Source organism: Erinaceus europaeus, chromosome 9 (assembly GCF_950295315.1).
Source record: "Erinaceus europaeus chromosome 9, mEriEur2.1, whole genome shotgun sequence".
NCBI classification, from domain to species: Eukaryota; Metazoa; Chordata; class Mammalia; order Eulipotyphla; family Erinaceidae; genus Erinaceus; species Erinaceus europaeus.
Window position 1 is genome coordinate 10,574,821 of NC_080170.1, and position 277,329 is coordinate 10,852,149.

Here is a 277,329-nt window from a genome sequence, read left to right on the forward strand (position 1 = left end):
TGCACTACCACCTGGCCCCGGCATCTGGGTCTTTACACAGAAGCAGGACCTGGAAAGTGCTGCTGAGGGCAGAGATGGGCCTGGGGGTCACCACACCAGAGAGACTTGGGGCTCTGAGATTTAATTTGCAGAGCAGCTTAACCTTTTGGGTCTGTCCTGGCTTCAAAACTGTTAAAAGGACTAGTTTGTACACGTCAAGTGTCCAGGCAGGTGTAGGGACACTGCAGACTCAGACATTTACTTTCTGTCTTTTTAACCAGAGCACTGGTCAGCTCTGGCTTATGGTGGTGTGGGGGGATTGAATCTGGGGCTTCAGAGCCTTAGGCATGATGTTTGCATAACCATTCCGCTATCTGCCTACCCCCCTGCCCGACATTTACTTTCCTTCCTGACTTATTGAGAGAGAGAGATGGAGAGAGAACAGAGTGGCATTCTGACCTATGTGGTGCTGTGGAATGAACTCAGGACTTCATGCTTTCAAGTCCAGAATTTAAAGCTGTGTCATCTTCCAGGCCACAGTTTTTTCTCTTTTTGTCATTCATGGCTCCAAGTGGACCTTTCTAGATAGACAGAAACAGAGGAACTGGGGTAGGGGACAGGGGAAAGATCCCACAGCACTAAAGCTCCCTCCAGTGCAGTAGGGGCTGGCTCCAACCTGAGTCCTGCATATGACGAGCAGGAGTACTAAGCAGATGTACTATCTTGAGGCCTCAGAAGTTGTTCCTGCATCTGGTGTGGGAAGCTTAGGCAAGTCCAAGGAGGGCGGGGCACCCTATCCACTCCCCCAGTTCAGGAGCTGGTGAGGAGATGTGAGGTCTTGACCTGTGGCTGGGCTGGGCCAGAGCCTGCAGTGTGTGTGTGTGTGTGTGTGTGTGTGTGTGTGTGTGTAATCCTCAGCAGGGAAGTGCAAGTCCTTTTCCCTGGGGTCCTGGCTGTTCCTCTAGACCTGAAGGAAACCTGTTCTTCTCAGCTTCCCGCTCCACTGGCTGAAAAGAGGGGGTTCAGGTGGGTCAGCAACATCAGAGGTCAGCTCTGGGAAACCATGGTCCCAGCCCCTCTTCACTCCTTAGTACCCTCATCTCTTTGCTAAAAGGCCTGGGGTTCCCCCAGTCCCTCCCCTCCCTCTCCAGTGAAGGCCCCTGACTCACTCTCACCTCACAGGATCCTAGCCACACACACACACACATTGGAAGCCATAGGTGGGGGAAACTGAAGCTTGGGACTACCCAGTGACTGGCTGAAGGTCATATGTATATTGGCAGCTGCCAGGCTCTCGGCTAGGACAGAAAAGGAGCAGAGGAATTGAGGTTTGGTAAGGAGGGAGATTGCCAGTCAAAACTCTAAGGCGTGAAGAAGGAATCCACCAGAACCTTTCCAGAGAGCTACCCCTGTGGGTGGGCTGAGGGACTGGCTCCCTGCAGAACAAAGGGCTGGTCTCCACGGAAGGTGAAGAGCAGACCTCGCTCTTCCCGCAGAGGGATCAGGGCCCTGGCGCCTGGGGACATCCAGGGTACCGCTGCTTGCCCTTCAAAAGAGGGCCTCCTGGGGTCACAGTGGTGCCCCCCAGTCGCTCTGCTTCTGGGGTGCACCTCGCCTCGAGTAAGGCCCCCTTGCTGTCTAGGCAGGACCCGCACCCCGGACCTTGTGCGGCCTCCATGGCTAGACGTAGGCCTTGGAGGGCAGGCAGCTCAGGCCGTGGCGAAACCCAGCCCGCGGGGCACGCTCCAGGCGGGAGGTCGCGGAAGGCAGGCCCCGGGTGGGGTTTAGACGGCCGGGCGCGGATGCCACCCAGGGCCCCGCCAAAGCCACCCTCTCCCAGGTGGGCTCCGGGCTCCGGGCGAGGAGGGCTGCGGTAAACACTCCACCGGGGCAATAATTATGCACATTTACTAAGCCCGGGGAGGAATGGCGGTCACGTGGCCCCCGAGGGCGGCGCCCTCAGCTTGGAGATGGAGTTAGCCTCAATCACAGAAGCCTTTCTGGAGGAGGTGGGATTTTTCTGGCGGTCGCTTGTGACTCTCTCTGAGTCGCAAGGATGCGCTTAGCGCCCTAGGGACCAGCCAGCTCCCGAGGTGAGCCCGCAGCCCGGGAGCAGGCGGCGCAGTCTCCCCGGGGCCGGAGTCGTGGGCTTGGTGTAGCCTGGGCTCCGCGTCCCCGGCCTGCCCCGTGCCGCCCCGGCTCAGCAGACGCGCCGCGGCCGCGCTAGGCCGGTGCTGGCGGCCCCGCCACCCGGGCGCAGGCCTCGAGGTGCCCCCGAGCGCTCGCCGAGCAGCAGGGCGCCCCTGGCCCGGGTGAGGCCAGCGGGCTGGGCCGGCTCACGCGCCTCGGCCGCCGCTGCCCTCCGCCCCGCCGGGGTCTCGGTGCCCGGCCCGCGGGGCGAGGCGCGCGCCCCCCGGGCAGCCCGGCTGCGGAGCCCGCGGCCTGCGCGGGTGGCACGAGAGGGCCGTCTGCCTGGGTGCGGAGAACTGCGGCGTCCGCCGTGCGAGGCGCGGCCCCTCGGGGGGCCCCGGCCCGCGCCCCGGCGCCCCGTGCCAGGCCCGACCCGGCGGGGCGCGGGGGGCGGTGCAGGGTTCAGCGGACCCCTCCCCCGCCCCGCCCGAGGCTGCGAGGCCCGAGGACCCCGGGGTGCGCAGGGAGCCTCGTCCCGCCAGGCCAGGCCGGGCCGGGCCGGGCCGGGCCGGGCAGGGAAGGCGGCCTCGCGGGGCGGGGGCGGCAGGCCGAGGTGCGGGCGCCCTGTCAGGGGCCGCGGGGGTCTCCCGGCCTCCTCCTCCGGACCGGGCCCGGCGGCCGGCCAGCGCCCGGGCTGGTAACCCGACCCGACCCGGCTCCGGGTGGCTGCTCGCCCCGCGTTGCCTGGCCGGGGAGGGAGAGGCCCGGGGGAGGGGAGGGGAGTGGAGGGGAGGGGAAGGGGTGGCGGGCGAGGGGCGGCGGGAGCGCAGGGCCGAGCGCCGGGCCTGTGTGCGCTGCGCTGTGGCGGCGGCCCGCGGCGCCCGGACGAGCCGGCCTCCTGCTTGGCGGGCGTCGGGCCTGCGGCCGGAGGGAGCCCCGGGGCGGCCGAGCTCGGCTCGGGGAGGCAGACCCGAGCTGTGCCTCCATTTTGTTTCTGCTCAGCTGGGTCTGTGGTGGTGGTGCCGTGGGTTTGGGGTGCGGCCGGGCCAAGGGCTTCACCTGCGGCCCGCCTGCTCGGGGCCCGAGGCCTCGAAGCCCCCAGCCCCAGCGCCCAGGTGAGCCCCACGGGCGGGAGTGGGCGGCCCTGGCCTCGGGCCGAGCCGAGCGGGCTGAGGGCAGGTGCCCAGTGGATGGGGAGCCCGGGCTGTAACCTAAGATGGAGGCCGGGCTGACGCGGGCCCGAGCGGGGCTGGCGGACAGGCCTCGGCCGGGCCAGGTGCCGGCGGGCCCCGGGGCCCAGGCGAGCAGGCTATCGGGGTCCGCCGTAGCCCGGGCCGGGGCGGTGCCCCCAGGTAGGTGAGGGGATGCGAGTGCCACCCACGACGCCCGCAGGCCCCGACCCTCAGGGGAGGCGCGCGAGACCCCGGGGGAGTCGGCCTCAGGCCCCGCCCGGGCGGCCGGTCTGCCCGTAGGCCCGGGGCCGCTGTGGGGGGGGGAAGGGGGCGACCGCGGCGGCTCCGCTGATTGGGCGGCGCGCTCGCGAGCCGGGCTTCACCCGCTCTGAACCCCAAAGAGTGAGGCGCGGGCGCGGGCGCGCGCGCGGTGGGGGCAGGGGCGCGCGCACCCGGGGCCCAGTCGCACGCGGGCCGGCGCGAGGCGCTCGGTCGCACGCGCCGCCGCGGGGGCGCGCGCGGTGGGGGTGTGAGGAGGTGGAGGCGGCGGCAGCGGCACTGGCCGGGGCAGGTCGCGCTCGCTGCCTTCGCCCCAGAAGAGAGACGCGGGGGGAGGGGGGTGCGGGAGCGGCCCCGCGCTCTCCCCGCCTCTGCGCTCGCGCCCCAGTGTAATGAGGGTCACCCCCTCCCCCCAGCCGGCCCGGGAGGGGGCGCGGGGCACGGTAACTAGTGCGCCGCGGCGGGCGGGCGGGCGGCGCGGGGACGGGCGGTGGCGGCCGGGCGGGGAACATGGTGGTGGCCGTGAGGTGAGGGTGCGGGCCCGGCGGGCGCGGTGCGGGGCCGGGGCGGCGGCGCCGCAGCCCGGCGGGCCTCCTCCCCCTCCATCACTACCAGCCGGGCTCAGGCCTAGCTCGGCCGGGCCGCCGCGGCCAACTTCCTCCCGGCGGCGGCGCGGCCCGTGCCCCGCCGGCCTCCCGCGCGCACCTCGGCCTCCGCCTCCTCCCGGGAGTCGGCCGGGAGCGCGGGGCCGAGCGGCCTCCCGCGGCAAACTTTGCTCGTCGCCGGGGCCGGCGGGGCGCGATCGGCCGGACTGGACGGGGGAGCCGCCGCGACTGCGGGAAGGAGCGCGGCCCGGGCAGGCGGCGGCGGCGGCGGCGGCGGCGGCGGCGACGGCGGCAGCAGCCATGTTTGTCAAGCCGGAGCAGCTGCTACCGCTGCCCTGACTCGGCTGCAGCCGCCGCCGCCGCCGCCGCCTCCGGGCTCCCCGGCCCCGCGGGCCCCGCCGCCGTGCACCGGCCCGGCCTGCCGTCTGGGCGGCGGGCTCCGGGCACGGCCGCTGCGGAGCTGGGGCGCCGGCCGGGCGCAGGGGGCAGCGCTATTGTGACCGCTGCTCCGGAGCGAGCCGAGGGGGCAACCTTTTTGTGCAGCGCCCGGAGCACCCCGCGGACGCCGCGGCTCCCCTCCCTCCGGGAGGCCGATCCGACCCCCGCACCCGCAGCGGGGGAGGAGGACGACGAGTCCCCGTGGAGATTGGGGAGTTTCTCCTGCCAGAGCGATTTTCACTCGAGTTCAGCCCAAGTGTCCACCGGCCTGCAGTGCGGGGGAAAAAGGGCCGGGCTGTCTCCATGTGGCACGATCGGCCGGGCTCTGGGAAGATGGAGTTTGCGGAGGCTCGCCGAGGCCATTTTTCCCTCGTCAGCTGGGGAACTTTTTCCGCCCCTGGAAGTACAGCAGACAGGCATCCAGGCCACTAGGCCTTGAGAAGTGGCTGCCATTTTGAAGATAAGAGTCAGATGGCCTATCAGCTCAGATTAATTGCTGTGTTTTTGGATTCCAGGTTGATGGTGGCCCAGAATGGATCAGACCTGCGAGCTCCCTCGAAGAAATTGTCTGCTGCCCTTTTCCAATCCAGTGAATTTAGATGCCCCTGAAGACAAGGACAGCCCTTTCGGTAATGGTCAATCCAATTTTTCTCAACCACTTAATGGGTGTACTATGCAGTTGTCGACTTCCAGTGGAACATCCCAAAATGCTTATGGACAAGATTCTCCATCTTGTTACATTCCACTGCGGAGACTACAGGATTTGGCCTCCATGATCAATGTAGAATATTTAAATGGGTCTGCTGATGGATCAGAGTCCTTTCAAGACCCTGAAAAAAGTGATTCAAGAGCTCAGTCGCCAGTGGTTTGCACTTCCTTGAGTCCTGGTGGTCCAACAGCACTTGCTATGAAAGAGGAACCCTCTTGTAATAACTCCCCTGAACTCCAGGTAAAAGTCACAAAGACTCTCAAGAATGGCCTTCTGCACTTTGAGAATTTTACTTGTGCGGACGATGCAGATGTAGATTCTGAAATGGACCCAGAACAGCCAGTCACAGAGGATGAGAGTATAGAGGAGATCTTTGAGGAAACTCAGACCAATGCCACCTGCAATGTTGAGCCTAAATCAGAGAATGGTGTAGACGTGGCCATGGGAAATGAACAAGACAGCACACCAGACAGTAGACTCTGTGCAGTCAAACCGCCATTCTTGTCATTAGCTCCTCAGACTGAAACACAGAAAAATAAGCAAAGAAATGAAGTGGACGGCAGCAATGAAAAAGCAGCCCTTCTCCCAGCCCCCCTTTCACTAGGAGTTACAAACGTTCCTATAGAAGAGCAATTAAACTCAATAAATTTATCTTTTCAGGATGATCCAGACTCCAGTACGAGTACATTAGGAAACATGCTAGAATTACCTGGAACTTCATCATCATCTACTTCACAGGAATTGCCATTTGTAAGCAGTTTTTGGTACAACTTGAATATATACATAAGTGTATATATACAGGCAACATATAGGGAAACCTAACTACTGGGTTTTTTTTTGGTTGCTTATCAATTCACAGCTGGAAGCCTGTTGCTAATGTTAAGCTTTTGGGGGGAAATTTTACTTTGGTTTGTAAATTTATCTCTATGAGTATGATTCTTTGCAGATTTTCCCAAATAACTCACCAGTAAAGACACTAGGCTTTTTTTTTTTTGCATTCGATTTTAGGTCTTTTTTCCCTTAATTTGTAAGTGGGCTTTGGCTTGTCGGTAAGAGTACATTCAGTTTCTGCAGAAGGCGTGGCTTGTTTTCTTAGTTGATGGGGTGACTTGGTGCAAGAGAAGTGTGTTTTGGGGACACTAAATCAGTAAATCAGTAAGATGAGAAGACTGGACATTAGTCAAAATTTAGCCTGCTTTGTCAAGTACAGCTTTTTTTTTTTTTTTTCTTAAAATAGTTTATGGCATCAGAATAGGCTCTTGAACCTTTTCTGGTTTTTGGTGTGCGGTAGGTAATGTGCGGCGTTTGTATAGAAATGGAGGAAAACTGTTGGAGTTAACTCAGCAGTGCTATGCACTCTTGTCAGATTATCAGTAAATGTAAAGTTCTGTTTTTATTTCATCTTATTGCAGAATTTCTTGACTGTAAATCGTCAATTGGCGTCTCAGCCTTCGTTAAAACTTTTCAATCTCAAATGACTCGATTTTTAAACTGTTGCTTCCAGTTTATAATATTTGGTTCTGACTTTGTTTTTGACCAGATACATTGTCAGTCACCTGTAAATGTCATCAGAAGGCCCCCCCCCCCATGCCTCTGGAGTAGTCTGTACCCGGCAGATTTCACGGTGTGCTTCAGGACCATTCTGTTTTGAGTGCACTGACTTTCTCAGATATCCCTTCAAGTTCCAGAGGTAGAATGTGGGTGTGTCACTTTTGTTTTCTGTTGCTTCATGTCTGAAGTATGCATTGGTATTCCTTGGTTTGTTACCTTAGCAGTTGCAGTTTTACAGAATTTGTTCTAGTGGTTATCTTGAGTCTATTGTCTTAGGTTTATGTATGTTGTTTTATATTTAGTTTGGATAGAGACAGAAATACTGAGGGATGGGGAGATAGCACCCTCTGACCACTCATAAAGCTTTCCCCCCTGTGGTTGGGTTGAACCTGGGTCCTTGTTACACTTGTGTTTGTTCAACCAGGTGGGCCACTACCTTGCCCCAGTTTTATGTTTAATTTTTTTTTTTTTTTTTTGAAAATGGTGAATAGGCTGATTAGGGAGTTAGCAGCACAGGCAGATTTGAAATTTATCTTACATATACAGGTCGCTTTTATATTTGCAGAAAACTCTAGATCGGAGAGTATAGATAGATGTTCATCTAGGTCAGGAGTGGGGAACAGCAGATTCCTGGGTCACTGAAGGCCCCAAGAATTTAGTCTGGCTCTGTGTAGGCAACTGCAGGAGCTTTTTTCATGGCAACATTAAATTGATAATTTTTAAGTTGATGCTTTTGTATGGCCTATGACTTAACTTTAGAAATATCCAAATGGGGAGTCGGGCGGTAGCACAGCGGGTTAAGTGCACGTGGTGCAAAAGTGCAAGGACTGGCATAAGGATCCCGGTTCGAGCCCCCGGCTCCCCACCTGCACGGGAGTCGCTTCACAAGCAGTGAAACAGGTCTGCAGGTGTCTGTCTTTCTCTCTGTCTTCCTTTCCTCTCGATTTCTCTCTGTCCTATCTAACAACAATGACAGCAATAACAACAATAATAGTAACCACAACAATGATAAACAACAAGGACAACAAAAGGGAAAAAATAGCCTCCAGGTGCAGTAGATTCATAGTACAGGCATTGAACCCCAGCAATAACCCTGGGGGAAAGATAATAAATAAATAAAATTAAAAATAACAATAAAGAAGCATCTATATTTATCTTCTGTTTTGTTTTATTTTTAGACAATCACCACAGTGCCAAAGCTTCCTTTAGTGCAGTGGGGGCCAGTCTCTGGGTTGTGTACATGGCAAAGCACCACACTATCCAAGCATTTTTGTTTAATCTTACTCTCTCAGATCTTTAGTTAAGGTTGTGATTGAAATTAATTAATTAAATGATTTTCTCCTTTGCTATTTTTTTTTTTAATTTTAAAATTATCTTTTTTTTTTTTTAAAGATTTTATTTGTTTATGAGAAAGATAGGAGAGAGAAAGAACCAGACATCACTCTGGCACATGTGCTGTCAAGGATCAAACTCGGGACCTCATGCTTGAGAGTCCAAAGCTTTACCACTGCGCCACTTCTCGGACCACTAAAATTATCTTTATTTGTTGGGTATAGACAGAAATTGAGAGGGGAAGGGGAATTAGACACAAAGATAGATACCTGCAGCACTGCTTCACCACCCACAAAGCTTTCCCTCTGCAGGTAGGGACCAGGGGTTCAAACTTGGGTCCTTGTGCATTGTAAGAAACGTGCTTAACCAGGTGTGCCACTATCCAGCCCCCCCTTTGGCATTTTTTTTAAAAAAATTTTTATATTTATTTATTTTCCCTTTTGTTGCCCTTGTTGTTTTATTGTTGTTATTGATGTCGTTGTTGTTGGATAGGACAGAGAAATGGAGAGAGGAGGGGAAGACAGAGGAGGAAAGACACCTGCAGACCTGCTTCAATGCCTGTGAATCGAACCCCGTGTATGTGGAGAGCTGGGGGCTTGAATCGGGATCCTTCTGCCAGTCCTTGTGCTTTGTGCCACGTGTGCTTAACCCACTGTGCTACCTTCTGACTCCCTGCTTTGATTTTTTTTTTTTCCTCCAGGGTTATTGCTGGGCTCGGTGCCTGCACCATGAATCCACCGCTCCTGGAGACCATTTTTTTCCCCCTTTTGTTGCCCTTGTTGTAGCTTCGTTGTGGTTATTATTATTACCCTTGTTGACGCAATTCGTTGTTGGATAGGACAGAGAGAAATGGAGAGAGGAGGGGAAGACAGAGAAGAGGAGAGAAAGATAGACACCTGCAGACCTGCTTCACCGCCTGTGAAGCGACTCCCCTGCAGGTGGGGAGCCGGGGGCTCGAACCGGTATCCTTAAGCCGGTCCCTGCGCTTTGCGCCATGTGCGCTTAACCCACTGTGCCACTGCCCGACCCCCGCTGTGGTGTTTTTTAAGGGGGACTTAAAATAGTGAAATCAGTCTCCTAATGCAAGTTTAGCTGAACAGTATAACTTGGCAAAGATGTAACTAAAAATAACTCTTTGTAGTTGCACGACATTATGTGGGGTTAGATAGCATAAGGGGTTATGCAAACAGGTTCTCATGCCTGAGGTTCCAAAGTTCCAGGTTCAGTCCCCCACACCACCATAAGCCAGAGCTGATCAGTGCTGCACTTAAAATAAAGTATAGTTGTACACCGTTGATGTGTTGAGACTACACACAGCTGGTCTTTGATGAAGCCAGGTACGTAGTACTTTGTGTGCTCAGGGCTGTTTTGTTGTTTTGTTTTCCTAGCTCAGCTCTGGTTTATGGTGGTCACGTTGGGGATTCAACCTGGCCAAAGGTGCCTCTGGCATGAAAGTTACTTGCATAATGCCATTTCCCCAGCTTCTTTTTTCAGATAGAGAGAGGCAGAGGCAGAGAGGGTGAAAGAGGACGCAGTACCTGAAACTTCTCCAGTACAGTGGATGGAGAGCTGTCTCAAACCTGGGTCCTAAATGGCAAAGCAGCACACTAGCCACATGAGCTGTTTTGTCAGCCCAAGTCTGGGCATTTCAGGAAATCTTTAACAAGTGCTGTTGGTTTCTTCTATTTGTAATACTGTGATAGGAGGAGATTTCATTTTCATGGTGAGAGTAAGGGTAGTTGTTAGAGTTGTAAACCCCCAGTCTGGAATTGAGAGAACACATACTGGCTTTTATTTTGCATATCTACCGTTAAGTAGACTGCCTCCTTTTATTATAAATGAACAGTCTCTTCTGTTTACCTTCATCTGCTTTTCAGTTATTTTTTTTCTGCAGACAGTGTTTGTCATTGAACTTAATAATCCTGACCCAGCACATTCATAGTTAATTGGGTTGACATCATCTGATTCCTGCCAGTACACATGTAAGCAAGCGTACAGTGTTTTGTACATTGAGGTGCTTGATAAAACTGCTTCCATGTGTCAGAGATGCTGTGGTTGATTATCATAAATAAATAAATCTTAAAAAGTCACCATTTAGGGCTGATGAGGTGTTTGGATAGTGTGCTGTCTAGCCGTATGCGTGACCCAGCTTTGAGGCTGGCCCCCACCGCATTGAAGGGAGCTTTGATACTGTGGTTTCTCTCTATTTTATTGTTATTATTACTATTATTATTTTAATTTAAGATAGAGACAGAGATAGTAAGGCCATGGAAGAGATCACAGCACTCAGATTTCTTCAGTGCAGTGGGGACTGAGTTTGAACCTAGGTTACATAAAGCAAACCAGTATAATATCCAGGTGAGCTATTTTGCTGGCCCTCTGTCTTCTACCTGAAAACAAAACAAAACAAAGCAATTTAGTACTTTACTCACTGAAAGTGACACTACCTGTCCCTTTGGGTTGAGTACTTTCTTTTCTTTTTTAAAGATACAGAGGGAGTCGGGCAGTAGCGCAGCGGGTTAAGTGCACGTGGCGCGAAGCACAAGGACAGGAGTAAGGATCCCGGTTAGAGCCCCCAGCTCCCCACCTGCAGGGGAGCCGTTCAACAGGCAGTGAAGCAGTTCTGCAGATGTCTGTCCCTCTCTCCCCCTCGGTCGAGTACTTTCTTTTGTAAGTCTCTTGCATAACCATTATATTATCTACCTGCACTCTGTATATATTGCTGAGGCCTTGCACATGTGTAATTACACGGCTCTTGGGCCAACTTGATAATTTTATTTCAGAGAGGGAGAGGACTACCACAGCAGTGGAGTTTCCCCTCAAGCCAGGACACCATGTGGTATCTGGGCTCAAGCCCACTCTGCAGACAGGGCAAGTCACATGGCCTACTGGGTGAACTACCTCCCACACCCAGTTACATTACTGACTTGCTTGAAAGATATGTTCATTTCTTAGAACCCGAGCATCACTTTACCATATGATGCTGGTGATCAAACTGGTCACCAGTTTTTTGACCACCACTCCTTCAATCAGTCCTTTTCCTCTGCTTCATCTCGTGTCCCCTTCATTCTCTTCACTGTCACTTATTTGCATTGATTTATCTTTTTAAAATATTATTTATTTATTTATTATTGGATAGAGACAGAAATCGAGAAGGAAGGGGAAAGAGAGAGGGAGACAGACACTTGCTGCAGCCCTGCTTCACCACTCATGAAGCTTTCCCCCTGCAGGTGGGAACCAGGGGCTTGAGCCTGTGTGCTTGTGCTCTGTAATGTGTGTGCTTAACCAAGTGCACCAACACCTGGCCCCTGCGTTGATTTATCTTAATACCACTCTGCTGCATGAAAGGCCTTAACCTGACTTCTTCAGACCAAGAAATTCTAGCTGTTGACAAGCTGCTCATTCACTTTTAAACCTCTTTCATGGCCAGGTGGGCACTTTCTCTTTTTTTTTTTTTTTTTTTTTTAAAAATTTTTATTTATTAATGAGAAAGATAGGAAGAGAGAGAGAAAGAACCAGACATCACTCTGGTACATGTGCTGCTGGGGATTGAACTCAGGCCCTCATGCTTGATAGTCTAGTTCCTTAGCCACTACACCACCTCCCGGACCACAAGCGGGCACTTTCTATGTTATTGATGGCATCATTCTTTTTTTTTAAAAAAAATTATTTGTTTAGTAATTATCTTTATTTGTTGGATAGTCAGAAATTGAGAGGGAAAGAGACAAAAGACAAAGACACCCTGCTTCACCACTTGCGAAGCTTTCACTCTGCAGTTGGGGACCAGGGTCTCAAACCTGGGTCCTTGTGCATGTAATGTGTGCTCAACCAGGTACGCCGCTGCCATCTGGCTCCTTAGACTTTTTCCTTTTTTGTTGCCTCCAGGGTTATTCTGAGGCTGGGTGCCTGCACTACGAATCCACTGCTCCTGGAGGCCATTTTTTCCTTTTTTTTATTGCCCTCGTTTTTTAAAAATTGTTATTATTATTATTGATGTTATTGATGTCATTGTTGGATAGGACAGACAGAAATCGAGATAGGAGGGGAGACAGAGGAGGACACCTGCAGACCTACTTCACCTCTTGTGAAGAGACCCCCTGCAGGTGGGGAGCCTGCGGCTTCAGCCAGGATCCTTGAACGGGTCCTTGCGCTTTGCCCCATGTGCGCTTAACCTGCTGCGCTACTTCCTGACCCCCTATTTTTTTTATATTTATTTTGCCTTTTGTTGTCCTTGTTGTTTTATTGTTGTTGTTCTTGATGTCATTGCTAGATAGGACAGAGAGAAATGGAGAGAGGAGGAGAAAACAGGAGGAGAGAGAGGAGGGGAAGACAGAGGAGGAAAGAAAGAGAGACACCTGCAGACCCGCTTCACTGCCTGTGAAGCCACTCCCCTGCAGGTGGGGAGCTGGGGCTCGAACCGGGATCCTTACACCGGGTCCTTGTGCTTCGTACCACGTGTGTTTAACCTGCTGCGCTACCGCCCGACTCCCTTTTTTAATTTTATTTTAAATTTCTTTATTGGGGAATTAATGTTTTACATTCAACAGTAAATACAATAGTTTGTACATGCATAACATTTCCCAGTTTTCCATATAACAATACAACCCCCACTAGGTCCTCTGTCATCCTTCTTGGATCTGTATTCTCCATACCACCCACCCACCCCAGAGTCTTTTACTTTGGTGCAATACGCCAATTCCAGTTCAAGTTCTACTTGTGTTTTCTCATCTTGTTTCTCAACTTCTGCCCGAGAGTGAGATCATCCCATATTCATCCTTCTGTTTCTGACTTATTTCACTTAACATGAATTTTTCAAGGTCCATCCAAGATCGGCTGAAAACGGTGAAGTCACCATTTTTCATAACTTAGTAATATATATATATATACCACAACTTGCTCAGCCACTCATCTGTTGTTGGACATCTGGGTTACTTCTAGGTTTTGCCTATTACAAATTGTGCTGCCAAGAACATATGTGTACACAGATGTTTTTGGATGGGTGTGTTGGGTTCCTTAGGATATATCCCCAGGAGAGGAATTGCAGGGTCATAGGGTAGGTCCATTTCTAGCCTTCTGAGAGTTCTCCAGACTGTTCTCCACAGAGGTTGGACCCATTGACATTCCCACCAGCAGTGCAGGAGGGTTCCTTTGACCCCACACCCTCTCCAGCATTTGCTGCTGTTATCTTTTCTGATGTAGGACATTCTCACAGGAGTGAAGTGGTATCTCATTGTTGTCTTGATTTCCCTTTTTTAATTTTTAAATTATCTTTATTGGCTGGATAGAGACAGAGAGAAAATGAGAGGGGAGGGGAGATAGAGAAGAAGAGAGACAGAGAAACAACTGCAGCCCTGCTTCATCATTTGTGAAGCTTTCCCTCTGCAGGTGGGGATCAGGGGCTTGAACCCAGGTCCATGCTCACTGTAGTATGTGCACTCAGCGGGTGTGCTGCTGCTAGTCTCCCCCCCCCTTTTTTTTTTTTCTAGAGCAGGGTTGAACCTGGGACTTCAGAGCCTCTGGCACTAGAGATTCTGTAGAACCATTATGCTGTCTCCTCCTTATTTATCTATTTATTTGTTTGTTTGTTTTTACCAGAACATTGCTCAGCTCTGGCTTGTGGTGGTGTAGGGGATTGAACCTGGGACTTCAGAGCCTCAGGTATGAAAGTCTCTGCATAACCATTATGCTGTCTCCTCCACAATGTCAGTATGGTCACCTGTGATGCAGGGGATTGAATTCAGGACCTCATGCTACAATTCCAACCCTTCATCCACTGCGCAGCCTGTCAGTTGCTATCTTCTGAGCTTGGTAGACAGCATAATGGTTATTCCAAAATCATTAGTGCCTGAGACTACGCGATCTACCATGTTCAGTCCCCAGCACCACCTTAAGCTAGAGCTGAGCAGTGCTCGAGAAAAAGAAATAAATTAATTAAAAAAAAAACCAATAAGTAAAAAGTAATTGATCTACCAGCAAAATAGCATAATGATCATACAAAATTATATACTTTGCTGGGCCTCCAAGGTCTCAATTTAAGTCCTCAGTAGCACTGTGAACCAGAGTTGAGCAGTGCTCTGGTTTGAAAAACAAAAAAGAACAATTATTTGGAGCTAGTGCTTGCTCACTCAGTACATGTGTTAACCAGGCATGGAGACCCAGGTTCCAGGGCGTGGGGGGAGATACCGCGTAATGGTTATGCAAACAGACTCATACGTGAGGCTCCAAAGTCCCAGGTTTGATCTCCCACACCACCATAAGCCAGAGCTGAGCAGTGCTGTGGTGTTTCTCTCTCTGTGTACCTGTCTCTCTTTCTGCATCTCTCTCAAAAATAAAATAATTATTAAAAGGAAGTTATTAAAAAAGAATGACCCAGGTTGAAGCCTCTGTGTCCACCTGCAGGGGTCGGGGTGAGGGGGAAGTTTCACAAGTGGTGAAGCAGTGCTGCAGGCATCTCTTCCTCCCTCCCTTCTCAATTTATTTGTTCTAATGGAAAGAGAGGAAAGAGAAATAAGTGGAGCAATAGATTTGTTGTGTAGGCACCAAGCTCCATGCATAACCCTGGTGGGGAAAACATACAAAGATTGGGAGGGAGAGATAGCATAATGTTTATGCAGACTCTCATGCCAAAGTCCCAGGTTCAATCCCCCACAACACCATAAGCCAGAGCAGTGCTCTGATGTTTCTCTGTGTGTGTGCATGCCTCTCTGCATCTTTCAAAAGTAAAATTAATAAAATATTAAAACAACAACAGAAATTGCCGGGAATGGTGGAGTTGTGCAGGCACTAAGCACCAGTGGCAAAAAAAAAAAAAACAACTGTGTGTGTGTTTGTATGTGTGTGTGTGTGTGTGTGTGTGTGTGTGTGTGTGTGTGTGTGTGTCAGTGTGTCAGGATTTGGTGTCTGGGTGATAGCACTGTTCCCGGCAGCTTCTTACTCTATTTTGTTCATTTAAGATGGAGGGGGAGAGATAGACAGGAAAAAGGAGAAACATTATATCATTTGTGGTCCAATGAGTTGCTGGGGACCCAGATCCTTGCACATGGTATAGTCTGCTCTGTCAGGTGAGCTGTCTCCTAACCTTATAAGACATCTTTTTTTTATGAGAGAGAGAAAAAAAGAGAGAGATGGGGTTGGGTGGTAGCACAGCAGGTCAAGCGCACGTGGCTCGAAGTGCAAGGACCAGCGTAAGGATCCCGGTTTGAGCCTCTGGCTCCCCAACTGCAGTGGAGTCGCCTCACAAGCGATGAAGCAGTTCTGCAGGTGTCTATCCTTCTTTCCCCCTCTGTCTTCCCCATCTCTCTTGATTTCTCTCTTGTCCTATTCAACGACAACATCAGTAACAACAATAATAATAACCACAATGATAAGACAAGAAAAGAGAAAATAAATAAATACTTGAAAAATAAATAAATACTAGTCCAGGAGGTGGCACAGTGGATAAAGCACTGAACTTAAAAAATTTATTTATTTATTTATTCCCTTTTGTTGCCCTTGTTGTCTTATTGTTGTAATTATTGATGTCATCATTGTTTTAGGACAGAGAAATGGAGAGAGGAGGGGAAGACAGAGAGGGGGAGAGAAAGATAGGCACCTGCAGACCTGCTTCACCACCTGTGAAGTGACTCCCCTGCAGGTGGGGAGCTGGGGGCTTGAACCAGGATCCTTATGCTGGTCCTTACACTTTGTTCCACGTGTGCTTAACCCACTGCGCCACCACCCAACTCCCAGCACTGAACTCTTAAGGATGAGGTCCTGAGTTCAATCCCTGGCAGCACATGTACCAGTATGATGTCTGGTTCTTTCTCTCTCCCGTCTTTCTCATGAATAAATAAATAAAATATTTTAAAAATAAAGTTATTTAAAAGGAGAGAGAGAGAGGGCTTGAGAGCAAGAGATTGAGAGGTATCAGTGTGTTGCTCAGCTCTGGCATATGGTGATGCCAGTGATTGAACCTGGGACCCTGCAGCTTTTACGGTTATGCTCAGATTTTCCCCTCTATTTTGTCTTCCACCAAATGATATTTGACTTGCAAATTAAGCCATAGTGGGGGGTGGGGGGGTGGAGCACACCAGGCTGAGCGCCCATGTTACATTCACAAGGACCCAGCCATGTAAAAAGTGTTTTGCTAGGGGCCAAGTGGTATTGCAGTAGGTTAAGTGCACAATGCATGAAGCTCAAGGACTGGCTTAAGGATCCTCGTTCAAGCCCCTGGCTTCCCACCTGCAGAGGGGTTGCTTCACAAGTGTAGAAGCAGGTCTGCAGGTATCTTGTCTTTCTTTTCCCATCTCTGTCTTCCCCATCTCTCTTGATCTCTCTCTTTCCTGTCCCATAACAACAATAACAGTAGTAACAAGGGCAACAAAATTGGAAAAATGGACTCCAGGAGCAGTGGATTCATAGTATAGGCACCTAGCCCCAGCAATAACCCTAGATGCAAAAAAAAAAAAACTTAAAATTTTTTATTTTTTCCTTTATTGTGGGATTAGTGTTTTATATTTGACAGTAAATACAATAATTTGTACATGTATAACATTTTTCAGTTTTCCACATAACAATACAACCCCCACTATGTCCTCTGTCCTCTTTTTCTAGGACCTGTACTCTCCTGGTTCGAGCCCCCATCTTCCCCATCTTCCCACCTGCAGGGGAGTCGCTTCACAAGTGGTGAAGCAGGTCTGCAGGTGTCTGTCTTTCTCTCCCCCACTGTCTCCTCATCTCTCCATTTCTCTCTGTCCTGTCCAACAATGACAACAGTAGCAACAACAATAACTGCAACAATAAAAACAAGGGCAACAAAAGGGAAAATAAATAAGTATAAAAAATTTAAAAAAAAGTTATCTTGGTTTAAGCCATCTGCGGGAGGGGGTCACTTCACAGGTGGTGAAGCAGGTCAGCAGGTGTCTATCTTTCTCTCCCCCTCTCTTGTCTTGCTCTCTTCTTTTGATTTCTCTATGCAGTAACAACAAGGGCAACAAAATGGGGAAAATGGCTTCCAGGAGCATTGGATTCGTAATGCAGGCACCGAGCCCCAGCAATAACCCTGGAGGCAAAAAAAAAAAAAGTTTTGCTGCCAAATAACTCATGTGCAGTTACTTTGTGCGTTTACTTTGCAGTGCTTGTGACTGGAAGCTGTGAAGCTCTGGTGATTACAAAAACACACAAAGGATAAAAACAAAAAACCCAACTAAAAACAAAACAAAAAAGAAATGCACTTTTGGAAGAGGTAGTTACATTCTTTGAGTAACTCATCTTTGTGTTTTTATTTCTCTCTTCAAACTCTTGTTAGTCTGTAACATACAGACATTGATTACTGTTGACAGTTTTTTAATTATTGGATAGAGACAGCCAGGGGCAGGGGTAGATAGCATAATGGTTATACAAAGAAACTCTCATGCCTGAGGTTCCAAAGTCCCAGGTTCAATCTCCTGTACCACCATAAGCCAGAGCTGAGCAGTGCTCTGGTAAAAGGAAAAAAAAAAAGCCAGATATAAAGACAGAGAGACACTTGCAGCACTACTTCACCACTTGTGAAGCTTTCCCTGCAGGCAGGTATTGGGGGCCTGAACCCTGCTCCTTGTGTATTGTGACATGTGGGCTCACCAGGTGTGTCTAGCACCCCAGTCTTTAAAGTTTTCCTGATAAGGAAAATTTGATTTGTAAAGAAGCATCATTGTCACCCCTTCCTTGCTTCTAGCCCTTCTGTGGATTCTCTTGCCTGTGTGATTCTGCTCTTGGTGGGGTCTTTGCCTTCCCTCCTCCCACCCCCCAGGTATAGGGCAAGAAGGGGGAGGTAGAGAAAGCGACACACTTGCCTAGGAAGTGGAACAGTGGATATGCATGAGGTCTTGAGTTTGACCCCTGGCATCCTGTATGTGCCAGAGTGATGATGCTTTCCTGTTCTCTCCAGTACATCTCCAGTGTGATACCAGTATGCTCTACAATTCCTGAAACTCCCCCTCGCCTGGTGCTCTCAGTTTTAGTGCGTGGGGGTAGCCATGCCTGGCAGTAAAGTGTGTACTCTACATCTCTTAATCCCGTTGTTTTTTTTTTTTTTTTTTTTTAAAGCAGTGTATGGACCTCACATATGTATGTTACCATCATTCTTTTTTTTTAAATTTTTAAAAAATCTTTATTTGATAAAGATACAGCTAGAAAGTGAGAGGAACAGGAAGATAGAGAGGAGACAGAGGGACACCTGCAGCACTGCTTCACCACTTGTGAAGCTTTCCCCCTGCAGGTGGGGACCGGAGGCTCCAACCCAGCTCCTTGCGTACTACCGACGTGTGCTCAACCAGGTGCGCCACCACCTGGCCCCGATACCATCATTCTTGGTTGCCAACTTTTTGGTTCTTTTCATGGTAGTTCAAGAGATATCACAGTGCTGTTCCACCATACAGGAAGCTTTTCTCAGTGTTGTGTTGCTCCCACATAGTGTTGAGGCTCAAACACAGAACCATGCTCATGTCTGGTACCTGCTGTAGTGGGTGAGCTATCACTTGGCTTCAGATCAGTTTCTCCACCTAATGATTTTAAATTTAATTTATTATCTGTTGGCTAGGGACAGAAATCGAGAGGGGAGGGAGAGAGACAGAAGACACCTGCAGCACTTTTTCACCACTCACAAAGCTTTCCCCCTGCAGGTGGCCATTTTCCCATGTTGTTGTTGTTGGATAGGATAGAGAGAAATGGAGAGAGGAGGGGAAGATAGGGGGAGAGAAAGATAGACACCTGCAAACCAGTTCCACCACTTGTGAAACGACCCCGCTGCAGGTGGGGAGCCAGGGGCTTGAACTAGGATCCTTGTGCTGGTCCCTGCACTTAGCACTATGTGTGCACAACCCAGCGCACCAACGCCCGGCCCCCTGTTTTTATTTTTTGAGGGAGACAGGAGAGTGAAAGAGGCCATAGCACTGAAGCTTCAGTCAGTGTGATGGAGGCTGGGTTTGACCTGGGTCTTGGCGCAAGGCATAGCAGTGCGATGTCCAAGTGAACGCCTACAAGCCTTTTGTCTTTATCTGAGAGAGAAAAAGTACGTCTGTAAAAATATTAAAAAATATATATGTATAGTATGATAGTTATGCAAACTGTCATACCTGGTATTGAGTTCCCATATGCAACCCCTAGCACCACCGTAAGCCAAGAGCTGAACAGTGCTCTGGTCAAACAAACAAACAAACAAACAATAATGTTTAGTCCTTTAGTAGCTGAAGGTGACACTATTCCTGTCATTACTGGGTTATTTATTTTTTTCTTTTGTATGTGTTTTGTGTTGCTGAAGCTTTGGACAAGTGTGAATTCATTGTTAATGTGACTCTTACTGTACCTTTTTTTTTTTTTTAAAGTGGTTCTTTTTGGGAGTCGGGCTGTAGTACAACGGGCTAAGCGCAGGTGGCACAAAGCACAAAGACCGGTATAAGGATCCCGGTTCGAACCCCGGCTCCCCACCTGCAGGGGAGTTGCTTCACAGGCGGTGAAGCTGGTCTGTAGGTGTCTGTCTTTCTCTCCTCCTCTCTGTCTTCCCCTCCCTCTCTCCATTTCTCTCTGTCCTATCCAACAACAACAACAACAATAATAACTACAACAATAAAACAAGGGCAACAAAAGGGAAAAAATAAAATAAAATTTAAAAAAGTGGTTCTTTTTATTCTTTTTTTAAAAAATATTTTATTTCTCTGTTGTCCTTGTTTTTCATTGTTGTTATAGTTATTGATGTCGTCGTTAGGACAGAGAGAAATGGAAAGAGGAAGGGAAGACGGGAAGAGAAAGATAGACACCTGCAGACTTGCTTCACCGCCTGTGAAGCGACTCCCCTGCAGGTGGGGAGCCGGGACCTCGAACCCAGATCCTTGCCCGTCCTTGCGCTGCTTTGCGCCATGTGCGTTTAACCCACTGCCCTACCGCCAGACTCCCTGTACCTGTCTTTCTAATGAATGCCCCACATCCCAACTCAAAAATGCTTATCTGTTATTTCTAAAGCTGTGTATGTTATTTAAGGTTTATTTATTATTATTTTTTTAATGAGCACGGTTCAGTTCTGGCTTATGGTGGTGCAGGGGTGCACATGTTGCAAACCTTGGACTTTGAAATCTCAGGCATGAGAGTCTCTTCATAACTATTATACTGTCCACCCCCCTCAAGTTGTTTTCATTTAAGGTTATATACAATTTATATGTAAATAGATTATTGGGCATACAACCTTTGGTTGTGCTTTTTTTCTTTTCTTTTTAATTATTTAAAAAAGGAAACACTGACAAAATCATAGGATAAGAGGGTTACAGCTCCACACAATTCCCACCATCAGAACTCTGTATCCCATCCCCTCCTCTGATAGCTTTCCTATTCTTTAACCCTCTGGGAGTATGGACTCAGGGTCATTTATGGGGTGCAGAAGGTGGAAGGTCTGGCTTCTGTAATGCTTCCCTGCTGAACATGGGCGTTGACAGGTTAATCCATTCTCCCAGCCTGTCTCTCTCTTTCCCTAGTGGGGCAGGTTCTGGGGAGTCTGAGCACCAGGACACATTGGTGGGGTTGTCTGTCCAGGGAAGTCTGGTTGGCATCATGCTAGCATCTGGAAACTGGTAGCTAAAAAGAGAGTTAACATATAAAGCGAAACAAGTTGTTGACTATCTTTTTCTTTTTCTTTCTTTTTTTTTTAACCAGAGCATTGCTCAGCTCTGGCTCTTGGCAGTATGGGGATTGAACCTGGGACTTGAGCCTCAGACTTGGGAGGTGAGAGTCTCTTTGCAGAAACCACTATGTTATCTACCCCTGGCACACAACCTTTTTTGATTGATTTTGTTCACTTCTGTCTAGATTCATTCAGTTATTGAGTATTTCGATATTTTTAAAAATGACTAAAACAAATTTTAGGGCCAGGTGATGGTACGCCTGGTTGAGCACACATGTTACAATGTGCAAGGCCCTGGGTTCGAGCCCCCAATCTCTACCTGAGGGGGAAAGTTTTTGCGATTGATGAAGCAGTCCTGTAGGTGTCTCTCTGCCTCTCCCCCTCTGTCACTCCCTTCCCTCTAGGTTTCTGGCTGTCTCTATCCAGTAAATAAAATAAAGATAATAAATTAAAAAAAAAAAGTTGTGATGAAGGAGTGTGAGAACCAGAGCATCATTATCAGGAGCCGTGCCAGGGATCAGATGAAGGCCTCATGATCACAGGCCATAGGCTCTGGCCAGCGTACCTCCTCCAGGCCACATAGTGTCTCAGTGTCTTTATTCCTTGTATCCACAGTGTATTTTAAAAATATATTTATTTCCCTTTTAAAAAAGTTGTTATTTATTTATTATTATTTTTATTTATTAGATACAGACAGAAATTGAGAGGGGAGGAGGAGATAGAGGGAGAGACAGAGAGACACCTGCAGTCCTGCTTCACCACTCATGAAGCTTTCCCCTTGCAGGTGGGGACCAGGGGCTTGAACCCAGATTCTTGTGCACTGTAATGTGTGTGCCTAACCAGGTGTGCCACCTCCTGGCCCCTCTTTATTCCCTTTCTGTTGCTCTTGTTTTATTGTTATGGTTATTATTGTTGTTATTGATGTTATTGTTGGATAGGACAGAGAGTAATGGAGAGAGGAGGGGAAGACAGAAGAGGGAAGAGAAAGATAGACACCTGCAGATCTGCCTCACCGCCTGTGAAGTGACTTCCCTGCAGGTGGGGAGCAGGGTCTTGAACCGGGATCCTTACGCTGGTCATTGTGCTTTGCGCCACCTGTGCTTAACCCGCTGTGCAACTGCCTGATTCCCGGTGTATTATTATTTTTTTTTCAAAGATTTTATTTATTTATGAGAAATAATAGAGAGAGAAAGAAGCAAACATCACTGTGGTACATGTGATGCTGGGGATTGAACTCAGGACCTCATGCATGAGAGTCCAATGCCTTATCCACTGTGCCACCTCCCAGACCACTCCCATGGTATATTTTACTGTGTTCAACCACTTGCATCCTCACCATCATTTGATATTTTATTTATTCATTTATTTGGATATCTGGGCATTAGCTGTTGGCTACTAGCACTGTCAATGTACAGGCTTTTGTGTGAACATCATTTAATTGCCACCAGGATTTTTTAATTGTTGGGGCTTGTTGCCTGCATGTTCCTGGCAGCCTTTTCGATTTGTTTATTTTATTTACTAGGGCAGAGAGAACTTGAGAGGCAGAGGGGCACCTGCAGCACTGCTTTCTGCTTGTGAAACTTCCACTTGCAGGTCAGGACCTGGGGCTTGAAACCAGGTCCTTATGCATGGTGGTAATGTGTGTGCTTTACCAGTAGCTCTGCCACCGCCACCCCCTCAAACACATTTGTATTTCTTTCTTTCTTTCTTTTTTGATTATTTTTAAAAATATTCACTTATTCACTTTTGTTGCCCTTGTTTTATTGTTGTAGTTATTATTATTGTTGTTGTTATTGATGTCATTGTTGGATAGGACAGAGATAAATGGAGAGGAGGGGAAGCCAGAGAGAGGGAGAGAAAGACAGACACCTGCAGACCTGCTTCACCACTTGTGAAGTGACTCCCCTGCAGGTGGGGAGCCAGGGACTTGAACCAGGATCCTCGAGCCGGTCCTTTTGCTTTGCACCACCTGTGCTTAACCCGCTGTGCTACTGCCCGACTCCCCACATTTGTATTTCTTTTGGGATGGAGGACAGTTGCTGGATCAGGTGATGATGACCTCTTTAGTTTTATGAGAAAGTGCCTAACTGTAATTTCCAGAATAACTGTTACTTATATTTTCTGCAGCAGTGTTGTGCTCTGATTTCCTCACCACCTTTTGATATTTTATTTATTTATTTTTACCAGAGAGAGCACTGTTCAGCTCTGGTTTATGGTGGTTCGAGGGATTGAACCTTGGACTTGGAGCCTCAGGCATGAGGGTCTTTTTGCATATAACCATGATCTATCTACCCCTGCCCTGAAATACTTTTTACATTTCTTCTGACCTTAAATAAAATACCATAATACTCTGCTTAAGAATGCTGGAAGGATACAATACCTTTTGGAGGATGAACAATTATATTCACACATTAGATTAGGTTAAAAATAATTACGGGTTATATGATAGTCCCTGATATGCCAGGAAGAATCAGAAGCTAGTCTTTCTTTGTAAATTATGAGGATATTGTCCCCTTGTTATGTGTAATTTCTCCTGGTACTGTAATTGGAGCTGTTGGGGCTCCCTGGTGCAAGCAGGGAAGGCACAGTTTATACTAGTACCTGGTAAAATTATAGGCATTTATGCCTTGCTAATTGTCACTGGGATTTTGCCCAAGTTGGTTCAGTTGACAGTGTATTGAATCAGTTTTTATAATTAACCTTATCCATATCATATGCTAAGATCTATCTAGAACCTCACATCTGGGAAAATAGCTTAACTGGTAGACCAGCAGATTTTTATAAAAGTTTTTAAAAAATTAATTAATTAATTTATTCCCTTTTGTTGCCCTTGTTGTAGTTATTATTGATGTCGTCGTTGTTGGATAGGACAGAGAGAAATGGAGAGAGGAGGGAAAGACAGAGGGGGAGAGAAAGATAGACACCTGCAGACCTGCTTCACCGCCTGTGAAGCAACTCCCCTGCAGGTGGAGAGCTGGGGCTCGAACCGGGATCCTTACCTCGGTGCTTGCACTTTACACCACCCGCTGCACTACCCGCTGTGCTACCGCCCAACTCCCAGCAGATTTTGATATCCAGAAGCAGTGCAATGGATTAAGAATTTGATGGTGTATGCCAGAGAGATGCTCTAGTCCTCTCTCCTCTTCTCTCATAAATAAATAAGTCTTAGTATATGTGCTTTTAAAATGAGCACAATAAAAAAAATCTTTAAAAAAATATTTTGGGGGCCTGGGCAGTAGCGCAGCAGGTTTAAGTACTCAATGGCGCAAAGTGCGAGGACCAGCACAAGGACCAACATAAGGATCCCTGTTTGAGCCCCCAGCCCCCCACCTGCAGGGGAGTCGCTTCACAAGCGGTGAAGCAGGTCTGCAGATGTCTATCTTTCTCTCCCCCTATATTCCCCTCCTCTCTTGATTTCTTTCTGTCCTATCCAATAACAACAACAATAACAGTAATAACGATAAACAACAAGGGCAACAAAAGGGAAAAAAATAGCCTCCAGGAGCAGTGGATTTGTAGTGTAGGCACCAAGCCCCAGTCATAACCCTGGAGGAAAGAAGAAAAGAAGAGAAGAGAAAATAAAATAAAAATTTATTTATGTGCAGTCCGGGAGGTGGTGCATTGGATAAAGCATTGGATTCTAAAGCATGAGGTCCCAAGTTCAATCCCCAGCAGCACATGTAACAGAGTGATGGCTGGTTCTTTCTCTTTCCTCCTATCCTTCTCATTAATAAAAAAATAAATTCTTTAAAAAAATTTATCACTGAAAGTAGTTTATGGTGGAGTTGATACTAAGAGTTGTGAGTTTTCTCTTTTTCTCTTTTTTTTTTTTTACCAGAGCATTGTTTAGCTCTGGTTTACGGTGGTGCGGGGGATTGAACCTGGGACTTTGGAGCCTCAGGCATGAGAGTCTGTTTGCATAACCATTATGCTATCTATTCTCTGCCCCAAGTTTTCTTTCTTTCTTTTTTTTTTTTTAAGACACAGAATGTGGGTTGCACACACGTGGCAAGGCAGTGCATTCATTGTCCAGGTGAACTGTTTCTGTATTTTTTTTTTTTTTAAGATTTTACTTATTTACTAATGCAAAAGATAGGAGGAGAGAGAGAGAGAAAGACCTAGACATCACTCTGGTACATGTGCTGCCTGAGATTGAATTTAGGACCTCATGCTTGAGAGTCTGATACTTTATCCACTGCACCACCTCCCAGACCACATATTTATGTATTTTTTTATTTCCCCTTTTGCCGCCCTTGTTGTTTTTTATTGTTGTTATTGATGTTGTTAGTAGGATAGAGAGAAGTGGAGAGAAGAGGGGAAGACAGGGGGAGAGAAAGAGAGATATCTGCAGACCTGCTTCACTGCCTGTGAAGTGACTCCCCTGCAGGTGGGGAGCCAGGGGCTCGAACTGGGATTCTTAGGCTGGTCCTTGTGCTTTGCGCCACATGTGCTCAACTCGCTGCACTACTGCCTGAATCCCATATTTCTGTATTCTCTCTCTCTTTTAAAAAATTATTTCCTTCTTGTTGCCTTCGTTTTATTGTTGTTGTAGTTATTGTTGTTATTAATGTTGTTATTGGATAGGATAAATTTTTTATTATATTTATTTATTTCCCTTTTGTTGCCCTTGTCTTTTTGTTGTTGTTGTTGTAGTTATTATTGTTGTTGTTATTAATTTTGTTGACAGAGAAATAGAGGAGGGGAAGACAGAGGGGGAGAGAAAGATAGACCTTGTGAACAGAACCCCCTGCAAGTGGGGAGCCTGGGGTTCGAACCGGGAACCTTATACTGGTCCTTGGCACTTTGCACCATGTGTGCTTAACCTGCTGCGCTACCACCCAGCCCTTTATTATCCTTATTATTGGACAGAGAAACCCAGAAATTGAGAGGGAATGAGGTGATAGAGAGGGAGAGAGACACCTGCAGCACTGCTTCATCACTCCCGAAGCTTTCCCATCTGCTGGTGGGGACCGGGGGCTTGATCTAGGGTCCTTGAGCACTGCAATATGAGGGCTCAACCAAGTGTGCCACTTCCCAGTCCCTGCCTCTCCTATTTTTATATTTGCTATATTTGTGGAGGAACTGCCTTTCAAATTAACCTGTTTCCCCATTTCCTTTAATGTTATTCCAAACAATGTTGTATGACAGTTTTGCCTGAGCACGTGCATGCGTGTGTGCTTGTGTGTGTGTGTGTGTGTGTGTGTGTGTATGTGTGTGAGAGAGAAAGAGAGAGAGGGAGATGGGCAGAGGCAGGGGCAGAGGCCAGAGCATTGTTCTAGTACATGCAGTGATGGGAGTTCAAACCAGAACCCTCGGCATGTAAGCCCTTTCCTAACTGCTATTTTTTCTTTAGACCATGCCACTTCTGTCAGATTAAATGAAGTAAGGGTTGGATCTGATGAAGAAGTTAAATCTAGTTGACATCATTTTATGTTCTAAGTGTGAATTGAAATGACATGAATGATTTTTATCGTGATATTTCAGTTCACTCAGTAGTGGTGATGTTTGGCAAAGCACTGCCCACCTATGTTACTTAGTCACAACCCAGAGCCAGAAATAGTTTATACAGCTTTGCATGAATCAGATGAAATAGATACACACATTGTATAATATTTTAAGGTGATATGACTATTACTCCTAATTCAGTAACTATATATGAAGTTTACTAACCCCCCCCCCAGCTCTCTGGCTTATGGTGGTGCTGGGGACTGAACCTGGGACTTTGGAGGTTCAGGTGTGGGAGTCTCTTTGCATAACCAGTATTCTTTCTACTCCCACCCTATATATATATATATATATATATATATATATATATATATATATATATATATATATATATATAAATTTATTCACTTTTGTTGCCCTTGTTTTATTGTTGTAGTTATTATTGTTGTTATTGATGTCATCATTGTTGGATAGGACAGAGAGAAACTGAGAGAGGAGGGGAGGACAGAGAGAGGGGAGAGAAAGACAGACACCTGCAGACCTGCTTCACCTCTTGTGAAGCGACTCCCCTGCAGGTGGAGGCCGGGGACTTGAACCGGGATCCTTCAGCTGGTCCTTGCGCTTCGAGCCATGTGCACTTAAACTCCCTGTGCTACTGCCTGACTTCCAATATTTTATTTTTTTAAGATTTTACTTATTATGAGAAAGATAGGTAAAGAAAAACCTACGTTAATTGTACTTTTCCTTTTTTTGTATATTTATTATTATTTTTATTTCTTTATTGGGGAATTAATGTTTTACATTCAACAGTAAATATAATAGTTTGTACATGCATAACATTTGCCAGATTCCCATTTAACAATACATCCCCCACTATGTCATTTATCATCCTTCATGGACCTGTATTCTTCCCACCCACGCACCCACCCCAGAGTCTTTTACTTGGGTGCAATACGCCATTAATTGTACTTTTTCTTATATTGGTAGGACAGAGAGGAATTGAGAAAAGAGAGGGGGAGAGACAGACACCTGCAGCACCGATTGAGAAACTTTTGCCCTTGCAGGTGGGGACGGGGACTAGTGGCTTGAACCTAGGTCCTTAAGCATGGTGACACGTGTACTTAACCAAGAGCACCACTGCCTCCCAGATCCCCCCCCCCAAGATCTTATTAACGAGTGAGGGAGAGAACAGCACTGTGGCCTGTGAGATGCTGGGGAACGTCACACCTGAGAGTCCAACACTTCATCTGCTGCTCTGCTGCCAGGCCACTCCTCTTACTCTTTCAATGTTCTTCCTTGGTTTTTTTAAAAGTGGATATGTTCTCATCATGCTACTAAAGGATTTTTCATAAATGTTTAAATTATCTTTATTTATTTATTGGATAGAGACAGCCAGAAATTGAGAGGGAAGGGAGTGATAGGGAGAGAGACAGAGAAACACCTGAAGCCCTGCTTCACCACTTGTGAAACTTCCCCTGTAGGTGGGGACCAGTGGCTTGAACCCAGGTCCTTGAGCATTGTAATGTGTGCACTTAACTAGGTATGTGACCACCTGGCCCCCGGATTTTTATAATTTATTATCATTATCTTTTTTCCTCTCTGAATCCACTGGTCCTGGAGGTAGTTTTCTCCATTTTGTTGCCCTTGTTGTTACTGTCATTGTTGCCATTGCTGTTGTTGGGTTCTTCTTCCAGCGTTTGCCCTTCTTCCGTAGCCAGTCAACAGGTCAGGTTGAAAGCTGTCAGGAGCTGCTTGTTGCTGGCTTTGAAAGTGACTGGGATCCATGTGGATTCAGTCGGCTAGGAAGGATCGTCAGTTTCCCCAATGAATGGGTACTCACGGGATGCACCACGGGAAGGTCGATCCAATGCATCCCCTGTTGTTGGGTAGAACAACAGAAATGGAGAGGGGAAGACAGAGGGGGAGAGAAAGATAAGCCACCTGCAGACCTGCTTCACTGCTTGTGAAGTGATCTCCCTGCAGGTGGGGAGCCGGGAATTTGAACTGGGATCCTTACTCTGGTCCTTGTGCTTTGCGCCATGTGCGTATAACTTACTGTGCTACCGCCCAGCCTCCTCACTATCTTTTTTTTTTTTTTTAATTATCTTTATTTATTGGATAGAGACAGGTAGAAATTGAGAGGGAAGGGAATGACAGGGAGGGAGAGAGACAGAGAGACATCTGCAGCCCTGCTTCACCACTTGTGAAGCTTTCCCCCTGCAGGTGGGAACCAGGGGATCGAACCTGGGTCCTTGCACATTGTAATATGTGCACTCAACCAGGTGCGCCACCACCTGGCCCCATCACTATCTTTTTAATTAGAGCACTGCTCAGCTTGGGTTTACGGTGGCACCACCGATTGAGCCTGGGACCTCAAACTTCAGGCATGAAAGTAATTTGCATAACATTTATTCTTTTTGTTTGTTTTTTTTTTTTGCATAACATTTATTCTATCTCCCTGGTTCTTCATATTACGTTTTGATTCTTTTTCTGTTCTATGTTCCTCCTAAGCTTACCACTTCAAATGAAGGATTGTGGGATTTATTTTGTATTATTGAGGCCCACACAGCTCCTGAATATTAGGTAAGCTTAAAATATTTGCAAGAGGGAGTTGCAGGGGGTTAAGCCTAGGTGGTGCAAAGTGCAAGAACCGGTGTAAGGATCCCGGTTTGAGCCCCCGGCTCCCCACCTGCAGGGGAGTTGCTTCACAAGCGGTGAAGCAGGTCTGCAGGTGTCTTTCTCTCCCTCTCTTTGTTTTTATTCTATGTAAGTTTTCTTTTCTTTTTTTTAAAAGATTTTATTTATTTATGAGAAAGCGAGGCGAGAAAGAACCAGACATCACTCTGGTACATGTGCTGCCAGGGATTGAACTCGGACCTCATGCTTCAGAATCCAGTGCCTTATCCATTGCGCCACCTCCTGGACCACATAAGTTTTCTTTTTTTTCAAGCATTTTTTTAATTATCTTTATTTATTGGATAGAAACAGCCAGAAATCAAGAGGGAAGGAGGAGAGAGACAGAGAGACACCTGCAGCCCTGCTTCACCACTCTCAAAGCTTTCTCCCTGCAGGTCTGGGCCAGGGACTCGAACCCGGGTCCTTTCACACTGTAACATGTCGCTCAAACAAGTGCGCCACCACCTGGCCCCTCTCCCCCCTCTGTCTACCTCTCCCTCCATTTCTCTTTGTCCTATCCAATAATCATGTCATCGATAATAATAACTACAACAATAAAACGAGGGCAACAGAAGGGAATAAATTAATAAATATTTTTTTAAAAAAGAATTTATTCTTCGGAGAGCAAGCAGTGTTAAAGCTTTGTACTACAAACTATATAATGGAAGCTGTGGAAAAGTACTTAGAACAATGACAGAGTAAAGTCTGAAGATGTTAACCTCTAAAACAGCAAGTGATATATCCTGTCTGTCTGTCTGTATCTATTTATTTATTTCTCCCTCCCCCTGTCTCTATTATATAGCAAAGCTTAAAAGAGTTCTACCTTTCCTTCATTGTAACTTTTTTTCTTTTCAGAGCACTGATCAGCTCTGGTTTATGGTGGTAAGGGCAGGGAATTGAACCTGGGACTTCAGAGCCTGAGGCGTGAAAGTCTTTTTGCATAACCTTTATGTTATCTACCCCTGCTTTCATGACTTCATACTCAATGCTTTGAGTTAGTGGGATTATAAGTAAGCTAAATATTAGTTTGTATGATTATGTAACAACATGCTGTTAACATTTATCTGAAATATGTCAATTTGGTTTTGTCATTACTTTTACTGTAAAAAATCTAGTTCTTTCTTGTATACACCAGGGCCTTAGTTAACACTGTGTTAAAAAATTATTGTTTTCAATACTGCAGTTATTAATGAGAAACGTTGAGTTAATATTGCAGCAGTCTTTTCCAGGACAAGATTTTGTTATAGATTGTTTTGCTGAAAGGCCCAAGCACTATTCACATGTTAAGTGACGTCTTACTGTGTTTTCTCTTTAAGAGCGGACACTGACTTTCCTTTTGTGATGCAGAAAATGCCTCTGCTGGTTAACTTTAGAATTCTTTGACTTCAGATTATAGTCCAGAGCCCAGCCTGTCTCACAGTAAGGTAGATTTCCAGACTTTTTGGATGTTTCAGAATTGAGTTTAGTAATTAATTGTGTCCTCCTGGGAATCTTTTAACCTACTAGAAGATTTGTGCTTTTGTTTGGTTTCAACTTTATTTTTTCCTCCTTTATTGGTGTGTTAATGATTTTAGTATACATGTTGATACGTAAGTACAGCTCCGTGGCCTCATGGTAGATGAAAAGACTTGACACAATGTAGAAATTTCTCAAAAATGTCATTTTCTTCTTAGACTGAGACTTACTTGGTTCCAGTTTTTAAATGTCATTAATCTACTCCTTAAATACAATATAAATTCACTCATCATATTTCAATGTGTATCTTTAGAAAGATTAAGCTCACATGGCCGGAAGCACAAGGACCTGAGTGAGGATCCTGGTTTGAACCCCCCTCTCCACCTGCAGAAGGGTTGCTTCACAAGTGGTGGAGCAGCTCTGTAGGAGTCTTATCCCCGCCCCCCTCTCTGTCCTATGCAACAACGACAGCAATAACAACAACAATATCAATGATAAACAACAAGGGCAACAAAAGAAAAAAAATAGCCTACAGGAGCAGTGGAATCGTTCAGAGCCCCAGCAATAACACTGGAGGCAAAAAAAAAAAAAATAATAAGAGGGGGGAGCAGGTGGAGGCACACCTGGTTGAGAACATGTTACAGTGCTCAAGGACCCAAGTTCGAGCCCCTGGTCCTCACCTGCCGGGGGAAAGCTTTGCAAGTGGTGGAGCAGGGCTACAGGTGTCTCTCAGATTATCTCTTTCCCTCTTTCTCCCTCTTCCTCTCAATTTCTGATTATCTCTATCCAATAAATAAATAAAGATAATTAAAAAAAAAAAAGAAAAAAGTCATTTTTCTTTTTCTTCTGCTTTTATACCAGAGTACTGCTGAGCTCTGGCTTCTGGTGTTGCAGGTGATTGACCCTGAGAGCTTGGAGCCGCAGGCAGGAGTCTCTTCCAAAAACTATTATGCTATCTCCCCAGCCTAAAATGTCATTTTTCTTTAAAACTTCAAATAGTGGGGAGCCGGGCAGTCGTGCAGCAGGTTAACACACATGGCACAAAACACAAGTACCGCATAAGGATCCCGGCTCGAGCCCCCAGCTCCCCACCTGCAGGGGAGTCGCTTCACAGGCGGTGAAGCAGGTCTGCAGGTGTCTGTCTTTCTCTCCCTTCTGTCTTCCCCTCCTCTCTCCATTTCTCTCTGTCCTATCCAACAACAAGGACAGCAATAACAACGATAAACAAGGGCACAAAAAGGAAAATAAAAAAGATAAATAAACAAAATTCAAATAGTGGGCTACGTATTTTGGATTTTCAAATTATGCATGTCACAATATAGTGGTCCTGGGGATTGAACCCATATGGGGGACCTTGGATGCCTCAAGCATGAAAGTCTTTTGCAAAACTACTATGCTATTTCCCCGACTTCCGTGGTTTTGAAAAGGGTTATTGTTTTCAGTGGTGCAGGAGTGAGTCCCAAGCATGAGGTCCTGAGTGTAATCGCCAGCCTCAATTATGCCAGCATAATGTTCTGGTTCTCTCTCCCTTGCATTTGTACTGTCCCCCTCCTTAATAAACAAAAAAGGGAATCTTTTTAAAGATACATACTGAAATATTATGAATGAAATTATATTGTACTTGAGTAGATTATTGACAATTTCATCATTTTTTTTTTATATAGATAGGGAGAGTGGGAGGAGTGGGTAAGAAAATGAGGTGAAGTGGTCCGGGAGGTGGCACAGTGGATAAAGCATTGGACTCTCAAGCATGAGGTCCTGAGTTCAATCCCCGGCAGTACATGTACCATAGTGCTATCTGGTCCTTTCTCTCCTATCATTTCTCATGAATAAATAAATAAAATCTTAAAAAATATATTAAAAAAAAAAAGAAAACGAGAAGAGAATCTTAAAGCTTGTGATGTTTCCCCTTTAGGTCCTGCCTCCCAAGTCATTATTGCATATGAGTGAGAAATTCTTCCTTTCTTTTTAATTTAAAAGATTATTTAGGGGACAGGCGATGGCGCACCTGGTTGAGTGCATGTATTACAATGCGCGAGGACCTGGCTTTGAGCTCCCGGTCCCCCCACCTGCAGGAGGAAAGCTTTGCAAGTGGTGAAGTAGTGCTGCAGGTGTCTTCTGTCTCTCTCCTTCTCTATCACCCTCTTAATTTCTGGCTGTCTCTATCCAATAAATAAAGATAATAAAGTTAAAAAAGATTTTTTATTAACCAGAGCACTACTTAGCTCTGGCTTCTGGTTATGCAAAGGATTGAACCTGGGACTTCAGGGCCTCACATAAAAACTGCTATTGCCCCGCCTCAGAAAGTTCCTTCCTTCCTTCCTTCCTTCCTTCCTTCCTTCCTTCCTTCCTTCCTTCCCCCCTCTCTCTCTCTCTCTCTCTCCCCCCCCCTTCTCCCCCCTTCCTTCCCTCCCTCCCTCCCTTTCTTTTTGCCTCCAGGGTTATCACTGGGGCTCAGTGCCTGTACTACGAATCCACTGCTCCTGGAGGCCAGTTCTCCCATTTTGTTGGCCTTGTTATTGTTATTTTGCCACTGCTGTTATTGTTGGAAAGGACACAGAAATTTTTTAATATTTATTCCCTTTTGTTGCCATTGTTTTATTGTTTCAGTTATTATTGATGTTGTTAGATAGGACAGAGAGAAATTGAGAAAGGAGGGGAAACCGGGGAGAGAAAGATAGACACCTGCAGACCTGCTTCATTGCCTGTGAAGCGACCCCCTGCAGGTGGGGTGCCGGGGGTCTCAAATCGGGATCCTTATGCCGGTCCGTGTGCTTCCGTGCCATGTGCGCTTAACCTGGCGCACTGCTGTCCGCTCCCCTCCCTTTTTGTTTGTTTCTCATTTTCATCTCCTACCAGAGCACAGGTCAGCTCTGATTATGGTGGTGCTGGGGATTGAACCTGGGATTTAGGAATCTCAAGCATGAAAGTCTTTGCATAACTATGATGCTGTCTCCCCAGCCCATTGAAAAGAAGTTTCTTTCTTTTGTTTTATTTTTTCTTTTCTTTTGCCTCCAGGCTTATCACTGGGACTCAGTGCCTGCACTATGAATCCACTGCTCCTGGAAGCTCTTTGTTCCCTTTTGTTGCAATTGTTGTTACTGTTGCTGTCCTTGTTGTTGGATAGGACCAAGGGGAGGATAGAGAGGGGAGAGAAAGATAGACACCTGCTTAAGCACTTGTGAAGTGACCACCCTGCAGGGGGTGGGGGGGTGGGGGGTGGAGGGGTGGGTGGGCTCAAACAGGGATCCTTATGCTGGTCCTTGCACTTTGCTTAACCGGCTGCGCTACTGCCCAGCCCCTGAGAGAAAGTTTCTTGAGAGAGAAATAAGGTAGATCAGTGTATCAGTGTCTTGGTAAGTGCACTATTGGGGGACCCCCAGGCATACTAGTCTGATGCTCTTACCAGTCGAACTGTTTTTCTAGCCACAACTCATTTAGTCTCCTGCCTTCCCTCGTCTATTCCTTCCTTTCCATTCTGTTCCATTTTGGTCCTTTCCAGGGCTTCACTGTTTTGGGCCAACTTTTTTAGCAAGAGAGCCAGAGCGAAGAGTGACTCCATAGCTTCAGTGTTTATTAAGCTTACCCTTTTTATGGTGCTCCCATGTGATGTCTGGGGGGCTCCAGCTTGGAAAACTGCATTCTAATGGGTTAGCTATCTCCCCAGACAATTACTATTATTACATAAAAACTGCATTAGTAGTCATGAGTGAATGGATTACTTTACTGAACTTTGTGTTGCATTGGAGTTGGTTTTAGCATACTAGAAAGACTTACTTAATCACTTTTTTTAGAGGTCTTTAAATATTTATTTATTCCCTTTTGTTGCCCTTGTTTTGTTGTTGTAGTTGTCGGATAGGACAGAGAGAAATGGAGAAAGAAAGGAAAGACAGAGGGCGAGAGAAAGACACCTGCAGACCTGCTTCACCGCCTGTGAAGTGAGCCTCCCTGCAGGTGGGGAGTGGGGGGCTCGAACCAGGATCCTTATGCCGGTCCTTGCACTTTGTGCCACCTGTGCTTAACCCATAGCGCTACCACCTGACTCCCTGTTGTTGTTTTTTAATTGTCTTAATTTATTGTATAGAAACAGGCAGATATTGAGAAGGGGGAAATAGAGAGGAAGAGGTAAAGAGAGAGATATGTGCAGCGCTGCATTCACCACTTGCAAAACTTTCTCCCTGCAGGTAGGGACCAGGGGCTTGAACCCAGATCCTTGAGCATTATTATAACATGCGTGCTCAGCCAGGCACACCACCATCCGGCCTCTTCATTCACTGTTTTGGGTGTTTGATGCACTTCCGACAATACTTAGTCACTAACCTATACTAGGTTGGTAATACTTTGCTTTTGTAGGTGAACTCCAAGGTAATTAGCTTGATAACATTACACGTCTCTGCCTATAGAGAATGCACCTGTTACCATACTCTTCAACCTGTTACTGAGGTTCAAGCATCCCAGTTCCCAACTACCGGGCAGAAGCTTCAGGAACAGTGGAGCAGGGCTGCTGCAAGTGTCTCTTTCTCCCTGACTTTCTTTCATCTTCAGCCAGTTGCTGCTACAAAGTGTAGGAACCTCTGGCGCTGGGTAGACAGCTTAACAGTTATGCAAAGAGACTTTCCTGCCTGAGGCTCCAAAGTCCCAGGTTCAGTCCCCTGCACCACCATAAGCCATAGCTGAACCGAGCTTTGGTTAAAAAAAAAAAAAAAAAAAAAGTATTGAAACCTTAAGTATTTGGCCTGGAGTTCAATTCCCTGCATCACAAACACCAGAGTGTTGATGTTCTGGTTCTCTCTCCCTGTCATTAATAAATTAATACATTTTTAATTTTTTAATTAAAAAATTGTCTTCATTTATTTATTGGATAGAGACAGTCAGAAATTGAGAGGGAAGGAGATAGAGAAAGTCCAGGAGATGGCTCAGTGGCTAGAAGCCTTGAACTCTCAAGTATGAGGTCTCAAGTTTGACCCCTGGCATTGATATTGCATGTGCCAGAGTGATGCTCTGGGTGGGTGGGTGAGTGAGTAAGTGAGTTAGTGAGTTAGTGAGGCGTGTGTGTGTGTCTGTCTGTCTGTCTCCGTCCTAATAATAATTAAGTGAGGCCCCAGGAAGTGGTGCAGTGGATAAGATGTTGGACCATTAAGCATGAAGTCCCATGTTCAGTCCCCAGCTTCTGGTACCTCAGGCATTCAAGTCTGTTGTGTTCCCCAATTCTGTTATCACTCTTTCTTCATTAGGTCACTCAGATTATTTATTCATAATCTAGTCAAGAACATCAAAATAAGTGGTTGCTATTTTTAGTTCATAGTTCCTCTACCTTGTAAGAACTATTGACTTCCTTTCTCAGTCACACTAGAAAACAGCAGAGGAAATGATACATCACTCCAACTTCACTCACAGTTACACAATCTAATATATACATATGTGTATTTCTAGTTATCAAAATTGTTTTTAACATGCTTTATACTACCTGAATCTCAAAAACAACCAAGTGAGGTAAGCAGTATAGATTTTAATTATCCCATTTTTTAGATGAGGAAGTGTTCTGAGGTACCTTGTCCAAGAGTCCCTTAGCAAAAAGCAAAGGTTTGAGGCCAGCAACTTGACTCCCACTGCACCACACTGAAGAGCAAAGTTGTAACTAGAGCATGAGGAGTCTCCGCCCAACAAGTCACCCAACAAGCGCAGTGTACTTTACTTTCACTGCACGTTTACTGAAAAGAGAGAGGGGCCTGAGATCCAAGTAACCAAATCTAGCAAGGAGTAGATAGATGATCTTCGACAGCATTCCCATTTTCTGCAGCATGGAAAGTGAAGATTAAGATTATTGGGTAAAAGTTAATTGTTACTGAGTGAGGAAGGATCCCTGCTTACTGGCTAGATTCCAGGAACAATAGATCAAAGAGAAGGCTTAAAAAAGAGATCAAAGGAAATCACTAAAGTGCTGAAAAAGGTCAGAGGTAAAGCAGGGAACTGGCTCAAAGAAAGCTGGAAAGCAGAGTAGCTGCTAGGCTAGTCATAGAAACCCAGTTCTGCACTTTGCGCCATGTGTGCTTAACCCATCGCTTTATGCCCAGCCCCCTTATTTTAATTTTATTTTTAATTATTTGTTGGATAGAGACAGTTAGAAATCAAGAGGAAAGGGGGTAATAGAGACAGAGACACCCGCAGTACTGTGTCACCACTCGTAAAGTTTTCCCCCTGCAGGTGGGGACTGGGGATTCAAGTCTGGGTCCCTGTGCATTGGAACACCACCTGGCCCCTGCCAGGCACTTTATTTAATTTATTTATTCCCTTTTGTTGCCCTTGTTGTTTTATTGTTGTAGTTATTATTGATGCCGTTGTTGGATAGGACAGGGAGAAATGGAGAGAGGAGGGGAAGACAGAGAGGGGGAGAGAAAGATTGACGCCTACAGACCTGCTTCACCTCCTGTGAAGTGACTCAATCATGAAGCTTTCTCCCTGCAGGTGGGGAGCCGGGGGCTTGAACCAGGATCCTTACGCTGGTCCTTGCGCTTTGTTCACGTGTGCTTAACCTGCTGCGCCACCACCCGGCTCCCTGCCAGGCACTTTACAAGAGCTTTGTGAAGTACGTTTCAGTTCATGTCTCACCGTTACACTGTACTCTTTCTCAGTAATGGCTTCCTTCAAATCAGCTACTAAGATAAGAAATAGAGCCCTGGAATATTACCATGTAAGCTAGGCTCAGGACTGGAGTATGGTCCTCTATATCCTCCTGCCCTCTCAATTTCTCTCTGTCTCTATACAATAATAAATTTGAAAAGCGGGGCTGGGGCAGGCAGTGGTACACCTGGTTAAATGTACACATTACAATGCACAAGGACCCAGGTTCAAGCACTCGGTCCCCACCTGCAGGGAGAAAGCTTCATGATTGATGAAGCAGGGCTGCAGGTGTCTCTGTCCCCCCCCCCTTTTTTTTTTTACCAGAGCACTGCTCAACTCTGGTTTATGGTGGTGCAGGGGATTGAACCAGGGATTTTGGAGCCTCAGGTATGAGCATCTGTTTACATAACCATTATGTTATTTACCTCGCCCTGTCTCTCCCTCTCTATCTCCTCCTCCCCTCTCAATTTCTCTCTGTCTCTATACAATAGTAAAAAATAAAAAAAGACTGGAATATGGAAAGAATGGGTTTCTAATTCTGAGGTGTTTGGAATAATATATGCTGACGCTTTGTGCCTGTACCTCACATTAATTCCTGTGTTCTCATCTTGGCCCTAGGGAGTGGTACTATGTGCGATGCAAGTGAAGCATTGAGACAAGGCCTCTTCAGACATTTCAGAAGGGATGACAGCACTAATTATGAGTGCACTAGGAGACTGCGATGCAGTCCTTTTTGCCGTTCCTGGTGGACTTCTCCCTTCCTTTCCTTCATTGTAGAATGGGGGCGGGGCAGGGACTGGGTGGGGAGACCATGACACTGCTCTGCTGCTCATGGAATCCCTGCTTTTCGTTTGGTACTCTTCGGTCTCAAACCTGGGTCCTTGTGAGCTATCTCCTGGCCTCCTAAAGTGATGACTTTATTTTTGCCTCCATGGTTTTTGCTGGGGTTCAGTGCTGCACCACAAATCCACTACTGGAGGCCATTTTTTGTTGTCCTTGTTGTTATTGTTGCTATTGCTGTTGTTATTGTTGGATAGGAAAGAGAAAAATTGAGAGGAGAGGAAAATAGAGTGGGAGAGAAAACTAGACACCTGCAGACCACTTGTAAAGTGCCCCCCCCCCCCAAAGGTGGGAAGCCGGGGACTCGAATCTGGATCCTTACACCAGTCTTTGTGCTTCGTGCCATGTGTGCAAACCCGCAGTGCTATTGCTCAGCCCCTTAAAATGCTGATCTTTGGGCAGGGTTAGATAGCATAATGGTTATGCAAACAGACTCTCAGGCTTGAGGCTCCAGAGTCCCAGGTTCAGTCCCCTGTACCACCATAAACCAGAGCTAGAGCTGAGCAGTGCTCTGGTGTAAAAAAAAAAAAAAAAAAATGCTGATCTTTATGTGAACTTTATCTCAAATTAAAACATCTTTTTACTAGAGTTGGGTAGCACAGCGGGTTAAACGCAGGTGGCGCAAAGCGCAAGGACCGGCTCAAGGATCCCGGTTCAGCCCCCGGCTCCCCACCTGTAGGGAAGTCCTTCACAAGCAGTGAAGCAGGTCTGCAGGTGTCTATCTTTCTCTCCCCCTCCTCTCTCCATTTCTCTCTGTCCTGTCCATCAGAATGACATCAATAACAACAACAATAATAACTACAACAATAAAACAAAGGCAACAAAAGGGAATAGATAAATAAAATCTATAATACTAGGTACGTGATTGATGTTAAGTATTATAAATGTTAGAAAATGTAGATAGGCAGTAAATCAATCAATCAATCAATCCCCTGGTAACATCCAGAGCTGCTGACCTATGCTTCAGACTTTTTCTGTGTAATTCCATATGAAGGTGTTTATCTTCACAAAATCTGAGCTGGTTATACATGCTGTTATGTAACTTTTTTTTTTTTTAAATGAGAGGTATAGGAAGAGAGAGAGAACGAACCAGACATCACTTGAGAGTCTACTGCTTTGCCATCTTTTGGACGGCTTGTTTTATAACTTTTTTCAGTTAGGATATACCTATGCATTCTATATAGTATTCTAGTGTATAGGTGTTAAGTAAGTTATTTATCCAAGTTCCTGTCCAAATCTGCATCATTTTCATTTTCTTTTTTAAAAAAAGCTTTACGTGGGAAGAAGTAGACTATCACTCTGACACCTGTGATGCTGGGGATCAATCCAGAGACTCCATGCAGTGCTTCACCCACTCTCACTAGGTAACTCCCTGAGCCACTGGTACTTTATTTATTGGTCCCGCTTTTAAAAGTGTATTTTTCCTTTTTTTTATTTATATTTTTTTTAACCAGAGCACTGCTCAGCTCTGGTTTATGGTGGCATGGAGGATTCAATGTGGGACTGTGGAGCCGCAGGCAGGAGAGTCTGTTTGCATAAGCATTATGCTATCTACCCTGCCCCTCCCCCCCTTGTTTTAAGAGGGCAAGAGACCCGGAGAGACCACAGCATAGCTCTGCCACTCAGGAAACTTCTGTCCACAGGTGTTTCCATATGTTGGCAGGTTTTTTGTTTTTGCTTTCTTTAGATGTTTCTGCACTGCTTCTCATCATAGGTAATTATTTTACAGTCCCACCAACTGTGTATTTGGGTTCTTTCATCTCCATGCCCTTACCAGCACTTGCCTTTCTTTTGCATTACCACTGTTCCTACAGTGTGAAGTCATAATCTCACTATAGTTTTGCTTATTTATTATCAGAACACTGCATAGTTCTGGCTTATGGTGGTGTGGGGTGGAATTAAATTTGGGACTTTGCAGGGCCGGGCTGTAGCACACACAGCAGGTTAAGCACACATAGTGCAAAGCAGCGCAAGGACCAGTGTAAGGATCCCGGTTCAAGCCCCCAGCTCCTCCCCACCTGCAAGGGAGGTTCCTTCACAAACTGAGAAGCAGATATGCAGGTGTCTTTCTCTCCCCTCTCTGTCTTCCCCTCCTCTTTCCATTTTTCTCTGTCCTATCCAGATAATAACAACAAGGGCAACAAATGGGAAGAAAATGGCTTCCAGGAGCAGTGGATTTGTAGTGCAGGCACTGAGCCCCAGTGATAACTCTGGAGGCAAAAAAGAAATAAGAATAAATTTGGAACTTTGAAATAAAATAAAATAAAAATCCTAGTCTACTCTGGCCTCCTTGTAAGCTGAGCCATGGTGCATGGTACTCTGTCTCTCTTGGCCACGAGGTACTGTCATCCTTCGTCTTTTTTTTTTTTTTTTTTTTTTACTTATTTATTTATTTCCTTTTGTTGCCCTTGTTGTTTTATTGTTGTAGTTATTATTGTTATTATTGATGTCGTCGTTCTTGGATAGGACAGAGAGAAATGGAGAGAGGAGGGGAAGACAGAGAGGGGGAGAGAAAGACACCTGCTTGTGAAGCGACTCCGCTGCAGGTGGGGAGCCCGGGGCTCAAACCAAGATCCTTATGCTGATCCTTGTGCTTTGCGCCACGTGTGCTTAACCTGCTGTGCTACTGCCCAACCCCTCCCTTATCTTAATTATTATATAGAGAGAGTCAGAAATTGTGAAGGAAGAGCGAGATAGAGGGAGAAAGAGACACACCTACAACCTTGTTTCACCACTTGCAATGCTTTCTCCCTGCAGGAGGGGGCCATTGGCTTGAACCCAGGTCCTTGTGCATTTATTTATTTATTTTATTTATAAAAAGGAAACACTGACAAAACCATAGGATAAGAGGGGTACAACTCCACACAATTCCCACCACCAGAACTCCGTATCCCATCCCCTCCCCTGATAACTTTCCTGTTCTTTAACTCTCTGGGAATATGAACCCAGGGTCATTTATGGGGTGCAGAAGGTAGAAGGTCTGACTTCTGTAATGCTTCCCCGCTGAACATGGCTGTTGACAGGTTGATCTATACTCCCAGCCTGTCGCTCTTTCCCTAGTGGGGCGGGTTCTGGGGAATCTGAGCTCCAGGACACATTGGTGGGGTTGTCTGTCCAGGGAAGTCTGATTGGCATCATGCTGGCAACTGGAACCTGGTGGCTGAAAAGAGAGTTAACATATAAAGTCAAACAAATTGTGCACTGTTGTGTACTTTTGCTTTCAGGTATATTATTTTGCCCTAATTTATGGATACATGTGAACATATGCTCTATGTCACAGGACCTGGTCTATATGTAGGTTTTGGGACTTTGTTAGGAGGTGAACCACCTGGAATGGAATTAGAGATTCCTATGAGAAAGGAAACATCTCACCCGAGTAATGAGGCTGAAGGGTGACATTTCATGCCTGACATCTCTGGGCACAGTCTGAAGTGAAACATGCTGAAGGTGGTACTCATTGAGTTGATTAGGTTGGGATTGGTGGATGCAATATCATTTGGTATGAATTGAGAGAAGCATGCTTGAGAGTGAGCCCCACCTTAAAGGTTCCAGGACTGGGGGAAATAATAGGCTCTAAAGAGGAAGAGAGAAGTTCTTGCTGTCTTAGGATTTAAGACGGCAATATATTGTTACTGCTCTAATCACATTATTTGGCAATTGGGTTAACTTTGAAATATCCCTTTGGTAGAATTTGCTGTATCATACACACCATCACATCACCATAATTTATGTCCTTTGACATTATTTGTATATAGCTGTGCCACCGGTTACTTTTGTTCTCCCTGGTCTAAGCTTTTAAGAGAGTCTACATATCGAAGATTTAGCCTATGGTCTGTGCATTAAAAAGTTTGAGACAGTCAATCAATTTCCCCCCTCATATTAATTAAATAGTGATTTATATGACTACACATTAATAGGAGTGTACATAAACACCACTCCCACCACCAAAAGACTGTGTCTTATCCCATCCCCCCTCCACGCCGAACATTCACCCTCACCCTCACCCAGGGTTTTTACTTTGGTACCCTACTCCAGTCCTTGTGCATTTTAACATGGGTGCTCAACCAGGTGTGCCACCACCTGGCCCCTGGTCTTGTCATCCTGACTGAAGGCCAGATTTGATGTCAGCCTTGGACTGGCAGGAAACAGTATGGACAAAAATTGGGTAACTGTGGCTGGATGGTGTCTCACCTGTTGAGTGCACAGGTTATAAAATTGATGATGAGTAAGACTTGGGGACTTTCACTTCATTATAATTATAATAATAATTGTTATTATATTTTACTTTATTGGGGGAGTTGGTGGCTTAACAGAATTGTTAGGAAATGAGTACAATTTCTCATCTCCCTGTCATTATATTTCAAGAAGTAAGACTCAGGGAGTCGGGTGGATTTTGCAGAGGGTTAAGCGCAGCAGGTTGCGCAAAGCACAAGGACCGGTGGAAGGATTCCGGTTCGAGCCTCTGGCTCCCCATCTGCAGGGGGTCGCTTCACAAGCAGTGAAGCAGGTCTGTAGGTGTCTACTTTTTCTCTCCCCTCTCTGTCTAACCCTCCCCTCTCCATTTCTCTCTGTCCTACCCAACAACGATGACATCAATAATAACAACAACAATAACTATAACAGTAAAAGAACAAGGGCAACAAAAGGGAATAAATAAATATTTTTAAAAAGTAAGATACAGTTTCTGCTTCATCTGTTGGTACCTTTACATGAAGAATTTGTTGTAGTTCTTAGTAAGGCTATTCTATGATAACCTCTCTGATAGCAGAGTTATCAGGTTAAAAGTAGTTGGGTGGGGGCAGGCGGTAGCGCAGTGGGTTAAGCACACATGGCGTGAAGTACAAGGACCCACACAAGGATCCCAGTTCGCACCCCGGGCTCCCCACCTGCAGGAGGGTCGCTTCACAAGCGGTGAAGCAGGCCTGCAAGTGTCTTTCTCTCCCCCCTTCTGTCTTCCCCTCTCCATTTCTCTCTGTCCTACTCAACAACAATGACATCAGTAATAATAATAATCACAACGATAAAAAAACAAGGGCAACAAAAATGGGAACAAAAATGCCTGCAGGAGTGGACTGGTGGTGCACGGAGCCCCAGCAATAACCCTGGAGGCAAAAAAAAGAAAAGTCGTGTATCACAGCTGAATTTCATGCTCTTGATTGGACCTGGAGACTTAGGGGGCATGCAAGTCCTGTATGTTTTTTTCCCCCTTTATTGGGGGGTTAATGTTTTATGTTTGACAATAGATAGAGTGTTGTACATGCATAATATTTTAAGTCCTGTATTTTACTGCCAGGCAGTACTAGAGACTGAACCCAGGGCCTCACATTGGTAAGCTACCAGGCACGCACTCTACCATTGTTACCCTTTTGGCCTTTGTCCAATTTAGTTTTTCTTTTTAAAGATTTATTTAATTTTGTCTCCAGAGTTATCGCTGGGGCTGGGTGCCTGCACTATGAACCCACTGCTCCTGGAGGCTATTTTTTCCCTTTTGTTGCCTTTCTTGTTTATCTTTGTTGTTATTGCTGTCATTGTTGTTGGATAGGACAGAGAGAGAGGAGGGGAAGACAGAGGGGGAGAGAAAGACTTGCTACACTTGCTACACTGCTTCACTGCTTGTGGAGCAACCTCCCTCTGCAGGTGGGGAGCCGGGGGCTTCAACCGGGATCCTTTAGCCAGTCCGTGCGCTTTTTGCCTTCTGCGCTTAACCTGCTGCACTACCGCCTGGCCTTCACTTTTTCTTTTTGTCTCCAGGGTTATTACTGGGCCTCAGTGCCGGCACCACGAATCCACTACTCCTGGAGGCCTTTTTTTTTTTTTTTTTTTCTTTTTGATAGAACTGAGAGAAAAGGAGAGATTATAAAGGGTGAAAGAAAAGACAACTGCAGACCTGCTTCACCACTTGTGAAGCAACCCTCGCTCTGCAGGTGCGGAGCCGAGTCTGCTTGAAGGATCTCTCTCCTCCCACTGTGCATCTCAGCTCTTGGTTATGGTTGTTCAGGGTATTGAACCTGGGACTTCTGGAGCCTTGGGCATGAAACTCTTTTTTGCATGACCATTATGCTACCTCCCCCCCTTTTTTTTTCCTGAGAGAGAGAGAGAGAGAGAGAAACCACAACACTGAAGCTGCCTTTACTATGATGGGAACCATGTTTAAAGTTTGGGTGACTCATACTGCAAAGCAGCACCCTTGCTAAGTGAGCTGCGTTTCTGGCCTGATAAATCCAGAGAAATGTATTAAGGAGGGAAAATTGAGAGAAAGTTTACTAATCTTTTTTAAAGACCCAGGACTTGGAGAAAATCAGATTTGTGTATTGCCTTGGAGTAAAATGAGGATGTTGCTATTGTGTTAGAAGTAACTGCGACTCATCTATGCGGAAGACCTGCTGGAAGCTCATTCCAGCTAAATACTAAGCTGTGCTCCTTTGAAGAATGGAGATTTGTACTGTCCCGGCATGTGCTGGAGCTGTGGACATGGGCTAAGGGCTCAGATGGGGGCATGTGGATCGCAGATTGTAGCATGTTGATCCTCGGATAAAAGATGCAACCAGAGTGTTTTTTTTTTTTGCACAAGTCCAAAGAGCTTGATGCACATTGCAGTTTGGGTGAATTGTATTCCTTGAGGCGTGTAGTGCACAGCTGTATACATCCTCTCTTGCATGTCTTGAGAAAGTCCAGGTTAGTTGATTTGACTTAGTATGACAGTAGATTTCACAATTGCTTATTTAGAGCCATCTAAATAGTAAGAACATCTTTTTGAGAAAAGATATACAATATCACCTTTAGAGGGAACCACAAGTGGGCACCTACCCATTTTATCGAGATATAATATACATGTATAACATTTTGTTTCTTTCTTTCTTTTTTTTTTTTTTTTTTTAAACACCAGAGCACTGCTCAGCTCTGGTTTATGGTGGGTGATTCAGGGGGTTGAACCTGGGACTTCAGAGCATCCAGAATGAGTCTCTTTCCATAACCACCATGCTATCTAACCTCACCAACATATATAACATTTTGTTGACCCACAGGCTCTTGACACTGTAAAAAAATTGATTTTTCTAATTTTCATTTTCCTTTTGCCTCTGGTATTTTGTGATTTAAAGATCAGGGCAAAAATACTTTTTGTTGGGATGGTTTTATTTCATTATTTAAGTAACTGTATATAAATTAAAATAATGCATTTGTCTTTCCACAGTATTATAAAACATTGAAACAATTTCTACTACTTAAATGGCCATGTTATAGAAAACTGAATTCACTGTCATTCGGTTGTTCTTACACTATGTACTTGTTACAGCGGGGGAGTGCTGTCAGCCAGACAAGACTAATAGGAACGTGATATGCTGTTTTTAAAAAGTTTCCTTTTTATTGATTCCCCACATTTTGTCTATTTAAAGTGTCAACCCAAGAAAAAATCTACACCACTGAAGTATGAAGTTGGAGATCTCATCTGGGCAAAATTCAAGAGACGTCCATGGTGGCCCTGCAGGATTTGTTCCGATCCGATAATTAACACTCACTCGAAAATGAAAGGTAACACTTGTATTTGGTTATCCAGTATGAGATCATAAACTTGTTGTTGCCTTTTTTTAAAAATTAAGTTAAGATCTCAAGCTAGATGGATAAAGCTCTATTTGGATCACCAAAATATATTTGTCTTTAGCATAGCCCAGTTTTGGCCACTGGAGTTATTGCTGAGGCCTTTCTTTCTTTCCTTAACTAGAGCATTGCTCAGCTCTGGCTTATGGTGGCATGGAGGATTGAATGTGGGACTATGGAGCCGCAGGCAGGAGAGTCTCTTTGCATAACCATTATGCTATCTACCCTGCCCCTTCCTTTGTTTTAAGAGGGCAAGAGACGGGTGGTCGCCCTGCTGGTTAAGCACAGGTGGCTCAAAGCGCAAAGACCTGCATAAGGATCCTGGTTCGAGCTCCTGGCACCCCACCTGCAGGGAAGTCACTTCACAAGCAATGAAGCAGGTGTCTGTCTTTCTCTCCCCCTCTCTGCCTTCCCCTCCTCCATTTCTCTCTGTCCTATCAAACAACAACGACATCAATAACAATAATGACTACAACAATAAAACAAGGGCAACAAAAAGGAATTAAATATAAATAATTTAAAAAAAAAAAGAGGGCAAGAGACCACAGCATAGCTCTACCACTCAAAAACTTCTGTCTGCAGGTGCTTCCATATGGTGGCAGATTTTTTTCTTTTTCTTTCTTTCTTTCTTTTCTTCTTCTTTTTTTTTTTTTCTTTTTAGGAGTTTCTACACTACTTCTCACTATAGATACATTATTTTACAGTCCCGTCAACTGTGTATTTGGGTTCTTTTATCTCCATGCCCTCACCAGCACTTGTCTTTCTTTTGCATTACCGCTGTTCCTATATTCTTCCCAAACCAAGATGCTTGTCACTTATTTTCTGCTTTAATTCATAAATCGCTGCTATTTAGTCATTCAAAATGAAGTTAGAATTCATATTTTTCTGACTCCTTACACCTTGTACTATTTCTCCTCCTTACCCTTGTCTTTTTTCTTTTGTTTCCAGACAGTTTTTTTATTATCATTATCTTTTTTTTTAAAGATTTTATTTATTTATTAATGAGAAAGATAGGGGAGAGAGAGAGAGCGAAAGAACCAGACATCACTCTGGTACATGTGCTGCCAGGGATTGAACTCAGGCTCTCATGCTTGAGAGTCTAGTGCCTTAGCCATTGCGCCACCTCCTGGGCCACTATTATTATTATCTTTATTTTTTTTTTATTGGATAAAAACAGCCAGAAATCAAGAGGGAAGAGGTGGGGGATAGAGAGGAAGAGAGACAAAGAGACACCTGCAGCCCTGCTTCACCACTCATGAGACTTTCCCCCTGCAGGTGGGGACCAGGGACTTGAACCTGGGTCCTTGCACATTGTAACGTGTGCTCAGCCAGCTGCGCCACCACCTGGCCTCTTCCAGACAGTTTTGTTGAGATGTGGTTCAGCTGTTTTGATGTATTCATAATTGTGTAACAACAATAATTTATTTATTGATTTATTCACTTTCGTATTTTGTTTCCAACAACCAATTTTAGAGCCGCATCCCAAAAAGAAACTCCATGCCTTTAGCTTCTGCCTTCTCCAAGCAGCCACAGCAATCTACTCTCTGTACAGATTTGTTCATTTTAGACACTACATTTAAAAGGGCTGTGTTGTGGGGACCAGCAAAATAGCTCACTCGGATTGCGTGCTGCTTTGCCACATATGTGGTTCCAGCCTGGCCCCTAACTCATGGAGGAACCTTCAGTGCTGCAGTCCTTTTCACTCACTACCCCTGTCTCTTGTCTCTATCTAAAAAAAAATTCTGTATCCCCATCCTCTCACCCGCCAAAGATGAACATCATAGTTCTCACAAGGATTTCACTCTGAATTTGCTTTTGAAGTCACAACTTGCTAAGATGTTTATAAAGTAGGAATTGCTGTCCTAATTTCCTTGGGCTGGTGTTGTGAGGAATCCATGGTAACACCTAGTGTAAGACTTTGTCCATATCTGTCTCATAAATGTCCGCACATCATACTTGAATGGGTGCAGAAACTTCTTACTCTTAGGGCTTAGCATGATATTCCTAGAGTTTGGTGGTTGATTCCTGTAGATTATACTTGTGGTTCAGCTTAAAGTACCCTTCTTACTATTAGTGCTATTACCTATATGAACAGTGATTCAACTGTATTGCTGTACTTGCTGCACTAAAGCAGCTATTGGAAATGGAGATCTTTCCCAATTTCAGCAGTTCCACTTGAAGCATAGAACCATGCAGCATTTTGTTAGCCACTCTAATGTCTCACTTGAGTATCTAAACTCCCACTAAGGCAAAAACAGCAGTGCCATCGGTTTTCCTAATCATTCCTGATGTATTCAGTTTATTTGCATTATTGCCCTTGAATTATTCTGTTTTCTTTGCTTCCTGTAAGATGTTCATGGATTTGTTTGTCCTTAGTTTGCATGACAGGATTTGAAATTCTCCTGTTTTTTGTTGTTTTACTGTTAGGGATCAGAACTGTGAACTGCTGTGTGAGAGTCTGTTTACTGGGTTCTTTTTACCCTGAGCACTGCCCAAGTCAGGTTTAAGGTAGTATGGGGGATTGCACCTGGGGCCTCAGAGCCTAGGGCATTAGAGTCTGTTTGCATAACCATCATGCTGTCTCCCCACCCTGTTTATAGGGTTCTAATAGCACTACCAATTCCGTTTAGAATTCCATATAAAAGAGTTGGTTGCAGCTTTTTTTGTGGTTTCTTCTGTTTGAGTTAAAAAAAAAAATTATTCTTCAACCATAATGATGTTCTACTGCTTTGATATATGAGCTATGAAAAAAACGTTATTAGACACATTTTTTTTTTTTTGGGTTAAATAATAGCCCTGGGGAATTGGGTGGTAGCGCACAGTGGGTTAAGTGCACGTGTTGCAAAGCATAAGGGACCGGCACAAGGATCCCGTTTCGAGTCCCCAGCTCCCCACCTGCAGGCGGTGAAGCAGGTCTGCAGGTGTCTGTCTCCATTTCTCTCTGTTCTATCCAACAACGACGACATTAATAACAACAATAAAAAAATAATAATAGCCCTGTACTTCTACATGCGTATGCCTGTTATTTTAAGATTATTTTAGCCAGAAAAGTGTCCTGAGCCTTGACTTTTTAGTCCTGCATTTGTAGAATTGCCCTTAAGTCTCTTGCAGTCTTTGCACAGTGTTTGGCACAGACAGCTTCTGTTGTGTCCACCAAAACTGTTTGTTGTGTCCACCAAAACTGTTTGACTTTCTTCAGTTTGGACGGAGACCAAGGTTTCCTGACTAGCTTTGTTTCAGCTGTCTGCTGGAAGCCCTCACATAAAATTCTGATAACTTTTCTTTCACATCTTACAATTTTTTGTTGGTTTTTCAAATATCAGTGTTGTTCTGTACCTTTTTTGGTTTGTTTTTTATATTTATTTTCCTTTTTGTTGCCCTTGTTTTTTTATTGTTGTTGCAATTATTATTATTGTTGTTGTTGTTAGATAGGATAGAGAGAAATGGAGAGAAGAGGGGAGAGAGAGAGAGACACCTACAGACCTGCTTCAAAACCTGTGAAGCGACTCCCCTGTAGGTGGGGAGCCGGGGGCTTGAACTAGGGATCCCTACGCCAGTCCTTGCACTATGCACCATGTGTGCTTAACCCACTGTGCTACCGCCTGACTCCTTTAAGTTTTTTTGTTCTACAAAGCACTGCTCAACTCTGGCTTATGCGTGGGGTGGGGTGTTGAATCTGGGACTTTTGGAGCCTCAGGCATGAAAGTCTTTCTGCATAACCATTATGTTCTCCACTCCCCCCTACTCCTTTAATCTTAACTTCTGGGGTAAAGCTTCACTGAACCTCAGTGACTGTTTATTAAAAAAATTTACTTAGCAACTTAACTGTCAAAGATATATATATATATATATATATAATTTTAAAAAATATTTAGGGCAGGGGTAGATAGCATAATGGTTATGCAAAGAGATTCTCATGCCTGAGGCTCCAAAGTCCCAGGTTCAATCCCCTACACCACCACAAGCCAGAGCTGAGCAGTGCTCTGGTAAAAAAAAAAAAAAAAAAAAATGATTCCTTTTTGTTGTCCTTGTTTTATTGTTGTTGGATAGGACAGAGAGAAATGGAGAGAGGAGGGGAAGACAGAGAGAGAGGGGGAGGGAAAGATAATACTGTGTGCTTAGCTCGTTGAGCTACCGCCCGACTCCCGTATATATATTTCTTAAGGACCTTAAAACGAGACTGTTGGAAGAGAATAGCTCAGATAGTTCTTGAATTAAAACCTCCAAATTTGTGGTTTTTCAAACACTTAAAATACTTTTGAACCTGTTTGAGCACGTGGAGCTAGCTCATGACCATCCATTCTGTTGTAATTGCTGTGGAGGGCTTAAGATCTGGCTTTTCGGGACTAGATGAGTACAAGCCCTGGGTCCCCACCAGTAGAGGGGAAGCTAACAAATAGTGAAATAGTAATAAGTAAGTATTTGGCTTTTCTATGACAATGTAATGAGAGTGCATTCTTATTTTTTAAATTATAATTTAATATTTTTATATTATTGTTAGTATTTTATTGTCACCAGGATTATTGCTGGAGCTCAGTGCTAAGAATCCACCAGTACTACAAATCCACCAGCAGCAAAAAAACCCCCCCCCCTTATTTCCTTTCTAGTTTGTTTTTTGATTAGTCAGAGAAATTGAGAGGGGAGGGTAGAGGAGAGAGATTAGATAGACACCTCCTGTGAATCACCCCCCTGTAGGTGGGGAGTAGGCTCAAATCTGGGTTCTTATTCCTGGTCATATGTGCACTTAACCCAGTGCACTAACTCCTAGTCCCTGTCCTCCTCTTTTTTTTTTGCCTCCAGGGTTATGGCTGGGGCGCGGTGCCTGCACTATGAATCCACTGCTCCTGGAGGGTATTCCCCCCCCCCCCCTTTTGTTGCCCTTGTTGTTTTATCGTTGTCGTGATTATTATTATTCTTGATGTCGTTGTTGTTCGTTAGGACAGAGAAATCGGAGAGGAGGGGAAGAGAAAGATAGTAGCAGACCTGCTTCACCGCTTGGGAAGCAAACCCTCTCCCCTCCCGCAGGGGGCTCAAACCTTAAGCCGGTCCTTGTGCTTGGCGCTTCTTCTTCTAGCGTTTGCCCTTCTTCCGTAGCCAGTCAACAGCGTCAGGTTGAGCCTGATGTAAAGTTTCAAGACCTCCTTTGTACGCTTAACACACTGCACTACCACCTGACCCCGTCCTTTTTTTTTTTTCTTTAGCTGGCTTATGTCTCTGTAGGGGATTGAACATGAGACTTTGGAGTCTCAGGCAAGAAAGTCTTTTTACATAATCATTATGCTATCCCCCTCCTCCGCACCCTCTCTCTCACCCTCCTCTTTTCCTCAAGATTTATTTTATTATATTTATGAGAAAAGTAGGAGGACAGGAAGAACCAGTACATGTGTTGTGCAGGAGTGAAGTTGGGACCTCATGCTTGAGAGTCCAGTGCCACTGTGCCACCTCTTGCCCACCCACCCCCCCTTTTTTTTGCCTCCAGGGTTATCGCTGGGGCTCAGTGCCTACACTACGAATCCACTGCTCCTGGAGGCTATTTTTCCCATTTTGTTGCCCTTGTTGTTGTGTTTGTTGTAGTTGTTATTGTTGTCATAGGTGTTGTTGGATAGGTTAGAGAGAAATGGAGAGAGGAGGGGAAGACAGAGAGGAGGAAAGAAAGATAGGCACCTGCAGACCTGCCTCATCGCTTGCGAAGTGACCTCCTGCTGGTGGGGAGCCGGGGGCTTGAACCGGGATCCTTCTGTTGGCCCTTGCACTTTGCGCCATGTGCGCTTAACCCGCAGCGCTACCGCCGAACTCCCTCCCCCCACCTTTAAAAATATATATTTATTTTATTTGTTACATATGAAGACAGTCTCATAAGCTAGAAAGACAAGAACACCAGTCTGGTACATATGGCACCAGGCATCAAATTTGAAACCTCAAACTTGTAAGTCCATGTTCCATCATTTGATCTATTCACTCACTGCCTGATTGTATTCTCTCTCTATATTTATTTATTCTAATTTTAATGGTTTTATTAGAGTACTGCTCAGCTCTGGTTTTGATGCTGTAGGGGGTTAAATCTGGGACTTTGAAGCCTCAGGCATGAAAATCTCTACATTGCCATTATTCTGTCTCCCATACCCTCTTTATCTTTAATGCAAAGGTCAGGACCTGTGCGGAGCTCCTGTGCCAGCTCTCTGCTGATGGTCCTGCTTTTGTATCCTTATTCTATTCCAAGGTTCTGCTGTCATCTTATGAGCTGGAAGGGAGACTGATTTTTTTTTTTTTCTTACAGGGTTATTCCTGGGGCTTGGTGCCTGCACTATAAATCCAATGCTCCCGGAGGCCATTTTTCCCATTTTGTTGCCCTTGTTGTTACCCTTATTGATGCTGTTTTTTTTTCCCCCTCCCTCCAAGGTTATCGCTGGGGCTTGTGCCTGCACTACAAATCCCCTGCTCCTGATGGCCATTTTTTCTTTTTCCCTTTTTTCCTTTTTTTGGATAGGACAGAGAGAAATTGAGAGGGGTGGGGGAGACAGGGAGAGAAAAAGATAGACACCGGCAGACTTGCGTCACGCTCATGAAGTAACATACCCCCAGGTTAGGGGCCGGAGTCTCAAATCTGGAACTTTGTGTGGTCCTTGCCCTTAGTACTGTGTGCGCTTAGCCAGGCGCATTACTGCCTAGTCCCCGAGGAACTGAATTAAAGATATGTTTTGTAAATTTGAGGTTGAGGTATGAGAAAATAACTAGTCCAGCTGACTGCTCTCTTAATACGCTACATATGATCAAACCGAATCATTGAGTTCTGTAATAAATTTAAATTAAATTTAATAAATTTAAAGTTCTTTAATAAATTTAAATTTAAATTTTTCCTTTTCTTTTCACTAGAGTGCTGCTCAGGTTTGGTTATGGTGTTGCCTGGGGTTAAACCTAGGACCTCAGAACCCCAGGCAGTGAAGTTGTTTGCATAACCATCTTGCTTTCTCTCCAGCCTTGCATTTTCTAGTGTATCTTTTTTTTTTATTTTTTATTTATTTATTTTCCTTTTTGTTGCCCTTGTTGTTTAACATTGTTGTGGTTATTAATGTCGTTGTTGGTGGATAGGACAGAGAGAAATGGAGAGAGGAGGGGAAGACAGAGAGGAGGAGAGAAAGACAGACACCTGCAGACCTGCTTCACTGCTTGTGAAGCGACTCCCCTGCAGGTGGGGAGCCGGGGGCTCGAACTGGGATTCTTACGCAGGTCCTGGCGATTTGCACCACGTGCGCTTAACCCGCTGCACCACCGCCCGACTCCCTCCAGCCTTGCATTTTCTTTCCACATGTATTTACTATTTAAAAATGTCCTTGTATTTTAGTTTCCTAACTCCTCCACCTCACCCCTAAAGGTATAGCTAGTGTTTTGCTTTGTTTTAAGTAATGACAGTTGGTTCTCCTTCATTAGTTTCCAATCGGAGGCCTTATCGACAGTACTACGTGGAGGCTTTTGGAGACCCTTCAGAGAGAGCCTGGGTAGCTGGAAAAGCAATTGTCATGTTTGAAGGCAGACATCAGTTTGAAGAACTACCTGTCCTTAGAAGAAGAGGGAAGCAGAAGGACAAAACATATAGGCATAAGGTAAAATTAACAAACACTTCTCCTCCTCCTTCCTCTCCTCCTCCTTCTCCTCCTCCTCCTCCTCCTCCTCCTTATTACTAGAGCACCACTCAACTCTGGCTTATGGTGGTACAGGGGATTGAACCTAAGACTTAAGAGCCTCAGGCTTGAGACTCTCTTTGCATAACCATTATGCTATTTAGCTCAGCCCTAACACCTCTTTTTAGTTGCACTATAAATCTACTGCTCCTAGAGGCCATTTTTCCTGTTTTGTTGCCCTTGTTGTTACTGTTATTTTAGTTGTTGGATAGAACAGAGAGAAATCAAGAGAAGAGGGGAAGATGGGGAGACAGAGATAAGACACCTGCAGACCTTCACTGCCTGTGAAGCGGCTCCCCTTACAGGTGCGGGGGAGCTGGGGGCTTGAACCAGGATCCTTGAGCCAGTCCTTGTGCTTCATGCCATGTGCATTAACCCACTGCTTTACCACCCAAGTCCCTTGACCTGAATTTTTTTAGGGTTCACTTATTTACCGAAAGCAGGAAAAAAGGCCTCATTCTGATACATGTCATGCTAGCGACATGTATCACCTCATGCTTGACTTACACCTTACCCACTGCACTACCTCCTAGGTCTTTGTGATTTGAGTTTTTACACACTCAACCCAGCACCTGTTTTCAGGTATTTAAAGTATGTATGTAAACTAACATAAATTTGACTGGATTGTTGGAAATATGACGACTTTCTGTTTGTTTTTCTATGTAAAAACACATGAATTTTCCAACAACCCAATACTGTTTTTCAGTTAAATCATGGAGGGAAATAAGGATCTGAAAAAGTAACTGTTTCACAGAACATTAATACCTTCATCCTGGGGGAGTGAGGGAATCATGAGAAGAACCTACGTATTTCGTTACTCTAGGATATTTTAGTTTCTCTGGACAACGTGGTTTAGCCCAGGAGACTGGCTACAGACCCGTGTAGAATCATTTTGGTTACTAACATCCTAGTGAGAACCAGAGGTTCAAAATTCAGTTTCCTAGAGCAGGGTTGACTGTCCCAACTTTTAAAATTTGACCTTGCTTAGCTCTTTATTTTCTTATTTATTTATTTATTTAATTATATTTGTTTGATAGAGACAGCCAGAAATCGAAAGGGAAGGCAGAGAGACAGAGAGAGACAATACTGCTTCACCGCTCACAAAGGTTTCCCCTTGCAGGTGGGGACTAGGGGCTTGAGCCTGGGTCCTTGCATACTGTAACATGTGCGCTCAGCCAGGCACGCCACCACCCGGGCCCTACTTTATTTTCTATGCAACTCAGTAAGTACTTAGTCTTGTTAAGCCAGCAAGGGGCTTAGTCCCTCTTTTAAGGTATAGAGGACAAGTAGGAAATACATAATTACTCTGATACAGGAATATAATATTGGTAGTGTTGAGGGGTATTGTGGTGCGGAGACTTTTCTGTTATGCTGTGAGTGAACATATTCATTTCCTGCTATTCTCATGAAACGTTTTTTTTTTTTTTAATTTATTCATTGCATAGAGACAGCCAGAAATCAACAGGGAAGTTGGTGATCGTGAGGGAGAGAGACACCTGCAGCCCTGCTTCACCACTCGCAAAGCTTTCCCCCTGCAGGTGGGGACCGGGGGCTTGAACCTGGGTCCTTGCACATAGGAAACGATCTTGAGGGAGCCAAGGGCTGCCACACGTGGTTGAGTGCACAAGGACCCGGGTTCAAGCCTCTGGTTCCTGCTTGCAGGGAGAAATGTCACAGTGGTGAAGTAGGGCTTCAGATGTCTCTTTCCCTCCCCCACTTCCCTCTCAGTTTCTTTTTTAAAAAGTAAATAAATAAAGCATTGAAAAGCCTTTGATTTGAGTAGTGATCATGTCCTTATTCCCTCCTCCCTCTCCATTTCTTTGATAATGATCGTCTTTTTTTTTTTTCCCTTCACATTTAAGGTTCCTCAAAAAATTTTGAGTAAATGGGAAGCCAGTGTTGGTCTTGCTGAGCAGTATGATGTTCCCAAGGGATCAAAGAGCCGGAAACGTGTCACCAGTTCTCTCAAATTGGACAGTGAGGAAGATATGCCATTTGAGGATTGTACAAATGACCCAGAGTCAGAGCATGATCTTTTGCTTAATGGCTGCTTGAAATCTCTGGCTTTTGACTCTGAACATTCTGATGATGAGAAAGAAAAGCCTTGTGCTAAATCTCGAGCCAGAAAGTGCTCTGATAACCCAAAAAGGACTTGTGTGAAAAAGGGCCATGTGCAATTTGAAACACATCCAGAAGAACAGAGGGGGAAAAATTCAGAGAACCTTGGCCTGAACTTTATTTCTGGGGATGTGCCTGATAATCAGGCCTCTAATGAACTTTCTAGGATAGCAAACAGCATCACAGGGTCCAGCACTGCTCCAGGAAGTTTCCTGTTTTCTTGTGGACAAAATACTGCAAAGACAGAATTTGAGACCTCAAATTGTGACTCCTTATTGGGCTTACCTGAGGGTGCCTTGATCTCTAATCATCCTGGAGAGAAGAAAAATTTTGAACGGAGTTTGATGTGCAGTTCAAAAATGCGGCTCTGCTACAATGGAGCAGGTGATGAAGAAAAACGAAGTGATTCCATTAGTATTTCTTCCACTTCTGATGATGATAGCAGTGACTTGGACGCTATCGATCACAGCTCAGAGTCTGATAACAGTGTACTTGAAATTACAGACACTTTTGATAGAACAGAGGATGTGTTGTCAATGCAGAAAAACGAAAAGGTAACGTATTGTAGGTATCCTGCCACAAACACTAAGGTAAAAGCGAAGCAGAAGTCCCACATTACTAATTCACATCCAGACCACTTAGTGGAGTGTACTAAGACAGCAGAGCCTGGAACTGAGACTTCTCAGGTCAATCTTGCTGATCTTAAGTTGTCTACTCTTGTTTGTAAGCCCCAGCCAGACTTTAGAAATGATGGTCTTTCTCCAAAGTTCAGCACACCATCAAGCATTTCCATTGAAAACTCACTAGTAAAGGGTGGGACTACAAACCAAGCTTTGTTGCATTCAAAAAACAAACAACCCAAGATTCATAGTATTAAGTGCAAACATAAAGAAAGTCCAGGTGTAGAACCACCAGTTACACAAGAGGACTGCAGCTTGAAATGCTCTTCTGATACCAAGGGCTCTCCTTTGGCCAGCATTTCCAAAAGTGGGAAAGTAGATGGGCTAAAACTACTGAGCAACATGCATGAGAAAACCAGGGATTCTAGTGACATAGAAACAGCAGTGGTGAAGCACGTTCTGTCAGAGTTGAAGGAACTTTCTTATAGATCCTTAAGCGAAGATGTCAGTGACTCTGGGACATCAAAACCACCAAAACCTTTACTTTTTTCTTCTACATCTGGTCAGAATCATATACCCATTGAGCCAGACTATAAATTCAGCACCTTGCTGATGATGTTGAAAGATATGCATGATAGTAAGACCAAGGAGCACCGCTTAATGACGGCTCAGAACTTGGTCTCCTATCGTAGTCCAGCTACTGGGGACTGTTCGACCAGTAGCCCTGTAGATCCATCTAAGGCCTTGGTCTCAGGAAGTTCTACTCAGAATTCAGAGAAAAAGGGAGACGGTACTCAGGATCCAGCCTGTCCTAGCATTGGTGGGAGTGACTCTGCTCTGTCCGGGGAGTTATCTACTCCCCTCCCTGGCTTAGAGTCTGACAGAGGAAACCTCCCTGCTTCTGACAAAACTCGTTCAAACTGTGTTACTAGGCGCAACTGTGGGCGATCAAAACTACCATCCAAATTGCGAGATGGGTTTTCAACCCAGATGGACGAGAACACAGTGAGCCATAAGATTTTAAAAACAGAGCGCAAAAGGAAACTGAACCAGCTCCCCCCGGTGACGCTTGAGGCTGCACTGCCGAGAGACTCAGAGAGCGGGCCTTCAGAGAGCAGTCCCTCAGGAGGTGGGCCAGGAGACCCTGGCAAAGGACCCCCTCAGTTGATAGACCACGTAACAAGTAAAGACTGTGCCCATGTTCCTGATGTTTCCTTTGACAACAAAACCAACCTGTCGGACCCTGATAAAATCCCTGAAAAAAGCCCCTCTTTTGAAAACAAAAAAGACCCAGAGCTGGACTCTGAAATGAACAGTGAGAATGAAGAGCCTAACAGTGTGAATCAGCCGGTGCCGAAGAAACGGTGGCAGCGTTTAAACCAAAGGCGCACTAAACCTCGTAAGCGCACAAACAGATTTAGGGAGAAAGAAAATTCGGAGTGTGCCTTTGGGGTCTTGCTTCCTGATGACCCTTTAAAAAAGGAGGCTGAGTTATCAGCACCTAAGGCCCCTCCTGTGAACACACCTGAGGACGCAGTGCCAGATCCAAACCACACTGGCCGTTTAGATTCCGTGGCGCCGAGTTTGAGTGTCTGTGATAAATCCAGCGCCAGCGTTGACGAGTTGGACAAGGAGCCAGCGATTCCCAACTTGACTCCCCAGACTGAACTCCCCGAACCAGGTAAGAACTGCTGATTGTGATGGAGATTGGAGGAAGTGATGGCTTTCCATGTCCTGAGCATCTGTCAGGGTTCTGAGGGTAAGCTGGTGGGAGTTATTATTACTTGTATGAACAGGAATTTATATAGAGGTTCTTGGGCGAGGGAGAGGCAGCATATAATGGTTATGCAAAAGACTTTTTTTTTTTAAATTGCTACCAGAATTATCACTGGGGCTCTGTGCTGGCAATAGGAATCCACTGAATCTGGTGGCCATTTTTTCACTTAAAAAATGGGGGTCAGGCTGTAGTGCAGCTGGTTAAGTGCACGTGGCACAAAGCACAAGGACCAGCGGAAGGATCCCGGTTGAGCCCCACCTGCAGGGGAGTCGCTTCACAGTCAGTGAAGCAGGTCTGCAGGTGTCTGTCTTTCTCTTCCCCTCTCTGTTTTCCCCTGTTCTCTCCATTTCTCTTTGTCCTATCCAACAGTGAATGACATCAACAACAATAATAATTGCAACAAGGCTACAACAATAAGGGCAACAAAAGGGAGGAAAAAATGGCCTCCAGGAGCAGTGGATTCATGGGGCAGGCACTGAGCCCCAGCAATAACCCTGGAGGCAAAAAAAAATTTGGGGGTCCAGTGGTGGTGCACCTGGTTGAGTGCTTGTATTACGATGCACAAGGACCTGGGTTCGAGCCCCCAGTCCCCACCTGCAGGGGGAAAGCTTCATGAGTGGTGAAGTAGGGCTGCAGGTGTCTCTTTGTGCCTCTCCCTCTCTATCACCCCCTTCCCTCTTGATTTCTGGCTGTCTCTATCCAATAAATAAAGATAATAAAAAAATTAAAAAAAAAATTCTCCCTCTCTTTTTCCCCTCTCTCTTTTATTGGATAGAGACAGAGGAAATTGAGAGGGGAGGGGGAGATAAAGAACTAGAGAGAAAGCTCTCTCCTGAAGCATCCCCCTGCAGGTGGGAAGCAGAGGCTAAAACCCAGGTCCTTGAGCACGGTAATGTGAAGGTTCAACTAGGTGTGCCAGTGCTCGACCCCCGTAAAAGAGTTTAACGCCTGGGAGTCAGGCGCTGGCGCAGCGGGTTAAGCACATGTGGCGCAAAGCGCAAGGACTGGCGTAAGGATCCCGGTTCGAGCCCCCAGCTCCCCACAGCGACAGCAGGGGAGTCGCTTCACAGGCCAGGTGAAACAGGTCTGCAGGTGTCTATCTTTCTCACCCTCTGTCTTCCCCTTCTCTCTCCATTTCTCTCTGTCCTATCCAACAACAACATGAATGACAACTACAACATCAATAACAACTACAGCAATAAAAAGGGAAAATAAAAAAAGAAAGATAAAAAAAAAAGATTTTAATGCTTGAGGCTCCAAGATCTCAGGTTCAATCCTCAGTACCACCAGAAGCCAGAGCTAAGCAGTGCTTTGGTGTTCTTATTGAGAAAGATAAGTTAAAAAACAAAAGAAAGGAAGAAAGAAAAAGAAAAGTGTGTGTGTGTGTGTGTGCGCGCGCGCGCGTGCGCGCACGCGCGCACTTAACCTGGTGTGCCACCACTTGCCCCCCCAAGTAAAATATTTTAAATACTGGTCTATAGCTATGCAGATATATGTGTGTGTACACACACACAGAAAGTGGGGCCCGCTGGGCGGGAAGAGATAAAGAAAGAACTAAGGCATCACTCTGGCACATGAGACACCAGATAGCCAAGTAGAACCTCACTCTATAGAGAGTCCAGTGCTTTATCCACTGCACCGCTTCTCAAGAAACAGAATTCTCACTGTCCGATAATCTGATTATAGTGTTTTTGATGTGCGACTCTTTGAATTCATCTTGGTGGTAGGGGACTCTTGAGTTCATCTTGTTTGGGGACCTTGAATTTCTTTTTTTCCTAAGAAAGATTTCTTTAAAACGTTATTTATTATTTGATAGAGGCAGAGAAATTGAGAGGGGAGGGGAAGGTAGACAGACAGAGAGATACCTGAAGTCCTGCTTCTCCACTCACAAGCTTTCCCCCTGCAGGTGGGGACCACGCTTGGACCTGGTCCTTGCATGCTATGATTTGCCTGCCACAGTTCCCTGCCTATAGTGTTATTAGCAAGTCCCAAGTTCTTGCTCCCTCCAGTGGCTTTTTGCAGTACAGCAGCTTCAATTGTGCTATGGCTACATGCTTCTTCATTCACTTTTCTTTCTCGTTGGTCCCAGGCATTCATATTATGCCAGTTCTTCATCCGCTGCCAGAAGTAGCAAGGCAGTTCCTTGAGCAGTATTCTTGAAGTTCATATTGCCAGATGCTTGCTCAACTTCTTTTTTGTTTTTTTGCCTTCAGGGATACCAGTGGGGCTTGGTGCTAGCACTACAAGTCCACCTCTCCTAGTGGCCACTTTTCTATTTTATTGGATAGGACAGAGAGAAATTGAAAGGGGAGGGGAAGATAGAGAGGCGGAGAGAGACCTGCTTCCTTGCACTTTGTACTGTGTGCACAATTAACCCAGGCCGCCGGCCGGCCCCCTTGCTCAGCGTCGTTTGCTCGCATTCTAGAGGGAAGCCACACATTTCGTTTGGTGCCTTCTAATCTCACCAGGCTGTGCCAGCCCCGTCTCATCACAGCCTCTCTGGCTCTTCAGCGTGCTGCTCACTCTACCCCTTCTTTTAGGGGTTCCTTGTTATGTGGGTTCTGCTAGTGTTTAGAGTCGGGTTACGTTGAAGCTGGTTGCTCTGGCAGAGCTACGGGAAACAGGAATGCTTGAATACAGACTCAACTGCTAGTCTGGAGGGAGAGCTCGGTTGTGTTTGTTTGATCTGGGAATGGTGATCTCTGCATCTGCAGGCTTTTGTAGCTTATCTAAGTATTACTGTGCTTGCTTTTTATTTGTCTTTGTTACTACAACTTCCTTGCCGGTTTCTAGAATACTCAGGAGATACTGTGATGCATGAGTCGGTGTTGCTGAGGGATGAGTGTAGTACTGGGCTGCCGGCTTGTACATGACACTCGTTTTTTCAGTGTTCCAAAATACCCTGTTGTGTGAATAAGCAACAAATACATTTTATATGTTTTTTCATCAGTTGAGAGTAGACATTTCTGTCATTTTTCCTTTTTTTTTTTTTAGTAGTGATTTATCAAATTACAAACAGTGGTAGAATTCCGCACCTTTCCTACCACCAGAGTTCTGTGTCCCCTTCCCCTTTCTTGGAAACTGCGGAGGTTCTCCCAGAGTCACAGATAGGGGCTGACTATTGTTTCTATAGTTATCTATCTGTATTATTTCTTGCCTGTTTTTTTTTTCGTTCTATGATCCTGCCTTCTCTTCCTTTTTTTTTAAATATTTATTTTATTTATTTATTCCCTTTTGTTGCGCTTGTTGTTTAATTGTTGTAGTTATTATAGTTGTTGTCGTTGTTGGATAGGACAGAGAGAAATGGAGAGAGGAGGGGAAGACAGAGAGGAGGAGAGAAAGACAGACACCTGCAGACCTGCTTCACCACCTGTGAAGCGACTCCCCTGCTGGTGGGGAGCTGGGGTTCGAACCGGGATCCTTGTGCTGGTCCTTGTGCTTTGCGCCACCTGCACTTAACCCGCTGCGCTACAGCCCGACTCCCACTTCCTTTTTTTAAAATATTTATTTATTCCCTTTTGTTGCTCTTGTTTTATTCTTGTAATTATTGTTGTTATTGATGTCATTGTTGTTGGATAGGCCAGAGAGGAATGGAGAGAAGAAGGGAAGACAGAGGGGGGGGGAAGATAGATACCTGCAGACCTGCTTCATTGCCTGTGAAGCGACTCCCCTGCAGGTGGGGAGCCGGGGGCTCGAACCGGGATCCTTATGTCGGTCCTTGCGCTTCGCACCATGTGCGTTTAACCCGCTGCGCTACCACTCGACTCCCCCTCTTTCTTTTTTAAAAGTCACACCTAACACCTATCACTACTTCCAAATGTCTTTCCTTTTTTCCTCTTCTCTCTCTAGGTCCTGATGGAGTTGGGGGTTTATAGCCCTTTAATCATTTCCCCCTACCATATCTCCCCTTCTCTGGGAGTCTGAACCAAAATTCTTTCTGGGGTGCAGAAAGTGGAAGGTCTGGCTTCTGTAATTGTCTGCTGGATATGGGCAGGTCAATCCGTATTTCCAGCCTGATTCTTTCATTCCCTATCCGGTAGGGCTCTGGAGAGGTGAGACTTAGGGACACATTGGTGAAGTTGTCCGTTCATGGAGTTCAGGATGGGATCATAGTAACATCTGCAAGAGGCATGACAAAATGTGTATTTAGGAACCAGAAATTAGGAATAGAGCAGGTGAGAATACTGAATTTAGGGTGTTAAGAAGCTAGGAAGTCTATTTTAGGTATGTTCCTAGGGGCTCATGATTTTTAGTAATTTTTGCCTGAGTTTGATAGTTAACAGGAGGTGGGCTGAAACATTATCAGGTAAAATGTAATCTTAATTACATTTTACCAGAGTTGTTAATAGGGCCAGAAAGCTGGATAGAGGCAGAGAATAGCTCTCAAACTTGAAAGAATATATAATCCAAAGAACTGTTTACCAACTCAGTCTGCCTCAGAGTCCATGTATATTCATGTGTAATCTCTCTGAGTCTCTTTGGAGTTTGACCTCACTGTCTTTGCTCACAGCTGGGAACCTTTTAGGTCGCACTCATTTCTGGAACCATCTTCTTCCATGACAGAGTATGAAGATCCAGCCTCCCTTCAGTGAGTGGGGCCATCTGGGTGGTTGCACACCCAGTTAAGGACACACTACCGAGAGTGGGGCCATGGGCTGGGGTAGGACGCATAATGGTTATGCAAAGAGACCCTGGTACCTAGGGCTCAAAAGTCCCAAGTTCAATCCCCAGCACCACTATAAACCAGAGTTGAACAGTGCTTCTGGTAAAAACAGAACAAAGAGAGTGGGGCAGTCCTGACCATTGCTATTTATAGCGTGGGCAAGGTCCTGGAAAGGGCTGATGATGAGATTCCTGATGGATGTGATCAGTGTTGGTGGAGAGAGGGGTCCGTTAGAGGTCTAGGTCCATTGGATCTACAGGGGAATCCTAGGATTCCCTGACTAGGGCCCCAGGTGATGGGGTGGCCTGGCAGTGATGAAGGCGGCCACCATGGAGGGAGCCAGTCTCTTGCCCTTTTCCATCTTCTGTGGTCCTTGAGCTTGGCCTTTCTCCCAGCTGCTAAAGCACGAATGTCATTTGTGGATGCAGATCAGCTTCTGGGGCCTGGTCTCAAGTTGGGGAGGAAACACACCTAGGATTTTAGTGAGCTCTGGTTTCGCTTTTTGACCTTTATGACAGTTAGCTTATAGAGCTTTGTGCCGGTATCTGTTTTACTGTGTGATAGTAGAGTTGCTGGTTATGTTTTATATACTTCTGATGTGCTCCCAGTATACTTAGCAAAGAGGCCTTCTCTGAAGACTCCACCATTTCCTTACGCACACCTATGTTACTGTGGTGCCAGTTTAATAATGTTATTGTTAGAGTTTTGATGTACAGTTCCTTAATGCCTAATTAATGTTGTTGAGCATCTTTTAAATACATGCTTTAAAAAAGAAATTTACTTATTCCCTTTTCCTGAGCTTTGCGCCACCTGCGCTTAACCTGCTCCGCTACCACCTTACTCCCAAATACATGCTTTTAAAAAATATGTATTTATTCCCTTTTGTTGCCCTTATTGTTTTATTGTTGTAGTCATTGGATAGGACAGAGAAATGGGGAAAGGAGGGGAAGACAGAGAGGGGGAGAGAAAGACACCTGCAGACCTGCTTCAACTGCCTGTGAAGCAACTCCCCCGCAGGTGAGGAGCTGGGGGCTCGAACTGGGATCCTTAAGGCGGTCCTTGTGCTTTGCGCCACGTCTGCTTAGCCAGCTGTGCTACCACCCGACTCTGGTTGTCATTTGTAAATCTTAGAGGAAATGTTTACCTTGATAGTGTGTCTCCTAACATTGGACTGTTTATGTTTATCTCTATTTACTTTTTTCTCTTTTTTAAAAAAATTTTATTTATTTAAGAAAAAAGACATTAACAGAATCATAGGATGGGGGGGTGAATACAGCTCCACACAATTCCCGCCACCCAATCTCCATATCCCATCCCCTCCCCAATAGCTTTCCCATTCTCTAGCCCTCTGGGAGCATGGACCCAGGGTCGTTGTGGGTTGCAGAAGGTGGAAGGTCTGGCTTCTGTAATTGCTTCCCCGCTGAACATGGGCGTTGACTGGTCAGTCCATACTCCCAGTCTGCCTCTCTCTTTCCCTAGTAGGGTGGGTCTCTGGGGAAGCGGAGCTCCAGGATGCATTGGTGGGGTCTTCAGTCCAGGGAAGCCTGGCCGGCATCCTGATGGCATCTGGAACCTAGTAGGTTGTTCTGGCCGCGCTTCTGCCTCAGTAAGCCGGTCTTTGCCTCCTTGAATTCTTCCTTAGTCATGTCACCAAAGGAATTCATTGCCAATGTGAAGCTGTGTTTCCCTTGTTGATACTCTTGACTGTGCTGTTCAGTGATTCTCATGTTGCTCTCCCACACTTCTCTCCGCTGAGCCGTTTCATTCTCGCCATATACTTTCTTATATATTTGTCTGTCCATTGAAACCACTGTGAGTCTGAGCTGTGATTGAATCTTGGAGCATCTGAAGTTATCCCCAAGCAACGGGCATCCAGGAAAAGTGAACGATTCATGTTTCAAACACCTGTAGTTGGCCAAGGGATCGCTCACAGTCAGCAGGCGCAGGTCCTCCGGGGTTGCTGGCAGGGCTGTGCTTTCTCGTTTATCTCTTTATTATTGCAAGATTTGGCTTCACCAGAACTCTGCTTTGTGTTGGCTTATGGTTGTTCAGGGGACTGAACCAGGGACTTCATGGACTCAGGCATGACAGTCTGATATGCTACAGTTGGCAATGGTACTATCTTCCTGTCCCCTTACTAATAATTTGTGCAGCCCTGGGAGGTGGTGCAGTGGGAATGGCAGTAGACTCACAAACAGGAGGTCCCAGCATCAGTCTGGCATTGCACGTGTCAGAGGTCCTCCCCTCCCCTCCCCTCCCTTCCCCTCCCCTCCCCTCCCCTCCCCTCCCCTCCGTCATTAAATGTAAAAAAGAGGGAATCCGCAGCGGGTTAAGTGCACTTGGCATGATGTGCAGGGACTGGCATAAGGATCCCAGTTCAAGGGAGCCAGATGGTGGCGCACCTGGTTGAGCGCATATATTACAATGTGCAAGGACCCAGGTTTGAGCCCCCGGCCCCTACCTGCAGGGGGAAAGCTTTACGAGTGGTGAAACCGGGCTGCAGGTGTCTCTCTGTCTCACTTCCTCTCTATCATCCCCTCCCTCTTAATTTCTAGCTGTCACTATCCAATAAAGATAAATAAATAAAAAAAAAAAGGTGGTTTGGAACGTTGCACAGTAGATAAAGCATCGGGCTCTCAAGTATGAGATCCCGAGTTCAATCCCCAGCAGCACATGTACCAGAGTGATGTCTGGTTCTTTCTCTCTCTCCTATCTTTCTAATAAATAAAAAAAAAAAAAAGGATCCCGGTTTGAGCCCCTGGCTCTCCTCTATCAATTTCTCTGTCCTATCCAACAACAACGACAGTAATAACAACATTGATAAACAACAAGGGCAACAAAAGGGAAAAAATAGCCTCTAGGAGCAGTGGATGTAGTGCAGGTATCACGCCCGAGCAGTAACTCTGGAGGGAAAAAAAGACACCAAAACTTAATGTAAGCTTACTTTTAGACTTTATCTACAAATATTTTCTCATTTCATGGCTTTACATTTTATATTGATTTTTTTCAAAAAATATTTGTCACATCTATATATTGCTGTAGCTTCCTTAAGCACTCATTTCTTGGTGGACACTTGGCTTTTTTATAGATCTTGGCTGTTACAGATAGTGTCATCAGGAACACGGGCATGCCCGGCACATTGAGGCTGGGGATTGGACTCGGGATCTCATGCTTGAGAGTTCAGTGAATTTCTAGCTTTTCCACCTCCCAGCTTGCTATATATTGTCAATGGTTCCATGGGAGATGGCGTAGTGGCTAAGGCACTAAACTCTCAAGCATGAGGTCCTGAATTCAATCCTCGGCAACACATGTACCAGAGTGATGTCTGGTACTCTCTCCTATCTTTCTCATTAATAAATAAAGTCTTAAAAAAAAGGGAAGGAGTCAGGTGGTAGCAGAGCGGGTTAAGCACAAGGACTGGCGTGGGGATTCCTGGTTCGAGCCCCTGGCTCCCCACCTGCAGGGGAGTCGCTCCATAGGCGGTGAAGTACGTCTGCAGGTGTCTATCTTTCTCCCCTCCTCAATTTCTCTCTGTCCTATCCAATGACAGCAACAATGACAACAATAATAATAACCACAACAATGATAAACAACATGGGCAACAAAAGGGGAAAAAGTGGTCTCCAGGAGCAGTGGATTTGTGGTGCAGGCACTGAGCCCCAGCAATAAACCTGGAGGCAAAAAAAAAAAGTCACTGCTGTCATGACATGAAGTGCTTTTGAAATTAATGTAATGCTGATTAGGTAAAACTTCTGTCTAAAGTCTATTTATTTATTATTGACATCAAGGTTATTGCTGGGGGCTTGGTGCCAGCACTAGAATCTACTGCTCCCAGTGGCCATGTTTTCTTTTCTGTTTTTTTTTTTTTCTTTCTTCCTCCTTTTCCCCTAATTTTTATTAGATAAGACAGAGAAATTGAGAGTGGATGGGGAAATGGAGGGAAAGATAAGACAACTGCAGAGAACTACTTCACCACTTGTGAAGCAGACCCCTACAGCTGTATAGTAGGGTGCGAAGTCTCAAACCCAGGACCTTGGGCTTAGTAATACATGTGTTTAACCAGGTGTGCTACTGCCCCTTATAGATCTTTGTCTGTTTATTTATTTATATTGCCACCAGGGTTATCACTGGGGCCTGGTGCCAGCCTTATGAATTTGTGCCTGCCAGTGGCCATTTTTTCCTGTTTTTTATTTGATAGAACAGAGAAATTAAAAGGGGAGGAGAGATAGAGGGGGAAAGATAGACACCTGCAGACCTGTTTCACTGTAGGTGAAGTATCCCCTCTGCAGGTGGGGACTTCCTAATGGCTTTCTAATTATGTGTGTGCGCGCGCACATGCACTACACGACAACTTTTCAGCTATAGCTTATTGTGTTGGAAAAATCCTATATTATATAATGTAATTACTATGTGGTATGAAATATATAATTAACATATAAATATATAAAGATATAAAATATGTTCTGCTTATCCAGATATTAATTTGTGACAAATTTTACGGATTTACTTGATTTAGAATCTATTTTTTAATATTTTACTTTTTTAAAAATTTATTTATTTATTTATTTGTGAGAAAGAAACAGACATCACTCCAGTACATGTGCTGCTGGGATTGAACTCAGGACCTCATGGTTGAGAATCCAATGCTTTTATCCACTGCGCCACCTCCTGGACCACTAAAATCTATTTTAAGCTTTTTAAAAAATATTTATTTATTTCCTTTTGTTATCCTTGTTTTATTGTTGTAGTTATTATTGTTGTCGTCGTTGTTGGACAGGACAGACAGAAATGGAGAGAGGAGGGGAAGACAGAGGGGGAGAGAAAGACACCTGTAGACCGGCTTCACCGCCTGGGAAGCGACTCCCCTACAGTGGGGGAACCGCCAGGTCTCAAACTGGGATCCTTCCACCGGTCCTTGTACTTTGCGCCACCTGAGTTTAACCTGCTGTGATACTGCTGGACTCGTAGCTGTTTTTTTTTTTAACTATCTTTATTTATTTGGTAGAGACAGCCAGAAATCAAGTGGGAATGGGGAGAGACACCTGCAACACTGCTTCACCACTTGAAAAGCTTTCCCCCTGCAAGTGGAGGCCAGCTGAGGGTTTGAACCTGGGCTCTTGAACATTGTAGTGTGCCACCATCCGGCCCCTAGAATTCTTTTTTTTTAAGTATTTATCTTTTAATTAAGGAAATATGGACTTATGACTAATAAATGAGTTAATTTGTGGCCACATGGATCCAATTTGATTATCTCCCATTGATAGGTGTCTACACGCTAATCCCACCACTGATTTAAATCTTTGTTCACCATTGTGCAATGGGTCCCAAGGACCCTCTCAGCCCCCTCCCTCCATCTGAAGAGTTCTCTGCTTTGCTGCTGCTGGTCATGTTTGGTCTAAGTCTCACCCTGTGTCTCCTGTGCACTTCTGTCCTTGTTTCTTAAACTCAGTCTGTGAGATTGATGATCTATTATTTCTCTTTCTGGCTTATCTCACATGATTCCTGCAGTGAACTTGCTTCTCTTATTTCAGCTGTAAGATCAGAGAAGAAACGCCTGAGGAAGCCGAGCAAGTGGCTTCTGGAATATACAGAAGAATATGACCAGATATTTGCTCCTAAGAAAAAACAAAAGAAATTACAGGAACAAGTACACAAGGTATGCTTCAGTATTTCCTTCATAACAGTATCTTTCACATATAGTACTTGTTTCTCTAATAGAAAATCCAGATTTCCCCAGCTCTTTCCTTCCTTATTTCTTTCTTTCTTTCTTTATTTACAGAGGACTTCTCAGCTCTTGCTTATGGTGATGTGGGGGTTTGAACCTGGGACTCAAGATCTCAGGCATGAGATTCTGTTTGTGTTTTATACTATCTATGCTTCACCCTTCACCCAGTGTGCCATTGCCTAGACCCACCAAGAATCTGTTTTTATAACCATGATGCTATCTTCCCCATCTGTTACCTGATGTTGAACCTTATTTTCCAGTCTGAAACTCATTGTGGGACTATAATATTATCTGTGATTTTTGTTGGATTTATTTTATTTACTAGAGCATTCCTCAACGCTGGCATAATATGATGTCAGGGACTGAACCTGGGACATCTTCATAACTACTGTGCTGTCTCTCCTGACCTTTTCTTTTTCTTGAAATACATTTTTTGGGGGGAGGGGCAGTTGTTAACGCACAGAGGCTTTTGCTGAGCTCGTTTTCCTTCTCTCTACCCACTAGTGACTTCTACTGTACCTCCTGTCTCTATGAATGTGACTACTTTACATACTTCATATACATTGAGTCAGAGCGTTTCCCCTTCTTCTTTTATTTTAATTTCTTTATTGGGGAATTCATGTTTTACATTCGACAGTAAATACAATAGTTTGTACATGCATAACATTTCCCAGTTTCCCATATAACAATACAACCCCCACTAGGCCCTCTGTTATCCTTCTTGGATCTGTATCTCCCCCGCCCCCCCAGAGTCTTTTACTTTGGTGCAATAAGCCAACTCTACCTGTGTTTTCTCTTCTGAGCTTGTTTTTCAACTTCTGCCTGAGAGTGAGATCATCCCATATTCTCCTTCTGTTTCTGACTTATTTCAGTTAACACGAATTTTTCAAGATCCATCCAAGATCAGCTGAAAACGGTGAAGTCACCATTTTTTATAGCTGAGTAGTATTCCATTGTGCATATAGACCACAACTCGCTCAGCCTCTCATCTGTTGTTGAACACCTGAGTTGCTTCCAGGTGTTGGCTATTACAAATTGTGCTGCTAAGAACATATGTGTACACAGATGTTTTTGAATGGGTGGGCTGGGTTCCTAGCATTTCCCCTTCTAATTGTGGCTTACTGTACTTCAGTGTTTGTATCAAAGCACACATTAGAATTTCACACTGACATTCAGATTACAGCATTGTCTTATAGATTCTACTTTATTGTTTGCTCTTAGGTAAGTTCACGCTGTGAAGAAGAAAGCCTAACTCGATGTCGATCTAGTGCTCAGAACAAGCATGCGGATGAGAATTCTTCGATGTCAACCAAAGAAGAGCCTCCAGTCCTTGAAAGGGAGGCTCCCTTTTTGGAAGGGTCCTTGGCTCACTCAGAACTTGGCGGTGGACATGCTGAGTTGCCACAGCTGACCTTGTCTGTGCCTGTGGCTCCAGAAATCTCTCCACGGCCTGCCCCAGAGCCTGAGGAGTTGCTAGTTAAAACACCAGGTAAGATGGTGATAGGGTGAGAGGATATGATAGAAACTCCATAATATGGCATAGTGGTTATGCAAAAAGACTCTCATGCCTAGGCTCTGAAGTCACAGGTACAGTCCCCTGCACCACCATAAGCGAGAGCTAAGCAGTGCTCTGGTGAAAAAAAAAAATCCATAGTGCAGGGAAATTCTTAGAGTGATGACTAAGTTGATGACTAAGTTAATATATTTACTGACCATGAATTGTAAGCACACTGTGAAGACACTTTTTTTTGAGATTTATTTATTTATTAATGGGGTGATGATAAGTGGAGGGATTGCACTTCAGACCTCTTGTTTGAGAGGACATGATTTTATCCACTCACCACACCACCATCTTCTGAACTCTAGGGTTTTTGTTTTTGTTTTTTCCAGAGCACTGCTGAGCCCTGCCTTATGTTGGTCTTTTGAATCGAACCTGGGACCTTGTAACTTCAGGCATGAAAGCCTTTTCCATGACCTAAGAAGCCATTCATTTATTTATTTGCACATGGCAAAGGTGGAGGGGAGAGAACTTGAATAGCACTTTGGTGCATGTGATGCTGATTAAACCTAGGACTTCCACTGCCCCCAACTTTCTTTTACATGTCCACCCCCAGTAATGGGAGGCTATTAAGTAAGTGGTGAGCCTCAGTGCCTGCATTATTAATCCACTGCTTCAGTCAGCCTTTTTTTTTTTTAATCCCCCTCCCCCGTTTTTTTGTTTCTCTTTTTAAAAAGATTTTACATATTTATTAATGAGAAAGACAGGAGGATAATGAGCAAGAACCAGCCATCACTATCTATGAAGTCAGGTCTTTGTGCATTCTACTTGGTCAGCCCCCTCTTTTTTATTTTATTCGTCATATATATGAAAGAGTATGATAAAGACAGAGCGAAATGAACTAGGGAGGGAGAGAAGGGGGGAGGGACCTGCTCTGCTGCTTGTTGGGGCTACAGACTCAAACCCAGGTCCTCACAAATGGTAGCTTGTGCTTTACATGTTGCGTCACCACCCGGTGCTTGTTTTTTACATTAAAAAAAAATTTATTTTTCCCTTTTGTTGCCCTTGGTGTTTTATTGCTGTAATTATTATTATTGTTGTTGTTGGGTAGGACAGAGAGACATGGAGAGAGGAGGGGACGACAGAGGGGGAGAGAAAGACAGATACCTGCAGACCTGCTTCACCACCTGTGAAGCGGCTCCCCTGCAGGTGGGGAGCTGGGGGCCGAACTGGGATCCTTACAAGTATCTCAGTTAGCCTTTTTTTTTTTTTTAAGATTTTATTTATTTATTAATGAGAAAGATAGGAGAGAGAAAGAGAGAGAGAAAGAACCAGATATCACTCTGGTACATGTGCTGCCGGGGATTGAACTCAGGACCTCATGCTTGAGAGTCCAATGCCTTAGTCACTGCACCACCTCCCGGACCACACTCAGTTAGCCTTAAATACTGTAGAATCAAAATCATATTTTCTTGTTCTTGCTCATCTATTCACTTATTTTCATTATACTTTTGGATTGAGGCGGTAACAGAGGGAGGGAGATAAAGAAGGAAAGCAAGAGACACCCGCAGCACCGCTCTTCTACTCCAGAAGCCTCCTTCAGGTGGGGAGGGCGCCTTGAACCTGGGTCCTTATACAGTGAAAGGTGCCCCTGCCGGGAGGTACAAAAAGTGCTGCTTTAGATTTCTGAGCATGAAGCCCCAAGCTTAGTGCCCGGCATCACCCATGCCGGAGTGGCGATTTGGTTGTTCTCTTCGCCCTTTCTCTTTCTCACGCTAGTAAATCAGTCTTTAGCAGCCCTGTAGGGCTCAGGAGATAAAACTCTCTGCCATGAGGTCCAAAACTTGATCCCCAGCATTGCATGTGATGCTCTGGTTGTTTCTCTCTTTAATAAATAATTTTTTTGGAAAATATTTATTTCAGGGGCTTCAGGTGATGGCACACCGGGTTATCTGCACATAGTACAAAGTGAAAGGATCCCAATTCGAGTCCCTGGCTCCCTACCTGTAGGGGGTCGCTTTATAGTCTTCAGGTATCTTACCTTTCTCTCCCTCTCTCTACCCCCCCCCTTTCAATTTCTTGCTGTCCTATCCAATTAAATGGAAAAAATGGCCGCCAGGAGTAGTGGATTTGTAGTGCCAGCATTAAGCTCCAGTTATAAACCTTCAGGCAAAGTAAATTATTTCTGAGTGGGGGAGATAGCGTAATGATTATGCAAACAGACTTTAATGATTGACACTTCATCATTCTAGGATCAATACCCCACCCCACCACAAGCCAGAGTTGAGCAGTGTTCTAATATATATATATATATATATATATATATATCAGATAGAGACAGAAATATAGGGGGTGAGGTAGATAGAGAGGGAGAGATAGACATTGCTTCATGATGCTTTCCTGCAAGACCAGGGCCTTGAAACTGGGTTCTTGAGCACTCTATTTAAAAAAAAAAAAAAAGGGGAGTCGGCGGTAGCGCAGCGGGTTAAGTGCAAGTAGTGCAAAACGCAAGGACAGGTGCAAGGATCCTGGTCGAGCCCCCGGCTCCTCACCTGCAAGGGAGTCACTTCACAAGCAGTGAAGCAGGTCTGCAGGTGACTATCTTTGTCTCCCTGTCTCTGTCTTCCCCTCCTCTCTCCATTTCTCTCTGTCCTACCCAACAACGAAAACATCAGTAACTACAACAATAAAACAACAAGGGCAACAAAAGGGAATAAATAAATATTAAAAAGAAAAGACTAAAAGAAAAGAAAGAGAAGAAAAGAGAGAAAGAAAGAAAGAGAAAAGGCAGTCAGTTGTGGAAAAGCCACTTACATCTGAGTACCCAGGTATGCTAAATAAACAAAATAAAATAAAAACACACATGCCAGGAGTTGGTTAAGCGCACATGGCACAAAGCCCAAGGACTGGTATAAGGATCCCGGTTCGAGCCTCCAGCTCCCCACCTGCAGGGGGGTGGTTTTACAAGCGGTGAAGCAGGTCTGCAGGTGTCTGTCTTTCTCACCCCTCTCTGTCTCCCCCATTTCTCTCTGTCCTATCTAACAATGATAATAACTACAACAACAATGAAAAAACAAGGGCAACAAAAGGGAAAATAAATAAATATAAAAATTTAATTAAAAATACACATACATCTGTGTGCACAGATATTGTAAACATTCTCTCATTCTATGTCTAATGCAAACCATTTTTTCTTTACCAACATTTTAAAATACGAGGTAGCCATCAAAAACATAATTGTACAATTTTGTGTGGTAAGTAGATATTTTTACTTTGCATTGCACCTGGTTCAGAGTCATCTAATGAAAAGATGCATGCTTTTCAGGAAATTATGAAAGTAAACGCCAGAGGAAACCAACAAAGAAACTTCTTGAATCCAATGATTTAGACCCTGGATTTATGCCCAAGAAAGGGGATCTTGGCCTTTCTAAAAAGGTATGTCATTTTAGTCAATTCTAAAATAGTCATACCCACATCATGAGGTACTATAGTACTACTTAGGACTTGATGCACATATTGATAGAAGTTACAGAATGAGAAGTCAGGCGGTAGCGCAGTGGGTTAAGCGCATGTGGCACAAAGCACAAGGACCAGTGGAAGGATCCCGGTTGGAGCCTCCGGCTCCCTACCTGTAAGGAGTCACTTCACAGGCAGTGAAAGTAGGTCTGTAGGTGTCTGTCTTTCTCTCCCCTTCTCTGTCTTCCCCCATTTCTCTCCATTTCTCTCTGTCCTATCCAACAACAATGACATCAGTAACAACAGCAATAATAACTACAACAACAACAACAACAACAACAAACAAGGGCAACAAAAAGGAATAAAATAAATACAAAAAATTAAAAAAAAATTATAGAATGGATGTCAGTATACACTGGCTGGTCTTAGAAATATTTAAGAGTATGTTATGTCGTAATTTCTTTTCTGGGCTCAAACCCTTTTAAGCTGATTTTTAGTAAACTGCCTCTATAATTCACTCTCCCCATTGCTGTGTTTGACTAACACCACATAAAATACTCAGCTCAGCTATAATCTAGGCAGACAGACACACTGAACTTGAATCTACAAGAATGTCCTCCGGTCTCACAGCACCTCCCCTGGTTCCAGGGACTTGAACTTGTATGAGGGTATGAGGAGACTCAGGCCCTACCTACCTGGGCTGGCTGCCCAGCTCTACTTTTCTGTTTTAAGAGTTACTTTTTGTTTGTTTGTTTTTCTTCCTACCAGAGCATTGCTTAACTCTGGTTTATGGTTGTGCTGGAGATTAACTCTGGTTGTGGAGATAAATCAGGCTTCAGAATCCTTGCATAACCATTATGCTGCCTTCCCAGTCCATGGAGTTATTTTTCCATCTAACCTGGCCAACTTCATGGTTGAAGTTTTGTATACTTCTAAGGTTTATTTTGTCATAAGGTTGAAGCCAGAATTCATTTCTGTCTTAAGGCTACACTGTGGGTTATCAAGCACACCAGCCTGCCTGTAGATGGATCAGTCAGTGAGTTAGAGGTCTTGGGGTTATCTGTTGAAGTAGCGCTCTCATAAAGGACACTGAATTGTGCATGGCCATACCGGACCATGTGTGAAGCTACCGGCATGTTGGTCATGTCCTCCTCAGTATGCAGAAAACAGTGTGTCCTTTTTCATTCGAAACAGAGCAGACTGGTTTTCATGCGGAATGTTTTTTTTGTTTTGCTTTGTTTTTCTGTGCTCGGTTTTTTTTTTGTTGTTGTTGTTGTTTGTTTGTTTGTTTTTTTGCCTGCAGCACGAATCCACTGCTCCTTGAGGCCTTCAACCCCCCCTCCCTGTTTTGTTGCCCTTGTTATTATTGCCACTGATGTCATTGTTATTGGATAGGACAAAGAGAAATTGAGAGAGGAGGGGAAATATGGGTCAGAGGAAGATAGACACCTGTAGACCTGTATCACTGCCTATGAAGCTACCCCACCCCCCTGCAGGTGGGGAGCTGGGGGCTCAAACCAGGATCCTTCAGTGGGTCCATGTACTTGACGCCATGTATGTCCACTTAACCTGCTGCGCTGCTGCCTGATCCCCTGTGCTGTTCTATTATAATGTGCTACAACTGCTGAGACTGAAAATGAGAATGTATTTAGATAAGCTTTGAAAAGATTCTAGTTGTTTCTTTTTATTATTTATGTATTTATGAGAGAGGGGGAAAGAGAGTGGATGGCTTAGTATCATTGTGACCCTTGCAATGTTGGGGATTGAGATTGGGACCTCATGCTTGAGAGTTTAATACTTTATCTGAACACTACCCCCATTTTCAGATTAGCTTCTAATTGTTTCTGCCACTCAGTTTTTGGGTGACTGTTACCATACATTTTCTTTCCTCCCTCCCTCCCTCCCTCCCTCCCTCCCTTTCTTCTTGCTTCTTTCTTTCTTTCTTTCTTTCTTTCTTTCTTTCTTTCTCTCTCTCTCTCTCTCTCTCTCTCTCTCTCTTTCTCTTTCTTTCATTCATTATTATTTTTTCGATAGGCCAGAGAGAAATGGAGCGAGGAGGGGAAGACGGGAAGGGAGAGACACCTGCAGACCTGTTTCACTGCCTGTGAAGCAACTCCCCTGTAGGTGGGGAGCTGGGGGTTCGAACTGGGATCCTTCTGCTGGTCTTTGTGCTTCACGCCACGTGCGCTTAACATGCTTTGCTACCACCCGACTCCCCGCAATTATCTTTCTTCATTTCAATCCATCTGTATCTATTTACTAGTCTCCTCCATTAAACAGGATACCCAATTGTTACTCCTTCATTTTATTTCATTTGCAGGGAGTTTTAGTATTGTCATTTACTGATATGCATAGAGAACATTCAGAAACAACAATCCTGTTTGATCCCATTTTGACAACAAACTTGGAATTTTATAGCTTAGTAGTATGCTATTTTTGTGGAAAGTAAATATTGTTTTATATTCATAAAGAATCTTATAGGAGAAGACATTTGTTTTATAATATGATTAATTCATGCAGTCATTAACAGTGTAATAAAATGTGTGTATGTGGGAGTCGGGCTGTAGCGCAGCGGGTTAAACGCAGGTGGCGCAAAGCACAAGGACCAGCATAAGGATCTCGGTTCAAACCCCGGCTCCCCACCTGCAGGGGAGTTGCTTCACAGGCAGTGAAGCAGGTCTGCAGGTGTCTATCTTTCTCTCCTCCTCTCTGTCTTCCCCTCCTCTCTCCATTTCTCTCTGTCCTATCCAACATCGACGACATCAACAACAGTAATAACTACAACAATAAAAGAACAAGGGCAACAAAAGGGAATAAATAAATAAAATAAATATTAAAAAAAAAAAGTGTGTATGTGGGAGTCGGGTAGTGCAGAGTTAAGCGCAAGGACCAGAATACTCCCCATGTGCATGGGAGTGACTTCACAGGTGGTGAAGCAGGTTTCAGGTGTCTATTTTTCTCTCCCCCTCTGTCTTCCCCTTCTCGCTCCAGTTCTCTGTCCTCTCTAACAACGACAACATCAATAACTACACCAATAAAAACAAGGGCAACAAAAGGGAAAATAAATAAATATAAAAACTGTGTGTGTAAAGTTTGGTGCTTTATCTTTCAGTATTGCCTTAATTTATATTATTCTCTTTAAATTTTTTTTTTTAATCTTTATTTATTGAATAGAGACAGCCAGAAATCAAGAGGGAAAGGGGTGATAGAGAGGTAGGGAGAGTGACACCTGCAGCACTGCTTCACCACTCACAAAGCTTTCCCCCAGTTCGGGACTGGGGCTCGAACCTGGGGCCTTCCACATTGTACTACATTCGCTCAACCAGGTGCGCCACCACCTGGCCCCAATTTATAGTATTCTATGGTCACTTTAATCAGAAAGATATTCAGGCCTAATACATGAGGTTCACGCACGTGCCAGAGTAATGCTTTAGTTCTCCTCCTCATTAATAAATAACTTACTAAAATCAGAACTAGGCTGAGAAATGTTATACATGTGCAAATTACTGTATTTTGTTGTTGACTGTAAGCCATTAATCCCCCAATTAAAAAAAGATCTAAATTAGGGGAGGTGTAATACCTGTGTGTCAACAGCTGTATCATACCCCCCAATACAGTGAAAAAACATTAAAAAACAAAACAAAAATATCATAATAATGTCTGTCTTGAAATCTGTTCCAAATGTTCTGCAAACTAAAGCCTATAAAGAGATCACAAATGCCCTACTGATTCAGTGTAGTCAGGTTGCACTAACTACAGTCTCACACTGAGTTAACATTGTTCCTTTCTCTTCTCAGCATAATGGTTATGCAAAGACTCTCATGCCTGAGGCTCTGAGGTCCCTGGTTCAGTCCCCAGTACCATCAGCCAGAGCTGAGCAGTGCTCTGATCTTGCTCTCTATATCACTCAGTCATTAAAAATATTTTAAAAATAAGATCATGTGACACAGTGACACTATGCTTCTCATTCATCAATCAATAAACAAATCTCTTAAGATGTCATTAATATAAACATAAAAAAGCTCTGACCCATCTCACATGCAATGCTGAGCGGCACTACACTGGACCTCTCTCTCTTGAGAGCCCAGGCTCTGCCTGCTGCGCCACGTCAATGCTGAGCCAAGAGCTTCTCAATAAAGAAGTATGTGGTAGTCAGCCGTTATTTAAAAATAAGTGCTTCATTAAAGTATTAATAAAAATTTCTTGCTTTTGGGAGTCGGGCTGTAGCGCAGCGGGTTAAGCGCAGGTGGCGCAAAGCACAAGGACTGGCATAAGGATCCCGGTTCGAACCCCGGCTCCCCACCTGCAGGGGAGTCGCTTCACAGGCGGTGAAGCAGGTCTGCAGGTGTCTATCTTTCTCTCCTCCTCTCTGTCTTCCCCTCCTCTCTCCATTTCTCTCTGTCCTATCCAACAACGACAACAACAATAATAACTACAACAATAAAACAACAAGGGCAACAAAAAGGAATAAATAAATAAAATAAATATAAAAAAATTAAAAAAAAATTTCTTGCTTTCATAAGATAAATACAGATGGTAGGTGTAGAGAAAGGCCAGATCATCTCTGCCATATTTGATGCAGAGATCTGCAGGTGCCTCTCCCATGTGCAACCTGACTTAAAAAACAAGCACAAAAACAAAACAACAACCACCAAAAAAGAAAAAGCCGTTCTCCTTCTCTGCCTCTCCCCCTCTCAGTTTTCCCCTGATCTATGGAATAAGACAAAACTAAGAAATTATCTGATCTCTTTTCCCATAAGCTTTTATTTGATTCAATAATGCTATCATACTTTTCTTTCTAAAAAAAATTTTTTTTGAAGATTTTATTTATTTATTAATGAGAAAGATAGGAGTGAGAGAAAGAACCAGGTATCGCTCTGGTACATGTGCTGCCGGGGATTGAATTTAGGACCTTGTGCTTGAGGGTCCAATACTTTATCCATTGTGCCACCTCCTGGACCACCTTTTCTTTTAAATTATTAAAAGCAGTCAGGATTTGTTACCTGTGGTAACAATAGACAGTGTAACTTAATTTCGTGGTATAAGACATAGAAGCTTAGGCCTGACTTGGACAGTGAGTGTGCTTGCTTTGCTATGCATTCCACCCAGATCGCCTTGGTGCCGCTTCTCTCTCTCTCTCTCTCTCTCTCCCCCACCCTCGCTCTCCCTCTCCCTCTCCCTCTCCCTCTCCCTCTCCCTCTCCCTCCTTTCTTCCCTTCCTTCCTTCCTTCCTTCCTTCCTTCCTTCCTTCCTTCCTTCCTTCCTTCCTTTCTTCCCCCTTCTCCACTTCTGTCTTATAAAGTAGAATATAGAAGATGTATTTTCTACTTTTCTGTAAACCGTGTTGCATTTTCAATATTTTCAGTGTTATCAAACTGGTCGCTTGGAGAATGACATTAATGAATCATGTGCTGCATCTCATTCTAAAGAATTTGGAGGTGAGTATTTTTGAGATTAAAGAAATGAATTGGAAAAATAAGTGTGAGGGATCTTATCTCCTATCTATAGGAATTGCTAAGTGTGTGGAAATGATAATGTGGTACTGTGTGCACACATTATCATGTATAAGAAGTGGGTTCAAGCCTCAGGTCCCCCACCTTTGAGGGAAGAGGATCTTCTCCAGCAGTGGAGCGTTGCTGCCTGTGTCTCTCCTCTATGTCTCTCTCCCTTTCTATGTCTCACTGTTGATCACAGAAAAAAAGAAAAAATAAAATGATCTCAGAGTCATCTTGTAGACAGCAAACCCCCGCCATAACCCTGGTGGAAATTAGCTATGGGGTGCGGAAGCTAGCATAATGGTTATGCAAAGAGGCTCTCATGCCTGAGGCTCCAAAGCCTCAGGCTCACCCCCCACCACCACCACCATAAGCCAGAGCTGAGCGGTGCTCTGGTAAAAAGAGAAAGAATGAAAATTCATTGTAATTATTTAAGAGTAAGGAAGAATCAGCTCCTTGATTTCTCTTTATCTTTTTTTTAAAAGATGTGTTAATAAGTGGAAAGGAGAGAAAAAGAGCGCCAGAGCATCACTCTGATTATATATAATGCCTGTGCTGAACTCAGGACTTCCATATCATAGCTCTGATCGTCTTTTAAATGATTCTCAACACTGCATCCATCCTTCCTGCCTCCCTTTTTTCCTTCCTTCCTTCCTTCCTTCCTTCCTTCCTTCCTTCCTTCCTTCCTCCATCTTTCCTTCCTTCTCACCCAGCTACATTCCTTAAGTACTGTTAACTACTAATCAATCTAAAACATGATGGACCAATATGATTTAATCCATATTATTGTCATTTGTTTAGAAGAAACACAAAGCTTTTGTTGAGTTGGGGAACTTAGTTCAGACAAAATTTATTGTCTCGCTATTGTATTGTTACATATCACATATTTTCTCCAGTTAACTCTTTCTGCTAATTATTTGCTTTAAATTGTTATTTATTGGGCTGATGAAATAGCTCACTCGCATAGTATTCTACTTTGCCTTGAGACGCATGCTTGAGCCTGGTCCCCACTGCACTGAAGGAAGCCTTGGTGCTGCTGTCTCTCTTCGCCTTTTCTGTCTCTATCTAAAAGCGAAACCGCAACAGAAAATTTCATTTCCTTATTAATGAGGGAGAAAGGGGGAGCCAGAGCATTACTCTGACACTCGGCATGTTGGGGATTGAACTGTGGGCCTTATGCTTTCGATTCCAGTGCTTTGTTCATTGCACCACCCTGTGAGCTGCTCTTTCTACCACTTTCATTGTTTGCCAGTTATCTTTGTTTATTTTATTTTATTTATTTTTTTTTAATATTTACTTTATTTATTTATTCCCTTTTGTTGCCGTTGTTGTTTTATTGTTGTAGTTATTATTGTTGTTGTCGTTGTTGGATAGGACAGAGAGAAATGGAGAGAGGAGGGGAAGACAGAGAGGAGGAGAGAAAGATAGACACCTGCAGACCTGCTTCACCGCCTGTGAAGCGACTCCCCTGCAGGTGGGGAGCCGGGGTTCGAACCAGGATCCTTATGCTGGTCCTTGTGCTTTGCGCCACCTGCGCTTAACCCGCTGCGCTTCAGCCTGACTCCCTTTGTTTATTTTTAAATGCCCAAATTCACCTCTCCTTGAAGTTTTTTGTTTGTTTGTTTGTTTGTTTGTTTTTGGAGAGGGAAGGGCATAAAAAGGGAGACAAGTCCACTGCTATACTGCTCATGAAGCTTTGCCCCTGCAGGTGGGGAACAAAGGCTCCAACCTGGGCTCCTTGCTTGTGCTGATGTGCACCACTGCCTATCCGTCACAATGACATTTTGTTGATTTGTGTCATTCCTAAAACATTAAACCATGGGGGCCGGGTGGTAGCATCTGAAGTTAAGTGCACATAGCACAAGGATCCCAGTTCTGGTCTCTGGCTTCCTTCCAGCAGGAGGGTCACTTCACAAACAGGGAAGCAGGTCTGCAGGTGTCTATTTTTCTCTCTCTCTACCTACCCTCCCATCTCAATTTCTCTCAGTCCCATTGAATAAAAAAGAAAAGAAAAGCCACTAGAAGGATTTGCAGTGCCAGCACTGGGCCCCAGTGACTGGCGGCAAAAAAAAAAAAAAAAAAAAAAAAGCCATATTTGAGCCGAGTGGTTCAGTTCTTCTGGCGTTTGCCCTTCTTCCATAGCCAGTCAACAGCATCAGGATGAGCCTGATGTAAAGTTTCGAGACCTCCTTTGAATCTGGAAAGGTGGCAGTCGTTGACTATGTGGGTCATAGTCTGTCTGGAGCCGCAGGGGCAGTTGGGGTCATCTCTGGCTCCCCAGCAATGGAACATAGCGGCGCACCGGCCATGGCCTGTTCGATAGCGATTGAGGAGGGCCCAATCATAACGTGCTAGGTCAAAGCCGGGTTGACGCTCGCAGGGGTCTATGATGAGGTGTTTGTTCTTTACCTCAGCTGACTGCCAGCTCTGTTTCCAAGAGTCTGGGACAGAGAAGTTCAGTGTAGGCGTAGGGGACCAGATTGGGTGATGAGACGTACGTCAAGCGTTGAACAGGGTGGGCGAAGATATCCACGTATATTGGCAGGTCCGGTCAAGGTCTGTATTATGGGAAGATAATATTTCATTTGTTCTTAGATGCAAGCTTCCGTTAATGTGACACACTAGCAATTACTAATTATAAAATATGTATTCTAGTATTGCATCAAAGCAAAACACTCTAGGGAAAGATATATTGTATGCACATGTAATGAATCCACTGTAAAGCATCTAACATGCTAGTTTTTGTGCAGATTGTTTCTGGAGTTTAGCTGCTCTAGGATGACATTTATTTTTACATTGAGATGGAGAGAAATGGAGGAGAGAGAGAGCCTGACCTGCAGCACCATTTCACCATTTGTGAAGCTTTTCCATGCATGTAGGGAGTAGGGGTGTGAACCCAGTTCCTTATGTACTGTCAGGTATTCTACCAACCAGTCCCCAGGATGATTTTTGCAGATAAAGTAAAAGAGCCCCCCCAAAAAAAAAAAAAAAAAAAGCAATCTAGGACTTTGATGGTGAATGTCGAATGTAACCATACCCTGTAATCTTGCAGTCTTGTAACCCACTGTTAATCACAAAACATGGTGGGGTGGAGAAGGAGAATGGTCTAGGAGGTGGCACAGTGAATAAAGCATTCAGCTTGCAGCCATGGGGTACTAAGTTTGTTGCCTGGTATAGCATATACCAGTGTGATGCTTGTGCACCCCACCCCACCCATTAGTTAATAATAATAAAAGAAAATTACAGTGGTGAGGAAAGGGCTGGTGAGATAGCATAGTGGTTATTCAGTAGCCTTTCGTGCCTGAGACTCCAAGGTCCTAATAAGTTCACCCCCCAGTTCCACCACAAGCCAGAGCTGAGCAGTGCTCTCTTCTTTCTCAATTAAAAAATAAATAAATGAAATGAAATTACCTGTACATTTACTGTTTATTCTACACAAAGCAGGATTTACTATTTTCCCAGCTAGTTACATAGTCATGGGCAATTCTCTACCCTTGTTTTCTTCATCTACAAAGCTGTAGCATTAAATCAGTTTTAAATGTTTTTACTCTTTCATCCCATGGTTCTCTGAGGTTGAGGAGAGGGGGGTGTCTTTGAACTTGTGAGATCAGCCAGTGTCATGGTAATGCTTGTTTTTTGTCATAGGTTCCACCAGGATATTTGATAGACCACGGAAGCGAAAACGGCAGCGACATGTGGCAGCTAAGATGCACTGTAAGAAAGTGAGAAGTGAGGACTCTTCCAAAGAAACTGCAGGCTTAGAGGTATTACTTGATTCTTTACCTTTTGGCCTTCTAGAATGAAGTGACTTTTCACAGTAGCTGAGGAAATGAACCCTGATCCTAGTAAAAATAGTGCAGGTACATAGTGTAGTGGGTATGGCCTTTAACAGAAAGATTCCATCTCATGCTCTAAGCATCAGTGAAATATATATAATCATTTCAGTAGAAAAGAAACTTGCCCTAATCCCAGCAAGCACAGGTTGAAGTAGCCATCAGATCAGCACGAACCTGGATATTATTGCCCTTTCAGAGGAAGACTGCTGCAATTAGGGCGAAAACTCACTTAATACCATCAGTGGTTTTTAGGAGACAGCTTTTAAAAGCATTTTCTTGTGCAAAGCATCAGTGTCGTCACTGATGCTGCCTCTTCCAGTTCAGGTCAAAAGATCAGAGGAAGTCAGGTCAGATCAGCACCACCCATTGCGATAAATAGTGTTTCTTTCCAGGACGATCTGAATAGAATGCCCATGGGCATTGTTTAGGAAACACTGATCTTGGAAGGACAAATAAATAATCATATAAACTTAAGAATGTTTTCTCTCCCTTAGTGAAACCTTTAAGTGGAACAGCTCAAAAAGTTGCAGTGGAACAGCCTCAGAGCAGTTAGTGGCAGGCATGAGGTGCCCACTACCCGCCCAATCACAGCAGGGTTAGAACTAACATTGCATGCAGCCGCCCGCGTGATTGGCTGAACACCTGTAAGTGCTTAATGGCTAGACAAATAGCAGCGCAGAGGGAGGGGGTCAGATGGAGGAGATGGGAATAATACAGGTATTTGGGACATTATTTTTTTTCCACAAGGGAGAGCTGATGCCGCACAGAATGGCTGCGAGCCCCAAGGACTCAGTAGAGGAGGGTGGAGAGCAAGACCCGGGGCTGCCTGCTTCCAAGAAGCTGCAGGGCGAACGAGGCGGAGGAGCTGCGCTTAAGGAGAATGTTTGTCAGGTAGACAAAACTTCCCCACTTGCATTTTGACTGCATGCTCTTCTTGTAACAGATACTTTTCCAACTCTTGTTTTTATATTTTGATTTTTTAAATTGAGACCTGCTCAACCTTTGTTTATGATGGTGGGGAGAGGGGATTTTGGAGTCTCAGGCATGAAAGTCTATTTGTATGAGCCTAGTCAAAGGCTTATTTCATGTGGAATAAATATAAAGTGAAGGTTTCACGTGAGGGAAATAGAGAAGACAGCAATATCTCTGGTATATATGATTTGGATCATTTGGAGTCACAGGCATGTGCCTTACCGGTTGGATTATTTCCCTGATTGCTGTTCAGTGTAACTCTGCTAGTCAATGTGATTTTTTAAAAATGGATCTTTTGTTTTAATATTTGTTTCTTAATGCGTGCAGGGTATCAGGGCATTACTCTAGAATATTAATCTATGACATTTGATTAATTTGAAAATATATTTTTAGAAAATGTATTTTTCATTATATCTGTGATTGATGTTACCTAATGAAGGTGAATTTGCTTATTGTGTGTGAGAACTGATATCACTGTGGTCTGACTAAACCCTAACTTCATATGGCATCCCTAAGGGTTTCCCCCCCCCCCAACTTAAAAACCATAGGGACTTTCACTCTATCTGAATACTGAGTTTTCGACGTTCATTTCTGCTTCCCGGTTGAATCTGTGTGTGTGTGTGCTTTGCACACTTTAAGTGTCACTTTAACTTTGTCGTCATCAACATTTTCTAGAAACAGGACTTTTTGTTTGATTGATGAATGATAAAGATGAAAACCAGCCCTTTGTGTGGATAGTAGGTAATGGGAAAGCCTAAGGCCTTGAAGCGCCTCCTAACCCCTGCCTCTGGCCTTTATTCTCCCCAAACTTCTCTATTCACTTGTTTATTTTGTCTTTGTTGTTAAGTGGCCAAGACTGGTTTCTCAGGGTCCTTAAATATTTTAGACTGGCCTAGTCACTTCTAGTTTTCCTTGTTTTACAAAATAAGACTTTTCCCACTATTAACATTTTGCTATTACTCTGTAACAAGTCAGGATGTTACTTGCAAAGTAACAAATGGTAGAAATTAGCATAAATTCTGTATTGTTTTTAGAAAAGGTGACCCAAACCTTAATTAAAAAAAAAAAAAGGTGGTCCCGGAGGTGGGGCAATGGATAAAGCATTGTACTCTCAAGCATGAAGTCTTGAGTTTGATCCCTTGGCAGCATATGTATTCTTCCTATCCCTCTCATTCATAAATAAAAATAAAATAATTTTTTTTAAAAAGTCATTTTATTTATTTATTTATTTTTTTCCTCCAGGGTTATTGCCAGGGCTCGGTGTGAATCCACTACTCCTGTAGACCATTTCCCCTCCTTTTGTTGCCCTTGTTGCTTTTTAAAATCATTGTTGTGGTTATTATTGTTGATGTTGCTGTTGTTGGATAGGACAGAGAGAAATGGAGAGAGGAGGGGAAGACAGAGAGGGGGAGAGAAAGACAGACACCTGCAGACCTGCTTCACTGCCTGTGAAGTGACTCCCCTGCAGGTGGAGAGCCAGGGGTACACCAGTCCCTGTGCTTCGCGCCATGTGCGCTTAACCCGCTGTTCTACCGCCCGACTCCCATATTTATGTATTTTAATGAGAGAAACAGAGAGGCAGGGAGACAGGCTGGCAGACTGCTCAGTTCTGGTTTAAGGTGGTGCTGGGGATTGAAACTGGGACCTCTGAGCCTCAGCCATTGAAGTCTTTTGCATAACTATAACATTCTCTCCCTAGCACCAAACTCTCCTTCAGACTGCTCTCCCCTCCCCCCCCCCCAAGTCCAGAAACTCATAGTTTGAGATGGTTTTAGACATCTCAAGGGTTGTGTGTCCAGGGAGCTGCTGCTGTGAGCTCTAGCTTGTGGTTCTTTTTTTTTTTTTTTCCTAATTATTTATTTTTCCCTTTTGTTGCTCTTGTTGCTTTATTGTTGTAGTTATTATTATTCTTATTGTTGGATAGAACAGAAAGAAATGGAAAGGAGAGAGGAGGGGAAGACAGAGAGGGGGAGAGAAAGACACACCTGCAGACCTGCTTCACCGCCTGTGAAGCGACTCCCCTACAATTGGGGAGCCGGGGGCTCAAACTGGGATCCTTACAAGGGTCCTTGTGCTTTGTGCCATGTGTGCTTAACCCGCTGTGCTACCGCCCCACTCCCTAGCTTGTGGTTCTAATCTTGATCCCTGTCATATGCCTGACTGACATTTTGACACACACACACACACACACACACACACACACACACACACACACCCGCAGTAAATGCCCCCACTAGTGTTACTACTAGGACTGGTACATGGTACATATTAGACTCCAGTGCTTCTGACAACCCGCCAGAAATAGAGGGAAGGGGGAGGCAGAAAGGGAGAGAGACAGAGACATCTGCAGTCCTACTTCACAACAGCAGGTGGGAACCGGGGCTTGAGCCCAGGTCCTTAAGCATTGTAATGTGTGTGCTCGGCCAGGTGCATCAGGTGCATCACTACCCAGTCCCTTTAAAAAGATTTAAAAAATTTCTTTACCTTTTTTCTTTTTTTCTTAATTTAATTGGGGACTAATGGTTTACAGAGCGGTCCCCCCCCTTCCTTTACATAGAGAAACCAGAAGCTGAAGCAAAGTACCACTCTACCGCTCATCTCGAGCTCTGCCACATGATGGCTGGGGCCTTGACTCTGGTCCCAATACATGGTATATCATACTGCCACCTCCTCCACCCCCCTCCTTTTCCTTTTGAAAGCACAATTAAAAAATTTTTTTTTGTCTTTATTTATTGGATAGAGACAGCCAGAAATTAAGAGGGGAGGGAAAGATAGAGATAGGTGCAGCCCTGTTCACCATTCACAAAGCTTTCCCCCCTGGAGGTGGGGACAGGGGCCTGGGCTTGAACCTCAGTTTTTGTGCATTGTAACATGTGTGCTCAACCAGGTGTACCACCCACCACAAGCTCCCACAGGTTTTTTTTTAGTTTATAGCCACCCAGGCTGTCATGGAGCTTCATTCTTGCAGGACAAAGTCACCACTACTGGCAGCTATTTCCCCCCTCCTTGCTTTTTTTTATTTGACAGGACAGAGAAAGACTGAGAGAAGGGAGAGGGAGAGGGGGAGTGGGGGCGGGAGGGGGAGAGAGAGAGAGAGAGAGAGAGAGGTCTTAAAGCTTCACCTGTAAGTGGGAACAAAGGGATCAAACCTGGGTCCTTGTGCCTGGTAGTGTGTACTCCAACAGGAGTCTTGCCCTTAGCACTATTATTTTTTTAAATTTTCCCTTTTGTTGCCCTTGGTGTTTTTTTTTTTTTTGTTTGTTTGTTTTTTAATAATTGTTGTAGTTGTTGTTGTTGTTGGGACAGAGAGAAATGGACAGAGGAAGGTAAGACAGAGAGGGAGAGAGAAAGACACCTGCAGACCTGCTTCACCGCCTGTGAAGCGACTCCCTTGCAGGTGGGGAGCCGGGGATCCTCACACTGGTCCTTGCACTTCCGTCCTTGCACTTCTCCACTTGTGCTACTGCCTGACTCTCCACTATTTTAAAAAATATCCTTGATTTGCTGTATTTTGGGCCTGTTAGATCCAAGTCCACCTGATAAGTCTTGAGACATATCACCTTGCTTCTATTCTCACCTTTTATTCCTGAACCCCTTTTCCTGTATCTATCTGGGTGAGGATGATTATTTTTTTTAATTATTTTTTTTTAAATTTATTTCTTTATTGGGGAATTAATGTTTTACATTCAACAGTAAATACAATAGTTTGTATATGCATAACATTCCCCAGTTTCCCATTTAACAATAAAACCCCCACTATGTCATTTATCATCCTTCATGGACCTGTATTCTCCCCACCCACCCACCCCAGAGTCTTTTACTTTGGTGCAATATGCCAATTCCAGTTCAGGTTCTACTTGTGTTTTCTTTTCTGGTCTTGTCTTTCAACTTCGGCCTGAGAGTAAGACCATCCCATATTCATCCTTCTGTTTCTGGCTTATTTCACTCAACATGATTTTTTCAAGGTCCATCCAAGATCGGGTGAAAACGGTGAAGTCACCATTTTTTACAGCTGAGTAGTATTCCATTGTGTATATATACCACAGCTTGCTCAGCCACTCATCTGTTGTTGGACACCTGGGTTGCTTCCAGGTTTTGGCTATTACAAATTGTGCTGCCAAAAACATATGTGTACACAGATCTTTTTGGATGGATGTGTTAGGTTCCTTAGGATATATCCCCAGGAGAGGAATTGTAGGGTTATAGGGTAGGTCCATTTCTAGCCTTCTGAGAGTTCTCCAGACTGTTCTCCACAGAGGTTGGACCAATTGACATTCCCACCAGTAGTGCAGGAGGGTTCCTTTGACCCCACACCCTCTCCAGCATTTGCTGCTGTTACCTTTTCTGGTGTATGACATTCTCACAGGAGTGAAGTGGTATCTCGTTGTTGTCTTTATTTGCATTTCTCTGACAATCAGAGCATTGGAGCATTTTTTCATGTGTTTCTCGGCCTTTTGGATCTCTTCTGTGGTGAATATTCTGTCCAAGTCCTCCCCCCATTTTTGGATGGGGTTATTTGTTGTCTTGTTGTTGAGTCTGGCAAGCTCTTTATATATGTTGGTTATTAAACTCTTATCTGATGTATGGCATGTAAAGATCTTCTCCCATTCTGTGAGGGGTCTCTTGGTTTGGGTAGTGGTTTCTTTTGCTGTGAAGAAGCTTTTTAATTTGATGTAGTCACATAGGTTTATACTTGCCTTAGTTTTCTTTGTAATTGGGTTCGTTTCATTGAAAATGTTTTTAAAATTTATGTGGAAAAGAGTTCTGCCAGTATTTTCCTCTAAGTATCTGATAGTTTGTGATCTAACATCCAAGTCCTTGATCCACTTGGAATTTACTTTTGTATTTGGTGAAATACAGTGATTCAGTTTCATTCTTCTGCATGTTTCAACCCATTGTTTCCAACACCATTTGTTGAAGAGACTCTGCTTTCCCCATGTAATAGTCTGGGCCCCTTTGTCAAAAATTAGATGTCCATAGGTGCGGGGCCTCATTTCTGGGCTCTCAATTCTATTCCACTGGTCAGTGTGTCTATTCATGTTCCAGTACCAAGCAGTTTTGATGACAGCGGCCCTATAATATAGTTTGAGATCTGGGAGTGTGATGGCTCTGGTTCTGTTCTTTTTTCTCAAGATTGTTTTGGCAATTCTAGGTCTTTTCTGGTTCCAGATAAACATTTGTGGCATTTGTTCTATTCTCCTAAAAAATGTGCTTGGGATCTTGATGGGGATAGCATTCAATTTGTAGATGGCTCTGGGTAATATATTTATTTTGATGATGTTAATTCTTCCAACCCATGAACATGGAATATCTTTCCACTTCTTTGTGTCTTTTTAATTTCTTTGGTAGTGACTCATAATTTTCAGTATACAAGTCTTTCACTTCCTTGGTTAGGTTTACTTCTATATATTTTATTGTTTTTGTTGCTATAGTAAAAGGAATTGATTTCTGGATTTCAATTTCTTCTAACTTAGTGTTTGCATAGAGGAATGCCACTGACTTTTGAATGTTAATTTTATAGCCTGACACCTTACTGTATTGCCTGATGATTTCCAAAAGCTTCTTGCTGGATTCTTTAGGTTTTTCTATGTATACTATCATGTCATCTGCAAATAAGGAGAGTTTGACTTCTTCTCTTCCAATCTGTATGCCTTTAATTCCTTGCTCCTGCCTGATTGCTATGGCAAGAACTTCCAACACTATGTTGAATAGTAATGGTGATAGTGGGCAGCCCTGTCTGGTACCTGATCTGAGGGGAAATGCTTCCAGTTTTTCACCATTGAGTATGATGTTGGCTGTAGGCTTGCTATATATAGACTCCACTATCTTCAGGAATTTTCCATCTATTCCCATTTTTTGTAGTGTTTTGATCATAAAGGGATGTTGTATTTTGTCAAAGGCTTTCTCTGCATCTATTGATATGACCATGTGGTTTTTGGTCTTGCTTTTGTTGATGTGGTGGATCACATTGATTGATTTACGTATATTAAACCAACCTTGCATGCTTGGGATAAACCCCACTTGGTCATGATGAACAATCTTTTTGATATACTGCTGTATCCGGTTGGCTAGAATTTTGTTTAATATTTTCACATCTGTGTTCATCAGAGATATTGGTCTGTAGTTTTCTTTTTTGGTTGTGTCCCTGTCTGCTTTTGGTATCAGAGTGATGTTAACTTCATAGAAGCTGGCAGGGAGTATTCCAGTGTCTTCTATCTTCTGGAAGACTTTTAAAAGTAGAGGTATTAGTTCTTCTTTGAAGGTTTTGTAGAATTCATTTGTAAAACCATCTGGTCCAGGACTTTTATTTTTGGGAAGATTTTTGATAACTGTTTCAATTTCATTAGCTGTGATGGGCCTGTTCATGTTATCCACTTCCTCTTTACTTAGTTTTGGAAGTTGGTAGGTATCTAGGAAATCATCCATTTCTTCCAGGTTCTCTAGCTTGGTGGCATATAGTTGTTCATAGAAGCCTTGCATGATATGTTGAATTTCTGCGGTGTCTGTTGTGACATCTCCTCTTTCATTTACTATCCGATTTATTTGGGTCTTCTCCCTTTTTTCTTTTGTGAGTCTGGCTAAAGGTTTGTCGATTTTGTTTACTCTTTGGAAGAACCAACATTTACTTTCGTTGATCTTTTGTATGGTTTTCCTATTCTCAATGTTATTTATTTCTGTCCTAACTTTAGTGATTTCTTACCTTATCGTTGCTTTAGGGTTCCTTTGTTATTCTTCTTCTGGGTCTTTAAGATGTGCAATCAGGCTGTTTATTTGTGCTTTTTCTTGTTTCCTAATGTGTGCTTGTATAGCTATGAACTTCCCTCTTAGGACTGCTTTAGCTGTGTCCCAAATATTTTGATAGCTTGTGTCTTCATTTTCATTGAACTCTCGAAACATTTCGATTTCTTCCTTGATTTCCTCTTTGACCCAGAAGTTGTTAAGAAGTGTACTGTTGAGCTTCCACATTTTGGCACTGTTACTAATCTTTTTTTGATTGTGAAGTGTTAGTTTAATTCCACTGTGGTCTGAGAAGATGCTTGGGATGGTTTCAGTGCTCTTGAATTGGCTGATGCTGTCTTTGTGGCCTAACATATGGTCTATCCTTGAGAATGACCCATGTGGATTTGAGTAAAATGTGTATTCCAGTTTCTTGGGATGAATGACTCTGAAAATGTCCAATAGTTCTAGTTTATCTATCTCTTCATTTAGCTTCCTTATGTCTTTATTGATTTTCTGCCTGGATGATCTGTCAAGTTGAGAGAGTGGGATGTTGAAGTCCCCTACTATGATTGTGTTACTGTTTATATATTGCTGTAGCTCTTTCAGTAGAAGTTTGAGAGCCTTAGCCACTGCGCCACCTCCCGGACCACATTTCTACCACTTCTAAACCTTTGTTCACTTGAGTTTAGTGACACTAGCTTTTGCTGTGATACGTGTTTTTTCCTGTCACTGGAGATTCTGTACTTCTTTCATTCAGATCACGTTGCTGACCCAGTTAGAGACCATTCTGAGAAACCATATCTGATCACTCAACCACAGGTTCAAGGCTTGTTGTGTTTGATATCCTCCTCATATTGTTTTCTTGTGTCTTCAGTCCTTAGAATGTGATGATCATGAGAGCCAGGTCCTTGTGACGCGTGACATAGAGTTAATAATCAAATCTTGTCTGTGTGGGCCAGAGGACTAGCTCACCCAGTCAGGCACACTCGTGGCCTAGATTTGAGTCCGGAAACTCTAGGAGAGAACTAAGGCTCTGGAGGAAACCTGTGTGCTATGTAGCCTTTCTCTCTGGGCCTAATGAAAAAAAATTGACTTGAAAATACTGAAATTGTAAATGTACCAGGCTTGGCTCGTGTATGTGGATAACTAATTTAAAAACTGATTTATTCCGCGACCTCACCTTTCCAGAGCCCTACCCTGCTAGGGAAAGGTAGAAACAGGCTGGGGGTGTGGATTCACCTGCCAATGACCATGTTCAGCAGAGAAGCAATTACAGAAGCCAGAACTCCCACCTTTTGCACTTCATAAAGAGTTTTTGGGGGCATACTCCCAGAGAAGAAGAGGAATGTGAGGGGGAAGATGACCAGAGGGATCTGAACTCCAATTCCAGTTCAAAAGTAGTAACAGGTGTAAGTGTGACTTTGAAAGGAAGAGAAGGCAGGACCATAGAAAAAGTGGGCAAGTATGTGTTAAGTCTAGACAGATAGTTACAAAAAATAATAGTCAACCCATATCTGTGACTTTGGGAAACCACTGCAATTTGCAATGCAGCTAATGGGGACACACAACTCTGGCGATGGGCACAGCGTGGAATTATGTCCCTGTTGTCTCATAATTTTTGTAATTGATATTGAATCACTAAAAGAAAAGGAAGAAAACTTGCTTTATTAACATGAAAGAGAACCACCGCATCCATCAGCTGTGACGTCAGGAATCTATTCAGGACCTCACACTTTTAGTTCCAAGGCTGTAGCCTTTGTGCCTTCTCTGTGTGCTATATTTATATTTATTGAATGTATTTTTGCCACCAGGGTTATCTTTGTGTCCTGTGCTTGTCCAAGAATGTCAACATTGCTAGTACACCACCACCACCCCCACCCCCCCCACCCCCCACCCCCGCTTCCCAAGATAGAGACAAAGTCTTGGGGTGGGGAAAAGCTAGACACCTGGCTACTCCACTGGTCAAACTTTCCTCTTTCAGGTTGGAATAAGGCCTTGCACCACAGCCCTGCTCCCTTTTAGAGATTTTTTTTTTTCATTCAAAGATTTTTTTTTGGCCACTGATCAGTGGTGTACGGGTTAAGCACACGTAGTTCTAAGTGCAAGGATCCCTGGTTCGAGCCCACGGCTCCCTACCTGCAGGGGGTTCTCTTCACAAGTGGTGAAGCTGATCTGCAAGTGTCTCTCTCCCTCTTTTTTTTTTTAAATTAATGAATTAATTAATTTATTTCCCCTTTTGTTGCTATTGTTTTAGTTGTTGATATTGATGTCATTGTTATTGCATAAGAAAGAGAAAAATGGAGAGAGGAGGGGAAGACAGAGAGGGGGAGAGAAAGATAGACACCTGCACACCTGCTTCACCGCCTGTGAAGAGACACCCTGCAGGTGGGGAGCCAGGGGCTCGAACCCGGGATCCTTATGTGGGTCCTTGAGCTTCGTGCCACGGGTGCTTAACCCACTGTGCTTCCGCCCGACTCCCTTCTCTCCCTCTTTATGTTCCCCTCCCCTCTCAATTTCTCTCTGTCTTATCTAGTAAGAATTTTAAAAAAAGAAAAAGAAAGAAAGAAAAAAGGCCACTAGGAGCAGTGAATTTGTGCTCAGTGCAGGCGCTGTCTAGTGATAGCCCTAGAGGCAAAAAAAAAAATGCGGTAGGATAAAATTTTTTTCTTGCCATGCAGGTTTTATTTTTTTATTTAAAATATTTATTCCCTTTTGTTGTCCTTGTTGTTTTATTGTTGTAGTTATTATTGTTGTTGTTATTGATTTCATTGTTCTTGGATAGGACATAGAGAAATGGAGAGAGATGGGGAATACAAGGGGAGAGAAAGACACACCTGCAGACCTGCTTCCCCGCCTGTGAAGCAATTCCCCTGCAGGTGGGGAGCCGGGGGCTCAAACCGGGATCCTTACGCTGGTCCTTGCGCTTTTCACCACCTGCGCTTAACCTGCTGTGCTACCACCCGACTCCCAGATTTTATTTTTTAATTACCTCTATTTCTTAAATCAAGACAGCCAGAAATCGAGAGGGAAGGAGATGATGGGGGGGCGAGGCAGGAGACAAGAGAGACATCTGCAGTACGGCTTCACCACTTGTGAAGTTTTCCCTCTGCATTGCCTTATCCATGGTGTCACCTCCGAGGCCACTGTAGTTATATGCACTGCATGGGTGATGGTAGATTTTCTTGTTTCTTATAAGTTCCTTCTACCCCCATTAAGAGTACTGTTCAGCTCAGGTAAGGTGGTGTCAGTGGTTGAACCTGGGATCTGAGAGCATCAAACATAAAAGTCTTTTGCATAACCACATAAGTGCTACTTCCCTGAACCCACATATTAATAAGACAGTGGAGGAGAACCAGGGCATCTCTCTGGCACATATTTTGATTCAAAGAACTGAACTTAGACCTCATGCTTGAGAGTCCTCTGCTATATCCACTGCACAACCTTCTTCTGAGTACAAACTTGGGTTTTCATCTTTGTGTTCCTGAGGGCCTTTGCTTCAGACTTTTAAAAATATTTTCTAGGGCGGAGGGTAGATAGCATAATAGTTATGTAAATGACCTCTCATGCCTGAGGCTCCAAAGTCCCAAATTCAATCCCCCACACAACCATAAACCAGAGCTGAACAGTGCTCTGGTAACAAAATTAAAAAAAAAAAAAATTCTGTGGGGTCTGGCCAGTAGCACAGTGGGTTAAGTGGGACTGGCATAAGGATCCTGGTTTGAGCCTCTGGCTCTTCCCCTCTCTGTGTCCCCTCCTCTCTGTCCTATCCAACATTATCAATAGCATCAACAACAACAACAACGACCACAAGGGAAAAAATGGCCTCGAGGAGCAGTGGATTTGTAGTGCGCACGCCCCAGCAATAACCCTGGAAGCCAAAAAAAAAAAAAGGTTGTCTGCAGGCAGGCCGTAGTGCACCTGGTTGAGAGCATGCCTTATTATGTGTGACTGGGTTGAGCCCCTCCCTGCTCCGCACCTGCAGCACCAGGAAGGGGAATGTTTCACAAGTGGTGGAACAGGTTTGCAGGTGTCTCTTCCTATCGTTCCTTCCCCTCTTAACTTCTCTCTGTCCTATCAAAAATTAAAAAAAAAAAAATCGGGGGTTGTATTGTTAAATGGGAAACTGGGGAGTGTTATGCATGTACAAACTATTGTATTTACTGTTGAATGTAAAACATTAATTCCCCAATAAAGAAATAAATTTAAAAAAATTCTGTAGACATGCTTCTTTTCTTTTTCTTACAGAATTGTGAGAAGCTGGGTGAGCTGTTGTTATGTGAGGCTCAGTGCTGCGGGGCCTTCCACCTGGAGTGCCTTGGATTAACTGAGATGCCCAGAGGGAAATTTATCTGCAATGAATGTCGCACAGGTACAGTTTCTTTAAGACTCTTCTAAATATTTGAGTCATAAATTGGTTAAGAAAAGTATTTCTTGGAGACCCTGTTCTGTGTAATGTTGTATACATAGGGATAGATACTCTGTTTTCTCTACCCAGACTATGCCTGATGAAAAAGAGATGAATGTATAACGACTTTACATTGCTAAAAGTGTTGGAGTGGCAATAGGGTCCACTTCCCCCCCCTCTTTCTTTCTGTCCCTTCAAAACAGAGAACGAGGCGCCCGCTGAAGCGTTCTACAGAGCAGTGGGATTGGGGCTCAGATCGGCCACGTACAAAGCAAAGCAGTGCACTGTGCAAGAGAGCTATTTCGGCAATCCAAGAGATGCGCTGTGGCCCAAGTGTTGTATGAGTAACGATGAGCCAGAGACACGGGCTGTTGTTGGTTTTAACTCTTTTTTTTTTTTTTTAAAGATTTTAAAAAATATTCCCTTTTGTTGCCCTTGTTTTTTATTGTTGTTGTTGTTGATGTCATCATCGTTGGATTGGACAGAGAGAAATGGAGAGAGGAGGGGAAGACAGAGAGGGGGAGAGAAAGAGAGACGCCTGCAGACCTGCTTCACCACCTGTGAAGTGACTCCCCTGCAGGTGGGGAGCCGGGGGCTCCAACCAGGATCCTTACTCTGGTCTTTGTGCTTTGCGCCACGTGTACTTAACCCTCTGCGCTACCGCCCGACTCAGACACAGGGGTTTTAAGAGTGAAATAGAAATTGTTTTGGAGGAGGGAAATGACACGTGAGTACGAGATATCTGGGAAATAAGCAGACTAGGTCAGTATGTCTAAAGATGATTTAGGGAAGAAGCATTAGTAATGAAGTGATGAGGATGTTTTCTTGTTTGCAGTAGTGGTTGTGTAGTATACTACACACTGGGACATGAGTACTTTGCTTCACATTTTCCTTATGCCGATACTATTTACATAAAAAAAGGTAAAATATTTTTGAAAACGTGGATTGAGTTAGAAACTAGGAATGGCCTGGTGAGCCTCGTTTATAAAGCACCTCACAAACATGTTAAGGAGATTGTTCTTTTTTTTTTTTTTTTTTTTTGTGTGTGTGTGTGTGTGTGTGTGTGTCTCCTGTAGCCTTCAAATAGTACATAAAACCTGTTTAGGGAGTCGGATGGTAGCGCAGCAGATTAAGCGCACGTGGCCCGAAGCACAAGGACCAGCATAAGGATCCCCGTTTGAGACCCTGGTTCCCCATCTGCAGGGGTGTCGCTGCACAGGTGGTGAAGCAGGTCTGCAGGTGTCTATCTGGCTACTGTAATTGCTTCCCTGCTGAACATGGATGTTGACTGGTCGGTCCATACTCCCAGTCTTCCTTTCTCTTTCCCTAGTAGGGTGGGTCTCTGGGGAAGCGGAGCTCCAGGGCACATTGATGGGGTCTTCAGTCCAGGGAAGCCTGGCCGGCATCCTGATGGCATCTGGAACCTGGTGGCTGAAAAGAGAGTTAACATACAAAGCCAAACAAATTGTTGAGCAATCATGGACCCAAAGGTTGGAGTAGTGGAGAGGAAGTGTTAGGGGGGTACTCACTGCAAACTCTAGTGTACTTCTGCTTTCAGGTATATATTTTGCACTAGTTTATGGATAAGTGTGAACATATGCTCTCTCTCACAGAACCTGGTGTATATCTAGGTTTTGGGACTTTGTTAGAAAGTGAACCACCTGGGATGGAATTAAAGAATACTATGAAAGGAAAGGTCTCACCCGAGTAATGAAGCTGAAGGATTGTCATTCCACACCTGAAGTCTCTGGACACAGTCTGAGCTGAAGCATGTTGAGGTGGCAATCGTTGCGTTGATGAGGTTGCGATCGGCAGATGCGATATTATTTGATATGGATTGGGAGAGGCATGCGGGAAAGAGGGCCCTATCCTAAGGTTCCAGGACTGGGGGAAATATAGGCTCTCTAGTGGAGATGTGAGGTTCTTGCTGTCTTAGGGTTCAAAAAGACAATGGATAGTTAATGTTATCATAACATTACTTGGTAATTGGGTTAACTTTGAAAAGTCCTTGTGTTAGAGTTTTATGTATAGTACCCAGTATTTTGTATGTAGTCTTCCCTTCCTCTCTCCATTTCTCTCTGTCTTATCTAACAACGACGACATCAACAACAAAAACAACAATAACTACAACAACAATAAAAAACAAGGGCAACAAAAGGGAAAATAAATAAGTAAATATAAAAAAATTTTAAAAAACCACTTAAAGGATAGAGTAATTAAAATTATTTGTTTGGATGATGCTAAGCAAACAGGGAGTGTATGCACAATGAGAATATCTGTGACAGTGACTGGGAACACCCACTTAAAGGGCTACTGGAGAGAGGAGCGTTAGAGAATGTGAAGCCACAGAAGTGCAGAACATCTGTTCATATGCTTGTTGTCAACATTCAGGTGTGTGTAGGGTCAGCAAGATAGGTCACTTGAATAGTGTACTGCTTTGTCATGTGCATGGGGCTGGTTTAATCCTGGACTCTTCTGCAACGAGGAAACTTGGAAGTCCTGAGTTTGATCTATGGCATCACATGTGCTAGAGTGATAATCCACTTCTCTCTCTCTCTCTCCTCCTCCTCTTCTCTCTCATAAATAAATACTAAATATCTTTCTTTCTTTGGCACAGAACTCCTAAAACCTTAAAGTTATACAAGGGGGGTTGATAGAAGTTCCGGCCCTTTCTTTCTCTTTTATTAAGCTAGTCAGGTGACTCAGTCCCTTTCAGTAGATGGGGCAAATAACCCTTGGGGTCTGTCCCTCCACCTCCCAGGTTGGGAGAGGAGTTTGAAGATGATTGAATCCTTAGCTGTCAGAGGGCAGAATCTTGCCTATGATATGAAGCCTCCATTCGAACTCAGAAGCACTGAGCTGAGTTTCCAGATTATTGAACACATGGATTTGTTCACTTATTGAAAGGGCATGAGGGACCTGGCTCTGTCACCCCAGGGTAAGTGCTCAGAACTCAGCTCCACACCCCTGCTCTCCAGTTGCATGGGGAAGCTGCACAGGTGCTGAAGCAGTAATGGAGGTGTCTCTTTCTCCATATCTTCCCCTCCCATTCTCTCTCAATTTCTTTCTGTCCTTGTCTGTTGGTATGCTTCTAAAACTCCTTCTGTTTCATTGGTTTAATATCCCATCCCCATCCCCCCCCCTTAACACTGTATTCTATTTACATAAGCCACTGTTAACGAAGCACCGCCCTGCCTCTAGGGCATTAGTTTAATCCCGCTGGTTCATACTCTCTTTTTGATCCGTCCCCTCTCCTTGTCACACCCTTCTTTCCACCAATTTCTTTTCGCTCCACCCTCTCTACGTCACATCCTGTTTCCACCCTACTTGGTGAGTATATATATATATATATATATATATATGGATAGGATTGTGATTAGGGATAGTTTAGCTTAGATTGCGCTGCGTTCCACATGAATAAAGACTGAACTGCGTACCACTCAGCCATGAGTCTCTGGTCGTCTGTCTCCCGCCCACGAAGCTAGCCTGGCATAAAGTCCGCAGTTCATGTCCCTGTTCAGGCGCCGTTATGCAGGACTGGCTTCGCTGGCGGGAGACAGACGACCAGGGACTCATGGCTGAGCTGGGCAGCAGTATCTCTTTATTCATGTGGAACACAGCGCAGTCTAAGCCATCTAAACTATCTATAATCACAATCCTGTCCTTATATATACACTTGCCAAGTAGGGTGGAAACAGGATGTGACGTAGAGAGGGTGGAGCGAAAAGAAATTGGTGGAAATCAGGGTGTACTAGGAGAGGGGGCAGAGCAAAAAGACATCATGAACCAGTGGGGATTAAACCAATGCCCTGCAGGCAGGGAGGTGCTTAGTTAACAGCGGTTATGTAAATAAAATAACAGTGTTAAGCAGGGGGGATTAAACCAATGAAGCAGAAGGGGTCTTAGATGCAGAATTAGAAGCATACCAACACTTGTCCAAGAAAGGAAGGAAGGAAGGGAGGGAGGGAGGGAGGAAGAATGAAAGAAAGAAAGAAAGAAAGAAAGAAAGAAAGAAAGAAAGAAAGAAAGAAAGAAAGATGGCTGCTAGGAATGGCATGTTCATCATGTAGATACCAAGCTACAACAATAACCGTGGGAGAGAGAGAGAGAGATCTGGTGAAATAACTCACTTAAGTATTGTGCTTCTTGGCTGTGTATGAGACCCAGGCTTGAGCGCAGCCCCTACCATTTTGAAGGAAGCTTCAAGCTTTGGCGCTGTGCTCTGTCGTTTCCCTCCCCTCCACCCCTAATGTCTAACAAAAGAGGATGACAGCACTTGCACATGGACCTGGTACCTTTTCCTCATAGCCTTGTTGTGTATACTTCCTCATCTTGCTAGTCCTTAATTTGTTAATTAACTGGTTAGGCTATTATCTGAATAAATTAATTTTTTCGACAACCTGGAAATTGAACGAACCCTGTCCTTTTCAGAAGATATATAAGACCGAGTCCTTATTTGTGGAGTTCAGAGTTTAGAATACCCACCTTATTTGGGTGTTGATCAAAGTACTGGAAAAATAGTACCCCCGATGTCCAATTGTGTACTCAAAATAACTTTTTTAAAAAAAAGTATTTATTTATGAGACAGGAAGAGAAAGAAAAACCAGACATCACTCTGGCACATGTGCTGCTGGGGATTGAACTTGTGACCTCATGCTTGAGAATCCAAAGCTTTACCACTGCGCCAACTCCCAGACCACCAAAATTAACTTTTAAAGTATATTTGTTATTATTATTATTATTTTTAATGAGACAAAAAAGAAGAGAAGGGCCAGGCAGGGGCAGACCTGGTTGAGCACACACATCACAGTGTGCAAAGACCCAGATACAAGCTCCTGCTCCCCACCTGCAGGGGGAAAGCTTTGCAAGTGGTGAAGCAGGGCTGCATGTGTATCTCTGGCTCTCTCCCTCTCTGTCTTCCCTGCCCCTCAATTTCTGGCTGTTTCTATCCAATAAATAAATAAAGATAATTAAAAAGAAAGAGAAGAACAACGCTCATCTCTGACGTATGCTTATAGTGCTGGGGATGAAACCTGGAATCTCAGTCCTTAAAGTATGAGAGCTTTCTGCGTGACCACCATGTGACTTTGTACTCATTTGTTGCCCTCTCTCTGTTTCTCAGGAATACACACCTGTTTTGTATGCAAGCAGAGTGGCGAAGATGTTAAAAGGTGCCTTTTGCCCTTGTGTGGAAAGTTTTACCATGAAGAGTGTATCCAGAAGTACCCGCCCACCGTCGTGCAGAACAAGGGTTTCCGGTGCTCCCTGCACATCTGTATCACTTGTCATGCTGCTAACCCAGCCAGTGTCTCTGCATCTAAAGGTGAGGGCTCCTAATGGGCTCCTTGGTGTCACTGGCAGTGGCTGTTCCCCAAAGCAGTCCCTAATGCCTTTTGGCTGCCATCAGCACAGCAGTTAGTATGTGAGAGCGGAGAGTAGTGGGCTACTTTAGTAGCATCGCTCGTTGTGTGCCATGGTAGCTTCACATACTTGTATTGAGAGTGTTTTGCTCCCTGTCTACCTTCCCTGTCAAATGTGTTGTCCTGTGAGCCCTGAATCTATGGTTGTCAGGTGGGATACTATCCTGACCTACATGGAGTACAAATTTGAGATTTTTGTTTTGTGTTAGTATTTATCCTTATTTTAAAAATTTATCTTTATTTATTTATTGGATAGAGATAGTCAGAAAGGACCTGTGTAAGGATCCTGGTTCAAGCCCCCGGCTCCCCGCCTGCAGGGGAGTCGCTTCACAAGCATCTATCTTTCTTTCTCTCCCTTTCTCTGTCCGGGATTCTTACACCGGTCCTTATGCTTTGCGCCACCTGTGCTTAACCTGCTGCGCTACAGCTGGACTCACGTTTTCTTTCTTTTTTAAAAAAATATTGCATTTCAATGAGAGGGAGAGATAGAGGACATAGAGACAGAACAGAGAGAAATAGAGACAGAACAGAACACTACTCCCCTCTGCCCTCTGGCTTATGGTGCTGCTGGGGATTGAACCTGGGAACTTGGAGCCTTAGGCATGAAAGTCTTTTTGCAGAATCATTATGTTGTTTCTCCAGCACACACTCTCTCTTTCAAAGAGATTTCTTCCAGGGAGTCAGGCGGTAGGGTAGCACCGCGGGTTAAGCGCATGTGGCACAAAGCACAAGGACTGTCGGAAGGATCCCTGTTCGAGCCCCAGGCTCCCCACCTCCAGGGGAGTCGCTTCAGGGTTTGTGAAGCAGGTCTGCAGGTGTCTGTCTTTCTCTCCCCTACTCTGTCTTCCCCATCTCGCTCCATTTCTCTCTGTCCTATCCAACAACAATGACATCAGTAACAACAACAATAAAACAACAAGGGCAACGAAAGGGAATAAATAAATAAATATTTTTAAGAAAACTTAAAAAAATTATTTCTCCCCCCCCTTTTTTAAAGATTTTATCTATTAATGAGAAAGATAGGAGAGAAAGAACTAGACATCACTGGTACATGTGCTGCCAGGAATGAACTCGGGACCTCATGCTTGAGAATGTGATGCTTCAACCAGTGCACCACCTCCCAGCGACACCCCCCCACCCCCCATAAATCTTTATTTGTTGGGTAGAGACAGCCAGAAATCAGGAGGAGAGAGACACCTACAACACTGCTTCACCACTAGCAAAATTTTCCCTCTGCAGGGACTCTGGGGATTGGGGGCTCAAACTTGGGACCTTGCACATTGTTTTTGTTTTTGTTTTGTTTACCAGAGCACTGCTCAGCTCTGGTTTATGCTGTTGCAAGGGATTGAACCTGGGACTTTTGAGCCTCAGGCATGAGATGTTTGCATAACCATTATGCTATCTACCCCTGCCATGGGACCTTGCAGATTGTAACATGTGCCCTTAACCTGGTGCACCATCACTGGGCCAGTAGGTCGTTCCTTCTGCTGTTCAGAAGCACTTCAATTTGTAGTCCCATTGGTTTATTTGTTGGAGAGAAAGACAGACACCTGCAGACCTGCTTTACCGCTTGTGAAGTGACTCCCCTGCAGGTGGCCAGCCGGGGTCTTGAACTGGGATCCTTCTGTGGGTTCCTGCGCTTTGCACCACCTGCGTTTAACCTACTGCACTACCACTTGACCCCTTCCTTCCTTCCTTCCTTCCTTCCTTCCTTCCTTCCTTCCTTCCTTCCTTCCTTCCTTCCTCCCCCCCTTCTTTCTTGCTTTCACCAGAGCACTGCTCAGCTCTGGTTTATGGTGGTGCAGGGGATTGAATTTGGGACTATCATGAGTCTCTCTGTAAAACCATTATGCTGTCTCCCCCAGTCTTTCTTCTGCACATTTCAATGTAATTTTCTCAACACCATTTGTTGAAGAGACTTTGCTTTGTCTTTAATAGTTTGGGTCTTCTTGTCAAATAGTAGATGTCCATAGGTGTGGGGGCAGTCCTAAGTAATATACGCATATTCAAAATTGCAGTTTAACTATCAGCTAACTCCCCCATACAATTATTATTTATTAGTGTTTCGGATTTGACCCAGGGCCTTAGGCATGAAAGCCATGCTCTCTGCTGCTGAGCTACCGCCCCAGCCCCCATATCTCCTTACTCATTAGCCAGATACAAATCTTTATTTTTTTATTTAATTTATTATTGGACAGAGACATAAATTGAAAAGGGAGGAGGAGATAGAGTGACAGAGAAACACCTGCATCCATACTTCACCATTTGTGAAGCATCTCCCCTGAAGGTGGGGACTGTGGATTTGAACCTGGGTCCTTGCACACTGTATTCTGTGCACATAGTCAGTTGTACTACCATCTGGCCCCCAAGTAAGTCCTTAGATAGACTGTTGTGTTGTGGAATCCGTCCAGTGTGCCCCCCCCCCACATACACACAGGTTATTGCTGGGGCTCAGTGCTTACACTGAATCCACCGCACCTCATCGTCATTTCTTCCTTTTTTTGTTGGGTAGGACAGAAAGAAATTGGGGTGGGGGCTCTAGAGGGAGTACCACCTGCAGACCTGATTATCTAATCATAACACTTTCCCCCTGCAGATGTGGAGCCAGGAGTTCTCACTGGGATCCTTTGTGGTTCCTTGAGCTTAGCACTACGTGCTCTTAACTCGGAGTGCCACTGCCAGGCTCTATTTATTTATTTATTTTACCAGAGCACTGCTTAGTTCTGGTGAGGAATTCAACCTGATGCCTTAGGCAAGAAAGTCTGCATAACTATTATGCTATCTCCTCCACCCAAGTTTAGAGTCTATAGTGACTTAACACATGAAGTCCCTCACATCCATACTTGCTTGTCTTCCCTTTTTAATTTATTAATTAATGAGAGAAGTCTGGAGAGAGAACCAGAGCATCACTCTGATTTATGCAATGCCCAGGATAAAATTCTGGACCTCATGTTTGAGAGTCTAATACTTTATCCACTGTGCCGCCTTCCAGGATCCTCTTTCTCTTTCATAACGAATTGGGTATTTAAGATTGATGGTTTTCCTTTAATATATTACTTTTTCCTCTCTGTGATATTTTCTTAATGCTAACAAATACACTTCAGTTGTTCATTTAAAAAAGTATTTGATTTCTGTTCATGCTTCTCATGTCTTTAGGTCGTCTGATGCGCTGTGTCCGCTGTCCTGTGGCTTATCATGCCAATGACTTCTGTCTGGCGGCTGGCTCAAAGATCCTCGCATCTAATAGTATCATCTGCCCCAATCACTTCACCCCCAGGCGGGGCTGTCGAAACCATGAACATGTTAATGTTAGCTGGTGCTTTGTATGTTCTGAAGGTAAGATGGGCCTTCTTGATATTGGGTAATCCAAAAAGGTGCTGATGCATTACTACAACGGGAATAAAAATGGTTTTTCTCCCATGGCTATGAAAGAAATATTAGAAAGTGATGTTCTGGCTTATGATGGTGCTAGAGACTGAACTGGTATCTTTTTGCATGGCCATTACACTATTTCCCCAAACTCGAATTAGTGTTAACAACAGAAGTTTTTAAGCTTGCCATGGTTTGTTTTAGATAATAACTAGGTGGTTGTGCAGTATAGAATTATATTCTCTTTTTTTAATATTTTATTTTTTTCCCCTTTCTGTTGCTCTTGTTTTTCATTGTTGCTATTGTTGATGTCGTTGTTAGATAGGACACAAAGAAATGGAGAGAGGAGAGAGGAGGGGAAGACAGAGAGGGGGAGAGAGAGAGACACCTGCAGACCTGCTTCACCACTTGAGAAGTGACTCCCTGCAGGTGGTGAGCTAGGGGCTCGAACTGGGATCCTTACGCTAGTTCCTGCACTTTGAGCCACGTTCGCTTAACCTGCTGTGGTACCGCCCGACTCCCAATTATATATATATATATATTTTTTTTAAAGTTATTTATTCCCTTTTGTGGACCTTGTTTTATTGTTGTAGTTATTGTTGTTCTTATTGATGTTGTTGTCATTGGGTAGGACAGAGAGAAATGGAGACAGGAGGGGAAGACAGGGGGAGAGAAAGACAGACACCTGCAGACCTGCTTCACCACCTGTGAAGCGACTCCCCTGCAGGTGGGGAGCTGGGGGCTCAACTGGGATCCTTATGCCGGTCCTTGTACTTTGCGCCACATTCGCTTGACCCGCTGCGCTACCGCCCGACTCCCAGTTATATTCTTTAAAAAAAAAAAAGTTATTTATCCCCTTTTGTTGCTGTTGTAGTTATTGTTGTTGTTATTGACGACTTTGAAGCCTCAGGCATGAAAGTCTCTTTGCAAAACCACTATGCTATCTAATATCCCCTCACCTCCCCCATTCCATATATATTTCTGTATATTTTACAAATAAACAGTTTTTTAAAAGAGAGTGCTGTGAATTAGAAAGAAAAAGTTGATGCTCTACCACCTGAACCATCTTCCCAGCTGCTTGTTCATTTAAATTATTTTATTGCAGTGGTCTGGGAGGTAGCGCAGTGATAAAGCTTTGGACTCTGAAGCATGAGGTCCCGAGTTCGATTTCCGGCAGCACATGTGCCAGAGTGATAATCTGGCTCCCTCTCTCCTCCTGTCTTTCTCATAAATAAATAAAATCTTAAAAAAAATTATTTTATTGGCAGGGGAAACAGCATAGTGGTTATGCACAAAGAATCTCATGTCTGAGGTCTCAGGTTCAATCCCCCATACCACCATAAGCCAGAGGAGAGAACCTTCTTACATCACTTGGTCTGTGCACTGCTGGGGATCATACTCAGAAACACAAACTTAGGCATTGACTCTCGCTAATAATACTTGTTCTTTCCCCCACCAGTCACTTTGTTGAATTTATATTGATGGGAAAACACTCAAGCCTGCTTTTAAGAAAATAAACATTCCAGGGGATCGGCCAGTAGTTCAGTGGGATAAGTGCACGTGGTGCCAAGCGTAAGGCCCAGCGTAAGGATCCCAGTTCGAACCCCCGGCTCTCCACCGGCAGGGGGGTTGGAGTCGCTTCACAAGTGGTGAAGTAGGTCTGCAGGTGTCTTATCTTTCTCTGCCCCTCTCTTCCCCTCCTCTCTCCATTTCTCTCTATCCTGTCAAACAACAGTGACATCAATAATAACAGCAATAGTAAGTATAACAAAAATAAAAAAACAAGGGCAACAAGAGGGAAAATAAATACACAAAAATTAAAAGAAAATAAACATTCCAAATCTTGTTTTAAGAGCCTTCTCCAGATTATTGAGATAAGCAGAAAAGAAAAGGTTGCATATTTTATATAATTACTTGTTTTAATTTTTTTAGTTATAAAAAGGAAACATTGACTAAACCATAGGATAAGAGGGGTACAACTTCACACAGTCCCCACCACCAGAACTCTGTATCCCCTCCCCTCCCCTAATAGCTTTCCTATTCTTTAAGCCTCTGGGAGTAAGGACCCAAGGTCATTGTGGGATGCAGAAGGTGGAAGGTCTGGCTTCTGTAACTGCTCCTCTGCTGAACATGGGCGTTGACAAGTTGGTCCATACTCCCAGCCTGTCTTTCTCATTCCCTAGTGGGAAAGGGCTCTGGGAAAGTGGAGCTCCAGGACACATTGGTGGGGTTGTCTGCTAAGGGAAGTCTGGTCAGCATTATGCTAGCATCTGGAACCTGGTAGTTGAAAATAGAGTTAACATATAGAGCCAAACAAATTGTTGACCAGTCGTGGACCTAAAGGCTGGAAAAGTGCAGATGAAGTTTTGTAGATAGCTAGTAGTCATGTTTTAGTTATATTCCAAAGGGCCTGTGACTATACTAGTGTTTTTTTGTTTTTGTTTTTGTTTTTGCCTAAGGCTAAAATCTGATATGCAGGTGAATCCTAATTATTGTCTGGGGAGGTGATGTCATGGCTGGAAAAAGGACCAGAAAGCTGGATCAAGGAAGAGAGTAGCTCTGAAATATGGGAAAGGTGTATAAATATTGTTGACTGTAAACCCCATTGGTTTGATGTGATGTGGGGCCCATATTCAGCTTAAGAGCCTATGTGACCTCTGCATCCCTGTAGATCTGAGCTCACATTCTGTGGTCATGAGTGGGAATGTTCCAAGCTGTCCCAATATCAGGACCCATCTTCCTCAGGTGTAGCATAGAGTATGTTGTCCAGCTTCCCTTTGGAGGATGGAACATTCTCTACCATTGTTGATCTAAGTTGAGGGCAAGGTCCTATGGGGGCCCACAAAGGTATCTATTGTGTTGGTCCTGATAGGATTGACAGGTCACAATGGAGAGAGGGATTTGAGGTCTAGGCCCATCATGTCTGTTTGGGAATCTCAAGACTCCCCGAATAGGGCTCCAGTTGATGGGGTGGCCTGATAGTGACTAAAGAAAGAGTCATTGTTAATGTTTGCCAGTCTCTTGCCCATATTCAGGTTTTGCAGTCCTTGCTTTGACTAGGTTAGCTTTGGAGTGAGTGAGAGAACTGTAATAGGAAGTAGGTGAAGAGGGTATCTAAGTAGACACTACTTCATTTTGAACTTTATACTGACTCACTACAGACTATTGTGTATTTTTGCGTTCAGGTATATATTTTGCCCTAATTTATGGATACATGTGAACATATGCTCTATCTTACGGGACCTGGTCTATATCTAGGTTTTGAGATTTTATTAGAAAGTGAACCTCCTGGAATGGAATTTAAGAATGCTATGAATGGAAAGGTCTCACCCGAGTAATGAGGGTGAAGGGTTCCATGTCTGCCATCTCTGGACACAGTCTGAAGTGAAGCATGCTGAGGTGGATCTCGTTGCATTGATTAGGTTGGGATCGGTGGATGCAATATCATTTGGTATGAATTGATAGAAGCATGCAGGAATGTGAGCCCCACCCTAGAGGTTCTAGGACTGGGGGAAATAGAAGCTCTAAAGAGGAAGCAGAAGTCTCCTGCTGTCTTAGGGTTTAAGAAGATAATAGATAGTTATTACTATAATCACATTATTTGGCAATTGGGTTAACTTTGAAATAATCCTTTTGTTAGGATTTGCTGTATCATACACAACATCACCATACTTTATGTCCTTTGACATTATTTGCATATAGCTGTGCCACCGGTTGCTTCTGTTCTCCTTAGTCTAAGCTTTTAAGAGAGTCAACATGTCAAAGATTCAGCCTCTGTATTAAAAAGACTCAGTCTGTGACTTTAAAAGTTTGAGACATTCAATGAATTTTTCCACTCATATTAATTAAATAGTGATTTATATGACTACAAATTGAAAGGAGTATACATAAACACCATTCCCACCACCAAAAGACTGTGTCTCATCCTCCCCTCCACCCATCCCCATCCACCGTCAACCCAGGGTTTTTACTTTGGTGCCCTACTCCATTTATATGAATAATACTACAGTAATAAGTTTCTCTTGTCATTTTACTAGATAGTAGAGGCATCTTCAAATCAAGATGGAAATTATCAAGTGACTTGAGAGGTTTTTCTTTTTTTTTTTTTTAATATTTATGTATTATTTTCCCTTATTGTTGCTCTTGTTTTTTATTGTTGTTATTGATGTTGTTGTTGTTGGATAGGACAGAGAGAAATGGAGCGAGACGGGGAAGACAGAGAGGGGGAGAGAAAGACACCCGCAGACCTACTTCTCCGCCTGTGAATGGACTCCTTGCAGGTGGGGAGCTGGGGGCTCCAACTGGGATCCTCTGGCGGGTCCTTGCACTTCACGCTATGTTCGCTTAACCCGCCTACCGCCTGACCTCTGCTTGTGACAATTTTATCCCTAATTCTTCAGAGTGAAACTTGGAAGTTTCATGTTTAAACCAAGCATCTATTTCCTAAATATGAATCCTCTCTTTCCTTCATGAGAATTTCAAATTCAAATGTATAAACATTGCTTTGATCAACAATTCACTGCAATTACAATATTCATTATTAGGTTATGCACTTAATATCTCTCTGAAGCTTAGGCGTTTATTTCTGTTGACCATGAAAATCCCAAATAGTGTAGGTCTTATAGCTTGAAATGCTGTTTTCAGTTATTACTACTGCTGGATTGTATTTCAGAGAAACATTACAGTGCAGGGAAAGGTAGGTACCACAATGGCTACGCAAACAGATTGTTATATCTGAGGCCCCAGGTTCAATCCCCCACACCACCATAAACCACAGCTGAACAGTGCTCTAGGAAGGAGTGAGATTCCAATCTCTTTTTTCTTATGTTTTGGTATAATTAGTATTGTTTTAACTTACACACTTATAAATGTTACTATGAAAAGGGTTAAGACTTAAATGAGTGGAAAAGATGAGAATTTTCACAAAGAAACTAACTTTTTGAAGGCAAACGTTACTAGGTGCTTTATTTACTTGTTTAGTCTTCATAGATAAAGTTATTCTTCATTGTGGGGGAAATCACCTTCGTATAAAAGAACAACAGTTCATCAAGAGAAGTGCAATTCCCAAGGTGATGGGGATTTTGGAGCTCACATTCCAGTTCATTCTGATATCAGTTGAAGCTGTAGTCTTTAAACTCTAACCACTGTGTTTCATCGATACTCGTTTTTGTAGTGTGTGGTTTTTGTCAAGAGGACAGACTGTCTGTCTCTATGTACACATACGTTGCTGATGACCTCATTGCACAAACTTCCTTTTTACCAATAAAATCTGTTGATTTGCAAACAGCTCCCCACAGCTATGGATCGCGAGCATTCCAGAGGGAATCGATGGTGAAGCCTTTAACTGGGAAATAAATAATTGGTTAGGAGCTGAATAAACGCTGTTCTAACTGGGTTTTGTGTAGCTTTGTGATTCTGAGTGCCAGATTTTTGATTTTTGATTCCCATAATAGGAGGCAGCCTCCTGTGCTGTGATTCTTGCCCTGCTGCTTTTCATCGTGAATGCCTCAACATTGATATCCCTGAAGGAAATTGGTATTGCAACGACTGTAAGGCAGGCAAAAAGCCACATTACAGGGAAATTGTCTGGGTAAAAGTTGGACGATACAGGTGAGTGAGCATGGAAGGGATTGGCTCATTCACCACCTGTTTCTTAGGCTCTAAGCTGCAGAATAATAATAATAATAATAATAAATTAATAAATTTTTGTTTTATCAATGTTTGTTTTTTCCAGGGCTCCCTCCTCAAATTTGGTATATGCTGGTGCTGGGGGATTGCCTCATGGTTGTGCAGGGCATAGGACCTTGGACTTTGAAGCCTCAGGCATGAGAGCCTGTGACTTTTTTTTAAAATCATGTTCCTTTCTTCTACACGTCCTGTGTGTTATCAGTGCACTCATTCCCCCAACCTTACCTTTGTTGTTATTTAAATATTTATTTATGCAAGCCATGCACTATCACACCTGGCTAAGTACATATATTACCATGCACAAGGACCTGGGTTCAAACTCCTGGCTTCCATCTGTGGGGAGAAAGCCTTACAAGTGGTGAAGCAGTATTGCAAGACACTCTTGTCTCTTTCCAGATCATCTCCTACCAGCCCTTAACTTTGGACAAAATAGGGCTGGCACAATAACTCACTGCAGTGGTGCATTTGCTATGTCATGGGAATGTTCCAGGTCCAAGCCCAGCTCCCGCTGCACTTGACAGAAACTTTGGTGCTTCGGTTTCCCTTTCTTTCTTTCTTTCTTTCTTTCTTTCTTTCTTTCTTTCTTTCTTTCTTTCTTTCTCTCTTTCTTCCTTTCTTTCTTTCTTTCTCTCTCTCTTTCTTCTCTCTCTCTCTTTCTTTCTTAATTTATGAGAAAGATAGGAGAGAGGGAAAGAACCAGACATCACTCTGGTGTATATATGGTGCCAGGGATTGAACTCGGGACCTCATGGTTGAGAGTCCAATGCGCCACCTCCCAGACCTGTGGTGTCTTTCGATATATTTGAAAGTCAGCCTTTGGTGATGTGGTGTCTTACAAAAAAAACAAAAGTATAAACACCTGCTGTTTTTTTGGCCAGGAATTAATGTATTGTTTTAAATGAAAATTGTACCTGTTTTTGAGGGGGGGGGGTCCTGTTTTTGTTTAGTTTTGTGTTTTTGCAGGTATAGGACTAATTTATCTTTTTGTAATTAAAAAAAAATATTTTTACTTATTTATTATTGGATAAATACAGTAACTGAAAGAGGAGGAGACACCTGCAGCACTATTTCACCTCTCATTACAATTTCCTCCTGCAAGTGGGGACCAAGGGCTTGAACCCAGGTCTTTGGGCACTGTAATGCGAGTGCTTAATCAGGTGCACCATCGCCTGGCGCCCCCCCCTTTTTTAAAGATTATTTATTTAATCATGAGCAATGATAGGAGAGAGAGAAAGAAACAGACATCACTTTGGTATTTGTGCTGCCAGGGATTGAACTCAGGACCTCATACTTGAACGTCCAAAGCTTTATCCACTGTGCTACCCCCAGACCATGCCCCAACATTTTAAAATTTATTACTGGATAGAGATGGAAAGAAATTGAGAAGGGAGGTGGATAGAGACGGAGAGAGAGACCTGTGGTCCTATTTCAACACTCGTGAAGCTTTCCCCCTGCAGGTGGAGACCAGCGGCTTGAACCTGGGTCCTTGTGCACTGTAATATGAACACATAACTAGGTGCCCCACCACCTGGCCTCTGGAATAATAGCTTTTTTTTTTTTAATAGAAAAATCCATAAAAGTAAAAGTCTCATAATCTCAAAACAAGGAAGATCCATTGTTGACATTTTGAATATTTACTTGCATATGGACCCATAATTAGTTGGCCTGGGCTGTGAAATAGCTCACTTGCATACTGTGCTGCTTTGCCATGTGCACGACTCAGGTTCTAACACAGCCTCCATGGCACTGAAGAAAGCTTAGGTGCTGTGCTATCATTCCTTCCTTCTTATCTTTTTTGTTTTACTGTTGTTGCGACTGTTAGAGTAATTCCTTGGGGCTAGGTGCTGATGGCTCCTCTCCACCACCCCCCCCCCTTTTCAGTTTATTGGTAGGACAGAGAAATTGAGAGGAGACAGTCAGAGAGGGGCCAGATAGTGTCATACCCAGATGACTACACATGTTACTAACCAAAAGGACCCAGGTTCGAACCCCTGGCCTGGCCCCCACCTGCAGGGCAGAGTATACATGAGTAGTGAAGCAGGTCTACAAGGTCTCTTTCTCCCTCACCATCTTCCTCCCCATTTCAGTTTCTCTCTGTCCTAAATAAAAATAAGTAATAAAAAGAAAAAGAGTGGGTTGAGAAGGAGAGACACCTGCTTCCCCCTGCAGATGGGGAGTAAAGTCTCAAACCTGGGTCCTTGTAATGTTTGCGCTCAACTGGGTATATCCCCCACCCCCCACTCCCCCCCCAACTTTCATTCTCTCTTTGCCTTTCTGCCTCTTTGACTCTGAAAAATAATAGGCCTTATAGTTGATATCCAACTTAGTATCTTTCTTTATTTTTAAACTTTTTTATTTACTTATGAAAAAGATAGGAGGAGAGAGAGAAATAACCAGACATCATTCTGGTACATGTACTCCCGGGGGTTGAACTCAGGATCTCATGCTTGAGAGCCCAACACTTTATCCACTGTGCCACCTCCCGGACCATCTTTTTTTTTTTTAAATTGATTTCACTGATCATTAATGCATAAACTAATATGTATCTTTTTTTAAAATACTTATTTATTGGAGAGGGGAGCTTTGTCTAACCTTAACATACATGTGACACAGGGTACAAAGTGCATACATGCTGTTGAAGCAAAGGTGACCAGGTGCTTTGATTTTGGAGAACTTACAAAATGAACTATATGTATTTACTCTGTATGTTCCCTTAATGTTGAGCTTTTTAGATTTTGTTTGAATGTTCTATAGATACTGTTTCCTGAATATCATAGTCATAAATCTTTGTTCCTGTCACTTTCCTTGTAATGTAGGTGTTAGAGTAGAATAACTTAATCTTAGGAGATGTGTACACATATGAGAGCTGGTATCAGTGCAGAAATGTTTCCAGATGTTGCCTCCTTTCTCTGATTTTATCATAAGAATGCTTTCAGAGGGTTTTCCTGTAGGTAGTCATTGCTATTCCTTCTTTCTAGTCTAAAATTCTTAGTGTAATGCAAGCTTCCAGAGACTTCCCCCCTTGTTTTCACCTTGTTAGGTGGTGGCCAGCTGAGATCTGCCATCCTCGAGCTGTTCCTTCTAATATTGATAAGATGAGACATGATGTCGGCGAGTTTCCTGTGCTCTTCTTTGGATCTAATGACTATCTGTGGACTCACCAGGCCCGAGTCTTTCCTTACATGGAAGGAGATGTGAGCAGCAAGGATAAGATGGGCAAAGGAGTGGATGGAACATACAAAAAAGGTAACTTTCTCCCTTTTGTGTCTTAGCTAAACATAGACCTCTGTTGCCTGAGTATTTGCTCCATTAGAACAGTGTTAGAATTCATACACTCAAAGGCTTTTGATTTCTGGGGACAATATGTGACACCGGAACTAGGATTTTACTGGGAAACTAAAGACATGACTCATTTGCTTGTTTGTTTTTCTTTTGACACACACATTTCTCTTCTTTTTGACCACTGTTTTCCTTAGATGAGACACAGAGAAAAAACAAGACTAGCACCAGCATTGTTCCTAGGGCCTTGGTATGTGCCTTACATAATGAGCTGTTCTGTAGGTTCTGTAGGTTCCGTTTAACCTTTATTCAGGTAGAACTAACTCCCTCCCTCCCTCCCTCCCTCACCTCCCTTGCTCGCTCCTTCCTTCCTTCCTTCCTTCCTTCCTTCCTTCCTTCCTTCCTTCCTTCCTTCCTTCTTCCAACAGAGCACTGCTCAGCTCAGCTCAGGTGGTATTGAGGATTGAACCTGGAACCGGAAGCCTCAGCCATGAAAGCAGTTTTGCATGACCTTTAGCCTACTTCTGAGGCCCTACTTTTGAGGGAAATCTCCCCTCCCCCAATTTCTTAACATCTGATTGAGTATTTTAACTTTAAACTTATTTCATAGAATAAATTAGTTATTCTCAAGGGCCAGAGTCAAAACATAGTCACATTTATTCCAATACCTTTTTTATTTGCTTAACAGGAAGAAATAAAATTTGCCAAAAATAGGGAAACATTATAAGGTGGTGGGAATCAAAGCTAAATATACTGAGCCGAGATTATGGGCTGGGGAGGCAGCATGATGGTTCTGCAAAAGACTTTCATGCCTGAGGCTCTGAGGTTCCAGGTTCAATTACTACCATAACCCAGAGTTATGGGTTGAGCAGTGTTCTGGTTCCTCTCTCTACCTTTCTTTTTAAAATAAAGTAAATAATACACACACACACACACACACACATACACACGTATATATGTATACACCTACACACACGTACATATACATACATACATACATACATACATACATACATACATACATACATACACAGATTATTATGGGTTAGCCTTGCAGTTGCAATGAAGGAGTGAAGCTTAATTCTGTGCTGAGCCCCCATATTATATTATTTATGAATGAAAAATAATTACTGTAAGAATTCTTAGATTAGAAAAAAATTCAACTTCCAGGAACAGGCAGTGGTGCACCTGGTTGAGCACATATGTTACAGTGCACAAGGACCCGGGTTCAAGCCCCTGGTCCCCACCTTTGGAGGGAAAGCTTCATGAGCGGTGAAGCAGGGCTGCAGGTGTCTCTGTCTCTCTCCCTCTCTATCACTCCCCTTCTCAATTTCTGGCTCTCTATCCAATAAATAAGTAAAGATAACTTAAAAGGAAGAAGAAATTCAACCTCCAGAGTACATAGTTGCTATACCAACAATGCAAATTACCTTTACCCATGAGCTGTCATTTCACAGGCAATATAGGTATCTCTTGCTATTTGAATATATTTAGACATTCAATTATAAGATTTTGATTGCATTTTGAGGTGACGAAGGATCCTTAGCAGATGAAACGTTGTGGGTATGAGAATGTGGTCATGGTGAAACAAGTTTCTCAGTAATTCTGTGTGAGCTCTGTTGCATCCGTAGCCCCTCAGTTACCTATTACTATGTTTTCTTTTACAGATAGGGGTTGTCAATTCCAACTCTATCAGAATTTGCATCTTGAGCTTTGTAGAATTAGATGGTCAGTGACCAAATGACCTACACAGAGCTGATGACCTCAGTGGCTGGGGGTAATTGGGGACATATTGGAAAATCTGAACGTGCTGACTCGCAGGGATTTTTCCCGTTCAGTGTTAGGCTAGTTGAGTGTTGCTGCCTTCGCTGAGCATGTTTTTATGCAGGTATTGGACACAAATGCCAGTATCCACAGTATGACTCAGGGCATGTTGTGACAGAAGTATACAGAATCTGTTGTGGTGCAAACTAAGAGGAAGTAAAGCCAGGCTGGGGATCAGCATTCAAGAGATGCTCTCCTAAGTGAGCCTTGAATCCACTGCTCCTGGAGGCCATTTTTCTCCCTTTTGTGTTGCCCTTGTTGTGGTTATTGTTATTGTTGTTGTTTATTGTTGGATAGGACAGAGAGGGGGAGAGAAAGATAGACATCTGCAGACCTGCTTCCCCGCCTGTGAAACAACTCCCCTGCATGTGGGGAGCCAGGGGGCTTGAACCGGGATCCTTTTGCCGGTCTTGCGCTTTGCGCCACGTGCGCTTAACCTGCTGTGCTACCGCCCAACCACCAGATTTCCTATTCTTTATCCCTCTGGGAGTATGGACCCAGAATCATCATGGGGTGCTGAAGGTGGAAGGTCTGGCTTCTGTAATTGATTCCCCACTGAACATGGATGTTGACAGGTCAATCCATACTCCCAGCCTGCCTCTCTTTCTCCCTAGTTGGGTGGGGCTCTGGGGAGGCAGGGTTCCAGGACACATTGGTGGGGTTGTCTGCCCAGGGAAGTCCGGTTGGCATCATGTTAGCATCTGGAATCTGGTGGCTGAAACAAGAGTTAACATATAGAGCCAAACAAATTGTTGACTAATCATGAACCTACATGCTGGAATAGTTCATATGAAGAGTTGGGGGGGTCTCCATTTTGTAGATAGTTAGTAGTCCTATTTTAGTTATATTCCAAAGAGCCCATGACTATGCTAGTTTTTCTTTCTTTCTTTCTTTTTTTTTTTTGATTTATCTTCTGAAGCTGGTAGTCTACATCATGCTGCTTAATGATAGATTGCAATTAGTCTTAGTACAGTGTCATGGAACTTTTTTCCACTTAAAAGAAGTCATGGGGCTCAGGCAATAGTGCAGTGGGTTAAGCGCACGTCGCACGAAGTGCAAGGACTGGCATTAGGATTCCGGTTCAAGCCCCCAGCTCCCCACCTGCAAGGGAGTTACTTAACAGGCAGTGAAGCAGGTCTGCAGGTATCTATCTTTCTCTCTCCATCTCTGTCTTCCCCTCCTCTCTCCATTTCTCTCTGTCCTATCCAACAACGACATCAATAACTACAACAATAAAACAACAAGGGCAACAAAAGGAAATAAATATTTACAAAAGAAAGAAAGAGAGAAAGAAGCAAGATAATTTCACATAATGACTTGTGCTTCTCGTGTCCTTAGCTCTTCAGGAGGCTGCAGCAAGGTTTGAGGAATTAAAGGCCCAGAAAGAGCTAAGACAGCTGCAGGAAGACCGAAAGAATGACAAGAAGCCACCGCCTTATAAACATATAAAGGTGAGAATGGTCTTAGAAGACGCCCTCTTGTGAGACGCTGTGGCTCCCTCTTCCCGCTTGGGGGTTTAGAAGCACCAGCGTGCTGCTTCAATATAGCAGCTTCAGCCAGAGCACCAGGATGCGTATGTACACAGTCAGTTGTGCTGAAATATCGGTAGTCTTTTTTTCTGTTGTCTTGCAAAGTTTTCTTGTGCTAGCAATTAAGTAGATTCTGTTCAGAGTCAGCAGTTTGCTGTTTGAAAGGGTCTTAAGAGGCATGAGCAAAGTGTATTGGGGCAGTGAGACCTTTAATCTGAGATCTCTTGCCTCGGTCAACACACACTAGAATGAATAATGTGGATAATTGCTGTGTTGTGACATCTGGTAGAGGATCTGTCTCCTGTTTTTTTATATTTTTATTTACTATTGGATAGAGACAGAGGGAAATTGAAAGGGACGGGGGAGATGGAGAGAGATACCTGCAGCCCAGCTTTAACACTCGTGAAAACATCCCCTGCAGGTGGGGACCGGGGCCTTGAACCTGAGTCCTTGTCCACTAGTGTGTGCACTTAAGAGGTGTGCCACCAGAGGTCTCTATCTCTCTTCCTCCCTCCCTCTAGCTCTGTCCCCTCCCCTCCTCTTCTCCCCTTCTCCCTCAAAATAAAAAATGTCTACTAGGTGCAATGGAATTGTAATACAAGTACCTGAGTCCCAGTGATAAATTTGGTGGCAAAAAGAAAACAAACAAAAAAGAAACAAAACTTTTCAGATTTGGGGTAGGAGTTAGCAAAATGGAGAGAGAAAGAGAGGTACCTGTGGCACAGCTCCACTACTCCTGGAGCAGACAGAGACCCTGGCCCTTGAACTGACCACCGGCACCACCACCCTTTGAGGGAGCCCATGGCCAGGCCAGACCAGACTAGACCAGACCATTACTGGGACACGCCGAAACAGGGACCAGGCTGGGATCCGTGCCAGCTCCATGCTCCTCCATTTTCACTATTTGCCTGACTACACGCTTTTGTCTATCTTACATCTCTTTGCAGAATTAAAAATATTCCTTAATTACTTTGGAATAGTGAAAAGAATGATCAGACATTTTATTAACTATTTACTAAAATACTATAATAATACTCTATAAATCCTAGTGCCAAGATGGTTTTGATATTTAAGTCTCAGAAACTATGGAAGAGTATTACCAGCCTTCTTAACAACATAAGATTTTCCAGGTTTATGCTGGAAAATATACATCCTGATGCCATTCCTGGTTAAGAATTCTTTGTTTCATTTTGCCATTAGGAATTCATCATGTACTTATTTAATTATTTTTTAAAATATGGTTTATTGTATTTGTAGTGAAATAGAGTTAGTGAGAGAAAGATACAGACACAGAGACCAAAGCACTGCTCAGCTGTAGTGCTGGGGGGTTGAACCTGGCACTTTGGAACCTCAGGCATAAAAATCTTTTTGCAGAAACATTGTGCTCCATCTCCACCCCATAATGTGTACTTACTTATTTTATCACGTTATTTATTTATTTTTTAACCAGAGCACTATTTTGCTATCTACCTTCTGCCCCACTTTAAATTTTAATTTATTTATTATTGGATAGAGACAAAGAAATTGAGAGAGGAGGGGGGAGATAGAGAGAGAAACAAAGATACCTGCAGCCCTGCTTCACCACTCCCAACATTTTCCCCCTGCAGGTGGGGATCAGGGCCTTGAACCCGGGTCCTTTCGTATTAGATAATACGAGCGCTTAACCGCCTGACCCTTTTTTGTAAGTTTTCACCTTGATTTTATCACTAAATAAATGCACAAGTGATATAGTTGTAATTAGCAAGGTCAAGTCTTATGAAATCTATTGTAGGCTGGGGAGATAGCATTGTTCTATTTAAAGAGACTTTAATGCCTGAGGCTCCCAGGTCCCAGGTTCAATCTCCAGCACCACCATAAGCCAGAGCTGAGCAGTACCAGTAACTACTCTGGTTTGTCTGTCTTCCTCTCTCTGTATCTCTGTCATTAAAATAAGTAAATAAAATGGGATATATATATATATATATATGTGTGTGTGTGTATTTGTTTTACCATGTGGTGCCAGATGTAATCTGTCTCTTTAAGACTTTTTTTTTTTGGGAGTCGGGCTGTAGCGCAGCTGGTTAAACACACATGGCGCGAAGTGAAAGCTGGTTTCTGTTATTACCTACATGGTGTCAGACAGAGAGGTGGGGAGAGAAAGATAGACAACTACAAACCTGTTTCACCGCCTGTGAAGCGACTCCCCTGCAGGTGGGGAGCCGGGGGCTCGAACTGGGATCCTTACGCCAGTCCCTGCGCTTTGTGCCACCTGCTCTTAACCTGCTGCGCTACCCGCCCAACTCCCTTTTTTTTTTTTTTTTAAAGTGGTTCAGTTGTTGGTGGTACAGTGGATGAAACTCAAGAGAATGAGGCTCTGAGTTAAACCCTTATCCTAAGTGAAGTCGTTCTTTCTCATAGATAAATAAACCTTAAAATTTTTGTTTTAATTTTTGGTTGATATTTGTATCACAAGTGAAGTTTTTTTTTTTTTTTTTTTTTTTTGCCTCCAGGGTTATTGCTGGGGCTTGGTGCCAGCCAGCATCACCACTGATCCTGGAGGCTATTTTTTCCCCTTTGTTGCCCTGGATGTTTTATCATTGTTGTGGTTATCTTTGATGTTGTTGGATAAGACAGAGAGAAATCAAGAGAGGAGACCTGCAGACCTGCTTTACAGCTTGTGAAGCAACCCCTCTGCAGGTTGGGAGCCGGGGGGGCTCAACCCCGGATTCTTACTCTGGTTGTTGCGCTTCACACCATATGCATTTAACCTGCTGCACTACGCTCAACTCCTGAAGCTTTATTTTTATGAGATAACATAAAATTTACAGTCTCAACCTTATTGAAGTATATAATTCAGAAGTATTAAATACCCTCATGATGTTAGCAACCATCATCCAGTTCTCAAATTCTGCCTTATAAGAGTGAATCTAGGAAGTCGGGCAGTAGCGCAGCAGGTTAAGCCCACGTGGTGCAAATCTCAAGGATCAGCGTAAGGAACCAACTACAGGGGGTACTCTTTGCAAGTGGTGAAGCAGGTCTGCAGGTGTCTTTCTCCACCCCCCCCCCGGGTCTTCCCCCTCCTCTCTCCATTTCTCTCTGTCCTATCCAACAACAACGACATCAATAACAACAATAACTACAACCATACAACAACAAGGGCAACAAAAGGGAATAAATAAATAAATAAATAAGTATTTAAAAAAAAAAAAAAGAGTGATTCTATAATTACTAGACATACTTTCTCCTCTCAGCCCTTCCCTAGCAGCCATTTGTTCTGTTCTCTGCCTCTGTGACTTTGACTATAGTTAGTACCTGACCTGAGTAGAGTCTTAAGTAGTATTTGCCTTGATGGGCTAATTTTATTAAATGTCCTCCAGGTTCATCCATGTTAACACATGTGTCAGAATACCCAATCTTTTTCAAGTCTAAAATACTTTTTTCTTTTGGCATTGCAGGTAATGATTTCAAGCTCTTTTTTTTTATATATTTCCTTTTGTTGCCCTTGTTTTATTGTTATAGTTATTATTGTTACTGATGTCATCATTGTCGGCTAGAGAAAGAGAAATGGAGAGAGATGGGGAAGACAGAGGGGAAGAGAAAGATAGACACTTGCAGGCCTGCTTCACCACTTGTGAAGTGACACCCCTGCAGGTGGGGAGCCGGGGGCTCGAACCAGGATCCTTATGCCGGTCCTTGTGCTTTGCACCATGTGCGCAACTCTTCCCCCCCCCCCTTTTTTCTTCTTCTTCTTTGTTACTTGTCATCTATATAGGTACGGGCAAAAGAGAAAGTATGGGCGAATGTTTGAAATAGAAGTTGGGACTGTCAAAATAATGTCATATGCATGGCCAGACAGCGCACTGTCCACTTGAGCTATTTTCCCAGCTCTCTAAGCTGACTTTTCCAGATAGGGCACAGAGAGAGAAAGACACCGCAGCGTGGAGCCTTCCACCACAGTGTAGTGGGGGCTGGATTTCTGCTTTCTTTTACCACATTTTGCTTACTCATTATCTGCTGGTAGGGGTTTGAGTTTCTCATTATACCTGTTGTGAATATTGTTGCCAAATCGTAATAGGTCAGAATGCTGTGAAATGTGGGTGAGACATTGTACAGTGTCCTGAGGTGTCTTGACTGCCTGATACTATGGAGTGTGTTTGTCTTCCAGGTCAACCGTCCCATTGGACGGGTGCAGATCTTCACTGCAGACTTGTCTGAAATCCCCCGATGCAACTGCAAAGCCACTGACGAGAGCCCCTGTGGGGTAGACTCCGAGTGCATCAACCGCATGCTGCTCTATGAGTGCCACCCCACGGTGTGTCCTGCAGGGGGCCGCTGCCAAAACCAGTGCTTCTCTAAGCGCCAGTACCCCGAGGTTGAGATTTTTCGCACATTACAGAGGGGCTGGGGTCTCCGGACAAAGACGGATATTAAAAAGGTGAAAAAGACTTTTCTTAGTTTCCGTATCTTTTTCATCATTGTACTTGCTGAATTTGAGTAATTCCAAATGCTTATATTAGGAATTCTTGGCAAATATGAGGATATTAAATAAAGATAATAGGGATTAAGTATTATGAGGCCTTTATGAGAGAAGGTTGGAGAGTACTTTATAAAGAGCTGTCAGTTACATACTGCTAAAGTCTACGCTTACTTAAACCCCAAAACGCCTACTTTTACTGAAGGAAGTGAAGATTTGGATTTCTGCAGCATGAAGCCTAACTAACTGGAAGAATTTTACCTGCCAGGTTTCCCCATTCTAGGCCTCTTTTCAAATCGGTGCTCATAACTGAATTTTTCATTCTATATGGAGAGAAAGAAGCCTAAGGAGCCACCCTGTGTGGAGGTACAGAGGGTTCTGGAGGCCCAAGGCAAGAAGCCTGAAGTTCGCTTAGCTCAGATTAATTTCAAATCAAGAAGAGAAGTATAATTGTTGACTGAGACCAGGGGAGGGAACTGAGTGGCAGTGGTAGGTGCTTCTTCTCACTGCCCATTACTTGTCATCTGCTTGAAGCATCAGATTTGTTTTGCTTCTCGAATAAACTGGGTAATGTAGCTATTTGCATGCACATGAACTGCCTTGTCAGCATTTTTCATTAACATTTAAAACCTTCTTATACTTATAAACACAGTTGTGGCTTATGCCATTTAGTCAACAACTGCTTTCTTGTTCTAGGGTGAATTTGTCAATGAATATGTGGGTGAGCTAATAGATGAAGAGGAGTGCAGGGCTCGAATCCGCCATGCCCAAGAACATGACATCACCAATTTCTATATGCTCACCCTCGACAAAGTAAGCAGTGGGAAGTATTTCCTCTGTGTTGGTTGTGTATGAAATTAGATTTCTTTCAGTCACAGTGTGTAGAGGCAGAGAAATTTGAGCGGGGTGGGAGTGGGGGATAAAAGGGGAAAAGTGACAGACGCGGGCAGCCCTATTTTACCACGATGAAGCTTTCCTTCTGCAGTTGGGGACCAGGGCCTTGGACCCTAGTTCTTGCACACTTACATAATGTGTGCACTTAACCAAGTGTACCACTGCATGCCCTCCTCCCCTCAAAGCATTTTTTGAAACTTCTCAGCTGTAGTTTGTGATGGTCCCAATGATTTAACCTGGGACCTCAGAACCTTAGGCTATCTTATTCTGGGTTCTAGAGTAAATAAGATTGTTTCTGAGGACTTGTCTATGGCCAGTTACAGTGTGTGTGTATTTATTTATTTATTTATTAAATAAGTGTTCTGGTTGGTGGTTTGGGTAGGGAGTTTTCTGATGAATTTCTTTTGTAAATATTTATTTATTATTGGATAGAGAAAGAGAAGTTCAGAGGGGAGGGGGAAGATAGAGAAGGAGAAAGACCCCTGGAGTCCTTCTTCACCATTTGTGAAGCTTTCCCCCTGCAGATGGAGTCCAGAGTCTTGAACCTGTGGGTCCTTGCACAGTGTGATGTGAGTGTTTAACCAAGTGTGCCACCACCTGGCACCTTCTGATGAATTTTTTTTCATTGATTATATTTGGGTAGCTTCATGGATGTCGCAGTGAATAAATTGCCCCTCAAGTATGAGGTCCTGAGTTCAAATTTCCAACAACACATAAGTTAGTGTGTTAGTCTAATTCTTTCTCCTACTCTTTCTTTCTCATTAATAAATTATTAAAAGAGGAAAAGTGTTGTTATATTTGATAAAATGAATCATATTTGGAAGGAACTTCCTTAATTCTGCTACCCTCATGGGCTGTTTTCTGAGTTTCCATTTCCTTCCTTCCTTCCTTTCTTTCTTTCTTTCTTTCTTCCTTTCCTTCTTTCTTTCCTTTTAATTTTTTTTTATTATTTATTTCCCTTTTGTTGTCCTTGTTTTTTGTTTGTTTGTTTGTTTTTTAAGATCTTATTTATTAATGAGAAAGATAGGAGGAGAAAGAACCAGACATCACTCTGGCACATGTGCTGCTGGGGATCAAACTCAGGACCTCATGCTTGAGAGTCCAAAGTTTTATTACTGTGCCACCTCCTGGACCACCACCCCTCCCCTTTTTTTTTATTGTTGATGTTGTTGTTGCATAGGACAAGAGAAATGGAGAGGGGAGGGCAAGACGGGATGGGGGCAGAGAAAGACACCTGCAGACCTGCTTCACAGCCTGTGAAGCGACTCCCCTGCAGGTGGGTAGCCGGGGGCTCAATCCGGGATCCTTCCACTTGTTCTTGTGCTTTGCACCAGTGCGCTTACCTGCTGCGCTGCTGCCCCGCCCGATCCCTGAATTTCCATTTTCTTTGTTTCTCATTGCTAAGCTCTGCTACTTTGTTTGTTTTATTTTTTTTTTCCTTTTACTAGATTTTATAACAACTTCTTGTTTGCATGAAGTTTTATGGACACTTATGTTGAACCCAAATTGTGACATCTTCACTACCAGATAGATATTTGATCTTCATTTGGGTTGGAGTCTCAGAAACAATTTTCCAAAGATTATTTTTCTCTGCTACATAATAAAGAGAGGGAGAGGGGTTTCATGTGAGACGAAGGAAAAAGCAAATCCAGTTGACAAGTACCGTGGAGTGGCACCTCTGGTTAAGCACATTTAATACTAAACCCAAGGACTGGTGCAAGGATCTGAGTTTGAGCACCCAGCTCCCCTCCTGTAAAGGGAGGAGGGAGAGACCTCCCTCTCCCTTCTCAACTTCTCTCAATATGTAATAAACTTAGAACAATGGTTGCCGAGAAGCAGTGGATTCCTGGCGTAGAGTAACAGCAATAACCCTAAAGGCAAGAGAGAGAGAAAGGCCCAGTTTAACACTAGGATTCAAAGCACAAATTTGAGGCATTCAAGTCTTGTGCTCTTTACCAGTTGAGCTACTGTCCTAATTGTATCTTTAGGTGGCTTGTAATATGTTTATAGTATGTAACTGAGGTTCAAGACTACTTAGTAAATAAAATAGAACAAGCTGCCTTCTCTACAGCATTGGTTCTCAAACTCTGGCATATGTCAGAGTCATCTAATAATAGGTTTCTTACAGTAAAATTTGCTGGGCCCCATTTCAGAATTTCAGCTTTACTATTAATCCAAGAACTTATATATGTCATGCTTCCAGTGGTGTTTTAGAACATTTAGAAAACCACTGGGCAGGGTAGATAGATCGCATAATGGTTATGCAAGGAGACTCTCGTGCCTGAAGCTCCAGAGTCCCAGGTTCAGTCCCCTGCACCACAACAAGTGACAACAAATTTTACTCTGGTAAAATAAATAAATAATTTTGAAGGAGAAGAAGATCACTACTGTGACAGACTGTATAAATATGAATTCAAGCTTGTTAGAAACACTCTAGTTGATGATGTGAAGGTCTCTGGGTTCTGATGAGCATCATCTCTTGGATTCTAGGACCGAATCATTGACGCTGGTCCTAAAGGAAACTATGCCCGCTTCATGAATCACTGTTGCCAACCCAACTGTGAAACTCAGAAGTGGTCAGTGAATGGAGATACGCGTGTTGGCCTTTTCGCTTTGAGTGACATTAAAGCAGGTAAGAGTTATTTAACAATTCTGGAGCTAAGGGAATTTCAGATTTTTAAAAATCCACTATGTCTGAGAATCCAAAGTAAGACTTTTAATCCTTCTGGTTACATAACAGATTTTGCAGGGAGTATTCTGTTGCTGATGATGTTTGTTCTGACAAATATAACATAAAATTTATTATTTTCAAGCTAATTTTCAAGTTAATTCACTGGATAGTTTCAGTGTTTTGCCATGTGTGCAGTCCATGCCAGAACTCTGGTACCACATGGGTGGTACTATGATAATGAAGGAAATTCTTTCAGAGGACCTAGTGGGGGTTGTATTGTTATATGGGAAACTGGGGAATGTTATGCATGTACAAACTATTGTACTTACTGTTGAATGTAAAACATTAATTCCCCAATTAAAAACAAAATCAGAAAAGGAAAAAAAAAAGAGAGAAAAGCCCCTCCCCCCCAAAAAAAAAGACCCAGGCTTGAACCCCTGGCTCCCCACCTGCAGCAGGGACGCTTCACAAGCAGTGAAGCAAGTCTGCCAGTGTTTCTCTCTCTCCCTCCTCCATCAATTTCTCTCTTTCCTATTTAATAATGAAATTTATTTAATACAAATGAAAAATGACTAAAAAACAAAATGAAGGAAACTCCAGTGCTGTAGTATCTCTTAAGTATTTCATAGCATTTTTTTAAAAAAATATTTATTTATTCCCTTTTGTTGCCCTTATTGTTTTATTGTTGTTGGATAGGACAGAGAGAAATGGCAAGAGGAGGGTAAGACAGAGAATGGAAGAGAAAGACAGACACCTGTAGATCTGCTTCACCACTTGTGAAGCAACTCCCCTGCAGGTGAGGAGCCGGGGGGCTCAAACCTGGACCCTTGTGCTTTGTGCCACCTGCGCTTAACCTGCCTTGCTACTGCCTGACACCCTGTTCATAGCATTTTATAGCAGTCACCAGCATCCGTCTTTAGAATTCTATTTATGGGGGCCAGGTGGTGGCACACCTGGTTGAGCGTACATGTAATAGTGCGCAACGTCCCAGGTTCGAGGCCCTGGTCCCCACCTGCAGGGGGAAAGCTTCACAAGTGGTGAAGCAGTGCTGCAGGTGTCTCTCTGTCTGTCTGTCTGTCTATCTCTCTCTCTCTTTCTACCTTTCTCCCTATCACCCCCTTCCCTTTCAATTTCTGACTGTCTATCCAATAGATAAAGATTTAAAAAAAAGAATTCTGTTTATGACTTCCAGAAGGCGTGGCTATGGAATAACAGGGAACAGAGCAAACTCTGCCCCAAAACAGCAAATCTTGACAACTGTTGAACCTCTCAAACTATAATTCTGTCTATCTAGGCCATTTAATTCCCTAATGCTCTCCCCCCAGCAACCAGCATGTTACTGGCATTCTTGAATCTGATATCTCTACCACCCAGTCCCCTTAAAATATCTTTATTTTATCTCCCCCTCTCTATCTTCCCTTCTCTCTTGATTTCTCTCTGTCCTATCCAACAACGACAGCAACAACAACAACAAGGGTAACAAAAGGAAAAATAGCCTCCAGAAGCAGTGGACTCATAGTACAGGGGATTTTTTTTTTTTGGATAGAAAAAGAAATTGAGAGGGGAGAAAAAGACAGAGACACCTGCAGCTTTCTTCAGTACTCAGGGAACCCCCCCCCCACCCCCCGCAGGTGGAGACAAGGCCTGGAACCTGGGTCCTTGTGCACTGTAATGTGAGTGCTTAACCAGGTGTGCCACCACCTGGCCCCCCTATTTACTATTCTCACTGATAGAAGATATATCAGTTTGCAGTAAGAAATTGACCTAAAATTTGATAATGTTTAATTGGCTTATTGTCTAACAGTAAGCCTTCGTGCCTTAGCTGCAGTAACTACCTTTTTTATATTGGTCAGCCTCCCTAACTACGTCTATTTTATTTGTTCTCTCAGTATTAGTGAAATATACTTTGAAGAGAAAAAGAACATTTTGTACATCTCTGTTAAAGTTTACAAATTGTTGATATGGATGGGGAGATAACTAGTTATGCATCAGTCTCCAGGTTCTCAGGTTCAATCCCTGGCACTACTGTTAAGCCAGAGCCACCAGCACTCTACTACTTTATTACAAAATATATCAATAAATTACATTAAATTGTTGGTATCCATGCTATGACATTGTGTCTCAGTGAGTTTGTGAGATTGTCTGTCACATCATCCAGCTCGCCTGTGGTGGGCTGGTGTGCCAAACTAGGGCTGAGATCTTGGCCTAGAGTTCTCTGGTATTGCTGTGTGAGGTTTTCTCCCCTGAGTGCTTGCTGCCAGGTAAGATATGCTGATATTGGCATCATTCAACAGTTTCCTCCATGCTTACAATCTCCATGCCAGGGGCATCAGGGTAGAGGATGCTTGCTTGTTTTTTGGTATTGAATTTGAATGACTAGAATACAAAACACAGCTTGGAATAATTAAAAGCACTACAGTTAAAGTACCTTAAATGTTACTGGCTAAGTCATTTAAGTTTTTCTTTTATTCTGTATTGATTTCATTGTTCATGAATTAGAATTTATTAATATTTATACGAGATGAGAAATTCTTGCGTCTTGAAATTTAATCTGCTCACTTGGAAGTTAGTACTTTTTAATTAATGTAGAGATGGTGTTATTTAAACCATAGGTGATAATATTCTTATGGTCTATTACTCAGGCACTGAACTTACCTTCAACTACAACCTAGAATGCCTTGGGAATGGAAAGACCGTTTGCAAATGTGGAGCCCCGAACTGCAGTGGCTTTTTGGGTGTAAGGCCAAAGGTACCTTCCAAACGTTTGCATCGGGAATAATGGTGTGGTCTTCCTCCTTAAACAGTGTCAGGGCTAAGTCTTTTAAGATTTTTCTTTGAAATGATGACAATGAATAGGGCCACTGGTCATTTGGCATTCTGAAATTATATTTGGTCATACAACAAGGATTGTGTTGAGGTGAAGTGTTTTGAGCAATCTGATTTGTAATTGATGATGCTTTTCTGGATCCAAAGACTTTAAAATGGTAATTTGTAAAGTAGGTTACTTCCTACTTTATTGTTCTTAACTGATACTACAATCATCTTTTTTTTCCCCCATTTTTTTCCTCACATTTTCTATTACAGCTTAGATTCTCAGTTTTCCCCCTCCCTTTCCCAAGCACCTCTCTTTTAAGTATATCAAAGAATCTACTACTGAATTTAAGGTTCTGTATGTAGTATGATGCTGCAGACAAAAAGAACCCTTAATCTTAACCAATGTAACAGTGTGAAGTATAACTATTGTGTGTCTTACTTCCTGTCTTTTTTATGTGCACTTTAACTGAATTATACTTCTGTAACTGTCAAGAATTGTTTGCAAATCTGTATCCTGCTTTCCTTAAATATTATAAAAACTTTTCCTTGCTGTTACATAGTCTTCTTAAGCATCATTTTAAGAACTGTTTAATTTTTTTAAATAATTGATGGACCATAAGTGACTATCTAGATCCTTCCAGGTTTATCATGAGTAGCATTATGCTGAAAGTTGAACTTTAGATTTGCTGCAAAGTAGACTGCACAGTGACTCCAGTTGGGTATTACTTTCTATTGTGAAATCAACAATAAGGAATGAATAATCAGCTGCACAGTTGGTGGCACAGCGGGTAAAGTGTTGGGCTGTTGAGCATGAGTTCCTGGCTAGGAGCCCTGGCATCACATGTGGTAGAATGATGGTAGTCTTCCTTCTCATCTCTCTCTTCTCTCTCATTAGTAAATCTCTCTAAAAAGAGAGGGATGGAAAGCAATAAGCAGGGGGTGGGGGGTAATAGTTTGAAAAGTAACACATGAAGATGGAGAATATCTGTTAGTTATTCTGCCTTATAAATAAGGAAATTTTTATTTTTGTTTATTTAGTTTATTTTTCCTGACTCCAAAGTCCCAGGTTCAATCCCTTATACCACCCTAAACCAGAGTTGAGCTGTACTCTGTTTAAAAAAAAAAAAAAAAAAAGGATCTTCTCCTTTAAAGTGTATAATTGGTTTAGTCCATATACATTAAAATAGTAACTAAAGGTGACCCCAGTTTCATGGTGTTATGTGCACTGCGGATGTCCTGTGTAGCGTCTCCCATGTGAATCGTTGAGTTTGTATAGAGTAAGTTTAGGAACATATGGGTTAGAAATAATGCATTTGGTTTTCAAATTGGTCCTGTCTGTTTATAGAACAAGATAAATAATGTGATGAAATCTATAGGATTTCAGTTGGGGGGAGATAGCTTAGTGGTTATACAAAACCCTGATGTTCAGAGGTCCAAAAGCTCAATCACCTGCAAAACCACAAACCAGAACTGTTTAAAACAAACCAGCCAGTGGTGACTGGGAATGCTGGGGCAGAGACACACACAAAGAAATCCATACAGGGTTTCCTGACCACACGAGGGGGCCTGCTGGCTGCAGGACTTCAGGAGTGGTGTCAACTGAATTTGACTTAAAGGTGCAGAAAATGTTGATAACAAGAAGCATGAATTAGTTTTCTGTGTCTCTTTTTAGTATATGGCTCCTATCATGTGCTCAGTGAAGGCCTTTTGAATACATTTAGAAATGTGTGTAAACACACATCCAGAAAACCCTTGCATAGTTGTGAAATTAGATAAACAGAAACATAAAACTTAAGAAAGAGCAACCTTTAACACCAACTTTGTCAACAAAAAGAAGTACATTTCTCTTCTACTTCATTCAGGTGGTAAGTGTAGTTGATACAAAAGTTATAGCTAATGCTGCCATTCATTAGTACCTGTGATGTGCCAGGTGTGCCTCCTGCGTTTTCTGTTACCGTCACAACAGTGTGTGAGAATTGTCTCTTCCCAGAGGAGAGGCTGACACTCAGATGATAGTTAACCGGGTCAAGATCATACTACTAATGTGTCGACAGAATGCTGACTGCTCAATATCTGACCTCTAGAATCAACCCATTGCCACGGAAGAAAAGTCAAAGAAATTCAGGAAGAAGCAACAGGGGAAGCGCAGGACCCAAGGTGAAATCACAAAGGAACGAGAGGATGAGTGTTTCAGCTGTGGGGATGCTGGCCAGCTTGTCTCCTGTAAGAAGCCAGGTTGCCCAAAAGTTTACCATGCAGACTGTCTCAATCTAACCAAGCGACCAGCAGGTGGGTGGCTAAATCTGTCACGTGTTTCTTGTTCTATGTCAGAGCCCTCAGGCCCTTTATCCCCCCATGTTGTGTCAGACATTTACTTTACCAACACCACCCACCCTCCGCATCCCAAACATAAGAGGAGCCATTTTCACCATCTCATGTTGGAGATGCAGAAACTGAGTGAGTTGGCTGAGATGACTCACCGCACTGAAGCATGTAGATGGCGGAGGTGGATGAAAAGCCATATTTCCTGACTTCAAGTCCACTTCATGCTCCTGTTCTAAAGGAGTTGTGGCAGAACAAGCTCTGTAGTCATTGAAGTGAGAATTGCTCCTCTTTTAACCCTCCTGCCTGTCCCCCTCTGAAGGAGATGCATTTCTATTAGGCAACAAACACATTATAGGGCTGTATAGGCTCAGAGATTTGTGGCTGGAGAAGTTATTAACCTTTGCATGTTGATTCAGAGTTGGAGCCTATTTTAAATGAAACACCAGTAAGGCACCATTGTAGGGCAGTGGGATTATACGTCACTAGTGGCCTGCTTCCAGGAACTCTAGAAGAGATTTTGGGGAAGAGTGAAAAAGTTTGTCCCTGAGTTAGTTTTCTTTCACCTTGTTGCTGTAAGGGTAATGAAACAATAGAAACTGAGGCAAGGTGAGGCCAAGGCCATAATAGTGACCTTTAAGTGCCAGGAAGTAGAGCCGCTGCTTGCTTTGGAGTCAGTTACTCAGAGCAGCTGGTGGTAGACCATGGTGGCCCTGGTCTTGCTGTGGGCCAAGATTAAGGTCTGCCATAATTAATTTGGAAGGAACCTGAGTGGAAACACTGTCCATTATAACGACTGTTCAGCTGTCAGGAGATAGGGGGAGATAGCAGCTCAGGTTACTCTGGGGTCTTTTCCGTTGACGCTGTGTGGAGAACACAGGTGAAGTTGTGCTAAGGTAAATCTGCTTCATTTTCTCCTCTCAGTTTTGTATCTCCTGCCAGTCACTGCTAATAGCCACACAAATCTAGTAACCTTAGAGTCAAATGTTCAAGTATAGGACAGATAACTGCAGTGTGTCTTAACATTTCCACCTGTGTGGTGGTGGTTTATCCTTGTTTGTTCTTGTTGGAAGTAGGCCTACAATAAGGATTTACCTGTCGGCACATTTACTAGTTGCCCAGTAGTTGCTCCATACTAGACTGTTACCTTTATGAATTGTGCAGAAGAGGAAGCTGAGATTCTGGGCAGGGACAGTGTCAGGCAAGTTGCATGAACTCAGAAAGTGGTGGTTCTCCAAGTCATTCATTTGATCCAGTCCCAGATCCCTGCTCATCTCACACACAGCCCTTGCTTTCCTAAGCGTTTGTCTCACATCTTCATTTCCAGGGAAATGGGAGTGTCCTTGGCACCAGTGTGACATCTGTGGGAAAGAAGCAGCTTCCTTTTGTGAGATGTGTCCCAGCTCCTTTTGCAAGCAGCATCGGGAAGGGATGCTCTTCATCTCCAAATTGGATGGGCGTCTGTCTTGTACTGAGCATGACCCTTGTGGGCCCAACCCTTTGGAGCCTGGGGAGATCCGTGAGTATGTGCCTCCCCCAATACCGCTGCCTCCAGGCTCAAATACTCACCTGGCAGAGCAATCATCAGGAACAGCTGCTCAGGACCCCAAGATACCAGATAAGCCACCTGCTGACACCAACCAGACACTGTCCAAAAAAGCAGGGACTTGCCAGAAGCCACCGCTGCCTGAAAGACCAACTCCTGACAGGACTGAGTCTAGGCCTCAGCCTGTGGATAGGGTCAGGGACCTTGCTGGATCAGGGACCAAACCCCAATCCTTGGCATCCAGCCAGAAGCCACCGGACAGGCCTTCTGCAGTGGCAGCAGGACCAAGACCCCAGCCATCTGATAAACCCTCTCCAGTGACCGGCCCAAGCTCCTCATCCTCAGTGAGGTCCCCACTGCTGGAGAGACCGTTGGGGACAGCTGACTCAAGGTTGGAAAAATCCATAGGTGCTGCCAGCCCAAGGCCCCAACCACTGGAAAAGACTCCGGTCCCTGCTGGCCTGAGACCGCCGCCGCCAGAGAGGCTGCTAGCCGCCGGCAGTCCCAGACCCCCGACTTCAGACAGGCCCCCCGAGAAACCCCATGCCTCTTTCTCCCAGAGACTTCCGCCTACTGACACGGTAATATCGGCTGTGGTCCAGTCCCTGGTAGCAAAAGAAAAAGCACTGAGGCCTGTAGACCAGAATACCCAGGCAAAAAACAGAGCTGCTTTGGTGATGGATCTCATGGACTTGGCCCCTCCTCATAAGGAGCGGGCAGCCTCTCCTCATGAGGCCACACCACAGGCGGACGAGAAGCTGCCGGTGTTGGAATCGAGCCCGTGGCCTGGCAGCAAAGGCCTGGGGCAGATGCCACGTGCAGCTGAGAGGAGCAGTGTGTCAGACCCTATCTTGCCGCCACCTGGGAAAGCAGCGAGCCCATTGGAGCACCCCTGGCAAGCTGTTAGATCACTCACCCAAGCCAGACTTCTTTCTCAGCCCTCTGCCAAGGCTTTTTTATTTGAGTCTTCTGCACAGGCCTCAGGAAGAGCATCTACCGGGGCTGAGCAGATGGCAGGGTCTCCCAGCCCAGCGGTGGGCCTGCTGAAGCAGGTGAAACAGATAACTGCAGGCCAGCAGCTACCAGGACTAGCTGCCAAGAGTGGGCCATCCTACAGGTCTCTTGGGAAGATCCCAGTCTCCCTCCCCAAAGAAGAGAAGAAGTTGGCAGCCCCGGATCAGAGTCCCTGGGGTCTGGGAAAGACCTCGGCAGTGTCAGGGCTCTGGCCTTTGGTGGCAGGACAGACACTGGCGCACACTCGCTGGTCTACTGGGAGCACTCACACATTGACCCAGACTCGTTGGTCTCTTGGAAGAGGGCAAGACCCTAAACCGGAGAAAAATACACTTCCAGCTCTTAATCAGGCTCCTTCCAGTCACACGTGTCCAGAATCAGAACAAAAATAAGCAGTGAATGTCACCTGACCAAGACCAGCTGCCCCAGGGTCCTTGGGGAAGGGGACTCTTCCTCTCTTTCTTTCCCCCTTAAAGCAGGTCCCCACACTTTCCCACTGTTACTCGTTCCTTATGTCCCAACACTCAGAACTCTCGTGACATTAGTCAGTGGGGGCTTATGGTTGTCAAACCGTGAATGGAAATTCAAGCAGGCCCAGCAAGGAGACAGACAGACGTGGGTCCTGCCTCCGGTCTGTACATGGTCCGTTTAAAATAAAGAGTCCACTCTGCAGTCAAGCATGGGATTCGATTCCGCTGGCCAGGTTGAAGGTAGAGGGCCTCTCAGTGCTGCTTCTGTAACCCCGCAGACCCACGGAGGGCACTTGGGAGAAACTGCTACTCAGCCACACCAGTGGTGGGGTCTTGAGCAAGTCCCGTGTTCGAGGCCAGGTGCTAGTTACTGACAGGTGAGGAAGATAACTCTGGTCTGAAGGCCTCTGTGAGCTGAGCATGCCTGCCTGGATTCCCAGGCCAGGCTTAGGAGCTTCCACCAGGAAACTACAGGAAGTTCTGAGGGTCCTGGGACTCCAGTCTCACTTTATAACGTCCTTTGTGGCCCCAGAAGTGATTGTGTTCAATATTTCCTGGCCTGCTGTGCATGAGTGTGTGCTCACATGAGTCTGTAGGTAGGAACGGGCTACACCAAGGCCAGGTGGGGCTGTTGGCTGGGCATTGGTTGGTAGCTGCTTCTGTCGGCTGTGCATTCTGACGGTCCATTCTTGGCAGAGCAGCTGGTTCTGGGCTGTGAACTCTTGGAGGACATAGCTTTCCTGCTGTGGAAGAAGGCAGTTGGCAAGCTTACCTTTTACCTTTCTTTTCAACTGGTTTTCCTTTCACATGAACCCTCCCAGCCCTCGTACCCAACTCCCCAACACTCAGGTGCTGTCAGATTTCAGAGTCTAGGGCAGCGGACATAAGGAATCCTGGCAGACTCTGGGCAAGATGCCCCATCGGCTCTGGGAGGGTGCCAGGTCTTAATGGAAAAATTGTCACTTCTCTCCCGGTCCTTTGTCCTCCTGCCTGGATGGAGGGGGTCCCGCCACCCTCCTTGAGAACTGCTGTGCTCTGTACTGAGTGCACCTGCCTGCTGACTTAGCTCAAAGGCAAGCCAGAGCCCTTCCCCTGTGTCTGGCGAGATGTGTTTAGAGCAATGTCCAGTCTAGGAAACGACTCCTCATAACTGCTGATTATCTGTTACTGCTGCCCTGAGCTGGGGCCCAAGGGCTGGGAAATCTGTTGGTGCTACCCTGCCCTACTATCCACCCAGCTCATCAACTGCCAACAGGACATGCTGTTGGGCCAGTTCCTTCCCTTTCACCCACCCGTCCTCTGCCCCTTCACCACCAAACATGTTACCTCTCTGCTTTGCCAACTTAGCCAACAGGGCATCTCCTGGCCCAGATGTCAGTTACAGCTTTTATACCCACGACAGGACTCTGCGTTTCACCCCATTTCCTCCTAAGTTCCTGTTGAGGTTATTTCCATCACATCTAAGGAGGGAACAACAGTTGTTTTAGAGGCATTTGCGCTTTATATAAAGATTTTAAAAAGATTTGCTTTTATTTTCCAAAGTCTGTCTCTGGGGTTGAGACACTTGAACTCAGGCAGAGGCACGAGGCTGAGCAGGGCCCTGAGCTCCGGGCCCGTTCCCTGCGTCTCACCTAGACCTCGGATTCTCTGCAAATCCTACCTGCCTAGTTCTCCCCTTACATCTTACTTCCCTTCCCACATCTTCAAAGAGGAAACACTCTTTGTTCAAAGGAAGAGGAAACAAAGTATTTTATTTTCTTTTAAAAGAATTTTAAACCGTGAGAAAGATATTTTTAAAGAAATCCATCCAGAACATTAAAGTTCATTATATTAAGTATTTATCATGTGTGAGAATAAGTATATAACTGCAGCTAGTAGGTCCCTTTCCCTAATCTCTTAGGTTGTATGAATAGGGTTTGCTTGGTGCCAGTCCTGTGCCCTTTTCTCTCCTGTCATCTGTAGTTGTGATCAGAAAAAGATTTCCTGCACTGCATTGTCAGGACCTCCTTTCACTATGTTGTGTGTTAAATTACCGTAGCTCTTTGTTTCATGAAATAAACTGTGAATTTTTTTTTTTGGGGGGGAGGGGGGTAATGTGTGCAGGCTGTGTTTGAAGGAAAAAAAAGTGTCAGTGGAGAAGTTTGATCCTGAAGTAGTTTCTTTGAAGTAGGCTTTGGGAGGTGATTGACTTGACAGCCGCTCTAAAATAGCTCTCCCAGGACAGGAAGGGGGCAGGAGGGGTGCTGAGCCATGATTGGCGCTTTGTGGTTTTGATTTGGTTCTTTCATTCTCCACCATTCGTTGGCTATTTCACTCCAGACCTGCCTGGGGAAACAACTTCTAGGCTGTGCTTGTTTTGAGGGGTTGTGTTTTATCTAAATGTATAGACAGCCAGGCTTTCACAAGGCCATTTAAAGACTCCAGTTGATTGGAAACTGGAAATTCAACTGTTGACCCGATAGCAGCATTTGATGCTGGACTTACACAGTCGCCACACAGAATCCAAGTCGGAAGGACTGTTAGGAAGTGAAACTCTGGCATGATGGGAGGGAGTGACCTCTTAGCCTTGGGGATGCTCCTGGAGCCTCTGCTGAGCCCTTTTCTCTTAGAAACTCCTGTTTTTTGTGTAGGCTGGCATTTTGGCATTTGACCTAGAAATTGGGTTCTCCAGAGCGCCTGCCTAGATGTTCCCTGGCAAGCTTCTGCATTGTCATAACCTGGTGTGTCATAACCTCTCCTGAACTATAAAAAGTTGGGGGACACATGGAAACGATGTTTCAGCTGAAAGCCTCGCTTGCTTTTCTTCTGGTCCAGACCTACTGTAATATTAGAACAGCCCTCCCTGCTCCCAGAGCATTTTTGTAAACATGGTTTTCAACGTCTGCTCTCCACTCCCCTCCCCACCCCAAGTTACTGCATTTGAAGTGATTTAAATCACTGTCAATCCTCTTCTGAGCAACTACAAATGTGCATCTTCACCATTGTGGAAATGTTGGCTTTACTCTTCACACCCTCCACCCATACTACAGCCAGGGCGTGAAGCGTGTCAGCAGTCCTTCCTGGCCTTGTGAGAGCTGGGAGGCAGGAAGCTTCCCCGCAGAGGAGTCAGAACAGCGCTGAGGGTGCCCTCTGCACCTCTACCGTGGGCTTCTCCCAAGGCTTTTTCTGGATGTGGTTACCGTCTGAGCTTATCAGCCAGGAGGGCAGAGGAGCCCAGCGTCCTACCCTAACCTCTCAGAGCATGCCACAAGCCTCCTCTTTTTCCTGCTGAATGTTTGGACTGTTCCTTGTGTTAGACATTCCAGGTCATCTAGAGCTATGTAGATGAGACGTTGGCTACAGCCAGTTAGCTCTCAGCTGAGCTTCCTAGGGACAGAGGTTACTGTAGGAGATAAACTAGGCGATTGCTTTGTACACGTGTGTACACACACACACACACACACACACACACACACACACTGTAATGATGGTGCTAACTTTGCTAACTTCCTGGTATAAATAAGCACTGCCAAGGGTGGAGGGCCTGGCATCTTGAGAAGCCCAGGTTCCTGTTTGAGAGGAGAGACTATGTAGACCGGTTTGAGGCTGTTAGAGGTGGGGACAGGCAGGAGGAGCTTCAGCGAGGCCTGCACCTCAGCCTGGAGTAGCCCCCACAGTCCAGAGGGGAGAGATGGCATGTCCAAATGAGGGTGGTGAGGGTGGCCGCGAGCATTTCAGGGCTGGTGGCACTTCATCCACAGCCTCCATCCACACTGCTGGAAACAGGTTGGTGTAAAGAGCTCCAGGGTCTCCCATGGCTACTTTCTGACCCTCTCTACCTCTTCCACTCTCATGGGATCACATCTATTGCTTATGAAGATTAAGGGGAAGACTTGTTAAGAAAATAGTGTTTATTTTAATTAGAGAGCCACAACCTGAGAAGAAATATCTCCTGGCAGCATAAGCGGAGCAGCACATTAAACTCTTACGTGGCTCCTCTCTAGAGCTGCTTTCCCATGACCAAAAATGTCAGGCTACTGGGGGGCTTCACAAGGGGCACCCCACAAGTGGAGCAGTCTCAATAGACAGGAAGTGAGCCCAGGGAGCAGGAGCAAAAGCGGTTCTGGTGCTTTATACTTTCAGGGCAGGGCAGCCAGCGGCCTGCAGTGGGTCCCCCGTGTGTGTGTGTGTGTGTGTGTGTGTGTGTGTGTGTGTGTGTGTGTATAGGTGAGAGTGGCTGAGGGTGGGCACAGTGCACGGGAGCTCACGGAGAGCAGCTTTCTAAGTCTTGGTAAAGAAACAAGCTGACAAGAGACCTAGCTTTCTGTCTTTTAAGAATGGTATTGGGGGAGGGGGCCAGCTGAGGTCCTTCACTGGGTTTTCTCCACCCTCCCATAGATTGTCAGCTGTAAGTCAACTCCTAGTGTAAAGGGGGGGGGGGGCTGTGCTAGGAGTCCCCATAAACATGTACTGTAATTCTTTGTATATAGAAAAAAATACTGTAAAGTAAAGTTTAACTTTACTCTTACGGCCCTTGCCCTGTGTTTTGTTTTATTGTCCGTGGGAGACGTAGCCTAACAGGAGGGAGGATGGGTTTGGGGTGAGAGCAGAAAGCAGCTCCTGAGCCCTCCTTGCAAGCGCCTCACTGGAGATGGGCTTCTCCCCAGGCCTACCAGAAAGTCTCCAAGGAGTGGCTGGTGGCAATGTTAGCCCGTACACAGGAAGTCTCCGTTACCAAAAAGGAAGGGTATTTTGAGGAATTGGTTTTTTAAAAAGAAGTGAAACCAAAGCACTTTTTAAATCTGACCAGCTTTATCGAAGTTCTAGTTTTGCAGGGCCAGGTACTAGGCAGAGCAGAGGCCCCAGTCTAGACTGGGGGTTTGGAAGCAGAGGCTGAGGGCTCCAGTTCCCCACACTAGAAAAGGCTGGTGAGTTTCCTTTAGTCCAGTCCACAACAATTTCAGAGGAAACTTAGCAAGTCTACCTCCCCTCTGAACCAGGCCTGACCATCTTGTCCCTGCAGCAAGCCTGCCAGGGTTTCTCTTCCCATGTGACCACAGCAGGCCTGAACTGATTTGTGGCCACCTTCCTCTGCCTACACTCCACAGACAGACTGTCGCTTCTCTCTCACACACACACACACACACACACACACACACCCCAAGTTCTTAGCTAAACTGGATCTGGATCCACAAGACCTTCCATCTTGGAGGACCTACGGTTCTTCTGCCATGAAAGCACATTACAAACACTGCTTGCAAGCTTCACATCCCAGCCACAGGCATGACTCAGGGGCCTGGCATAGCCAATCTGAGGCAGAGGTGCAAGGCCCTTGGATCTCTGGACACTTCAGGGCCTGCCTTGTTCTCAGCAACTGGAAGAAACTGTAAGCTTTGCATCCCCAACCTCTCCACTTTTTGCTCCCCACTAAAAGACAGGAAGCAGCCCGTACTTTCTACAACAACCCTGAGGCAGAGTCACTGCATTTTCAAAGGAAAAGAAGAGCTGTGAGCATCCTTAATATAGGAACTGAGGTCTGCCAGGCGGCCACGAGAGGACTTGGTGTCTTGACACCCAGGCTGCAGCAGGGAGAGGGGCTGAGTGTAAGTCACAGTGCATTGATTTTATTTACAGATCAGAAGCCACTTAAATAATCTGCAGACACAGTACTGTCCAGAGCAGGAGCCTGGCACCCACGCTGGCCCATAACACTCCTTATGCCCGTCAGTCAGCCCCATGCCGCCTCCACTCCATGGGCCAGCACAGGCAGATGCCAGCTTTGCTGCCATGGGGACCTGGGGTAGCTCAGATGTTTGACCCCTCCCCCCCCCCCAAAGCCCACACAAGAGCTGGGTCCAGCCCCTCTGAGAAGTTCCTTTAAATCACAGGCCAGGTGAGCGGAGACTCAGTGATGACAGCAGTTGTAGAAGTAGGGGTTTGCCTTCTGGCCCAGGTCCACACCCTTGTCCTCTGTCAAGGGAAAAGGGGGCAGCTTAGGACCATTCCATTGGGGGCCAGGTGCTGGGGGCCTAGAGGAAGTCTCCAGAGAGGCTGAGGACGCACACACCTGTCATCACCTGGAAGGCAGCCACACTGACATAATCTTCTGCCACTTTCTGGAAGAGCTCGTCTGGGCAGGGAGAGGGAGGGAAGCTCAGGGAGGCCGGTGCCAGTAGCCAGGGATCACCCAGTGACCCACCACTCCAGGCGCTTCTCCACCTCCTGTCCCTGCCTGTCGCCCCAGGACACTCACCCACACTCTGTCCTGTCTTGCTGGATGTTTCAAAGAGCTGAGCTTTGATGTCTGTAAAGAGAAGGAACTAGAGCTTCATACCTGAAACGCAGATCCAAGACAAGGTGGAAAGACTGGGGACTCTGGGAATCTTGTGGATCCCCCAGGTTCCGGGAGGCCGGGAAGCCTCCAAGGGACCCTGCCGAGTCCATCCCTGTTTCCTGTGGCCCAGGCTGAGCAGCCACTTCCCTCCCCTCCCCCAGGGCTGCCAAGGGGCAACTACTGTCTGCGTAGTCCTGGACGTCGTGGAAGTCCACCCGCCGTCGCCGCCTGTCCTCCTCCAGCAGGTCACTCTTGGTGCCGCACAGGTATATCTGACAGCCCTGGAGCAGACGGCAGTGTGAGAGGCTGCCCCGCCAGCACCCCAGAGCCCCAGCCCTCTCTGCTGAGGCCTGGCCACCCACCTCCTCCAGGTTGCGGAGTTCCTTCACCCAGAACTTGGCTCGCTCAAAGCTGCTGCTGTCTGTGAGGTCTGGGCGCGCAGGAAACAGCCAAGGGTCAGGATCCGTCCTCTGGCCCGCCTGGCACCCACCGCTTAAGGATCAGGCCAGTGCACCCCCTTACCATAACAGACTATGGCAGCCTTGGCGCCCCGGTAGTACATGCGGCCCATGGCCTCGTAGCGCTCAGAGCCCGCCGTGTCCTGAAGGGCAGGGGAGGCTCAGTCCTGGCCGGAGTGGCTGCTCCAGGCCTCCGTGTTCAAACCCGCGGCCACAGCCCACCGGGAACACGCAGGACCCAGTGTCCGGAGGGAGGGGCTCTCCCGGGGCTACTCGGCGGGGCACTTACCCAAATGCCCAAAGTCACTGTCCGGTCTCCGACGGACATCACCTTGGCCACGAAGGCGGCCCCGATGGTCTGCAACGACAGGGGTGGGCGCTCAGGCGGCTGCGCGGGCGCCCCCCGGCCCGGCCCGGCCCGGCCCGCGGGCACTCACGTTCTGGTAGGGCCCCACCAGGAAGCGGTCGTGCACGTAGCGCTCCACCAGGCTGGTCTTGCCCACGTACTCCTTGCCCAGCATCACCACCTTCACGTCCACGCGCGGCCCGCTCATGCTCCCGGGGCCCCGAGCGGGGACGGCGACCTGCGCCCCGGCGGCGCCACCCACGCCCGAGTCCCGCGGAGCCTCCCGGAGCGGCCGTCCGCCCCTCCGCGTCCACGAGCCGGCGGGCAGCGCCCTCGCCCGACGCCCGAGCCCCGTCCCCTCGCCGGAGCCCAGGAGCCGCTCGGGCCGCAGCGCCGCGACGCCCGCGGGGCCAGGGGCGGGCGGGGCCTGGTGACGCGTGCCGGAAGTGGCTGGGTTGCGCCGGAAGTGACGCGCGGCCGGCCGAGTCCTCATGGCGGCGGCGGCTTGGGCGCGGCTCGGCGGGGACTGAGCTGCGAGCCCGGCGGCCCGGCCTCCGCGCACTCCCGGGCCCCGCGCTCCCGATGCTGCGCGGGTGCTGAGCCCGCCCCGGCCGGGACGATGGTGAAGTACTTCCTGGGCCAGAGCGTGCTCCGGAGCTCCTGGGACCAAGTGTTCGCCGCCTTCTGGCAGCGGTACCCGAATCCCTACAGGTACGGGGCGCGCCTGGGCTCGAGCGGACCCCCCGGAGGCCCGGGGCGGCCCGGGCTTGGCCCCCGCTGCGGCCCGGAGTCCGGGCGCTGGCCCAGGAATCCAGGTCAGCGAGGGGCGGGAGCTGGAATTTGCACCAGGAGAGTGGCGCTCGGCCGGCTCTGGCCCGGGTCTGGGCTGCGACGCGGATGCCCCTCCCGGTTAGCTGAGGGCCCGGCCGTCCGGGGCCGCGGGCTGCGGGGGGAGGGGGGGTCCCACCGGGCAGCCTCCTGAGAGTCGCCTGCGCTCCGACGCCGCAGCAAACATGTCCTGACGGAAGACATAGTCCACCGGGAGGTGACCCCTGACCAGAAACTCCTGTCCCGGCGACTCCTGACCAAGACCAACAGGATGCCGCGCTGGGCCGAGCGACTGTTCCCCGCCAACGTCGCTCACTCGGTGTACATCCTGGAGGACTCCATCGTGGACCCGCAGAACCAGACCATGACCACCTTCACCTGGAACATCAACCACGCCCGGCTGATGGTGAGAAGCCTCCGGGGCTCGCCCCGCGCCCGGAGTAGACGGCGGGGCGGGGGGCTGAGGCAGGCCGGCCGCCACCAGCCCCCCGAGCACACTGTCCAGGGAGCGAGGTGCCTGTTGTGCAGAGTTGTTGCAAGTACGAAGTCCCCAGCACCACTTTTTGAATGGCTCGGCAACCCCCCACGTCCCCTCCGGTGGGTGGGGAGGCTTCGGGCGCTGACGAAAGAGGTTCCACTTTCGTCTGCCTTGTGCAATGGATTTGTCTGATATTTGGGGAAGAGACTCCACTTCCTTTTTTTTTGGTTTGTTTTTGTTTTGTTTTTACCGGAGCACTGCTCAGCTCTGGCTTATGGAGGTACAGGGAATGGAACCTTGGGACTTTGGAGCCTCGGGCGCGAGAGTCTCTGCGTAACCATTACGCGTTCTACCCTGCCTCCACCTTTTTTTGTTGTTATTGTTGAGATACAGACCACAGTGTCAGAGCTTCCTTCAGTCCAGTGAGGGCCAGGCTCAAACCTGGGCCGCACACATGACAAAACAAGTTACTGTCTGAGTGAGCTATTTCACTGGTGGCCATCTGAGCTCTTGCCCTTTCAAATGTGAAACTCTACAGACAAGGGGACATTTCTGCAGTGTCTTCTCAGTTCTGAAAAGTCTCACTGCTTGTAGAGAACTTGCTCAACTTTTCAGCTCCTCACAGCGCACAGGCGGGAGGTGGCTGTCTCCGGATTGTGCAATGAGGTGGCCGGGGGTGGGGGTCGGAACGAGGAAGTGGCCTTCTTACAAGGCCACAGAGCACAGAGCAGGCTGCGCGTAACTCTGGCCTTCTCACCTGCAGGCCTCACTCACAGTCGAGGGCCAGAGGGCACTTCGTCTTATTACCTATCACCTAGTCGGTCATCCAGCTGTAAAATACAGCACTTAGGTGTTTCACTTTTGGAACTTTCTCCTTTCTGAAGGGAGCAGTGAGGGTCACCCAATTTCCATTTTTTATTATCCCTTTTATTGCCCTTGTTTTATAATTGTTGTTATTGCTGTCGTCGTTGTTGGATAGGACAGAGAGAAATGGAGAGAAGAGGGGAAGACAGAGGGGGAGAGAAAGACACCTGCAGACCTGCTTCACCGCCTGTGAGGCGACTCCCCTGCAGGTGGGGAGCCGGGGGCTCGAACCAGGAGCCTTACCACGGTCCTTGTGCTTGGCGCCACGTGCGCTTAACCCGCTGCGCTACCGCCCGACTCCCCCGATTTCCAGTTTTTACATAGAGTGTCCAGGAGCTCAGAGCTGCAGCGGATGGACGGCGAGCTAGAAGCTCTCCATACATGTAGATAGAAAGGTGTGAGGCAAATGCAGGGCTGCGACGGAGCCACACAGGTGCTTTCAGGTGTGAAGGGCAAGACGCCGGACCTGGTTGAGCACACACATTACCTGGGTTCGATCCCTGGTCTCCACCAGTGGGGGGGAAGCTTCAGCAGCTGTGAAGCAGTGCTGCAGGTGTCTCTCCTTTCTCTATCAAATTAAAAGGAGAAAACAAAGTTTGCCGACTAGAAGAGCGGAGTTTAGAGCCTAGCGGCTTCTTGTGTTGGGGAAGAGTGCGCTTCCTGAAACAGCTTTGGGAGGCAGGGGGAGAGGGGCAGGGCAGCGCAGCGAGTGGCTCACGGTGATGGGGGCCTGCTTCCCAGATGGTGGAGGAGCGATGTGTTTACTGTGTGAACGCTGACAACAGCGGCTGGACCGAAATCCGCAGGGAGGCCTGGGTCTCCTCGAGCCTCTTCGGTGTCTCCAGAGCTGTTCAGGTGAGCAGAGTCGTGGGGCACCGGGAATCGAGGGGGGGCGGGCTTGGGTGTTGGCCGGTGGGCAGCTCACGGCCCTTCCCTTTCTCCCCTATTGCCAGGAGTTTGGTCTCGCCCGGTTCAAAAGCAACGTGACCAAGACCATGAAGGGTTTTGAGTATATCTTGGCCAAGCTGCAGGGTGAGTGCGCTGGGCACTGCCAGATGCCTCCTAGCCACCATGACTGGTTGGGGCGGGGGGGGGGGGGGCGGCCGTCAGCACACCACGCTGTGTCTGGGACCCTCCTGTTCTCCAGGGCCCCGGCCTCCCCGCTGGGGCTCGCTCTCAGACAGCGAGCTTGTTGGGGGTTGACTAGTTGTAATGAGCATCCTCTGAAGCCGGCCCCTGCCTGCAGGCGAGGCCCCTTCCAAAACCCTGGTGGAGACAGCCAAGGAAGCCAAGGAGAAGGCGAAGGAGACGGCACTGGCCGCTACGGAGAAGGCCAAGGACCTTGCCAGCAAGGCCGCTACCAAGCCACCGCAGCAGCGGCAGCAGTTCGTGTAGCCGGCCCGGCCGTCCGCCCTCCCCCCTGCTACCGTATCATTAAAAGTTGTCTCCAGCCCTTTCTGCTGTCTGCTGGTGGGGTGGGGGTGGTGCCTTTCGAGCCCAGAGCACAGTGCCCGTGGCTGAACCCAGGCCGCATATTCCCACATCAGGCAGCTGGGCACCGCCCCCAGCTCTCGGCCAGCCGAAGGACTAGACTGTACGCCCCACGCGGGCAGGGCCTTGGCTCTCGACTCTGTCCCAGGAACTTGGAGCGACACCCGGCGCAGCAGGCACTCAATAAATCTGTGAATTCACTCAGCCCAGCTCGGGAGTCCGCAAGCCTTGGTTCAGGTGGGGGCTGTCTCCTGGTCCTCTTAGGTCACGCGCTCAACCTTGGCCCCGTGTGTGGGGGGGGGGATGGTCGGGCTGACTGGTACCTCCTGAGCAGTGAGTGGCCTGACCGGCCCGCCGCTGCTGCTGTTCTGTCTGCGGCTGGGAGGTCCCCATTTTCATCAGACAGAGCCAAGGAGGGGAAGTTAAGGGAAGAGGCTTTTAATGAAAATACTGTACAGGATCTGTGGGGCAAAGCCTGGGGCCTTGCCCAGGAAGGGACCCAAAGGCCCCAGCAGCTTCCTGCCCCCTTGGCGACAGGAGAGCCAAGTGCTACACAAAAACGCCTGGAAAGGTGCCCAGGCCTGAGCCACCCGGCCCGCAGGGCTCGGGACCAGGCACCCCACCCAGGAGGCACTGTGGATAGCAGGGCAGGGCACCTGTTCCCACAAGGGTCCTTTAGTCCGTGATGAGAGGAAGCGGCCCTGGCAGGGCGTGGAGGAGTCAGGTCATAGCCAAGCGGCGCCTCGGTGTGAGTAGCTGTGCTCCTGACCCGCACTGAAGCCCCGCAGCAGCTCGGCCTCGCTCCCGAACACCAGGCTCTCCACGTCCACCTCCAGCTCTTCTGCAGAAGGATCAGTCAGCAGGGCTGGCCTGTGTCCACCTGGTCCCCACCACCACCACCCCCGGGGCTCGGGCACTTACCCTGGTCAGAGTCGGAGCGCTCAGAGCAGAGCCCGGAGGAGTCCAGGCTGTCGGCCCGCAGCCGCTCACCCCCCATGGGTCCCCGCAGCTGTTCCAGCTGCCGCCGCAGGCTCTGCTGCTGACTCCGCAGCTTCTCTTTGAGCCTGCGCGCCCGCTGTTCCTGCTCCTCCAGCTTCTGTGGAGCCCAAAGGGGCGAGGAGTGGTCAGTGTCCTGGGGGCTCACTAAGTAGGGGTCCCAGGGCAGCTCCCATATCCCTGTGCAGCCAGGCCCCCTCCCCAGGCCTGTGAGGTGGGGAAAGAGACCACAAAACTTAAAGGCCGTTCCCTGGCAGAGCCCACCACTGCCCTTGGGATAGGCCTGGAGCTGCCAGGTGTCCCAGTCTTTGAAAGGAAACAGAAAAGTTGCCACCAGCTCCTCCCAGACAGACCAAAGGGGCCATCGATGTTGCTGTGGGCCAGAGCCGCCCAGGAGCCTGAAGGCTTCCTCTCTGCCACGCCCCTTCCAGGCTCCGCCATCAAAAGCCTGTGGTGCCCAGTCAGCAGGACTGGGGGCTGAGGCAAAGCCCACTGTCCAGGCGGGCAGCCAGCAGTGTGCCAGCTCAGCTGCTGTCAACAGCATGGGGAGCAGCAAGGCCTGAGCTGGGAGGGGCCGAGCAGCAGGTGGACCTGGTCAGATCACTGCTGTGAAGAACATTCAGACCCAGGAGGTTCAGCAGAAAGCAGGGAGGCCAGAGAGAGGTGAAGTGGCTTCAAAGGAAGTGTGATGCCGAGCGCCTGCTCCCTGGGACACACCCGTGTGGGAAGCAGGTCCGCAGCCAAGAGAGGAAGGGGCACTTTAGCCGGCCGGGACATGGCACCCAGCCGCTTATGAACTGCCCCCACCCGACCCCAGGAGAATGCTCATCAGGGGCCCCGTCTGGGGTTCCAGTTGTGTCCTGGCACTCAGCCTGGCAGTGCCTCCATGGCTTCCTCTCAGAAGGGCTGGGTGCCCCTAATCCAGAGGGCAAGGGAGGCCACCCCCACTGCAGGGTCGCCTCTATGGTGGAGTCAGGGCAGCCCACTTCTGTCCACCAGGGGGCGCTGGATTCCTTCCTCGGAGCAGCCACTTCCTAAGTGCTGGGCCTGTCTGGTGGCCTGAGCAGCCTCCCAGCGAGGGGGAGAGGGCGAGCAAGGACCAGCCCCCCATAGTCCAGGGGAACCCCGTGTCCACCTAGCCCAGCGGCTTGCCACCTTACACCGCAGAACAAGTGCTCTTCTGAGCACTGTCAGGCAGGTCCCGGCCCCAGCCACCCTCCACAGCACTCCTCCTCGGGGCAGCCCTCACCTGGATGTGCACCCTGGCCCGGCGCAGAAGGCTCAGCGTGGTGTACCGGGCACAGTCCGCCCCCAGGGGCATCTGCTGCTTCAGCTGCTCCAGACACCGCTTCAGCTGGGCCCTCCTGCGGGGGAAGGGATCTGGAGGGCAGTGCCAGCCGGCCTGGCTGGACAGAGGGACAACGGTAGGGCAGCTGAGGGGAGGCAGGCCTGGGGGCTGGGACTCACCTACGCTTCTCCAGCTCATTGTGCGCAGACCTGCCAAAGACAGACGGGGTCACAGCATGTCAGCCTCTAACCCGCACCCTCGGACCCAGGGCCTGAAAGTCCATTTCAAATGTCCGCCCCCAACCTAGTCCAGGGTGGGGGCCGCAAACACCTGAGACGACAGGTGGAGACAAAGACAGTAAAGTGCTGAGACACTTGCCCGGGAGGATATGGGTCCTGACCAGGCATGCAGGGAGGGCTTCCTGGAGTAGGTGACAGTTGAGGTTGAACCCAGAAACAAGTCACCCAGAAACAAGAGTGGAGGGCGGGGGAGAAGCATTCAGCTGTGTGTGTGGCGGGGGCGGGCAAGAGCTGAGGGGAGGGAACAGGAGGAAGGTCGCGGGGGGGGGGGGGAGCCCTTGGTATGATAAGCTGGGAAAGGGAGTGCGAGTGGGAGTCGATAGGGATCCTCGGGGCGCAGTCCCAAGAGGGCGAGGTGGGCGCAGCCAACCCTCCCTCCGCCGCCGCCCCGCGCTCACCGCCCGCTGTCCAGCTCGCCAGCCTGCGGAGGTCGCCTTCGTGCCGGGTGGGGCGCGCCGGGGCCGCGGTGCGGGCACAGGGACGCGTAGCCGTGCTCGGCCTCTGCAGACGGAGCCCGCGCGTCAGCCGGGCGGCCTCGGGGGTCCGGGTCCCGGGCGGGCAGGGAGGGGCCCTGGGGCCGCGCGGAGGAGGGGGCCCCGCCCGCACCCCCGCCTCACCTCTCTCGCGGCGCTCCAGGAACTCGGCGGCCTGCAGCAGCACCTGGATGTTTCTGGCCACGGGCTCCATGCCGGCGGCGCTAGGCCGGGTGCGGGCGCGGGCGCGGGGTCCCACTTTGTTACAATGTAACTGACGCGGCGCAACAAACACCGCGCCGCCCCGCCCCCCGCCGCGCCCCGCCCGCCGCCGCGCCCCCCGGAACGCCCCTCCGAGTGCGCCCGGCGGCCGCCGCCCTCCCCGGCTCCCCCGCTCCGTCCCCGCGCCCTCCAGGCCCGGCCTTCGTGCGGCCCCCGGCTGGGGTGCGGCGCCCCCCGCCGGTGACGTGGCGACTCTGGGCCTCGGCGACCCGCGCGGGGACCCCGGCTCTGCCTCCGCACGTGGGCTCCGAGGGGCGGGGCCGCCACCGATGGCGGCGGCGGGCGTGGTCTCACCATCCGGTCTTGCGATTGGCTAGGTTTGGCCCCGCCCCTCCTGCCGCAATTCGGGCGGGAAAGGGCGCAGGTTTCAAATTTGAAAACCCCGGGGGCGGGGCCGCGCGGGGAGCTGGGCGGCGGCGCGCAGGCACCAGAGGGGGCGCACGTCCCGCTCAAGAGTTGCGGGGTCTGTCGCCGGTGCCCAGCTGCCACGCGCCCGCGGTGTGTCCCTGGGGGGAACCGTCTAATGATCTCCCCGCCCGCGGGGGAACGCAGCAGATGGCTTTCTCGGGGCGCCGCCTGGCCTCTGCTGCGCGGGATCTGCTGAACCGCGGCAGAGCTGCCCCGCTCCGAGGCGGCGAGGCCAGATCCATCCCTGAGCCGGTATTGACCCAAGGCGCCTTGCTAACCTCCGCAGGGGCCGCTGCACGGACTGCTGGGGTAGCACCAGCAGATGTGGCCACACCTGCGGGGACAGTGATCCGGGTAGAGACAGGAAGATGAGAGCAGCTGTTACAGGGTGGAGCCCAAGTGTAATCGGAAAGGGGAGGATGTGTGTGTGTGGGGGGAGGGGTTGCCAGTGCTCGTCCCTTTGGAGAAAGCCTGGAAGTTTCTTTGCGTGCTTGGCTAAGAACCTATCTATCTGTCCACCCTTAAATTCACTCCTGAAAACAGTGACAGCGTGCTGAACCCCAGGGAGACACAAAGGAGATGCATTTTAGACAGGTCCCCGCGGGGAGGTCCAGAAAGGCTCTGGGGAGTTGGATGAATAGGTGTTAACTGTAGAAGGGAGGAGGGAGAATGCCAGAGAGTGGAACAGCACGTGCAAAGGTCCGGAGGTTGATAGAAGTGTATGCATAGTGCACGTGTAACTGGCATAGTATTGCTCTTAGCCTCTCAACAAGCTGGGGAGCAGGCTGCTGAGGGTGGAGACAAGGTGGCTGTCTGCTAGTGGCCAGAATAGAGTGAACATCAAAGTGGGCGTGTGCGGATAGCTCAGTGAGGAAGCATATGCTTTGCTCTATGAGGCCCCAGCACCTGCGTGCCCCTTCCTCTCCCCACCCTCCAAAAGTGAAAAATATCATGGACTTGGCCTTGTAGGCATTACCATTCCCCTTGATTTCCCCTTGTCTGGACACAAAAATGTCCAATTGCCTGTCCCAATTCTCCATCAAACTTTTACTCTTTGGATGGCGTCTGTCTGTCGTTGCTGGACTTTTTGGGCTGTAAAAGGTGCTCCTTGCTCTGAAGAGGTGTGGCTGGGCAGTCCAAAATGTTCTAGAAGCTTCGGCTCCCAATCCCGAGCGTTTGCATCCATTGGGCAGGAGGGTGTCAGTCTGAGCCAGTCTCTTCCTGAGGAGACTGCCCCCCTATCACCACGCTCCATCAGCCTGGTTGGCCAGAAAAGTGTGTGGCCTCCCCGGGGGCCCAGATCACCCAGACTCTGTCTCTTGGTTGGCAGCTTGCGTCTCAAGAGGGAGCAGGAGCATGTCTACACTGTAGTCCTGTGTCCGCTCGGCTTAGGAAATGGAAGCTGTCTGCTCGCAATTCCCAGCAGCTGCCACTAGGTGGCAATCACAGACCTTTGCTGTCATCGCCAACCTAAACGCCCACTGCCAGGCCTGGGCTGGGCAGCCCCTGGGGGGTGTCACTTCCCTGTCCAGTCAGCGTCCCTCTGCTCAGCAATACCCAGTACTGGCACAGACTCAGTGTCCACTCCGACAGCAGAGTTGTAAACCCTTCCTGCAGCTCTTCTGTCCTCAAGCTATGACTCCAGTGTGGTTGGCAGTCAGCTTCACCCAGAGGGCAGTGCAGAGGGTAGCAATGGACAGTGACACTACTATATATATGTATGTATGTATATATACATATATAATATGCACTATATATAATATGCACTATATAATATATGCACTATATCATATATGTGTGTGTGTATATATATATATATATATATATATATATATATATATATGTATATATAATTATATCTAGCATATGCAATGCCAGGGGCTGAAATCAGGACCTCATGCTTTGAAGTTTAATGCTCTATCCATTGCATGACCTCCCAGGCCATCTGTTCGTTTTTTTTTCTAGAATTTTAATTATTTATTTTTAGAGATAGGGAGATAGCATAATGGTTATGCAGAAAGTCTTGTGCCTGAGGCACCAAAAAGTCCTAGGTTTAATCCCTGCACCACCATAAACCAAAGCTGAGCAGTGCTTTGGGGAAAGAAAAAAAAAAAAAAAAAAAGCATACTCTCTGAGTTCACTGGCCTCTAGGGAAAAAAAAGAAAAAAGAGGGAGTCGGGCAGTAGCGCAGCAGGTTAAGCGCATGTGGCGCAAAACCGGCAGATCCCAGTTCGAGCCCCCGGCTCCCCACCTGCAGGGGAGTCGCTTCACAGGCGGTGAAGCAGGTCTGCAGGTGTCTGTCTTTCTCTCCTTCTCTTTGTCTTCCCTCCTCTCTCCATTTCTCTCTGTCCTATCTAAGAATGATGACAACAATAGTAACTACAACAATAGAACAACAAGGGCAAGAAAAGGGAATAAATAAATATTTAAAAAGAACTGATACTGGGGGTCAACTTGGGACCTCATGTGTGAAAATCCAGTTTTTTTTTCTTTCTTTTTTTTTAAAATAATTTATTTCTTTATTGGGGAATTAATGCTTTACATTCAACAGTAATTTCTTTCTTTTTTTAAAAAGCACTGTTCAGCCCAGGCTTATGGTGGTGCAGGGGACTGAACCTGGGACTTTATAACCTCGGGCATGAGAGTCTCTTTTTAAAAAAAAATTATTTTCCCTTTTGTTGCCCTTGTTTTTTTTATTGTTGTTGTAGTTATTGATGTCATCGTTAGATCAGACAGAGAAATGGAGAGAGGAGGGGAAGACAAAGAGGGGAAGAGAAAGACTGCCTGTGAAGCAACTCCCCTGCAGGTGGGAAGCCAGGATCCTTACGATGGTCCTTGCATTTCATGCTATGTGCGCTTAACCCACTGCGCTACTGCCCGACTCCCGAAAGTCTCTTTATCTAACTATTATACTACCAACCCCCCCCCCGCCCTGAAAATCCAGTCTTATTCACTGTGTCACCTCCAACTTGCTTTTTTTAGGGATGGGGGGTGGTGAGGAGATAGCATAGTGTTTCTGCAAAAATATCTTCTTGCCTGAGGTTCCAAGGTCCGAGATTCTACCCCTGGCACCACCATAAGCCAGAGCTAAGCAGTGCTCTGGTTAAAATTAAAAACTAAATTAAATAAAACTACATGGAACTGGTGACATAGCTCACTTAGTGTGCTGCTTTGCCATGTGTGCGACACAGATTAGAGTCACGCCCAGCACAGTGAAGGGAGCTTGGGTGTTGTGGTTGATCTCTTTGTCTCTCTCAGATGTAAGTATACAAACAAAACACTCATAGGCCAGAAGGTGGTGGGTGCAGTGGATAAAACAGTGGGCTCTCAATCAAGAGGTCCTGAGTCCACTCCCTGGCATTGCACATGCCAGAGTGATACCCTGGTTCTCCCTCCCTCCTTCTCTCATGAATAAATATATACTTTTTTTTTTTTTAATCACAAGGCCAGAGAGATAGCTTACTGAATTGGGCCAAAGCCTTGCCATAGGTATAGTCCAGCTTGTGCCATGGTACTGGGAGGAGCATAGCACTACACTATGGTATCTTTCTATCTTAAAAGAGGGCAGGGGCCAGATGGTGGCACACCTGGTTGAGCACACATTACAGTGAGCAAGGACCCAGGTTCGAGCCCCCAGTCCCCACCTGCAGAGGGAAAACTTCACAAGTGGTGAAGCAGGGCTGCAGGTATCTTTCTGACTTTCCCTATCACCTCCTTCTCTCTTGATTTCTGGCTCTATCCAATAAAGATTAAAAAAAATTTAAAGGGGGGGCAGGGGTAGATAGCATAATGGTTATGCAAAGAGGCTCCAAAGTCCCAGGTTCAATCTTCAATCCCCTGCATCACCATAAGCCAGAGCTAATCAGTGCTCTGGCAAAAAAATAAATGGGATGCGTGTGTGTGTGTGTGTGTGTGTGTGTGTGTGTGTGTGGTGGGCAGCTGCACATCCAGTTAAGCACACAGTGTTAAGTGCAAGGACCTGCATACCTGCGGGGGTGGGAAGGTACTTCACAAGCAGTGATGCAGGTCTGCAGGTGTCTCTCCCTCTCTATCTCCCCCTCCTCTCTCAATTTCTCTGTCCTATCCAATAAAATGGAAAAAAAAAATAATGGCCTCCAGGAGCAGTGGATTTGTAGTACAGGCACTTAGCCCCAGCAATAACACTGGAGGAAAGAAAAAAATTAATTTTAATCAGAGAATTAAGAGTGAAAGATAAGAGACAAGACACCAGAGCACTACTCAGCTCTGGCTTTCGATACTGCTGGAGATTGAACCTGGGACCTTGGATTTTTTTTTGCCTCCAGGGTTATTGCTGGAGCAGTACCTGCACCATGAATCCACTGCATTTCCCAAGCACTGGCCAAACATTCCAGGAAGGAGGGGCAAGGGCCAGAGGGTGACCTCCCAGCCCAGCCAGTCTCTTCAGAGAACATTCTGGAAGCACCACCCGTTGACTCCACTAACTCCTCCCTAAGTGTCCCTAGTGAGGGAGGCTGGGAAAGGGCACCCTGAATTAGACCCAGGTTTTGAGTGGAGGAGAGAGAGCACATGTTCAGGAGCTGTGGAAGCCGCCAGAAGGTGTTGTCATTCAGCATGTTTGCGTTCACTGGCCGCACTGCCTTTGCCCCACCTGGAGCGCTCCAAGGGGGAGCCAATACCATACCGCTGGCCCAACCCATCTTCCAGCACCTCACGCCCTGAAGCCAGAGACATGCGCCCAGGGGAGAGGGCACGGGTCCCCTCCCTCCCTCAGCCCCACTTGCTGTGAGGCAGGTCTGCTTGACCCCTGCAGGCCTGAAGGGCAGAAGCTACCGGAAGGAAAAAAACCAGCAAGTCCCCAGGACAGTCACAGCACTGAGGTTGGTCATTTACTTTATTCAGCACATGTCACACTCTGGGCCCCCAGGGGACCCCTCCTGGTCGGAGCTGGGAGGGTGTGCGGGAGGCCACGGTTCAGACCCAAACCCACTGGTGTCCTTAGCGCCCACCTGGCTGGTCTGGGGTCTCCAGTGTTCAACCATTCTAGGTTCATAGCTTTGCTCCCCAGACTTGCCCCCCCACCAAAACCCTTCTTCCCCAGCCCTGCAGCCTGTCCTGGCCGGGCAAGAAGCAAAATGTACGAAAATACTTTAATTATTTCTTTGAAACGGTTAAGAAAGAAGGTCATCTTGTGTTTCTTTGACAATCGCAGTAAAAAAAAAAAAAAAAAGTTCACATTCTTGCCGGGCGAGGCCGGGCCCCCCAGCCGCCTCCCGCCACAGCCGCTCAGTAGAAGCGCTTGTTCCGCTCCTGCCGCTTCTGGAAGACCACGGCGCCCACCACGGCGCACACGATGATGCCCAGCAGCGCGCACAGCAGCAGCAGGAACACGCGCCAGCCCGTCAGCGGCCCACTGCGGAAGTTCCCCGTCGGGTCATCCACGTTGTCTGCAGGGAGAGCCGGAGTGAGGCGCCGGGGCTCGCGAACTGGCCCTCTGGGCAGAGGCCGCGTGGTGGGGGGTGGAAGCAGCATCCAACTGACCCAAGAGGAAGGACCTATTACCACGTTCGGGGACCCGGGTTCAAGCCCCTGCTCCCCACCCATGAGCGGTGAGGCAGGTCTGCTGGAGTCTCTCCCATCTTCCCTTCCCCTCTCAATTTCTCTGTCCTAGCAAAGGAAAACTAAATAAGAGAAAACGGAGGCACACTGGGGGAGGCGGAGGAACTGAATGTGCCCTTCACTGTTGGGAGGCTGTGGTGGCCATCCCAGGAGGAGCCAGGTCCAGGGGCTTGCCGAGTTCCCACAGGCATCCTGCCTGCACCCCCGTGTCCCAGCACTGAGCAGGCCAGGAGCAGTGCCAGATGGCCACACCTCCTGGGGCACAAAGCCCAGGCAGAGAGGGCAAGGAAGGGGGCAGGCCGGTGGCTGATGCGTACCTTTGGGCGACCTGAGGAAGTTGACGCTGGGCTCGATCTTAGTCCAGTCGATGTTCTCCTCGTCAGGCGTGTGCTCGACCATCAGCTGAAACAGCTTCAGCGAGATGATGTCGTGATTGTCTGTGGGCCCAGAGCCACCGGGTGAGGACCTGGCGACCCCAGCCCGGGCACAAGGGACCTGGACTCTGGGTGAGGCCAGGGGGTGGGGACAAGGGAGACTTGGTTTCTAATGGGACCCCCTGGGGATCACAGCGGATTATGGTGTGGAAAAACAGGACCACTGATGGCTCTGGTGGCCAACAGTCCGAGGGAGGGAGGACAGTGGACCGAGCCCACCAGGCTGAGGAGAGAAAGCTGGGGGGCTCTGATGGACAGGACGGGGCATGAGGCGCCATGGCCTGAGCTGCCTGTGGGCTGGAGACTGGGGGTCCAGTGTAGTGCTCAGCCCCCCAGCAGGGCTGTGGCCAGGGTGTGGCATCCCCAAGTGCCAGGAGCAAAGTATGCCAGGTGGGCAAGGATCAGGGGAGGAATGGCAGAGAGAGACAGCGCCACCTCGCCCCAGCTCTTGAGAGTGGCAGGCTCACCGTGGGTGGCCGGGCCCCTCACCTGACAGGTCCCCCGTGCCAGCCGAGGCACCGAAGTAGTAGCCGGTGGGCAGGCGCACCCCAGTGATGTCGATGCAGCTCTTCCACTCGTTCTTGTCCTCCAGGTCGGTCATCACCTGCGGTCAGGCATGGTCAGCCCTGCCAGCGCCGGCCCCCGCCCCTGCCCCCCACCCTGAGGAGCCAGCTCACCGTCAGGCGGCCCCGGGAGTAGCGCGCGGCCAGGAAGGTGTCGTGCTCTCGGTTACGGAAGTCGGCCGTGCAGCCTGCCAGCTCGGTCCAGCGGCCGTCCTTGCTGTGGTCATAGGACAGGGAGCCGTTGTTCACCATCACCGAGATGTACGGGAACACACGCTGCGGCCAAGACACCGGTCACCACACCAGGTCGCTGGGGGGAGCGCATCCCTCTCCCTGGAGGCTCCTCTGGGGGGGGGGGTAGGAGCCTACCTCCGTGGTCTCATCGTTGGGATATGTGTCCAGGAAGATGGCCAGGCCATGGAAGTTGTCTTTGCTTCCAAACACGGGCCCTGGAACCAGAATGGAGGGAGATGAGGCCACCCCAAGATGGCGCCAGTGTGGGGCTGGGGAGCTCAGGGGCTCACCGCAAAGGTCGCAAGTGTGAGGCCTCAGCTGTGGAGCGACAGCACATGTCCTGTGCCCTGGAGTCGAGGTTCTAGTGTGTGTGTGTGTGTGTGGGGGGGGTGGCTATGCAGAAAGGACCCTCAGCTCTCAGCCAGGGGTTGGTAGCTGTCTGTGGAGAACCAGAGCACAGACCTGAGGTTCTGTGGGCTACATCCAGTCTCAGTCTTGTTTTTTTTTTTTTTTAAATATATATATATATATATATATATATATATATTTATATATATATTCCCTTTTGTTGCCCTTGTTGTTTTACTGTTGTTATTATTGCTGTTGTTATTGATGTCAGTCATTGTTGGATAGGACAGAAAGAAATGGAGAGAGGAGGGGAAGACAGATGGAGACAGAAAGACAGACATCTGCAGACCTGCTTCACTACTTGTGAAGCGACTCCCCTGCAGGTGGGGAGCTGGGGGCTCAAACTGGGATCCTTACGGCGTCCTTGCGCTTTGCGCCATGTGCACTTAACCCGCTGTGCTACCGCCCAATTCCCTTGTTTTTGCCTTTTAAAAAATAGCTCTGAGGGTGGGGTAGAGAGCATAATGGCTAGGCAAGGAGACACTCATGCCTGTGGGTCTGGAAGTCCCAGTTTCGATACCATACATCACCAGAATCCAGAGCTGAACAGTGCTCTGGTTAAATAAATAAATAAATAAATAAATAATACTAATAATAATTTTTTTAAAAAAATTCAAAAAATAGCCCCGAGGGCCTGACAAGGGGTAGCACCACAGCAATGAAGGAGTGCTGCAGGTATCTTTTTCTCCCTCTCTATCTGCCCTTCTTTTCTCAATTTCTCTCGGTCCTAATAAAAAGAATGAACGAGCGGACAGATTGGATGGATAACCACGGGGAGTGGCTGATTTGTAGTACCGGCACCAAGCTCTAGTGATAACCCTGGCGGCAAAAATAAATAGCTCATCTGAGTGTGGTATGTTGTAGCAAAGCAAAGGTCTCTGGGGCAGGAGGGAAAGGGGTGGGGTGGAGGGGCTCTGGGGCGTGATGGTGGAAAGGACCTGCTTTGGGAAGACTGCTTTGTAGACATGTGTCGTAGGGGGATGAGAAGTTGTGCCTGTGTCAACCGCTGTACTATAAGCCATAAACCCCGCGATAATCTGGGGGACGGGGGAGGAAAAAACAAGACAAGAAAACAGCCCTTGCAGATGTCAGGGCAGGAGCTGGGGAGCAGCTCATCTGCCTTCACCACGAGGCCTGGGCTTGACAACCACCCCTCCCCTGAGCGCAACAAAGACCAAAATGGGTGGTGGCCTCTTCTCTCTCAAAACTCAAAATACAGATCTTGAGCTGGGGAGGCGACTCGGCAGCGTCACGCTCGCCCGAGGCCCTGGGCTGTTCCCGACACTACGCAGAACGAACGGCCTGAAACGGGTAGAAGGCTGAGCGGGCCGGCCACAGCTGGCTCTGGGCCGAGCAGGGGTCGGCTGCCCGCAGCGCCCTGGATGGGAGGGCCCGCCTACCTGGCACCAGGCGGTCCCTGGCATACCACAGCGCGATGCCGTCACCGTGCAGGTTCTTCTTGCCTGCACCGTGGACCTTGAAGTGCACGTGCATCTCCCAGTCCTTGAGGAAGCAGGGCTGGGGGGGTGGGGTGGAGATGGCAGCTCAGGACGGGCCCCGCAGAGTCCCCCGGAGGGGGAGGCATGGCCTGGGCTGCTCTCCTTCACTCAAGCACTCTCCTTCCTCAGTGCTGACCCCCCCCCCCCTTCTCAGGCCCTGTTCAGTGAGAACCCCAGGGCTGGGTACTTTTAGGATGGGTAGAAAGTGCTCAAACCCTGTAGGGCCACATAAGCAAAGTGATGGTGCTGGTGAGTAATGAGCAAACCGTTCCTGACCGCAGACACCTGAGGAAGGCAGGTGCAAAACCTTGTGGGGCCAGTGACATGGCGCAGCTCACCTACACCCCTTTATGAACAAGCTCCTTCTGACTGAGCCCAACCTTTGAGCAGCCCAGGCCCTGTCTGCACCTCACTTCAGAGAACAAGAGAAAATGCTGCCCGACGAAACTCATCTCCATGAGAAATCTAAGGCTGCGTGGTCACTTTAAAGCAAAAAAAAAAAAAAGAAAAAAAAGTCACTGAGAGCCCAGAGACAGAACAATGTGACAGGCTGGGGGGAGGGGAGGCAGGGAGGTGGAGGAAGTTGGGGCTGAGTGGGCGACGCTGGAGCTGAGACCGAGCAGATGAGAAGCCCAGCAGGCAGAGCACGTCGCCAGGAAGGGAGGCAGTGTCCCAGACAGTGGGGACAACACGTGCAAAGGTCCTGAGGCGAGAAGGCAGCCAGGCAGGCTGGCACGCAGTCAAGAGAGTGGGGACGGACAGCTGGGGAGACAGAAGGCACAGTTATCACCTCACCGAGCGAGCGACAGCTGAAGAAAGCAGCCCCAGAAGCCCCTAGCAGGCAAGGAGGAAGAGCTGAGGGGACAGACAGATGAGGCGGTAAGGGACGGTGTGGACCCAGAGCTAAATGGGGAAGCCAAGCAGAAGGGACCCAAAGGGCGGGTGACGTGAGGGACAGCTCAGACAGGGCAGGACGGCACAGGGTGGAATCAGCAATGCCCTGAACCATGAGCCAGCCCCGCGCTCCCCCCTTCCTCTCCCCAACTCCCTCGATGCCAAAACTGTGTAGCAACTGGTTTGGCCCAAGCCTGCAGCCACCATGCCAGCGACGTGTGGGACTCCCTGGCTCCTAGCACAAAGGTCAAAGAAACCAACACTGCCTATGAGGGCTGTCCCACAAGAACGCTGGCGACAGCTCCCTCTGCAGAAATCTGGGCAAGGGGACTGAGGGCTCCCTGTGCCATGGGGTGTATGTGGGGGGGCGACAGGACGCAAGTGCAGCAAGTGAAGATTGCTGGGCTTGGAGACCTGACAGGCCAGATCAAATACTATCGACGCGGTTCTCTTTCACTTCTTTCTTTTTTTATTGCCAGCAGGGTTATCGATGAGGTTCAGTGCTGGCACAAGGAATCCATTGCTCCTGGTGGCCGTTTTCTCTTTCTTTCTTCCCATTTTACTTGACAGGACAGATAGAAATTGCAGGAAGAGGAGAAATGCAAGAAAAATAAATATCTGTAGACCTGCTTCACCACTTGTGAAGCATCCCCACCTGTAGGGGCTTGAACCCTGGTCTTTGCACATGGTGACATGTGTGCTTAATTGAGTGTGCCTCTGCCTGGCCCGATCAATGCCGTTCTCCATGAGTGTTAGCACAGCACGAAGTTACGGCAGTCATCCGTGTCAGCCTTTGTATGAATCAAATGCATCAGCCCGGGAGATGGCCCAGTGGATAAAACATATGAGGTCCGGAGTTGGATCCCCGGATCACATTTGCCAGAGTGACCCCCTGATTCTCCCTGTTTCTCATTAAGAAGTAAATCTAAGGGGCCGGGTAGTAGCATACCTGGTTGATTAGATACACATTACAATGCACAAGTAAATGGGTTCAAGACGCCAGTACCCATCTGCAGGAGGAAACTCCACATATAACAGAACAGTGCTGCAGCTGTCTCTCCCTATCTCCCCCTTCTCTCTCAATTTATGTCCCTATCCAAAATAAATAATTATCTTAAAAAAAAAGAGAGAGAGAGAGGAAGGAAGTGGTGCAGTTGGTAAAGTGACTAAGTTACCATGCAAAAGGACCCAGGTTCAAGCCTCTGGTCCCCCCCCACCTGTGGGGGGAGAGGAGTTTCATAAGCATGGAGCAGGCTGCAGGTGTCTCTCGCTTCCAATTTGTCTCTATTCTAGTTAATAAAAGGAAAATTAAGGGGGAAAAAAAAAACCCCTAAATTAAAAAAACAAAAGGGGCCGGGCGGTGGCACACCTGGGAGAGCGTGTTACCCTGCTCAAGAACCTGGGTTCAAGCCTCGAGGTCCCCACCAGCTGGGGTGAAGCTTCATAAGCGGGGAGGCAGTGCTGCAGGCGTCTCTCTCTCTCTCTCTCTCTCTCTCTCTCTTCCCTCTCCAACTCTCGGTCTCTACTCAGTACAGACAGACAGACAGGTCCTGCGCTATCCCACTACAGAGGGTTCTACTCGGTCTGCCAGGTTGCTCCGCTTACTGGCCAGTGTGACTCGGTAAGGCCTTGGCTTCGCCGTGGATAAAGTGGAGGTGACATGGCTCCGCTCACGGGGCTCTCCAACGGAGTGAGAAAGGAGCAAAACGTCAGGTGCAGCTCCCGGCACACGGCAGCGTCGTCTTGGTGGATTCGAGATGACTCGTGTGTGGCAGGGCGGGGGGGAGTCCCTCGAGTCCCCGGCCGCCCCGCAGCCCCGCTCACCTGGTGGTTCCAGATGGAGCCCTCTCTGCTGCGCTCGTCGGGGGTCAGGCGCACGTACTGGCTCGTGAGCATGGTGCTGCCCTGGAAGTCCCAGAGGGGCATGGAGCTGGAACCGACCCCTGCGCACACGGACACGGGGCGTGAGCGGGGGCCAGGACCCGCCTGCCAGCGGCGGGCGCCCAGCAGCTGCCCCGGCCGGGGCGGCCCCTGCCCGCCCGGGCCTCACCCTGGTAGGGCTTGATGAGCGAGTGCTCCCGCTTGAGGTGTTCGCTGTTGCCGTCAGTTATATCCGCAGCCACGAGCCCCAGCAACGGCAGGAGAAGACACAGAGGTGTGATGGGGCCGGGGCCGGGGCCGGGAAGCCCAGGCCTCCCCGGGCACCGCCGGCCCCAGCCCCAGCGCCAGACCCAGGCAGCCGCCGCCATTCTCCGCTCCTCTTGGCCACTTCCGCCCCAGGACTTCCGCCTTCCGGGTGTCTCCTCTAGTGGCTTCCGGCCGGAAAGCCCCCACCCAAATATCCCTCCAAAGAGTAGAGCCTCGCCGCCAACGGGGTGGCAGCTTGATTTGCCGAGCAGGCCCCCATTCTGGTCAAGCGTTGTCCCTTCTCCTAGGAGATGCGGCGGCGCCAGTCTTGCGCTCGGACACTAGTTGTCTTGAGCGACAAACGCCCCAGCCAATCATAGAACAGCACGTTAGGCTTGTGAACCAATGGGGAGCAGAGAGAGGTGGGTGTTGCTTCGCGGGGCATGCTGGGATTTGTAGTTCGCTTGGGTCGCTCCCGGCAACTGGACGCAAGAGGGTGGCTTCTGGTTGCTTCTCGCTGGCTGCCTCCCTAGAGTAAGAGTTCTCAATCCTGTGGGGAAAAGAAGCTCTAAACTGAAGGCGGCAGCTCGAGTTCCCACTCCCGCCCCGCCTTGGACACCCTGAGTGACACACCAGGCGGTCTACACCCGCCCCAACTCCATGCCATTGGAGCCAGAAAACTGCAGGAGCCGCGACGCCCCGCTCCTCTCACCCGACCCCGCGGGTTTAAGCGGGAGACGCAGTGAAGGTGTCCACCTACCCGGAAGGCAGTGCCGCCCGTGGGGCTCGGCGGCGAGCCCAGGAAAGCCGAGGACTGGAGGCTGGAAAGTGCTCACTCTGGTCTAATGAGGAGCTCAGTACCGATACTTCCACACCGGGGAGTTGAGACTCACATTAGAAAGCCAGGATTCCGGTTTCTCAGGCAAAATCAGAAGTGCTAAGCACACTAAACCCATGGGGCTGCCCCTACCAATGCCTTCCTCTTCCCGGCCAATTGCCATCTTGCTTGGTGCCTTGAATTGTTTGATCCCCACACCTTCAAATTGCTCCTTCACTTTTTTTTCTTTTCTTTCTCATTTTCATTCTCTCAATCTCTCTCTCTCTCTCGCACTGCTTAACTCTGGCTTGTAATGCTGTTGGTGGACTGAATCTTTGACTTTGGGGCCTCAGACATGAAAGGCTTTTACATAAGCATTATGCTGTCTCCCCACTTTTCATGTCTTTGTTTATTCATTTGAGAGCAAGAACCAGAGCATCATTCTGGCACATGCAATGCCAGGCATCTAACTCAGGACCTCATGCTTGAGAGTCCAGTGCTTTATCCACTGCGCCAGCATCTCTTCACTTTACTTTTAGAAGCTGCTCCGTTTGACTGAATGAACTTACTCAGGCTTAGACTTTGAGACATCTTGCCTGGCTCACATTTAGAAATTATTTATATCAGAGGCTGGGCGGTAGCACAGCAGGTTAAGAGCACATGGCGTGAAGCACAAGGACTGGCATAAGGATCCTGGTTCCAGTCCCCGGCTCCCCACCTGTAGGGGATTCGCTTCACAAGCGGTGAGGCAGGTCTGCAGATATCTTATCTTTCTCTCCCCCCCTCTGTCTTCCCCTCCTCTCTCTATTTCTCTCTGTCCTATCCAATGACAACGATAACAATAACAACAAGAGCAACAAAAATGGGGAAAATGACCTCTAGGAGCAGTGGATTCATAGTGCAGGCATGTCACCATGAATCCACTGCTCCTGGAGGCCATGTTTTCTCCCTTTTGTTGCCCTTGTTGTAGCTTTGTTGTGGTTATTGTTGTTGCCGATGTTGTTTGTTGTTGGATAGGACAGAAAGAAATGGAGAGAGAAGGGGAAGACAGAGAGGGGGAGAGAAAGACACCTGAAGACCTGATTCACCTCCTGTGAAGTGACTCCCCTGAAGGTGGGGAGCCGGGGGAGCTCGAACCAGGATCCTTATGCAGGTCCTTGCGCTTTGCACCACATGTGCTTAACCTGCTACACTACCGCCTGACTCCCGGGTCATGCATTTTTAATTCACTTTTTTGTTAGTCATGCACTCATAAAGACAGACCTGTGAGGCCACTAAGGATACAGACCTGTGAGGCCACTAAGCGCTGTCTCTGTGCCAAGCACCATTCTGAAGGTCCGTGGCCTCATGGAGGTCTGGGGGACGGGCACATACATCCCTGTCTGATTTACATAAGTGACAGAGATTTGTCTCCAATGGAGCTCATGAAAGATCTGTCTCCGTGAGGGAAGTGCATAGGGTGACTATTTGTTGCAAACTCTGGAATCAGGTCATGAAGGAGGAGTGGGAGTTTACCAGAAAGTGGGGGGAGGATGTCAGCAGGGGAGGCCCTCGTGCATAAGGAGGAGGGTACACAGCACTTTACAGTGTCTTCTGGGTGGGGAGGGTGGGTGTTGGGTGTCTGACTGTGCTGATGAGAAGATATTGTGGCAGGGATGGGGAGGGCAGGTCATTGTGACCAGCTGAACAAAAATAAGGCCTGATCCAGGGAGGCTCCCATTAGGAAAGGGGATCAGAAGTCCCATGGGGAGACTGGACAGGAAATCAGCCTCCCATCCCTGGACAAAGTGGGGAGAGAGAAGCAGAGAACAGTGGACCCCACTTTTCTCATGGGAAGTCCTGGGCTTGGCTGGGGTCCCTGTGGTGAGGAGGTGCTCAGAGCTGAAACGGGGACCCACAGCAGCAGGCAGTGACTGGGGATGGGGTGCAGGCTGAACCTGCTATTGGGCCTCTCGATGGGCCCAGCTTCCAGGCCCCTAGGTGCTTGCCTCCATACCTGCTATTTGATGTCAGCACAGAGTAATTTTTGGTAGCTTCCCCCCTTCTCTCTTTTATTATTATTTTATTGCCACCAGGGTGGGGCTCAGTGCTGGTGCTATGAATCCACCACTCCTAGCAGCCATTTTTTTTTTTACTTTCTAAATTAGATAGAATAAAGAGAAATTGAGAAAGGAGAGGTAGAGAAAGACAGATACCTGCAGACCTGCTTCATCACTTGTGAAACAGACCCCATGCAGGCGGAGAGCAGGGGCTCAAACCTGGATCCTTGCTCATGGTAATATGTGTGCTTAACCAGGTGCAACACCACCTGGCCCCCTGCTCCTCTCTCTAAACCTCAGTTGCCTCACATATAAGAGGACCACTTGTAGCCAGGAGGTGGCGCAGTAAATAGAGCATTGGACTTTCAAGCATGAGATCCCAAGTTCAATCCCTGGCATCAAATGTCCCAGAGTGATGTGCTGGTTTGTTCTCTTATAAATAAATACCATGGGAGTCAGGTGGTAGCGCAGCGGGTTAAGCACATGTGGTGCGAAGCGCAAGGACCGGCTTAAGGATCCAAGTTCGAGCCCCCGGCTCCCCACCTGCAGGGGAGTCGCTTCACAGGCGGTGAAGCAGGTCTGCAGGTGTCTGTCTTTCTCTCCCCCTCTCTGTCCTCCCCTCCTCTCTCCATTTCTCTCTGTCCTATCTAACAATGACGACATCAATAACAACAATAATAATAACTGCAACAACAATAAAAAAACAAGGGTTGGGGGTCAGGCGGTAGTGCAGCGGGTTAAGTGCAGGTGGTGCAAAGCTTAAGGACTGGCGGAAGGATCCTGGTTCGAGACCCCAGCTCCCCACCTACAGCGGTACTGCTTCACAGGTGGTGAAGCAGGTCTGTAGGTGTCTGTCTTTCTCTACCTCTCTCTGTCTTCCCCTCCTCTCTCCATTTCTCTCTGTCCGATCCAACAATGACAACATCAATAACAACAACAATAAAACAAGAGCAACAAAAGGGAAAATAAATGAATAAATATTAAAAAAAGAAAATTAAAAAATACACAAGGGTAACAAAAAAGGGAGAATAATAAATAAATAAATACTTAAAACAAAAAGACGTCTCATGCAGGGATGCCATCCTGAAGGAGGGAGGGTGCTTATCTGAGTGGGTGGACTCTCAGGTGCCATTGGGCACAGGTGCACCTGCCCTTGTCCATGTCCGAGCCATCTTGGTGCACACAGACCTGTTGCCTGTCTCTGTGCAATGTGCCCAAGGGTCCCCTCCAGAAAGAAAACTGTGCTCAGAATGCTCAGCCCTGCTGGCCTGTGTGTGAGAGAGGTGCTTAGGTGGCATTGGAAACAAGAGGCAGTGGGTCTGGGGGTGCACAGGCCTGGCATACAGGGGTGTGAAGAGTGTGACAGTGTGCCTGGAGTAGCCCTGAACACCCCTGGATTACCCCCTCACCAGGCACACAGCTCCTCCGACACCCTCTGGAGTCTGTGCGTGGGGTGTTGCCAAGGGTGCGCTGGCAGAGTGTGCTGGTGAACAAGCGTGTGCGTGTGTGTGTGTGCCTGTGTGTGTGTGTGTGTGTGTGTCAAGGAAGAGGCGTTTGTTCCCTGAGCCCTTGCTTCTCTCTGTGGTTCGGTTTCTATAGAGATGCTTCCTGTGGCAGAGAAAAGAGGTAGTGAGCTGGGGTTTCAGGATGTGAGGGCCTGCAGCAGCTAGCGGGCCCTCTCCTCCCGTCTCCGCTCCGTGCCAGCTCTGGTCCCCATGGTGGACTCACCCCGTGGTGGTCACCCCTGAACAGAGGAGGCATGCCAGGGAAGCCCAAGCACCTGGGTGTCCCCAACGGGCGCATGGTGAGTGTGGGCTGCTGGCCAGACTGGGGAGGGCCAGGACACACCCAGGGTGGAGCTGGGCGAGAAGTGCCTGCGAGCTGACATGGGGCAGGCAGGCGGCGAAGTTGTGGACAGGCAGCAGCAGGTGGTGGGGACCTTCTGGGTGGCCCTGCTGGGGAGCTGGGGTCACCCTGGAGTGACCGCAGAGCTGAGGTCAGAGCACAGATGGCTCTAGTTTCCTAACCTGTGACCGGGCATCATCCAGGGCTCCCCACATCTTGGGCACTCCCCTACCCCACTTAGTGTCCATGCTTCTCTCCTCATCCTGTGACCCTGACTGCCCGAGGTCAGAGTGGGGGCAGCCTCTACAGAGCCCCGCCCTCCAGTTGGACCTGTTCCTAGACTTCCTGCCAGAGGGGTGTGTGTGTGCGGTGGTGTGGAGGGGGGACACAGGCTGGTACTGCTCCTATTTCTGGATTACCAAGCGGGGAACAGGGCACCGGGATGTCCGGTGCTATTGCCCTGCCCCTCATCCCTCTTCCTGCCCTGTGGGCCCAGCTCCTGGACTCATTCTGCAGGTGGGTCAGATTCCTCTCTCTGTCCTCTAGCCCATGTGGTGGGTCTCAGTCCACCCTCACAAGCCCAGGGTATCCAGGGGTGTCTTGTCCTCCCAGCCCACCCCAGCGGAGTGCAGTGGCTTCAGAGTTCCCCCAGCTTCCCGGTCTCAGCTCTGTTGTCCCTTGCTAGGGGTTCTCTCTGTCACTGAGTTTCCTTTTCTGTCAAACGAAGAGACTGGATTCTCAAAGGCTTATTGAGATGCTTGCTGAAATGAAGTGAGGAGTTTGAATTCCCTGGTCCATTGTGGAACCCTCCCAGGATGTCAGCCCAAAGACCTTGTCATTCTTGGCCCCTCTCCTGCCCCCACTCCTAGCCCAGACTCCCAATTCCCAAAACCTGTCTCCTCTCCTATCAGCCCCCTAGAGTCTGTGCAGCCCCAGGCTAGCTGGATGGGAGAGAAGTGGACCCCTCCTGCCAGCCTGCCCCTCTCCACAACCACTACCTCATGCTCACTTTGACCATTCAAGAACTGCAGGCTGCCCCTCCCACCCAGAGGCTGTGCCTTGATGGGTGCCCAGGGTGTCCGGGTCAAGGGGTCAAGGAGGAGGCCCACCCCAGCGGGGAGCCCGGTGGAGGGCTGCTAACAGTGGCCAGAGCTGCATGGAGGAGGGGGTGCAGGGAGGAGGGCTCTCCCCTTCATGGCACCTTACAGCTCTGTGCCTCAAAGTCATTCAGGGTGCGGAGGGTGCTCCCACTCCACCAGTTCACCCATGGGGCAGCTTGCTGTTGAGGGGGTGTGCATGACACTTTTGGATAGGTCTGTGACACCTTCCATGAGTCCCCCTATTCTCCCTCCCCCAGGCTGAGAGGTTCACCTCTGAACTTGGCTGGGCTGATTCAACCCCAGGGCCCCTCCTCCTCTCCTCCAAACTGCCTGGCTTATCCCTCCACCACATCCCTCAGCACCCCCACCTCCAGCTGCTGTCATTCAGTCATCCTGTCATTCCTGCCCAGGCAGCTTCATGTCAGCCTGTCAGGCAGCTGCAATGAAACTTGTCACTTGGTAAGGACTCCCAGCCCCCCCAATGGGGCTCACCAGCCCAGGGCTACCTGGCCTGTCCCCCAGGAGCCCTGCTTCCCCCATAACCGGATGAAGTGAGAGGAAGGGATGAGCTTGCTTGCCCCTTGAGGTCAGACCTTGCCAGAGGGCAGAGTTCATGAACAGCATCCCTCCTGTGCCCCCAGCACCCTGGCACTTCCTCCCTCCCCTGAGGGAGCTTAGCAGAAGGGCTCAGGCTGCACTCAAGCACATGTGGGCTCTTTATTATTATTGTTATTATTATTATTTTGCCTCCAGGGTTATCACTGGGGCTCAGTGCCTGCACTATGAATCCAGGGCTCTTGGAGGCCATTTTTCCTATTTTTGTTGCTCTTGTGGTTGTTATTGTTATAGCTGTTGTTGTTGCTGGATAGGACAGAGAGAAATGGAGAGAGGAGGGGAAGACAGAGAGGGGGAGAGAAAGATAGACACATGTAGACCTGCTTCACCGCTTGCGGAGTGACCCCTCTGCAGGTGGGGAGCTGGAGGCTCGAACCGGGATCCTTACACCATTCCTTGCACTTTGTGCCACCTGCGCTTAACCCGCTGTGCTACTGCCCAGCCCCATTTTTTTTTTTAATTTAAAAAAAGAAGAAGCTTTTCTTGGTCTCTTTATATTTTACTTTATTATCTATTTTCATTGAAAGATAGATAAAAATTGAAAGATAGATAAACTAGAGCGCTACTTCTCAGCTCTGGCTTCTGGTGGTGTTGGGGATTGAACTCTCAGAGACTCAGGCATGAGGTTTTTTTTTTCCTATTCTATCCTGTACTAGTCTATTCTAATGAAAGAGATACACAGTGAGAAAGACACAAAGAGAAAACAATACACAGTGAGACACCAGTGCACTGCTCAGCTCTGGCTGATAGTGGTGCTTGGGATTGAACAAACTCCCCTCCCCACCTTGGAGCCTCAGGCAAGAAAGTCCCAAGTCTGGCAAACCACCATGCTGTCTCCCCACCCTGGGCTCTTTATTCTTTGCTTTGCTTTTGAGGTTCATTTGTTTCATACGCAGAGCCAGAGAGGACCCCGGGACTTCAAGACGCCAGTCTTGGCTGGGCACCACAGGGATTTCCTTGGGCCTGGGCACCCTCAGACAGGCTCCGAGGATGGGGTGAGGGCCTGCCACCTGGCCAGAGCTCCAGAGGAACGGCCCCTCCCTTGAGCATCCCTGCCCCCCAGAGGCCCCTCCCAGGCAGCCTCCTATGGAGCCTGCGTGTCCGGGTGATGCAGCCCACCACACCCTTCCTCATTATTCTTCCCCTTTTCTCCCATCCCCACACCACTCCTCCTGCAGGTGGGCGGGGTGCAGCTCCACTTCCCGGGGCCTGGGATGCCCAGGTCAGACCCCTCCCTCCAACCTGGCACTCCACACCCCAGCCCCCCCCCCCCCACACACACACACAGGAGGTTAGAAGTGCCCAGCCCCATGCAAGCCAAGGAGAAACTGAGGCTCAGCAGAGCTCAGTGACTTTGCCCCCCTCCCCCCTCCTCCGAAAGCAGAAATGGGAAACAGACTGCACTGCTGCCCCCACCCCAAACTCCATCTCTGTTTCTAGGGCTGTCCCAGACAACTCTTAGGGGGGCATTAGGTAGGGGACGTGGGCTGCAGAAATGGGGCACTGAGGGCAAGAATCAGGCCTGGGGGCTTCAGGCCATTGGGGTGGGGGTTGATGAGGAGGGGCTAGGGCCACAGGAGCAGGGGGCAGGCTGAGCTAGGCGTGGGGGAGAACCAGAAGTTCACTGAGAGTGAGGTGCCGGTGAGGGGGAGTGCCTGGCGGAGGTTGGAGGGGCTCATTAGTCAGGCCCCTGCAGCTGTAACCCAGCAACTGCTCCTCCCCCTGGAGCAGCCCCACCTAAAGGCACGGACTGCATGAAGGTATAGAAAAGCCCCAGGAGGGGTGGGGGCTGGCCACTAGGCTCCCTCCCAGGCTCCTGACCTGTCCCAGTGGTGTGGGGAGTGGTGGGGGAGGGGCGGAGATAGAGAGGGAAAGAGACAAAGAGAGACACCTGCAGCTCTGCTTCACCACTTCTTATTTATTTATTTATTCCCTTTTGTTGCCCTTGTTGTTTTATTGTTGTTGTAGTTATTCTTGTTGTTATTGATGTCGTTGTTGTTGGATAGGACAGAGAGAAATGGAAAGAGGAGGGGAAGACAGAGAGGGGGAGAGAAAGACAGACACCTGCAGACCTGCTTCACTGCCTGTGAAGCGACTCTCCTACAGGTGGGGAGCCGGAGGCTTGAACCGAGATCCTTACACCGTTCCTTGCACTTTGTGCCACCTGCGCTTAACCCGCTGCGCTACTGCCCAGCTCCTATTGTTTTTTTTTAATTTTTAAAAAAGAAGCTTTTCTTTGTCTCTTTCTATTTTACTTTATTATCTATTTTCATTGAAAGATAGATAAATAGCCTAGAGCACTACTTCTCAGCTCTAGCTTCTGGTGGTGTTGGGGACTGAACTCTCAGAGACTCAGGCATGAGAGTGGGGAGCCGGAGGCTCAAACCGGGATCCTTACACCGTTCCTTGGGCTTTATGCCATATGCGCTTAACCCGCTGCACTACCGCCCGACTCCCACTTCACCACTTCTAACGCCTCCCCCTGCAGGTTGAGCACTTAACCAGGTAGGCCACTGCCTGGTCCCTAAGAACTGGGACTTTCTATTGCATCCTTGAGAGGAGAAGTCCTCAGATGGACAAGTGCAAAGGTGGGATGCCCAGAAGCAGGGCTACAACCCACCCTCCATACTCTGCACCTCTTTGCTTCCTCCCCAGCAATGCCTCGCCTCAACTCCAGGTGGGAGCTGGGATCTGGGAGGGGCCCAAGGTTATCAAACTAGGAAAGGGCAGGAATGGGACTTGAACCTAGATCTCTTTTCTCCAGGGCAGATGGGGCTCCCCCTGTCTAAGTGCTGATGCCCCTTGCCCCTGTGGGTCTGAGCTCTTGGTTCAAGGAACTGGTTTAGTCAATGCAACCCTGTTAAGGGAGGACCATCATTTGCCTCGTGTTTATAGAGGAACCAGGAGATGGCTTACCCGGTGGAGTGTACACTTTGCCAAGGACAGGGACCTGGGGTGGACCTGGCCACCACATGGGAGCACTGCACAGGGGAAGAATCACACATGGTGTGAGAATTCCAGGCGTGAAGCCCCAGTGAAAGTTCAGGAGCAGCAGCAGCAGCAGAGAGAGAGAGAGAGAGAGAGAGAGCCAGGTGGTGGCGCACCTGGTTGAGTGCACAGGTTACAATGCGCAAGGACCCCTGCTTGAGCCCCCAGTCCCCACCTGCAGTGGGGAAGCTTTGCGAGTGGTGAAGCAGGGCTGCGGGGGTCTCTGACTCTCTTCCTCTCTGTCTCTCCCTCTCCTCTTGATTTCTGACAGTCTCTATCCAATAAATAAATAAAGATAATAATAAAAAATGAAAAAGGGGGCTGGGTGATGACATACCTGGTTGAGCACACATATCAAAATGCTCAAGGACCCAGGTTGAAGCCCCTGGTCTCCACTTGCAGGGGGAAAGCTTTACAAATGGGGAAGCAGGGCTGCAGATGTCTCTCTGTCTCTCTCCCTCTCTATCTGCCCCTGCCCTCTCGATTTCTGGCTGTCTCTAGCCAATAAATAAAGATAATATTTTTTAATTAAGAGAGAGAGAGAGAGAGAAGATAAAAGGAAAATAGGAAACAAAATGGCACAGAGAGGGTGAGTACCAGCAGCCCTGGTTCACCACTCATGAGGTTTCCCCCTGCAGGTGGGGACCAGGGACTTGAACCTAGGCCCTTGCGCACTGTAGTGTATGTACTTAACCAGGTGTACCACTGCCTGGCCCCTACTTATTTATTCATTATTGCCATCTGGGTTGTAGCTGGGACTTGGTGCCTGTACAACAAATCCATTGTTCCTTGAGACCATTTTTTCCTTCCCCTGCCCCCCTTTTTTCCCTTTCTATTTTATTGGATACAACAGAGAAATTGAGAGAAGAGGGGAAGATAGAGAAGGAAAGAGACCTGCCACCCTGCTTAACCACTCCAGACTGACTTGCTGGAAGTGAAGTGTCCCCCCTGCAGGTGAGGAGCAGGGGCTTGAACCTGAGTTCTTGCTCTTGGTACTACGTGCACTTAACTACTTAATGTGCATCAACACCTGGCCCCCAACACATTTTAACTTTTAAAAACAAAAAAGGTTTTCTTTTCTTCTATTTGTGGTGTCTGGGGACATAGCTCAATTCTTTTTTTTTAATATTTATAATATTTATTTATTTTTCCTTTTGTTGCCCTTGTTTTTTATTGTTGTTGTAGTTATCATTGTTGTTGTTATTGATGTCGTTGTTAGGACAGAGTGAAATGGAGAGAGGAGGGGAAGACAGAGAGGGGGAGAGAAAGATAGACACCTGCAGACCTGCTTCACCACCTGTGAAGTGACTCCCCTGCAGGTGGGGAGCTGGGGGCTCAAACTGGGATCCTTAATCGGGTCCTTGTACTTCGCGACACATGTGCTTAACCCGCTGTGCTACCGCCTGACTCCCGATTTAGCTCAATTCTATGATATCCCATCTGGTAGAGCAGTGGGCTGGCACACCTGAGGCTCCTAGTTCGATCCCTATCACTGCATGTACCAGAGTGGTACTCTGGCTTTTTCCCTCTCTTCTTCTCTGTCTCTTGTGAATCTCTCTCTTAATAAAATAAATCTCTCTTTCTTTCTTTCTTTCTTTCTTTCTTTCTTTCTTTCTTTCTTTTTATTTTGAGAGAGTGAGAGAGGTAGACTACCCAGCATATGTGGTGATGTGGTATCTGGGATCAAACTTGGGACTTCATGCAGTTTTATATCCTTATCCTCTCTCCTCAGCTCCTACATTTTAACTATATATATGGTTATATAGAAACAGAGAAATTGAGAGGGAAGGGGATATAGAGAGGTAGAGAGACACCGACAGCCCTGCTTCACCACTCATGAGGCTTCCCCCCACAGATGGGAACCAGGGGCTTGAACCTGGGTCCTTGTGCACTGTAATGTGTGTGCTTAACCAGGTGTGCCACCCCCTGGCCCCACATTTTAACTTCTTAAAATATATATTTTTATCTTTATTTATTGGATAGAGATAGCCAGAAATCAAGAGGGAAGGGGGTGGCAGAGAAGGAGAGAGACAGAGAAACACCTGCAGCACTGCTTAACTACTCACAAAGCTTTCCCCCTGCAGGTGGGGACCAGGGGCTCGAACCCGGGTCCTTGCATATTATAATACATGTACTCAACCAGGTGCACCACCACCTGGCCCCACATTTTAACTTCTAACAACTACTACTTCTCCATTTCCTCCTCTTCCTCCTCTTCCTTCCTCTCTCTTCTTCCTCCTCTTCTTCCACCAGGATTATTGCTGGGGCTCAGTACCTGCATTGCCAGGAGCCAGCCCCAGCAAAAGTAATTAAGGGCCTCTGAAGGAAAGGGGGAGTCAGCGAGATGAATCAAGTAAGAGACACATCAGCTGCTTCAGGTGCAGGAGAGAGGTGTCTCTGTCTCTGTCTGCAGAGGTTAATCATTTAAACACTTTTTGCCTGGATATAGTCGACATTATGTAAGATTATTTTCATTAACATCAAGGATACAGATGACATCATGTATAAGTGTTTTCATTAACATCAGGAATAACCTTAAACAACATTATTATTACTAAAGGTATGTTTTCCTTAGAAAGTTCCCTAGATCTGGCGCATCCTGATCTCCCCTTGAACGTTTCATGGGTCTGGGGTAGCCTAAATCTTCCCTTGAAAATTTCCTTGGTCAGGAGTAGTCTAAATTTCCCCTTGAAAGTTCCCTTGAAATGACCATCTGTGTTTTGACCATCTCCCTGTTCTGACCTTCTGTATGAATAAACATTTTTCTCTGGAGCTAAATCTAATAGCTTTTCTTCTTAACCCATTCTTGGATGGGTCTAATTAGATTATAGTAAACTGTCCACCTAAAGAATATTTATGCTGTAAAGTAAGCACACACCCTGGGGGCTCTCTTCTGGTCAAGCTTTGCATATATGAAAGTTCACCGACTTTTAGCTAATGAAAGTTTACTTACTTCTACCCATATATCCTAACATTAACTATTTAACTACACAACCTAATACTCATCACAAATGTCTGTAAGTGGAAGCAGGGGGTTTGTGGGTGAGGGTAGGCAATAGAGCCTCTTTATATATTTAGATGGAAACCACAGTCTGCCACTCATGCTACAAGCCACCCATAGTTCTGGCTTTTGGTCTGAGTCCAGCTGATTGAGAAGCTGTAGTGGTCATAAGCAGCTTCTTTTCTGAAAGCCTTTAAATGGATACAGCAGCTTCTGCTCTTAGGCCATTTTTAGTCTTGTCACACTCACTGCCATTAATTGTTTGTTGTCAGTATGTACTTCCCCTGGGGATCCCTTTCTATTGTTCCCAGGTAACATTTGTGTATTTGCAATATAGCCAATAAGTCCTCAATTTATCAATGTAATTAAGAATCAAATAGCTTTGGTTAGTCAAGAACTTCCTGCTCTGCAGTAGGTTCCAGTCTATTCGGACTTTGTCTGGCAACAGACGTGACGTCATCTCCACCATTACACAAAAAGGATGAATAGTTTCAGTGCAGTCTTGGCTTGCTCGGACTTTGTCTGACAGCAGCAGTGAAGTCGCCTCCACCACCGCATGATGAAGCTATTGCTCCGCATAGCTATGTCCACCCCTCCCCTTTTCCCCCCTTTGGTTTGTTTTTGATAAGAGAAGGGGAAAATGAAAGGGGAGAGTGAGAGAAACAGAGAGACACCTACAGCACTAGCTTATGACTTGTGAAGCTTCCCCATGCAGGTAGGGACTGGGGGCTTGAACCCAGGTCCTTGCACACGGTAATGTGTGCCCTCTATCCAGTACACCACCACCCTTTAAACACAAAAAGGAAACAGGATTCTGATGATTAAGTTAATGCTCTGTAGGCCAGGCTGTGATCTGGACACCAAAGGTGGGGTGAGGACAGATTCCAGTCCGGAGGGCAGGACAGGTTCTGGGTTGGAGGTGTCTCCATCGGGACATGAAGGAGCAGGTGGCATATAGTCCTGTGACAGGGCCTTGTGAAAAAGTAGGTGGGAGGGAGGAATAGGGGTCCCTGGCCCTGGTGCTGGGGGAGTAGCCTGCTGCTGGGCGGCAGCATTGGTGGAGACTTCCACGTGGGAATGGCCAGTGTGAGAGATATCTGAGTGCAGACTAGCGATCACTGTGTGCTGGGAGCCAGGAAGAGGTAGAAGGGAGGGATGGCCGCGGGAAGATCCAGGCAACCTCCCCAAGTGGGCAGGAGCAGATGAGGAAGACACCCAGGGCTGCCGGGAGGGCCTGAAGACCGAGGGAAACTACTGGAGAGTCATTCGGAAAGGAGCTCGTACCTGCTGCTTAGTGGCTGGGATTCCCAAGGAGGCTGGGGGTGGGGGTAGAGGGAAGCATATAGCTGCCTTGACTGCTTGTTTGTGGCTGCTAGGAATGGGGTGTTCCAGCATCGAGAGTACAGGATTTGTTTGCATGAGGCTCTGGGTTCCACCTCCAGCACCGGTGTGATGAGGTATACTGGTCTCTCATGAAATAAATCAATACTGTAAAGATTATTTATGAGAGAGAGAGAGAGAGAGAGAACCAGAACATTAGTCTGGCACATATAGGCCCTAACTGTGGCTCTGACCATCCCAAGGCCTCTATACTATACAGCAGCGTTCCTCACTTCCCAGGGTGGTTGGGGGCCTGTGGGAGCACCCCTCCACACCCCAGAGAAGACAGTTGCATTAACGAGATCATTGGCTCCAGGGCTACCCCTTCTTCCTCACAAATAATGGGGGGGGGAGAAAAGAAAGAAAAAGGAGTGGTCTGGGAGATGGCTCACTAGATAAAGCACTGAACTTTCAAGCATGAGGTCCTGAGTTCAAGCCCAGCTTCAGCAGCACATGTACCAGGGTGATATCTGATTCTTTCTCTCTCTCCTCCTATCTTTCTCATAAATAAACAAAATATGAAAGAAAGAAAGAGAGAAAGAAAAAGGAGTTATTGATAGAGCCCTAGCCATGTTTCCAGATTCTGGAAGTACAGCAACTTGACTTGAGCCTCACAACAGCCCCCAGAAGAGAGTTATCATTCTCACTGTCCCCTGTTTACAGGTGGAGACTTGCTCAGAGCCACACAATTAGAAAGTGACAGGGACAGGTTCAAGTAGGCTCTGGGGGAGGAGGGAGCCTGAGTGACCTGAAAGCATGTACTCAGAGCTTGGCATGTGATGAGTGGGGGTGGAAGGGCAGAGGCCCAGGCAGCCTGCACAAAGCCCAGCTGGCAGTGACCGAGCCAGGAAGGCTGGTCCTGGCTCTCCAGGGCCCTCCGGCTGGGCCTGGCACAGGCCTTTGAGATACCCCCACTCCTGCTCTGACTTTCACCCTCGGGTCTCTTGTAGGTCCTGGCTGTCTCAGATGGAGGTGAGTGACTTGGCAAGGAGGGGAGTCTGCCTGATGGGAGTGGTGGGGGTGACAGGGTGGGGACACCCCCACCACTGGCTGCCTTTCCAGAGAAGACACCTGCAGAGAGGACAGCTTCCAGAGCCCAGGGTGGGGGCTTGGGGAAGGCCCCTGTGCTCACTCCCACTTGTCTGTCCCCTGCAGAGCTGAGCAGCACCACTGCCTCCCAGGGCCAGAGCGAGGGCCGAGGCAGCTCCCTCAGCATCCACAGCCTCCCCAGTGGCCCCAGCAGCCCCTTCCCCGCCGAGGAGCAGCCTGTGGCCAGCTGGGCCCTGTCCTTTGAGAGGCTGCTGCAGGACCCACTGGGCTTGGCCTACTTCACTGTAAGTGCCCCACCCTGGGGCAGGGCAGGGAGGGGTGGCGGGCAGAGGGGAATGGGCCTTGGGGGCAAGAGAGGGACTCCTCTGTAGTTGCCCTGGCCAGCCCTTCTTGGGCTCCTCTTGCTCTTCTCTGGCTGGGGGCTGTCCTCTCCATTCTCTCTGTGCCTGGTTTCTCCCACATCAGGGCTGGCCTCTCAGACCTGTCTCTTCCCGTGCCTCTTAGCTCCCTCTCAGCCCTGTTTCTCCCCATCTTTCAGCCCTGTCTCTTAGCACTGTCTCTCCCCCAGTCTCTTAACCCTATCTCTTAGTCCAGTCTCTCCCCCAGTTTCTCAGCCCTGTCTCATATCCCTGTCTCTTCCCCAATCTCTGACCACGCCCCCGAGCGCAGGTCTCTGTGTATCTGTCTGCTCCGCACAGGAATTCCTGAAGAAAGAGTTCAGTGCTGAGAACGTGACCTTCTGGCAGGCCTGCGAGCGCTTCCAACAGATCCCCGCCAGCGACACCCAGCAGGTGCAGGGAGGAGGGAGTAAGAGGCGGGGAGTGGCAGCGAGGCCTAGGCAGAGCCCTGACCTTTCTGGCCTTCCTGTCCCAGCTCGCTCAGGAGGCCCGCAGCATCTACCATGAGTTCCTGTCCAACCAGGCACTGAGCCCCGTGAACATCGACCGGCAGGCCTGGCTGGGCGAGGAGGTGCTGGCGGAGCCGCGACCAGACATGTTCCGGGCGCAGCAGCTGCAGGTAAGCGGCAGGGACCGGGCCTGAGCGGCAGGGGCGGGGCCTGAGCGGCAGGGGGCGGGGCCTAGTGGCTGGGGTCGGGGTCTGAGCCGCTGGGGAGGAGGTTGGTGAGAGAGTAAATTTGAGTGCGGGGGTCCAGACTCTATGCAGAGGCCGGGAGCGGGTGAGAGGGAGCTTCTACGGTGATGAAGGGGCTGGGAAATGGGGGGGGGGGGTTTCCATGAAGAGGGGCGGGGCCAACTCTGATAAAGGGCGGGGCCTAGTGGGAGAGGGGTGTGGAGTGGTGGAGTGGTGGAGGGGTAGGGTCAGGTAGGGTGGGTGGGGCCTGGCAGTGCAAGAGAGGGGCAGGGTCAAGAGTGGGTTCCCCGCAGTTCTGAGATGGGGCGTGGCCTAGTGGGGAGAGGGGCGTGGACTGGAGGCGAGATGGATGGGGTAGGGCGGGGCCTGACTCCGAGTTGGGTGGGTGGAGTGTAGCGGTGTGGGAGAGGGGCGGGGCCAGGAGGATGGGTGGGGCCTTACTGGAGGTGGTCCAGACTGGGCGGTGCCTGCCCGGGGATGACTGAAAGGACCGGGTCTAGCGGGGGAGGGAAGGGGTGACCCGATGGGGTGGGAGCGGGTGGAGGGTGGATGTCCTGGCCGGGATCCTCACCACCCCGCGCGGATCCCTCAGATTTTCAACCTGATGAAGTTCGACAGCTACGCGCGCTTCGTCAAGTCCCCGCTGTACCGCGAGTGTCTCCTGGCGGAGGCTGAGGGCCGCCCCCTGCGGGGACCCGGCTCCTCGCTCCTCGGGAGCCCAGAGACCACCAGAAAGGTGCAGGCAGATAGGGGGCTCAGACCTGCTGGGTGGAGTGGGGTGCCCACGACCTGCACGCGGCTAGGGCTTTCAGCCCGAGCCCAGCGCCTTCCCTGCACCCACAGAAGCCGAAGCTGAAACCCGGGAAGTCGCTGCCACTGGGCGTCGAGGAGGTGGGGCAGCTGCCGGCTGAGGGCCCCGGGGGCCGCCCGCTCCGCAAGTCCTTCCGCAGGGGTGAGGCGGGCCGGCCTTGGAGAGGAGGGGCTGGGCTACGGGCTGACTTGGAGACACTTTCTTCTTCCTGCCCCACCATAACCCCCCCACCAAAAAAATACAGGTCCCTAGCTAGACCCCAGGAGTTTGGGGAGCTCCCTCACTGTTGCCTCTCCTGGGGGATCCAGGGCACATTAGATCCCCGCAGAGGGGTCCAGCGGGTGGGTGGGCGGTGGGCTCTCTTGCTCAGGGCTTCTCCCTTCTAGAACTGGCTGTGGGGGCCACCAACCTGCGCCGGGAGTCACAGGGGTCCCTCAACTCCTCTGCCAGTCTGGACCTCGGATTCCTGGCCTTCGTTGGTAGTAAATCTGAGGTGAGTTTATAGCAGCTGGGGGTGGGGGTGGGGCAGTGCCAGCTTCCTCTGGTGATGCCCACCTCCATTCCTGCCATCCTCACTTCCAGCTCCAGGCTTGCTCCCCAGAGCCAAGCCTGCCTGCCTGCCTGCCTGCCTGCCAGCCATCATTCCTTCTTTCCTTCCTTCTTGCCTTCCCCACCTGGGCCCCATGCATGGCGGGTGTGTATGTGCATGTGTGTGCGTGTACGTGTGCTCAGGGCAGTCCCACTTCCTTGGCATATCTGAAGGAGTTCACCTCACTTGCCCACAGGCATGCCCTCGGTTGTAAGCACGCAGCCTGAGCTGCCCTGTCTGTTTATCTGTCCATGTGTCCACCTTTCATATGTACATGTGACCACCCCATCCAGAACCACCGGAAGAGCCTGGGCAGCTCTGAGGGTGAGAGTGAGAGCCGCTTGGGGAAGTACTGCTGCGTGTACCTGCCTGACGGCACAGCTTCCCTGGCCCTGGCCCGGCCCGGCCTTTCCATCCGTGCCATGCTGGCTGGCATCTGTGAGAAGCGGGGCCTCTCTTTGCCCGACATCAAAGTCTACCTGGTGGGCAACGAGCAGGTGTGAAGCTCCCCTGGGGCCCCAACTCCAATTCCTACTCCTTTCCTGGGCCCGACCCCACCCGTCTCCAGCCACTCAGACCCCACCCGTCACCACTACTAACTCCTATCCCCACAAACCCATGATTAACCCCCGTGCCAGCTCCGTGTCAGCTCAGCCACCAGCTCCCCACTTCCCGCAGACACCAGCTAAGATCACAAGAGACTCCTGTCCCATGGCTGGTTCCACCCACCAGCCTCAGTGACAGGGCTCCCCAGGTTGAGTGTCCTCACCTCTTGCTGGGTTTCCTGGCATTGCTCCAATTTCAGACTGCCCATCCCTGAAGTGTCCATGTGGGGGTGCTCTCCTCTCTTAGGTGGAAATGAACATTAAGCTTTAAAGGGGTGTCTGGGGAAAAACTCACTTCACACTGAACCACCCTGTGAGGACGTGGAAACGGAGAAGGCTGCTGGTAGGGTACTCCCTCCTCACAGGATTCCAGCCAGCCAGCCAGCAGCTAAGTCCTTAAGCTCTTGCTAGGTGGCTGGGCAGTGCATCTCCCCCCCCCCCCCCCCCTTGAGCTCTGGTCTCCAGCTTCACCACCTGGAGGAGAGCTGGAGCAGAACAAAGTCAAGGGCCTGCAGGTGAAGCAAGATGGGCAGGGTGAGAGGGACTCAGCCCACACTCTTAGGTCTCCACAGCATCCGCAGCCCAGATGGGCTCTCAGGGTGCTAAATATAACTTTGCCACCCACACTCCACTTGTCCCACACAGCCGCGCAGACCTCCCCCCCACCCAGGACTGCCATGGTACAGGCAGTGGGGCCTCTGGGGTTGGCAGGTGCTATGGCTTCTGTCTGTGCACCTACTGTGTGCCAGGCACTGCCAGCCAATTCACAGCCTCCTGGCCACCCAGGTGTCTTAGGAGAAGGACTCCCCCCCCCCCCCAGTTCTTCTTCTAGCGTTTGCCCTTCTTTCGTAGCCAGTCAACAGCGTCAGGTTGAGCCTGATGTCTGCTTGTTGCTGGCTTTGAAAGTGACTGGGATCCATGTGGATTCAGTCGGCTAGGAAGGATCGTCAGTTTCCCCAATAAATGGGTACTCACGGGATGCACCACGAGAAGGTCGATCCAATGCCCCCCCCCCCCCCCCCAGTGAGGAGGCAAGACAAGTCCTTAGGAGTCGGGACAGGGAGAACTAAACAGGTGTCCTAAGAGGGACAAGGTCTGGAAGTCTGGTTTGAGGCTGGTGGGGAGCGAGAGATGTGTCCAGCTGGTCCACTTAGGTGTAGTACATGAGGAACGAGGGGACAACTGCCGGACCCAGGATCCCCGCCTGCTAGATGCACAGCAGCCCCAATCGCAACCCCTGCACTTGTCACCTCCTTCTAAGACAGTCCCTTTCCCCAGCTGCCCCTCTCCTGGCCTTGTCAGTAGACTCTGAGCCCATCTGAGCTCTGACTCCTTCCGCACCCCAAAGCCTCTTTCTTCCCTCTGACCCTTAGGGACCCCAGTGGGGACCGTGGGAGGACGTGGCAGTGTCCCCCTGGAACTTGGGGGTGGGTGGGGGGTGGGACTCAGGCCCTCCTGATGTCCGCAGAAGGCCCTGGTGCTGGACCAGGATTGCACCGTGCTGGCGGACCAGGAAGTGCGGCTGGAGAACCGGATCACTTTCGAGTAAGTGCCCTGACCCTGTCCCTGCGAGCATCGCCCCCCCCACTCCCCCCTGTCCGGGGCGCAGCGGGGAACCCGCCTCTGTAGGCAGCTATCACCAAGCCCCGCCCCTCGGACGAAGCCCCGCCTCAGTTCTTGCGGGTTTGCGGGAGTCCCAGTTGTCGCCCCGGAATGCGGGGATGCGCTAGGCGGACGGCCAGCTCTCCGCAGCGCCCCGCTCCCGTGCAGGCTGGAGTCTCCCGCACTGGAGCGCGTGGTGCGGATCTCGGCCAAGCCCAGCAAGCGCCTGCAGGAGGCGCTGCAGCCCGTCCTGGCCAAGCACGGCCTGAGCCCGCAGCAGGTGGCGCTGCGCAAGGTGAGCCGCGGGTGGGGCCGGGCCAGGCCGGGCGGGGCGGGGCGGAGGCGCGGGCTGCTGACCTGTCCCCGCAGCCCGGCGAGGAGCAGCCGCTGGACCTGGAGAAGCTCGTGAGCTCCGTCGCCGCCCAGAGGCTGGTTCTGGACACTCTCCCAGGTAGGGGACCGACCGCCACCCCACCACCCCCACTCCCGCCTGACCCCTGAGGTACAGGCAGGAGGCAGACAGGTAGTGGCGCTCTCTGCGCAGGTGTGAAGACCCCCGAAGCCGGTGACAAATCCCCCTGCAACAGCCAGGTGAGTGAGAGGCCTGGCTTACGCTGTACCCCCACCCCCCCTGCGCCCCCTCCCTGTTGTGACTCTGACCCCGCCATCTCTCAGGGCGGCCACCCCAGGACCCAGAACAAGGCCACCCTCACTCCCCCTGGGCCCCACCACTCGCTGTCTGAGAAGCCCAGTGGTGCCCCTTCAAAGCGCCAGACCTGCGATATTGAAGGTACACGGTGGCCACAGAAGGCAAGGAGGGGGCATGCCTGGACCCAGCAGATCTTCAGGGGGGAAAGGGGACCCCCTGACTTTGTGTCCCCCCAGGCCTGGTGGAGCTGCTGAACCGGGTGCAGAGCAGCGGGGCACACGACCAGAGGGGCCTTCTGCGCAAAGAGGACCTGGTGCTCCCCGAATTCCTGCAGCTGCCGGCCCAGGGCCCAAGCTCCCAGGAGGCGCCCGCACAGACTGAATCGGCCACAAACTCGGCCCTCTGATGGCCACCACGTGGCACCGGCGGGCCGAGCATGCCCGGGGCCCGCCATGCATGCCTGTGTGTGCCAGGAGTATCCCCGGCCCCTCCTGTTTCAGGCAGGCCCACCGGCAGAGCTGGGAGTGGGGAGGGGCCCATATCCCACAGCTGCCCCCACCTGGTCTCACCCATCCCTGTGGCCAGGTCACTCCCTAGGTGGGGGGATCTGGCCCCTTGTGCAGGCATGCCCACTGGAGGGGTGGCGTTGGCAGTGCCAGCCTCCCCTCTGTGCCAGGCCTCCACAGGGGGCAAGAGGAGGGGCTGGCCCCTCCTGGGGTGCAGGCAGCTGGCCCCCCTCTTCTGTACATAAGGGTTTTGAAGTTGGCTTGGGGCAGCTGGGCTTGTCCTGGATGTATGATATTGTTATTATAATAATAATTATTATTCTGCCATGAGGTGTGTTGCTGTTGTCTGAGCCTATCCTGTGCCAAGAAATGGTACTGCCTGTCACCAGGGACAGTGCCAGGAAGCTCTTGGAGACTGATGGGAACTGTGCTCTCTTTCCTGCTGTCAGAACCCCTCTCCTTGCTACACAGGGCAGGGTGCATGAGAGACAGGAGGTTTAGAGAACCGTGGGGTGTGGGGGAAAGGGACGGGGAGGCGTCTGCCCAATATCATCCTGCTCCTTGGTCTCTGCTCTGGCTCATCTGCTCACCATTCTCCACTGCTTTTCATTACCAAGGAGGGAGGGAAGGACGGAGGGAGGGAGGGAGGGAGAGAGAGAGAGAGAGAGAGAGAGAGAAAGGGGTGGAGGAAGGGAGTCAGAGCATTACCCTGGAGCATGTGGTGCCAGGATGGGACTCGGACCCCAGTGTGCGGGCCCTACACCAACCTCCTGGGGGCTGGCCTCTGCTTCTTGGGGACCCAGTGTGTCTCTTCACACTGGAGAGTGAAGGACTCTGTCCTCCACTCCCAACTCTCTTTGTGCTTGATGCCCCTCCCCCATCATGTAACTGGATTCTTTGACCTTGAACTTCTTGGCCATTGAATGGCCTCCTAGGCACATTTTAAAAACTATTTATTAATATAAACCAGCAGAAGAGAGAGAGAGAGAGAACCAGAGCATCACTCTGGCATATGAGATGCCAGGGATCAAACTCTGGATCTCATGCTTAAGAGTCCAATATTTCAGGGAGGGCTATGGAGCAGCAGCAGCTGTGTTTCTGTCCTCTCTTCTCCTGGGTCAACTAGCAATACCAAAGGAGACCGCCTAGGATGGCAACAAGGCAGGACTAGAACGACTTAAAAAAAAAAAAAGAGTACAATATTTCATCCACTGCACCACCTCCCAGGCCACTTAGACCCAATTAAAGACAAAAATTTATAACTTAGAGAGTGGGAGAGGAGGGAGGGAGGGAGAGGAAAGAGAGAGAGAGAAGAGAAAGAGACCTGCAGTACAGTTTTGCCATTTGTGAAGTGAACCTGGACCCTAGCGCATTGTGACATGTGCTCAAACAGGTTCGTCACCATTTGCCCTACCCTGAATAGGGTGGGGTGTGGGTGGTACCAAGTGGGTGCTGTGTGGGCCCAGGGGCACAATGCCCTCAGCTGTGGGCGGTGGGGCAGGAGAGCCCAGCAGGCACCCAGCTGGAAGTGCTGAGGCAGCAGGGGCCTGTGCTCCTTGGGGCAGGACCTCATCCCAGTGAGGAGCACAAAGTGTACCCCATGGTCAGGTGACCCCAACATCTGTGTGTCCAGGGGCTGGAGTTCAGCTTCCACAGGGCTGGCCCAGAGCAGCACTGAGCTAGACGCAGCCCAGGCAGGGCACAGCCATGGGGCATGACATTCAAGTCCGAAGTGGGCCTAGGGGTACAAGGAAAGCTGGGCATGTGAACAAGTGTCCCCTGTGACTCCTGAGGGTCTGCAGGAGGGACTCACTGTGACCACCCTGCTCCTGTCTCCTGTCCTGGTAGCACAGAGGCCGGGAGGCAAGGACTCACCCCACACCCACCCCAGGGCAGTTCTGGAGCCAGAGGCCAGGCTGATGTCCCCCCTGGCTAAAATGGTTGGGCTGGGTAATTCCATTATCTTCCTGAGCCTGTCCTGAGTGGCTGAAGGGCCCCAAATCCAGAATGTGGAATTGGGAACTAGGAGTCCAAGTCTGGAATGCAAGGCCCAGAGCCTGATATCCCAAAGTTCAAGTCTAGAACTGGAACTGGAGCTCAGAATCTGGGAATCTTCAACCAGACCTCAGAGCTTCAGGCTGGCCACCAAGAAGCCAAAGACTGGCATTACTACAGTACACAGCTGCATGCTGAGGCCTGCTCCCCAAGGCCAGTGGAGGTTGGGGTGGGGGGAGGCTGAGGACTGAGCCTCAGGGAGAGCCAACTGCTCTGAACAGCCTCAAGCAACCTCAGCTCTTTCAGCCCCAGACTTTGGCCTCGTCAGTCATGAGTGACCACTGCCTGCACTGGCAGGATTAATGATCACACTGGGCACAGGCCCCCCGACAGGTGCCAGTATTCTCTGGTCAGCCCCCGCCTTGGACGCATAGGACCTTTTGTAGCTCGGGGTCCCCCTCTGGGAAACAGGGTGCAGAGGGAACAACACAGGCAGCTCAGATTAAAATTCACTGTGCAGGGGTTTTGCTTCACAAGTGGTGAAGCAGGTCTGCAGGTGTCTAGCTTTCTCTCCCCCTCTGTCTTCCCTTCCTTTCTGGATTTCTCTCTGTCATATCCAACAACAAAAGTGCAACAAGAGCAACAAAAATGGAAAGAATGGCTGACAGGAGCAGTGGATTCGTAGTGCAAGCACCAAGCCCCAGCAATAACCCTGGAGGCAAAAAAAACAAATTATTGGGCCAGGGCAGTGGCACATCTGGTAGAGCGCATATGTTACAGGGTCCAATGACCTGGGTTCAAACCCCAGGTCCCTACCTGCGGGGGCTGGGGGAGATTTCACAAGTGGTGAAGCGGTACTGCAGGTGTCTCTCTTTCTCCTTATCTATCTCCTCCTCCCCTCTCACTTTTTTATTTGTCCTATCTACTTTTTTAATCCTTTTTAATATTTATTTATTTTCCCTTTTGTTGCCCTTTTTTATTGTTGTTGTAGTTGTTGTTGTTGTTATTGATGGCGTCATTGTTAGATAGGACAGAGAGAAATGGAGAGAGGAGGGGAAGACAGAGAGGAGGAGAGAAAGATAGACACCTGCAGACCTGCTTCACTGCCTGTGAAGCGACTCCCCTGCAGGTGGGGAGCCGGGGCTCGAACCGGGATCCTTACGCTGGTCCTTGCACTTTACTCCACGTGCGTTTAACCTGCTGCGCTACTGCCCAACTCCTCCTATTTTTTTAAAGATTATTTATTTATTTGTTTGTTTATTTATTTATTTATTAATGAGAAAGATAGGAGGAGTGAGAGAAAGAACCAGATATCACTCTGGTACATGTGCTGCTGGGGACTGAACTTGGGACCTCAGGCTTGAGAATCCAGTGTTTTATCCTTTGCCCCACCTCCCAGGCCACTCTTTGTCCTATCAAATAAATAAATAATTAATTAAAAGAAATGAAACCAAATCTCTCCAAGCAAGGGCAGAGTAGTGGGGTCTAGTGCTCTCCAGGGAAGTGACAGGTGGCGTATATCACCCAGTCCACTGGTGAGAACAGCCCACCTTGAACAGAAACATCCACATGTGTGTAATCCATGTGCATCCGTGTACATTGTGTGCACCCATGTGCAGTCATGCTGTCCGGGGAGCTGGGACAGACCGTTCACACCACTCCTAATTTACACTCTGCCGACTCACCTGGGCCACACGTGTTCTGATTAAGCACATGTGTTGGTGAGATGGGGCAAAGGCTTTCAAACAGCGATGCTGCAGAACCCTTTCATGGGATCCTGTTGGTGATTAGCTTCTCCCCTACGTAACACACTTCAGGAGCTGATGTTCTGGAAGGTTAGTCCTCCTCTTGATCCTGCTCAGACTTTGTTTTGGGTGGAGACAAAAAGCCTCACACAGGGACCCCATAGGACCTTGCCCTCAACTTGAATCAACAATGGTGGAGAATGTTCCATCCTCTGAAGGGAGGCTGGGCAACATACTCTATGCTACACCTGAGGAAGATGGGTTGATACTGGGGCAGCATGGAATGTTCCTACTCATGACCACAGAATGTGAGCTCAGATCTAGAGGGATGCAGAGATCACACAGGCTCCTAAGCTAATTATGGGCCCCAGATTACATCAAATCGATGGGGTTTACAGTCAACAATATTTATACCCCTTTCCCATATTAGGGAGCTACTCTCTTCCCTGATCCAGCTTTCTGGTCCTTTTCCCAGCTATGATATCATCTCCCCAGACAATAATTAGGATCCATCCACCTGCACATCAGATTTTCAGGCTCAAGCAAAAACAAAACAAAACAAAAAGAAAGAAAACATTAGTATAGTTACAGACCCTTGAAATATAACTAAAATATGCCTACTAGCTATCTACAAAATGGAGGACCCTCCACACTTCATCTGCACTATTCCAGCCTTTAGGTCCATGATTGGTCAACAATTTGTTTGGCTTTGTATGTTAACTCTCTTTTCAGCCACCATGTTCCAGATGCCAGCAAGATGAGACCAGACTTCTCTGGAGAGACAACCCCACTAGTGTGTCCTGGAGCTCTGCTTCCCCAGAGCCCTTCCCCACTAGGGAAAGAGAGAGACAGTATGGGAGTATGGATCCACCTGTCACTGCCCATGTTCAGCAGGGAAGCAATTACAGAAGCCAGACCTTCAATCTTCTGCATCCCACAATGATCTTGGATCCATACTCCCAGAGGGTTAAAGAATAGGAAAGCTGGGAGTGGGGTGGTAGTGCAGCTGGTTAAGTGCACGTGGCACAAAGCGCAAGGACTGGCATAAGGATCCCGGTTCCAGTCCCCAGTTCCCCATCTGCAGGGGAGTCGCTTCACAAGCAGTGAAGCAGGTCTGTAGGTGTCTATCTTTCTCTCCCCCTCTCTGTTTTCCCCTCCTCTCTCCATTTCTCTCTGTCCTATCCAACACAACAACATCAATAACAACAAAAATAACAACAACAACAATAAAACAACAAGGGCAACAAAAGGGAATAAATAAATAAATATCTAAAAAAAAAAGAATAGGAAAGCTGTCAGGAGGGGATGGTACATGGAGGTCTGGTGGTGGGAATTGTGCAAAGCTGTACCCCTCTTATCCTCTCTTATGGTTTTGTCAATGTTTCCTTTTTATAAATATAATAATAATAATAATAAAGCCTCACACAGTAACCATGTGTGGCCAGGAGCATATGGGTCAGAGCCCAAACTTAAAGGACAGCTGGTCACACTGAGTCCCTCCAGTCCAGTCAGCCCCCCTTGACCACACACCCTCTCCATTCAGGGTAACCCCACTGTTCCCAGAATAATGGTTTCCACTGGTGTGATGGAACTCAGAATCTGTCAGCTGGTGGCCGTGCTGGGCCCTGCCATATCCTGGGTGGGTCACTCCATCTGCTCTTTTCCCGAATTACCTGTGCCTCGTGGTCCTAGCTGGCCAGAGTGTTTAGAAATGTGGGGGACCCTGGGTTCTGGGGTGCCTGCTGCCTGCTTCTCCCTGGCAGCCTTCCATGTGACTCGGCTTCCTCTCTGGCCCCTTTCCCCCTGCCTTCCTTTAAAGATAGGTGCTCCTCTGGACTCAGTGCTGGGCCCCATCTCTTCCTGCGGAGTGCCCCCCAAAAGGCAGGCTGTACTTCCAGGCCGGGGCTAGATGCCGCCAATCTTCATGCTGGCAGGGACAGCTTTTAAGGTGGTAGGGTGGGAATGACATGATGAGAACAGCATTTCAGAAAGCTTTCTGCTTTTAGGGAGAAAGGATTTGGGGAGCAAGGCAGGAGGGGAGACCACTGCTGTGCCTCAGGGAGGGGGGAGCACGGGGAGCCCTGTACCAGGACGAGGGAGGCGGGGTGGTGGCTGAGCCCAGGAGGTGGCAGAGCAGGGTGTACAGACGCTGCTGGGCTCCTGGCAGCTGCAAGGAGCCACATGCTGCTGGAGGCCGGGAGCAGGTGAGGAGCAGATCATGTGCTCAGCATCCCCAGCCACATGCAGGGGAGTCGCTTCACAGGTGGTGAAGCAGGTCTGCAGGTGTCTATCTTTCTCTCCCCCTCTGCCTTCCCCTCCTCTCTCCATTTCTCTCTGTCCTATCCAACAACCACGACATCAATAACAACAACAATAAAACAACAAGGGAATAAATAAATATTTTTAAAAAGATTTAAAAAAATAAAAAGAGAGAGAGGGAGAGAGACAGAGAGAAATCTGCAACACTGCTTTACCACTAATAAAGCTTTAACCCTGCAGGTGGGTACCAGGGGCTTGAACCCAGGTCATATGTGCTTAACCAGGTACACCACCACCTGCCCCCATCTTTTTTTTTTTTGCCTCCAGGGTTATCGCTAGGGCTCAGTGCTTGCACTATGAATCCACTGCTCCTGGATGCCATTTGTCCCATTTTTGTTGCTTTTGTTATTCTTATTGTTATTCTTGTTGGATAGGACAGAGAGAAATCCAGAAAGGAGAGAAAGAGAGAGGGGGAGAGAAAGGCACCTGCAGACCTGCTTCACTGCTTATGGAACGACCCCCCCCCCCCGCCGCAGGTGGAGAGACAAAGGTTTGAACTGGGATCCTTATGCCCCAGCTCCAACTTCTTTTTTTTTAATATTCTTTTTTTCTTTAAATGTTTATTTATTTTCCTTTTTGTTGCCCTTGTTGTTTTTTATTGTTATTGTAGTTATTACTGTTGTTGTTATTGATGTCATAATTGTTAGACTGGACAGAGAGAAATGGAGAGAGGAGGGGAAGACAGAGACGGGGAGAGAAAGACAGACACCTGCAGACTTGCTTCACTGCTTTGTGAAGTGACTCCCCTGCAGGTGGGGAGCCAGAGGCTCGAACTGGGATCCTTACAGTCCTTGCGCTTGGTACCACGTGCACTTAACCCTCTGTGCTACCGCCTGACTCCCCAGCTCCAACTTTAAAAAAAAAATTCTTTATTTTTATTTATTTATTTTCCCTTTTGCTGACCTTTTTTTCTTTTTCTATTGTTGTTATAGTTATTATTGTTGTTGTTATGGATGTCATCATTGTCAGATAGGACAGAGAGAAATGGAGAGAGGAGGGAGTTGGTCTGTAGCGCAGTGGGTTAAGTCATGTGGCCCAAAGCGCAAGGACCAGTGTAAGGATCCCAGTTTGAGCTCTCAGCTCCCCACCTTCTGGGGAGTCACATCACAGGTGGTGAAGCAAGTCTGCAGGTGTCTATCTTTCTCTCTCCCTCTCTGTCTTCCCCTCCTCTCTCCATTTCTCTCTGTCCTATCTAACAACGACAACAACAATAATAACTACAACAACAATAACAACAAGGGCAATAAAAGGGGAAATAAATAAATAAATAAAATAAAATAAAAAGAAATGGAGAGAGGAGGGGAAGACAGAGAGGGGGAGAGATAGACACCTGCAGACCTGCTTCACCACCTGTGAAGCGAACCCCCTGCAGGTGGGGAGCCGGGGGCTTGAACCAGGATCCTTAAGCCGGTCCTTGCACTTTGCGTCACGTGCACTTAACCTACTATGCTACTGCCTAACTCCGCAGCTCCAACTTCTAACACAAATAAATAAATATTTAATGAGAGAGGGAAAGAGAGAACCAGAGCATCACTCTGCCATGTGTGGTACTGGGTATCAAACTCCAGACCTCACATACATGCAGGGCCTGCACTTTACCACTGAGCCACCTTCCCAGTTCCTATGAGAAAGAGAGAGAGAAAGAGAGAGACCGACCACCAGAGCATCACTCCCCTGGCACAGCAAGGGCTCACACATGAATGTCTTAAGCAAACAGAGCAGAGAGGTGGAGGCCAGAAGGCCACTTGGTAGCATCATGCATTTGTAAGACCCTCAGTCACCCCCAGCACCATGTTAAACTGTCAAAGATTATGACTTTAGTAAAGAAGGGAAGTGCCCTAAATCATAAGGTGGACCCTGACTGTGACTGCTTCAGCCCAGGCCCAACTCACTGAGGCAGGAGAGAGGGGTTCTCCTGGGTGGGGGTTGCTTTGATCCAGACAGTCTCCCAGCCCATTCCTGTGGTGACAAGCTTAGGAGCCTGAAAATGGGGAGACTCCAGTATGACCCCTGGGAAGCGTGCAGAAACCCTAACCTCACTCTAATGACTCTTTCTGGGTTGTAGAGACACTGGGCTACGCAAAGCTGCACCCTACAAACTTATGCTTCACGACAGAATGTGAGCCAGCCATTATGAACGATGTGTGGGCCAAGCATAAAGACAGACTGGTGATAAAGCAGCCGCAGAAATGAGCAAGAGGTAACATTTCACGTGACCTAAGTAGGTCATGGGCCCAGGGATGGAGGACCCCAAGCAAAATTCCAAACACTTGCAGTAATGTCTGAGAAACAGAATCATTCCAGTTCCTCTCTTGTTTTGAATGGAGGTCTTTCTTTCTTTCTTTCTTTTTAGGCATATATATATTTTAATTTAAAGATCTTTAATATTTACTTTATTTATTCCCTTTTGTTGCCCTTGTTTTATTGTTGTAGTTATTGTTGTTATTATTATTGATGTCACCGTTGTTGGATAGGACAGAGAGAAATGCAGAGAGGCGGGGAAGACAGAGAGGGGGAGAGAAAGATAGACACCTGCAGACCTGCTTCACCACCTGGGAAGCTCCACTGCTGGTAGGGAGCCGGGGGCTCCAATTGGGATCCTTACGCCAGTCCTTGGGCTTTGGGCCACATGCGCTTAACCCGCTGCCCAACTCCCCTAAAATATTTTTATTATCTTTATTTATTGGATAGAAACAGCCAGAAATTGAGAGGGTAGGGGGAGGTAGAGAGGGAGAGCGAAGGAAAGACACAAAATTTTCCTCCTACAGGTGGGGACCGGGGGCTTGAACCCGGGTCCTTGTGCATTGTAACATGTGCGCTCAATCAGGTGCAGCACCACCCGGCCCCCACATGGAGATCTTTCTAGAAGCACCAGGTCATTTGGTCCCCTGCCTTGGCTTCCCAGAATTCCCAGAGTCAGGTGTTCTCAGGCGTCCTTTCTAAACCAGTTTACTCTTCAGAGTGAAAGATGAAGCAGGACTTAGGGGTTCTCCACCCCAAACTGATCTCGGGCACAGCTCTGCCCCCCTCCTATTCCATGTGGGTTCTGAGGTATAAATGGAAACAGGTGTGTTGGACAGAGCCAGAGTCTGAATCCCAGTCAGCTTTGTTCTTAGCACAGAGTCACCTGCAGAGCAGGTCCACTCTACAGGGGGTTGAGCACTGATCTGTAAACCTTTGGCACATTAAAGACACTGTGCCCAGATGCCCTGGGAAGATGGGCTACAGCAATGCTGGCTCTGTGTCCCTGGACTATGGAAGGTGTCTGTCAGCTCGGGGACCATGAGCACTGGAAGCCAGAGGTGCTGGGCCAGTCCCATGGCTGGAACGCTGCAGCTACCCTGGGAGAGAGAGAATGACAAGGGCACAGAAGCATGAAGGGAACAAACACTGCGGTGACTCTGCCCGAGACAGTGAGGTCCTTTAGAACAATGAATTCCTCAGCTTGCAGGGAAAGCTGAGCTAACTGCCATCTCACAAGTGAAGAGAGAGGGACTCAAGCTGGTGAGATGACTTGCTTTGGAGTTTCTGGCTGATTCAAGGACTGTTTGATCCATTGCTAGAATCAGGAAAGAAACGGTCTCGCTTAATGTAATACGGGGTTCGGACTGTGTGCATCAGGATAGATGGCTAGACACATGACCCATGGCTGGGTAAATGGGTGGATGGGTGGATGGATGGGTGGATGGATGGATGGATGGGCAGATAGATGGGTAGATATGTAGGTATATCAGAAGGGTGGGTGGATGGATGGATGGATTGGATTAGAGGATGGATAAGTGAGTGAGTGAGTGAGTGAGTGCATGATGGATGGACAGATGGACAGATGGGTGGGGATGGTAGATGAATCAATGGAAGGATGGACGATAAACGCACCATCCATAGATAGACGGCTCTGTAGTTTCCGAGACTCTTCAGTGGTTCCCAACCCCCCCACCCCGGAAGTCGCCGTCAGGCACATCCTCTCCTCATCCCCCTCCCCCGCACACACCCCTGTCCCGCCACCCCAGGGTGCACCTCCCCTACCCAGCCTGTGCCCAGCTTGCTACAGACCTACCAGCATTCTCCTGGACCTTCTTGGAGTTGCCTCTTAGCTGGTCTCTGCTTCCAGACTCGCTTGCTGGGGGAACCCTACGCCCCCACCCCACCAAGGAGTACCCTGAGATGCAGACCAGGCCCTTCCCTTCTGGCCCAGACCCTCTTAGACTCTGGACAGGGGGAGGGCGCTGGAGCCCCTCCACTCCACGCAGTCCCTCTGGGTTAGTCTTCCATCACTTCTGCCTTCACCCTCCCTCTCCTCAAAGCCCCTCTCCCCAAGACACTCAGATAGACTCACAGACACCAGATGCTCAGCTAGACCCCTTCCTGCAGAGCCTTGCCAGGTCAGGAAGGTCCTGGAAACACGGGTTCTCTTTGGAAACACTGGAAGCCAGGTGCCTGAGAGGCAGCGGGGTCCCTGCTTGGGGACAGGCCACAGGTCTACACCCTCACTGGGTCTGGATCCCTATTCAGGCTGGGTTTCGGAGGAGGGCAGGGGAGAACCAGACCACAGCCCTCCTTCCACTGCCCTCCCCACACACCTTGCAGAGCCAGCGATTAGCAATTAACCAGGAGGAATCTCAGGAGTAAGGCTAATTGGGGAACAGAGGGAGGGCAGCAAGGGTTCTGGGGACTTTGCCCTTGACCCGAGAGTATAAAGAAGAGGGTCTCAGTTCCTCCATAGGCCCCTGGGGCTTCCCTGAGCTACTGAGCAGGACCTGGAATACAGAACCTCAAGGTGAGCCCATACCCTATTCTAGCCCCAATACCATTTCAGTCCCAGCCCAGCCTGGATCAATCCCCCAGCTTGAAAGGACTCAATCTCTTCTGGACTGGAATTTACCTTGGCACCCAGAGAATCAACACCGCAAGACAAAGTTGGGGGTGAAAATTAGGGTGTGCAAAAGCAGCCAAGAACCCCTGGGGCATTCAGAGTTGGGGACAAGGTGGGGTGGAGGGCTCCTTGCCTAACCCATCCTATCTGAGCCCATTCAGGGGAAAGAATTTATGGTTTGGTACTGCTGGGGTGGGCAGTGCCTCAGGTGGAGGAGACTCCCTCGAAAGGGGGAGCCCAGGACTTGGTGGGCCCTCCCCCAGGCATGCCCAGCTGGTCCCACAGTGAGCAGGTGTGAATGTGTGTCCCCAGTGTCACTGTGACCCCCAACATACAGGATGATGTCCTATGGAGAGAGGTTGGGGGGCCCAGCAGTCTCTCCGCTGCCCATCCGCGGGGGTCATGTGATGCCAGGCACTGCCTTCGCCTATGTGCCCAGCCCTCGGGGTGAGTGTGCCGCCCAGCCCAGTCTTGCCTGCCTGCCCTGTGCCCCTGTCCCCCTCCCTAGAGGAACGGGTTCCTGACCAGCCTTGCCTCCAGTCCTCCACAGGATCCCCGGCACCTCAGCCTATGCCTTCCCCAGCCTGGGTCCCGTGGCCCTGGCCGAGCACGGCTGCCCCTACGGGGATGTCCTGGAGCTTCATGACCCGCTGCCAGCCAAGCTGGCCCTGGAGGAGGAGCTGAAGCCAGGTGGGCCTGGGCACAGGGGCATGGGGGGGCAGTGGAGGGCACTGGACATGGCTCGACTGCTCCTGTTCATGGCTGGCCATCTTCAGAGCCGGGGTTGGCCCAGAAGCTTCGCCAGGCTCTTGCTGCAGTGCTCAGGGTGCCTCTGATGCTCGTTTTCCTCTACCTATTCGTCTGCTCCCTGGATGTGCTCAGCTCGGCCTTCCAGCTGGCTGGAGGTAGGTGGTGTGGTGCGAACAGGGCTGGGTGCCTGGGGAGCTTTGGGCAATGTGGCCTCCTGCCCTCCAGGGAAGGTGGCTGGCGACATCTTCAAGGACAACGCCATCCTGTCCAACCCGGTGGCGGGGCTGCTGGTGGGGATCCTGGTGACGGTGCTGGTTCAGAGCTCCAGCACCTCTACATCCATCATCGTCAGCATGGTCTCCTCTGGCTGTGAGTCACTGGGTTAGGGGAGCAGAGGCGGTGCTGGAAGACTGGGCAGGGCTGGGGGTGGGCAGCAGAGGGGATGGTGCTGCAGGGACTTCCCCCAGAATACAGTCCCAGGAAGGCTGACGTTCATGCCACCACACAGCTTTGAGTGTAGCTCCCAGGGCGGGGGTGGGGGGGTGGGGGGTAGACAGCATAATGGTTATGCAAAGAGACTCTGACGCTTAAGGCTCTGAAGTCTCAGGTTCAATTCCCTGCACCACCAGAAGACAGAGCTGATCAGTGCTCTGGTAAAATAATAATAATAATAATAATAATAATATAATAATAATAAACAGCTCTCCCCAAAACTGCCCATGGTGCTCCCATGTGGTGCTGGGGCTCAAACCCAGTCGCTCACTCTGTCTCATGTATATAGTAGGGTACTCCACTGAGTGGTCTCTCTCCCAGCCCTGCATATACCCACTTTGATGCCAGAACTGGGCAGAGTGAGCAGCTCATGGGGGTGTACGCTGCACCCCTGCCCCCAGTGAGCTCAGCGGTCTCACATTCTCTCTTCTGTCCCAGTGCTGGAGGTGAGCTCGGCCATCCCCATCATCATGGGCTCCAACATAGGCACTTCGGTCACCAACACCATCGTGGCCCTCATGCAGGCTGGGGACAGGACTGACTTCCGGCGGTGAGATGGGGGTAGCAGGGAGGGGGCCTGTGCCTCCTGGGGCGGGGGCGGTCCCCGAGGCCTCCCTCTCTGGCCTGTGGTGCGACGAGGCCTCCCTGCCCAGGGCCTTCGCGGGGGCCACAGTGCACGACTGCTTTAACTGGCTCTCAGTCCTCGTCCTGCTGCCCCTGGAGGCTGCCACTGGCTTCCTGCACCATATTACTCGGTTGGTGGTCGCCTCCTTCAAGATCAGCGGTGGCCGCGACGCCCCAGACCTGCTGAAAATCATCACCGAGCCCTTCACCAAGCTCATCATTCAGGTGGGGGCGGGGCCTAGCGAAGCGGGGAGGGAGGCACGAGGGGGCGGGGCTTTGCATTGTGGGCGGGACCAACAGGGGCTGGGTGAGCCTGGCAGTGTGGGTGGGACTATTGCAGAAAGCCAGCGGGTGTGGGTGGACCAGGCAGTACGGGTGGGGCTTTTAGGGGGGCGGGGGGAGTGACCAGATGTGGGAGTGATCAGCAGTTATGGGCGGGGTTGATAGGGCAGGGGCACATTCGTGGGGGCGGGGTTTACATGAGTGGGAGGGGCCTACACGGGTGGGCGGGGCCTGTGGGCAAAGGGACCAACAGGGTTGGGTGGGTGAGGTTTTGCTTGGGTGGTCAGGACAGATGAGTGGGATGACAGAGATGAGCAGAGCCTGGTGGGATGGGCCGACCCCCAGCCCCCAACCCTGCTAAGCCTAGTCCTCACTGTCACACACGTCCTGCCCACAGCTGGACAAGTCCGTGATCACTAGCATTGCCACGGGTGATGAGTCCTTGAGGAACCACAGTCTCATCCGGATCTGGTGCCAGTCCGACTCTAGGGAGGTGAGTCTCAGGTCTGGCCCAGAAATAGTGCTCTCTCTTCTCACAGCTGTCAGTGTCTGTTCAGAAGGCTCCTGACTGGGGCCAGCCAGGGTGGTGGCATAGCTGTCAAATGCCCACATGCATGCGTGAGGTCTTGATGTAGAGCTCCACAGGAGAGCAGAGAGGACAGCTTCATGGATGGTGGAGCTTTGCTTTGCTCATGCTCTCTCTCGCTCAAACAAGTGAGCCAGGGAACTGTTCAGCAATAAAGCACATGTGTGAGCCCTCGGCTCTATTTCTGAACTAACTCAAGAGTGCTCCAGAGACTGGCGGTCACTTCACCTGGACAAGCAAGCACATGACATTATCGTTGTGATGCTGCTGCACCTGTGACAGACATTGCTAATCTTTCCCAGACACACATGAATGTAAGGCAGACATTATCAATCGATAGGAATTGCCAGGTAGTCAACCTGCCCAGTGGTCATGGTAGGAGGGGAGACACAGCAGCCCCTTGTACTGGCCTCAGGGATTGGGGCACCTTCATCTGGGGACTGCCACAGGCTGTGTCCCTTTGTCCTCTGCACCATTCCTGTTGCCTCCGGAAATTTGGCTGGAGGGGAGATCTGTTTGGACCAGGTGGACACTTGTGGACTGGTCAACACACAGTCTCCTGGGAGGCAGCCAGCATACATGTCACTCAGTACAGAGAGGAAGCTGCTTCATGGGAACAGCAGCTGCAGTGCTTTCTATCTCTTCATCATCCACAGAAGTAGTCACTCCCTTTAGAACCAGGTACTGGAGATCGCCAGGCCCCAGGCAGCACCCCATGCCACCCCCATACACACACACTCACTCCACTACTGAAGCGGTGGAACAGAGAGTATCTGTGCCCCCGCCCACAAAGTCCCTTTGTAGTTCATTGCTGGCTTTTGAGGTTCAAGGCAGCCTGACATCAAAGAGCCTGAGCAGCAGGTGCTGTGCTGGGTGGGGAAATCTCTCACACATGCCGCCTGCTCGCAGGCTCTCCGGCTCGAGGATCACCCTAGCCCCCTCTATGAGAAATGGAAATCATTCACCCTGACACCACAAACAATGAGACAGGGAAGGGTGCCCTGGCCTTGGCATTCATCTGAAATTCTGCACCCTTCTGCAGCTGTGGACAGAAGCCTCCTTGGATGGAAGCCCCAGGCAGTGATATGGAGGCAGACTTGAGCACCTCATTCATTCTCTTTGGTCTGGGGGTCCCCACTGCTCCACCTGCCACTTGCCCAAGCCCGAGTTTTTTATATTGGGGAGCCCTTTCATCCCAAGTGAAGGTCAGATTCCTTGGCCAGAGGGTAACCAGGACTGGGGGACAGTGCCTTCTCCATTGGAGAGAACAGCTATGTACTTCCTTACAGTGTTTCAGCAGCTCCCCCTGAACCAAAGACTCACATGTTCACCCTTTGGCTACTCAGTGTCCTGCTGCTTCCTTCCAGCTTTTCTCCTTGCCTCCAGATGCCACTAAGCTGGACCCAACCTCCCACCCCTACCCCAACCTGTATCCAAGAACCCTCTATCCCCAAGGAGAGCACTGGGAGTCTGAGGCTTTCCAGAGGTGAATGAAGAAGCAGAAGCAGTTGTGCTGTTCCCAGGCTTCTTAGAGCTCTGGGGCTCAACTCTGTCCAGGGAATTCACTTCTTGAGAGGACTGGCAACCACTGCTGCCTGAGTGTGGTTGTGGACTGTCAGCTGTGCCTGCAGCTCTGGAGGACCTGGACGCTGGGGAGCAGGGAGTGGCTACATGCCTTGGAGGACGCCCAGGCTCAGAGAGACTTGCCCCCAAAATGCTGCCTCTTCCTGACTCCAGGCTGGCGTCCGGATCTACCTGTCCATTTCCCCCTCTGCGGGCGGTGTCTCAATTGCCCAGTGATCCCAAGAAGAGGGAGCGGCGCTCTGAGGAGGAGTTCTCATCTTGGACACGAGAGGGCGCTGCGGACACGGCGCTCGCCCTCCGCTTCCAGAAAAACAAAGACCCTGGAGCCCCCCAGCCCGACAACCCGGAGCGAGCCGCGCAGGCGCACCACCGGGGCTTGCTCTCTCCAGGGGCGGCATTCCTGTAACCCGACCTTCCTCCCTGAGCTGAATCATCTCCTTCTCTTCCCAGAGAAGCTTCTTCAGTTTGGCCTGTCTCTGCAGGCGCTCCCCGCGGCCCGGATTCCTCAGGACAGGCTGCGGGAAGGGGCGCGCAGAAGATAAAGTTGACGCTCAGAGAGGTCCAGGTCCATGGGGCCTGGAGTCACTCTGCCCTGCTCCTCTCTTCCTGTTCGTCCCATAGCGCGCTCAACCCACCCCACCCCAGCACCCCAAGGCCCAGGAGGGACAAGCACACCCTGAGGGATGCTCCCACCTGTCACCATACCCCTACCCTCCCCCTGCCTGGATTTGAACTGAAAACATATATAGTGGGGTGCAGAGGTGCCCCGGGGACCCCCAAAGAGAGAGGAGGTGAGCCTCAGGACCTCATGCTTGCAAGTCCTGCTCTCCATTGCTAAGCCACCTGCCTCCTGGACTACAAGGGAATGATTCTGAGGCCTGAGTCAGGGGTCCCCAGCCCAAGTGGCCTTTGAAGAACTGGTGAGTGGGGCTCAGAACTGGAGATTTTATCTGAGCCTGTGCAGCTCCGGCTCCTCCTGTAGAGTGAGTGGGACCACTGGGCCAGGCTGCACCCCTGGGGGTGCTCAGAGAGGGGCAGCCGCTGCCCCCTGTGGGCCCTGCACCCCTCTAGGCCCACCCTCACACTCAACTTGTGTCCGTCATTGGGAGACCTGCCCAGGCCTGGTGCCCTCTGCATGGGGGCATCCCCTGCAGCCTCCCATCACTCCACCGACAGTAGATGGGGGTGCTCTGGAGACCCCTCTCCCATCTTAGGAGAGAGGCAGGGGCAAGGGCTGCCAGGGAATAGGGTCCATGAGGTGAAAGAGAGGGGGGGATCTTTCAAAATGCCCCTTGTCTCTGGAGGGTCCTGCCAAGGAGCCAGGCCACCTGCATACTTATGTAGAAGTATTTCACCTCCATTTCTTCAGTGGAGGAAACAGACTGGGGGAAGAGTCACCCAGGGACCCAGGACACCCCACACCCCCTATCTTTCCCAACACCCCCTCCCCCTTAACCTTGGCCCCCGGCTGTAGTCTCCAAATCCTCTAAGTAACTCTGCTTTGCCTTGCATTCTCTTTTAAGATGTATCTTGTTAGTTTTTGCCACCAGGGTTATCGCTGGGGCTCAGTGTCCACATTATGAATTCACTACTCTTGGTGACATTTATTTATTTTTAAATTATTTCTAATTTTATTAGATAGGACAGAGAGAAATTAAGAGGGGATGGGGAGGGGTGCTTGGTGGTGGTACACCTGGTTGAGCACACATATTACCATGTGCAAGGACCCAGGTTCAAGGCCCCTGTCCCTGCCTGCAGGGGGAAAGCTTCACGAGTGGTGAAAGCAGTGCTGCAGGTGTCTCTCTGTCTCTCTCCCTCTCTATCTACTCCCTCCCTCTTAATTTCTAACTCTCTATCCAGTAAATAAATAAAGATAATTAAAAGAAAGATAGGGGGAGGTAGAGAGGGAGCGAGAAAGGCAGATCTGCTTTCCCACTAGGAAAGCATCCTCCCTGCCCCCCTCTGCAGGTGGGGAGCAGGGGTTCAAACACAGGCCCTTGTGCTTGGTAATTTGTGTATTTAATCAGGTATGCCACCACCAGGCTTTGCATCTATTTATTTTTATGAACAAAAGAGAAAAAAAGAGAGGGAGAGAGAGAGAGAGAGGCTTGTGTGCACATTCACCAAAGCACTGCTCAACTCTGGTTTATGGTGGTGCTGGGGATTAAACCCAGAATCTCTGGGGACTCAGACTTGCAAGTCCTGTGTCCCAACACTGGGTTGTCTCCCCGGCCGTTTCCTCTTCATCCAGGTACCCAACCCCGTGGCCAGGGTGGAGGGCAACACCAGCCAGACCCTCAGCAATGCCACCATGGAGAAGTGTGAGTGCCGGGAGAGGCAGGGCTATCCCACACCTCTGTCCCCAGCCATCACTGCCCCAGCCACAGGCAGCCTCACCAGCTCAGCTTTTGAGCTCATGCCAGACTGAAGAAGCTTTCAGAGGGGTAGGGGTGTGTTAGGGTCTCTGCCCGAGGGATGGTCGAAGTAGGGGGCTGGCAAAGCTCAGCTCTCAGCAGCCCCCGCCCCCAGGCAACCACCTCTTCGTGAACACTGGGCTACCTGACCTGGCCGTGGGGCTGATACTGTTGGCCGGTTCGCTGGTGCTGCTGTGCACCTGCCTCATTCTCCTCGTCAAGATGCTCAACTCGCTGCTCCAGGGCCAGGTGGCCAATGTCGTGCAGAAGGTCATCAATACAGGTGAGGCCTGACCCCCTGCCAGGCTTGCCCTCATCCTGCCAGCTCTGAGCCTCAGTCTCCCCACACTGTGGCCCTGCACCAGAAGGCAACTGGACAGAGATTCTCACCGGGATTCCCAGAGGCTGCACTGCTGGCTGACACCTGCTCATAGCCACTATGCCCCTGCTGTGTGCCCAGCTCTTAGTATTGGGGGTCCAGAGGAGGGCGAGGGGTGGGGGAGAAGGATCAACAATGGAGGGAGAAGGGGATTCAGCTGCCATGAAGAGGGGCCCTGAGCTTTCTGCGGAGGGGACATCTGAGCGGATTTAAATGGGCAGGGGTGACGGCAGTGTGGGTGAAGAGCATTTTGGGAAGGGGCCACAGCCACCGCAAAGCCTCAGAAGTTGGGGGAGTCAGGTGGTAGCGCAGCGGGTTAATCGAATGTGGCGCAAAGTGCAGGGACCAGCATGGAGATCCCAGTTCGAGCCCCCCGGCTCCCCACCTGCAAGGGAGTCGATTCACAGGTGGTGAAGCAGGTCTGCAGGTGTCTGCCTTTCTCTCTCCTTCTCTGTCTTACCCTCCTCTCTCCATTTCTCTGTCCTATTCAACAATGACAACATCAATAACAACAACAATAATAACTACCACAATAAAACAACAAGGGCAACAAAAGGGAAAAATAAATATTATTATTATTATTTTGTGCCTCCAGGGTTATTGCTGGGGTTCAGTGCCTGCACTGTGAATCCACTGCTCCTAAGGCCATTTTTCTCCTTTTATTGCTCTTGTTGTCTGTCGTTGTTGTGGTTATTATTGTTGTTGTTGTTATTGTTGTCATTATTGGACAGAGAGAAATGGAGAGAGGAGGGGAAGACAAAGAGGGGGAGAGAAAGACAGACACTTGCAGACCTGCTTCACCACTTATGAAGCGACCCTGCAGGTGGGGAACCGCAGGCTCAAACTGGGATCCCTACGCAGATCTTTGTGCTTTGCACCATGTGTGTTTAACCCGCTGTGCTACCGCCCGGCGCCTGGGAAAATAAATATTAAAAAAAAAAAAGACTCAGAGGTTGGTGGCAGGTGGGAGCACAGTGGAAGGGGGGGCAGGTAGGGACCAGTCAGGTGACGGAGGAGCCTCATTCTCAGCCCTACAGGCTGAGTCTGGATTTGATTTCTTTATTTTAAATATTTATTTATTTATTCCCTTTTTGTTGCCCTTGTTTTTGTTCTAGTTGTTACTGATGTTGTCGTTGTTGGATAGGACAGAGAGAAATGGAGGGAGGAGGGGAAGACAGAGAGGGGGAGAGAAAGATAGATATCTGGAGTGGGGGGGTCTCTGGGGAACTTTGGGGGGCTCAGAAAGAGGGGAACAGTCTGGCTGGAGCTGCACGGTGAGAGGGGAGGGCCACCCAGGCTGTGGGAACAGCCTCAGTGAAAGTGAGCTGAGAGGGGCCTTGAGGCCTGGTCCACAGACAAGCAGAAGCCTGCTCCGCATGAGGACAAGCACCTGTGCCCTGCGCCCCGCTGATGCCTGCTCCCTGCAGACTTTCCCGCACCCTTCACCTGGGCCACCGGCTACTTCGCCATGCTGGTGGGCGCTGGCATGACCTTCGTGGTGCAGAGCAGCTCTGTATTCACCTCAGCCATCACCCCGCTCATCGGTGAGTGTGCGCTGTGTGTGTGGAGGGGTGGGGGTGAATGCAGGAGCACCTGGGACAGCTTCTCCTCTGCCTCCAGGCCTGGGTGTGATCAGCATTGAGCGAGCCTACCCCCTCACACTGGGCTCCAACATCGGTACCACCACCACTGCCATCCTGGCTGCGCTGGCCAGCCCCCGGGAGAAGCTGTCCAGTGCCTTCCAGGTGTGTGGGGTTGGGGTGGGGGGAGCTGGGGGGCATTCAAGGGTGGGACAGACAGTGCATGGCACTTTAAATAACCTGGGGGTTATGGACACTCCATACCCCTAGAGTTGAGGATCCCAGTAAAACTTCATTCAGATAAGAAAGAGACAAGAGAGTGTGAAACAGCTGCAGAGCTTCCCCTGGCTCCATGGTACCTCTCACATGGTGCTGGGGCTCAAGCCTAGACTGCATGCATGGCAAGGCACACACTCTACCTAGTGATTTCTCCTCATACACACACACTCAAATCATAGCCTTGGACTGCCTACCAGAGGTCTCCACTGTGCCAGGCTCTGTGGAAACCATCTGGGCAGAGCACACCTGCTACCACTGCCAAACCCTTGGAGCTTAAGGAAATCTGACCATCGCAGCAGTAAATAGCAAGTGGGGTTCACACTGCAGAGGAGTGTTCTGAGGTGGGGCTGAGGGCGAGTCGAGCAACACTGGCAGAGGTGTTCAGGGGTGGTTGTGCTCAGAGCAGAGAAAGTTTGCTGGGCTAGGAACCAATACATCAAAACATTTAAATATATATATTTTATTGATCAATTGATTTTTAACCAGAGAACAGTCCAGCTCTGGCTTATGGTGGTGTGAGGGATTGAACCTAGGACTTTGGAACTTCAGGCATGAGAATCTGATTGCAAAACCATTGTGCTATTTATCCTCTGCTCTATATATTTTTTCCTTTTTTTTCAAAGTATTTATTTATTCCCTTTTGTTGCCCTTGTTGTTTTATTGTTGTAGTTATTGATGTCTTTGTTGGATAGGACAGAGAGAAATGGAGAGAGGAGGGGAAGACAGAGACGGGGAGAGAAAGATAGACACCTGCAGACCTGCTTCACCACCTGTGAAGCAACTCCCCTGCAGGTGGGGAGCCGGGGTCTCGAACGGGGATCCTTACATCTGTCCTTAGGCTTTGCGCCACCTGCGCTTAACCCACTGTGCTACCGCCCAGCTCCCTATATTATTTTTTTATCTTGAGAGATACAGAGAGAGACCAGAGCCCTGCTCAGCTCTGGCTAATGGTGGCACTGGGGACTGAACCCAGGAGCTCAGAGCCTCAGGCATGAAAGTCTTCTGCAGAACCATTATGCTGTCTCCCTAGCATGCAGGACAGCACCACTGCCTGGGTGAATTCATTTATTTTTTAAGAGAGGAAGACCAATCCAGGGAGAGGGCATCACAGCACCTGCTCCAGCATCTGTGAAGCTTCCCCAGTGCTATCTGTGGTGCTCCCATGTGGTGCCAGGGTCTGAACCCAGGACCTCATACAATAGAGCAGGACGTTACTGGGTGATCTGTCCATCCCCACCCCCACCCAGTCCCAGTCTAAATCTTTTTTTTTTTTTAGATTTACTTATTTGCTTTTGTTGCCCTTGTTTTATTGTTATATTGTTGTTGTTCTTGATGTTGTCATTGCTGGATAGGACAGAGAGAAATGGAGAAAGGAGGGGAAGACAGAGAGGGGAAGAGAAAGATAGACACCTGCAGACCTGCTTCACCGTTTGTGAAGCGACTCCCCTGCAGGTGGGGAGCCGAGGCTCGAACCAGGATCCTTCCTCCGGTCCTTACACTTTGCGCCACTGCGCTTAACCCGCTGCGCTACTGCCGGACTCCCCCAGTCTAAATCTTTTAGCTGCTAGACCTGGGTGGGATCTGCTGGAGGAGGGTGAGTAGAGGACACACAGGGCTTCTGGCTGGTCCTGAAGTGCTGAGCGCCTTTGGGCATATCAGCCCCTGGTGGCAGCGTCCCCACCCGCCTGCCATCCTGTCCCCCGCAGATCGCCCTCTGCCACTTCTTCTTCAACATCTCGGGCATCCTGCTGTGGTACCCAGTGCCCTGCCTGCGGCTGCCCATACGCATGGCCAAGGCACTGGGCAGGCGCACCGCCAAGTACCGCTGGTTTGCCGTGCTCTACCTGCTGCTCTGCTTCCTGCTGCTGCCCTCGCTGGGCTTCGGCCTCTCCATGGCGGGCTGGCAAGCCATGCTGGGCGTGGGCGCCCCCTTTGCGGCCCTGCTGGCCTTCGTGGCGCTGGTCAATGCCCTGCAGAGCCACAGCCCCGGCCGCCTGCCCCGCTGGCTGCAGACCTGGGATTTCCTGCCGCGCTGGATGCACTCCCTGCAGCCGCTCGACCGTCTCATCACACGTGCCACACTCTGCTGCGCCCCACCTGAGCCCCGTTCCCCGCAGCTGCCTGCCAGGGTCTTCCTGGAGGAGCTGCCCCCTGCCACGCCCTCCCCTCGCCTGGCGCTGCCCACCCGTCTCCCTGCCACCCGTCTCTAGGTGGAGGGCTGCAGTCTGGGCTGTAATTGACCTTGGCCTATGTGCTGGTAAGCCTGGAGGGCTGCCTGCGAATGGCAGGCTTCTGGGCCTGGTGCTCCTGTCTGGGCATCCACACAGTTCTCACCCTGCCGGTGGTTTTGAGGACAGGCTGGGCTGAGATGTGGGTGCCAGCTGAACTCTCCCCCTCTGCACCCTACCCCGGCCTTCTGCATCACCACTATAATCCTGTTTCCAGCATTGTGTGATGAAGAAAAAAAGGAATTAAGCTCTAATGATGACTTATCTGCAAGTCTGTTTGCTCTGGGTGGGGGGGTGTGACTGAGACTTGGGGTTTGGCAGCATTATTTCCTCAGTCCCCCCCCTAAAGATTAGCTACACCAGCTCTGCTGTGAGTAACCTGTCTGGGGGCAACTGGGGGCACCTGGGGGCCTCTGAGGGCCCAGGACACCCTGAGTGAGTGCAAGGATGACTGTGCTTCACCACCACCCCCGCTCCGTTCCTCCTCTGGACTCACCAGTGGGCACACTCCCTCTCTCCTGATTTCAGGAAGCAAGTGACAAGCAGGGACTCATGGGGGAGTGGACTGGGGAGCTCGCTGTAGGTGGGCAAGGCCCCAGAGCCTGGGGGCTAGCTTGTGGTCCCCCACCTCTGCCCAATTAAATTTTCCAGGGGGCCAAGGCCTGTAAGGGTGGGGGTGTATGTCAAGGGGGATGGCAAGATGTCTCTCTTCTAGTCCAAGAAGCCCACTGGGAACTTTGCATCCACTCGGGACAGCAAGGCGGTTCCCCAGATTTAGTTGTGATGATCTTGGATGTGACACCCCCCATTTTGAGCTGTGAGGGTGCAGGGATCCGGGTTGCTCAGAACTGCTCTCCAGGTCCCAGCCTCATCCTGTCACCCACACCCCATCTCTCTGCTCTCGGTGCTTCCTGATGTCAAATGCAAGTGGGCAGAAGCACACTTGGCCAGGCGGGCTTTGGGGAGGGGGGCATAGAGGAGCTCCCTGAATGACAACTTGTGCAAATGGGGTGCAGTGTGCTGTGGGAGCAAAAAAAAAAAGCCTGTCTCTGGAGTCCATGGGGTCCTTAGAGGTCCTGTGCAGTCCTCAAGGGGACCCAGATCCTCAGCTAGGAAGGGCGGGCTCTGAGGCACAGGGGGTCTTGGAAGCTCCTGGAATGGGAGTGGAGTGAGACTTCCCAGGGAGTGGGGGGAATCCTCAGGGAGTGGGTGGATCCCCAGGGAGTGGGGTGGGCTCCCTAGGTAGTAAGGTGGGGCTCCCCAGTGAGTGGGGTGTGTTCCACAGGTAGAGAGTATGGGGGCTCCCCAGGGAGTGAGGGGGCTCCCCAGGGAGTGTAGTGGGGCTCCCCAGGGAGTGTGATGGGCTCCCCAGGTAGTGTGGTGGGGCTCCCCATGGAGTGTGGTGGGGCTCCCCAGGGAGTGTGGTGGGGCTCCCCAGGGAGTGAGGGGGCTCTCCAAGGAGTGGGGTGGGGCTCCCCAGGGAGTGGGGAGAGGTTCCCTAGGGAGTAGGCTCCCCAGGGAGTTGGGGGGTTCCTAAGAATTGGGGGAGCCCCCAGGGAGTGGGGGGCGGCTCCGCAGGCGAGCCTTCTGCCAGGATCTCCTGGCCAACCCGCGCAACATGCAGCAAAGCCTCGGAGCCGCCTTGCCTGCCGGCCTGCCCGCCGGTCTTTATTGGGGGGCCGGCCTAGGTGCCCTGCGAGCGCAGCCCGCGCACCAGCTGGTGCGCCGTCTTGTTGAGGACCCCGCCGTGCACCCCGCGCCGGCCCATGAGCACCAGCAGCGCGCGCGGCGTGTGGCCCACGCAGACGGCACGGCCGTCCGGCCCCTTGGTGCGCGCGTCCAGCACGCAGTCGCCCTCCGCCAGCAGGTGGTCGCGCAGCACACAGCAGCGGCGGCCCGCCACGCTCAGGCCGGCCTGCAGGAAGGTGCGGCGGTCGGGGCCCACCAGCACACCCACCTCCTGCGGGGAGATGGCCGCCAGCAGGCCGCCTGGCCGCGACGCCCACACGCAGCGGTTGTCCGAGTGGCCCACGATGGCCACGTCGTCGATGCGCTGGTCGCGCAGCACTGCGCAGATGTAGCTTTTCCAGTCGCCCATCGCGGCTCCGGGCGTTGTGGTGGTCGCGGGCCGGGGAGGCCGGGGCGCTGTGACGTCATCGTGACGCCACAGAGCCCCCCCCCGCCCCCCGCACTGCGGAAGGTGAAGGTGGCTGCTGTCTCCTGGTGGAAGAAATTCTAACTAGCCCGAGGGAGGACCCCGGTCATCTTGGGATGGCGGGGGGTGGTGGTGGTGATGAGCACAGGACTTACTATTTGGGGGGATTTATTATTATTGTTATTATTATTTTATTTTATTTTTACCAGAACACCACTCAGCTCTGGCTTATGATGATGCTGGGGATTGAATTTGGGGCCTTTGGTGGCTCAGACATGGAAGGCTTTCTCCGTAAAGTTAATGTCTCCAGCCCGTTCTGATTTTTAGAAATGTATCTCTTATTTTTAATTTCTCTTTCTTTCCCTCCAGGGTTATTGTTGGGGCTCAGTGCCAGCATCATAAAACCACTGCTCCCAGAAGCCTGTTTTCTTCCCTTCCCCATTTTATTCTCTAGGACAGTGATAAATTGAGAAGGGAGGGGGAGATAGAGTGGGAGAAAGACACCTGCAGATTTGCTTCACCGCTCATGAAGCTTCCCTCCTGCAAGTGGGGACCAGGGCCTTGAACCTGCATAGTACTATGTGAGCTTAACCGGGTGCACCATTGCTGACTTCCCTTAATTTAGTTTTAGTGAACTACAGAGAGAAAGATACACTGCTCAGCTCTGACTTCTGGAGGTGCTGGGAATTGAACCTGAGAGCTCAGAGCTTCAGGCATGAAAGTATTTTGCAGAACCATTATGTTGTCTTCCCAACGCTATTTACTCTTTTTTAATATTTATTTATTCCCTTTTGTTGCCCTTGTTGTTTTTATTGTTGTAGTTCTTGTTGTTATCGATGTTGTTGTTGGATAGGACAGAGAGAAATGGAGAGAGAAGGGGAAAGAAAGCTAGACATCTGCAGACCTGCCTCACCGCCTGTGAAGCGACTCCTCTGCAGGTGTGGAGCAGAAGCTTGAACCGGGATCCTTCCGCCTGTCCTTGCGGTTTGCGCCACCTGCGCTTAACCAGCTGCGCCACCGCCCGACTCCCTTATTTACTCTTAGTGAGGTAAAAAGACAGGGAGATAAAAAGACCAGAGCACTGCTCAGCTCTGGCTTCTGCTGGTACCGGAGACTGAACCTGAGAGTGAAGCCCAGGCATATAAGTCTAATGCAGAATAGAGAAGAGGGATGATGAAATTGCTCACTTAGTGCACTGTTTTGTCCTGTGCATGACACAGGTTTGAGTCCAGCCCCCACCAGTTTAAAGGAATTCAGTACCCAGCACTGCATGGGCCAGTGCGGTGCTCTGGTGTTCTGTCACTTATATTCTTTTTTTTTTTTTTTTTCCTCCAGGGTTATTGCTGGGCTCGGTGCCTGCACCATGAATCCACCGCTCCTGGAGGCCATTTTTCCCCCTTTTTGTTGCCCTAGTTGTTGCAGCCTCGTTGCGGTTATTATTGCCATTGTTGACGTTGCTTTGTTGTTGGATAGGACAGAGAGAAATGGAGAGAGGAGGGGAAGACAGAGAGAGAGGGGAGAGAAAGATAGACACCTGCAGACCTGCTTCACCGCCTGTGAAGCGACTCCCCTGCAGGTGGGGAGCCGGGGGCTTGAACCGGGATCCTTGCGCCGGTCCCTGCGCTTTGCGCCACGTGCGCTTAACCCACTGCGCCACCGCCCGACTCCCCTGTCACTTATATTCTGTATCTCTATTATGCTCTTTAATAGGTTTATTTTAAATCTAAAACAGATGGTGGGAGGGGGACCTCAAATGGCTCTATAAGCAAAGAACACCACATGGGTTTAAGAACAGAAGGATCCAGGTTTAAGCCCAGCCTTTGTCACACTGAAGGATGCTGTGGTGTCTTTGTCTCTGTATCTCTGTCTTTTTGTCTTCCTACCTGAAAAAGTTGACCTGGAATGGTGAAGCCCCAGCGACAACAGAAAAGAAGATGTCATGTTCTACCTGGTATCCAGATAGCCCCTGTGGCTCTTAACATTAGGAGCATTAGAACTTCGGGGAGTGGGGACGGTAGCGCAGTGGGTTAAGTGCACGTGAAGCACAAGGACCGCTTTAAGGACCCCAGTTCGAGCCCTGGTGAAGAAGGTCTGCAGTTGTCTTTCTCTCCCCCCTCTGTCTTCCCCTCCTCTCTCCATTTCTCTCTGTCCTATCTAATAACGATGACATCAATAACAATAACTACAACAATAAAAAAACAAGGGCAACAAAAGGGAAAAAATAAATAATAATAAAAAACTTCTGGGAGGGAAAAACAGAACCTTTTGGAAAGCTACTAAACTGACCACTGCCCCCCCCAATTCAATTTCTGGCTTGGCAATATGAGAATTTTGCCTTTTTAACAAGCTGTTGATAGTCCAGGAACCATACTTTGAGACCCACTGCAAATCAGAGTGGTCATGAAGATCTTCACTATTGTTCTAATGTTAATCATTCCTTTTTAAAGATTTATTTGCCCCTACAAATAAATCAGGCAGTGGCATACCCAGTTAAGTGCATGTTACCATGTACAGGGACCTAGCTTAAAACCCCACTCCTCACCTATAGGGGAAAAGCTTCATGAGTGGTGAAGCAATGCTGCATGTGTTTCCCTTTCTATCTGTCCTTCCCCCTCTCAATTTTTCTTTTCTTTCTTTCTTTCTTTCTTTTTTTTTTTTTTTTTTGCCTCCAGGGTTATCACTGGGGCTCAGTGTCTGCACTATGAATCCTCTGATCCTGGAGGCTGTTTTTTCCCTTTTGCTGCCCTTGCTGTTTACCGTTGTTATTATAATGGTTGTTATTGATGTCGTTGTTGTTGGATAAGACAGAAAGAAATGGAGAGAGGAGGGGAAGACAGAGAGGGGGAGAGAAAGATAGACACCTGCAGACCTACTTCACCGCTTGTGAAGCGACCCTCCTGCAGATGGGGAGCCAGGGGCTCGAACTTGGATCCTGTGGGTTGTCCTCTGCTCTTCGTCTTCCTGGCCACTGGTGGCAGAGACTGGGCGGCCCCTGGGGGTCCAGGGAAAGGAACCTACAGACAGAGGTGAATGTGTGGAGACAAACTCAAACCTCTAGGAGTGCGTCAGAGAGCAAACTCATTGTCATAAGCAAGGGTATTTATATATATTTATGTTGGGGGGGATGGGTGTAGTAGACCAATCACATTTAGTTTTAGCAATCATTCCATATATGGTGAGTAAGGGTCGCAGTGGTGGGTAGCACAGGGTATGAGGAACAAGGATATTTGCCAGAAAACTGAAACCAATAGCCATTAGTGGTCAGGTTATTCTTGTCCTAGTTAATCTTGAGGGACCCTTTTTGGGAGACAATGGTCATGACCCATTCGGTTTCTCATCGGCCAAGATGGGGCACACCGGTATACCGTCCTCACATAGAGGGTATCCGGGGTTCACCCTCCTCAAGGCCTCAGGGTCCCCTAGGGGTTATTCTCACAGATCCTTACACCCATCCTTGTGCTTTGCGCCATACATGCTTAACCTGCTGCGCTACTGCCCACTCACCCCTAATTTTTCTATCATAGTTAGAAAAATTAAGGGAGGGAGAATATGGCCTCCAGGAGCAGTGGATCTATTGTGCAGGTACTAAGCACCAGCAATAACCTTGGTGGCAATAAAAAAATTGAAGATTTATTTGTATGAGGGAGAGAGGACCAGGGCATCACTGGCACATGCAGTGCTGGGGTTTGAACCCAGAAACTTACACTTGAGAAACCAGTGCTTTTATCACAGTGGCACCTCCTGGGTTGTTAGTGCTAGTCTTTTCTAGCCATGTTTCTCAACTTGAGCTACACATAGGATCACCAGGGAGAGTGAAAAACCACCACAGTCCATCCATAAGGACGGCTTTGATCTCAAGTGGAGCTTGGCTCCTGGAATGGGAGTATCTCTCTCTCTCATAAATAAATAGGCAGATCTTTAAATATATATATTAGCAAGTTCTTTCTAGGACTAGTATGTGGGTTGCCTTGTAGTCCAGCTTGGACAGCAGACAGCTGGGTGTGACTAAGTGTGGTGTCTCTGAGGGGTGTGGGGGGGAGGCGTGCAGGGGGCTACTGTCCTTGCATTCCCCATTGGGTCCTGGCACAGCTGTACAACTCAAGCGTCTTCAGAAGCATTTTATTGAGACCCACATGGTGCCTGGCCCTGGGCTGGGAGGCTGGGGGCTGGGGGCTGCAGGTGGAGGTGGAACACAGCTCTTGCCATCCACAACCAGGGCCCAACCACCTTCCCACCCAACACAGCCCACGAGTGAAAAACCAGGTCGTGGTTGCTCACGAGTCCATGTGCTCCTGGATCCATGCCAGGTAGTGAGCCACATCGGTGTAAACACCCGGCTTGTTGCTGTCGCCACAGCCCGCGCCCCAGCTGACCACGCCTCGGAGGACTAGCCGGGGCCCAGAGGCCTCCTCCTCACACACCAGTGGGCCCCCGGAGTCACCCTGGGTGGAAGTAGGCAGCTCAGCGGCTTCTGCCTTGGCTTTGGGGACGGGTATGGAGTGACAGGGGTGGAGGGCTCACCTGGCATGCATCGGTGCCCCCCTCCAGGAAGCCTGCGCAGAGCATGCCAGGGCCGAAGACGTCCCCATGTACTTCGGGGGCAGCGCAGCGCTCAAGGGAGATCAGAGGCACCTGTGCCTCCTGCAGGTAACTGGAATACTCCTCCGCCCCTGCGAACCCGAACAGGGTGCCTTGCTCACAGCCTTACCGGCTCCTCTCTCGTCCAGGCAGGCGATACACCTGCTGCCCCAGATGAGGCCCCAAATAATCATCTATCAACTCGCTGCGGGGAGGACTTGGCCGACACCATTTCGGAAACTATGAAACTGAGGCCAAACAGGAGTTGAGGGTGAGGCAGCCGGGGAAGCGGGGCTGCTTCGACACTACCCTGGCTGTCCAGATAGTGTCCGGGCCACTGGCTAGTCAGCTGGACCACTGGCTGTGGCTGGCGCCCCGTTCGCCTTTGCAGCCCAGGGCCCATATGATGTGGGGATAGTGTGTGATTCCCCCCAGGGTCCCACCAGAGAGGCGGGACCCCCACAGCGGCTCTCAGGCCTGGGGGGGCTCAGAGTGCAGAGACAATAGTCCTCCAAGGGGGCCCGCATTACTTCGGGCCTCTTCCGCCTCCCAGGGCGGTCCAGAGGGCTCCCTCCCGCCTCCCGTTTTACCGTCGAACTGGTGGCCCCAGCCGGCCACCTCGCAGGGCGTGGCCCCGGTAGCCTGGGCGGGACGGGCGGGCAGGCACACAGGCTGGACGTGAGTGGACAGGAGCGCGCAGCTGCCGTCGGGGCTCTCCTGCAGGCGCAGCAGGGCTAAAGGGGGCAGGGCTGCAGGGTGAGCGAGGTGGGGCCCCAAGCCCCAGCCCTGCCCCGCCCCGCCCAGCCCAGCGCACCCAGGTCGTTGTGGTAGGAGGCGGGCAAGAAGGCCTCGTGCAGGTGGTAGGCGCGCACCCGCAGGGTCTGACACTGCGCGCAGCTCTGGTTGTGGCGCTCCTGGCCCAGCACCACCGTCAGCTCCTGGGGAGCCGGCCTGCGGGCAGGGCGGGAGAAGGGTGCTCGGGTCGGCCCCGGGATCCCCAGCTCCTGCCCGGCTTCCCACGGGGGGCGCCCCGAAGTGGAGGGGAGCCCGGGCTGGGGGGCGGGGGTGGGAGCTACTCGCCGGCCCTGCAGACAGTGCGCCGCGGTCAGCACCCAACAGGGGGCGATGAGGCTGCCGGCGCAGAAGCCCCGGTCCCAGTACAGCGCGGCGATGTAGGGGTGCGAGCCAGGCAGCGCCACCAGCCCCCCGACCACGCGGCTCAACTCCGACAGTCGTTTCCGCAGCCGCACCCCGCAGCCTCCCAGGGTCTCAGCCGGGGCGCCTGCGTCTGGGAGGGGAGCCGGGTTGAGCTCCGGAGCCCCATGACGGCGAGGACCAGCTCGCCCGACCCTTCGGCCAGACTAGCCGCCCGCTCCCAACTACCTTGGGTGCGGGCTCCTGGCGGGGGCGGGGGCTGGTCCTCGTGCTCCGGGGGCGCCTGGACGGGAGGGCGGCTTTGGGGGGCCACCTGGGGCGCGGTCTGGCACTGTGCCAGCTGGCAATATTCCCAGCTCAGCCGGTCGTCTTCGCTGAGCGCGAAGCACCAGGGGCGGATGTCATTGTCCGGGTTCCTGTCACCGCCGGGGAGGGGGGGCACCGTTAGAGCGTGGGGATCCCTCACCCCCAGGGCTCCGGGGTGCTGCGGGGTGGGAAACACTCACCGGCAGAAGGCGTGGTCGCCTAGCCCCAGGGCCAGCGCTCGCTCCCGAGTTAAGTTCCTGTAGGTGGCCTCCGAGGCCCAGGGCTGGCACGAGGACCCGGACAGCGTGGTTCGCGCTGCGCCCCGGTAACTGAGGCCTCGGCCCTCAAAGCAGTTGGCCCGCAAGTCTGGGGAGCAAGCAGTTTCGCTGCAGTCTGGGGATGGTGGGGTCTCCTCTCTCCCAACAACCTGTCGCACCCCCCCCCACACACACACACCAGCCCTTCTGCTGCTGCCCACCCCGTGCTCACCCTCTCACCTATGTCGCAGAGGTGGCCCCCAAAGCCATCCGGGCAGCGGCACAGTTGGCCCTCGGCCTCCAGGCAGTGGCCCCCGTTGAGGCACCGGTTGGTGCTGCAGTCTGGAACAAGAAAAACAGTTAAGCCCCACCCCACCCCCAGTGCAGAGAGCTACAGGCCACACACACGTGCAGGAGTCAGCTTCTCACCCCCCCACCCCCAGGGCCCCACTCACCCTTACTGGGCAGCAGCTGGCAGTGGACATCTGGGCCCTTGCACTGGCACTTAGCCACACCTGCAGGTTCCAACCGTTGCCAGACATCATTCTCACCAAAGAACTGGAGAAGCTGAGGCTCGAAGCACTTCTCTGGGCAACAAAGGAAGGATTCTGAAAAGACTGGGCCAGACCAAGGCTGCCCAAATCCTGGACCCTCTTCCACAGGTGCCCTCACCCCATCCTCGGTGCCCCTGACCTTTGTGGCAGTGCTTTCCAGTCAGATGATCTGGGCAGATGCAGAGGGGGCCTGTGGGCCCATTCACACAGGTGCCCGCATTGCGGCAGGGGTTGTGCTTGCTGCAGTGGTCTGAGAGGTGAGAGAAGAGGGGGCTTGATGGCCCTGCACCTGAATCCACTTCTCCTGTGCCCTTGGTACTTAGGAGTTTCTTACCCTAATTTCTTACCCTACCCCTCCCAGAACCTCCCCTCAACCCCCAGAGAGGAAAGGAAAGGACCGGGAGGGTGCAGGGGTGGAGGACACCCAGGAGAGTGATTTGGGAAGTGGGGTTGTGGGTGGCACCTTTCACTCTCTCAGCTTCCAGGCAGTACCCCCACTGCTGGTCCCGATCGAAGTTGGGTGTGGTAGCACACCTGTGGGAGGAGATGAGTCTTCCCTCCTCCCAGTCTCCCCACCCCAAAGCAGAGGGCAGAGCCATAGCCAGCTCCCCATGGCTCTTGCATCCTCTTTCCCGAAGTCTTACCAGGGCTGGGGGCTTGGCTGGCCCCTGCGGATACATTTGTGGAAGAGCCGTCGTTGGTACTGGAAGGGGAAGTGGCAGGGCTCCCCAGTCACAGTGACACTGGCTGTGAAAACTGCTGAGATCACACACTTTCAGGATGTTCCCTGGACCTCCCCCCCCCCCCCAGGTGTTGCCTGCCTCCTGCCCCCCTCTCTGCAGGGTCCCACTAGGGGGAAGGAAGGATGACCATTCTAAAAGGCCTCGCCTTCACATCACTTGGATTCAGACAGCTGGTGGGGAGACCTTTGGACAGTCCCCCTGGGCACCCCCCCAGCCAGAATGGGACCCAGGGCAAGTCTGTAGCTTGCTGGTCCAGAAGAGTGTGTGTACCAAGAAGGTACTTGTTCTTTCTTGACTGAGGCCCAGGGGTCCCAGCCAGAGGCTGGGGGCTCCAGCACCACCATAAACTAGAGCTGAGCAGTGCTCTGCTCTCTCTCTTTCTCTCTGTGTCTCTCTCACTGAAGTGTTTCTACAGGGCAGAAGCTTCATGAGTGATGAAACATTACTGCACCCACTCCCATTTCTTTTTGTCTCTTGCTGTCTATCTAAAGAAAAGAGGAGGTAGCTTTCAGGAGCTGTGGAGCCATGCAGGCACTGAGCCCTAGCTGTGAACTTGGTGGCAAAAAATATGTAAAAATAATAAATAAACTCCTAAAATTATTTATCTCACTTCAAAAGAGATAGGTAGATTGTCTCTGCTGACTGCTGGTATGAGTGGGGTGATGAGGGCTCAGAGGAATCTGCCCCATTTCCGGTAGGATCATGACTCAGTATTTGCTAAGTCAACATGCAGGGGACTTTATTTATTTATTTAGTCATTGTCAGGACTTCACCAACAGTGAACCAACAGTTTCAATGGAGAGAGAGAGGGAGACATCACAGTACCAAAGGTTCCTTTTTAAAATTTTGGGGGTTGGGCGGTAGTGCAGCAGGTTAAGCGCACTTGGCACAAAGCGCAAGGACCCACTTAAGGATCCCAGTTCAAGCCCCAGCTCCCCACCTGCAGGGGAGTCTCTTCACAGGAAGTGAAGCAGGTCTGCAGGTGTCTATCTTTCTCTCCCCCTCTCTGTCTTTCTCTTCTCTCTCCATTTCTCTCTGTCCTATCAAACAATGACAACATCATCATTATCAACAACAACAATAATGACTACAACAACAATAAAAAACAACAAGGGGCAATAAAAGAGAAAATAAATTTTTAAAAATTTAAATAATTTTTTTTTGCCACCAGAGTTATCACTGGTGTTCAGTACCTGCATGACCAATCCACTGCTCCCGATGGCCATTTTTCCTTTTTCTTTTATTTTAAAGGACAGAGAGAAATTGAGAGGGGCAGGAGGGAGAGAGATACTGAGATATCTGCAGGCCTGCTTCACTGCTTGTGACACTTCCACTCTACAGGTGGGGAATGGGAGCTTGAACGCAGGACCTTACACATAGTAATGTGTGCCCTCCACTGTGTGCACCATTGCCCATCCCTCAGCACCAAAGGTCCCTCCAGTGTGGTGAGGGCCAGGCTTGAACTTTGGTGGACTAGCTAACATACTGTAAGTTTCCACGGTGCCCAACCTATGAGTTGAGGTCTCAGCAGCCACTTGCCCAGAGTCACTCAGTTCGTCAGTGCCAAAACTGAGATTCATAGGCAAAAGAAAGGAAACTATGGAGAAACTGAAGCAGACTGGAAGAACTGGACAGGTCTCTCAGAGAGCTTTTTTTTTTTTTAAATGATTTATTTATTCCCTTTTGTTGCCCTTGTTTTATTGTTGTAGTTATTACTGTTCTTGTTATTGATGACATTGTTGTTGGATAGGACAGGGAGAAATGGCGAGAGGAGGGGAAGACAGAGAGGGGGAGAGAAAGATTGACACTTGCAGACCGGCTTCACTGCTTGTAAAGTGACTCCCCTGCAGGTAGGGAGCTGGGGCTTGAACTGGGACCCTTAAGCCGGTCCTTGTGCTTTGCACCACCTGTGCTTAACCCACTGCACTACCACCGGACTCCCTCTCAGAGTGGAACCTGCTGCCACTCCAGGTCCCTAGCACCCACAGACATGTAGAAGGCAGGTGTATGTGCCAGCCAGGAAGTCTGCAGGTGAATGTGTGAAATGCCCAGAATCTGTCCCCTCTCCTAGGGTCTGTCACTGACCACTGGTGCCAGCCCTTTTGGGAGCAGAGCCAAGTGACTTACCTTCTGAGTGCTCTCCAGCCCTGTGCTTGATCTCCTTGGGGAACTTCCAGCGGGGGGTCTGCAGCAGCAGGAAAGGAGAAGAGAGGGAATTTGCCAGAAAGTCACAGCCCAGCCCTGAAGCCCCAAAAGGAGTTCCTAGTAGCTGTTTCATCTTTATTTTTGCCACCAGGGTTGTCACTGGAGCTAGGTGCCTGCACAATGAATATACTGTTCCCGGTGGCCATTCCCCCCACCCCACCCCACCCACCTTTATTTTATTTTATTTTATTTTTTATTGAGAGGGTTAATTCTTTACAGTGCAGTCACTGACAGATGCATACAATTTCATTATGTAATAGACCCCCCCAGAGTTTTCCTCCTACCCTCCCTCTCTCTTCCTCCCCAGAGTCCTTTGCTTTGGTGCAATACACCATGTCCAGCCCATGTTTCACTTTGTGCTTTTCCCCCCTTTATTTTATAAGACAGAGAGGGGAGAGGGAGACAGAGAGGGAGAGAGGCAGAGAGCTATCTGTAGTACTTGCTTCACCCCTTTTGAAGCTTCCCCTACAGGAAGGGACCTGGTGCATCTTTTTAAAATTTATTTATTTTCGTCAGAGGGGAAGGGAAGCACTGCCCAGCACTGGCGCCAGGTAGGCCTCAGTCACAGGTTCAGGCGCACCCCTACTGCACTGTCTTCTGACCCAGCCACCAGTAGAGATGGGTTCACAAGGCCTGAGCCCCTTGTTCCTCTCTCCATTGTCCCCTGTAGGTCTCCAAATTCTGGGTCCCAGATGTACCCCCCTCCCCAGACCTCAGATTGGTTTTGCCTTTCTCAGCAGCCTTCTAACCCTGGGACCCACAGGACAGGGTAGAGGCCAAGGCTGTGTCAGGACCCCCTCCCCCACCCACCACACTGTCCCTGCACCCTCCTCCAGCCCCCACGGTCCTCACCGCGAGCATGGGCTCCTGGCATGCCAGCAGGGACCACAGGAGCAGCAGGGCCCTCATGGCGTCGGGCTGTGAGTCCAGGTCGATGGGGCTGGTCAAAGGTCCCAGGCTGGGTGGCTGGGATTGGGCAGACTGCACTTGGAGGGCTGGTGGGACAGCAGAGCGGCTTCCTTGGTGGCCCCAAGGGCAGGGAGCTGGGGGTGAGGGTTCCCACTCTCTTTCCCAGAATGTGGGACTAGAAGAGGGAAGGAGGCTTCTGTGTCAAGGCCTGTTGGAGCTAGAGGAGGTTAACATCCCAAGAGAAGCACCCTTGTGGGGCATGGGTTCATGGTCGGGGGCTAGCTTCTGAAGCTTCTTTTGTTTTAAAAATCTCTTTGGTGGGGGAAGTTGGGCAGTAGTGCAGTGTGTTAAGAACACATGACGCAAAGTGCAAGGGCCGGCACAAGGATCTCAGTTCAAGCCCCCGGCTCCCCACCTGCAGGGGGGTCGTTTCATGAGTGGTGAAGCAGATCTGCAGGTGTCTTTCTCTCCTCCTCTTTGTCTTCCCCTCCTCTCTCCATTTCCCTCTGTCCTATCTAACATTAACATCAATAACAACAATAACAGTAACCACAACAACGATAAAACAACAAGGGCAACAAAAAAGGGGGGGAATAGCCTCCAGGAGCAGTGGATTCATGGTGCAGGCACTGAGCCCCAGCAATAATCGTGGAGGCAAAAAATCTTTTGGGGGGCAGCTTGTGAGGTGACACAGTGCATACGGTATTGGACTCTCAAGCATGAGGTCCTAATTTCAATCCCCAGCATCACATGTGATGCCCTATCTGTCCCACCTCCCCACCCCACCCTCATTTGAAATTTTAAAAATGAAGGGAAAAAAAAGCCCGGGGAAGTGGAATCATGCCTGGGTGGGGCCCCAGCAGGAAGAAAGAAAGAAAGGAAGAAAGAAAAAAGAAAGAAAGAACAGAGAACATATTCTATTTATGAAGGAGACAGACCAGAGCCCTCGGACATCCTGTGCTCTACCCGCTGAGCAACCTTCTAGGCTATTTGCTAGGCACTGGGTGAAGACATTTTCTGCTCAGGGCATCACAAGACTGAGGTCAGAGGGTTGAGAGAGAGCTCATCCGGTATGGTGTATACTTTATATATGAATGAGAACCCAGATGTGAGGCCCTGGCCACCATGTAGGAGCAACTTGCAAAGGGGACACTTTATGAATGGCAGAGCAGTACTGTGATGCCTCTCCTCTGTCTTTCCTTCTGTGTCTCTCATCCTTTAGCTGGTGGGGTGGGGGATACTGGATAGACCCCCCTGGAGTGGTGGAATCATGCAGACTCAAAGCCCCAATGCCAGGGGTAAAAAAAAAAAAAAAGGACTGAAGTTAAGGCTGAGTATTTTGTAAGCTCTGGGGAAACCCACTTGCAGACTCACTAGCAGAACTGAGCTCCATGGTTTCAAAAACTGAAGTCCCTGTTTCTTTGTTGGCTGTCAACCAGAGGTCATCCTAGCTCCCAGCAGCCCCTGCACTTTCTTCCCTGTGGCCCCTGCATCTCCCTTCCAGTAACAGAGACCCTGCCTCAGGCCAGTTCCCTCTCCTACTGAGCTCATCTTTTGTCTGGCTAAGGACACACCTGATTAGGTCAGTCACCTAGCAAAGGGTCAGCTGGTCTGGGGCCTGACTTACATTTTTAGCATTTGTTTGCTGAAGTATTATGGGCCTGGTTGAATAACTGGGAGAGTTAAAGTAACAGTAAGTCAAAATAAAGGTGGATGAATGATGGGCTGAGGCTCAGTGGAAGAGGGCATACTTTGCATGCAATGATCCAGGATTTGACCACTTGACTTGGCATGAAAACAAGACACGAGCAAATACAACAGCAGAAATGGCTAAAACAGAAGGTGACCGTGGAAGACTGTGTGGAATGGAAACAGAATGGGAGAAGGGCAGGAAGAGATGCGGTGACTTGTCAACAGTTGCTTTCAAAGGTGAAGTAACTAAAGTAAAAATGAAAACAAGGGGTCAGGTGGTGGTGCACCTGGTTGAATGCACATGTTACTCTGAACAAGTACCCAGGTTTAAGCCCTTGGCCCCACCTGGGGGGGGAGTAGCTCCATAAGAGGTGAAGCACTTGGGCTGCAGGTGTCTCTTTCTCAGTGCCAAGGGCATGTGTGTTACAACTGAGTGAGCTCCCCAGCCCCATATATATTATTTATTTTAAAAAATGTTCATTAATTTATTTTAGTGAAAGAGATAAATAGAGCAAGATACAGATGAGCGCACAGAGCACTGCTCAGCCCTGGCTGATGGTGGTGCTCAGGAGTGAACCTGGAACCCTGGAAAACCTGAGGCAAGAAAGTCTTTTTTAAAATTTTTATTTATTTATTTTATTTTCCCTTTTGTTGCACTTGCTGTCTTTTTATTGTTGTTGTAGTTATTGTTGTTGTTGTTATTGATGTTGTCATTGTTGGATAGGACAGAGAGAAATGGAGAGAGGAGGGGAAGACAAAGAGGGGGAGAGAAAGATAGACACCTACAAACCTGCTTCACCACCTGTGAAGCGACTCCCCTGCAGGTAGGGGAGCCGGAGGCTCGAACTGGGATTCTTATGCCAGTCCTTGAACTTTGTGCCACGTGCGCTTAACCGCTGTGCTACTGCCCTACTCCCAATAAAGTCTTTTGTAGACCATTATGCTGTCTCCCAAGCCCCATTACGTATATATGCTTTTTTTTTTTTTTACCGGAGTCATAGTGGGGAAAAAAGACAAGTTTTCAGTGACCCCCCCTTTGAGACCTGGGACCCAAAGTTACTGTTGGGTTACTGAAGCAATAATTTCCTTTTTCTGCCCAGACCCATTCTGGTGGCAACCCAAAGTCCTCACTGATGCAAGAGCTCATGCACTGTTACCAGGAAGTTCCTAAAACAAAGCAAAACAAACCCCTCTCATGGTCAGCTCTGTAAGTCAACAGCTTCAAGAATAAACCAATAGAGGTGGCAGGAGGTTCAGCAGGCAGAGCACACACATTTCCCTGCACAAGAATGCCCTATATAGGGCTGCCTGCACTGGGGCTGGTGGTGGGTGGAGTAACACTGGTGTCTGTCTCTCACCCTCTAGCTAATAGAAAGAAAGAAAAAAAAATGGTTGCCAGGACTGGTGGAGCCATGCAGACACTGAGCCCCAGCAGTCACTCTAGTGGCAACATACGAACAAACACAGAAGAATAAGGGCCAAGAGATAGCACACAAGAGATAGTGTTCATTATGCTATACATGCTCCTCACGTTCTGACCCTGGTGCCATGTGGGAGTACCACAGCACTGGGGAAAGGTCTGGTGCTATGTTATCTCTTCTCCTATCTCTGTCTCTCTATCTGAATGAAAAGGTTGGTCCAGAAGTGGTGGAATCACACATACATGGGGCCTTTGCTTAATTAATTAATTAATTAATTAATTGAAGAGACTAGGAAGGGCCAAGAAAATAGCTCATTTGGATAGTGCACTGCTTCGCCATGTGTGTGTTCTGCCGGAGCTCACGTGGGTTGGCTCTCAGCCAGGAAGGTAAATGTTCAAGAGACGACATGAAATAGAGACAAGAAAAAAAAAAAAAAGAAATAGAGACAAGAGACACTGGGGAAAATTGAGGCACTCTCATTTAATGGCAGACAGACATGGGTTTAAATAGGAATTCAGACAAAGAACATATTTCAAACATGTCAGAAATTACAGGTTTCTTAAAGGTCAGCTTGCCCCTATGGTAGGGGGCGGTAGGGGGTTGGTATGACAGGAATTGATGAGATACATAAAGGTCTAGACAGTTATTCTCCATGATGCAAGCAACTTAATTATCCAAAGGTATTTGAGAGAAACATAGGAGTTAAACCAGATTATAAGGAAATAACGTTTGGAGTTTCACTGACTGAAGTCAAGGAGGTGTTTGATGGAGTATGCTTTCTCTAGTGATCAAAAGTGAGGTGATTGTGTGAACTCTGGGTGACTATGTGAACTTTAAATGAACCTTAAGGCAGGCAGCCATGTGGCCTGCAGTTCATGGGGAGAGGCAGTGAGGTCTCTGTGGGCTTGAGAGTCTGAAAGGGAAGAACTAAGTCTGAGAGACGGTTTCTCCCCTTTGCTCATCTTGGTTGAGAGAGACTAACAAGGGGGTGTCTTTCCCAGACCTCCATCCAAGGATGGGGGGAGTTTTCCCTAAGCTCTACCAAGCTTACACATAGCCCCACACGTATTCCAGATTCAAACCTGACCCCCCCCCACTGCATTGAAGGAGACTCTATGTTGCTCTCTCTCCCTCTCTCTTTCTCCCTCTCTGTTCTGTAAAATGGGGGTGGGGTGGAGGAAAAGGAAAGCAGTGTCCTTAGTGGCAGGGACTAGGGGAAAAACCAGCAATGAGCTCAAACCAAGAAACCTTCCAGTCGCATCTTGGCCAGCAATCCCGAGTGACTAGGGTCAAGGGTCAGCCTCCTTGATCCTTTCTCATCATGCCTCTTCAGGGATAGGTGGCGGTGTTGTTAACATGTCACCTGCTAATGTGAAGCAAGATCTGGGGGCCAGGAGCTTACAGAGACTCTCTCTTCTGCACCCCACCTCTTCTTCACGGCTACCCCCAGGACTCTTGCCCGAGTGGGTGTTTCCATCTGTGCTTTGGATCAGAATGTACAGGCTCTTTCTCCTCACCCCAGCTTCGGGGTGTGGACCACCAAGTTCATGCTCATAGACATTTGGAGGTGCAGAACTGCCCATGTAAGTCTAGAGGATTGGAGGGTACCCAGGCCACCACCCTCATGACTTCCTAGTTGGTGGCACCGCCTCTTTCCCAGTCATTCACGCTGCCACCTGGGAACCTTTTTACTGAGGGAAACCATTCCTTATCTCCAGCCATTTCCTTGAGGTTGGGACTCCAGTGGCCACCTATCACCTAAAAGCTATGTGAGACCAAGGGGCTGCATGCTCACTTTACTTAACTTTAAAAAAAAGGGGGGGGGGAGTCAGGCAGTAGCGAAGCAGGTTAAGCGCATGTGGCACAAAGCCAAAGGACCAGCATAAGGATCCTGCAGGGGAGTCTCTTCACGGGCGGTGAAGCAGGTTTGCAGGTGTCTATCTTTCTCTCCCCATCTCTGTCTTCCCCTCCTCTCTCAATTTCTCTCTGTCCTATCCAACATTAATGATATCAACAACAACAATAATAACTACAACAACAACAACAATAATTAAAAAAAACAAGGGCAACAAAAGGGAAACTAACTAAATATAAAAAAATTTTTTTTAATGATTTCGGCATTTTCAGTGGCCCCAGAGGTGGCTGAGCAGATAATGCACTGGGCCCTCAAAATGAGATCGAAGGTTTGACTTCCACCATCACATGTGCCAGAGCAAGGCTCTGGTTCTCTCTCTCTCCCCTTCTCTCTCACAGCATTTTCATTAAGAGAACTGAAATAGAGACCACTCTGTCTCTATGTGGTATCAGGGATCTACCACTGAGCCACCTCCAGGGACCCTAATTTAATTTTAATTAATTTAAATGCATTAATTATTTTTATGGGAGTCAGGGGATTTAATTGAGCATGTTCCTGGGCTGACTTATTTTTTTTAATTTTTTAATTTTATTTTAGATAGAGACAGAGAAGGCAGAGAGGGTAAAAGAGATCACAGCACCAAAGCTTCAATATGGTGGGAGCCGGGCTCAAAGCTGGGTCAGGCACCTGGCAGAGCATTGCACTAAGTGAGTTATTTTTTCTGGCCCTTAATTTCTCTTTTTAAAAATCCTTTGAAAAAATAAAAGCGAGTCGGGCAGTAGCGCAGCGGGTTAAACACACATGGTGCAAAGTGCAAGGACCGGCGTAAGGCCGTAGTGCACAGGGGAAAACTTAGGTGGTATGGTCTCTCTGCCTCTCTTTCTCTATCTCTGACCTGGATTGGGAAATCCCTAGTGATAACAAAACAAATAAATTGCATGGGGGGTCGGCGGTAGTGCAGTGGGTTAAGCGCACCTGGCACAAAGCATAAGGAGCGGCATAGGATCCTGGTTTGAGCCCCTGGCTCCCCACCTGCAGAGGAGTCACTTCACAAGCAGTTTTGTTGGGGGATTTGTCTCTACCCCTCATGGGCAGACTAAGTGGTCTGCACGGGCAACTGTTGCCTAAGTGGCTGAGATTGGCCTCAGTGGCCCCAGAGGTAGGAATCAACCCCAGGATTGAGCTTAGCTGGGAGCAGAGTGCCTCCTTCTATGTAGCCTTTTCAGCCACTGCTGATTGGAAAATCAGAGAGAAGTTTCCAGAAAGCCGGTGCTGCTGATGAAGCAGGCTGTGGGGTCCTTTCTAGCTAGTCTCAGACCTCACATGCATCCCTCCCACCATTAACAAGAGTCACACTCAAATCTGCCCAGCGGGGGGGGGGGGATGAGACCCCTTGGTGGAAGGTAGGCAAGTCACATTGTAGAAGCATGGGGGGGGGGGGAAGCTTGCAGAAGTGCCATGTTGTTGCACACATCACCTCCTCTCAAGTTGGTTTTGTTCACGTGGTTTGCCTTGGCCAATGACTTGTGAGCTGAAGTGACAGCTGCCACTTCCAGGTGCAAGCTCTCAGGGCCTTCATGCGATTGGCCGGTTTCCTCTTTCTGTCTGCCCTCATAGGAGCACAGTAAGATGGAGGCCTTCTCCCTTCTCATCTGGCTCCCTGAGTGAGGAGGACAGGACAGCCTGTCTTGACCAGGTGCAGTTGAGAGATAAACTGCCCTGGCTTGAGGGCACTGAAATGTGGGAGGGACTAGAGCCCCACCCCTTCTCACCAAAGGTACAAAGGGAAGCACCCATTTTACCTTTTCCAGCAAACAACATAGCTTTTTGCACCATGTGCACTTAACCCACTGCGCCACCACCCAGACCCCAAACATAGCTTTTTTTAAAAAAATATTTATGTATTTATTTTCCCTGTTGTTGTAGTTAACTGTTGTTACTGATGTCATCGTTGTTAAATAGGGCAGAGAGAAATGGGGAGAGGAGCGGAAGACAGAGAGGGGGAGAGAAAGATAGATACCTGCAGACCCGCTTCACCACTTGTGAAGCGACCCTCCTGCAGATGGGCAGCTCCCACTGCCATCCACACATGTTCCAAACTCCTTACCTGGATCCAAGGCCTTCCCAATCCAGGCTTTGGCCTCATTTATTGCCTCCTTGCCAACTCCAGTGGGTTCTTGCCTCCTTGCCCACCCCAGTAGGCACAAGGTAATCTAGTATGTAATGCCCTCGGGTGTGAGTGCAGGAGCCCTGTCTGCCAACCTCCATGGAACTTAGAATGGGACCTAGTCACTGTCCAGAAGGTTCTCTCCCGCCCCTCACCTCACCCCACCCCCACACTCTTCTAAAACCTGCATTCGCCACTGAGACTCAATTCTCTCAGCTTTAACTGGTGGGAGGGGGGAGGCTGATTCTTGGTTTACTGTTTATTGGGCTGCCTTCTCAAAGCAATATATATATATATATATATATATATATATATATATATATATATATATATATTGAGCTAGAGTCCTGTACATGTGACTGTGTGGCTGCTTCCAGACCACTCTTCTATTCATATAAAAAGACAGAGAGGAAGAGCCAGCATAGCACCGGAGCTTCTCCAGGTGCCACAGTTCCTTCCCATGTGGCACCAGAGCAAGAATGTGGGCTGTGCATATGGCAAAGCAGATGCACTACCTGCTGAGCTTTCTGTGTGATGCTCAAGGCACTTATACTTTTTGCAGAGTATTCCAGATCCATTGCCACTGCCACCTGCTTTGTCCAGGTCACTTTCTCCTGGAATTCTGTAGCCTTTTTTTTTTTAAATAATTTATTTCTTTATTGGGGAATTAATGCTTTACATTCAACAGTAAATACAATAGTTTGAACATGCATAACATTCCCCAGATTCCCATTTAACTATACAACCCCCACTATTTCATTCATCATTTTTCATGGACCTGTATTCTCCCCACCCACCCACCCACCCCACAGTCTTTTACTTTGGTGTAATACTCCAATTCCATTTCAAGTTCGACTTGTGTTTTCTTTTCTGGTCTTGTTTTTCAACTTCGGCCTGAGAGTGAGATCATCCCATATTCATCCTTCTGTTTCTGACTTATTTCACTCAACATGATTTTTTCAAGGTCCATCCAAGATCGGCTAAAAACGGTGAAGTCACCATTTTTTACAGCTGAGTAGTATTCCATTGTGTATATATACCACAACTTGCTCAGCCACTCATCTGTTGTTGGACACCTGGGTTGCTTCCAGGTTTTGGCTATTACAAATTGTGCCGCCAAGAACATATGTGTACACAGATCTTTTTGGATGGATGTGTTGGGTTCCTTAGGATATATCCCCAGGAGGGGAATTGCAGGGTCATAGGGTAGGTCCAGGAATTCTGTAGCCTTCTATATGTTCTCTGCTTCCACCCCTTGATCCCTAGAGTAAGCTTTTAAAAGCACAAAAACTATATATATATATTCTTCTATTATCTCCCACTTACTAGCAAGCACCTTTCCTTCATTTCATCTCAGACCTCTGGGAGATGACGCTCCACTAGTCTTTTTCCTGTGCCTTGAGGATACCTGGCTTACTCTAGGCTCTGAGTCTCCACACCCGCTGTAGTCTCTGCTTGGAATTCTGTTTCCGCTAGATACTTGTGTGGTTGCATTTGCTCAAATGTCATATTCCGAGGCTACTCCTCCCTTGTTAGTTTGTCTTGTTGTTTTTGATTTTTTAAATGAGGTGCTAGGGAATGAAACCAGGACCTCTGCATCCACAACACTACTGCCGAGTGGCTTCCCTGACCCACTCTGTTCATTCTTGAGAGAGAGAGAGACAGGGATGAGATACCACAGCATTGCTTCCAACCTCTGAAGTTCGCCTGGTGCTGTCCATGGTGCTCCTGTGTTTCCGCATTCCCACATCAGGATCTCATGGAAGATGTGGGCTCTAGCCAGGAGGTACTTCCAGGCCATGTCTTCATGTCTTTAAAAAAATAATATTTACAGAGGACTGAAAAGCAGCCTAATTGTTAGTTTATGTTAGAGATTGTCACTTTTAGCTCCCTTCTCCATGTTAGCAGGGAGTTGGCGGTTTTTGCGGCCGCTACAGTACTGTACTCTGCACATGCTCGGGGCCTGGCGCCCAACAGATGCTGCTGTCTTGGGTGAATGAATGGCTGGCTGGACCTGGTTGCGCCTGGTTCGTTGTGCGCCCCCGTGTGAGCAGAGGAACCCCGAGCCAGCAGAGCTGACCAGCTGCAGAGTTTCAGCCGCCACCCCTCCTCTGGCGCCTCGCAGCCCACCTGAACAATAGGCGTGAGCAGCCGTCGCCGCCCAGGAGGCCGTGCTGCCTTATAAGGCCGCGGGCCAGGCCGGGTGGGCGGGGAGCGATCGCAGCATCCGGCTGCGGATCTGGGCAGGCGGGCTGCGGAGGGCCTCCACCCGCGCCTCTCCCCGCCCGCGCCCCGGGGCCGTTCCCCGTTCTCGACGCGCGCCTTCCAGGACAGGCCGACCCAAAGCGACACGGCTGGACACTCGACCCGAGCTGACCCGCGAAAGACCCATCACAGGCCGGGAACACCCGAAGCTTGCCGGGGCAACCCTAGAAAAGATCAGGCGAACCAGGGTCCACAGCCACGCCCCCTACGGAGGCCCAATCAGAGTCAGTGTTGAAAATGACTGACGCTTCCTGCGTCCCATCACACATCCGAACTCCAAAGGCGTGACCAAGAGGGCCCGCCTTCAGAATCTCCGCGGGGGGCTCGGCCCTAATTGGCAGTTGGGCTACGAAGGCTCAGAAATTCGAACCTGGGGGCCGAATTCCAGCTCACCACCAACCAGGACCGGTGGACGTATGAAGCCCCGCCCCCCGCTCCTTTGAGCGAATCGCGGGATCAAGGGGCGGGGTCTGGCTCCGAGGCTGTCTAATGGGAAGGCGGCGCGGGGAGAGTCCGCCTCGCTATTGACTGAGTAAAGTAAACAGGAGGCGGAGCCAGGCAGGCCGGCTCCCAGGGCCCCCGGAGGGGCGGAGCGAGCGCGGCGGGCGGCGGCGGCCGGGGAGGCCCGGGAGGCCGCGGCGCGGTCACTGCGAGCCCAGCCGACCCATCGCCCTGCGGGCCCGGCTCTCGCGCGCGACCCCGGCCGGCGGGACGGCCCGGCGGGCCCGGCGGCGCCGCAGCCCATGGAGCTCGAGAACATCGTAGCGAACACAGTGCTGCTCAAGGCCCGGGAAGGTGAGACACGCGCGGGGAGGCGGCGGGCTCGGCGGGGCGCCCCGACCGCCCGGCCCCGCAGGCAGCGCGAAGCTTTCCGGGCGAGCGGGCGGACTCCTCCTGCGCACCTGCCCCGGAGCCGGGCCCGGGAAGGGGCGGGGGCCAGGCCGCCGCCCTGGCGGAGCGGGTGACGGGCGAGGGCTGGAGGGAGGAAGGAAGAGCGGAGGGTGGGACCTGGGAGCGCCTGTCTACGCCTCTCCCCGGGAGGGTGAGCCGATGCCCGGGACCGGCAGCTCGCCGCACGTGCCCGTCTGCCGGGCCCCAGGCGCCCGCGGCGCAAAGTTGGCGGCTACTGGCTCGCAGAATGAATGAACGCAGCAGCCCCAGCCCTCCCGATCTCGGGGTGGGGGGCGACGGCTGTTCATCCAGGCCACCGCCGCCACGGGCCACTTGCTCAGACATACTGGGGACAGAGGTGCATGAGTCACCATCTGTCCTTGGAAGCCCACGGCCCCGAGGGATCACTGCGCACAAAAACGAGTGGGAGCTGAGCTCCGAAGGAAGGGAGCTCACCGGCCTGTGGGACTGGGGTGCAAAAGCCAGGCAGAGGAGCCAGCCCGGAAGCCTGCTGTGTGAAGGTCCTGAAGGAGAGAGAAGGGCCAAAGGCGGGGATGCCTACCTGCCCCGCGTCATCTGCCCCTCATCATCTGCCCCTCCCTGCCATTGTCCATCTCAGTACCCAGGTCGAGTTCTGTTCTGTCCAGGGTGCTGGAGAGCCCGAGGGATCAATCCTTCTGGGAACTCTAGGGCAGGGAGGTTGCGACAGGCTTGTCTCTGCTAGGCTTCAAGATTCAGAGTCCTCTGCTTCACCTTTCCACCCTCTTTCCCACGTGGGAAATGGGGCTTGGATCTAACGCACACAGTGAGACACAGGGCTCAGGCTGCCCCCAATGCGGTTGAGAAGTGTAGAGATGTCCCCCGCTGGCAAGATATGGGTGTCCCCTAGTGCGTGTGGACCCCGCTGGCTGCTGGGTCCTGAGTGCCCGGAACCTTCCTTATCTCCCGTCTTCCCAGCCTCTGTCTTCCTCCCAGCCTCTGGGGGCATCTGCTGATTGATTCTGTTCTGCCTCGTCATCCAGCCAGCCAGGGAGGAGGGGAGGGGAAAGCCTCGTTGGGCAGTCCTCCCTCAGGCTGGAGCTGGTTCAGGCCTCAGACCTACCCAGAGCACTGCCTTGCCTGGCCAGAGTGTGGGTTCCTTTGGGCAGGCTTCCTCTGACCAGTGGGTGAGGCACTGGGGGACCCCTTCCTTCCCAGGAGGACCCTCACTCTGACCTGGAGATGCATCCCTTCACTGGACTCATCTCTGACCTGCTCCTGGCCTGGTTGGAGATGGGATCTGAAAATGAAAGGAAATTCCACTTTTTACTGTCATTGACCCCTGACCCCTGACTCCTGACTCATGGGCCAGCTGCAGCAGCTGCCTGGCAGCTTCCCAAAGGACCCTAGGACCTGGGTGGTCTGGCAGCCCTTGTGTATGTATGCTGTTGGCACCTAGTAGATGCTCAGTATATTTGGGGCTTAGCTTTCAGTTCCAGGGAGTCCTAATCCTGCCACCACTGCCAGGTTTTGTGACATTGGGTGTACTGATTCCCCACCCTGGGACCTGGGTTTACATATGAAAATTGGGCTGGGTATGGCAGAGCAACTGGAGAATGCAGTGGGGTGGCCCCAGGGTGCAAGGCGGTCCTGGGTGGGGAGGAGCCCGATAACCAGCCCCCAGCCCGTGGTGTGTCCTCCCAGGGCAGAGTGTTTACATGTGACTCTTGCTGCCTTAATGTGGTTGGGAGGAAGGGAGGGAGGAAGTAGCTGGTGGGGGGAAGCAGATGGTGGAGGGTTGGGCTAGGGGCTTGTAGGGGTGGGGGTGGGAGTTCCCCTTCTGGGGAGGCCTGGGGAGGAGTTGGGGGTGGAGGGTCTGGTGTTCCCTGCGGTGAAGCAATGCTGGGTGTGCTGGGACTGCCAGCCTGAAGGTTTCCCAATGTGGGGTACCCTGCCACACTTCCCCCCTGCAGCCACCCGTCCTCCTCATCATTACTGCCACTGCCTAGCTGGTGGCCAGAGGGGAAACTGAGGCCAGGTGAGGGGAAATGGTTGCCTGAAGTTGCTGTGGAATTAGATGCTGGAACTGGAACTCACTGCTTGTCACAGTCCTGCTGGGTGCCACTGGGACACACACACACACACACACACACACACACACACACACACACGTCCAACACCACCTCTAGAGGTGGCTTGGGACCAGAAGTGTACTGGAGAAATTGAGGTCCATGGTGGCACATGAGAGGCCTCAAGTCTGAATCCGAGGTTCAACACCTGATCTGTGAGACACTCTTCTCCCCCTGGTGGCCACAGGCCACATCCGGCCAACTTCTCAGGTGCTTACTTGGAGGCACTGGGTTTTGAGCAGAATGGGAACCGTTCTTTGCCATATGTCCCACCCCTCCCTCTTGCCCACTTCTAGTCCTCATTGGCCTGCTTGGTTCTGGAGGCATTTGAGCTGCTACCCTGGCCTCAGCAGCTGCAGATGGGGATCAGCTACAGAAAATGAGGCAGGATTCAGGGCCTGGGGAGCCCTGTGCATTGAAGGGAGCGGGGGGGGGGGGGCAGCCCTCCCCCACCCCATCTTTGGCATCGCCAACCTGGCCTCCCTCACCAACTGGGAGGGGCTACTGAAGCACGAGGGCCCATGAGACCAAGAGGGCACAGCAGGGGACTCGGTCGTGAGACCCAGTGGCCTGTGCTCCCACAGGTGGTGGCGGGAATCGCAAAGGCAAGAGCAAGAAATGGCGGCAGATGCTGCAGTTCCCCCACATCAGCCAGTGCGAGGAGCTGCGGCTCATCCTCGGTGAGGCCAGAGCGTGGAATGGGGTGGGGATGGGGTTGCTGGGAAGCCTCCCCTGGGGTCGAGGAGCAGGAAGGTCAAGGCACCCTGCCCACTTCCAGTTTCTAGGCCTGGGTGGGGCAGAGGGCAGAGTGTAAACAGGAGGCAGCAGAGAGCGGGCAGGACAGGGTCAGAGTTGGGGCATCCTGAGAAGGGAGGGGGGCAGGCCCCTGATGACAGAGAGGTTGTGGGGCATGAGCTCCAACCTGTCGGGCCGCCATGCTAGGAGGCTGAGGGGCACTAAAGTCTCCCCCTGAGGTCCTCAACCTGGTCAGAGGGACAGAAGGGTTCCAGGTTTGAGTAGCACCCCAGGGGGCCAGGCCCCCGTGATACCTGCATGTAGGCGAGGGTGTGTGTGTGTGGGGGGGGTGGGTTGTGTACTGCTGCTCCCTGCCTGAGAAGGGGGCCCAGCCACGAGCTTGCCGGAAGCCACAGCTTCCTCCCCCACTTTCGCCAGAAAAGCAGGCAAGCAGGCGGCAGGTGTGGGCCCAGCCCGGAACCTTGCCGACCGCACCCATGCCCAGTGCTATGACACATCATGTGGGGGGTGGGTGGCACAGAGGACATCCAGATGTGCAGTCCGGCTGTGTGACCCTGGGCTGGTCACTCAGCCTCTCTGGGCCTTAGCAGCCCACACTCTTGTAATGGAGGCCTCTGCTGACCTCAGGGTTGCAGTGCAGGTTCTAGAGACTACTGGAAAGGCTGACAATACAGGGCTGGCCGCTGTGGGGCCCCAGGTGTGCCTTCAGGGGCTCCAGGCCTGGGTACCCAGCTGCGCCCCCTCCACCCCGCAGAGCACGACTACCACAGCTTGTGCGAGCGGCAGCCCATCGGGCGCCTGCTGTTCCGCGAGTTCTGCGCAACAAGGCCTGAGCTGAACCGCTGCATCGCCTTCCTGGATGGGGTGGTATGTGCTGGGGCCCCACCCTGGGGTGGACAGGGCGGGAAGGGGGTGGGCTACACCTGTCACGGGGCCCAGCGCCCAGGACTCTGCCTCCCCCTCCCCCACAGGCTGAGTACGAAGTGACCCCTGATGAGAAGCGGAAGGCATGTGGGCGGAGGTTGATGCAGAACTTTCTGAGCCACATGGTGAGCAAGCAAAGGGATGGAGGGTGGAGGGACAGTGGTGACGCATAGAGGCCTGGCCTAGGCTGGCCAGCAGGTGCCTGGGAACCGCTCCAGGCCTGGCCAGCCAGCTGTGCAGGCAGGGAGCCCAGGGAATGGGACAGGGCTCTGGGCCAGGCTGCTCTCTCTTGCGGCCTGCTGCCCTAAGGGGGCTCACCCTTGACCCACAGCCCCCCCAGCACAGACCTTGACCTGTCCTTGGCCTGTCCCCAGGGTCCTGACCTCATCCCGGAAGTGCCCCGGCAGCTGGTGACCAACTGTGCCCAGCGGCTGGAGCAGGGACCCTGCAAGGATCTCTTCCAGGAGCTCACCCGGTAACCCCCCCATCCTGGTCCCGGACAGGGGGTGAGAGTGTCCCAAGAGGGGACCTTGGTGGGCTAGGAAGCACAGCCGCTCTCCCCATCCTTGCTCTGCTGTGTGACCGTGGGTGGGCTGCCTGCCCTTTCTGTTGGGCTCCTGGCTGTGTCTCATGGAAGTGGCTGAGCAGGAAGGCTGGTTGCATGGAACACCTTTTGGGCTGAGCAGGTCCCAGACCAGGTGGGGAGAGGGGGCTGCCCTGTCACCCTGAGAACCCAGGGCTGTGAGGCTGACCACTGCTGGGGGCCCTTGCCAGCCTGACCCACGAGTACCTGAGCGTGGCGCCCTTTGCCGACTACCTCGACAGCATCTACTTCAACCGGTTCTTACAGTGGAAGTGGCTGGAGAGGTGTGTTCCTGGGAGGCTGAGTCGGGAGTGGCTGGACCACCAAGGGTTGACGGAAGCCCCCAGCTCAGCCTCACCCACTTCCAAACCCTCACCCACAGGCAGCCTGTGACCAAAAATACCTTCAGGCAGTACCGAGTGCTGGGCAAAGGCGGCTTTGGGGAGGTGAGTGTCAGAGGCACATAGGGTGGACCTTGGCCCACTTCCGCCATGGGTCCCCAGGAAGGCCACAGCCTGTCCCCACAAGTCCCCCCTGCACCCCTAGGTGTGTGCCTGCCAGGTGCGGGCGACAGGCAAGATGTACGCGTGCAAGAAGCTGGAGAAGAAGAGGGTGAAGAAGCGTAAGGGCGAGGCCATGGCACTGAACGAGAAGCAGATCCTGGAGAAAGTGAACAGTAGGTTTGTAGTAAGTACAGACAGACATCCCTCAGGCCCCAGAGATGCCCAGGCAGGGCGGTGTGGGGCACCGGCACCAGCCTGGCAGCGGCCCCGGAGGAGTCCTCAGGTGTCAGCCTTACCTGAGGGCCGCGTCCCCTGCTGCAGGTGAGCCTGGCCTATGCCTATGAGACCAAGGATGCGCTGTGCCTGGTGCTGACGCTGATGAATGGAGGCGACCTCAAGTTCCACATCTATCACATGGGCCAGGCGGGCTTCTCAGAGGCGCGGGCAGTCTTCTACGCCGCAGAGATCTGCTGTGGCCTGGAGGACCTGCACCGGGAACGCATCGTGTACAGGTGCCCCTGGTGGAATGATGGGGGTGCTCCACGCTCACCCACACCAGGAAAAACTGAGCCACTTGGAATCCAGGCTTGGGTGCTGGCTCACCTGCAGACCCACTCGTGGTGTGACCTCAGGCCTCATGGCTCACCGCCCCCCACCACACACACACACACACACACACACACACACACACACACACACACACACACACACACACCTTTCTCTTCAGGGAAGCAGGTCCTCAAAGAGACAATGCAGCTGATGTATCCAGATCCACCAGGGTTATTACTGGGGCTCAGTGGCTGCTCCTGGTGGCCATTTTTTCTTTTCCTTTCTTTTTTCTTTTCTTTTTTTTAAAGATTTTATTATTTATTTATGAGAAAGATAGGAGAGAGAAAGAACCAGACATCACTCTGGCACATGTGCTGTCAGGGATTGAACTTGGGACCTCATACTTGAGAGTCCAAAGCTTTATCACTGTGCCACCTCCAAGACCACTTTCTTTTCCTTTCTTTTATTTGACAGGACAGAGAAATTGAGAGGGAAGGGGGAGATAGACAAGAAGGATAGACACCTGTAGCCCTGCTTCACCACTTGAAAAGCTTCCCCCTTGTAGGGGAGAGTGGGGACTTGAACCCATGTCCTTGAGCTCAACCAGGGGTATGCCACCACCTGCCCCCCCAAAAAAAAAAAAAAAGATTTTCTTTGTTGGGACCAAGAGATAGCTTGCTTACGGGAGCACATACTTTGCCATCTGTAAAGTCCCAAGTTCTAACCCCCAGCCACTATGTGGAAAGGGGACGCTTTACAAGTGATGGAGCAGTGCTAGAGTGTCTCTTCTCCCTGTGGATCCTCCTCTCTTCCTCTCTCCCTGAACCTAGAAGTCTGCCAGGAATGATGGAATTCCATAAATACACAGCCGCAGTAAAACCCTAGTCCCAAAATAAATAAGTGCATAAACAGGGCTGGGGTCATGCAAAAGACTCTCAGGCCTAAGGCTTCGAGGTCTCAGGTTCAATCCCCAGCACCCTCATAAGCCAGAGCTGAGCAGTACCCTGGTAATAAATAAATAAACAAACAAATATTATGTAAACAGATGCACAATCATTTATTTATTTATTTATAAAGATTTTATTTATTTATTAATGAGAAACATAGGAGGAGAGAGAAAGAGCCAGACATCACTCTGGTACATGTGTTGCTGAGGATGAACTCAAGACCTCATGCTTGAGAGTTCGATGCTTTATCCACTGTGCCACCTCCCAGACCACTTATTTATTTATTTTTATTGCCACCAAAGTTAACCTTGGGGCTCGGTGTCACGAAGAATCTACCGCTTCTGGCAGCCTTTATTTCCTTTAAATTTTTTCTTTCTTTTTGATTAGATAGGATAAACCAACTAGCCCCCAGGAGTTCATTTATTAAGTGAGAACCAGAGCATCACTCTGGTATATGTGGTACTGAGGGTGGAAGTCAACTTCTACACGAAAGTTCTGCGTTCTGCCCTTGTGCTGCCTCCCCAGATGCAACTTCCTTTTTTGTTGTTTGCTTGCTTGCCTGTTTGTTTGTTTGTCTGTTTGTTTGTTTTTACTAGAGCACTGCTCAGATCTGGCTTATGGTAGTGCTGAGGTTTGAACCTGGGGCCTCTGGGGCCTCAGGCATGAAAGTCTTTTTGCAGAATCACTATGCTATCTCTCCAGCTCTTATTATTAAGGTCTATTTTATTTATTGTGTGAGAGAGAGAGACCATAGCACCGCTCAGCTCCGGCATATGTAGTGCCAGAGACTGAACCTGAGGACCTGGACAAGCAACCCACTTGCCCGTTGGGGAGGTAGACTCAGCCCCCAAAGCAGGGGAGAGGGCGGATGGGTCACCCTAGGAGCCAGGGCTGAGCAGGGCTGCTGATTCCTTTCCCCAACACTCCAGGCTCCCCAGTTAGGATGTGTATCCCCCCTCTTCATCCCCACCAGTAAGCTAGGAGGGAGCCCCAGCAGCCTCTGACTCTGCCCTTCTCTCCCACAGGGACCTGAAGCCAGAGAATATTCTGCTGGACGACCACGGTGGGTGGGGGCTGTGGGGGTGCAGGGATGGAGCAGAAGGGGGCAGGGAGGCATCTAGCTCACCTGCTTGGCCTGTCCCGCTCCCCCATACTTAGGCCACATCCGTATCTCCGACCTGGGGCTGGCTGTTCACGTACCCGAGGGCCAGACTATCAAAGGCCGAGTGGGCACCGTGGGCTACATGGGTGAGTCTCTTCTGCCCCTGAGTCCCCTCACTGGCCTCCACCCTGCCCCCCTCATTTCTTGATCTTTTGAATCTTTTTTTTTTTCTTTGTAAAACTGGCATCTCACTTATGTACAATTTCTCTGCTCCTAATCTGCTCTTTAAAATTCAGCTAGAGGGAGGTTGGGCCGCAGTGCAGCGTGTTAAGCGCACATGGCACGAAACTCGAGGACCGGCTTAAGGATCCCGGTTCAAGCCCCCAGCTCCGCACCTGCGGGGGGGGGGGGGGGAGGTCGCTTCACAAGCGGTGAAGCAGGTCTTCAGGTGTCTTTCTTTCCACATCTCTATCTTCCCTTCCTCTCTCCATTTCTCTCTGTCCTGTCCAGCAACAACAACAATAATAACCACAACAATGATAAAAACAACAAGGGCAACAACAAAAAAAGGAAAATAAATACAATATTTTTTAAAAAAATTCAGCTAGAAGGACTGGGAGGAAGAGACACCTCAGCCCCCACAGGTGACTCAGCATCTTCCATGTGGTGCCGGGCACAAACTTGGTGACACATATGGGCACTCAACCTGGTGAACTATTTCTCTGGCGCTACTCAGAGTTTATTTATGTGTTGGCGGGGGGAGCACAGCAGCACTCTGGCCATGCAGTGCTAAAGATGGAACTCAGGATTTCATGCTTGAGAGTCTAACTTTTTTTTTTTAATATTTATTTATTTATTCCCTTTTGTTACCCTTGTTGTTTTATTGTTGTAATTATTATTGTTGTTACTGATGTTGTCGTTGTTGGATAGGACAGAGAGAAATGGAGAGAGGAGGGGAAGAGAAAGATACCTGCAAACCTGCTTCACCATTTGTGAAGCGACTCCCCTGCAGGTGGGAGCTGGGGGCTGGAACCAGGATTCTTACGCCAGTCTTTGTGCTTAACCTACTTGGCTATCACCTGACTCCCAAGAGTCTAACTTTTTATCTACTTCACCATCTCCTGAGATACTACAATTTGCTTCTTTTCTCTCTCTCTCTTTCTTTTCATTATTTTTTAAAAGACACACCTGAAGGTGGTGGCACACCCTGTTGAGTGCACATATTAAAGTATGCAAGGACTGAGATTCAAGCTCCTGGTCCCCTTCTGCATGGTAGGGGGAGGGGGAGCATCACTAGCGGTGAAGCAGTGCTGCAGTTGTCTCTCTATCTCCCCACTTCCCTCTGGATTTCTCTCTGTCTCTATCCTGAATGAATGAATAAATGGAGATCAGAGTACCATTCTTCTCTGGTATGTGCAGTGGTATTGGGGAGTGCGCCTGGACCCCATGCATGTTAAGTCCTGTGCTCTGCCCACTCAGCTACCCTCCTGGCCTGCAGCTTCTGTCTGGGAGTTTGCTGGGCCCCAGGAGTAGAGGAAGTTACTCTTCCTCTTTCACTATATTTGGGCCTTGCCTACTGACCAACCTCTAGGGCTCCTTGTTCTCTCACTGGCTGGGCCTGGGACTGATAACGAATGAGGACTGAGGTGCAGCTCGAACCATGCACTCCAAGCCCTGAGGCCCAGGAGGTGGCTCAGTGGACAAAACACTGGACTCTTAAAAATGAAGTCCTGAGTTTAGTCTCCAGTATTGCATATGCCAGAGTGATGCTTCTCTTTCTGTCTCTCATAAATAATTAAATAAATAAATGGGGGGGGGGGGGACCTTGTCATAGCCAGCTCTCCACTCCCCTAAGCAGCTCAGACTCAGTACAAATGTCCATTTGCAGAAGGGGCTAAGATTTGGCCTCCTAATTCCCTTGGGCACCACCCAACACACCAAGCCCAGCTCTGGGCCCCACCCCTTGGTAGCTGTGTGGGTGTATCCCTGGGCCTGGGCCTCTAACTCCCCCAGCCCCTCCTTTCCTGGCTGGAAAACAGGCACCCTGTCTGTCCCTTCTGCCCCCTGCCCGAGAGACCTCTGCCAGGTGTCCTCCTTGGCTGGTGGCAAGTGTCCACAAAGTCCCCTCTCCCTGCCCCCCACATTAACCCAGCACTGACACACCAATAGGTCACATGGGTTGGACTGGGCCTGCATTTGTCTTTAGATCCCATTGGTCTTTTTTTTTTTTTAACACTCATTAATATGAGTGACTGACGCACCTGATTGAGTGCACATGTTACAATGCACAAGGGCCCAGGTTCAAGTCCCCAGTCCCCACCTGCACCGGGAAAGCTTTGCAAGTGATGAAGCAGGACTGTAGGCGTCTCTCTCTCTCTTCCTCTCTATCACCCCCTACCCTCTCAATTTTTGGCTGTCTCTATCCAATAAATAAATAGGGAGTCAGGTGGTAGCGCAGTGGGTCAAGCGCGTGTGGGGCAAAGCGCAAGGACAGGCATAAGGATCCTGGTTCCAGCCACTGGCTCCCCACCTGTAGGGGAGTTGCTTCACAGGCGGTGAAGCAGGTCTGCAAGTGTCTATCTTTTTTTCCTCCTTTCTGTTTTCCCCTCTTCTCTCTATTTCTCTCTGTCCTATCCAACAACAACAACATCAGTAACAACAACAACAATAATAACTATAACAACAATGAAAAACCAGGGCAACAAAAGGGAAAATAAATAAATATAAAAAAAATTTTAAAAATGAAAGAGAGAGAAAGAAATCAATAAATACATATGGATTTGGGGCCCAGGTGGAGCCTTTCTCTGGCAGGGCCCTGGGTTTCTCCCCAGCACCACATGGGAGCCCATGGACAGCAAGCAGCAAAGGAGCACACTCAGTGGTGGTATAGGGCTTTGGTGTCTCTGTCTCTGATTTTCTCTCTGTCTCCCCTTTCCTCTCTTTCTAAAAATGAAGAATAAAAATAAATTAAGATGTCTCAGCAGTATCGTGGCCCTGGGTTCATTCCTTGGAACTGCATTTAAAATAAATCTGGTCTCTTGATTCTTGGTGTGAGCAGCTAGGCCCAGTTCTTCACCAACATCATCACCCCCCGCCCCCCTTGGGTGTGGAGGATAGGGTGGGGCAAGAGGGTTGGGCTTTGGTAATGTATTTTTGTGCCCTCATCCTTTAAAATCTTCAAAAGATCTGTATTTGAATCTAAATTGCTCTCCTAAATAAACTTACCCTTAATTCTTCTCCTAAAAAATTTCCTTAACATACACGCACAGTATTTGGGGTGGTTAAAATAAAGGGGGAAAAAAGTGGAGCAGTGAAGCCCCAGTGACGACAAATTTAAATATATTTGTCAATATATTAGTGGTAGGGGAGATAGCTCAGCAGTGTACATAGCAGGCTTTCATGCCTGAGGCTTCAAGGTCCCGGGTTCAATTCCTGGCACCATCAGTGCTCTAGTTCAAAAGGACAAAAAAAAAAAAGGTGTATGTGTGTAGGAGTTCTGGCTCTCAGGAAGTTCAGCCCACATCCACTCCCAGTGAGGGGTGCCCTGGGTGGGTGGGGGCGCTGAGCTGGTCTCCTGACCCCAGGCCGGCACCCACCTCCCGCCCAGCCCTGACCCCTGCTCTCCGCGCCAGCCCCGGAGGTGGTGAAGAACGAGCGTTACACCTTCAGTCCGGACTGGTGGGCGCTCGGCTGCCTCCTGTATGAGATGATCGCCGGCCAGTCGCCTTTCCAGCAGCGGAAGAAGAAGATCAAGCGGGAGGAGGTGGAGCGGCTGGTGCGCGAGGTGGCCGAGGAGTACTCGGAGCGCTTCTCCGTGCAGGCCCGCTCGCTCTGCGCGCAGGTAGGGCGCAGGGAGGTGGGGTGTGGGGTGCGGGACTGTCCCCCACCCTGCCCCTCACCCTCATCGTAATCACCACCCACCTGCCCGTGCAGCTCCTCTGCAAGGACCCTGCCGAGCGTCTGGGGTGCTGTGGGGGTGGCGCCCGCGAGGTGAAGGAGCACCCGCTCTTTAAGAAGCTGAACTTCAAGAGGCTGGGAGCCGGCATGCTGGAGCCGCCCTTCAAGCCTGATGTGAGTGCTGCTGACTCCTATGGGGGCAGAAGCTGAGACCTGCAGGGTTAACTGATGGAGCCCACTTCACATGGTCCAGCCAGTCAAGAACCGCATGTCCCCCATGGCCTAGCCTAGAACATTCCCATCGATTAGCTGTGTAGATTGGATCTGGGAACGCTAGTGTTCCCTTTTTTTTTTATATATATAATATTATCTTTATTTATTTGTTGGATAGAGACAGCCAGAAATCCAGAGGGAAGGAAGTAATAGAGAGGGGGAGAGACACTTGCAACATTGCTTCCTTCACCAGTCACAAAGCTTTCCCCCTGCAGATGGGCACTGGGGGCTCGACCTGGGTCCTTGCTTATTGTAACTTGTACGCTCAACCAGGTGCACCACCATCCCACCCCTGCTAGTTTTCTTTTTAATTAACTTGAGTTCATTTATTTTGAGGAGCTGGGTCTCAAGCATTGACGATTTCATCACTCCTGGGCTGCTTTTTCTTTTTGAATTTCTAAAAAATTTTATTAGTGATTTAATGTTGATTTACAAAATTATAAGGTAACAGGGGCATGATCCCACATCTTTCCCACCCCCAGAGTTCTTTGTCCCCATTCCCTCCATTGGAAACTTCAGTCGTTCTCCCAAGATCACAGGTATAGGTTGACTACTATTTCTATAACTCAAAAATTTTACATATTTGCCCCCTCCTTTTATGGTTTTTCATTCTCTTCCTTTACTTCTAAGTTTCTCCCCCCCCCCCCCCCCATGGTCCTGATGGAATTTGGAGTTCAGAGCCCCTCTGGTCATCTGTCCCTAACATTTACCTCTGAGATTATGGGCCAAAATTCTTTATGGGGCACAGAAGGTGGAAGCAGTTACTTCTGTAATTGAATTCCTTCTTCACTGGACTGGGACGTTGGCAGGTGGATTGACTGTTTCCTTCTTTATTATTTTTTTTTTTAAGATTTTCTCTCTTTAAAAAATATTTATTTATTCCCTTTTGTTGCCCTTGTTTTATTGTTGTAGTAATTATTCTTGTTGTTACTGATGTCCTTGTTGTTGGATAGGACAGAGAGAATTGGAGAGAAGAGGGAAAGAAGACAGAGAGGGGGAGAGAAAGATAGACACCTGCAGACCTGCTTCACCACCTGTGAAGCGACTCCCCTGCAGGTGGGGAGCCGGGGCCTCAAACCAGGATCTTTATGCCGGTCTTTGTGCTTAACCCACTGCGCTACCACCTGACTCCCCAATTTTCTCTCTTTTTATTATTATCTTTATTTTTTGAATAGAGACAGCCAGAAATTGAGAAGGAAGGGGTGATAGCGAGGAGAGACAGAGAGACCCCTGCAACCCTGCTCCACTGTTTGTGACACTTGTCCCTGTAGGTGGAGACCAGGGGCTTAAACCTGGATCCTTGCACACTACAGTGTGTCCACTTAACCAGGTGCTCCATCACCACCTGTCCCCCGCCCCTCCAGACTGCTTCTATCTTTCCCTAGTGCCTGGGCTTCTTTTCATTCAGAGAGAGACAGAATGAGAGAGAGAGAGATACCATAGCACCAGAGCTTCCCCCCATGCTGTGGCACCTCCCATGTGGCACCAGGGTTCTAACCTAGGTTGATCATACGGCAAGGCATGGGTCCTACCTAGTGAGCTACCTTTCCACTGTTATTGATTCATGTGGAAAATATTTGAATGTTCTCACACTAAACCCTACTGTAATGAGTAGGACAACCTGTTTATTTTCAGGTAGTGAGGCAAAGCTATAATTAGCTAGGCTAGCATACATGAGAGCCCCAGAAAGCTTTTCAGTGAGGGTGGGGGTGGAGGGGACACAGAGTTCCTGAGAATGTTCTAGAGCTGATGATGTGGATGGCTACACAATTCTGAATATATAGAAAGTCACTGGATTCTTTATTTTTTAAAATTTATTTATTCCCTTCTGTTGCCCTTGTTGCTTTATTGTTATAATTATTATTGTTGTCGGATAGGACAGAGAGAAATGGAGAGAGGTGGGGAAGACAGAGGAGGAGAGAAAGATAGACACCTGTAGACCTACTTCACTATTTGTGAAGCGACTCCCCTATAGGTGGGGATCCTTACACCTGTCCTTGCACTTTGCGCCATGTGCTCTTAAGCCTCTGTGCTACCGCCCGACTGCCAAAAGTCACTGGATTCTATGCCCTCAAGGGCTGGCCTTGTATACCCAGATCAGGAGGAGCTGCGCCCATGTTCCAGAAGTTCTCGTCTGCTCACTGTCCACTCCCCACCCCCACCCCCCCAGCTCTTGTCTTTGCTCGCAAGCCTGACCCTGAGCCCACCAGCTCAGACCCACATCCTGAAGTCACAGGGAGTTGGTGAGAAATAGCTCAGCAGGCAAGGTCATACCCACCTATGCAGGAGAACCCAGGTTTGAGCCCTGGCATCACATGGAAACACTATAGACCACACCAAGGGAACTAAACAGAGGGGAGGGCAGAGAGAAAATTGGGTGGGAGAGGGTAAGGTATGGTGCACCCTGTTAAGTGTACATGTTACTATACTTAAAAGACCCAGGTTTGAGCCCGCAGCCCCCACCTGCAGGGGGAAGCTTCATGAACAGTGAATCAGTAGTGAAGGTATCTATCTCCCTCTAGCTTCTCTTCCTCTCAATTTCACTCTGTTCTATCAAGTAAAAAATAAATATAAATATCTAAAAAAAAAAAAAAAAGAAAGAAAGAAAGAAAGAATCCCTACCTGCAGGGGAGTCGGTGAAGCAGGTCTGCAGGTGTCTATCTTCTCTCCCCCTCTCTGTCTTCCCCTCCTCTCTCCATTTCTCTCTGTCCTATCCAACAACAATGATATCAGTAATAACTACAACAATAAAAAAGGACAACAAAAGGGAATAACTATATAAATATTTTAAAATCACTTTAAAAAGAAAAAAGGAAAGATGAGCAGGGAAGCCACCTATCTATCTCCTCCTCCTCTCTTAATTTCTCTCTGTCCTATCAAATAAGTGGGGAAAAAAGGGGGGAGTGGCCACCGGGAGTGGAGGATTCAATGTACAAATACCAAGTCTCAGCCGTAACCTTAGTGGCAATTAAAAAAAAAAAGTGTGGGGGCTGGGCAGTAGCACACATAATTCAAACTGCAAGGACCCATGCAAGGATCCTGGTTCAAGCCCGACTCCCCACCTGCAGGGGGGTTGCCTCACAAGCAGTGAAGCAGGTCTGCAAGTGTCTGTCTTTCTCTCCCCCTCTCTGTCTTCCCCTCTTTCAATTTTTCTTTGTCCATCCAACAACTGCAGGGACAGTAACAGCAACAACAATGGAAACAAGATTGCTGCCAGGAGCAGTGGGTTTGTAGTGCAGGCACCGAGCCCAACAATAACCCTGGAGGCAAAAAGAAGTGCATGGGGTGGACAGGGGCAGTTCAGCGCTAGAGTACAGGACTTTCAAGTATCAGGTCCAGAGTTTAAACCTTACTGGTTCATATGCCAGAGTGATGCTCTGGTTTTCTCTCTCTCCAATCCATCATTCTTTGGCCAGGTAGATTGTGCAAAGGTCTTTCAAGACAGAGGTCCCAGCTTCTTTTTTTTTTTTTTTAATTTTATTTTTTATTAATGTTTTATAGTCAACAGTAAAATACAGTACATGTGTAACATTTCTCAGTTTCCCACATAACAATTCAAGCCTCACCATGCCTTCCTCTGTTCTAGGACCTGAACCCTCCCCCCATAACCCAGAGACTTCTACTTGGGTGCAGTACACCAAGAGGTCCCAGAGTCTCTCCTCAGTACCACCAAACATTGAACAGCGTTCTGGTGAACAATAAAATCAGGGACCAGGGGCTAATGCACTGGGTAGAGCATATACTTTACCAGGTACAGGGATCTAGTTTTGAGCCCTCTTGCTCTACAAGAGTACCATACACAGGGAGCTTCATGAGTAGTGGAGTGGTGCTCAGGTGTCTCTCCTTGACTGTCTGTCTCTCTCCTACTCTCTAACATCCTCTATCAAGAAAAAAGGGCGGGGGTTAATAAGCATAATGGTTGTGCAAAGAGACTCTTATGCCTGAGGCTCCAAAGTGCCAGGTTCAATCCCCCATAGCACCGTAAGACAGAGCTAAGCAGTGCTTTGGTTAAAAAAAAAAAGGGGGGGGGATCAGGCTGTAGCACAGCAAGTTAAATGCAGGTGGCGCAAAGCGCAAGGATCCTGGTTCAAGCCCTGGCTCCCCACCTGCAGGGGAGTCGCTTCACAAACGGTGAAGCAGGTCTGCAGGTGTCTATCTTTCTCTCCCACTCTCTGTCTTCCCCTCCTCTCTCCATTTCTCTCTGTCCTATCCAACGACGAGGACAACAATAATAACTACAACAATAAAACAAGGGCAACAAAAGGGAATAAATAAATAAAATAACTTTTTTTTTTTAAAAAAAAGGGTGATCCAGGAGATGGCACAGTGGATAAAGCATTGAACTCTCAAGCGTGAAGTCTTGAGTTTAATCCCCTGTAGCCCATGACCAGAGTGATGTCTGGTTCTTCCTCTCTCCTGCTATCATTCTTCATAAATAAATAAAATCTTTTATGGGGGGGAAGGGAGGGTCAGGCAGTAGCGCAGTGAGTTAAGCGCACATGGCCCCAAGTGCAAGGACTGGCGTAAGGATCCCAGTTCCAGCCCCCGGCTCCCCACATGCAGGAGAGTCTCTTCACAGGTAGTGAAGCAAGTCTGCCGGTATCTATCTTTCTCTCCTCTCTGTCTTCTTCTACTCTCTCCATTTCTCTCTGTCCTATCCAACAATAGCAATGACAATAATAATAATGACAACAAGAGCAACAAAATGGGAACAGTGGCCTCTAGGAGCAGTAGATTCATAGTGCAGGCACCGAACCCCGGCAATAAGAAGAAAGTAGGGGCCGGGTGATGGTGCACCTGGTTAAGTGCTCACATTACAGTGCACAAGGACCCAGGTTCAAGCCCCTGGTCCCCATCTGCAGGGGAAAGCTTCACAATGGTGAAACAGGGCTGCAGGTGTCTCTCTGCCTCTCTCCCTTTCTATCTTCCTCTCCATCTCTCAATTTCTCTCTGCCTCTATCCAATAAATAAGTAATATAAAAATATTTAAAAAGGGAGGGGAAGAAAATGTTCTCTGGGAGAGGTAGAAATGAAAAGCTCTAGTAGCACAGAAATAAATGAGCAAACAGATGAGAATAAATTCAAGTCAATTAACTTTTTTTTTTTTTAACCAGAGCACTGATCAGGTCTGGCTTATGGTGCAAGAGATTGAACCTGGGACTTTGGATTCTCAGGCATGAGAGTCTCTTCATTGATTTTTTTTTTTTTTTTTGCCTCCAGGGTTATCTCTGGAGCTCAGTGCCAGCACTACAAATCCACTCCTAGAGGCCGTTTTTGCCATTTTATTGGGTAGAATAGAGAGAAATTGAGAGGGGAAAGAGAGAAAGAGACCTGCAGACCTGCTTCGCTGCTTGTGAAAGATCTTCCCTGCAGGTGGGGAGCCAGGAGTTCAAACCTGGCTCCTTGTGCAAGTCCTTGCACTTAAGTGGGTACACCACTTGCCAGCCCCCTGCCTTTTTTATTTTTTTAAACTTTATTTATTTGAGTTGATAGAACAGAGACAATTGGAGGGGAAAGTAAGGAGATAGACACTTGCAGCCCTGCTTCACTGCTTGTAAAGTTTCCTTCCTGCAAGTGGGGACCAGGGGCTTGAACCCAGGTCTTTGTGCATGGTACTTACTCTGTGTACTTAACTAGGTGAGCCACCACCCAGCCCCCCAACCCATTGTTTTCCAAAAAAGAGTGTGCGGGGCACCCAATTTCCTGTGAACCAGAGGGCTGGCGGAGGCAGGCAGAGCAAGCCAGCTGGTACAAGTCTCAGTGTGTGTGTTTGTGAGAGACTGTGCGTCTGCCTGGGTCTGTGTGGTGTCCCCATCTGACTGTCACCCTGTCCGCAGCCCCAGGCCATCTACTGCAAGGATGTTCTGGACATCGAGCAGTTCTCCACAGTCAAGGGCGTGGAGCTGGAGCCTGCTGACCAAGACTTCTACCAGAAGTTTGCCACAGGCAGCGTGCCCATCCCCTGGCAAAATGAGGTGGGAGCCAGCCCAGCCAGGGGCACGGAGCATGGGGAATGGCATGGGGAATGACTAACAGCCCCCACGCCCGGCAGATGGTGGAGACTGAGTGCTTCCAGGAGCTGAACGTCTTTGGGTTGGACGGCTCTGTCCCCCCAGACCTGGACTGGAAAGGCCAGCCGCCTGCACCCCCCAAGAAGGGACTTCTACAGCGGCTCTTCAGTCGCCAGGTAACCCCTGAGGCACTTCACCTGGGGCCCAGCCTGGCTCCAGGTCCAGTGGGAGGGAGTGGGCAGCCTCCGAGGCGCCAGGGTCTCTGGCCTCGCGCCCACTGGTTCCCCCACCCCTGGTGGGCTCATGGCCTCTTTTCTCTTTCCAGAGGTGAGCAGTGTGGGCTCCCCGTGGGGTGGCCTCGGGGAGCCCCGGGCAGTCCTCCCATGGCACAGGCGAGATGTGGGCGTAGGAAGAAGTCTGGTGGCCACTCACCCCCACCCTTCCCCTCCCCCTCCCCCACACCCTGGCACCTTCACGCCACTGGCCTTGCTTACCTATTCATCCCTCTGGGCCCTGGTTGGGCACAGCCTGGGGGCTCCCCGCTCTCCCTCACTCCTCTATTGCTGGCAGCCTCTGCAGATGTCCACCCCCACCACCTCACCCCCCCAGTGGGCAGCCTAGCCTGGTGGTGGCTAACACAGCCTGCTCTGCCTCTCTCCCTCATATCTCTGCCCTCCAGGATTGCTGTGGGAACTGCAGCGACAGTGACGAGGAGCTGCCCGCCCGCCTCGAGCTCCCCACCCGCCTCTAGCCCCGAGCCTGAGGTCCCCGCCAGCCATTGGCGGTAGCAGCTTCTCCGAGCGCTGTTTACAGTGTTTGCACAGTGGTCTTCCCTGTTGTAGTCTGGGGGATGCCACCAGAGCTGGTCCCCATGTACCTGGCCCCCCTGGCCCGGGTCAGGCTGAGTTTGGCAAGGCCCCAGCTTTCTGTCCCAGGGTCGCAGGTGCACCCCTCCCTGCAGCTCTGACCCGTGGAGCATGGGGCTCTCTGTATTTATGTATTTGTGCGAATGTATATACAGCCCGAGCATTCTTAGGGCTCACCCAGGAACTGTTGGGGGGGGGCCACTGCCAAACACAAGGCTCATCCAGACCAGCTTGGATAGGCCAGGCCCCAGGGCTGCCAGCACTGTGCCCACCAACCCAGGCAGACATGCCTGCCCTCTGCCCTGGGCTCAGCCCCCTTCTAGGACTCAACCGGGCCCTTCCTTGGCTTGTGCTGAAACTGGGAACTCTGCATCTCCTGGGCTGTGCCAAAATGTGACTGGAGATGGGACTGACCCTGGGACCAACCCATCCACTGCCAGGCTGTCCCAGACGGGTCTGCCTCTGCCTTCCAGCCCCAGGGCACCATGGCCCTCCTGCTGGGCTCCTGCCGAAACACCCCCAGGATGGGCTGTGAGAAGATGTGCCCATGGCCCACCCTTGAACATTCCAGATTCCCATCATAACGGTAGACACATGTGCCCAGCAATAATCTCCCCCTTCCCCCTCCCGTGTGTGTGTGTGTGTGTGTGTGTGTGTGTGTGTGTGTGTGTGTGTGTGTATATGTGTAGGGGTGGGCTTAAGCTGGGAGCCTGGCCCTCCTCCCCAGACTGTGCTGGCCACCCTGATCCCAGTGTTAGGGTAATGTGGGGGCTCCAGAGCCCTGGTTGTTCGTATTTAAAGGCAATTTTTATTACTCATTCTGTCTGTCGTGAGCTGCTGTGTGTCTCTGTGTGAATACAGTCCAAGCGCAAACCTGGCCCATTGCCCCTGCCTGCCTTTCTTGTCCTGGTGCCCCAGGGTCTTCCTGTAGCTGGCAGGTGGGCTGAGCTGAGTAGTGGAGCTACCCAGGTCCGGCCCTTGGGGTTGCTTCTCCGAGTGGCAAGGCTTCGTGGCCTTTGGACTTACCCAGGGGTGTGTTCTCAGCCTCTTAAGTAGAGGAGCCTGAGGGAGAAGCCTTGGTACCCCCATGGGGCGTGGCTTGCCCTGCCTGTGCTGGAGCCAGAAGGGCTAGGCTGCCTGTTATATGCCCAGCACTGTCCCTCTGCTGTGTCATTTAATGAGAGGTGTGGCCAGACAGAAGCAGATAGTGATGGCACTGAGGGAGTGTGATGGGAGCTGTGGAGTTCAGCCTCTTGGGCATCAGAGAGAGTTCTCTGTGTAAAGCAGTTAGTCCTGCCCTTGAGGGAGATATTCACTTAGGTGTTAAGGAACATTCTAGAACATTCCAGCTGTCCCAAGATTTTGGGGTAAGGGCTGGGGAGGTAGCATAATGTTTATGCAAAGGGCTTTAAAATGTGTTACTTTTTTTCTTTATTTTGGATAGAGACAAAGTTAGAGGGAAGGGGAGGGAGAAAGAGAGACACCTGCAGCCCTGCTACACTGCTCCTAAAGCCCCCCCCCAAGTGGGGACCAGGTGTACCACCACCTGGCCCGTTTATTTTAATTTTTACTAGAGCACTGCTCAGTTCTGGCTTATGGTGATGCAGGGGATTGAACTTGGGACCTTGAAGCCTCAGGTATGAGGTCTTTTGTTGAACCATTGAGGTATCTCCTCTGCCAGCAAAGATTTATGCCTAAGACTCCAAAAGTGCCAGTTTCGATCTTTAGCATCACCATAAGCCAGAGCTGAGCAGTGCTCTGTTGAAAAAAGATTTACAGGTGATACCTGTTTACCCACCAGTCTCTTCAGGTTTCTCAGACCCTTTGCTGCTCCGGACTCTCAGTGCCTTCCTCCCACCCCAGAGATGCCCTATAACTACCACAGCCTTTGCCTGGTACCACAGCTTTGCCATTGGGCTATTCTGGGTTCAAGATCCAGCCTGGCTGCTTTCATGCCGGCTTTGCTCATTCCTTTCCCTCCTGTGGTATGTTGCCCAAGAGAAAGCTACAAAACAGGCAGTGCCCTGAGGCCTCTGGGTGGGTGTCAGCTGCATGAGTAGGACCCTGGGCTATATCTCGTACGCAGGTGTGTGTGCATACTTGGGTGGCAGGGGTGGGGGGAAATCTAGTTCCAGACCTCTCATCAAACTCCTCTTTGAGCCAGGGAGGCAGCCAGAGGACTCTTGGGCCAAGATTCAGCTCAACTCGGAACCCCTACCATAGTGGATCCTTGTCAGAGGAAGCTTCCTGTATCTGCTTCCCAAAGTTCTCCTGCCCCCCAACCCCCATCCAACTCTAGGGTGGCAGCTGGTGACCTGGGTGGAGCCAAGGCCCTCCCAGTTTGGAGCACAGTCTTTTAAGGATCAGCTCTGACAGGATTCTAGACTGTGGGTGCAAAGCCAGAGGGGACTCTCAGTCACAGAGATAATAGGGTTCTTGGCCCCCAGGATACAGATAGGGCCTCTGGTGTTTAGAATGGTACAATGGGGGTGGGGTGGGGTGGGTGCAGGGGCATAGCTGGAAACAAGGTCAGTGAGATGCTGGTTAGGAGTGAGTGGGGGTCATCTGGAAAACAAGGGAAACCATGAGGATTTTGATTGTGTCAGGGTGTCTTCCCAACATGTACAAAGCACCCCAAGTTTGGGCAACCACCACCTCTCAGATTAGTTTAAATAGATCTGTACTTGTATCCACTACACACACATACACCCCTGGATTCTGTAACCCAGCTGTTAGGGATCTCTGTGAGTGACACATCTGACCTTCAGTTGACCTGGAGAGTGTTTTAAAAGGGAGCTGGGTCATAGCATAATAGTTATGCAAATGACTTTAATGTCTGAGGTTCAATCCCCAGCACCACAATAAACCAGAGCTGAGCAGTACTCTCTCTTTTTTTAAATTTTTAAAAAATATTTATTTTATTTATTTATTCCCTTTTGTTGCCCTTGTTGTTTTATTGTTGTTGTCGTTGTTGGATAGGACAGAGAGAAATGGAGAGAGGAGGGGAAGACAGAGAGGAGGAGAGAAAAATAGATACCTGCAGACCTGCTTCACCGCCTGTGAAGCGACTCCCCTGCAGGTGGGGAGCCGGGGTTCGAACCGGGATCCTTATGCCGGTCCTTGTGCTTTGCGCCACCTGCACTTAACCCGCTGTGCTACAGCCCGACTCCCTTTTTTTTTTTTTTTAAAAGAATTTATTTATTTATTTGTGAAAACAATAGGAGAGAGAAAGAACCAGACATCACTCTGGGACATGTGTTGCCGGGGATTGAACTCAGGACCTCATGCTTGAGAGTCCAATGATTTATCCACTGCGCCACGTCCCGAACCACAGCAGTACTCTGTTAAAAATTAAATAAATAAAACCAGGGAGGCAGCCCAGCAGCTCCATGGATTAGAGCTGAGCAGTGGTGTGTGTGTGTGTGTGTGTGCATAAGAAATAAGTTGAGTGGGGGCTAGGAGGTGGCGCACTTGGGTAAATACACTTTACCTGGGTAAAGTGCGCAAGGACCCAGGTTCAAGCCCCTGGTCCCCACCTGCAGAGGGAAAGCTTCACGAGTGGTGAAGCAGGGCAGTAGGTCTCTCTCTCTGCATCCCCCCCCACCCCTCTTAATTGCTCTCTGTCTCTATCCAATAATAACTTAAGTAAAAAAGAAATAAGTCAAGCAGCTGGGGTAGATAATGGTTATGCAAAGAGACTCATGGCTGAGGCTCCAAAGTCCCAGGTTCAATCCCCCACACCACAATAAGCCAGAGCTGAGCAGTCTCTGCTTTTTTTTTTTTTTTTTTAATGTCAATAAATCTTAGAGGAAGTAGGGGGATCTGGAGGGCAGGGAGAGCTGGAGCTGGAGCTGGGACAGTTCTACGGCCTCAGTCACAGACTGCCCACCTACCTCCCCCAGGCATAGTCCTGTTTGGTTTGGAGTCCGGCCTTGTGGAAGAGTCTACTGGGTGGGCTGGGGACCCGCCCTAGGCATCATGGAAGCAAACTGCTCAGACTGAGTGAAAAAACTGGGTAAGGGCTAGCAAGAGAGCTCGTTTGGATACTGTGCTACTTTGCTGTATGTGTGACCAGACTCAATCTGATCCTGACTGTATTGAATAGAAGCTTTGGTGCTGGGGTCTTTTTCACTCTGTCTCAAAAAGGAGAACAGCTAGGTGCTGGGAGGTTGGACACATGTCCTCTCCCCCCAGCCAATGCCACCTGAACTGGTTCACCAACAGATATTCAGCCAAAATGAGTCCCCAGAGAATCCCTGGAAGCCACCTACTCTGCCATAGGTATGACAAGTTCGAGCCACACCATGGGAGGTGCTATGGAACCAGAGGAAGCTGTCTTTGTGCTGTGGTGTCTCTCTAGAGATTTTTTTTTAATTAATTTATTTGATAGGACAGATAGAAAATTTGAGAGAGGAAGGGGAGACACCTGCAGACCTGTTTCACTGCTTGTGAAGCTTCCCCCCCTTGCAGCGGGAACAGGGAGTTTGGACCCTGGTACGTGTGCACTGTAATGTGTGCCTTCAACCAGGTGCTCAGGTCCCTGGTTGTTTTTTGTTTTGTCTTGCTTTGTTTTTCATGTAAGAGTTAGTTCAACATGAGGCCAGAGCACCACTCCAGTCCATTATGATGCTTAAAGATGGAGTGGGAACCCCAGGCATGAAAGTCTGATGATGATTCTCAGCTATTCCCCTCATATATGTCAACTAGTGAGAGGAGAGAAAAAAAACAGCATCACTCTGGCATATAGTGTCTGTCAGGGATCAAACTTGGGACCTCATACTGGAGTGGCAACTGCCCCACCTCCCAGACCCCAAGCCTTTCTCTTTCTACTACCTGAAAAAGTCAGTATAGTGAAGACAAGGAAGAGAAAAGAAAAAGAAAAAAAAAAATCATTGGGGCCAGAGGAGGTTGTCAGAAACACTGGGAGAGAACTGGGGTTCTTGTTCCTCTGGAGGTGGGTGGGAAGGCTTAATAAGCCTAGAGCTGTGGTGTCATTCATGCTGCTCTATAGGGGAGCCAGCTCGAGAGGAGCCCCAGAAGGAAGCAGAGTGGGGAACAGCCTGGGAAAGCCGTGACACTGCCCCTACACACACACACACACACACACATCTTTCCACAAGAGCCAAAGCCCTTTGCATTCAAGTCTGTTTGTTACAGGGTTCTGTCACTGGAACCCCAAATGTCTTGACTGATAACACCGTGGTGGCTGAGGGTTAGCAGACTACAGAGCAGTCAGAAAAGAAGTTGGTTGAACTCATCTAGAGGGAGACCTTTCTCTAGCTGTTGCCGCTGCCCCCCACCCCTTTTCTCCCTGGAGATGACCAGAGTCCTTGGGTTGCAGCTGAAGTGAGGGCGCTGGGGACGAGGTGGGCGTGGCCTGAACCGCAGGGGCCGGTGAGTGACAGGCACTTTGGGGTGTCCGCCTGCGCCGGCCCCAGCCCACCGTGCGCACCGGCCAAGTGTGCCCGGGGCTCGGCCGGATGTGACCCCCTGACCCCATGCCAGTGCAGGGTCCCTGGCTGAGAGCCTCGCGCGGCCCTGCCGGGTGACCTGTTGCCCGCAGCGGCGCGGCCCCCGGGGTGGCGGCCAGGTGCGGGCTGCCCCACCGCCCGCTCGCGGACAGCCTGGGCCGAGACGAGTGGCGGGGGTGGGACCCTCCTCCCGCTCCCCGGCCGCCGCGCGCGCGCACGCCGGGCTCGGTACGCGCCGTGAACGCGCCCGTGCGCGCGCCCCGCGGCTCCAGCCCCGCGCTCGGAGCCGCCTTCGCCGCCACGGTCCGCTCGCGGGGCCGCCGCCGCCTCCCGGCCGGCTCCGTCCGCTGCCCGCCGCTCGCCCCGACCAGGACGCCGAGCTCGACGAGGATGCGTGGGCCCGTGAGTACGGCGGCGGCGGCGGGGTGGGGAGGCGGCGGGCGGGCAGGTTCCCCGGCTCAGCCCCTCCCGCGGCGCCCCCGCGCCCCAACCCCGGGTCACCCCCTGACCCCCGCCCGGCCAGCCCCCCTGCCCACACCGGAGGGCGGCGGGAGCGGAGGGAGGGTTCCGGAGCGCGAGAAGCCGAGCGGGGCGCGAGAAGCCGAGCGGGGCGCGAGCCGCCACCGGTTCGCTTGGAAACGGTTGCCACGGCAACGGGGTTGCACTCCCCGGCAACGCGGCTGCGGGCGGCGACGCCCCCACCCCCACCCCGCGCGGGGCCGCAGCCCGGAGGGGGGCGACGGGAGGGAGGGTGCAGCCCCTCGGACCATCGGGTGTGCCTGGCGCCCCAGCCCCTCGAGGGTGGGGGTGGGGCGAGCGGCCCGTGGGCACGAGGTGGTTCCCACGTGGCTGCAGGGCTCCCGGGGTGTCTGCAAAATGTGGGGGCGGCCCAGCTGGGGGGGGGGGGGAGACTGCCGGGAGGCCGGGCGGGGGGCGGCCCCGCACCCCATTTCCCCACCGCCGCCTGCCTGTGACAGGGCCTGCGGGAGCCCGGGCCGGGGCAGGCGGCCCCCCGCGCTGGGGTGCTGCTCCGCGTGGGCAGGCACCGAGGAGGCGACATTGCTGACCCGGGAAGCTGGTGCCCAGGCCACGCGCGAGCGCCCGGCCCATTGTCTGGCACAAGTGCCCTTTCTACAGCGGGCGGGGGGGGGGGGGCACAAAGCCCAGGCTGTGCGAGCGGGGTGGCGGGTGGCGGCAGGTGGGCCCGTGCCACATGGAGCTGCTCCCGCACCCAGGGTGGCCGCTGAGTCACAGGAAATGACCTCTGGCTCCCTCCCGACCTCCCCTTGCAGTGGGGCTGAGGCTGGAGGGCGGTGGTCCTCTGCCAGAGTCCTCGGGCCTGACTCAGCAGATGCCAGCCCCAACCGCAGGCCTCCTCAGACCCCAAATCCTGGTGACCGCTGTCACCCCTGGGTTTCTTTTTCCATGCTAGGAGGTGTCCCCAGCCCCAGAGGTGACATTATCCCTTATCTGTGGCTTTGGCATGAAATGGGTTAGATGGTTGGCACCCCCAAAGCAGGCCAAGGTTTCCAGGCAGGAGAGCCTTTGTCATCCCCCATAAATTCCTGCTTTGCATCCCAAATCCATTATTCCTCATCCTTACTGCCTGGGTGCAAGTGTACCAGCTCCATATTAGAGATGAAGGCTCAGAGAGGTAAGCGACTTGCCCAAGGTCACACAGCCAGTGAATAGTGGAGCACAGTACCAAAAAGGCTCGAAACAAAAGCTCTGTGACAGGCAGAAAAAGCACCGTGTGGAGCCTTCTGGTAGAGCATTCATTACCTTTATTTTTACATTTCCTCCAGTGAGGAAGTTCTCAAGTCTTGGTATGCCTTCCTTTTCCCAATGAAATTGGTCCAATTCCTTTTTTTATATATATAAACTTTTGTTTTAAAGATCTTATTTATTTATGAGAAAGATAGGAGGAGAGAGAAAGAACCAGACATCACTCTGGTACATGTACAAGATTTTATTTATTTATGAGAAAGATAGGAGGAGAGAGAAAGAACCAGACATCACTCTGGTACATGTGCTGCCGGAGATCGAACTCAGGACCTCATGCTTGAGAGTCCAAAGCTTTATCACTGTGCCACCTCTAGGACCACAGTGGGTCCAATTCCTGTCACCACCACCCTCCCACCCCACCATAGGCTACACTGCTGTTGGCCAGCTTTCTTCCCCCCCCCCCCACTCTCTCCCTCCATTTTTTCAGGGGGAGACTGAATGGTGAGGGCTGCTTCAGCCTCCTAGGGACACCCCCCATGCACACACACATACACTAGTCATTGGTTTGTGTTTTGGGTTCTGGGGTGGATGAGGTGGGGGGGGGGGTAGCCATGCTGGACCCTAGCAATGCCAGCCCTCATGGGTGCAGCATTCAGGACCTAGGCAGTGATGGAGTGATGGGAGCTGCATGAACTTGGCAGACTGGATGGTCCAGCATGTAAGATGAGCCAGAACCCAGACTCTGATGTGAAATCTGCTTTTTCACTGCTTGCGATGAGTCAGAGTCAGAATAAGGTCTCAATTTTTTTTCTTTTTCTCCCCCTCCCCCTTTTTACCAAATGGACTGGGGGCCAGTAGAGCATATCCCTAACTGTGGTCAGCCCAAGAGACATGAGATTGTGACCTCAGATTCCCCCACCCCACATTTCCATGTCAGAACCACTGGAGGCTCCCAGGTGTTGGGCTATGGTCTGTCACGTGCTACCACATCTCCAGTGTGGAAACAAGTTCGTGCCTGCAGCCCCCGCTACTCCCAGGGCTGGGTGCAGGGCAAGAAAGGGGCCTGAGCAGGTCTCCAGCCTGGTCACTCCTCCCTGGAGGGTGAGATAGCTGAGTGCAGGCTGTGGGGGTAGGAGGGCCAGGCAACACTGGAAGGTAGATCCCCCCTCCAGTGTTCTGCCTAATCTACTCACCCTCCCCTAGATGGGGCCACCCAGGGGAGTGAAAGAGGCACAGTCAGTGGAGAAACCCAGTCTCAGCACCGCAGCCCCAAGGTCCCCTCATAGGGGTCAAGGGAGCATGGTGACCCCAGTCTCCAAGACTACTGGGACCTGCTCTCTGTTGTCTTGTTTTCCCAAGGTCTAGACCTTGGGCTCCAGACCAGGGACCAGGATAAGGGCACACAAGTGCCCCCTGTAGGTGAGGGTACCCAGCCAGGACTTTTGCCAAGCTGGAAAGCAGGGCTGGGTATCCTGCGCCAGGTGGATGGTACAGTTCCCAGTTCCAGCTGGTACAGTTCCGGGAAGCGCTCCCTGGCCCAGTTCATGTGGCTTGCCGTGGGAGGAAGGTGGACATAGCACCAGCACCTCTCAAAAGGGATCACCTTTGCCATCACCCGGGCTTCACCAGCACCCAGCCCTGTGCACCTGGCCCCAACTCTTTGTAGAATGGGAGTGACAGCAGCTGTCTCTTATGAGCAGGCAGCAGACCTCTATCCCGCCCTCCTCTGTCCCCTGGCCTGGTCCCTGTGCCCTCCTTGGCCAGGCTTCATGTCCCCCTGCCCACTCCTTCACCTCCCTGTGGCATTTCCTCACCACACACACACACACACACACACACACACACACACACACGAGCCACCTGCAAGGCCCAAGAACTAGGTACTAGTACCACACCAGTGACATGTGATGACTGGTGACATTTCCTGGGAATGAGCTGGCGCAGACCCAGCTCTCCAGGTGTTCCTGTCCTGCAGCCAAGAGACTGAACACTGATTGGATACGACTGCCATTACCACTCCTTCCCCAGGTGTCTTGAGCTCCCGCAGGCCAGCACACTGGCCCAACACTAGTCACTGTTTTCTGCTCCATCACTGGGGGTAAGGTGGCCCAAGGTGCCCATGTCCGGGAAGGTGACAGAGGCCAGGAGGCTGAGGAGCATGAGGCACAGAAGCAGAGAAAGTAGTGAGTGACAGACATCGAGGTGACAGTGGTCACAAAGTTCAAAGGGCAGGAACAGATGCAGATGAACTGCTATGAGGAGACAGTGGCTTTGGCAGAGGAGCAAAGCGGGGAGGGCTTTCACTAAGTGTGGACTTCTAGGGGCTGAGGTTGCAGAAGGGCATGTCACCGTCCTTACTGCCATGTGCCAAGCCTGAGAACAAGAGGTCTCTCTGGTCCTGGCCAGCGTGTCATTTCCTTGAGCTTCACCCAGGGTGATCTCAAGAATTGTGGGATCCAGGGATGGTAAAATAGCTCACTCGGGTAGTGCACTGCTTTGCCGTGTGTGCAACCTGGGTTCGAGTCCAGCCCCCATGGCATTGTAGGAAGCTTCAGTGCTACGGTGTGTGTGCACGTGTCCCTCTTCTGCCTCAACCAAAAAAAGAAAAAGGATTGTGGGGTCTGATCCTCAGGCAAAGAGCGCCTCAGGTGCACACACATTCCTAGCTTGGCAGCTTGGTGCCCTTTGCGTGGGGCTAGCTCAACTTTCACCTACCTCACAGAGGAGGAAACTGAGGCAGCTTGGTGGCCCAGATACCCTGTGGGGCTCACTTTTGTGCCGCCCAGGCTCAAGGGGAACATGTGGCCCAAGGCTATCCAGAGCCTGCCCGCCCGCCACACCCAGAGGCACCTGAATAGGGCAGTTACCTGACAGGTCCAGAAAGAGAGGAAGCAGACAGCAGCGAGCTGGCCAGCACATGGGAGAGGGGCAGGAGTCTGCTGTTACCAGCCTGGGCTGGACAGGTGTCAGCATGGGGACTCGGCGAGGTGGATTGACAGCTCTTTGGGGAGGGTCTGAGGAGGCAGCCTGGTCAGAAGGAGCACTGGGAAGTGAGAAAGGTCTGGAGACCCCTCCAGCTAAGAACTGTGCTCACCTACTTGGGGTTGGGTGCCTGCAGTGTCCAGCCCTCTGAGGTTGCCTGTCCCCACTGAGTGAACACAGCCTAGCTGGGTGCTTAGCCAGCGCTCACCCAAGCACTGGGCGTTGAGCCAGTGCAGGGTCAGAGGGCTCAGCTATGAGACCTCAGGCAGGATACTTCCTCTTTCTCGTAATGGTGGCCTTATGTGCAAACATAGGCTGCTTCCTGATTCCTGGCTCAGGGGTCACAGTAGCCCTGGGCACCCTCAAAGCTGGTCCCTGGTGCCCCTGGAGCCATCCTTCCACCTCATTTGCACCCCATAGCCTTTGCTCACCCCTGAGCTGATAGCTAGTGGCCAAAATTACTGGATGAAAAGGCCACATGCTGTCCAGCCTGCCCCCACCCCTGCGTGTGTGCTCACCCACCCAACTATGTGACCAGGAAATAGTCATTTCCCTCTCTGAGCTGGTCCATGTGCAGGACCTCAGGGGAACAAGCTAGCAGAGAGGATGGCAGCAGGTTATTTGGGAAGGGCACAGCTGCACTGTGTCACCTCTAGCCCCACAAGTGCCTTTTCTGGCCCAGAGCTGTCCTACCCTACAGGGCAGTGGGCCCTCGACCAGCTTTCTCAGAGCATTCCTGAAAATTCCTGTGGGCTCAGAAAAGGAGAACAACAGATTTAATTAACTCCCAGTGACTGGCAGCATCGTGTTTCTATCTGGGCTTCGTCACCATGGCAGCCTCATGATGGGGTTGTCGAGGGGGCGGGTGGAGCTATTGTTCCTGACATTGTCTGTTCTGGAACGCAGACCCGGGAGAAAGGGACTGGCACGGGCACCAAGTGGCACATGGCACAAGGCAGCCTTGGAGTCAGACAGGAGCCATCTGGAGAAGGGGACCAGGTGCAGCCTGACATCCCCCCCACCACACCCCTCTCTGGACAGCTCAGGTCCACTAAGGGCCTCAGTGCAGTTGCAGGGACTGCTGCTAAGGATGCGGGGTTCCCCTCCCAAGGGTTCTGGACTCACAAAGAGCCTCAAACACAGCATCACCACCCCCCAGGCAGGGCTCGGGGGCCAGCGTTGGCCCCTCCCTGCCAGCTACACAGCTGATTGCAGTCTCCACTTCATCTGCAAAGCAAGTCGTTCCAGTTCCCAGAGGGATGTGTAGGAGTCCACATAGAAGGCGCTGGAGGGGGCCTAGGTAGTGGCACACCTGGTTGAGCGCACATGTTACAATGCGCAAGGACCCAGGTTTGATTCCCTGGCTCCCACCCGCAGGGGGAAAGCTTCACAAGTGGTGAAGCAGGACTGCAGGTGGCTCTCTGTCTCTCTCCTTCCCTATCACCCCATTCCCTCTCGATTTCTACCTGTCTCTATCCAATAAATAAAGATAATTTAAAAAAATTTTTTAAGGCCCTGGAGAGGGCTCTTCTGCTCTGCGGGGTTGGCCAGCGCCCCTCCCCCCCGCTGCCCGCCACTGCGACCCCCAGCCAGCGCTGCTTCCTGACAGCCCAGGAGAAGGGGTTCCCCGACATGGGAGGGGGTGCCGGCTTGCAGGGCATCGGCCCAGGTCCGGAAGGCGGCGAGTGCTCCTCCTCGCGGCACAGAAGGCTAGAAGCAGGGTAGGCCAGCCCCGGAGCCGGGAGTCCGCGGGACGGGCACAGGCGCCGGCAGCCGGGAGAGGAAGCTGCCTACGACCCGCGGCGCCGCTGGGCCGCAGACAGGCAGGGCCGGAACACTCGCCCAGCCCCCCGGGAGTGGCGACGCCGGGGTGGAGGGTGCGGGCCGTCCTTCTCCGCCGCTAGGCAAGCGGCCCTGGCGCCTCCGTCGAGCCCGGGGTGAGGGGCCCAGCAGAGCTGGGGTTGAGTCTCCGGGGCCCAAGCCGGCCTTCGCGCGCCCCCTGGCGCCCGCGCGGGGTGCCCTTGGCTGGGCGGCGCCCGGGTCTCGGAGCGGGGAAGCCCTGCCGGGGAAACCTCGGTGTGACGTCATTTAGCGGTGACGTCACTGGGCCCCCGGGGAGCGCGGAGGTTCCCGCCGCCTAGGCTTCCCCGAGCCAGCGCGGGGTTCCGCGCGCCCCCTCACCGCGCCGGTGTCTGTCCCGCAGGTCCCGCGCGGCCCCGGGTGAGGCCCGCCGCGCCCGCCGGCGCCATGGGACGGAGCGGGCGCCGCAGCTGCTGCCCCCCGCCGGCCCGCGCACAGCCCGAGCCCCGCCGCCGGCAGCCCCCGGCCGCGGGCCCCGGAGAGACGCCGGCGGCGCCTGGGAGCGTGGCGCGGGCCCGGGGCCCCGCGGAGGAGCGCAGCGCCCAGTGAAGCCCGAGGGCCCGCCGTGCCGCCGCCATGGTGATGTCCCAGGGCACCTACACGTTCCTCACGTGCTTCGCGGGTTTCTGGCTCATCTGGGGGCTCATCGTCCTGCTCTGCTGCTTCTGCAGCTTCCTGCGCCGCCGCCTCAAGCGGCGTCAGGAGGAGCGGCTGCGCGAGCAGAACCTGCGCGCCCTGGAGCTGGAGCCGCTCGAGCTGGAGGGCAGCCTGGCCGGGAGCCCCCCAGGCCTGGCGCCGCCGCCGCCACCGCACCGTGGCCGCCTAGAGGCCCCGGCTCACGCGCACCCGCACGTGCATCCGCTGCTGCACCACGGGCCCGCGCCGGCGCACGCGCACCACCACCACGCGCTCCCGCACCCGCCGGCGCCGCACCTGTCCGTCCCGCCGCGGCCCTGGAGCTACCCGCGCCAAGGTGAGTAAAGACCCCGCCGGGGAGCGGGGCGCCGGGGCGGGCGCGGGGGGCGGGGGAGGCTCAACCCCGCGGACCTCTCCCCACCCGCAGCGGAGTCGGACATGTCCAAACCGCCCTGCTACGAGGAGGCGGTGCTGATGGCCGAGCCGCCACCGCCCTACAGCGAGGTGCTCACGGACACGCGCGGCCTGTACCGCAAGATCGTCACGCCCTTCCTGAGCCGCCGCGACAGCGCGGAGAAGCAGGAGCAGCCGCCGCCCAGCTACAAGCCGCTCTTCCTGGACCGAGGCTACACGTCGGCGCTTCACCTGCCCAGCGCCCCGCGGCCCGCACCGCCCTGCCCGGCGCTCTGCCTGCAGGGGGACCGCGCCCGCCGGGTCTTCCCCAGCTGGACCGACTCGGAGCTCAGCAGCCGCGAGCCGCTGGAGCACGGGGCTTGGCGCCTGCCGGTCTCCATCCCCTTGTTCGGGAGGACTACAGCCGTATAGAACGGTGCCTGGCGCCCCACCCGCGGACTACTGGCCTGACTGTGGGTCTTTTTAAATGCTTCCCTTGGACTGCAGGGGGGTGGGGGGAGGGGGCATTTCTTACCCCGTTTGTTACATTTTGAGGATAATAAAGGTGTGTGATCTGGTTTGGTACAAGCGGAGGGGCACCCACTGCTTGCGCCCGAGGTTTTGGGGGCAGCACGCCCAGACCTTGGAGGTCTTCCTGAAAACGCAGAACCCGGGCTGCGATCTCCCAGAGGAGGGCACCCCCCCAACCAGCCTTGGAGGTGAGAGAAGATGGGGACTGGGAGGGGGTTGGGGCAGGCGGCCCACCCCAGATCAGCCCCTGGAGGCCCGAGCAGCAGGCCCAAAGGGATCTGGATTTCTTTATTAACAGACATAAGCACGACCTGTTACAGAAGTTTGTGCTTTCCAAAAACAGTTACTGAACGTGAAAAAGGAACCCGAGCAAATAAGGAGTTGGCGTGGGCCCCCTACCCCAGCCCTGGGCCCCACCCAAAGCCCCCCTGAATGACGCCTAGGGCCTCCAGCATGGGACCTGCCCAGCAGGAGGGGGCAGGAAAGGGCTGGGAAACTGAGAGGCCCCAGCTGGGTTGGGCCTGCTAATTCTTTCGGCCAGGCCAGGCGGGCAGAGGGGTTGAGAGAAGGGCGGGGTGGGGGGTGGGGTCCCAGGGAGCCAGAGCCCACGAGCCATTTATTGCCATGTTTTAAAATTCGTGCAAAATATCTGAAGCCCTGGACAGAGAATACAAAGTGATATTTTTCCAAGAAACATAAAACTAGGAAAATGGGCGGGGGCACATGTTCCCACCAGAGCTCCCCCCACGCCGGGCCCCAAGCAGGTGAGGCTTCCACCCCAGCCAGCTGAGGGCGCAGGGAGGACTAAGAGCTACAATCTGGACCGGGCGGGGAGGGGTGGGACCTGCAACAGCGTCTCAACTACCAACGGGAGGAAAACCAGTCAACTGTACAAGTCTCCTATCAACTTTAAAAAAAGAGAGAGAAAGAGAAGCTGTAAAAGTCGGGCCCTGTGGGTGGGGAAGCGGCCGAGTCCCCGGCCAGGTCAGAATCCGGAGTGGGTGCCAGGTTGGGCTGCTGCGGGCGAGCACAGGCGCTGAGAGCCATCTGGCCAGAGGCGAGGGGCAGCCTAGCCACGGGCGCCGCCGCTAGTCGCCTCCCTCGAAGCCCTCCTCCTCCTCGGGCACCGGGTCTGCATCCCAGCAGGTGATGTCGATCTCTGTACGGAAGTTAAGGAGCCAGGGCTGGGCGGGTGCGGGCGTGCGCGTGTGCGCGTGCCCGTGTTCGCAGAGGGCAGCCTGCCCACCCTGGAGCCGCGCCCCTCTACCTGGAGGTTTGTTGTAGAACACCGGGGGCGGGGCCTTTGCACACGGCTCTTCTGATTGGGCAAACTCCTCCTCCTGTGATTGGCTGAAGTACCCCTCGCTTGCCTGTAGGAAAACAGCACTGGTCAGCGGGCCCCACCCAGCAACACTAGGGCTGACCTACCAGGCCTGGAACCCGTTGCCCTAGCAACTGGTGATTCCATCAGTGGTTGCCAGGGAAACAGATGCCTGCCTTGGGAACAAAAGCCGAGCTGGCTGCAAAGGGGAGCTGGCTGCAAAGGGGAGATGGAATGGAGTCTCCCCCGCCCAATAACGTGGCCCATGGTGGAGATGGGGTCACTGCTGGCAAGCACCAGGAAGGTCTGATCCACTCCCTACCTCCAGTGGGCTCCCACCTCTCCCACTTGGCTACCCCTGCCCACCTGGGTCCCCTCCTTCTGGGTGGTCTCGCCATTGGTCAGCAGGTGTGGCTCTTGATCCATGTCCTCCAGGGTGGAGGACAAAGCTGGGGCCTGGGGGGCAGCCAGGGGCACCCCTTCTGCTTCTTCCTCTGGGTCACAGAAAGTGGCTGGGGGCTCAGGCAGCTCATCGAAATTGAGGAGGTTGGCACAGCCCTCACCTGCTGGCAGCAGTGGCTCTGAAGCCACCTCATCCAGCAGGGGCACCTCTGCCAGAGGGACCTCAGCACCCAAGGATGGTGTGGGGGCCCTTGGCTCAGCTTGGAGTGCAGAGCCCCCTTCCCCATTGCCAGGCCATAGGTCAATGAGGCTGGTAGGGGCGGGGGCGTTGGCAACAGCGGTGTCAGCAGTGGCAGTGTCGCTTTCCATGGTGTCAGCCAGGGTGAGCTCCAGCGGGGCAGCCGGGGCAGCCGGGGCAGCCTGCTCAGGTGGGGCTGTGAGCATCGAGTCCTCCATGGGGCTGCCCGGTACCTGGGGAAGCTCAGGGGCCTGAGGAGGCTCCTCCATGGGGCCGGCCCAGGCCTGAGGGGCTGCTGCTTTGGCCTCCTGGCTGGTCTCTTCAATATCCAAGCTGGGGCTGGGCTCCTGGGGCTCTGTCACTGCACAAATGGGGTATAGACGGTCAGCTCTCCCTTGGGAAGGACATGCCTGTCCACCCATCGAGGTGCCAGCAACGCCCCCAAACAAGAGTCCCCACTAAACCTCCTGTGCAGAGGGACACAGCTTGCCAGGCAAAGTGCCCTCTGCCATATCCAAGGTTATCAGTACAAGCAAAAGCCTAGGGCAGCACATGGGAGTACCACTGATGGCAAAGGGGGAACTCCATAGATGGCAGAAGGGTGCTGTGGTGTCTCCCCTCTCCCTATCTCACTCTCTAGATTTATGAAAACACAGCCTGGGAGATCATCTAGCATTGTCACACACGCACAGGGTCCTGAGTTCATTTCCCAGTGTGGCATGAGAAGAAAAGCCTAAGAGGTGGCCCGGTGGCAAAGCACAGGATTCAAAAGCCAAAAGTGCTCAGTTCCATCCCTGGCACCACACCACACATGTGCGCTCTCTCCCTCTCTCTCTCTCTCTCTCTCTCTCTCTCTCTCACACACACACACTCCAGGAAAATGAGGCAGGTTATATTGATGCTGGGCTCCTCCTGGGCCGCAGTCATTTCTACAGCACTGGGATCTGGAGGACCAGGATCCTCCTTCCCCCTGCCCCCAAGCTATAATCATAGTCCCTGCCCGGCACACAAGGGCTCCAACTCACCTTGAGTTGAAGGGTGTGGCGGTGGCAGTGGTGGAGGCTGCGAGGATGTGACCTCATCCAGAGCCCGCTCCACCTGCTCTGAGATGGGGGTGGAGGCTGTGCTGGAGTCAGTAGGGCTCCGGGCAGGGATGGGCGTAGGTGCCATCCTCCGATGGCTGTCCAGGTGGCTGCCTACGGAACAAAGCCCAAGGCTGCTCAGTGAGGGCCAGCTGCCGGCTGGGACCAGGATGGTCCACCTGAGGGCCTGGCCAGCACCTCCTCTCTTGGAGTCTGACCGGGGGCTGGGAGCTCCCCAGGCACCCAGGGACCAGGCCCACCGCTCCAGACTGTCAGCTGGGCCCCCAGGGGCCAGTGCCCCAGAGGTAAAAGGGGAGAGAGGCTGGCAGTACCCGCTCTGGGGACAAACACCAGAGTTCATCGGTCAGGCTGGGGGAGTGAGGGTGGGGGGGGGCTGCTGGGAAGCGGGGCCCTCCTTACCCCCCCCCCACTGCCGATGCCTGGGGCTGCTACCTACATGGGAGGGAGGAAGAGAGGTTTGGGGTGCGGTGACAGGTGATATAGGGAAAGGGAGTCCGTGGAGGGGAGGAGGAGGAAGAGGAGGAGGAGGAAGGCCCACTGTCCGATGCCTTTATGAAAGGGCAGTACGGACGACCTGCCAAGAGAGACAGACAGAGAGAGAGAGAGAGAGACAGAGGACAAGAGAGGGTCAGTCACACCGCCCAAGGCCTCCCCAGCCCCAGAGTGCACACTCAGCCAAGCCGGGCCACAGCCTCGAGCGACACACACAACCACATACAGTGACATACAGCCGGGAGCCCTAGGCACACTCGGGAGTCGCTGCCCACCCCAGACCTGGCCAAGCAGCAGCAGAGACATACACACTCACACCAGCAGACAGGAAGCAGAAGGACATTGGGGAAGGGGTTGGCAGAAGCAGGGTACCCCGGGTACAAACTCCAGGCCACACCACGACGGGGCAAGAGCGCAGCCCACATGCACCCCCAGTCAGCCAAGACTTAGTTCAAGCCCATCAGCCAGGGGGCGCCTAAGCCCTGGTCAGAATGGCCCAGATGGCCCCAGTGCCACTCAGGAATATGCCCAGCCAGGCTCCTCACAACCCCGTCCTGGTGCTGCCCCCTGGAGGCAACAGGTGGAAGCACATTCGATGACAGGTCTTGCCTTCTCCAAGGGATCCTGGGGCTAAGACTGCCCTTCAAACCAAGAGTCCCCAAGAGGCTGGGGCCAACACCTGAGGAGTGGGGGGCGGGTGTGGGGCACAGGGACTACCTGGTCGGTGGTTGAAGGGTGAGGGCACGTCGCAGCTGCCCGCTGAGGCTGAGGCCACTCGCTCCTGCTGCTTGAAGAACTCCCGGGGGTTGTCCGGCCTCTGGGCAATGATGGCCGCTGCCTCCTGGGGGTGTGAGGACAGGGTCAAGGCTAGGCTGCACCCCAGCAGATTCCTCCAGTGGGGGACACTGGCCCTGCTCCACCCTAGGTCTCACCTCCACCTCTGACTCGGACTTCTTCATCTGGGTCTCTTCCTCTTCATCCCTCTGGTCACCCTGCGAAGAGAAGGAATGTGTCCTGGGTGCCCCTCCCCTCACCTGAGCTCCTGGCCTCCTATACCCCCACCAGCCCCAAAGCCCCCAGATCCTGTCCCTGCATCCCCAGGCTCCTGCTGCCTGGGTTATGACTGATGTCAGCGAAGGCTCCATCCCTCTCCTCTGCCTTAATTTGTTTCTCTGCAGATACTGAAAAGCCCTTTCCAAAACTCAGACCAGACTACTCTCCCTAGCTTAAAGTGGGGGAGGGGTGGGGGTGAAAGCCACACTCGGGGGTCGGGCAGTAGCATAGCGAGTTAAGCACGTGGCCCAAAGCACAAGGACCGGTGTACGAATCCCGGTTCGAGCCCCCAGCTCCCCACCTGCAGGGGAGTCGCTTCACAGGCGGTGAAGCAGGTCTGCAGGTGTCTGTCTTTCTCTCCCCCTCTGTCTTCCCCTCCTCTCTCCATTTCTCTCTGTCCTATCTAACAACGACAGCATCAATAACAAAAACAATAACTACAACAAGGGCAACAAAAAAGGGAAAATAAATAAATATAAAAAATTAGAAAAAAAAAGCCACACTCAACAAGTGGGACCAGGCCAAGCTAAAAAGCCTGAACACAGCAAAGAGAGCCATCCACACAATGACGAGGCTACCTACTAAACAGGAGGGAAGTCGCAAATCCTCTATGTGACAAGGGGTCAGAATCCAAAACATACAGAGAACTCGTGCAACTTAATAGAAGGAAAAAGGTAGAAACTGGCTTCCGGGCAGAGGCTCTGAGTAGGCATTCTTTGCAGCAATAAGCAGGTTCATGATCACTCAGGAAAGGTCAAGAGAGAGAGAGAAAAAGAGAGAGAACAGGTGTTGGCAGGAATACAGAGGGTAGAAAATGCATGGGTCATGGATATAACCATTATGGAAAATAGTATCAAGGCTTCCCCTCCTCATTTTTTAAATTTATTTATTTATATTGGCAGTCAGTTTTATCACTGGGGCTCCATGACTACTCTCAGTGGACTCTTTTTAGATAGAGGCTAAGAGACAGGGAGAAAGACGAGACATACCACTGCTCATGAAGCCTCCTTTGTACGGTGCTCCTACTTAGCGGACAGGAGCTCCCGATCCTGGGTCCTTACAGATAGTAGGGCACATGTACTGCCAGGTGACCCCTCTTTTGGCCCACTCCCCCTCAACTTAAGCATGGGGTCTGGAGCTGCTGAAATAGCTCACTTGGAGAGTGCTGCTTTGCCATGTGTAGAACCCAGGTTGGAACCTGGCTCCCACCACAATGAAGGAAACTTCACTACCGTGGTCTTTCACTCTCTCTGCCTCCTGTCTCAAGAAAAAAAAAAAGTGGGAGTCAGGCGGTAGCGCAGTGAGTTAAGCGCACGTGGCACGAAGCGCAAGGCACGAAGCGCAAGGACCGGCATAAGGATCCCAGGCATAAGGTTGGAGTCCCCAGCTCCCCGCCTGAAGGGGAGTCGCTTCACAAACGGTGAAGCAGGTCTGCAGGTGTCTCTCTTTCTCTCCCCCCTCTGTCTTCCCCTGCTCTCTCCATTTCTCTCTGTTCTATCTAACAATGACATCAATAACAACAATAATAACTATAATAATAAAAAACAACAAGGGCAACCAAAATATTTTAAAAAATGAAAAAAAGGAGGTCGGGCGGTAGCGCAGCGGGTTGAGCAGACATGGCGCAGAGCGCAGGGACCGGCGTAGGGATCCGGTTAGGGTCCCCAGCTCTCCACCTGCAAGGGGGTCACTTTACAAGCTATGAAGCAGGTCTGCAGTTGTCTTTCCCCTCCTCTCGATTTCTCACTGTCCTGTCCAGCAACGAAAGACATCAATGAAAACAATAATAAACACAAGGGCAACAAAAAGGGGAAAAAATGGCCTCCAGGAGCAGTGGATTCATGGTGCAGGCACTGAGCACCCCAGCAATAACCCTGGAGGCAAAAAAAAAGAAAAAGAAAAATGGGAGGGGGTGGGCAAGATAGCATGATGGTTACAAAAAGACTTTCATGCCAAAGGCTCCAAAGCCCCAAGTTCATTTTTTCCCCCAACCTCCATCATAAGCCTGAACTGAGCAGTGATCTAGCAACATATTTATACAATTAAAAAAGTTAATAAAAATGCCATGTGATGCAAAAAGTTTCCTCAATTGGGTATTTTTCAGAAGGAAAGAAAATCACTAATTCAAAATCATGTATACATTCCCATGTCCACTGTGGCATTTATTTGCAAAAGTAATGACCTGGAAATAGCCTGAGTATCCATTCATGAGTGAAGAGTGAAAGATCACAGGATACGCAGTGGCCTGGGAGGTGATGCTGTGTATAGTGTGGGACCCTCAAACATGGAAGTCAAGTTTGATCCCCAGCACGGCATGTGCCAGAGTGATACTCTGGTCCTTGCTCCCCATTAATAAATCAAGAGGCTGGTAGGTGGAGAATCTTTAAGCTTTATGAGGGGCGAGGCAGTGCTAAGGTGCCTTTGTTTATAAAAAATATTTATTTATGCTCAACAATTTGTTTGGCTTTGTATGTTAACTCTCTTTTCAGCCACCAGGTTCCAGATGCCATCAGCATGCCGGCCAGGCTTCCCTGGACTGAAGACCCCACCAATGTGTCCTGGAGCTCCGCTTCCCCAGAGACTCACCCTACTAGGGAAAGAAAGAGGCAGATTGGGAGTATGGACCAACCAGTCAACATCCATGTTCAGCGGGGAAGCAATTACAGAAGCCAGACCTTCCACCTTCTGCAACCCACAAAGACCCTGGGTCCATGCTCCCAAAGGGATAGAGAATGGGAAAGCTATCAGGGGAGGGGATGGGATATGGAGATTGGGCGGTGGGAATTGTGTGGAGTTGTACCCCTCCTACCCTATGGTTTTGTTAATTTATCCTTTCTTAAATAAAAAATAAACTAAAAAATTTATTTATTCCTTTTTTTGTTGCTCTTATTTTTTTTGTTATTATAGTTATTGATACCGTCGTTGTTGGATAGGACAAGGAGAAATGGAGAGAGGAGGGGAAGACAGAGAAGGGAAGAGAAAGATAAGACAACCTGCAGACCTGCTTCACTGCCTGTGAAGCGATTCCCCTGCAGGTGGGGAGCTGGGGGCTCCAACCGGGATCCTTACGCCGGTCCTTGCGCTTTGCGCCACTTGCGCTTAACCCGCTGCGCTACCGCCCGACTCCTGAAGTGCCTTTTTTTCTCTTTTCCCTCCCTCTCAACTTGCCAATATTAAAAAAAAAAAAAAAATGTCAGGAGAGGCAGAGTCATCTTGCAGGCACCCAGTCCTAAATAAGCCTTTCTTTTTTTTTTTTTTTTAATATTTATTTATTCCCTTTTGTTGCCCTTGTTGTTTTATTGTTGTAGTTATTATTGTTGTTGTCGTTGTTGGATAGGACAGAGAGAAATGGAGAGAGGAGGGGAAGACAGAGAGGAGGAGAGAAAGATAGACACCTGCAGACCTGCTTCACCGCCTGTGAAGCGACTCCCCTGCAGGTGGGGAGCCGGGGTTTGAACCGGGATCCTTCTGCCGGTCCTTGTGCTTTGCGCCACCTGCGCTTAACCCGCTGCGCTACAGCCCGACTCCCTAAATAAGCTTTTCTTAAAAATGTAGTATGTAAAAAAAAAATGCAGTATGTGGGCAGGGGAAGATAACATAGTGGTTACACAAAGATTGTCATGCCTGACATTCAGTATTTATTCCCTTTTGTTGCCCTTGTTTTATTGTTATAGCTATTATTATTGTTGCTATTGATGTTGTCGTTGTTGGATAGGACAGAGAGAAATGGAGAGAGGAGGGGAAGACAGAGAGACACCTGCAGACCTGCTTCACTGCTTGTGAAGCGACTCCCCTGCAGGTGGGGAGCTGGGGGCTCAAACCAGAATTTTTATGCCGGTCTTTGTGCTTTGTGCCATGTGCGCTTAACCCGCTGTGCGTACCGCCTGACTCCCATGCCTGACATTTACAAGTCCCAGGTACAATCCCTCACACATAAACCACAGCTGAATTCTGGCAAAAGGATAAATAAAGTAGTATGTACAGAGAGTATTAACGAGTCATAAACAGGAACTTTTGCTATTTGGACACGTTCTCATAGCTTCCAGGCATTCTGATAACATAAATCGGAAAGTTGTCTGTCTGTCTACAACCCCCTCCCCTCTCAATTTCTATCTCTATTCAATAATAAATTAATAAAATAAATGAATACGGATAATAAACTCAGAAACAGATAGGTGGTGGCCAGAGGTGAGGGGAGGTTGAACAGACAAAATGGTTGAAGGGGGTCAAAAGGTACAAACTCCTAGTAGTCAGACTAACTTAATCCTAGGCGTTTAAAATGGTGACTATAATCAGTAATAGTGTGATTGCTTTAACTTTTATTTTCCTTTTTTTTTTTTTCTATTAGAGCACTGCTCAGCTCTGGCTTATGGTGGTATGAGGGGTTGAACCTGCGACTTTGGAGCCTCAGGCATGAACATTTCTTTGCATAACTATTCTCAAATCTTTACATCAGGCTCAACCTGACGCTGTTGACTGGCTACGGAAGAAGGGCAAACGCTAGAAGAAGAAGAACTATTATCTACCCCCCTATATAAATACATATATATCCCTTTCCTCTAAAATCCTGTCTCTAGCATAACTAATTTTTAATTTTTTTGCCTCCTTGGTTATCACTGGGGCTCAGTGCCAGAACTATGAATCCACTGCTCCTGGAGGCTAAACCCATTTTTGTTGCCCTTGCGTGGCTGTTGTTATTGGACAGGAAAGAGAGAAATGGAGAGAGGAGGGGAAGACAGGAGGAAAGATAGACACCTGCAGACCTGCTTCACAGCTTGTGAAGCAACCCCCTGCAGGTGGGGGAGCTGGGGGCTCAAACTGGGATTTTTACACCGGTCCTTGCGCTTTGCACCATGTGTGTTTAACCCACTGCACTACCACCCAGCCCCCATAAATAAACTAATTTAAATAAATAAATTTTTACAAAATACATAAATGTCCCTCGGGGGCTCCCATGAGCCTGAGCAAGAGTTGGCTGAATATGGCCTCCAGGTGGCTTCTGTGACATTTTCCAAACACATTACCCCTCACTTTCAGTCTGAGATTGGGACCCCTGGTTTCCTTGAACTGTCAGAATCTCTAACACTGCCATGCAGTCTCCAAAGCAGCCAATGCCAGAGCCGTGCAGTAGCTGCCCAAAGTGAAGGCTGTGCCCACCTGCTCGCCAGCCCCCAGCACTCTGTTGGCTTCCCCTACTCATGAGATCTGAAGGGGGGTCCAATGTGTGTTGCTTCTTGCTAGGCTCACAGTTCCACCCAGTCTGCTCAAGCTCCTGTCACCTCTCCAAGGCCCCTCCTGCCCTGACTAGCCCACACAGTCATGCAGACATCAAGTCCTCAGCTCCATGTAGCCACCATAATTGTCCCTGCATCTGGGCCTGGAAGCCAGCCCCTCCCTACCGCTCCATGCCCCGTCCCCCACCCCCAACCCCCTTCAGGTCTGGCTCAGGTGTCCAGGCAGAAGAGGAATCAGGCCCATTCTGGTCATTGACTACCTGAAGTCCCCAAAAGGGGTTCCGGTCACAAAGTGTAGATGACTCGGTGACTTAATTTCCTGCTTCTAGGATCACCTATCCCACCCCCTCCCTGTAAGTGAGGAGAGGGGATGAGAACTCAGTTCTGTGTGCAAGTGGCCAGCTGGGACACGCTTGCTCAACTGAGTTTGTACCAACAGGTCAGTAATTAGCACCTCCAGGCTTGTGTAGCAAATAGGGCAGGAAGATGAAGCAGAGAAGACAAAGAAGCTGTAGAGAAGAAGCTGAAGGAGGGACCAGGTGGTGGTGTACCTGGTTGAGCACTCACATTACAGTGAGTAAGGACCCGGGTTCAAACCCCAGTCCCTACCTGCAGGGGGAAAGCTTCACGAGTGGTGAAACAGGGCTGTAGGTGTCTCTCTGTCTCTCTCCTCTCTATCCCCCCTTCCCTCTTGATTTCTGTCTCTATACAATAATAAATAAATAAATAAATAAATAAAGATAGATGCTGAAGGAACCATGCCATATCAGCTCTGGTTTATGGTGGTGTTGAGGATTAAACCTCGGACCTTGGAGCTTCAGACATGAGAGTCCACTGTGTAAACAGCTATGCCAGCTCCCAGGAGGGCCCATTTGTTTTTTGAACGATTGCCTCAAAGTGAAAATTTTCCTGTCCTGGTGCATTAGGAGAATGGTTGTCACTAGCCACAACGTGTGTCTTCCAGAACGAAGCCACAAATCCTCCTGTGACCTTGCTCTCCCTGAGTCCCTGGCCCTCCAGGAAGGTGCACCCACCAGCATCTGTGGGTACTCTGCCCCTGCCAAGTGCAATTTCACTAGGTTTCTTTTTAGAAAAAAAGAGGGCTGGGGAGATAGTGTAATTGTTCTACAAGACTTTCTGAGATCCCAGGTTCAATGCCCAGCACCACCATAAGCCAGAGCTGAGCAGTGCTCTGGTTAAAAATAAGAATAGTAGTTGTGGTCCGAAGGTGGCGCAGTGATAAAGCTTTGGACTCTCAAGCATGAGGTCCCGAGTTCAATCCCTGGCTGCACATGTGCCAGAGTGATGTCTGGTTCTCTCTCTCTCTCTTCCTATCTTTCTCATAAATAAATAAAATCTTTTTAAAAATAAGAAGAATAGTATATTAAAATGATAGTAATAGATGGGCCAGCTGGTAGCACGGCGGGTTAAGTGCATATGGTGCATGCAGGGTGCAAGGACTGGCATAAGCATGTCTGCAGGTGTCTATCTTTCTTGTCTTCCCCTCCTCTATTGATTTCTCTCTGCCTTAACCAACAGCAATAACCACAACAATAACAGGGGCAACAAAAATGGAAAAAATGGCCACCAGAAGCAGTGGATTTGTAGTGCAGGCACCAAACCCCAGCAATAACTCTGGAGGCAAAAAAAAGATAGTGGTAATAAATATTGATTTATTATTATTTATTTATTGTTAATAAGAGTGAGTGAGATAGAGAAAGAACCAGACAGCACTCTGGCCCATGAAATGCCAGGAATCAAACTTGGGACCTCATACTTGAGAGGCTAAAACTATCCATTGTACCACCTCCTGTGTTGCCCACTTTGTCTCTTACTGCCTATCCAAAAAAAAGAAATCCTTTGGGCAGTGGTACTGTGCATGTGTGAATACCCTTAAGGCAGAAAGGAAGAAGGGCATTCTGACACATGAAATTTGAAGATACGATAAGTGAAATAAGCCTCTAAGTGGGAAACTATCGTAGAGCTTCATGCTCATGAGGTACTTAAGAGTACACAGCTTCACACACACTGGAAGTAGAAAGGTTTGCCAGCAGAGGGGAAGGGGGGACGAGGAATCAGACTATGACATGTAGAGTTTCAGTACATGAAGATTAAAAGAGAGAGGTAGCGCAGCGGGTTAAGCTTCGTGGTGCAAAGCGCAAGGACCGGCATAAGGATCCCAGTTCGAGCCCCTGGCTCCCCACCTGCAGGGGAGTCACTTCACAAGTGGTGAAGCAGGTCTGCAGGTGTCTCTCTCTCTCTCCCCCTCTCTGTCTTCCCTTCCTCTCTCCATTTCTCTCTGTACTATCCAATAACGAGGACATCAACAATAATAACTACAACAACAAGGGTAATGAAAAACAACAAGGGCAACAAAAGGGAAAATAAATATTAAAAAATGAATTATAAAAAAAAGAGAAAGATATGGTGGATAGCATAATGGTTCTGCAAAGAGACTCTAAAGCCTGAAGATCTGAAGTCCCAGGTTCAGATCCCTGCACCAACATAAGCAAGAGCTGATCAGTGATCAATGCTCTGCAAAAAAAAAAAAAAAAGTGTTATTTTTTTATTTAATTTATTTGACAGAAACTGAGGAGAGAAGATAGAGAGGGAAAGAAAGAGACATAGAGACACCTATAGCCCCGCTTCACCAGTCATGAAATTTTTCCACTTTTTTTATTTTTACTTTATTTATTTTACCAGAGCACTGCTCAGCTCTGGCTTATGGTGGTACGGAGATGGAGATTGAACCTAGGACTTTGGAGTCTCAGGCATGAAAGTCTCTTTGTATAACCATTATGCTATCTATCAAAAACAGTGTATTTCATGTCACAAAAATATACATTAAAAAGGGGGGGCTGGGTGGCACACCTGATTGAGCGCATGTTACAATGCGCAAGGACCCAGGTTCAAGCCCCCAGTCCCCACCTGCAGGGGGAAAGCTTTGTGAATGGTGAAGCAGCACTGCAGGTATCTCTCTGTCTCTCTCCATATCTTCCCCATTCCCTCTCAATTTCTGGCTGTCGCTATCCAATAAATAAAGGTAATTTAAAAAAAAAAAAAAATATATATATATATATATATATGACTTATTGGGTGGTTGGAAAAGTCATGACACATTTTTGTATAAAAAAGTCATGATTTATCCAACAACTCAATGTATTTTCTACTTTTTCTTAAAAATTTATTTATTTATTAATGAGAAAGATAGGAGGAGAGAAAGAACCAGACATCACTCTGGTACACGTGCTGCCTAGGACAGAACTTGGGACCTCTAGCTTGAGAGTCTAATGTTTTATCCACTGTGTCATCTTCCAGACCACGATTTTCTACTTCTTAATGAGAAAGAGAGAAGAGACAGAACATCAGAGCATAGCCATGGAACTTGAAGTACTGGGTATTAAGCTTGGAACTGCGTGCTTTAAAATCCAGTGTTTTATCCACTGTGCCACTTTTAGGGCTGCTAAAACATACACTTAAAGTTAGCAGGGTGGGGGTAACAGAATAAAGGTTCTATAAAAGACTGTTACCTGAGGCTCTCAGGTCCCAGATTCAATCCCTAGCATAGCCAGAGCTGAACAGTGCTCTGGTGTCTCCCCTGCACCTTACCACCACCCACTGAAATAAAGTAAAAATATGTTTAAGAAATAAAAGAGGGGAGTCGGGCGGTAGCTCAGAAGACTAAGCACATGTGGCACCAAACGCAAGGACCGGCTTAAGGATCCCGGTTCGAGCCCCCGGCTCCCCACCTGCAGGGGAGTCGCTTCACAGGCGGTGAAGCAGGTCTGCAGGTGTCTATCTCTCTCTCGCCCTCTCTGTCTTCCCCTCCTCTCTCCATTTCTCTCTGTCCTATCCAACAACGACGACATCAATAATAACTATAACAATAAAAACAACAAGGGCAACAAAAGGGAATAAATACATAAATAAATATTTTTTAAAAACTTAAAAAAAAAAAGAAATAAAAGAGCGGAAGTCAGGCGGTAGCGCAGTGGATTAAGAGCAGGTGATGCAAGCGCAAGGACCAGTGTAAGGATCCTGGTTCAAGGCCCTGGCTCCCCACCTGCAGGGGAGTTAATTCACAAGTGGTGAAGCAGGTCTCCAGATGCCTATCTTTCTCTTCCCTTCTCGGTCTTCCCCTCCTCTCTCCATTTCTCTCTGACTTATCCAACAACGACGACATCAATAACAACAACTACAACAACAATAAAAAAGGGGTCACAAAAGGGAAAATAAGGGAGTCGGGCGGTAGCACAGTGGGTTAAGCACACATGGCGCAAAGCACAAGGCCCGTAGTAACAATCCCAGTTCAAGCCCCCGGCTCCCCACCTGCTGGAGGGTCGCTTCACAGGCGGTAAAGTAGGTCTACAGGTATCTATCTTTCTCCCCCCATGTTTTCCCCTCCTCTCTCCATTTCTCTCTGTCCTAACAACAATGACATCAATAATGACTACAACAATAATGAAAAACAACAAGGGCAACAGAAGGGAAAATAAATAAATATAAGAAAAAAAAATCTTGTGGTCCAGGAGGTGGCACAGTAGCTAAGGCACTAGACTCTCAAGCATGAGTCCTGAGTTCAATCCCCGGTGGCACATGTACCAGAGTGATGTCTGGTTCCTTCTCTCTCTCTCTCTCTCTCCTATCTTTCTCATTAATAAATAAATAAAATCTTGAGAAAGAAAAAAATCTTTAAAAAGTTTAAGGGGAAATAAATAAATATTAAGGGTATCAAGTTCTAGATGCTACCATGATGCCAACCTGATTTCTCTGGGCAGAGGACTTTACCAATGTATCCTAGAACCCCACCTCTCCAGAGCCAGAACCCACTAGGGAAAGATAAGAACAGGCTGGGGGTATGGACTGACCTGTCAACATCCATGTCCAGAAAAGACCAAACCTTCCACCTTCTGCACCCCATAGATTGTTGGTCCATACTTACAAAGGGATAAAGAATAGGGAGCCTGGGGGCCGGACAGTAGCACACCAGGTTAAACCCACATAGTACAAAGTGCAAGGACCAGAAAAAGGATCCTGGTTTGAGCCCCCAGCTCCCCACTTGCAGGGGTGGAGGGAATCACTTTACAAGCAGTGAAGCAAGTTTGTAGGTGTCTTTCTCTCTCCCTATGTTCCCACACTCAATTTCTCTCTGTCCTATCCAAAAAAATCGAAGAAGAAGAAAAATGGTCACAGGAGCAGTGGATTCATGGTGCAAGCACTGAGCCCCAACGATAACCTTAAAGGCAAAAAAAAAAAAAAAAAGATAGGGAAACTTCCAATGCTCCAATGGAGGGGATGGGATACAGAACTGGTGGTGGAACTGTACCCTTCTTATCCCACAATCTTGTCAATCATTATTAAATCACTAACAGAAAATAAATTTTAAAAATAATAGCAATAAAAGAGAGAGAGAAGTAGGGAGGGAGGTAGGTTAGGGCTGGGGAGATAGCATAATGGTTAAGAACGAGGTGGTTCAGGGTTTGATCCTTAGCACTGCATATACTGCATATGTCAGATCTGAGTCATGCTGTAGAGTCTCTCTAATACAAATAAACTTCACCACCTATACCAGTGATGCTCTGGTGCCTCTGTCTCTCTTTCAGAATCAACTAAATATTTAAAAAAAAAAAAAAAGCTGGGGGTTGGTTGGTGGCACATTTGGTTGGTTAAGTGCAAAGACCTACAAAGATCCAGGTTCAAGTTCCAGTTCCCCACCTGCAGAGGGGAAGCTTCACAAGTGGTGAAACAGGTCTGCAGATGTCAATTTACATCTCTCTCCCCTATCTCCCCCATCCGTCTCAATTTCTCTTTGTTCTATCCAATTACCAAAAAGAAAAAGAAAAAAAAGGCCACAAGGCAGCAGTGGATTCATAGCACACCGAGCCCCAGCAATAACCCTGGAGGCAATAAATAAATAAAACTCAGAATAAATGGGAGTCAGGCGGTAGTGCAGCGGGTTAAACACAGGTGGTGCAAAGTGCAAGGACTGGTGTAAGGATCCTGGTTCGAGCCCCAGCTCCCCACCTGCAGGGGAGTCGCTTCACAGGTGGTGAAGCAGGTCTGCAGGTGTCTATCTTTCTCTCCCCCTCTCTATCTTCCCCTCCTCTCTCCATTTCTCTCTGTCCTATCCAGCAAAGACGACAACAATAATAACTACAACAATAAAAATTTATAAAAAAAATTTATAAAAGTGGTCCAGGAGGTGGCGCAGTGGTAAAGCTTTGGACTCTCAGGCATGAGGCCTTGAGTTTGATCCCCAGCAGCACATGTGCCAGAGTGATGTCTGGTTCTTTCTCCTCCTTTCTCATAAATAAATAAAATATTTTTTAAAAACTTTCTTTTTTTGAATATTTATTTTATTTATTTATTCCCTTTTGTTGCCCTTGTTGTTTTACTGTTGTAGTTATTGTTGTTGTCGTAATTGTTGGATAGGACAGAGAGAAATGGAGAGAGGTGGGGAAGACAGAGAGGGGGAGAGAAAGAGAGACACCTGCAGACCTGCTTCACCGCTTGTGAAGCGACTCCCCTGCAGGTGGGGAGTCAGGGCTCGAACCAGGATCCTCATGCTGGTCCTTGTGCTTTGCGCCACCTGCGCTTAAACCTGCTGTGCTACAGCCCGACTCCCTAAAAAAACTTAAAAAAAAAACTCAGAGTAAATAAGAGATAGTGCAACGTACTAGAATGTCAGCTTGTGTGCCTATAGCCTTAGAGGCCCCAAGTTCAATCCCTGGTACCACCATCTGCCAGGACTGAGCAGTGCTCTGATCTCTCTCTGTCCTCTGATACTATCACTCTTAATAAATAAATATTAAATGCAAGTAAACAATAGCTTCCTGGGAAGCAGGGCATTTGAGTGTTGGACTCTCAAGCATGTGATCTCGAGTTCAATCCCCGGCATTGCATGTGCCAGAGTGATGCTCTAATTCTTTTTTCTCATAAATAAATATTACAAAAAGTCAGTAGTAAAAACAAATTGATTCCTCAATTAACTTTAAGAAGACCTTGCCATCTTCTAACAGCTGCACGGGCCAGATGGCCAGGGTGTACCGAGTACAAGGCCAAGAAGGAGCTTCCCAGCTGAGCATCCTGTCCCCACCCCCACCCCACACCCCACAGGGGCAGACGTGACTGGAGGGACCTAGGGCAGAACTCAAAGCAGCATCTGCTTCCTTGCTCTGTCTCCTCTGGGTGTGGCCCTGGACCTCTCTGCTGTTCCAGCCCCCACACCTGCTGTCACTGGCCTAGAAGAGTCTTGCCCATCTCCCCTCCTGGTCTGAGGAGCTGAAGGCTTCCTGAAGGCTTCGCTATTTCCGAGTAACGAGACCCCACTCAAAGCATGTAGATGGGACCCCACTGAGATTTTCCAAAGGGGCCACTCACTCAGAGGCCTCATGAACCATCCCAATACTTGACGGTTCAGATGGCAGCCCTGGAATAAGGGGCTACTCTGAACACACACACCTTCAGCACATGGCTCTCTTCAGCCCCCCCACCCCAGCTGGGGGACAAGGCCTCAAGCCCCCTAAGAGCACTGAGTCTAGTTGAGGGAATCTAGCCTATAAGGGTCTAAAGCAAGAGATAATGACTCTTTCAAGGGGACTGTGCAGTGGCACACCTGGTTGAGTATACATGTTACAATGTGCAAGGCCCCAAATCAAGCCTGGTCAGTCCCCACCTGCAGGAGGAAAGCTTCATAAGTGGTGAAGTGCAGCTGTAGGTATAATTCATTTTTTTTTAAAAAAAGAGGGAGTCGGGCTGTAGTGCAGCGGGCTAAGCGCAGGTGGCGCAAAGCACAAGGACCAGCATAAGGATCCCGGTTCGAACCCCGGCTCCCCACCTGCAGGGGAGTTGCTTCACAGGCAGTGAAGCAGGTCTGCAGGTGTTTATCTTTCTCTCCTCCTCTCTGTCTTCCCCTCCTCTCTCCATTTCTCTCTGTCCTATCCAACAACAACAATAATAACTACAACAATAAAACAACAAGGGCAACAAAAGGGAATAAATAAAATTTTTAAAAAAAGGAGAAGGAGGAGGGGGAGGGGAGGGGGAGGAGGGGAGGGGAGGAGGGGGAGGGAGGAGGGGGAGGGGAGGAGGGGGAGGGGAGGAGGGGGAGGGGAGGAGGGGGAGGGGAGGAGGGGGAGGGGGAGGAGAAGAAGAAAGGAAGGAAGGAAGGAAGGGAGAGAATGTCTCTTTCACTCCATAGAATATAAATTTCTCAGGCTGGGAGAATGCTCACCCAGTAGAGTTCAGGCATTACCACAAGGGATGCCCAGCACCAGGGATAGTACCATAGATGGTGGAGGGGTGCTGTGGTATCACTCCTCTCTCTAAGATAAAAGAGGTGAAAAAAACTGACCAGGAGGCAACTCAGTGGTAGTACTGGGCAGATGCAAGGCCCTGGGTTTATGCTCCAGCACCAAAAAAATAAAATAAAGGCTGGGGGAGTCGGGCAGTAGCGCAGCAGGTTAAGCGCATGTGGTGCAAAGCACAAGGGCTGACGTAAAGATACTGGTTGAAGCCCCCGGCTCCCCACCTGCAGGGGAGTCGCTTCACAGGCGGTGAAGCAGGTCTGCAGGTGTCTATCTTTCCCTCCCCCTCTCTGTCTTCCTCTCCTCTCTCCATTTCTCTCTGTCCTATTTAGAGAACTATGACATCAATAACAACAACAATAATAACCACAGCAATAAAAAACAAGGGCAACAAAAGGGAAAATAAATAAACATTTTAAAAAGATTAAAATAAATTAATTAATTAAATAAAGGCTGGTCCCCACCTGCAGGGGGGTCCCTTCATGAGCAGTGAAGCTGGTCTGCAGGTGTCTTTCTCTCCCCCTCTCTGTCTTTCCCTCCTCTCTCGATTTCTCTGTTCTATCCAACAACAATGACGTCAATAACAACAACAATAATAATAACCACAACAACGATAAAACAACCAGGGCAACAAAGGGGAAAGAAATAAAACAAAGGGGAGTCGGGCGGTAGCGCAGCGGGTTAAGCGCACCTGGCGCAAAACGCAAGGACCAGCGTAAAGATCCCGGTTCGAGCCCCCGGCTCCCCACCTGCAGAGGAGTCGCTTCACAGGCGGTGAAGCAGGTCTGCAGGTGTCTGTCTTTCTTCCCCACTCTCTGTCTTCCCCTCCTCTCTCCATTTCTCTCTGTCCTATCCAACAACGATGACATCAATAACCACAACAATGTTAAACAACAAGGGCAACAGAAGGGAAAATAAATATTAAAAAAAATAATTACAACAATAAAACGACAAGGGTAACAAAATGGAATAAATAAATATATTAAAAAAAAAAAAAAAAAAAGAAATAAAACAAAGACTGGGGCCAGGCAGTGGCATATCCGGTTAAGTGCACACATTACATGCACATGCACAAGGACCCAGGTTCGAGCCCCTGGTTCCCACCTGCAGGGGGAAAGCTTTATGAGTGGTGAAGCAGGGCTACAGATGTCTCTTTCTGTATCTTTCTCTATCACCCCCTCCCCTCTCAATTTCTCTCTGTTTCTATCCAATAATAAATAAGAGTATTTTAATAATAGTAATAATAAATAAATCCTGTTTCTCTCAACTGCCAGGACTCCAGCTCTCCAGACACCCCACATTCAGGCCCCAGGACGCCCAGCACTGTCCCCAGCCACAGGGAGTGGGAGGTGGGGAGGCATGCAAGGCTTACAAAGATAGACTGCTCCTTCAGCCGCCTCTTGGCCTCCTCTGCTTCTAGAGTCTGCTGTTTCCTCCTGCAATGATAAGCCAGCAGCCACCCCTTCAGGGAGGGGGCGCCCCCGCGGGCAGGGCAGGGCAGGGCAGGGCAGGGCAGGGCAGGGCAGGGCGAGGCCCACCTATGCTCCTCGATCTGCTGCTCCCGCTCCCGGTAGCGCCGCTCCCGCTCCTCCTGCTCCTGCCGCTCCTGCTCCATGCGCTCCTGTTCGAACCTCAGCCTCTCGTCCAGCGCCTTCTTCCGCTCCTCTTCCTTCCGCAGCTCCTCCTCCTTCTGCAAGCCCCAGAGCCCAGGCAGTGTAGGCCCTGAGGTTGAAGGGTCTCCGCCACCCTGCCAGCCCATCTCCCACCTAGGGCTGGGAAAGGCTGGCTCTACAAGTGGGGATCTGCTGGGTGGTCTGGTGGGGGGCACATGGAATGGGACAACAGGTGGTGATAGCAGGGCCTTTGGGAGAGAAGCCCAGGTCTACCCTACAAGGCCAAGGGCTCAGGGTTCACACCTTGGCCTGCTCCCAGAACTGCTCGCGGTTAATGCGCTTCATCTCCACAGCCGCATCCGTCTTCTGATAGGTGGTACCCTGCAGAGTCCAAGGGCCTGGGATGAGTGCCCAGCAGGCCCGGGGCTTGGGGTGCCCCCCAGGCGGCCGGAACACACTGACCACCGGCTCCGCGTTCTCATCCTCGCGCAGCCGCAGCCGGTGCAGCACCGGGCTGGAGAGCCGCGCCAGCCCGTTGGAGAGGCGCTGCCCGATGGCGCCCGCGTCAATATCCTCCACGCTGCTGGCATTCACGATCACGTCGACGCCCTGCAGCGAGACGACCTGGTCACCATTCAAACACCCACCCAGGCAGAACTCGCCCTGAAAACTGACTCACAAGAGCCCTTGTCCCTGCTCCCAAGTGTCCAGGCCCCACCCACCATCATCTTGGACCCGCCCCCTGAGAGTCCTGGGCCTGCCCCCAAGTGGTCTGGCCCCACCCACTAGAGGTTGGCCCCGCCCACTCTACCCCAACCCCACCAGCATTGAGTCCCTCCTGGACCCAGGAGCCCGGTCCCCAGCAAACCTGGAAGAACTCGGCCACTTTGGCCACATGACTGGCACAGGCGCATTTGCGGGCATCAGGCACATCTTCCCCAACCTGCAAAGTACCCAGTGAAGAGGGGGTCGGGAAAGGACAAGAGAGGGCTGCAGGTGAGATCCCAGACTTCAGGATGGGAGCTGAGAGGCCTCTGCTGTTCCCCCGACTTTTTCTCCCTCCCCAGCCAGGCCGCATACCCAGTTGATGAGCACGTATTTGGGCAGAGCTGCCTGGGAGTCCTTGACGCTGCAGAAGCCATACATCACCTTCTGGTTCTCAAAGTGGCCTGAGAGTTCCTGCAAGCCCCCGTCTGGGGGGAATCAAGAGGGTGTCAGAATTCCCCACCTCCTGAACCTTTTACTCACAGGAACTTTGGAACCTGAAGGAAACTCTCCACTTGGGCAGGCACCCCCAGGAGTCTCACCCCCTGAAACTTGGAGGTAGCGGAGTTCTGGGTTAGGCTGAGAGCCGTGGCAAGCAGCTCTGCCTCTGAATGCCCCAGAGCTCTATTTGATAGACTGAGAAAGGAAGGTGTCAGCTTTTCATGCACCTTTATGCCTCACTGCCCAGAGAAGTTAATATATATATATATATCTATGAG

The 277,329-nt window shown here is 49.5% G+C and overlaps 13 protein-coding genes and 2 long non-coding RNA genes across 29 annotated transcripts in view; 7 read left to right on the top strand and 8 right to left on the bottom strand.

Annotated features, from left to right (window-relative positions):
- Positions 1 to 1,973: 1,973 nt before the first annotated feature.
- On the top strand, positions 1,974 to 131,920 carry NSD1 (nuclear receptor binding SET domain protein 1). Of its 11 annotated transcripts, none has more exons than XM_060197228.1 (24): positions 1,976 to 2,072; positions 5,119 to 5,232; positions 5,973 to 6,062; positions 45,255 to 45,390; positions 52,885 to 53,057; positions 54,998 to 57,554; positions 67,845 to 67,969; positions 69,260 to 69,527; positions 72,862 to 72,971; positions 78,358 to 78,430; positions 82,133 to 82,251; positions 83,071 to 83,214; positions 94,261 to 94,384; positions 99,543 to 99,743; positions 102,997 to 103,176; positions 108,663 to 108,819; positions 111,938 to 112,143; positions 115,339 to 115,451; positions 119,674 to 119,943; positions 120,679 to 120,795; positions 123,367 to 123,508; positions 126,190 to 126,296; positions 128,446 to 128,650; positions 130,011 to 131,920. In XM_060197228.1, the coding sequence occupies exons 2-24, from the start codon at positions 5,203 to 5,205 to the stop codon at positions 131,633 to 131,635; spliced, it is 7,272 nt and encodes a 2,423-aa protein (XP_060053211.1). In that variant the 5' UTR covers positions 1,976 to 2,072; positions 5,119 to 5,202; the 3' UTR covers positions 131,636 to 131,920. The 11 variants fall into 11 exon arrangements, with proteins under 11 accessions (XP_060053204.1, XP_060053211.1, XP_060053212.1 ...); XM_060197229.1 differs by lacking the exon at positions 1,976 to 2,072 and adding an exon at positions 2,701 to 2,722; XM_060197227.1 differs by lacking the exon at positions 1,976 to 2,072 and adding an exon at positions 3,095 to 3,224.
- LOC132540273 (basic proline-rich protein-like) lies at positions 2,180 to 4,467 on the bottom strand. The gene is made up of 3 exons (XM_060197042.1): positions 3,734 to 4,467; positions 2,955 to 3,592; positions 2,180 to 2,853 (listed from the first exon to the last, which is right to left on the bottom strand). The coding sequence occupies exons 1-3, from the start codon at positions 4,465 to 4,467 to the stop codon at positions 2,180 to 2,182; spliced, it is 2,046 nt and encodes a 681-aa protein (XP_060053025.1).
- Positions 131,921 to 135,750: 3,830 nt separating the features above from the next.
- On the top strand, positions 135,751 to 136,220 carry LOC132540338 (uncharacterized). The gene is made up of 2 exons (XR_009551491.1): positions 135,751 to 135,889; positions 135,920 to 136,220. It is a non-coding gene; the product is annotated as an uncharacterized LOC132540338 (long non-coding RNA).
- A 1,074-nt stretch (positions 136,221 to 137,294) lies between these two features.
- Positions 137,295 to 139,197, bottom strand: RAB24 (RAB24, member RAS oncogene family). Its single transcript, XM_007524347.3, has 8 exons — positions 138,922 to 139,197; positions 138,774 to 138,842; positions 138,549 to 138,627; positions 138,389 to 138,456; positions 138,208 to 138,307; positions 137,946 to 137,996; positions 137,760 to 137,822; positions 137,295 to 137,662 (listed from the first exon to the last, which is right to left on the bottom strand). The coding sequence occupies exons 1-8, from the start codon at positions 139,036 to 139,038 to the stop codon at positions 137,598 to 137,600; spliced, it is 612 nt and encodes a 203-aa protein (XP_007524409.1). The 5' UTR covers positions 139,039 to 139,197; the 3' UTR covers positions 137,295 to 137,597.
- Positions 139,198 to 139,316: 119 nt separating this feature from the next.
- Positions 139,317 to 142,700, top strand: PRELID1 (PRELI domain containing 1). The gene is made up of 5 exons (XM_007524345.3): positions 139,317 to 139,541; positions 139,839 to 140,064; positions 141,742 to 141,855; positions 141,954 to 142,032; positions 142,247 to 142,700. Exons 1-5 carry the CDS (start codon positions 139,450 to 139,452, stop codon positions 142,393 to 142,395), a joined length of 660 nt encoding a protein of 219 aa, XP_007524407.1. The 5' UTR covers positions 139,317 to 139,449; the 3' UTR covers positions 142,396 to 142,700.
- A 369-nt stretch (positions 142,701 to 143,069) lies between these two features.
- MXD3 (MAX dimerization protein 3) lies at positions 143,070 to 146,141 on the bottom strand. Of its 2 annotated transcripts, XM_007524344.2 has the most exons (6): positions 145,692 to 145,898; positions 145,473 to 145,575; positions 144,955 to 144,984; positions 144,737 to 144,851; positions 143,413 to 143,587; positions 143,070 to 143,332 (listed from the first exon to the last, which is right to left on the bottom strand). In XM_007524344.2, exons 1-6 carry the CDS (start codon positions 145,759 to 145,761, stop codon positions 143,217 to 143,219), a joined length of 609 nt encoding a protein of 202 aa, XP_007524406.1. In that variant the 5' UTR covers positions 145,762 to 145,898; the 3' UTR covers positions 143,070 to 143,216. The 2 variants fall into 2 exon arrangements, with proteins under 2 accessions (XP_007524406.1, XP_060053218.1); XM_060197235.1 differs by lacking the exons at positions 143,070 to 143,332; positions 143,413 to 143,587 and adding an exon at positions 143,611 to 144,093 and having other exon boundaries at positions 144,737 to 144,984; positions 145,692 to 146,141.
- A 4,955-nt stretch (positions 146,142 to 151,096) lies between these two features.
- Positions 151,097 to 158,288, bottom strand: LMAN2 (lectin, mannose binding 2). Its single transcript, XM_007524343.3, has 8 exons — positions 157,918 to 158,288; positions 157,692 to 157,810; positions 154,875 to 154,992; positions 153,202 to 153,281; positions 152,947 to 153,108; positions 152,759 to 152,873; positions 152,153 to 152,272; positions 151,097 to 151,663 (listed from the first exon to the last, which is right to left on the bottom strand). The coding sequence occupies exons 1-8, from the start codon at positions 158,114 to 158,116 to the stop codon at positions 151,503 to 151,505; spliced, it is 1,074 nt and encodes a 357-aa protein (XP_007524405.1). The 5' UTR covers positions 158,117 to 158,288; the 3' UTR covers positions 151,097 to 151,502.
- A 4,167-nt stretch (positions 158,289 to 162,455) lies between these two features.
- On the top strand, positions 162,456 to 178,727 carry RGS14 (regulator of G protein signaling 14). Of its 2 annotated transcripts, none has more exons than XM_060197236.1 (15): positions 162,456 to 162,654; positions 172,730 to 172,751; positions 172,935 to 173,113; positions 173,528 to 173,620; positions 173,703 to 173,846; positions 174,514 to 174,657; positions 174,765 to 174,873; positions 175,119 to 175,225; positions 175,615 to 175,818; positions 177,395 to 177,471; positions 177,679 to 177,823; positions 177,898 to 177,979; positions 178,073 to 178,119; positions 178,204 to 178,318; positions 178,414 to 178,727. In XM_060197236.1, the coding sequence occupies exons 1-15, from the start codon at positions 162,610 to 162,612 to the stop codon at positions 178,581 to 178,583; spliced, it is 1,683 nt and encodes a 560-aa protein (XP_060053219.1). In that variant the 5' UTR covers positions 162,456 to 162,609; the 3' UTR covers positions 178,584 to 178,727. The 2 variants fall into 2 exon arrangements, with proteins under 2 accessions (XP_060053219.1, XP_016044163.1); XM_016188677.2 differs by having other exon boundaries at positions 162,457 to 162,654; positions 177,697 to 177,823.
- Positions 178,728 to 189,429: 10,702 nt separating this feature from the next.
- SLC34A1 (solute carrier family 34 member 1) lies at positions 189,430 to 201,067 on the top strand. The gene is made up of 13 exons (XM_016188676.2): positions 189,430 to 189,519; positions 189,953 to 190,062; positions 190,156 to 190,305; positions 190,392 to 190,520; positions 190,591 to 190,734; positions 191,296 to 191,407; positions 191,511 to 191,706; positions 192,161 to 192,256; positions 196,185 to 196,254; positions 196,463 to 196,630; positions 198,154 to 198,270; positions 198,347 to 198,471; positions 200,292 to 201,067. The coding sequence occupies exons 2-13, from the start codon at positions 189,954 to 189,956 to the stop codon at positions 200,793 to 200,795; spliced, it is 1,920 nt and encodes a 639-aa protein (XP_016044162.1). The 5' UTR covers positions 189,430 to 189,519; position 189,953; the 3' UTR covers positions 200,796 to 201,067.
- A 1,388-nt stretch (positions 201,068 to 202,455) lies between these two features.
- Positions 202,456 to 202,952, bottom strand: PFN3 (profilin 3). Its single transcript, XM_007524342.3, has one exon. The coding sequence runs from the start codon at positions 202,909 to 202,911 to the stop codon at positions 202,498 to 202,500; it is 414 nt and encodes a 137-aa protein (XP_007524404.1). The 5' UTR covers positions 202,912 to 202,952; the 3' UTR covers positions 202,456 to 202,497.
- Positions 202,953 to 207,073: 4,121 nt separating this feature from the next.
- F12 (coagulation factor XII) lies at positions 207,074 to 213,794 on the bottom strand. 3 transcript variants are annotated; one of them, XM_060197240.1, is made up of 13 exons: positions 213,619 to 213,794; positions 212,689 to 212,746; positions 210,463 to 210,565; positions 210,282 to 210,352; positions 209,958 to 210,068; positions 209,720 to 209,851; positions 209,505 to 209,606; positions 209,208 to 209,373; positions 208,930 to 209,117; positions 208,361 to 208,834; positions 208,137 to 208,280; positions 207,490 to 207,638; positions 207,074 to 207,410 (listed from the first exon to the last, which is right to left on the bottom strand). In XM_060197240.1, the coding sequence occupies exons 1-13, from the start codon at positions 213,673 to 213,675 to the stop codon at positions 207,243 to 207,245; spliced, it is 1,923 nt and encodes a 640-aa protein (XP_060053223.1). In that variant the 5' UTR covers positions 213,676 to 213,794; the 3' UTR covers positions 207,074 to 207,242. The 3 variants fall into 3 exon arrangements, with proteins under 3 accessions (XP_060053223.1, XP_060053221.1, XP_060053222.1); XM_060197238.1 differs by having other exon boundaries at positions 210,463 to 210,577; XM_060197239.1 differs by having other exon boundaries at positions 210,463 to 210,574; positions 213,619 to 213,792.
- An 8,496-nt stretch (positions 213,795 to 222,290) lies between these two features.
- Positions 222,291 to 223,065, bottom strand: LOC132540339 (uncharacterized). The gene is made up of 2 exons (XR_009551492.1): positions 222,941 to 223,065; positions 222,291 to 222,621 (listed from the first exon to the last, which is right to left on the bottom strand). It is a non-coding gene; the product is annotated as an uncharacterized LOC132540339 (long non-coding RNA).
- Positions 223,066 to 223,663: 598 nt separating this feature from the next.
- On the top strand, positions 223,664 to 243,303 carry GRK6 (G protein-coupled receptor kinase 6). The gene is made up of 16 exons (XM_007524338.3): positions 223,664 to 223,870; positions 226,659 to 226,754; positions 227,585 to 227,697; positions 227,802 to 227,879; positions 228,129 to 228,229; positions 228,529 to 228,621; positions 228,720 to 228,783; positions 228,884 to 229,024; positions 229,162 to 229,352; positions 231,362 to 231,399; positions 231,495 to 231,584; positions 235,071 to 235,279; positions 235,372 to 235,509; positions 241,446 to 241,583; positions 241,661 to 241,795; positions 242,299 to 243,303. Exons 1-16 carry the CDS (start codon positions 223,819 to 223,821, stop codon positions 242,368 to 242,370), a joined length of 1,749 nt encoding a protein of 582 aa, XP_007524400.1. The 5' UTR covers positions 223,664 to 223,818; the 3' UTR covers positions 242,371 to 243,303.
- A 4,834-nt stretch (positions 243,304 to 248,137) lies between these two features.
- On the top strand, positions 248,138 to 256,140 carry PRR7 (proline rich 7, synaptic). Its single transcript, XM_060197241.1, has 3 exons — positions 248,138 to 248,358; positions 254,867 to 255,496; positions 255,587 to 256,140. The coding sequence occupies exons 2-3, from the start codon at positions 255,100 to 255,102 to the stop codon at positions 255,982 to 255,984; spliced, it is 795 nt and encodes a 264-aa protein (XP_060053224.1). The 5' UTR covers positions 248,138 to 248,358; positions 254,867 to 255,099; the 3' UTR covers positions 255,985 to 256,140.
- A 214-nt stretch (positions 256,141 to 256,354) lies between these two features.
- The window catches only part of DBN1 (drebrin 1), a 25,564-nt gene continuing 4,589 nt past the window's right edge, over positions 256,355 to 277,329 (bottom strand). The window contains exons 3-14 of the mRNA XM_060197242.1: positions 276,926 to 277,038; positions 276,714 to 276,788; positions 276,308 to 276,454; positions 276,149 to 276,226; positions 275,771 to 275,922; positions 275,605 to 275,668; positions 260,572 to 260,631; positions 260,357 to 260,480; positions 259,070 to 259,240; positions 257,771 to 258,405; positions 257,351 to 257,453; positions 256,355 to 257,242 (exon numbers count right to left, since the gene is read on the bottom strand). Of these exons, the coding sequence (XP_060053225.1) occupies positions 257,172 to 257,242; positions 257,351 to 257,453; positions 257,771 to 258,405; positions 259,070 to 259,240; positions 260,357 to 260,480; positions 260,572 to 260,631; positions 275,605 to 275,668; positions 275,771 to 275,922; positions 276,149 to 276,226; positions 276,308 to 276,454; positions 276,714 to 276,788; positions 276,926 to 277,038 (1,793 nt within the window). The 3' untranslated portion in view covers positions 256,355 to 257,171. The remainder of the gene's footprint in view (positions 257,243 to 257,350; positions 257,454 to 257,770; positions 258,406 to 259,069; positions 259,241 to 260,356; positions 260,481 to 260,571; positions 260,632 to 275,604; positions 275,669 to 275,770; positions 275,923 to 276,148; positions 276,227 to 276,307; positions 276,455 to 276,713; positions 276,789 to 276,925; positions 277,039 to 277,329) is intronic.

Excerpts from the sequence above, each read along its gene's own strand:
- PRR7 (XM_060197241.1), top strand. The coding sequence starts at position 255,100 with ATGGTGATGTCCCAGGGCACCTACACGTTCCTCACGTGCTTCGCGGGT. Across the intron at positions 255,497-255,586 it reads CTGGAGCTACCCGCGCCAAG|CGGAGTCGGACATGTCCAAA; the intron begins GTGAGTAAAGAC and ends CCCCACCCGCAG.
- RAB24 (XM_007524347.3), bottom strand. The coding sequence starts at position 139,038 with ATGAGCGGGCCGCGCGTGGACGTGAAGGTGGTGATGCTGGGCAAGGAG. Across the intron at positions 137,997-138,207 it reads CGTCCAGGACTACGCAGACA|ACATCAAAGCTCAGCTCTTT; the intron begins GTAGTTGCCCCT and ends TTCTCTTTACAG. Across the intron at positions 137,663-137,759 it reads TGCCTTCCAGGTGATGACAG|AGGACAAGGGTGTGGACCTG; the intron begins GTGTGTGCGTCC and ends TTCCCTTGACAG.
- MXD3 (XM_060197235.1), bottom strand. The coding sequence starts at position 146,126 with ATGGTGAGACCACGCCCGCCGCCGCCATCGGTGGCGGCCCCGCCCCTC. Across the intron at positions 145,576-145,691 it reads CCTGGAGCGCCGCGAGAGAG|AGGCCGAGCACGGCTACGCG; the intron begins GTGAGGCGGGGG and ends CTCCGTCTGCAG. Across the intron at positions 144,985-145,472 it reads GGCGAGCTGGACAGCGGGCG|GTCTGCGCACAATGAGCTGG; the intron begins GTGAGCGCGGGG and ends TGTCTTTGGCAG.
- LOC132540273 (XM_060197042.1), bottom strand. The coding sequence starts at position 4,467 with ATGGCTGCTGCCGCCGTCGCCGCCGCCGCCGCCGCCGCCGCCGCCGCC. Across the intron at positions 3,593-3,733 it reads CGCGTGCGACTGGGCCCCGG|CGGCCCCGGGCCTACGGGCA; the intron begins GTGCGCGCGCCC and ends CCCCCCCCACAG. Across the intron at positions 2,854-2,954 it reads CCACAGCGCAGCGCACACAG|GCAACGCGGGGCGAGCAGCC; the intron begins GCCCGGCGCTCG and ends CTCCCCGGCCAG.
- F12 (XM_060197238.1), bottom strand. The coding sequence starts at position 213,675 with ATGAGGGCCCTGCTGCTCCTGTGGTCCCTGCTGGCATGCCAGGAGCCC. Across the intron at positions 210,353-210,462 it reads CAGCCAAGCCCCCAGCCCTG|GTGTGCTACCACACCCAACT; the intron begins GTAAGACTTCGG and ends CTCCTCCCACAG. Across the intron at positions 209,374-209,504 it reads GGGCCACCTCTGCGACATAG|ACTTGCGGGCCAACTGCTTT; the intron begins GTGAGAGGGTGA and ends CTTGCTCCCCAG.
- GRK6 (XM_007524338.3), top strand. The coding sequence starts at position 223,819 with ATGGAGCTCGAGAACATCGTAGCGAACACAGTGCTGCTCAAGGCCCGG. Across the intron at positions 228,784-228,883 it reads GCAAAGGCGGCTTTGGGGAG|GTGTGTGCCTGCCAGGTGCG; the intron begins GTGAGTGTCAGA and ends CTGCACCCCTAG. Across the intron at positions 235,280-235,371 it reads CCCGCTCGCTCTGCGCGCAG|CTCCTCTGCAAGGACCCTGC; the intron begins GTAGGGCGCAGG and ends CTGCCCGTGCAG.
- PRELID1 (XM_007524345.3), top strand. The coding sequence starts at position 139,450 with ATGGTGAAGTACTTCCTGGGCCAGAGCGTGCTCCGGAGCTCCTGGGAC. Across the intron at positions 141,856-141,953 it reads GTGTCTCCAGAGCTGTTCAG|GAGTTTGGTCTCGCCCGGTT; the intron begins GTGAGCAGAGTC and ends CCCTATTGCCAG. Across the intron at positions 142,033-142,246 it reads TATCTTGGCCAAGCTGCAGG|GCGAGGCCCCTTCCAAAACC; the intron begins GTGAGTGCGCTG and ends CCCTGCCTGCAG.
- SLC34A1 (XM_016188676.2), top strand. The coding sequence starts at position 189,954 with ATGATGTCCTATGGAGAGAGGTTGGGGGGCCCAGCAGTCTCTCCGCTG. Across the intron at positions 190,735-191,295 it reads CAGCATGGTCTCCTCTGGCT|TGCTGGAGGTGAGCTCGGCC; the intron begins GTGAGTCACTGG and ends CTTCTGTCCCAG. Across the intron at positions 191,707-192,160 it reads TCACCAAGCTCATCATTCAG|CTGGACAAGTCCGTGATCAC; the intron begins GTGGGGGCGGGG and ends TCCTGCCCACAG.
- NSD1 (XM_060197221.1), top strand. The coding sequence starts at position 5,136 with ATGGATCAGACCTGCGAGCTCCCTCGAAGAAATTGTCTGCTGCCCTTT. Across the intron at positions 82,252-83,070 it reads AAGAAACTGCAGGCTTAGAG|GGAGAGCTGATGCCGCACAG; the intron begins GTATTACTTGAT and ends TTTTTCCACAAG. Across the intron at positions 128,651-130,010 it reads TCTAACCAAGCGACCAGCAG|GGAAATGGGAGTGTCCTTGG; the intron begins GTGGGTGGCTAA and ends CTTCATTTCCAG.
- RGS14 (XM_060197236.1), top strand. The coding sequence starts at position 162,610 with ATGCCAGGGAAGCCCAAGCACCTGGGTGTCCCCAACGGGCGCATG. Across the intron at positions 174,658-174,764 it reads GCCCAGAGACCACCAGAAAG|AAGCCGAAGCTGAAACCCGG; the intron begins GTGCAGGCAGAT and ends CTGCACCCACAG. Across the intron at positions 178,319-178,413 it reads CCAGACCTGCGATATTGAAG|GCCTGGTGGAGCTGCTGAAC; the intron begins GTACACGGTGGC and ends GTGTCCCCCCAG.
- LMAN2 (XM_007524343.3), bottom strand. The coding sequence starts at position 158,116 with ATGGCGGCGGCTGCCTGGGTCTGGCGCTGGGGCTGGGGCCGGCGGTGC. Across the intron at positions 153,282-154,874 it reads CAGGGACCGCCTGGTGCCAG|GGCCCGTGTTTGGAAGCAAA; the intron begins GTAGGCGGGCCC and ends TTCTGGTTCCAG. Across the intron at positions 153,109-153,201 it reads CCAACGATGAGACCACGGAG|CGTGTGTTCCCGTACATCTC; the intron begins GTAGGCTCCTAC and ends TCTTGGCCGCAG.
- PFN3 (XM_007524342.3), bottom strand. The coding sequence starts at position 202,911 with ATGGGCGACTGGAAAAGCTACATCTGCGCAGTGCTGCGCGACCAGCGC.